General features: G+C 42.7%; 3 protein-coding genes across 23 annotated transcripts; 2 read left to right on the plus strand and 1 right to left on the minus strand.

Annotated features, from left to right (window-relative positions):
• The first annotated feature begins 11,274 nt into the window (after positions 1-11,274).
• Positions 11,275-30,610, plus strand: MNS1 (meiosis specific nuclear structural 1). 2 transcript variants are annotated; one of them, XM_048866867.2, is made up of 10 exons: positions 11,275-11,437; positions 12,006-12,230; positions 13,420-13,547; positions 16,758-16,860; positions 19,174-19,403; positions 20,278-20,494; positions 20,581-20,688; positions 23,537-23,794; positions 26,298-26,423; positions 28,997-30,610. In XM_048866867.2, the coding sequence occupies exons 1-10, from the start codon at positions 11,435-11,437 to the stop codon at positions 29,093-29,095; spliced, it is 1,497 nt and encodes a 498-aa protein (XP_048722824.1). In that variant the 5' UTR covers positions 11,275-11,434; the 3' UTR covers positions 29,096-30,610. The 2 variants fall into 2 exon arrangements, with proteins under 2 accessions (XP_048722824.1, XP_048722823.1); XM_048866866.2 differs by lacking the exon at positions 11,275-11,437 and adding an exon at positions 11,588-11,614.
• Positions 30,611-31,032: 422 nt separating this feature from the next.
• Positions 31,033-72,582, minus strand: TEX9 (testis expressed 9). 20 transcript variants are annotated; one of them, XM_075133061.1, is made up of 12 exons: positions 72,469-72,582; positions 71,607-71,712; positions 69,970-70,068; positions 65,474-65,550; positions 56,277-56,325; positions 54,811-54,893; positions 50,923-51,101; positions 47,460-47,542; positions 42,942-43,115; positions 36,330-36,464; positions 34,348-34,482; positions 31,033-32,169 (listed from the first exon to the last, which is right to left on the minus strand). In XM_075133061.1, exons 2-12 carry the CDS (start codon positions 71,652-71,654, stop codon positions 32,092-32,094), a joined length of 1,140 nt encoding a protein of 379 aa, XP_074989162.1. In that variant the 5' UTR covers positions 71,655-71,712; positions 72,469-72,582; the 3' UTR covers positions 31,033-32,091. The 20 variants fall into 20 exon arrangements, with proteins under 20 accessions (XP_074989162.1, XP_074989165.1, XP_048722843.2 ...); XM_075133064.1 differs by having other exon boundaries at positions 69,970-70,033; positions 71,621-71,712; positions 72,469-72,576; XM_048866886.2 differs by lacking the exon at positions 72,469-72,582 and adding an exon at positions 72,343-72,455 and having other exon boundaries at positions 69,970-70,033; positions 71,621-71,712.
• Positions 72,583-123,316: 50,734 nt separating this feature from the next.
• On the plus strand, positions 123,317-241,442 carry RFX7 (regulatory factor X7). Its single transcript, XM_075133065.1, has 9 exons — positions 123,317-123,823; positions 176,200-176,233; positions 187,159-187,241; positions 188,781-188,903; positions 213,336-213,452; positions 216,057-216,141; positions 216,894-217,101; positions 232,563-232,858; positions 234,244-241,442. Exons 1-9 carry the CDS (start codon positions 123,660-123,662, stop codon positions 237,553-237,555), a joined length of 4,422 nt encoding a protein of 1,473 aa, XP_074989166.1. The 5' UTR covers positions 123,317-123,659; the 3' UTR covers positions 237,556-241,442.
• Positions 241,443-252,743: the final 11,301 nt, after the last annotated feature.

Genomic DNA, 252,743 nt, shown 5'->3' on the forward strand with positions numbered 1-252,743 from the left:
GGTGGGGCTGGGCGGGGAGCTGCCGGTGGGTGCTCTGCACCCATCAAATTTTCCCCATGGGTGCTCCAGCCCCAGAGCACCCACAAGTCGGTGCCTAAGGCACCACTTTTGACCAGTTGTTAAATTTAGAAGCCCTTTTAGAAACTAGTTCTAAAAGGGCTTCTAAATTTAACAACCGGTTCTCACGAGCCGGTGTGAACCAGCTCCAGCTCACCACTGCCTGCCACCACTCTCTGAAGACAGAGTATCTGTGGGGAGAGGATTTTGGCTGCCCTCCATTCTCTTGGCCATTGCAGGAGAAATGCTGGAACTCAAAAACAAGAGGCCATCCTGGTACTACTGCAGAAGTAACATACTCAAACCCAGGAGAGAAGGATGAGGAAGAGAGAGTGCTCTCTACTGCTCTGCAGTAATCCTTCTTGCTAATTAAAGAGCATCTTATCTCTTTGCACCTACATCATTACAGTCAGAGATATGCTCTCTGCCAGTCCCCAGTTCTTCCAATCATTTTGCAGGAACAGGTCTTTCTCATTGATTTGCAGGAACAAGGGAAAACTGTAGAAAAAAAAAACAGCAAAAATTCCACTGATCTTTGGCTGTTTTGGGAATGTACCTCAAATAATGAGTAATTCATTTTGTATTATGGCATTATATAATGTTTAACTTTTAATACACTGTTATAAAATGAACAGAATTTTTCTGGCAAAAATGGTTTTTTCCCTAAACTTCTGCAAGTATTAGCTTTCCATAATGTGTTTTATAAAATAGGCAACTTCTCAATGAGTTTTGTAAGTGCATTTTTAAATGAGATCCTGAGTCTGTGTAGCTTCAGATTGGTTGGTACCCTAAATTTTTAATGTATTTGCTTTTTAGGTTTTGTATTCGATATAGAGCAAACTTTACTGACATAATGAGAAATGAATTATAAGTTCTGATGGATTTCAAGGGTAATGTGTGCATTGTGAATATTCCTCAACTCTTTCACCTACCTCACCTGAGCATATCCCTTTCACTTGTGTGGAGTTGAGCTCCAGCAAAATTCATCATGAAGGGGGAGAGAAATTCGCAATTAAATGCCCTCAGCTAGACTTTTAAGTTACAATTAAGTGAGGTAAATAGGAACAGTGACCTTGGTGCAACTGAAAACAGCAATAACTTAGGAAATAATCTAAAATCTTTTTTGGTAACTACAGTTTTCCCAAACTCTGTTCAAGGTTTTGCTTATCAGGAAAGGGGTGCTTTCTCTATCCAAGAGAATCTGTGTGAGAGCAGAGCAGGATGGATTTAAGAACATCTGGTGTAGGAAAAATAGTTCTCTCAACTCCACTGTCTCTTACCTTCAAGACAAATTTAATCAGAAGTGTCACTTTCTGCTCCCCCATATCTGTTTTGTTTCAGCCATTTATGGCACAACTACTATCTGTGTGCCTATCTGCCATTCAGCTGTTATATTAGCCCTGGTCTACACTAGGACTTTAGGTCGAATTTAGCAGTGTTAAATCGATGTAAACCTGCACCCGTCCACACGATGAAGCCCTTTATTTCGACTTAAAGGGCTCTTAAAATCGATTTCCTTACTCCTCCCCTGATAAGTGGATTAGCGCTTAAATCGGCCTTGCCGGGTCGAATTTGGGGTACTGTGGACACAATTCGATGGTATTGGCCTCCGGGAGCTATCTGCTCTGGATAGCACTCTCAACTCAGATGCACTGACCAGGTAGACAGGAAAAGAACTGCGAACTTTTGAATCTCATTTCCTGTTTGGCCAGCGTGGCAAGCTGCAGGTGACCATGCAGAGCTCATCAGCAGAGGTGACCATGATGGAGTCCCAGAATCACAAAAGAGCTCCAGCATGGACTGAACGGGAGGTACAGAATCTGATCGCTTTATGGGGAGAGGAATCCGTGCTATCAGAACTCCGTTCCAGTTTTCGAAATGCCAAAACCTTCGTCAAAATCTCCCAGGGCATGAAGGACAGAGGCTATAAAGGGACCCGAAGCAGTACCGAGTGAAACTTAAGGAGCTGAGGCAAGCCTACCAGAAAACCAGAGAGGCGAATGGCCGCTCCGGGTCAGAGCCCCAAACATGCTGCTTCTATGATGAGCTGCATGCCATTTTAGGGGGTTCAGCCACCACTACCCCAGCCGTGTTGTTTGACTCCTTCAACGGAGATGGAGGCAACACGGAAGCAGGTTCTGGGGATGAAGAAGATGATGATGATGATGATGATGAGGTTGTAGATAGCTCACAGCAAGCAAGTGGAGAAACCGCTTTTCCCGACAGCCAGGAACTGTTTCTCACCCTGGACGTGGAGCCAGTACCCCCCGAACCCACCCAAGGCTGCCTCCTGGACCCGGCAGGTGGAGAAGGGATCTCCGGTGAGTGTACCTTTTAAAATACTATACATGGTTTAAAAGCAAACATGTGAAAGGATTACTTTGCCCTGGCATTCGCGGCTCTCCTGGATGTACTCCCAAAGCCTTTGCAAAAGGTTTCTGGGGAGGGCAGCCTTATTGCGTCCTCCATGGTAGGACACTTTACCACTCCAGGCCAGTAACACGTACTCGGGAATCATTGTACAACAAAGCATTGCAGTGTATGTTTGCAGGCGTTCAAAAAACATCCGTTCTTTATCTCTCTGTGTTATCCTCAGGAGAGTGAGATGATATTCATGCTCACCTGGTTGAAATAGGGTGCTTTTTTTCAGGGGACACTCAGAGGAGCCCGTTCCTGCTGGGCTGTTTGCCTGTGGCTGAACAGAAATGTTCACCGCTGTTAGCCACGGGAAGGGGGGAGGGTTGAGGGGGTAACCACGCGGTGGGGGGAGGCAAAATGCGACCTTGTAACAAAAGCACATGTGCTATGTATGTAATGTTAACAGCAAGGTTTACCCTGAAAGAGTGTAGCCACTGTTTTATAAAATGTGTCTTTTTAAATACCGCTGTTCCTTTTTTTTTCTCCACCAGCTGCATGTGTTTCAATGATCACAGGATCTTCTCCTTCCCAGAGGCTAGTGAAGATTAGAAAGAAAAAAAAAACGCACTCGTGATGAAATGTTCTCTGAGCTCATGCTGTCCTCCCACACTGACAGAGCACAGACGAATGCGTGGAGGTAAATAATGTCAGAGTGCAGGAAAGCACAAAATGACCGGGAGGAGAGGTGGTGGGCTGAAGAGAGTAAGTGGCAGGCTGAAGACAGGGCTGAAGCTCAAATGTGGCGGCAGCGTGATGAGAGGAGGCAGGATTCAATGCTGAGGCTGCTGGAGGACCAAACCAGTATGCTCCAGTGTATGGTTGAGCTGCAGCAAAGGCAGCTGGAGCACAGACTGCCACTACAGCCCCTGTGTAACCAACCGCCCTCCTCCCCAAGTTCCATAGCCTCCACACCCAGACACCCAAGAACACGGTGGGGGGGACCACCGGCCAACCAGCCACTCCGCCACAGAGGATTGCCCCAAAAAAAGAAGGCTGGCATTCAATAAATTTTAAAGTTGTAAACTTTTAAAGTGCTGTGTGGCATTTTCCTTCCCTCCTCCACCACCCCTCCTGGGCTATCTTGGTAGTCATCCCCCTATTTGTGTGATGAATGAATAAAGAATGCATGAATGTGAAGCAACAATGACTTTATTGCCTCTGCAAGCAATGATCGAAGGGAGGAGGGGAGGGTGGTTAGTTTACAGGGAAGTAGAGTGAACCAAGGGGCGGGGGGTTTCATCAAGGAGAAACAAACAGAACTTTCACACCGAAGCCTGGCCAGTCATGAAACTGGTTTTCAAAGCTTCTCTGATGCGTGCCGCGCCCTCCTGTGCTCTTCTAACCACCTTGGTGTCTGGCTGCGCGTAACCAGCAGCCAGGCGATTTGTGTCAACCTCCCACCCCGCCATAAATGTCTCCCCCTTACTCTCACAGATATTGTGGAGCACACAGCAAGCAGTAATAACAGTGGGAATATTGGTTTTGCTGAGGTCTAAGCGAGTCAGTAAACTGCGCCAGCGCGCCTTTAAACGTCCAAATGCACATTCTACCATTCTGCACTTGCTCAGCCTGTAGTTGAACAGCTCCTGACTACTGTCCAGGCTGCCTGTGTACAGCTTCATGAGCCATGGCATTAAGGGGTAGGCTGGGTCCCCAAGGATACATATAGGCATTTCAACGTCCCCAACAGTTATTTTCTGGTCTGGGAATAAAGTCCCTTCCTGCAGCTTTTGAAACAGACCAGAGTTCCAAAGATGCGAGCGTCATGTACCTTTCCCGGCCATCCCACATTGATGTTGGTGAAACGTCCCTTGTGATCCACCAGAGCTTGCAGCACTATTGAAAAGTACCCCTTGCGGTTTATGTACTTGCCGGCTTGGTGCTCCGGTGCCAAGATAGGGATATGGGTTCCGTCTATGGCCCCACCACAGTTAGGGAATCCCATTGCAGCAGAGCCATCCACTATGACCTGCACATTTCCCAGGGTCACTACCCTTGATATCAGCAGATCTTTGATTGCATGGGCTACTTGCATCACAGCAGCTCCAACCGTAGATTTGCCCACTCCAAATTGATTCCCAACTGACCGGTAGCTGTCTGGCGTTGCAAGCTTCCACAGGGCTATCGCCACTCGCTTCTCAACTGTGAGGGCTGCTCTCATCTTGGTATTCATGTGCTTCAGGGCAGGGGAAAGCAAGTCACAAAGTTCCATGAAAGTGCCCTTACGCATGCGAAAGTTTCGCAGCCACTAGGAATCATCCCAGACCCGCAACACTATGCGGTCCCACCAGTCTGTGCTTGTTTCCCAAGCCCAGAATCGGCGTTCCACAGCATGAACCTGCCCCATTAGCACCATGATGCATGCATTGGCAGGGCCCATGCTTTCAGAGAAATCTGTGTCCATGTCCTGATCACTCACATGACCGCGCTGACGTCGCCTCCTTGCCCGGTATCGCTCTGCCAGGTTCTGGTGCTGCATATACAGCTGGATAATGCGTGTGGTGTTTAATGTGCTCCTAATTGCCAAAGTGAGCTGAGTGGCCTCCATGCTTGCCTTCGTATGGCGTCCGCACAGAAAAAAGGCGCGGAACGATTGTCTGCTGTTGCTCTGATGGAGGGAGGGGCGACTGACGACATGGCTTACAGGGTTGGCTTCAGGGAGCTAAAATCAACAAAGGGGGTGGCTTTACATCAAGGAGTATTTCAGGCATGACTTCATGGAGGGGTCCAATAAGAAATGGTGCACCTAAGTTATTGTTCTTATTGGAACAAGGAGGTTAGTCTGGCCTCTGATTGATACATGGCTAGATTTACCTCGCTGCACCTTCTCTGTGAGTGACTGCAGTGTGACCTAGAGGAAAGAGTCTCCTAGACGGGGGTGGGGGGGAGCAAATGAGTACAAAACAAATCTGGTCTATTTCTTGTTTTGATCCACTCCATCTATCTTTTACATCTTTGGCTGGCAGCAGACGGTGCAGAAGGACTGCATGCCATCCACATCTCATGGCTGCCCGGCAGAAGATGATGCAAAAGGACTGCTAGCAATCCATATCGCCTGCCTGCTCACCATAAGATGGTTCAATAGGACTGACTGCAGGACTAAAGAGAATGACCTGGTCAAGTCACTCCAAATTTAGTCCCTGCGCCCATGTCTGTCCAGGCGCTCCCAGCCAACGTGGCCAGGAGCACCTCGGACATGACGATGACGCCTACTAGTTGTATTGCACAATCTGCTGCCACAAGGCAATGGGTTGCTGCTACTGTGTAGCAATGCCATACCGCCTCTGCCAGCACCCAGGAGACATACGGTGACGGTTACCTGAGCGGGCTCCATGCTTCCCGTGGTATGGCGTCTGCACAGGTAACTCAGGAAAAAAGGCGCAAAACGATTGTCTGCCCTTGCTTTCACGGAGGGAGGGAGGGAACGGGGGCCTGATGATATGCACCCAGAACCACCCGCAACAATGTTTTAGCCCCATCAGGCATTGGGATCTCAACCCAGAATTCCAATGGGCAGCGGAGACTGAGGGAACTGCGGGATAGCCACCCATAGGCAACGCTCCGGAAGTCCACTCTAGCCTCGGTACTGTGGAAGCACTCCGCCCAGTTAATGCACTTAATGCACTTAGAGCATTTTCTGTGGGGACACACACTCGAATATATAAAACCGATTTCTAAAAAAACGACTTCTATAAATTCGACCTAATTCTGTAGTGTAGACATACCCCTAGTGGTCCAAAATAGGTTGAAAGAAATGATCTACCTGTTTGTTCTAGTTCTTCTTTGAATGTTTGGTTACATCTTGAGTATAAATGGGAATATATTGAAGTTCTCTGCCCTTGGGTTGGGTTATTGTGGAAATGTATTAATAGGAATGACCTCTTCTGGTTTTCATTTGCAAATTATTCTGAATATCATTCTCTTTTATAAAATACTGTAGAGAATCTCAAGTTTGTGAACCTACTAAACATTATTATTTAATTAAACTGTTCTATAGCTTAATGTTGAATATCGGATGGGGATATGGAGAAAGTGAGGGTCTAGATAGAGTTGGATGGAGTTTTGTTTTGTTAATTAATTGATTTAAGGCTGGATTTGTCAAGGGATGAAACTGAAGTTTGTGTGATCTGTATCTGATGAAGTGAGCTGTGGCTCACGAAAGCTCATGCTCAAATAAATTGGTTAGTCTCTAAGGTGCCACAAGTACTCCTTTTCTTTTTGCGAATACAGACTAACACGGCTGTTCCTCTGAAACCTGTATATCTAAGTAATTGTTTTTCATTTTGAAAGTCAAGCCCCATTTCAGGAAAATGAAACACATTGCCCCTCCATAGGCCTGTACATCTTCCATGCTCATCCACGCCAACCAGTCCTTTCTATCCCTCAGGGGGGACACCCCATACACTTTTAGAAACGTTGTATTAAGTAGTGACAGGCTACACAGAGCTATTGGATGAGCAGGGCCATTGTTAGGCATAGACAGAGCTGCGTAGGGAACCAGAAAATTGGGGGCACCCTTGGGTCTTAGTGTCCACCTACCCGCCTCTTCCTATCCCTGTTCTGACCCTTTCTGCAGGCTCCCACAGCTGGCTGCTGCAGCCTGGTGACTCTTACTCCCGAGGGGATCTAGTACCTTAAAAGTGAAAAAGCCTGCCTGCCAGACTTATTAGCCCAACACTGAAACTGTGAAAGAGCCATTCAAGTGGTAATGAAGCCATTTAACAGGTATTTGCCAATCCCCAGGTATATACTGTCAGCTTTTGAATTTACTGACAAAAACAGCTGTACATTACTGTAATATTTACTCGGAACATATTAGTCTACAGGACCTTAGTTTAAAATTTGCTTTTAAAATATTTAATTCGTGTGTTGCTGAAGATGATAAAATCATATCTCTGAAAAAATCCTTGCATAGATTTTTAGATGCACAATCTGAGTATTCATCTTTAGCCTTAAATGCTTGGATCTTCAGACTTATAGTTTTTTAAATAAATCCTTCAAAGGACCACCCTTATCTAAAATACACGTTTTAATTGTAATTACTATAGTACAAAAAACTTGCTTCCAAAGTCTTCCTTGTCCTTCCTCCCTTCTTCCCCTGTTGAAGAGAACCCTTAAAGGGACAATACCCCTTTCCTGCCAGATAGCTGGACAAATGAGTTTCCCTTTCTTTACTTCTGACTATTTGATGATCTAGTTTTAAGAGAACCCTCTCGCAAAATCAGTACCTTAGTAAGATATAAAATCCTTTGTTATGCCTAAAATCTTTGGAAACATATTTTTTAGAGTTGGTGACATTTCATAAACATGTCTACTGTTATGGAGATCACACAAAGTAAATTAGTGTTCCCTTTTTTCAGAGTAACAGCCATGTTAGTCTGTATTCGCAAAAAGAAAAGGAGTACTTGTGGCACCTTAGAGACTAACCAATTTATTTGAGCATAAGCTTTCGTGAGCTACAGCTCACTTTGAGCTGTAGCTCACGAAAGCTTATGCTCAAATAAATTGGTTAGTCTCTAAGGTGCCACAAGTACTCCTTTTCTTTTTGTTCCCTTTTTCTAAAAGCAATGAACATTGTTATGAACACACTAAACCTCTGTGACTGATTAATTTAAAATGGCTTTGTTTCAATGAGTTAATTATGTCGTAATCTGGAATGATTACTTTATGAAGGCCTAAGAGTACATTTAAAATATAAAATCAGCTTTGAAATACTGATTTAAGAAAATGTAAAACAGAGAAGAACTGCATCCTGAATTCCATAATATTTAATGTTGTATTCAGCAGAACAGCTGACTTGCCCTTACTACAAAGTTTTTGCAAATAAATCTCTGACAAACTTCAGGGTACATCAAAAAACCCGTGACTGACATTTTTTATTCCCAAGTTTAGTGCTTTTAATTAGGTACCTTCTGCATGTCCCGTCTTCACTTTCTGGCATGCAGTGGAAAACATGCTCCATTTTCTTTGGAAAGAAATTGCAGAAGTGTTTTTTTCAAATGTCATTTGCTTCATTTGGGTTCAGGGATTTGGCTGGAAAGGAGTGATCAGGGGGGAAGAGAGGAGGGAGAGGGCGGGTCCTGGGCACAGTGTGGGCGGGGCCTGGGGCAGAGCAGAGGTGGAGTATGGGCAGAGCCACAAGTGGGCTGGGGAGCTAGCCTCCACAAGCATCTGCTTCACCCACCACCCATGACAGCAGATAAGAGCAGGTTGGTTCCCGCACACCCAGTGCACACTGCAGTCTCCTTAGGCAGGGGTCGTATTCACAGAGCCTAATGTGTCAGCAGCGCGAATTCTGCATGAGGTAGAGGGTACGGAGGTCTCTTTGGGGAATTATGATTATCCGCTGCCGTGAGGCTCAGTATCCTTTGCTGCGTCATCCCTCATCGTCCCTCCCCCAGTCTGTGAGCCTGGGCTGCCATCGGGCATAGGGGCACCAGTTTAATAATACTGCGTAGGGCCCCATAAATCCTAGGACAGTCCTGTGGATGAGTGCTCTTTTTTAAAGCATTTCTATAAATCTAAATATACTAATAAGACTGAAAAGACAGGAAACTGGGATGAAATATTTTCGTAAATGAGCCTTCAACTTCCTTTTTTTCACCAGAGCTCATTAAAGATAAAGAGGTACAATCCACTTTTGCTCTCCTCCTTGTCCAAACCACTGTCACATGAGCAGCAGGATATTCTGGGAGTATTGTTTCTATGGAAACCATTTCCTTACTATCATGTACTGTATTTAGCCTACATGTTTCTGCTTTGTTGTTGTTTTGGTTCTCAGACACACTGCACGATAGCAATGGAGTGTAAAAATGCTTAAAATACAAATAATAATTTTCCTTAATACAATATGATTTTCGAAGTCCTTTTGAGTTGGTACTGTTGTGTCCTAACTCTGACATCTATTTTCCATCTTACAAACTGTCTTCTTTCTGTACTACTTCTATTCCTTCAACTACGCTTCAGCAGATGTAACTAAACTGGATCTGGGTTAAAAATGGGTATGTTCATTTTTGTTTACACTACTGCTTCTATCAGTTTATTTGAATTTTGGAAGACATTTCCTCAGTGTAGTAAAGCCTATGAGCTAAATATCTATAATCTGGAAAAAATTGCAGGAAGGAAATGTCCTCATGATGTATCTAAAACCTACTCCTATCTGTATCATGAGTCCTGAATGTGATTTTGGGGACTACATGAGAGTTGCATAAATATAGGTTCCATAGATGCTAAATTCTAAAAATGCTAGAAGATAGATATTTGTAGAAAACCGCCCTATGTCCTCACTGAAAATTACTGGGGCAGCTACTTTTGTGAGGACAGAGCTAAAACATTTTTCGTTGAAGTTAGGGCCATGCCTTTACTAGACAGAAAGAGCTGACCTCAGTGGGGATCACTCTGGTAATTGTTGAATAGGAGGCAACTGGATATTCATTGTTACACAAATGTTTGTAAAAATGAAGAGGTCCTTTGTAAATCTGATGGTTATTATGAATGCTTATGGCTGCAGTTAGCCACTTTCATGCGCATTAACAGAGCAATGTTCCCTCGCTGTCTAAGACAGTGGTGTGCAAACTTTTCCAGTTGTGCCACTCCCCCCTGTTTACCATTCACATAATTTGCTGTTGTCCCCCTCACTTCCATTATTTGTAATCTGAAACTGTTTTGGGTTTTTTTGCATTGCCTGTAATCTGAAACTGGAAGGTGGAGTGGAAACACAGAGATAAGATTTCAGAGTAGCAGCGGTGTTAGTCTGTATTCGCAAAAAGGAGTACTTGTGGCACCTTAGAGACTAACACATTTATTTGAGCATAAGCATCCGATGAAGTGAGTTGTAGCTCAGGAAAGCTTATGCTCAAATAAATTTGTTACTCTAAGGTGCCATAAGTACTCATTAGTCTTGTACTCATTTTCTTTTTGCAGAGATAAGACTAATGAGTACTTGTGGCACCTTAGAGACTAACAAATTTATTTGAGCATAAGCTTTCGTGAGCTACAGCTCACTTCATCGGATGCTTATGCTCAAATAAATTTGTTAGTCTCTAAGGTGCCACAAGTACTCATTTTCTTTTTGCAGAGATAAGACTAATCATTCGGAGCATCTGACTCATTCAAGAGGTCTTGGGCTCTCGGTTGTTATTATTGTATGTTGCCAATTTGTTTTTTAATATCAATTGTTAATCATTAAATGAGTTTTTAAATTAGTGAGTTTCCAAATTAATTTTAAAGGCATAATAGGCCTACTGTACTTATGAAAATTGTTTAAAATAAGCCAGCCTGTTCTTTTATTTGTACGTTTGTTTTTTAAAAGGTTGACAGTCTAAAGTTTCTTCACACCCCCCTAGTCTGCGCCTCACTGGCCGAGGACCCAGAATGGCATCTCCTTTCCCACAGCAACACTCTGCCCCACCTGTCTGCAGGAGGACCTGCGAGAGGGCCCCGCTCCTTCGGCCGCCCTGGCGGGGCCAGCCCCCGTTTTCTATTCGGTATTTGTAGTGCGGCCAGGGCTCGAGGCCTCATCAAGGCCCTACTCTGCTAGGCCCTGTGGTCAGCCCTTCCCGCATTTTCTATAGAGGCCGGTGCAGCGGGGATCAGGCTCCGGCCCGTTGCTGTAGAGATCTGTGGCGCTGGCCCCTCGCTGCGAGGTCCCTTGCACTGAACGATCCTATTGCCTGATTGCCAACGCCGGAAAGGGCGGTTGCTTAGCGATGGCGCATTCTGTCTCTAGAAGGCTGAGCGGCGTTGGGCTGCCCGCTTATCCAATCGGAGCGCGGATTTCGAGTAGGTGGTGCTGGAGCCGCCGCTTGTTACCAGGGCAACGGGTTCGGTTCCCAAACGGCGCGCGGGCGCTACAGGTTTGGGGCGGGGAGGGGAGAGGCCGACCAGGGCTCCAGGCCGTAGGGCGCTAAAGTCCGTTAGCGGTTGCTCCTCGCCGGGCGGTCCCTTTGCCTGTGAGAGGATGGTGAGTTAGCAGTGACCCGTGTGGAGGAGCGGCGAGGCTCTGGGCCGAGCGGGATGGGAGGGTAGGGGAGAGCGGCGAGGCCCTGGGCCGAGCGGGATGGGGTGGAAGGCTGCCGCTTCATGCCTGCTGCATTGTGTGCATTGCCTATCTCATTCACTCCTGGCGATGGCATTTGAGGTAATTATGTGTCGTTATAAATATTGCGATAAATCGGATTGTGCGGTAAGTGAAGGAGAATTTGAACCTAGATTATTCTCAAAAAGAAAAGGAGGACTTGTGGCACCTTAGAGACTAACCAATTTATTTGAGCATAAGCTTTCGTGAGCTACAGCTCACTTCATCGGATGCATGTCTTCTGCAGTTTCCACAGTATGCATCCGATGAAGTGAGCTGTGGCTCACGAAAGCTTATGCTCAAATAAATTGGTGAGTCTCTAAGGTGCCACAAGTACTCCTTTTCTTTTTGCGAATACAGACTAACACGGCTGCTACTCTGAAACCTAGATTATTCTGTCATGAGTCTCCAGAGGGCGCTCCGTTACAAAACTCTTCCTTTTTTCCCCACGCAGGAGTCGATGAGGCCTCCCCAGCTGAATGCTGCCCAGCTGAATCAGAAAAAGATGAGGGAGTTGTATTACAAAGATCTCCTCCAATTGGCACATGAAAAAAAGGTGGAGAGAATCAGGCAATTGGAGGTGATGTTGGAAGCTGAGGAACGGGTTGATCAGAAGCGACTCTCAAGATTGCTGAAAGATGAAGAGTATGAAAGGCAGATGGAGGAAGCTATTCAAAAAGTGAGTACTTATTTGTGTTCCTGTGGTGTCTATCACATATGCTAGTTGCTGTTCACACATACGCACATGAAGATACTGTTCTGGCTTGGGAAAATTCACAACCTAAGATGACATGCAACATATAAAGGGTTGGAGTGAAGGATAAAAAATATGCGTAAAATAATCAATGTCTAAAAGTTCCCAAACCTACTATTATTTAGCTAGTGTTACAGGCAACATAGCAGAGTGAGTAATTTGCAGGGCTTCTTATAGTTTTCATTGCGTTTATATGTAAGAGTTTCAAAATGGTAACATGGACAGAATAACAGGCTATATGAATATCATAGTGTAATTTTGTTCACTGAAGACAAAAGATATATATGAACATAGCATTTAGTCTAGAGAAAGGTATTCTTTAAAGCTGTACATTATAAATACATATTGTACACTAGAGCCATCCAAAGCGTGTGTATGTATATATTTACAGTTGTATATTAACACAATATATCATGTTTAACTGTAATATATGTGATCAGAAGCATTATTTAACCTGTTCCAGAGTAATTGCAGTGATAGATCCCCAAAGAAAGTAAACTCTTCCATTTTCAAATGGTTCTTTCTTTTCCAAATGTCCAGATTAATTTGCTTTATTCCTTACCTGTCCTATATTTATAAGAAATTTCTATTATGATTGCATTGTCTACCTTCAAACAGTAATCTACTGAATGTTACTATAGGTTTTATGGCATGTCCCTCATCCTCAATATATATTAATGCACCCATGCCATGCTTTATAACATGCATTATATTTAAATTTGTATGGATCACATTCTAGCACTGTAACAGCACACAAGGAAAGAACATGGCTTGTTAATTGAAAAACAAGTACAGCTCGATGCAAATTGCTGTGGTGGATCAAACCATGATCCATCATCCTGTCCCAGACATTTTCCAGCCCTAATTATTTCAGAGGAAGAAACCCTGCAAGGAGGCAGTTATGGTGTAACTTGTCCCAAGGGAAAGTTTTCTCCCAGTCTCAACACTTAGAGGTTGGTTTATGCTCCAAAGTGTGAGCATTTATGTCCTTTCCAAATCTTGTTTTTTAATTGACTTTTATAATTGAATATTCTTATTATCAATCTGTTTAAGAGAATGAGTGTATGAAATGTCTGCGGGGGAAACTGTTACAGAAATTATTTGCTCTGGTCAGGCAGAAGAAAACAAAAAACTGAAAGAGCTGCAGCTGGAGCAGGAAGAAAGACTGGCAACTGAGTTGGCAAGATTAAACTATGAAAAACTTAAAGATGAAAAAATGAGGCAGCAAATAAGAGAGAACAGGTATTTTAAAACATAGAATAAATACAGTAATCTCATTTTTAATTCATAAATAAAATTCCAGTACTGTAAAACTGATTCATGCTGAATTTTGAAAATTGTATTTCAAAACCTATTTATTTATATTGAAGTAATGGAATAATTCCCATTTATTATTTTGTTTTACAACTGGGGTTGAGCCCTAATTCAGATGCCACAGGATAGGATGCAGTGAAAGGTGCCCTCAGGCAAGGGAGGGAAGTTTAAATAAACTAAGGGCTTGTCTACACTGGCACCTTACAGCGCTGCAACTTTCTAACTCAGGGGTGTGAAAAAACATTCCCCCTCTCTCCCCCGCCCCCGAGCGCTGCAAGTTTCAGTGATGTAATTTGCCAGTGTAAACAGTGCATCTTTGTGGAGGTGGGCTTTTTAGAGCGCTTGGGAGAGCTCTCTCCGAGTGCTGTGCCATGACTACACAAGCCATGTTAAAGCACTGCCCCGGCAGCACTTTAACGTTGCCAGTGAAGACATGCCCTAAGATTATGAGCCTGTTAGTTTTTGAAAGGGACATCATGCCTGGTTTCTTTTTTTTAAGACTAATGTATGTATGTTAGATTGGTAAGGGAAGGTGGTTCATTTTTGGAGAAACTGTGGAGAGGAGGTGGGTTTTGAGGAGGGATTAAAAGAATAGGAAGATTGCAAAGCATACAAAATTGGGGAGGACATTTCAGACACAGGTGGAAGGGAGAGAAAACAGTTGTGTGTGGGGAGGATACAAAGAGGACAAAGAAGGAAGCAGAATCAGAGAATCAGAGACCCCAAGCAACACAGTGGCAAGAGACGAGATGGAGGCAAGATAGAATTTGGTGGATTCTAGCAGGCAAGGAGTTTAAATCTAATCTGGAATGAGAAGTCAGTCGGGATAGCAGAGTGACAGACTTTCATTATTTACAATTCTGGTCAATTTCAATGAAGTTTCTATTTCTTTCCCTCTCACTCTCTCTTGTCTCTTTTTTCTGACTCTTTCATGGCTGCTACTCTTTGGCCCATTTTAAAAATCTTTTTAAAGTTAATTGCTCCCCCCGCTCAAAGAAAAAGAGGCAAGTGGAGTGCGGGAAGACAAGTGCGGGAAGACGTTTGACAACTGACAGTTTTCATGATCAGTCCTGAAATCTGTCATGCTCTGGCACAGCTATGGAATCATGGAAAATTACAAGCCCTGACTGTAACATTAACTCCTTATTAACATACTATTGGTGTTAACAGACTAGACAAAATTCTGTGTGTGGTTTCAGCAGTGCCGATTTTTCATAAATTTAAAGCATTTAAAGCACAGATTTTAAGTCATTCACGTCAATTTTTAAAAAGTTAGTAAGAAAGATATTTTTTAAATATTCTGATTTGTTAGAAACTGAAGATTTTTAGGGCCAAATTTTGCTTTCAAACATGAGTATACAAATAAGCATTGACATCAATAAGAGTTGCACTAGGGGAAGAATTTGTCCCTTAAAATTAGTTTAGTTTTTCTACTCCTTTAACAGAGGGATAAGTTTCCTTTTAAAATGGAATAGCCACATCAGTTTTAGAAACACTATATTTAAATGATTTTTTAATTACTCATGTGCTTAAGAATGTTAATATGGTTAAAATAAGAACCAGTTCAAACCTTACTGAACGAATACTTTTCCTCTCATTCAATGATACCTTTCACAAAACCTTGTCCAAGAAAAGTGGTTTTTCTTTTTTGGGGGGGTATGCTTGATAAAATTAAAGACAGAATGACATGGAATACCAGAGCTTGTTGGGTTTTTTTAAGCATTAGTACAGTTTCCCATATAACTTCAAAAGTGGCAGCTGGTCATGTAGTGCAATGCTTGAATTACATATCTCCAATAATAGTCCAAGCATGCACCATCTTCTGTGTTCACCAGCTCATTTCTAGCCTACATCAAAATTATGATGAGGAACAATGGCTAGCTATTTCAATGAGGAGGACAGAGCATTAATGATTTTTACAGCTGCTAGTTACAAAATACAATGTAGCAAGTGGATATCATGTCAGTAGATTATTAAATGACATTGACATTGAGGAGATTAGATAGAATTAAAAAGATACTACCAGTTTATGCAGCAATTTAAAGTCAAGATAAGTAGGAATCCAGGTTAATCCTTGAATACTGTATATTAGTTAGGGAAAGAAGCTTAGTGATTGTTCTGTCAGTGATCACTCTAGCTTCAAGTTGGCCTCTATGAAAAAGGTTTTAGAATAACCTTTTATAACTTTGCGGTAAACAAAAGACCATTGATACCAGCTCCTCATTATGCTTTCCATTTGTCTTGTTTGACTGTGGTATCGCTTATCTCTATGGCTCTTCAAATCCTACCTCTCCAAACTCCAGTATGTACAAAAAATCATAACTCCATCCTCAAATAATTTGTCTTCATTTCAAGCTTCACTTTAAATTTGCATTCCATGAGTGAAATCCTGGTCCATCTGAAGTCAGTGGAAATTTTGCCATTGACTTAGATAGGGCCAGGATTTCCCCCATTTTTAAAAATCCTCCACACAGATCTTTTGTCTCTCTTCTTTCCACCATCTAGCATAGACTTCTTCCCTCTTTCCTGGAAAAGTCTTAAAGTATTTCTCATCAACTCTCCATCTTCTTTTCTATCTTGCCTATGTTTCTTAGACATTCTCTTTCTGAACTGTTCTTTTTACATGTGAAACATACCTATTTTAATTATTTTTTCTAATTTTAACTAAATATCTGTAAACTATCATGCACATCTAAACAGGTGCCCAACTGCATGATTTCTTTTTACATTTCTTAGTTGGTTCTTAATTAATGCTGATGTCCTTTAATACTTGACACTTAGTACAGTTAAATAATGTGGAAACAGCAATAATAAAGTGAAGCAGCAGTTGCTTTAGTAGCTCACCATCTGCAAACTGTTGTAGGTTGTCATAAATATTGGAAAAAAATGTACAGTTCTCAATATAGTTTTATTTTAAAACCATTCTATCCCCTTATTTCAGTTTTAATTTGAGTTCAGCTGCTGGTCCATTTCTGACTTCATGTCCAGTGCTATGTCATCTCAGCTCTCCAACACTTGATCTGGCCTCTGATTTACGTATTATGTAATGGGCCAAATTTTTCGCGCAGTTTACATTCCTGCAACTCAATTAACTTCAATTTTTTTCATTCTCATTGACAAAAAAAATTGTTTTTGCAGTCTTGAACTTCGAGAATTAGAGAAGAAACTGAAATCTGCTTATATGAATAAGGAAAGGGCTGCCCAGATTGCTGAAAAAGAAGCTATAAGATATGAGAAAATGGTAATTTGTTTTTCTGACTTTCACTAAACAAAGGTCCATTTATTGTGTTAAATAACCTCATCCTAGAAGAAAAATATAATAGTATTAAAGACTTTTGGTCTATTATAATAAAAATGTGAAATGATTTCCTGAAGAAAACTAATTGAATTCCAGTAAAGAGGAATTGTATGTTCAAATGTCTTAGAAAACTCATAGGTCCCAATTCAGGAAAGTCACTTTTTAAAGCACGTGCGTAAGTTCCCCTAAAGTCAATGGGACATAAGTATGTGTTTAAATGCACTTGTGAATAGGGACACTTTTCTGAATTCAAGTCTTACAAAACTGTTTTGCCTCTTTGCAGCCTGAGCAGTCTGCTGTTTGCTTGTGGATGTATTCAGGAGACACAGTGCTCTGCATCAGGACAACCTCCAAATTCTTATATTCTCCTGGGGGTTGTAGAGCAGCTCTGGGTTGGCAGTAGTGTATTGGGATTTAACTCAGTTCCACATTGCCTGCACACTCCTACTCCATGTCTTCAATCAAATTTTCTATTTCTTTCCACCCTGCTGGAGTTATTCCAGTCAGTAACTTAATTGGTAGCCTTGTTGGGTGAGGAGATATTGTGACATTGTGGGGAAGAGGAGGAATTACCTGCCAGGATTGAGCACTACCTCCCCCATCCTAGTTGCTAGAAATGAGGGGGGGGGGGCACTTCTGCCATCTGTTACAGATAGCATTCTGACACAAATGCAGGAAATTCCCTCATTCTGTCTTCTCCATTAAAATTGTCAGTTAAAATAGCCTGGCTGATTCACCCACCCCATGCTAGAACATAAGGGAACACACTTAGCTTGTTAAGTATATTTCCTTATGTTATTCCCAAGAGCCTGATTCCCATATGAAAGTATGTCTCTGTGTGAAGAAGAGCAGCCCGGATGTAATGCCAACTTTGACATTATGTGGCATTTTCTGATGGTTTGGTATGATGATTCTATGCCTTAAAAAGAGTACTGCTTCCATGAGTGTGCAGCCCAGGAGGCTTACAGAGACTCCCTGGGTCAGAAGCCATGATGAATTAGAGATGACTGGAAGAGAGCCCTTTGGTAGGAACTATGCTGTTGACTTTTGATAGCGTAAACACCAATGACTAAAATATTTATTTTTACATAATGACAGGAATTATTTTGATTTCTAGACTAGGTACTGTAACAACTAGAATTTAAACCTTTTTGTATATGATAAAGTCTTCATTCCTATTTTTCATTGCTGCTAATTAGCCAGCAAGTCAAATATGCAGGCTTGTATTTACCACTGTGTACAAATTCAAAATTGAGTTAAGAGGCTGAATAATCATTGTGGTGCATGGAAAGTAAGAGACTGATCCGGCTGTCATTGAAATCAGCCTGTTTTGTCTTTCACTTAAGTTGGAGCAGGTTCATCCTCCTCATTCTCAGCAACAGCTGAAAATAAGCAACTATGCTGAAAGTGTCTCCCTTAAAGTTAGCCTAATTGTGAAGCTGATTTATCTCAAATGTCATTAGAGTTAAGGGTCTAATAATTTGTTGTATATCTTATTTTGTTATGAAAGGCTAATTAGTTGATAGTATTTGACCATAGCAAAGAAGCTTAGTTTATAGCAACAATCAGAGCAATAGTTAATTAAATTGAATGGTGAAATATAATATCAAATTATTTTAAATGTTTAACACAGTCTCTTCTTTTGCAATATGATCCCTTCCCAGAATTAAGCTATAGCAAACAGCAACAGTGCATTTTTACAGTGGGTGGTTAGTGTGGTGATTTTAGAAATACACTGGTATTTTATTGCTATTTAAAGTATTGGTATTTTATTGCTATTAAATGTATATTTAAAGAATTTCAGAAAACAATTGTGGATGCTGTTAATGTGTGTGATAATGCTGACAAACAGGCAGGTAACTTTGATTATGTCATCATTCTAAATTAGTACCTTTTTCTTTTGATGTATTTTGCTAGAAAGAAAACATTTTTATTAAAGATGGTCTGCAGAGCTAAGCCACCATATTCCAGTGACCTTTCAGAATTCATCAATAGCTAGGCTGTGAGAGGCATTCTGCATAGTGTTACATACATATCTTCTTTTAGGTGCTGGGGTAATATGTGCTCATCCCTTACCTGATAATTCAACACACGTTGGTAATTATATTTTTAGGTCATCTTTCAGGATAAAAACATTCACTTCATTTTTGTGGTACAATAAGATGCTATAAGATTGCTTGTATATACTTTATAGTTTTTCATTCCAGATTATACTCGTAAGAGGAGGGAAAAATCTTACAATGTTTTTAACAACAGAAACGTGATGCCGAAATATCACAAAAGATGAAGGAAGAGCAGGAAAGGGTGATAATGGAAGAGAGTTCTGCAGAATTGAGGCGAAATAAGGAGAAAATACTTTATCAGCAAGAACTGGAGAAACAGCTTGAGGAACAAGAAAAAAAGAAGCAGGATGCTTATGAGGAGTTTCTAAAAGAAAAACTCATGATTGATGAAATCGTAAGGAAGATCTATGAGGAAGACCAAATGTTAGTTGTTTTTGGTTTTGTATTTTTTAGCAAAAATGTTCATGTGATCACATATAAGATGAGCTAATTTGTGTATGTTTATTTCACAAAATGTGGCCCCAATTCAGGAAAGCATCTCTATTCAGGAAAGGTGCTTAAGCACATGCTTTAAGTTAAGCACATCCTTAAGTATTTTCCTGAATAGGAATGGACTGAAGCATGTGTTTTTCCTGATTTGGGCATAAGTACTTTTGTCGTCCAGGTCAGGTTTTGCTGTTGCTGACCAGTTGTGAAGTTTGCAGCTTATTTCAAGGAGTACTTCCTTGATTTTCTTTACCCCAGAAATGGCTACATAACACAGATTTCAACCTTTCATGGTTGCACATGCCTACCTGACACAGACTCACCTATCCAGCCAGACTGTTGTATGTAGCAGCTTGGCTCTTGGGAATGGCTAGGGGAAGGAGGTTTTATTCTGGGTGGCTGATTTAAGTTAATCAGGAAGACAATTGAGTTTCTGCTTTCTGAAACATTTCTGCTCTTAAAGTATGTTTCCTGGAGCTTACAACTCCAAAATAGAGCTCAGCCAGTGATATTAAACTGTGCCACATGAACTGTGCTCTCTGTAGGCGTATGCCTGGGCACAGTGCCAAGTTCTGTAGAGTAGCTATTTATAGCCTTAAACCACCCGAAGAAAGGTATTTATGGCATAAGAACTTCTTTTAGATGGAGTACAATAATAGGCAATTGGGAGGGTCTTTGGGACACTAGGCACCTATTTTTTTTTCCCTAAGGGGATATGTTATTTACAAGGAGTGAGAGTATATTAATAAAAATCAAGGTATAATTTTTAGAAGAATTATTTAGGTATTTACATTTTTGTACCTTCATATAGGGAAAGACAACTCAAGTTAGAGAAAATGAGAGCAACTCAGAAATACATAGAAGAATTTAAAAAAGAACAGGCTATTTGGAGGAGAAAGAAGCGTGAAGAAATGGAAGCAGAAAATTGGAAAATAATGGAGTTTGCCAACATGCAGCAGCAAAGAGAAGAAGATCGGATGGCTAAAGCTCAAGCGAGTGAGGAAAGAAAACAAAAGCTCCAGAACATGGTATTAGAATAGCTACTAAAAACTTTGAAATCTTACAAAATGTCTGATATGTCATTTAAAAACGTTTCTTACTCGTGTTTTAATAGATTGCGCAGAATCTGGAAAGAGAGCAACAGGAGCGTGAAGACCTGGAACAAGTGCGACAAGAGCTATATCTTGAGGAACAAGCTGAGGCAGATAGAAAAAGGGAGATGGTAGGTGTTTGCAAGTGGTTAAAACAATAAGTATAAAGTATAATATTTTTCCCAGGACCAAATTTTCCTGTTAGATATGCACATGGGTCTTCCACTGAAGAGTTCCAGTGGGAGCTGGCACAAGGATCTAATGTGAGAATTTGGCCCTTCATGCAGTGGGCTCCTTTAAGTGGTGTTTTGTGTTACCTTAATAGTTCAGGCACAGATAAACCAGTGTGGATAGGAGGCAAAAGATAATGATGTTGCCATACTTCTTGCAGAAGATTCAGAGACATAATGGGGCATAGTCCCAAAGAAGTACAGAAAAGAATATTTAGTCGTGTATATACAATAATGAAGTATCTTGCCAAGTATTTACAGCACTAGCTAAACTCAGTTAGCCAACTCTGTAATTTAGGTTGTTTTACTCCTTTTGATGACTGGTGCAGGATCAGTGCTTAGAAAAGTTTGATCCTGAAAGAATTTGAACAGCATCCATCAAAGTGGAAGCTCTAGTATTTGTAAAATATCAAACTATAAAATGATGTTATGATTACCATCTTGCATTTTTCTACACCATCAATTCTGACATGACTTTGGCAGCTGCTATCTCGCAAACAAGACTTATATATAGGTTTATGCTTATTGCATTTGAAAGTTGGGTTCCAAGTTTAAGATGGTAACAAGTACTTAAAGCAGTTTGGCTACTTTTAATATGAATTTCCATACTTTCAAGGGTTTTAAGTTTCTTTCGTGTTTAATTATAATGTTGAATATCTTGACTTTTTAATGGTTTATTTGTTCAGTGTTCTTGTAAGGATTTTATCCTTAAGCTATTGATACATACTGCCAGTCTTAACATCAACTTAAAGGTTATTTGTATGAACATGTATTAATATTTGATATAGTCCTAATGTGACACTGGGGAGAGCAGAAAGGTGACAGGCAAGCTGACTTTGAAGTCTGCAGAAATGGAGACTCACTCTTGCTCCCCTCTTGATATGCACAGGAAGAGAATTCCACTGTTGTGGAAATTGAGGTGTAGGAGATAATGGAGAGAGTAAGATGGGTATGGAAGGCAGTACATCTCAGGGCATTCCTTTTTTCCTTTCCTTCAATGCTTCTGCAGGATCACTGCTTGTAGACCTTGGGAAATGCCTGGAGTAATGCTCCATCTGGGTGATGGCACAAGAGCTCTCCAGAGGCATGTAGGCACTCAGCTGGGAGTGAGCCTCCCAGCCTGGGTAGAGACTCATGCTGCTTGGGCTGGAAGGCTTGCTCCCAGCTACAGTGTAGACATACCCTAGGAAACTTGTGAGCAGGTCTGTTAACCTCTCCCTGAGAGTCTTAGAATGCTCTTCTGGGGCCAAGTACCACCTCCCACCATCCACCTAGTATAATTCTCCCTCAACAATCCCCCTTTAGAATTGTTCATGGGCTGACATCCCTATTTAAGCTTCAGAGTGGTAGCCGTGTTAGTCTGTATCAGCAAAAAGCAAGTACTCCTCTTTCTATTTAAGCTTGTTTGGATCTGCTAACTCTAATGAGGCTGTTGGTAGTTTGGGGGTGGTTGTGAGGGAATTCAGTGAGTCTGTTGTGATTTCTGAGGTGCCCCAACAAGCATCCTGTATCTTGAAGAATTGGGGAATTAGGGTGAGATGCACTGGATAAACTTAATTTAAATTGTATCCCCTTCCATTATCAAACTAGGATCTGGCAAAAAAAAAAAAAAAAAGTTAGTTAGTTTCTAACTGTGGTGGCCATTGCCTTTTTTAAAAATGTGTTCTTAACTTACGAACAGCTCGTTCAACTGACTTCAGTTCGGGGGGTGGGAGAGAGAGAATCTTTTTGCCACTGACAAGCCTCTTTGGCAATTGGTTTACATTTTGAGGTTTACTTTTTCATGGAAGAGAGCTGGAGACTATTTTTAAAAAGTTTAGGTCTCAGATATTCTTATGACAGTTTGTTGGAGCTAATGATCCATTCTCTTTGAAAATGTCAATAACTTGAAAATTCAGGTTTAATCAACTAGACTTCGCACTTGTGCCCTAGATCACAAATAGATGAGTCTGGTGCATGCTACTAGCTTGGTTATTTTTCACTACATGGTGGTGCCAAAAAAAAAAAAAAATCAGACTTTGAGTTCTTAACATAAATTTTTTTAGGATGCCATTCAGGAGTAGCTTGTTCAATTCACTTTGTAGAAAAATTTTACATTTGCCCCAGACCTAACCTACCAGTTTTAGATTCTTTTGTGGATTTAGAGAGGGCATATGACAATACTGGAATTATCATAGAAATACCATTGTAGTCTTGACTATGGAATGTCTACCACTTCTACATAATTCTGAAGTGCACTTATTTATTCTGGAAGACCACAGTTACAATAAATAATCCAAAAGATTGTTCCAGAGAAGATTATCCCAGATATTGTTTTTCAAATGTCACATGACAAAATAGCAAAATATATCAACTTCTTTGCTTGATCCTCCATTAAGTCATGTTTACTGTGGCTAAATGAGAAGGCATTAGAAGGGTCAGCATTTTATGGCACTTATCCTGCACTGTATAGTTACGGTATACACTTTTTCCCTAATACCATCCTTGCTGGTTTTAGGAATGACAGCCCCAATAAACAAATGCAAATCCTAATGTAAAAATCTTTTTGAAGAATGGGAGAATCTTGTAGGTCCCCAGGAATATACTATTTATTTCAATTCAGATACTTACCTGAGCCCCTCCTTATGGGTTTAAACATAGACTGGTTGACAGTATTTAACTGGATGCAAGGATACAAAGATGTAAGTATGGGTAGATATGGTGCACAGTGTTTGCAGTGTATTAGCATTTTGTTGGCTTTTCTCTATAGGCAGAAATGGAGAAGAGAATTAGGCAGCGTCTAGAGTTAAGGCAAACATATGAAGCACAATTAGCCTTCAAGAAGATAGTACTACAAGCTTTGCAAGAAGAAGAAGAGACCTTCAGACAGAAGATGTTAGCGAAGTTTGCAGAGGATGATCGCATTGAACAGATGAATGCTCAGAAACGAAGAATGAAACAACTTGAGCACAGAAAGGCAGTGGAAAAACTTATTGAAGAGCGTCACAAACAGTTCCTTGCAGACAAAGTAAGGAGATTCTCTTTTTTTTTCTCCTCTAGATTTCGATATGATCTAAAGCTTACTAAAATTATGAGACAATATTTGCAGCAGTTTGTTAGGATTGCTGCTTTCCTTTCCATATCCTTAATCAAGGAATGGGGAATTCTTTTTGCTTTTTATTTTGCAGGGAGAAAAGTCACCTAATTTTGGCTAAACTTTCAATGAATGTATTAATTTAGGCCCTGATCCAGCAAGTAGATCCACTATCCTGGATCTCTATGTACACAGGGAACTCTGTTGAAGTCAACAGACTCTGCAGGGGTCAATGATAGCATACATACTTGCCACAATAGGGGTTTAGTGTGGTGTTTTAGGTTACTTATTCAGAATTTAATTTAATTTAATTACTTTAAATTAATTATTTAATTACTTATTCAGCATTAATTTAAAAATCGAACATGCTGTTGTCTTTAAATGATGGTTTAGTCCATCTCTGTGTACACAGGGAACTCTGTTGAAGTCAACAGACTCTGCAGGGGTCAATGCTAGCATGCATACTTGCCACAACAAGGGTTTAGTGTGGTGTTTTAGGTTACTTATTCAGTTTTAATTTAATTACTTTAAATTAATTAATTAATTACTTATTCAGCATTAATTTAAAAATCGAACATGCTGTTGTCTTAAAATGATGGTTTAGTCCAAAGAATTTATTTTAAAAATTTAAATTACAAAATTCTCTTTTGAGATTTAAGCATCTCTTTCCAAAGGAATCATAGCACAGGAAAGGAAGCAGATTCATGTTAATGTTCACTTACTTGGCTCACACTCAAAGAAGGGGAATGTAATCAGTCTACATGTTTTACATACAAAATTAGGAGTAAAAGTATGTGAACTGATTCACTGAATCTTATTTCTATAGTAGAGTAAAATATAAGGGGGAAAGTTATTACTCTAATTTATACTCACATACACAGTATGAAAATTTTCCATATCTGTTTAAAGTAGATGACATATCACATGTTAATCCAACTAAATAGCAGTATATTAGCTTTGGAGTCAAAAAGCACCTTTCTTATCTTGGATATTTTAACATTCTCCTTCGACTTAAAACACATATTCAAATACTTGTAGGTAGGTAGAGATACAAAATCATTACTAAATGTAAAACATTTGTTTCATATTTAAACTCTCATTACTATAGGAATTAAAACACTCAGTACCAGATTTAATGGCTCTTATCGCAAAAAGTGACAAACACAAAATCAATCTATTGAAAATGACATTTAAATATGTTCGCTCCAGAATCTTAGCACTTCATCATAGTTTTGATTTATCAAAGGCCATTACACTATTTTAAATACTGACGGGTACATGGCTGTGTAGCATACTACAATTTAGACTTTAAACCAATACTGAATGTACATTTCCTTAAAGGAAATTATTAGGAATTAAAGGATTTAATTGACAGATAAATTGCTCTAACATTGTATATATGAAACAAATCCAATTACTTATCACCTGCAGTAGCTATCTGAGATTCCCTTATCTGAATTTTTTTTAAAATGATAGTCAAAGGTGCTAAGCAATGTCTAACAAGTTCAATTTTACTTTGAAAGTGATTATGTATAAATGACTTTCTTATGCAGTGGATCTGCTTCTTGTGTGTATTCAGTATCATTTGCTCACTGTATTAACAAAGATGAGTTTCTTGCTTTTTGCACATTAGTACTGTTCTGTTCCTTTTTATACATCAGTAGAATTGTTTACTAAATTTCAAATCAGCTATACCTGTGCAAGCCTGTTAAAGATAATCAGGGTTGTATGGATGTTACTGAGGATTCAGTTTGGCCTGTGGAACCTTTATTACTGATATACTGGAAGGAAAGAACCCTGCCTGACTGCTAGGTTTCAGGTTGAGTCCAGGGTTGGCATTTGGGGAGGAAAAAGCTTACCTGTAAACTAAGAAGAATTGACCTTTAAATCATTGAGAATTATGAGCGTTGGTTTCAATGTATAAACTGTACTTTGTGGTAGATTAATGTGTGTAATTTCCTGTCTATCAGTGTGAGAACGTATATTTTCTTTTCCGGTTTCTTTTGCTGGACACACTTTATCTTGTTTGAAAACACTTTTAGATCACAGGGAATTGTATCTTCATGTATTAGTCTTTAAAGAGGGACTTTTGTAAACATGTAAGCAGCAAAGTAACTTAAACTCTTATCTTTCAGAGGCTTATAATTTCTCATCTCAGGTTTTCTAATGATTAAAATTATGCATTTAAACAATAATTTGCTCCTTCACAGCCGCCTCCTCCTCCTGTTTAAATGTTGAATTTGTGTTGTTTCAGCAACAATCATAACAAAAAACTTGTTACTTTCTTGCAAGATGATGCAAAAGCTGAACAATTAAAATGGAAGCCCTTGGTTTGCTCTATTGACAAAGACTTTCTTTACTAGTTTATATATGTGGTTGAAATTAATTTTCATAAAACAGAAATAGAAGGGTAATGAAGACATGATGTTTTCTGTAGGAGCGTGAACTTGAAGAAAGGCAATTGGAAGAGAGAAGACAAGGAAATATTCATGCAATTGTTGAAGAAGAGAGACAGAAACTTCTTAAAGAACATGCAACTAAATTATTGGGGTATCTTCCTAGAGTAAGTGAATTATATTTTCTCCTAATACTTGAAATGTTCATCCCATAAATTTGTTTTCTCTTAACTATTTTATTTCAAGGATAATTTCTGTAACTAATGTAATTTTTAAAAAATATATTGCGGCTACATTCCTGCACTCAGTGCAGGCCTGTGTGAGGGGTACACAAGCAAAAACTCATTTTGGCTTTCTGTAGTTGTGTGGAGGTTGGAGGGGCTGCCCAGCTCTTAGCATAAGCAAAGGCAGCCTGCAGGCTGTGCTGAGTCTGCTTCTCATGATCTCGCTGAGTCCTGGGAAGCAGAGAATTGCTGAAGTGCAGAACATTCAGCCATGTTTCTCCCTCCTCCAACATATCCCCTATGGCAGGAGAAGCAGGGCTGGAGTTGGAGGCTTATACATCAGCTCTAAATCAGCCAGAAAGTCCCCCTTAACTTAAGGTATTTCCCAGTCACAATTTCCAATAGCTTTCTGCTGCTGGAAGGTATACAGGGAATGGATCCTAACAGTGAATCTGGCCTTGTCTCCGTGATAACTAGCCCTTTACCTGTGGCAGTGAAATAAATTACTCAGGTATTTAGAGGAACCTCAAACCTCATTCTAGCAGTTTGAAAGTTCAAAAGGTAAGGAGGGACTGCTTCACATTAATGAACTGTGAAATGTAGTTGAAGTATAATTATAATGAGTGTCTTAGACTACACAGGTTTCAGAGTAGCAGCCGTGTTAATCTGTATCTGCAAAAAGAACAGGAGTATGCCTGTTCTTTTAGACTACACAGATGATCAGAGAGCTTGCATTCAGAATGAACACAAGACATTTGTAACTACAACAGTGAAGGGGTTAATCAGATACTTGAAGAAATAGGATTTACAGTAATATTTCTAAATATGCAGATACCCTGTTAAATGTGACGCCTAACACATTCATTAATTGTATTTTAATTCAGAGCACGCAGGTGTGAATTTGTAAACCTTAGAAGGTTGAATTTCCGAATTCTACCTAACCCTTTGCTAATGTGGTGGTTCTTACAGAGAGGGAATAATTACATCAAGATATGCCAGATAGGCCTTTTTTTTCATTTGGTTTTTTAATTAACTGATGGGAATTTGTGTGTTTCTCATGGTGTTGAAGGCACATCTCCTGTGTGCATTCATTCCTTTCCTTCATTCTTTGGGTTTGTTGGTTTAGCTTTACCTATTGCATTGTTTACACATGCTGTATACTCCTGAAGTGACAGGTTTCAGAGTAGCAGCTATGTTAGTCTGTATCCTCAAAAAGAGTACTTGTGGCACCTTAGAGACTAACCAGTTTATTAGAGCATAAGCTTTCGTGGGCTACAGCATCCGAAGAAATGGGCTATAGCCCACAAAAGCTTATGCTCTAAATTTGTTAATCTCTAAGGTGCCACAAGTACTCCTGTTCTTTTTACTCCTGAAGTGAGTTATTATGAAGGGAAGATGTCTTAAAGTTTAACTTTCAGACATTAAGATAAGTGGAATTTCCCCCGCCCAAATTCCAGAAATAATTGCAGCAGGGATTGACTTTTACTTGCCAGTTGTGCACCTTAGGAGAACACATAAGGAAATAAAAAAAAAAATTTGAACTGCATTAAACTGATAAAATGCAGGTGTAGGTTATAAGTACTAGAATATAACACATAATTCTTTCAGCATGGGACATTAAAAGTTGTTTGTTTGTTTTATTTTCAGATCGTCTTGCACTAGCATAATGGTTCGCCATTTGGGATTGCAAATCGTTAAAGTGAATTTGTTTTTTCAAATTCTAATTATGGCTTTTGTTTTGTGTAATAACTGACTTTAACAGAACGTAAGTTTGTGGTCAGATGTGACCTGACCAATGTCTCTTTAATGCAGTTCCTGGATTTTTATAAATCCGGCAGGTTGGTTCTGTGCTGTGGCCCTTACAAGAGATACCCAGTATGTTTACACAGGAAAAGCTGTGTATAGGCTAGCCTAAAGCTAAATTGAATCCAGCGCTAGCACAGGTAATCATAATAAAGACAGCACCGTGTGGCCTTCAGTTCTGATAGTACAAGCCTCGCATGGACCCTGGACATCTCGTTTCACTAGCCCATGCTGTGATGTCTTCACAGCTATTATTACCTCTGTTAGCTGGATTCAAAGTAGGCTAGTGCATGCATAACTTCTGCTATGTACATATCCTCACTTGCATTGGTAATAAGCTCTATCACAAACAAATAATACTTGTCCTATTATGTGATGGCAGAAGCCATTATCCTCACTGACTTCACATCCCCACTGAGAACTAAAACGATCAGGCAAGATTTTTATAACTTTTAGCCTCCTTATTAAAGACTCATCTTAACAGCAGTTTAAAATAAAATTCAACCTCTAAATTGTGCTTCTTTACAAAAGGAACAGCCTACTCACTCATTTTTTATTTTCAAATTTCATAATAGTACCACAGGCACTCTACTACAGTGCCTTGCATATACATTCCTAAGATACAGTCAAGAATAATGTATGTATTCTTGGGCCAAATATACAGGAGCTAAATAACATGCACAATGTTTAATCCCCTTTCTCTTTAATTGCAGGGAATACTCAAAGATGAAGAGGATGTTAATATGCTTGGTGAAGAGTTTAGGAAGGCTTATCAGAAGAGAAAAGAGGACGTGTATTCAGAAGATAACTGAAATTCCCCATAATTTGTTTTGTTGCATACCACTAGATGTCATCTTATTTCTACATGCTGTTAATAGTGAGAAATTCCTGTTTAATGTTATGAGAAAGGGTCTCGCTTTAGTACTAAGCTTTTTCTAAATGGTTACAAGATCTACAGTTTTTAAGTCAATGTTGTAGTCAGTTTGGATCAATAAATTTTGCTATTACAGTATTTCTCAAACAATGCATGCATAATAAAATGGACTTGCTAAGGGAATTCACTTTAGAAACTGATTCATGGACAGATTATAGGAATTCAGTTACATTAGGAAATGTCTTAGCTTATGAAGGAGTATTGTCACAACCACAGGACAAGTAAAACTTTTATTTCCTCGAGTGCACCAGGGGACAGGTTCACTACTTTCACTCCTCTGTGTGGTACTATGCAGTTTTATCCACAGTTGGGCTTTGTCCATACAGGGACACTCAGGAAAAATAATCTGAATTAACTAAAGGTGTGAATTTGAAGTGATTAGTTAAACTACACTAAATCCCTTTGTTGACACTCATTCAGAATAAAAATAGCCTTAATTTGATTTAGCTTAATTCACTTTAGAACCTGTAAAACCCTTCTCTTACAGCAGCTGATTAAAGTGAATCAAAAACAGCTTCTTCAAAATAAAGCATTGTTTAGACACCCAAAGGTAAACAAGACACCGAACAAAGGGTTAAAATAAAAGCATATATGGATGGGTCTTAACAAAACCATATCTTTCCTTAGAAACTTCAGAACAGTTCTCTCTATTGCTGGGTTGGGAGAGAGAGGCTGCTTGCTCCAGTCTGTCTTCTCAGGGAGTCCCCATCGGCAGCTGCTGAGTACCCCCAACCCCTTCTTCCTTAGGCCAGCATTTTAGGTTTTAATATCGTCTTCGATATCTTAGGTGTTGGTTTGGGAAGAGTAAACCATGGCAGCCTTGCTGGAGTCAGGTAGGGGTATTCCCCAATTAATACTTTCCCATTGTTTCCTCAAGAACCTGTAGTCTCTCAGACAGTAACTGATCTTTGCCATTGTTTCAGTTCCTGTTTTCCCCTGACAGCTTCCTCTGATTTAACTCCTTATGGGCAGGCAGGTTATTATTAACCAGGCTACTGAATACACATTTATTTTTTTAAAAAAACACACCAGTTCCCTTGTTCTGCACAAGCATACTTCCAGCATAACACTAATTGGTAAAAATTTACTTTCATGTTTTTTGTTAATGAGATTGAGGCTTATTACTAGATTTAAAGATAGATAGTCCCTTGACAGGACACTGTGGCAGATGTATGTTAATGTAAAGTTATATTAAGCAAATGTTTAAAAGTTGTTAAACAAAAATGTCACATTACTGACTTTGCTGATCTATGGAAATTTACAGATATCAGTGTAGACACAGAGCCATACTTCAGCATGGATTGTATGATTATCTTAAAAATGGCACACAAGTCATTTAAAGATGACTGTCCTGCATTTACATTAGATTAAAAAATGCCAGTCTAAATTTTGATTTTGCTGTTTCTCTTCTATATAGTTTGACTCACTTGGAATAAGAAAACAGTACTGTTGAGTTACACTTTCTAGTTCATATTACCAGAAAATGTTTAAAATGAAAAGCAGTCTATATTTTGGGTCACAGAGGTTTGAGGCTGTGCAAAATCTCTTCTAGGCATTTTTTTAAATCGGAAAAATTAAATGCATGAAAACTTGTAGAACACTTTCAAATGTACATTACAGAACAATTAGATGAAATCTATATCCTCACTTCCATTCCCTAAGTAATAAAGTTCTAAGTGTTTGTTTTTCAAGTTTATTGCTACAGTGTCAGAAGGAGAAACCACTTAGATTTAATAATGGTTGATGGAAACAGCACTAACTTGCTGCGTATCTGTCATTACTCTGAACATACATAGAACAGCTGATTCACCTATAGTCAGTCCGGTCCATTTATTCTTGATTATTGTAACAGGATTATAAAATCATCATGTAGTATCTGTACACCACCTAGCACTATGGGGCCTGCATTCCTGATTGTGCCCTTTAGGTTTGACTGTAATATATACAACACTAAATGAATGATGCTAAGAATGATCGTTATTTTCATCCAACATATTCACCTTCAAATATTTCAGTACACACATTTGAACTTATTAAATATTGCTGAAAATTGAGAAATTTTCATTTTACATTGACACTTTATGCCAATATTTATCACTTTGAAAAATAAAGCTATGGCATCAGATCTCTTGCCTCTAGTCATCAGAGGCAATTTTAAACAATATTTCCATGTTAGTGAACTAATTTTTGTATGCTTTATCAGACATCAAGATTTAATTGCTAAGGCAAGTTATCAACTCTTCTGTAAATCAAGACAACCACCATCCACTAACGTATTTAATGTTCCAACCCAGCTAAGATTGTGAAGATCTACTAAGGAGGGATGGACAACAAACATTGTCCCTACATATTTCCCAAACTTTTATTTTTACAATAAAATTTATGTTTTTATGTCCAAGTTGTAAAATGACCAGAAGCATTTTCCTCCCCATTAATGAGGTTTTTGAACTATCACTTTAGTTTTCTGAGATATATAAACATTACCTTTTATTTGGACAGCAGTATTTTTCATCTTATCTCAACTACAGTTTCAAACAATCAGTATGAAAACAGAAAATTGGTAACCAAAACAGATGTTTATACAATGTGTTCTTCTCTCCCTACTGCTTGCCTAACCCATTACAGTCAGTGAGAATATAGAGCATTTAGTCACTTTGCTACATTGTTCGGTGAATAACATTTCAAAGTATATTGCAACACAAAACTATTTACAATCAAACATTAAAATGTTTATCCTATTATAACTTTTAAACTAAAATTAATCCTGGTAAAATTGATTAAAATTATCTATTTGGACATATGTGGTAAGTATTAATACTTTTAAAACAGCATACAATCAGAACTGATTTTCAAACAGAGGCATTGAACACGGCATCAGGAATTTCCCCACTCAAGAGCTTTCATAAACTCTTCTTCAGTGAAAGAGAGCATTTTAGCAGCTTCAATATGCATCTATAAAAGATTAACGTAATTTAGTTAACCAATAAGGGGTATAAGAGAAGATGATTTCACATTTCCTATATCATGTTATTTGTAGCCTAGACAGTTTAATGCAAATAGAAGTGGAATATGAAATAGGTTTTGTTTTATTTTAAGAAAAATTGTGATTTCTCTTTTTGTGTGTGTTGCACTACTGAAGGAAGCTTTGGCTTTTTCTGTCTTTCATTACAAATTAAGCACTGGTCCTTTCCTTATATGTACTTCTCTACACCTGACATGCTTTTACAAGAGAATCATTGTCTTTCCAAAAACATAACATTCAACTCTGCTCTATACTTCTAGGAACCTTTTAAATTCATGGTTAAGATGACAATGTTTCTTCTGAGCAGTCTAAAAATACTTACCAGTTAAGACTGCTACAGGAACTATTCAGAACAGAAGAATCTGCTGCTATTCTATCTGCATATCAGTTTTCTTTTTAAAAAAAGCAAGTTACTAAAGCAGACTGCCTTAGAGACAGTTGGAGCCCAATACTGGTTACTAAACAACGCCTTCATGACTTTTCAAACTATTGAAGAGGTTCTGTCTGTCTCTGCAGTTTCACTACTACAATTAACTTAAGATACTGTACTAGACCCTAAGTATGGTATAATAAAGTACATTACATAAACTACCAAAATCTCAATAGTTTACAGAAATGCTGTCTTCTCATGACCAATAAGTATAGTGACTTAAACTCCTAGCAGTGTGGTTGAAAGGGGAAAATGGTGGTAAAAACATAAAAATAAGGACCTTGCTTTTTCACACTCCATATTAACACAACCTACCACTCAAAAGGGCAGCAGATTTTGAAGCCTGTAAAAGCCCCTTAAATGCGTATGATGAGAGCAAGTTTTAGATCATATTATAGAGGTTAATATTTTTATCATCCCCACATTTTAGACTTTTTTTAAAAAGGAGAAAATTACAATCTTAGAAAAAAAAATCTTTAATTTTTTAAAGTTGCAAAATCAATGTCCCATTGAAATCTTTTTTTCCTGCTGGCAGAAAAATTTTCTTCAGTATAACTGTGTTCTTAGGGAACTAGTCTGATGTGGTAAACATTAAGCACAAGAAGCAGCTGATGTCCAAAAGGGATCTGAATTTTTAATATATAAACATATCCATTCAAAACAAAAAAACAGTTATAACTCCTGTAATACACCAGACTCCAGCTCTGGAAAGCTGAAGAGATCGTCCACCCGTATCCCTTTTTATAAATAAGGCCTTTTCCAAAATGTTCTCCTCTGGGAGCTTGTCCTCTAAATCTAGCGAGATAACCAGATGTGGCCCTAAGGCAACCATTTTGAACACCAAGCAATCTGACTGCTGCAGATTGCAACTCCCTTCTTTCCAGATAGTATTTAGCTTCATTTATGTCTTCTCTCTCACTCCTAAGGTGGTCACACCTCCTGACCTGCACACTACTTCCTCCTATTGTACCCATCCAAATTTGGCATACAAATATTGTATGGATGACCCAAACTATCTTTCCCTGTGAGTGCAATACATCAAGTTTATTTTGCATAAACTTTTTGAAGTTCTTGTCATAGATTAGGAGGCTAAACATAACCAAAGTTATCTGCAGAAGACCACACAATTTCTGAAATAGCTCATGTAGGACAGAACATTGTTGCATTAAGGTAACATGTTATTACTGAAAGGCCATGGTGCTGACATGTCGAAGCTCTATTTTACATAATTCCCAATTTAAGAGGAATTCCCTGCATTGTCAGGACAGCATGAGGAAGCTGCTCCTATTTAAGCTGTATTCGCTCAGTGAATGAAGAGGCCATTGATCTCAGAACTGCCCAATACAGCTTTTAGCAGCACTAAACACATTCCAATTCAGGGACAAAAAGCCAAGACATTCAATTCAAGAAATGACCTGTCCAGTTTTCAGGATTTTTTGTTAAAGGAGAAAGCCAGCAGTGCTACTTGTACCCCCATGACAGCGGCAAGCTTAACCACCCAAATTGCCTAAACATACCACTTTTTGGAGACTGTGGGGATGCAGATCTGTTAGTTCATATGTTACTGCAGGAAAAATACTGATGGTAATCTTCACAATTAGCATTTGCAACCTGTAGTGTGCAACTCTATCAATATATAAAAGTGAATGTTGTTAAGCTTTTAGGTTAACAGACTCACCTTTTGTCTCTTCAGAATGTCAATTAACTTTAACTGTTTCTTGAAACCTGTCATTAGCTCTCCTTTTTGCTTCTCCAGTCTCTTGTTTGCTATTTTTAGTTCTTCCAGTTTTTTGTGCTCTTGGTTGGCTATGTCCTAGAGGAGGACAAAAACAACCTGTTATCTGTAGAATAGGCACAAAAGAAAACATACCAGCAATCTGCGATATTTCAGAAGGAGAAAAAGAGAGACATCAAAACTATTCTTTTACTAAAGCTTTTGACTTATACCCTTAAAAAAACAAAACCCCACACCTAGCTGATAACTGTCTTCTGTGCTACGAAGGCAGCAGAATTTATACTGGTACCACAATGTGCATTGCTTCTGTGTGTTTTAGGCATGCATGATCAGTTGTAATCCATACCTATGTCCACATATTTATCTCTTCTTTCAAGCTGTCAGAGATCTGTTTGGGTGCCCCCTTTCAGCCACCCAACAAACTACTGTGAGGGGAATTCAAGCCTCTGGGTCCCTGGATCTTTGATTTAAGCCTCCAATGCCTGAATGGAGTCTGGCCACTGCCCCAATCTTGGGATCTGTAGGCACACTTGGGGAGCAGAGTAGCTGGCACCCCCTTTTGAGAGAAGGAACCCACTGTACAGCTGCCAAGCGCATGGGTTCTCGGGTGACTCTTGACACTTGCTCATACCTAACAACACACCCTCTCCCAAAAATTCCACCTCCAAGGTGTGAAGCTTCTGGTTTATAATTCAACTCTTTCTCAAGGCTCATCATAATTGTGAAGCATATAAACACACACGATGCTTTGCACAAATCCAATGTATTATTGCTTTTTTACTTTATAAAGCACATAAATACAGTTCCTACAGAAAATAAACCCTACATGCATTTTTCTTCACTAAGTTACTCCTCCCTTAGGAGTTGGAGGTGGGGGGCACTTCTGTGTCCAGGAAGGCATGGTTTCCCCTGCCTCACGCTGGGTGACTTCTCACTCGTCATGGAATCTCACCTTCCCCAGCTTGAGTGACCTTTCTCTCACCTTCCCAGCACTTCCTCTTCCTGGTGTGACTCCCTATTTTATATGCCTCCTTCCAATACCGGCCTTCCTTTATTTTGTTTCTTGTAACCTTCCACTGCTCCAAAATAACCCTCCCTCAAGGATGCAGTTACTCTCTCATAATTTTTGTGTGGTCAAAGTACTGTCATTATCCTTAAGTACCTTTCCTCACTCTGGAGTGTGCCTGTCCTATCTGTAATGCTGGACAGACACAGAGGCATTCATGATACAGTTGTTTTTCATAGTAACATTTCATAATTCCATAAGATCAACCAGAATATGTGTTGTAGAGATGTTTCAGAGTAGCAGCCGTGTTAGTCTGTATTCACAAAAAGAAAAGGAGTACTTGTGGCACCTTAGAGACTAACCATAGTTAAACATGTCTTCCTACCACATGCCAATGTCTGGCAGTCCAGTGCAGTAGAGAGAGAGAGACACTCCCTAGCTTTGTTTTTTCTTGATATAAGACAACATAGCTATTCAAGAGAAATAAACTGCTTTGCAGTTACAGGGTCAAATTTTGTCAACATGAATTATTTAACCTATAAGTGAAATATAGTATTTATCCCCTTCCATCTCTAATCATGTACTGGACTCAAGCAGATGTTGTGGGGGAGAGGACAACACAAACTCCAGCACTACACTTTATATAACCAATATGACATTTTTCAACAAGGGTTGCAATATTCTCTATACAGCTAAAACGCTTGTCCAGATACTCAACTGATTTGTTACAGTATTCTAATTGCCTTTTTCCAGCTTTGGAATTGTCTATGAAAGACAAAACGCCCACAAAATTCTTATTGCCATCCATGATTTGAGGGTGCTCACTTATGACATGCTCAAGCCCTTTGGTGATTTTTAAAGCATTTTTCAACAGGGGGTTATACTTAAATCAGTTTATTTTTTTAAACCACTACTGTACCTTATTGCTTTGCTTCAATTTATTCAGCTCCATTTTATACCTTTCTGCTTCCTCAAGAGCCCTATTTAAGCGAACTTCTGTGGCACTCTGACTGGTAGAAGCCTGCTTTTGTATGCGCTTTAGATTCTCTAGTTCCTAAATAAATTAAAAAAAGTGTGTTGAATAATGGCAAATCAATTAATCCCCCTATAAGCAACACATTTAGAGCAAGGGACATGGCAGAAAGCCTGATCTTGTTTGGCCCTGCAGTAGAATCAGACTTCACATCTCCTACTTTTATAGTTCTAGAATAGTTCTGCCTCCTCCCTCGCTGTCTTCCCCCCGCCCCCGAAATTCTTCTATCTGAATACTAAGACAGGGATCAATGAGACCAGAGGATTGCACCATGGGCTAGTGACACTGAATCAATGTTGCAAAACTTAAATCCCCTTGAGACAACTTGGTGTGCTGTCTAGTCTGGAAGACAGATCTAGAAGTCTCTCCCTTCTGATGCTACTATTTGATAGTGCTGTGAGTGGGGAGAAGGTGAGGGGATGAGGAAAAGGTGGTGATATGTAGAGCAGAGTAAAAGATAGAGATCAAAGGATGAAACTAACAGACTAAGGTCTGGTCTACACCAGAGGGGCGGATCAATCTAAGTTACGCAACTTCAGCTACGTGAATAATGTAGCTGAAGTTGACGTACTTAGACCTACTCAAGCGGTGTCTTCACTGCGGTGAGTCGACTGCTGCCACTGCCCCGTCGACTCTGCCTGCACCTCTCACAGCAGTGGAGCACAGGAGTCGACGGGAGAGTGCTTGGGAGTCAATTTATCGCTTCTATACTAGGTGCGATAAATCAACCCCAGCCGGTCGATCGCTGCCCGCTGATCCAGCAGGTAGTATAGACAAACCCTAAAACAAAGCAGAAGGAGACAAGAACATATGGTATCTTAGCAGAAATGGCAATCTTGTTATTCACATGAAAGATGAGATGTCTCTACAAAAGAGGAGTCAGGTTTTGTAAAGTAATGAGTAGAGAAAGGCTAAATGATTTAGCCTAAAGATAACATTTAAGACATTACTCTCTTTTAAGTCTTCTCCCTGAATTTTTGTCTCCTTTTGGGACATTGCCCCACTTTTTCATACTTCTGATATCAATCCTGCTGAGGCCAAGAGATTGTGTTGTTTTTTTTAAAATATGTGCCATTTGTGTTAGAAAGCTATCCTTAATGAATCTCTACAGGATGAATGACTTGATTATGTAAATGTCTGAATGACGAATCTGTATAGAAAAGCATTGTGGCAAACTAACACTGGATCATATGGATAGTGGAAGGATCCTGGACTTCTCCAAGCTGGACCCAGAGAACAGGAAGATGTGAAATCTAGAAAAAAAATGTGTGTCTGACTAAACCACCTAGATTCTATTGCTGAATTTCCTTCCCCCAAGATTTTGGACAAATGGAGTGGCTCTGCTACGCTACATTGTGTCAGTGACCAGGTCATATACAAGACTGAGGTAGGATTCACTCTTTTTTATCTCTGGAACGTACACACATTTTCAGGTAAGATAGCTTGGAAACATATATTCAGGCAGTAAACAAACAATACAGTATGTTCCTCTTCATAGCATCACCATCTCTTCTCTTGTGTTAAGATGGCAGAGCTCTGAATAAGGTCAATTGCTTGTCTCAGTCTTCAGTGCCATATACTCCACATTACATTAAAGAGAAATTCTAACTTTTGGAATAGAGCATTTCAGAACCTGGCAGCATAAAAGGATACAGGCAGTCCTTGACTTTACGACGTTAGACTTATGACGAACGGCACTTATGATGTTTCTGAACTGACACCCTGATTCAACTTACGATGTTGGTTTCGACTTTATGACGCTCAGTCCTGCAATGGCGTGGATTACAGTTCCAAGTTACGACGTTTCAACTTCTTATGCAATTTTCAGAAACCAGTTCTGTCATAAGTCCGAGGACTGCCTGCATATCGCTTGCACAGCATGTAAGCTATCAGCTAACCTAATCATATAATAAAAGGATGGTTAAATGCTCTTTTAATGCTCTGTTTGACGTTGGCTCCAGAGAGTAATAGGATGCAGTGGGATTTTTGCAGATCTTTCAGTGGGGTTGTATTGTATTTTCATATCTTGTCAACTAATGCTACAAAAATAAATAGAACTTTATTTTCTAAGTAACCAGGATTTCTGCAAATCCTCCACAAACAATTTTTACTGAATTATGTTTCCCAATTAAGTATCTGGAGAAGGGGTGGAAATTACTGCATCAGGTCTTTTCAGATTTTTTTCTTAAATATTTTTGTTTAGAATAGCCTAATTTAGTTTAATTTCCAAAAATCATTGCTCTCCACTGCCCCTCTACAGTTACTTTAACAAAAGAGTTCAATTTCTCCATTTGCTCTTACAACTAAGGGTGGCCAAAAATAATGTTGAAAGACAATCAGCTAAGCATGCTCAAAAACCACTAAGGTAAAAAGCATAGGGGATACTTGCCAGATAATGGTTTTAAAACTACTCAGCAGCAGAGCAGTCTCAAAAGGGACAACGCAAAGGCCTTAGGTATCAATATTCAAAACAGCCAGAACAGAATTTTTTTGGGGGGGGAAACCACAAAAACTTAGATCCAGGAATTTGTCTTATGAGGAGATAATAAAGTTATATTCTCTTCCTACATAACATACATCCCAGAGGTGTTTCTGGCGGAATAAACCTAATTTCTGTATGGCTTAAATGACATTACCAACCATTCAAAGGTTACCTGGATTTTAAAGTAGCTTTTAAAATTAATCTGGACAATCAATGTCAAGTGTCAGCCACTGTACACACATATGAATATGATAAGTTTGGGACACTGAAACAGAGACAAAAACAATAATATATACTTTTTTAGAAGTTAAGCTCTTCCCTTGCTAAGGGTGCAGAGAAGATTACAAATTAAAAGAAAAGTTTTACTTTAGAGAAATGAAGCCAAAAGCACAAAAATAAAACAGAGGTTAAAACTTATGCTATCCCAACCCACATATACAGACTCTCTAGACTCCAAAGATGTCAGTCTTCAATATCTGTGATCAACATATAGTGCAGACTCAGCTTATGATATTCAGCCAAATTTTCTGAAACATATCTACCGTTCATCTCTCTTTAATTAAATATTAATTAGTCTTGAATAATGTACTACAAACTTTGCCAAAGAACAAATAGCTTTCAAAACCAAAAGATCAAGTCAGTAAGAGATTTAACCATTTAAAAACAAGAATGATTTTTTAAATCATGTTTACTGGTAGTTAAAACTAAGTTTATGATTAAAAATATAAATGCTAATTGCCTAGGACAATCATACTTGTAAATTTAAGAGAACTATACTACTAACTAGATAGCTAGTTATACAGTACACACATTTTAGATATCTAAAATGTTCAGGCTTTTTTCTTCTCTGCCTCCTCAATCCTGTAGACAACTATTGCTATTACACATTACTATTTTCCTCCAAAAATGGAATATTCTCATTCGTGACAAAACCAATAGTCAGGATGACTGCACCCTTATTCAATTTACCTGCAAAGCCCATAACTGGTTTTGGTTTGGTTTGGTTTGAAGTACTTACACAAAACAGGTTTTTTTCAAATTCTTCACTTAGTAGTTTAAAAATGCCAATGCGACATCATTTTATTAAACATATAAAATAGAATGAAAGCATGTTTAATCATTGCTACAGTGTAGTTTGATATCAAGGACATGTGGTTTAGGCTCCAAGTTATGTGTTCAGTTTTCATTTAATCATTTTTAGATAATATTCTCTAGGTTGTTCAGATATGTTTGATTTTAATATCGACCTCTCCAGCTCTGAATAATTAAAGAAAAAAACACATGCTGCTCTTAGCTTAAGTTCCAAACAAACAAAGCTGTGTATGTGGGCCATCTGGTATAACCAGGCACTTCACAACTTTGCATATGTGGCTTGTACTTGGAGCCAGGTTGGTTTGGTTTTGATTCCTTAAAATCAGAGTGTGATTATTTTAAAGGGGCACAGTCAACTTACCAAAAAATAAAAACAAAGCAAACGCACACATACACACCCTCCACCCACCCACCAATAAAAAAACACCCCTATGTTGAATGGTGTTTTATTTTAAATCTACTATTGTTACAACAAGGTTGCTACAACTAAAATAATTAGAGAAATTAAATATTTCCCCTACTTTTCGTTTCCTCCTTTGTGAACTTGACTGCACTTTGTGTATGTATAGTCAGCGTCACCTGCCTCTAGTGATGTTCTACACAAGAATGAGGGGGGAAATTAAATATAGGAAAATGTGATTGCAAAACCTTAAAACTGTTGGGGGACCCTGGGACAAAATCTAAAACTATTCAATCTTTTTTAAAAAATGGGTTGACTGGACACTATCTTTAAATCAAAATGTACAGCATCAGTATAAGCAGAAGTCAGTATGTTAACTGCAGATTTGACTGTAAAGCAGGGCCGGCCTTACATAGGGGTGAACTGGGTGAAAGCCCAGAGTGCTGTTATAAATGGGGTGCCTCTGGAGCAGGGGTGCCTGTCCCCCTGCTGCTCTGCAGCCCTACCACTCAGCCCCCTGCCTTGGAGCTGCCCCTGGCCAACTGCTCCTGGGAGCTTCCCGTTTGCTGTACGGGAGGGAGGGAGGAAGCTGCTGATGTCAGAGTGTCCCCTGCCTCCCCCTGCCTATGTACTCCATCTCCACAGAGTGGGTGGGGTGTGTGTGTGTGAGAGAGGACAGGGCTCACCAAGAGAGGGAGGGAGCTGCTGGCAGCGGCTGCAGCTGTGTCTGAAAGAGCTTTCCTTCAGGCTGGTGAGTGCAGCTCTCTTAAAGGGGCAGCGCGCGGTCTCTCACACAGTCCCCCAGCTCACACACGCTGTCTCTTTCACACTCACCCCTCTCAACACATACTTATATTGTTGTTACTTGTTGGTAGTTCCTGCAATGCATGTATGTTCTCTGTAATTTTGTTCTTTCAAAGTGCTGTTATTTTAGTTTTTTGACTGGTCTGTGCATTTCATAATTTTATTTCTCTCTCATGCTTACATTTAATTCTTTGACTAATGAGTTCTAAAATGCCTAACCTATCCTGGCTGGAGTAATTATCATTACTACTTTTATCATCATATTGTGCTTGGTCATTCATTATTTAAAGTGGTACAATCAAATAATAGTATCCTTCTAGAATGTAACTTTAGTTTGTACTAGCCTTAGCGGTGCCAGTTCAAAAAACATTAGCTAAACACATAACTTTAGATACTGGGCAGATGAAGGTTGCTTATTTTCAAATTGTATTTTTAGTTATATCTGTAAAATAACTTAAAATTTGCATGAAAATAAAAGCAGTTCCAGTTATGATACCAATAGCAATGATGGAGTCAAATGTTAGTGAGTCATAGAATATCAGAGTTGGAAGGGACCTCAGGAGGTAACCTAGTCCAAACCCCTGCTCAAAGAAGAACCAATCCCCCATTTTTTGCCCCAGATCCCTAAATGGCCCCCTCAAGGACTGAACTCACAACCCTGGGTTTAGCAAGCCAATGCTCAAACCACAGAGCTATCCCTCCCCATCACATACATGATCGGTAAACATAAATGCCAAAATAATTAGAAAAATAAATTCCCTTTCTTAATAAAAGAGGAAAAAAACATAACATTTGTTAAAATTATGTTTTTAGTGAAAAACAATTGACTAAAATAGAGTAGATAATGGCAGTAACACAGATTTTAAGCAGATTTTATTTATTTTTATGTATCTCTAATAAAGATAGTGTACAAAGTATCAAATGTGTGTTTCTGATATCTGTGTTAAAGCTCTAGAACTGATACCTCAAGGCATGGGTTGGGAATATCTTGCTGTATTATCTCCTGATTGTTCTAAATTTACATATACGCTTTAAACGTGGCTTTAACTGGAGTTTGTATACATATATTTTTTCTTTATATAACAATTAGATACAATGCTCCTGTCAGCTAATTCCTAAGGTATCAGCTGCAAAAACCTTTTTTTTTAGTTTTTAGTTTTAGAGTTTTTAGGTGCCTAAGCAGTCCCTGGAATTATGGTTAAAGTTTCCTCCCTGCCAAATCTGAAATGGAGCCCTGGGTGAGCCAGGAGCGCCATGGGCTTTGGCAAGATGTAGTCCCCCATGTAGCGCGTAGCCTTGAGCCACATGTCAAGCATCAGGCACCACAAGCCACAGCAGCAGCACAGAAAGCAATACACCATATACCATGCCACCCTTACTTCTGCACTGCTGCTGTTGCCTTACCTGCCAGTATTAGGCTGCCCTGCCAGTGGTTAATTTGTGCCAGGGCTGAGCTCTAGCCTCTGGCATCTCTTTCAATACAAATTAAACACTGGGGAAGGGAGTGGGGCCCAGAGGTGATGGGGGTTGGGAAGCCCAGAGAGTCCGTGGGGGCCAGGAGTGATGGGGTGGGGGTGCCAAAATACAAGTTCGCCCAGGATGCCATTTTCCCAAAGGCTGGCCTTACTGTAAAGCAATCCAGGTAAAGGATGTACTTGTGGCAATTATATATTTTTTCCTTCAAGTAAGGCTAAGGAAATTAAATGAATGGCTGCATTACCTTTTCTACTGCAGTGAGCTGTTGATGTAATCCTTCATTTTTCCTGTTAGCTTCCTCTGACAGCATTTTGTACTTTTCAATTTGAAACTGTTGAGTACTGATTGTTCGCTGGAGTCTAGCACTTTCTTCCTCAGTTTCTTTAACACGAGAGTTTAAATTCCGATTCTCATCATCCTGTCAGTCAATAATTCGTAAATTTAGAAATCAATGAATGTTTTAAGAACGTGTTAGGATGAGAAAGCGTTTTTCTACAATTAATATGGAGTCATTAGTTCATGGTTTTTGCAGATATTGTTGTGATCACTGGTGTCTCTTAATTTTTAAAAAGTTTTTAAAACAACATTTCTCATAAGCAATACCTGATAACTCACAGTGCAGTTCACAATCCAGTTTGGTTACCAAAAAATAAAAATCTTAAATTTTGCTCTTAGTCAACACTTCAGTAAATGTTAATTTTCTACCAAATTTTTTCTAGTCTTATTTGAACAATATGCCAAATTAGATATATGCTTTAAATAAAACTTCAGTAATTTAAGGTTCAAGGCACGGAAGATCACAGCACATACTGTGATAGCCATCATTAGTTATAGAACAGAGGTGGGCAAACTACAGCCTGCCTGGCCCCTGAGCTCCTGGCTGGGGAGGCTAGCCCCCGGCCCCTCCCCTGCTGTCCCCCCTCCCCCACAGCCACACCACCACACGGCCAGCGCTCTGGGCAGCAGGGCTGTGCACTACTGCAGCACAGAGTGGCAGTGTGTCTAGCTCTGGCCAGGCAGCGCGGCTGCCAGACATGCTGCTCTGAGGAGCATGGTAAGGGGTTGGGGGGGTTGGGTAAGGGCCAGGGGGTCCCGGGGGGCAGTCAGGCTGTAGTTTGGTTGGATGTAGTTTGGTTGGGAGCAGGGGGTGGTAGGATGGGGCAGAGGTTCTGGGGGGGGCAGGGGATGGGGAACGGGGGGAGGTTAGACTGGGGGGATCCTGGGGGGCAGTTATGGTGGGCGTCTCGGGAGGGGGCTGTCAGAGGACAAGGAGTGGGGGGGGGGTTGGATGGGTGGGTAGTTCTGAGGGGGGCAGTCATGGGGTGGGAAGTGGGAGGAGGCGGGGGCCAGGCTGTTTGGGGAGGCACAGCCTTCCCTACCCGGCCCTCCATACACTTTTGCACCCCTATGTGGCCCTTGGGCCAAAAAGTTTGCCCACCCTGTTATAGAATAATGTATATAGTAAAGTCATGCAGATGTTCTACAATGTAAATTCAGAACAGTAACATACTTGTGAGAATGTATATAAATAAATGTTTAAAAAAATCTCACTAAGGAGAAAGGGTGGATACTCTGAATTTTCATCACAATTACAATATTGTAATTACAGTAATTACAATACAATAAAGAATAATCAGTACCCAACTTTTAGTGAGATCACTGATTTTTGAGTTACATTCACAGCTCATATTCTTGGATACCTCAAGTACCCAAATTCATGTTTATTTTAAAATCAAGTGGTATACAGCAACAGCTGAATTTTCATGTCCTATTTACCAAATTACATCCCTATTTTAAAATAATTTTATGATTTAGAAATCATTTTTCCTTTTAGAGCATGAAATATCTTGAATATTGTCTTATAAATCAGTGTTAAGACAAGTCAAAAGACTTGGGGAAAAAAATCAAGCCACATCCAAAAGTTTTTGAGGAGAAAGTTTCTTCAACTTTTAAGACAATAAAACTGCCCCACACCCCGAAAACAAAACAAAAACAAAAAAAACCCAGTAACATGAACCTCTTTGGGAGGAAATCGGCCTTTTGCTATATCCCAAAATTCAACAAACAGTAAAAATGATACATGTTAATGATATCCAGTATGCTACTTATACATAGGGTTGCCAGGCATCCAGTTTTCGAACAGAACGCCCGGTTGAAAAGGGACCCTGGCGGCTCCGGTCAGCACTGCTGACTGGGCCATTAAAAGTCTGGTTGGCAGCGCAGTGGCACTAAGGCAGGCTTCCTGCCTGCCTTAGCTCCGCGCAGCTCATGGAAGTGGCCAGCATGTCCCTGCGGACCCTAGGCACAGGGGTGGCCAGGGAAGCTCTTCATGCTGCCCCCACCTGAAGCGCCAGATCCGCAGCTCCCATTGGCTGGGAACGATGGCCAGTGGAAGCTGCAGGGATGGCGCCTGTGGGCACGGGCAGCATGCACCATTCAGAACTGCCTGGCCACACCTCCACATAGGGGCTGGACATGCCAGCTACTTCCGGGAGCAGCGCAGAGCCAGGGCAGGCAGGGAGTCTGCCTTAACCCTGCTGCACTGCCTACCAGGACCCGCCTGAGGTAAATGCCGCCTGGCCAGAGTCCACACCCTGAACTCTCTGCCCCAGATTGGAACCTTCTCCTGCACGCTAACTCTCTCCCAGACCCTGCACCCCCACCCACATCTTGAAGAACAGTAACAGTATTTTTTTCTTTTCGTGGTTGCAGACATGTATTTCACTTGTCTAGTAGGAAGTGGGGCTCTGAGTCTACTGAAATAGTGACTGCAGAACTGCCTTCCCAAAGTTTGTATCTGACTTGATGCCATAGTAATCGCATAATGTTTCTCAAAAGTATGTACAGAAGACCATGTTGCAGCCCTACAAATATCCAATATTGAAACATTGCTGACAAATGCAATCGATGTAGCCTGAGGCCTTGTCGAATGACCTGATAACATCTGTGGGGGCATGGTCTGAGCTACTTCATAAGCTGTAGTAATGCAGGAAGTTATCCACCTGGCAACTGTCTGCACAGAGACCACCTGTCCTTCCATCCCATCCACATAAGAGACAAAAAGCCAATTCGATGAATAAATGATTTGGTCTTTTCCTGAAAGAACACCAGGCACCACCTCAGATCTAACATATGAAGCCGCTGTTCATCTGCATTTGAGTGCGGCTTAGGAAAATACAGGTAAATAAATAACCTGGTTAAGGTGAAACTACTCTGGACAAAAACTTTGGATGTAGCTCAAGAAAACTTTGTCTTAGAAGAACTGTCTATGGGAGGCTTTGCCATAAGGGCCTGCATTTCACTGACTCTTCTTTTCGAAGTTATAGCAACAAGAACGACTGTCTTTTAGGAAAGGAGAGACAATGGATCATGTTGCTAATGGCTCAAACAGAGGACCAATGAGCATGGCCAGAATAGCACTCCTCCAAGAAGAGGAGAAAGAATCTCTCTGAGCATTGGAATGACTCTGATTAGTTTTAATGGAGTTCTTCTCCTCAGGGCACCAGGGGAAAGGGACCGGAGTCGTCTTCTCCAAGGAGAAGAATCTGGATCTGGCAGCCTATCAAGGGTCCACACCAGCTCAGAAGACTGACAGGCCTGGTGATCTGCAAAGGGCCCCAGGGCCAAAACTAGCTTCATGGCATGTTCCATGTGGTGCTATTTTAAACATAAGTTCTGAGCAACCTGAAACCTTTCCTTAAAGAAGCGACAAATGGAGAACTTTTCCTTTACATGCCCCTCTCCTAGACACAGCAAACATTACATGTGGAGGATCACTTTGGGGGATAGCCACCACAAACAAAGGACAGTCCTTAAATCCTGGTGAGGGCACAGTATCGTGTAACATTATAAATGGAAGTAACTCCTACACTAACTACAAGGATACTACTAATTAACTATTCACAGATAATCTCACTGTTGTCATGTAAAATCTGCATGGGAAGCTCCAACACAAGCTGTGGGCAGTGAGAAGGAACCGAGGGGGGTCCAAGTGCCACCGACCTTATATAGACATAGGAGGGGCTGCTACAAGAGCCAAATAATGTAACCACCACCCTGACAGGTACTGCTAAGCAAAGTTATCCAGCTTCAGTACACTGGGCATGCATGCATCTGAGTGGAATATTTGTCTACAACCAGTTGAAGAAGAACCTCAGTTATCACAGCTATCACAGAATTGCACTGGAAGAGAGGAGGTCTCTAAGGTAAACTAGCCCCAAAACCATTTAGGGTTTTGCAACTGCCAACACCTTAAATAGCACCAGAAATAGGCAGTCAGTCAGTATATATCACGCAGTACAAGTGTAATATATTCTCTGTGTTAAAACATTTTATAAGTGGGAAGCTGGACCAGCTCAAAGTACAAAGTAGTGCAGTAAGTCTAATCTTGAAAGGAAGACAGGACAGTGTTCAGGTTCAGATTTTTGTTTTGTTTTCAGAACAGCCACATTCTGTTTTGAAAACTGCTCCTCGCCTATAAATTGGATCACACAGAATATGATGGTTTAAAACATCATATGCATTTTTTTAAATTATACTTTTAAATCTTTAGACTAAAGATTAAATATGTATAAAACACAGAAAAAAATATTGTAAGCTCTGGGTTCATAAAGAGAAAAAAATAGTTGTGTAGAACCCTCACCCTCTAATAACTGAAGCTATAGCATCCCACTAAGTATCCTAATATAGCCTAATTAAGGACAGGGTTAAATGGAAGGGGAACATACTCAGTCTTTACTGAATAAGAACACTCATTTCTTACCTTTTTACTACATTCACGTACTATAGTATCCAGCTCCTCCTGCATAACACGCAGCTTTGCCTTAAGAAATCTGATCTGGGCTTCTGTGAATTTAAATAGTCACATTTAATACCCTTAACTTATAAATACTTCTATGAAATATGACTGATTTTTATTTGCTTTGATTCAAACTGGATCACGTTAGGAACAAATTGTTGTTAACTGTAGACTTGTTTACAAAATACACCATACATACTGTTTAACACAATTATGCAAAAAACTAATTTCCAAATAAAATTTTCATGTAAGTTGCTTGTTCTTAGACCAAGTTGTGGATAGCTCTTTTTTTTTTTAAAAGACTTACTAAATTCTGCACTCTTAAAACGTAAAAAACCGATAACTGTGGAAATGGCATCTCTATGCTGATCCACAGCACAGGTAGAGAGATTGGATAGGAAGTGCAAGCTTCCCCAAAACTGTCGTGACAATGTGCCTTAAGGAACCACAACTGAAAGTGAAAAGGTAGTGCGGTCTTCATGCAGATTCAGCCCAAAGCCCCTCTACTGTAACTGACTGCCATTAAGGATGTCTACTCTGAGGATGGTATCTGTGATAGGGAACTGAACTGGGATCCCAAATCATTTCACATAGGCCAGTGCAATGGTTGTTGGATAGTTACTACTATCAATTTTGGCTGGATTTTAAATAGGCAAATGGCTCTATGTTCCATTACTCTTGAGCCATCTAGCTTTCAAGCAGTAAGTGCTGAGGGTTTTTTGTTCAGTTACAGTGAAATTCACCCATCCCTGCTTAAAGCTTGAGTAACTGGCTTTTGTGGAGGTAATTTTGTGGGGGCTGGGTGGATAAAACCACCTCAAACCACAGACAAGCCACTATTCTAGCAGAATGGAACAGACCACTACCTCACTATGTTATTTACATGAGATTTTTGGGCCATTGATAATCCATTTATTGTGAACCCAGTAACCTCTCTCTTGTCTGTCACCAATGATTCCATCTGTACTGGCCTATTTAGAACATTAACTGCTAAATTCTGGTGTCTAGGAGACATTCAGGCATGTATTCCAACTGTATGTGGATGATCTTAGAAGCAGAAATCAGTCCAAGGTCTTTTTCAGCCTCCAGATCTGGTTATAGGAAACAGTCTCCAATGCTCAAACACAGAGTTCAATCAATAACTCTCTCAGGCTATATAACCATGTGGTGTTAGTTCAAGATGTCTTGTTTCCATTGCCAGACACTAAATTAATCCCTTTCTCCATCCTGAATTTATCTAGCAGATGGTTCTAATATTCTCCACAGCGCACTTGTACTTTAGCTGAGAACTCAGAGTCACAAAACAAATAATCTGAGAGTTTCACATAGATTCTCCTTGATAGGTATTCCCAAAATGTCTCATACAAATCACAGAAGGCTGAAGATCAAGCAACTCCTACCTTCAATCCTGTGTCAAGTACTGATTGTTATCACCATGCAGTTAGACTCCAACACCATAGCATTTTGACAATGTAATAAGCCTCTAACTTCACGCTTCCTTTCACACTATGGGACTATGTGACGGGGTGCATCAGGCCCTTTGAGGCCCCCTGTTGGAGGCCTCGTGATTCTACCACACCCCACCCCAGGAAAGGAGCAGCAAAGATGGAGCCTTTAGGCCTGCCCAGAAAAACTGCAGAGAAGTAGCCAATCAGAGCGCAGCAGGCTCAGTTAAAAGTAGCTGTAGGACCTAAGCACGTCAGTGCCTGGCTGGGACCAGAGGAGCAAGGAAGGGGGCTCTTTTCTGGAGCTCAAGGGAGAACCAGAAAATGGGTTCTGGTGGCACTGGTATTTAATGAGAAAGAAGAGGAGTTGAGAACTTCAGCCCCAAGGTAAGGGTGAAGAGAAAGGGGCTATGTGGGAAGAGGCTCAGAGAATAGCAGCAGTGAAGAAGAGGTAGTGGTATGTGGCTACTGTTTATAGGCCCCTGGATTGGGACCCAGAGTAGTAAACAAGCCCGGGTTCCCCCACCGGCCACTAGTGAAGTGGCCAAATCCTCAAGAAGGGCACAAATTTCATTTACAGGCCCAAGCAAAGGGCTGGAATTTAAAGGGCTCAGGGACAGGGCTGAAGACCTTGATAAGGCCAGACAGACTGTCTGGTAAACTCTTGGTTACCACCCACCCCCAAAAGGGGACTGAAATTAAGGAGTGACCTGGCTGGAGAGCTGGAACACCAGACAACTGTTGAGGACACAGAGTCTCCAGGGAGAAAGAACTGGGGGTAGTGCTCCATAACAGGGCAGGGATAGGCTTCAAGCAACCCCAGAAGGGGCTTAGAACTGCTCAGAGACAGGAGTTCAGACACCAAAAAGGGCACAGTGATAGTCCTTGTTGGACTTTTGTCACCCCGGAAGGGATTAGTCCATTTCAGACTGTGTGTGACTTAGCTAGTGGGTCAGCCCTCCAAAGACATGCCTGCAAAGGTCAACAACTTGCAGGCAGCACCAGGAAAAAGTGCAGGATCACACACAGCTGACAGGAGGTGCCCATGAGAGGTGAGTGCACCCTGTCACAGACTCCACATAAACCATTTCATAACTCTACCAGCTTGTCATACCACAGCCAAAAAGGCAGGTGTGCATCATGCCTTTAGCTTCACTGACAAAATCCCTTCTCATATTCTTGTTATTTCTAGTCTAGTGTAAAAACACCATTTGGAGTGAGAAAGGATCCAAAGGTTCCTCATTTAAGCATTGTAGCTAAAACATTACTTCATAAGCTACTTACCCAAGATCCACAGCATGGATCTGATGAAAGGATTTAGCCCTAAAGACAAAGGCTGTGAAAGGATTATTATCTTATGGAAATACAGCCTTAAAACCAAATCCTGCCCTTGGGTACATATTTGCAACTCCGAATAAAGTTAAAAAAAGTTATGCACTGATCTAAAGTCACAATGTTGTCCCAAATAACTCGTATGACCTCCTTCCAGAAGGGGCTGATGCACTGCTAAAGAACAAAGGTAAGCTAGGTTTCCAGTGGAGTGGGGACACCAACCCATTCTATCCATGTTTATTTGTATGTGACCTAGGAATACACAAAGAAAAAAGTTCCATCTTGTTCCCCTCACCCACTCTCCAGAGCAGAAATTTGAACATAATTTAAGAGTTATAAAACTTTCTCCGGTTTCAAAGTAACAGCCGTGTTAGTCTGTATTCGCAAAAAGAAAAGGAGTACTTGTGGCACCTTAGAGACTAACCAATTTATTTGAGCATAAGCTTTCGTGAGCTACAGCAAGTGAGCTGTAGCTCACGAAAGCTTATGCTCAAATAAATTGATTAGTCTCTAAGGTGCCACAAGTACTCCTTTTCTTTTTGTGAAAACTTTCTCCTATAATCTATACAGAAATGATAAAATATAGTTTTTCAGAAGATCCTAACAGTAAGGAACCAAGGATAAGAAAATGCATAGCTACAGGAACCTACCTGTTCCAATTTCATTTCCTACACTTGGAATAATATCATCATTTAGACTTTCAAGCAAGTCTCCTTCCTCCAGTTTTCCTTCAATTTTGGTAATTGCCTTTGCAAAAGAAAAATCTGTGAAGTCCTCCAGGACGGCAACATCATCAGCAGCTTGTATATCAATGCTTCTTAGTTTTGCACTAAAATTACAAAATAAGAGATTTCTAGACTGAAGTTATGATATTCCAAATAAGCTACAAAAACAGTTAAATGGCAGTCATTTATAATTGTACAAAACCATTTAGCTATCTGCAGTCTGCTATTACCTTCATCTTTTACATTAGTAAAAAAGATACAAATGCCAAATTTGTTCTGTTTACCAAAATATATTTCCTACATTCATATTAGGTTCAAACTGGTAGCAACAAGTATCACCTATTGGCCTTCACGTCCAAGTCCCCGTAGAACAGGGATGGGCAAACCTTTTGACCCGAGGGCCACATCTGGGTAGAAATTGTATGTCGGACCAAGAATGCTCACAAAATTGGTGTTGAGGTGAGGGCTCCAGCTGGGAGTGCAGGCTCTGGGGTGGGGCCAGATATGAGGAGTTCAGGGTGCGGGAGGGTGCTCCTGGTTGGGGCAGGGTGTTGGGGTGCAGGGGTGGGGGTCAGGGCTCCGGCTGGAGGTGCAGGCTCTGGGGTGGGGCTGGGGATGAGGGGTTGGGAGCGCAGGAGGGTGCTCCTGGCTGGGAGCGAGGGGGATAAGGGCTGGGGCAAGGGTGCAGGCTCTGGGCGGCACTTAACTCAAGCAGCTCCCAGAAGCAGCGGCATGACCCCCCTCTGGCTCTTACGTGAAGGCGCGGCCAAACAGCTCTGTGCACTGCCTTGTCTGCAGGCACCACCCCTGCAGCTCTCATTGGCCATGGATCCCTGCCAATGGGAGCTGCGGGGGCGGGTGCAGCATGCAGAATCCCTTGGCTGCTCCTATGTGTAGGAGCCGGAGGTGGGGACATGCCACTGCTTCTGGGAGCCATGAAGAGCGGGGCAAGCCCCTGACCCTGATCCCTGGCTGGAGTGCCGGAGTGGGGCAAGCCCCAGACCCTGCTCTCCAATGAGATCTCAAGGGTCAGATTAAAACATCTGGAGGGCCAGATGCAGCCCCTGGGCCATAGTTTGCACCCCCTGCTGTAGAAGAAGTAAAACCCTTTGATTCAAATTCTCTTTGACAGCCATATTGTGTGCAGAGAAACTCTCATCTTCTTAGTGACAGGAGGCTGCAATAGCGGCGATTATTTAGCCTGGAAAGGGAAGGCTTTATTAAGATATTTAAAATTACAACATAAGTGTTCCTTTTGATAAGGATAATTATCTACATTGGTCTTCTGCCTTAGAGACTGTTGATCATGCTCCCCTCTCTTGGCTTCTGTAACTCTGTCCTCTCCTGCTTCCCCTCCGACCTCTTCTCTGGTATCTCCTATGGCCACTGCATGTACTCCCCTCTCACAATCAGTTGGCAATGGCATCCTTCAGAATTCTGTCATACTTATTCACTATTTCTTCTTTGGTGACCTTCATCTGTTCTAAATTCAGATTTCCAAATCCATTTTGCTTGTCCTGATTGCAGCTTCCTGTCCTATTTCACATCTACTATATCAAATTCACTCACCCCCAAGATTGAGCTGCTAATCTTTTTATTAATCCCTCTCCGCTCTCCTATTCCTGACAACTCTGCTATCCTCCATCTCAAGTGCACAACCTTGGTGTCATCTTTGACTTCTCACTCTTTCCCCCTCACAGCCAGTGACTCTTGCTGTTTCATCTAATTCCACTGAAGTCCATCCCTCCCTCTGTTATACATATGCTAAAATTTACCATCTCATCCCTTGATTACTGAGATATCCTTCTTACTCTGCTCCTACCTGCATTGTATCAAAAAAGCTATTTGGCCCTCTCCTTCAACTTGAAATGTCACCTGTCTCCCTCTGATGGGGTTTACAGAGCCTTCACTAAGACTAAAGGAGCAGTACTGGGGTAAGAAGGCCCCGCCCTTCAGCAGCTGCAGAGCATGCTCCAAATGGATGGCCTGCTTAAAAGGAAACTGATAGGCAAGAAGGGGAAAAGTGAAGGAGAGACTGGCTGCAGGCAAGTAGCCAGGCTGTAGCTTCTGGGACGGAGAGATCTATTTACTCTGGGTAAGACACAACTGGGCAGCGAAGGGCCTGACCCCCTTTTTCTTGCCCCTTCTCCCTGACAAGGAGGAGCAAGTGGACATTAGAACAGGGGTGGGCAAACTTTTTGGCCCAAGGGCCACACTGGTGTTGTGAAACTCTATGGAGGGCCGGGTAGGGAAGGCTGAGCCCCCCCGAAATGGCCTGGCCCCAGCCCCTGCCCCCTATCTGCACTTCCTGCCCCCTCAGAACTCCTGACCCTTCCAACCCCCTCACCCTAACTGCCCCTCCTGGGACCCCACCCCCTATCGCCTGTCCCTTGACTGCCCTGACCCCATCCACACCCCTGACCGGCACCCTGGGCTCCCACGTCTATCTAACCGGCCCTGTTCCCTGACCACCCCCTGGAACCACCTGCCCCCTATCCAACCCCCCTCCCTACTCCCTTACCATGCCACTCAGAGCGGCAGGAGCTCGCAGCCCCACCGCCTGGCCGGAGCCAGTCACGCCGCCTGTGCTGTCTGGCAGGAGCAACGGGCCAGAGCACTGGCAGCGCGCTGAGGCTGTGGGGGAGATGGAACAGTAGGGGAGGGGCCGGGGCTAGCCTCCCCAGCCGAGAACTCAGGGGCCAGGCAGGACGGGCCAGATGTGGCCCGCAGGCTGTAGTTTGCCCACCTCTGCACTAGAAAATGAGCTGGGAACACCCAACAGACAATTTGAACTATTGAGACTGTGAGAGCAATCCGCTGCTGAGAGGGAAGCAAAGCGCCATGACCATTCTACAAACTGAAGCAAGAACAGGAGGAAAAAGGAGGTGGCCCAGAGGTGATTAGTTTTTTGTACCAGCCAGAGGGAACTGAGACTCTCCTCACTCCTTTGGGCTGGAATCTGGTGGAGAGGCAGGGCCTGGTGTCCCCAACCCTTCCCCCTCCACCTGATCAGGGCAATCCAGGGAGCACCAGGGGATGGGAGAACTGTAACTTTACCACTAGGTCTTCGTATTTCTTGGCAAGACCATCCCAAGACTCAGACTGTTGAGCCATGGGCCTGCCCCCTAGGCCTGCTAGCCCCTAGTGAACCCTACCACACTCCCTTTCTAAGTTTTATACCATATCATCAGCACTTTATAAAGAGATTAGGGCTAGTAGATTAATTTTCTCCCTACCTCCATCAATCAAAACTTCTCACAGTATTAAAGTACCCTACAAATTTTGCCCCTCCCTTTGCCTCTTGTCTGTCATCTTGGTGAATCTTGAGCTCAGATACCACTGTAATGAGCACACTAAAATATGTGGATAGATGCCTTCGGGACCTATGGGCCTTACTCTTCCCCTTTTTCAGCTTCAGTGACTCTGAACTGCAGTGCTCCAGCGCATTCATTCCAGGTGCCTCTAGTAGAATGCTTTCCAAACCACAACCAATAGGTAGAGATCTGCTTATTCCTCATTCATTGAGGCAAAGTTTAAATCACAGCCTTGACAAGTTCTTTGTTTTAAATTTTTGATAAGCCACAGTTTCATTGCTGTGGTGTTAACCAAGGCTGCTCATTAAAGATTTCCAGCTGCTTTATGTAGGCGAGCATAGAGCAGATATAGAAATAAGTAAACTGTAAGACATTTCCAACACAAAGTATATTTGTATAGATGTGTATCAAGATAAAAACGATCAACTAAAACTATTCTCATTTCATTACCAGAGTACAGATTTTAAATAAATACAAATACAGTGTACAATTAATGTACCTTGAAGTTGTTCTCTTTCCCTTACTGCCAGAGTGTGGTCTGTTCTGAGCTGTAGACATGGAACCAGATTTCTTATTTGGTTGCTAGGAAAAAAGTTTCAGTAGTCAGGATCATATTTATGATAATAGCCTATGACACTTTTTCTAGCACAACTATTTTTCCATTTTCCTGAGGTCAAACTATGACAGTCAAAAGGAATATTTTAAACAGTCTGATTTTCAGAGCCTGAGATATCCAAGAAACTAATACTTTTTTTGTCTAATTTGCAAATGTTTTTACTGCTACTGCATGTGCAGACTTGTATTTGCATGTACAAGTGACTAGACACCTATTTATTTGCACACTCAAAACTGACTTGCATGTGCAGTCATGAGTATGTACAAATAATGTACACAACTGTTACTGAGCCATTAATATCCAAACACTTCTAATGTACTACAACTAAATAAGCAAGACTGTTCAACCTAGAAACCAAGTTGAATCCATCATATGCTTGGATCATGAGTACAATCTCAAGTTAACACATTGCTGTTGAAAGCGTTTATCACCCCTTCTAAGTCACCAATGGAATTAGCATATTTTTAGTCTTGCTATTATCTTCCTTCTGCAGTGAAGTTATTAAGTAACTTTCAGAGCTTACTCCCAAATTAAGATTATCCAAGAATCAGCTTTCTTGGCTACAGTCTTTCTCAAAGGAAACACTCTGGAAACTTTAGCTGAATCCCTAAAGAATGCAATGTAGCTGAAGTTTAAGAGGCTAGTGAGTCTTTGCATTTGTTCCTGGCCTCATTTATCCATTATTTTCTTCTCATAATATAAAGTTATTTTGCATGTTAACTTCTTTAAGAGGACTTTAACATTACACAGACAAGAGAAGAAATACACAGAAATTTTGTCTAAGAAAAAAAAGCAGCATTATAAAATTTTACGTCACCTTTAATCTAAAGATTTCAAAATGCTATACATACCGAAATAGCAACTCCATTTTACATAGGTGTAAAATATGGCCCAGAAACTAAGCTTGTCTACACATGAAATGCTACAGCAGCACAGTTGCATCGCTACAGCACTTCAGTGTAGACACTAACTATGCTGACAGGAGGGGTTCTCCTGTCAACATAGGTAATCCCCTGCCCCGAGAGGCAGTAACTATGTTGAGCGAGCACTGTTTGCACTGGAGGTTAGGTCAGTTGAACTATGCTGCTCTGGGGCTGTGGATTTTTCACATCCGAATGGCATAGGTAAGCTGACAATGTTCTAGTGCAGACCAGGCCTAAGTGACTAGTGTAAGGTCACCTAGCAAGTCAGTAGCACAGCAATTTACAAAAATAGAACCCAGGAGTCTTATCTCCCAGATTTCTGCTTTAAACACCGCATAGATTTTCGCCACTCAGTACAGTTTCTAGAATGGTAGACATATCTATCTGGTAATTCCATTAACGAGCAAAATTTGCAGATTTCAGTACCTTAATATGCGAAAGTGTAAGGATTGGCAGTTCAGGAGAAAGCCCATCTCTGAAAAAAATAAAACTGAAGTAAATTGTCTTGTAAACTCACAATAAAACAAATACTTAAAGAAAATACATTCTGAAATTAATTGTGCTTTTTATTCTGCTGGTTCTGACATTTTACATACCTCAGACCAAAACAGTAAAAGTGAAGGTAAGATTGGAGAATGTACCAATCACTTTTTTTTACTAAAATTATTTTTCTTTTAATCCAATAAGTACACTTGGTTTGGGAAGTCAGTGTCTTCAATGATAAAGAATAAAAGAAGTTCAAGACTAAGGGCTGATCCATGAAAGAAAGTTTAAATCCTTTACCATGTGGTAGGTTGAGATGAGTTAAGTTCCCAATGCATCTCTGTGGAAGCAAATAAAAAAAAACCCTGCAAATAACTTATTTATGTGATTTCTTACCCATTTCTTAAGCCTCCTTCACTGCTGATCATAAAGGGATAGAATTGTAGTTCTGACTGAGCCCACACACAGGGACATATATGGGGAAATAAAACCTATCTCACATACACAGGATGCTCCTGATATGGTACATCTATTTAATGGTAATTGTTTGCACAAACAACAAAAAAATATGGTTTCAGAGTAGCAGCCGTATTAGTCTGTATCTGCAAAAAGAAAAGGAGGACTTGTGGCACCTTAGAGACTAACCAATTTATGTGAGCATGAGCTACAGCTCACTTATGCTATTCTCAGCCCCTACTCAAGTGGTCTGTTAGTAAACAACACTACTAACTAAACAGGGCAGGAGGGTGTGCCATGTGGGGATTGGTGATGGTCATGTGACTTTCCAAGACCATATTTTAAAAGTCTGTGACTCAGTGGGCCAGGTAGGGAGTAGAGGTATCACCTACAGTTGGCCTTTCTATGGTAATAAGCTTGATAAGACAATCCAGGAAAGCTGGTTGAACAGAACTGTGAAAAAGCCTAGGAGGCGCCTAGGGCCAGGACAGCAAAAGACCCTGAGGATGGTACACTCAGAAGAAAATAACCTGGACAAAACAGCATGGAGGGAAGTTGACCCTTTCACTTGGCAAACTGGGATTTCGGCAAAGATGGGTAAACGTCCCCATCTCCTTCTACAACCCTTTACCAACAGGGCAAAAGGACTGCTGATCGTAGTAGGGGTGTAGAAAAGGAAGTGCAATCCAGCTTGAGTGAAGACATTGTGTGGCCCTGTGAAGGTGGACCCTGAGCAACCATGGGAAGAACTATCTGTTCTGAGGAACGCCAGAAGATGGTTTTATGTCCGTTAGACTTGTTTTGGCCCCTCCAGAAGTGGTGGAGGACTTGCATGACTTAGCCAAAGGGCTAAATCATATCAGGGATCCAACACTGCTGAGAATCAGAGGACCACCAAAGGAAGAAAGTGGATGAACCAGAGTAGGGACACTGACGCAGATATCCCCCTTTGCTTCCAACTGGGTAAAATGATCAGATATGAATGGCCATCCACACTGTTTTGCCCTTGCTTCTTCCTTCTGATAATACCCCTTCCTGGACTCCTCCTCTATTCCACCAGCCTTTGACTGTTTTCCCAGCTCTCTTGCCTTCTGCTGTGAGAAGTCCAACCCTACGCCATTCTTCCATTCCCCATCCTTCCACCGAACCACAGGCTTTTTGTTGTATAGTCTTGGCTGGTTGCCTGACTCCCTCAGTCAGACAGCTCCAAACAATCCCTCCTGCAGACATTTCCAGTGTTCCTGGTCTTAAATGGACGAACCCTAAATTATGCTTGGAGACATAGCACCTGCTCTTAAAGATGCTCCGTGACTGTTACAGGCAGAAACAGAGAACCCTGAACTATTTGACCAGATATTGAGAGCTGAAAATTAGGTTACAAATTAAATAGGTTAAAAAGAAGGAGAGTGTGCTGGCCGTAAAATACTTCTTTAAAAATTATTTTCAGACACAACATCTGCCACCTGTTACTTGGTGTTAAAAACTAGATAAATGTTCTTCCCTCTGCATCTTTTTGCTCCTTTCATTCCACTCTAAACCAGCTGTAACACCTGTACCTGTTAGGGCTGTCAGAGGTGTGCTACCAAACACCACTTTAGACTTAAGCATGTACCAGATTTCTCTCCTGTGACTGACTAAGGTTGCTTGCCTTTTATACTCTCTCCTGAAATTTCTACATAAATGTGCCACTGACTCCAGATGGCTTCTCCTAAACCAAACTTTCCTAACAGTACATACTCTGTTTAAGAGCACCAAGCTGTGGCTGATCAAGGACACTTGTCATGCTCAAAGACCACCCATAGATGTTCAAGAAAAAGGCAATATCCTGTAGGTTACTGCTGAGAATAACAAAAAAAACCCTTGTAAGTTTGGGGCTGCGGGTTGTTTGGTGTGTTGTTTTTTGCTTTAAATAGATGACTGTTGTGGCAGATAAATGGTCCATGTTGAGATGCATCTATTCTCTTCACAAAAACCATTTATCTTCTACCTGAAGCAATATCAAAACAGAGGAGGGTCATGTCTCATGCTGTACTACTTATCAGTAAAAACATAGTGCAATTGAACACATAGTAATCAGAGCTGTAGGAACACAGCAGGATTCTGTAAGCAAAAAATTGGTGTCTAATTTACACATTTTAGAAGGAAATAAGAACTTTATTCCCCCCAAGAAAAGAGAACTTTTCTTATATACAATCTGTTTGCTGTTTAGGAAACCCTCTGTTATACTCAGTTTACTTGACATGATTTGGTATGCCAGCAAGATCAATGTCAACTACAGTAAACCACAATTTTTAGCGGGATCCTAAACTTTGAGCGCTCTCTCAGAGTCCAGTACTTTTATTCTTGTGGCACAGGAATATGTCTGAGAGGAAAGTGTATGAGAGGAAAGTGATCAGGAACAGCCAGCATGGATTCACCAAGGGAAAGTCATGCCTGACTAATCTAATCGCCTTTTATGATGAGATTACTGGTTCTGTGGATGAAGGGAAAGCAGTGGATGTATTGTTTCTTGACTTTAGCAAAGCTTTTGACACGGTCTCCCACAGTATTCTTGTCAGCAAGTTAAGGAAGTATGGGCTGGAAGAATGCACTATAAGGTGGGTAGAAAGCTGGCTAGATTGTCGGGCTCAACGGGTAGTTATCAATGGCTCCATGTCTAGTTGGCAGCTGGTATCAAGTGGAGTGCCCCAAGGGTCGGTCCTGGGGCCGGTTTTGTTCAATATCTTCATAAATGATCTGGAGGATGGCGTGGATTGCACTCTCAGCAAATTTGCGGATGATACTAAACTGGGAGGAGTGGTAGATACGCTGGAGGGGAGGGATAGGATACAGAAGGACCGAGACAAATTGGAGGATTGGGCCAAAAGAAATCTGATGAGGTTCAATAAGGATAAGTGCAGGGTCCTGCACTTAGGACGGAAGAACCCAACGCACAGCTACAGACTAGGGACCGAATGGCTAGGCAGCAGTTCTGCGGAAAAGGACCTAGGGGTGACAGTGGACGAGAAGCTGGATATGAGTCAGCAGTGTGCCCTTGTTGCCAAGAAGGCCAATGGCATTTTGGGATGTATAAGTAGGGGCATAGCGAGCAGATCGAGGGACGTGATCGTTCCCCTCTATTCGACATTGGTGAGGCCTCATCTGGAGTACTGTGTCCAGTTTTGGGCCCCACACTTCAAGAAGAATGTGGATAAATTGGAGAGAGTCCAGCGAAGGGCAACAAAAATGATTAGGGGTCTGGAACACATGACTTATGAGGAGAGGCTGAGGGAGCTGGGATTGTTTAGCCTGCAGAAGAGAAGAATGAGGGGGGATTTGATAGCTGCTTTCAACTACCTGAAAGGGGGTTCCAAAGAGGATGGCTCTAGACTGTTCTCAATGGTAGCAGATGACAGAACGAGGAGTAATGGTCTCAAGCTGCAGTGGGGGAGGTTTAGATTAGATATTAGGAAAAACTTTTTCACTAAGAGGGTGGTGAAACACTGGAATGCGTTACCTAGGGAGGTGGTAGAATCTCCTTCCTTAGAGGTTTTTAAGGTCAGGCTTGACAAAGCCCTGGCTGGGATGATTTAACTGGGAATTGGTCCTGCTTCGAGCAGGGGGTTGGACTAGATGACCTTCTGGGGTCCCTTCCAACCCTTATATTCTATGATTCTATGTCATGACATAACAACCCTTTTTATAGTGTCTTTCATCAGTAGAGCTGAAAATAAGTCAGATTAATTAAAACCTATACAGTTGGTATACCCATTGAAACAGACTCAGAAAGGTTAAAGTGTGGCTAGAAAAGGACTATAAAAAGACTTTTTTTCTACAACATATCTGAATTATATCTGCTATCTTACTGACAAATCAAAAATTTTACTATTCTTCTTAAATACAGGAGAAATGCAGCTTTGGAAAAGGAAAATGGATTCTTTTCTGGGTCAGGAGTCATCTGGTATAGTGTAGAGACACAGTAAATGCAAACTTTGAAGAAAGTAAACATAAGCTTAATATGTAGTATATTTGTTGCTAATTATATCTTAAAGCAAAAAAAAAATCCACTTTACTTTTCACTACTTACACGTCTTATTTTTTCCATTTATCTCCACATGGCCACTGAAAATCCACTAAATCAGTTTTACTTCCACGTTCTTAGTGCTGCAATATCTGCATTTCACCCACTGGAGTGGATGGTTTAAAAATGACTTTATCAATGTTTTAAACAAGTGAATAGTTTAACTGCAGCCTTATAAAAATTTGTTTTCATAATACTTCAATTTTAGGACACAGTTAACTGCACTCCCTTAACTTTTATTTTGAGGTTTAGAAAATACTTTGGTTTGTATAAAGGTTCAGTTCTGTTCTTACCACCTGTGTCTTCATTTGGATACCTCAAATCCAGACAGAAACAGGTCTCCATGCTCGCCCTACTTTAACAATGGGAACTTCACTCACATTCAAACCTCCCTATTCACAAACACAAAAGTGTTACTCTTACTCCAAGAAACTGGAGAGTCCTTCCAAACATGTTTTGTGACTAAGGTTTTTTTTTTTGTTTTTACAGTTGTGATCTAGCTATCTCAGTGGGCTATTAGTGCTGCTAGTATCAAAATGACTGCAGACTGTGGAGCCTTTTTTGCGTGGCAACAGACATCCAGAACAGGGTCTTCCTACCCAGTTTTCCTCCTATTCCCATCCTATTGGCTAGCTACAATCACTGAGGGAAGGGTAGGATTCATGCCCTCCTCCACGGCTGCTGACAAAATACTCCATTACATATTGCTTACAGAAATCTTAAAATGCAACAATTCTATTCTTAGGAAAACAAGAACATCCCTTTCTTCAGCATATGAATTTGTTCCTAACATCTCTAACTCCGTCTGACCTAAAACTCAATTTGTTTGCTAAAGTGTTCAAATCTATTTAATTTTAAAGGCACTGTTCACAATCCCATATTTGCCTACCACCCTGGGTGGGTGTTGTGTTGTGTGTGTTTGTTTGTTTTAAATCCTTAAGAAATGAAGATTGTGCAAAGTCATTTGAGATGTGAAATTAAAGCCTGAAAAGGTTCACAAGTAAGTATCTAGGCTGGTGGTCACATCAAAATAGCAGCTAATGTTTACAATCGCTTTCCGGCACATAAACATGAGGTGCGCGTGCATGAGTGAATCCTTTGTGTTTGCTAATCCTATTCAAAGCCTATAGTATGCCTAGCCATGCGCGCACACCCAGTCCCCACCCCTGTGCGCCTGGCCATGCCCCGAAGAGGAAAAGCATAAACAAAAGCTGGTCCTTTAGAGTAAACACCATAGTTGCTTTGTTTCTCAATGTAAAATATTAATAACTTGGAGGAAGAGAGACTATGCAATAAAATACTTCAGAATGGTCTTAAGGTATATTTAAAGAAATGCACCTAGCCTTACTTTAGTGTCCCTTTAACTTAATAAAACATTTTGCTTTAAAAAAGCAAGGATTTTTTGCTTCGGTATCTTTTTCATTAAACTACTCTGCCCATTATTTAACTGCTTTCCATCCTCAACCTGTTTTTTTTTTTTTTTCCCTCCTGGATTCTGTATCTGTCAAAAGACTAAGAATGGCCACCATCGGGGGGGACGGACAATACAGAAAACAACACAGCCTCTCTTAAATGCCTAACTGGTGCTGTCTGCCTCCTTTTGCCAAAAAAAAAAAAAAGCCATACACGCTGAAATAATTTGGTACATACAAACACACTATGAGTTAAAGACAACCCCTTTTGAAAGGCAATGGATGCTCATCCTAGGATAATCAGTGTGTCCAACTACTTAATTTTCATAACTTTCATCTTCTAATGGCTATCAATGGCTTATAATTTTTTCACTGCAGTCTGGAGTTTTCTCCTTTTCAGCTAAAAGTTCACTGGACATACAAACAGTGGTTCCCTTAAAAGCTTTTCAATTACTTACGTAATTGACAGGTCAACTGTATCTTACAGATTCCTGGCCAGAGTTCCACCTCTTTTCCCCAACCCCTTTTAGGCTATGTCTAGACTACATACCACTGGCAGCAGCATGTAGACTACATGTGGCTATGAAAAGCAAGCTGCATCCATGCTGCATTGTGTAGCTAAATGTCAGTGAAACACTCTGGCAGAGGGGAGGCAGTGAGCAAAGCCTTCAGCAGATCTCCACTGCCAGAGTCTTTCAATGAAGCGGGCAAATGGCTCCAGCAACAGGGAGCTAATGGAGCCTTTTCTCAATGCCCCCCCGTGCCAGAACCTTTCCTTGCTGGGGAAATCTTTTCCTGTAGCCAGGAAAAGCTACAGGAGCAGAGAGGCAATGGGACATTACACTGCTAAAAACAGCAGTGCATGGCTTAGGCAAGTAGAGAACACAGAGGTACGTACTCACACACATACCCACGAACTTCAGGTGTAGCTTTAGTCTACTTACCTAAGCCGTACCCCACATACCCAAGCAACATAGCCATGTCAACACAACTCTTAGCATAGACCCAGTTATGCTGGCAAAAAAGAACTTTTACCAGTATAAGTTGCATCTCCACTATGGGGGGTGGGGGGATTGCCACTATATCTCTACCAGTACCTCTATTCCAGCAAACCCCTTAGGTTATAAACAAGGCCTAAGTGCTTCTCTTATTCACTCTCTGATTTAGAGCTATGTGGTCATCCCTAGCAATCAAATCAAAAACTCTGGCAAACTAATTTCCCAATCAGAGCTCAACACTTGAAGCAGTTTGTAGTTTGACATTGCATTTTCACTATCATTTCAAGATCAGCAGCAACATAAACTTTAAATCTTATCAGTTTGGGGGAGTGGGTTGACAGACCATCTCCAATACCTCTTCTATCCTGCCACTATTTCCAGTGACACTCCTATGTAACATACAGGTTCACATCTGACTAAATAAACAGCATAGTTAATTGTAAACTCTGGAGTTAGCTGGTGTACGTATATAGAGCTCAAACATATACTGTAGTCAGGGACGTCCCTAGCTACTCTGGGCCCCTATGCAGCCCCCCCCACGGGGGGCGGCTGGCCCAGACCTCTGTGGGAGGATAGGGCTGTCTTAGGGCGTAGGGGGGAACTGCCCCCCAGCACTCACCGGCAGTGCAGCTGGGGCCGGGTTGCTGCACTTTCTGCCACCAGTAAGTGCAGGCCCGGCCCTGCTGCAGTCCTGAGGGACAGGAAGGGGCAGAGCAGGGGCAGGGGCTTTGGGGAAGGGGTGGAATGGGGACAGGGCTGGGGCAGAGCAGGGGCGGGAAGAGGCGGTACAGGGGCTGGAGCAGCACGCAGCTGCGCAGGGCACCAGGAAATCTGGTGCCCCAAATTTCCTGGTGTCCTACACAGCTGTGTACTTTGCACATGGGTAAGGACAGCCCTGACTGTAGTAGTATATAATGCCTGCAGTTATAATGTAATGACACACATTCCATGGGATGCCAGCTGGATCTCTCTCTGTTTAGGTCTCTGGGGTAAGCATTTCCAGTCCTACAGGCTTCTAGACTATGCCTTTGTGGAAGTAATTGGCTGAGTTTACAGTTATGAGTTTCTTTGGAATGTGTTAACTTGAGTTATGTTCTAATACACATCAATCACCATGGTGCCCTGCAGTTTAGCTGTAACACTTTCAGTGGCACTATGTTGTTTCTTTAGCACCCAAAGAAGAGCATTATATTGCTCAATTATCAGCGTGCTGTCTCTCACTGAAAGTAGCTCCCCTACCCCCATACTTCTAAACTCCAGAGAGTCAGTGGGGGAGTGTGTGAAAGAGCAAAGGAGTGAGAGGGAGCTGCCCTGCAGGAGACTTGAAGACTAGAGCAGGCTTGCTATATAAGCCAACCAGAGAGACCTGGTGCGGGGAAGGAAACAGGAGATGAAGCAGTTCCAAGGAGAGGGAATGGGACTGACTCTGAGAAGCCACAATGGGGTCAACTTGGGCACATCAACTGTAAACTGACGAGAGACTGAAGAAACACTTTTCCATCGCCCAGGCTCTGACAAAAGAGCCATGCCCGGGACCGATTTTTGGGACTGAGAATTTCCTTTTTTAAGTTTAAGGACCCCTCTCCCCCAAAGTGAGCCTGAAGAGGCTGTGTGTTAGTGAGACAAGCTTTCATAAAGCTTCTTGGACTCTTCCTTTTAAAAAAAACAAACAAACAAACAAAACCGCCTCCCCAGATCTTTCTGGAAGGGTAAGTGATGAGGTCAGGTCACTCCTCTCTCACCCTCCTACAGAGGGTATCCTAAAATTCTTTCTAAATCTGGCATCCTGCATAATGAAACAGCTATTGCTTTTTCACCTTATCAGGCATGGCTTATGTTTGGTCCCTCTTCATCCTCATGGTGATGAAGCACTGCATCCCTATTTTGCTCTAGATTGAGCCATCTTTTTGTTCAAATAAAGAACAAAGCAGAAGTCCTTTAGAGGTCACCAGTACTGCTACTTAATGAGCCAGAGGAATAGCTGCTGAGAAACCGGACAGAATTACTCTCTGAAACTTAGTGTTCAAAGACTATGGGCAATATAGGAACCTGACTCTGCAAACTCTGATTTACATCAGTGCTCCTTATTTCTACAAGCAGGCCCATGGAAGTCAAGTGAATTACTTGTGCAAGTCAGGGTTTGCAGAATCAGATCCAAAGACTCCATACCCATTACAGACAGCCAATAATATTTTGGAATTTCAAAGCATTTACCTCAGTTGCTTGTCATCATCTTCACACAATTTAACCTGTGTTGAAACTGGTATTGATAGTATCTCTTGTTGATCTCTCTTTAATAAGGAAAGAAAGTTTTTTTCCATTACAGGAAAATACTGTTGGTACCATATAACCAATAATTAGCAAGCATCACAAAAATCAAAAGTACTGTAGCTTACCACGCTTGAGAGACAAACTGAGAGGGTAGTAGGTAGGATAACTTATCTCTCTCAAATCCAGGGAGCAAAGGTTAAGCCTAAAATATCACTGACAGCCTCAAGTGTTCTTCCACTCTAAAGCAGGTATTTTGTTTTTGCTCACGTGAAGTCTTTCTACCTATGTTAAAATAACCTGGAAAAACTGTAGGTGTACCCCTGCATCCTATGGACATGTTGTAGAACATACAACAATCCATAGGAGATAAACAAACTTCCTATTTTCCAGATTATGCAAAAGAAATAACCAGTCTTTCTAATTTAAAATATTTACATTCTCTCAATTCTATCCAAATAAATAAAACACTGACACATTTTTTTAAGACATCAGTTTAGCCACAGACATTCAGAACATGTAAATCATTTTTCTTTGAAGTTTCTAGAGTGTTAGCTGGAATACTGAGAGCCTGAAAAACATCCAAAATCTGCTTCTTTCAAACAAACATTGGGTTCTTCCACACCCACACATGCCAATACTGTCACGTGGTATTTTCATCCCTTATTTATTTTTATTCTTGCTTTAAGTGTCCTAACTACTGGGGGAAATGTTATTGGGTTTTTTTAAGCAATATGCATAAGTATGAACTAAACACAGAAAAGTTACTAGTCAAAAGTAGGTTTCAGAGTAGCAGCCATGTTAGTCTGTATTCGCAAAAAGAAAAGGAGTACTTGTGGCACCTTAGAGACGAACAAATTTATCTAAGCATAAGCTTTCGTGAGCTACAGCTCACTTCATCCGATCCAGTGAAGTGAGCTGTAGCTCACGAAAGCTTATGCTCAAATAAATTTGTTAGTCTCTAAGGTGCCACAAGTACTCCTTTTTCTTTTAGTCAAAAGTAGTGTTAGATTACTGAGCCGACACAGCTTCCTTCCACCAAGGAGGTTTCTGTGGACCCTTGCACATCTGATGTTTAGCGCTTGGAAAACGTATGTATCGAAGAGCATGTGGCTAATTTTACAGATTTCTTTGTAGGACATGAGATTTCTGGGACCATGATGCTACTTTGATCTCAGTGGGTGGGCTTCCATTTTTGAAGGGGAAAAGGAATGGACTTGAAAGCTTTGTTGAAGGTGATGGATTGGAAGGTTTTCTTGCCCCCAAACTACTTGATGATACAGGGACTAAATTTTCATTAACTTTTTGGTTCTTCAGAGCCCTCCTGACAGGCAGCTTTTGTAACAACTTCTCCTTTGGGTGAGATGGCTTCACACAAAAAGGAGGCAAGCTGTCACTTGAGCCCTGCAGAACTGTTTGCCTTTGGACCAAAGGCTACATATGTTCTTAGGATCATTTTGTCTTAAAACATGGAAAACCGATCAATTTATAGCACTCCTAACTCTGATTCTTCTGCCGGATGTGATGGCCTCTAAATGCCACCTTTATAAATATGGAAAACTATGTAATGGTTTAAAAGGATGCTTAGTCACACTTCCAGGATTGGTCCCAAGGGGGATCCTGAGCACCAGAGGAGACCTTCTAATTTCTGATGCTCTGACAAGTCTTCTGATATCCAGATTCTTGTTGCTAGGAGCATCTTCCAGATAGCTAAATTTAAGACCCAGGAAAAGACTATCTTGGAGAAATTCTACAACACAAGCTATTGTAGTCTGCTTTGGTCTGGTTGAGCTTTACCCACACAGTATTTGATCTTTTGCCACAGAAGGAAATGCATCCAGTTGGCAGATTTGTTTTTCGAAGGAAAAAAACAGATAGCACTCTGAATGCCTCTTTCAGCTGCTTCTTTTCAGAAACCAGATAGCTATGCTCAGTTTGCCAGTGTCCTGGTGAGCTACTGGAATAGGTGATACCTAGTGGGTATGAAGACTGGTGATTGCAATAATTGCTGCAGTGGCTTCAAGAACTATGGACTTCTGCATATGACTTTAGCTTTTTCTCTTTTTGATATGGTTTGCAATACTGTAAGTAATTGAGGGAATATGCCTACTTGCTGTGTAAGTTACTGCTTGAACAAGCCTGATTTGTTTCTTAAGGTTGAGATTTTATGATTCTCTTTTGATGCAAACAAGAATATTGTCTGTTGCCAGTCTTCAGTCTGCCTGGTCCAGATCCTGGTGGCTGCCTTATTAAAGGAATACTTTTTGCTTTAAACAAGTTTTTGTTATTAACAACACTATTGATAATTATGCTGTTTACTTTTTGTATTTCTCTCAACTTGGACAATGCAAATCAATCAACTCAGTTTCACTTATTTATAATTAATTTCACTGCTGCAATGGCTACGTTTCAAACATTGAAACGTAATGTTTATTTAAGATGTGGATTTCCCCCTCCCGAAGAATGGCGTGGATATGCTTCTGTTGGTTTGGGGTAAGGCTGTCAAGCGATTAATCACGTGATTAATCGCACTGTTAAATAATAATAGAATACCATTTATTTAAATATTTTTGGATGTTTTCTACATTTTCAAATATATTGATTTCAGTTGCAACACAAATACAAAGCACACAGTACTAACTTTATATTTATTTTTGATTACAAGTATTTGCACTGTAAAAAAATAGTATTTTTCAATTCACCTAATACAAGTAGTGTAATGTAATCTCTTTATCATAAAAGTTGAAGTTACAAATGTAGAATTATGTACAAAAATAACTGCATTCAAAAATAAAACAATGTAAAATTTTAGGGACTACAAGTCTACTCGGTCATACTTCTTATTCAGCCAATCGCTCAGACAAACAAGCTTGTTTACATTTGCAGGAAATAATGCTGCCTGTTGCTTGTTTACAATGTCACCTGAAAGTGAGAACAGGTGTTCTTATGGCACAGTTGTAGCCAGCGTCACAAGATATTTGTGGCAGATGCACTAAAGATTCATATGTCCCTTCATGATTCAACCACCATTCCAAAGGACATGCGTCCATGCTGATGATGGGTTCTGCTCGATAACAATCCAAAGCAGTGTGGAGAGATGCATGTTCCTTTTCATTATCTGAGTCGATTTTCTTTTTTGATGGTTTGGGTTCTGTAGTTTCCACATCAGAGTGTTGCTCTTTTAAGACTTCTGAAAGCATGCTCCACACCTCATCCCTCTCAGACTTTGGAAGGCACTTCAGATTTTTAAACCTTGGGTCAAGTGCTATAGCTATCTTTAGAAATCTCACATTGGTACCTTCTTTGTGTTGTCAAATCTGCAGTGAAAGTGTTCTTAAAATGATCAACATGTGCTAGGTCATCATCGGAGACTGCTCTATCATGAAATATATGGCAGAATGCAGGTAAAATAAAGCCGGGGACATACAATTCTCCCCCAAGGAGTTCAGTCACAAATTTAATTAATGCTGCTTTTTTTTTTTTTTTTTTTTTTTAAATGAGCATCGTCAGCATGGAAGAACGTCCTCTGGAATGGTGGCCAAAGCACGAAGGGCCATACAAATGTTTAGCTTATCTGGCATGTAAATAGCTTGCAATGCGGTCTACAAAAGTTCCATGCAAATGCCTGCTCTCACTTTCTGGTGATATTGTAAATAAGAAGAGGGCAGCATTAACAGCTGTAGTAAATGTAAACAAACTTGTTTGTCTTAGCAATTGGCTGAACAAGAAGTAGGACTGAGTGGACTTTGTTTTGTTTTTGAGTGCAGTTATGTAACAAAAAAAATCTACATTGGTAAGTTGCACTTTCGGGACAAAGATTGCACTACAGTACTTGTATGAGGTGAATTGAAAAATACCATTTCTTTTGTTTACAAATATTTGCACTGTAAAAATGATAAAAAATATACATTTTGATTTCAATTACAACACAGATAAAATATATGAAAATGTAGAAAAACATCCAAAATATTTAATAAATTTCAATTGGTATTCTATTATTTAAGTGTGATTAAGACTGCAATCAATAGGAATTAATTTTTTTAATCGCAATTAATTTTTTTGAGTTAATCACATGAGTTAACTGCGATTAATCGACAACCCTAGTTTGGGGTTGTTTTTGTTTTTAAAAAAGTGAATTTGGCCCAAATTCAAGTATCCCTTCAATTTTGCTTTGCTGTAGCTTGGAAACATTTTAAGCAACCACAAAAGCACTCCAGCTCCTGCAGACTCAGAAGCTAGCACTGCAACAGTTCATATTCAACTTGTATTCAAAAGGATTTTTTTTAAATAAAAAAGCTTAAGTTCTACAGAAGTAGATGACTTTTGTCCAACTTGCCCATGAAAGCTTCCTACCTCCCACAACCAGATAATTTTTTCAAGAATTGACACTTTATGCATGTGAACTACGTTTGCATTATGTAGCATAGCCTAAATTTACTCACTATTACTTCTTCAGCCTGACGCACCAACTCTGCTGTTTTTGCCTCTAATTCTGCATTCAGTCGCCTGAGACAATAAGATAGCTTTGTCATTAAGTTTACCTGAAGAGTTTAAACATTTTAAATGGAATTTCTGCAGTCTGGCAGTACACAAGCCTTGAATAATCATTCATGTCTACAAAGCAGAATGAAATACTTTTATAAGTTTCTTTATAGTGGGAAGTGGTAACACCTTACCTATTTCTGTGTTAACAGACTGATGTCTTATATGCAGTCTGCCTTTTAGATATATATGTATTTTAATTCCCTAAACCCCACCCAGGGTAATACTTTCCTACAATAAAAGTAGGATAGCTGATTATTTTTTAAGTTAAATTTATTTTTCTTTTACACATCTGAAAGAAAAAAGCTTTTGCAGTGCTTTTATTCCAGTCAGTTGTCCTCCCCCCCTTAAAAAACCAAACACAAAATGCAAAATTTCTATTCCATTGTGCTACTAGATTTTCCTTTTAGAATAAGACTAATAATTACATTAATTGTTGCAGCAGAGTGAAAAAGCTATTCAAGTTGCAACCCAAGGCCAGAAGATACAACACAAGCATGTATTAGAACAAGTTTGTACAACCAAAATGTGTGGAGAAGACATCTCTGCTTTTTCAGACACCACTTTTTATTATACCTCATGTTACTCAACACTTATAAACATTTTTAATTAAAATCTACATAGGTAGAACTGATAGCAAGCATGGGAAATGACGCTGGCATTCTGTGGAAATAGTATTATGTGATTATATAATTGAAGACTGTATCATTATGCATATGCACAAGGGGGAGAAAGGGTGAATTAAGGTTTCATGGGCTTAGTTCTAACATTTCCTAACTTTTAAGTGCTTCACTTTTGCAACCTTAACATTATTTTAATGTAGAGAGGGTTTTTGTTTATGTAATATAAAGTTGTCTTATCAGATGTATCATCACATATCCCTAACAGATAATAGGGAGAGACAGCAGACACATAGGAGGGAAGTTTATTGAAAGAGGGTGGTTTCTACCCTTCAGCTAGAAACCTCTTGGATTAAAAAAATTAACAACAATTTTTAGCTTTTTTAAACAAAGTTTTGGCCACTTTAGAGGAACTTTCATATTCTAAAGTCATCTCATCTTTTTACTGAAGGTGAGTTCAAGATGCAGCTTTAAAAAAGGGGGGGAGGAATTAAAACTCCTAAACTAACCTACCTACACTGAGGCCTAGTACAGTGAAAATGTTTAACCTGTAGCCTTTTGTGTAAGGTGCCAATAGGAAGGGGGGGGGGGGTGTCAGAGCACTAGTTAGAACTGTCATTTCTGCCATGACCAGATATCCTGATGAAAAGGGTACTCTTAATACTTCTGGCCATAACTGTTTGGTAAAGACGGTTTGGCCTGTGGTTTTAGGTAGCTCCGAACTGAACATGGATCTGTTAAGAGCCAGAGAGGCCATCAACAAATAAAAACTGTGCTGGGGTCCCTCTAAAAACCCAGCAACCATCCTGAAAGTGCTGGAGCATTTGCCTTGTCCAATTTGATCAATCCCATTCTGAACATAGTATTTTACGGATATCAAAATAGGGTCAAGGGAGCATCTCTCCTCCTTGCCTTACAGTTCTGTCCTTACTTGTACTCCTCCTCCTTAGCCAGGAAGTCTCCATGCATCAAAGTCTTCTTTGGCATTGCAGAATGGGGCAGGATCCTGTGGGATTTCCGCACCTGTGGAGAGCAGGACAGGAGGGTGAGGCACCCCTCCTTAGCACACTGGATCACACCTCACCCCCTGCTTAGAGGGGGCATTCAGCTCAGGGCACTGTGCTAGGTAACAACCCCCCCATACCCTCCCCACCCCTGTCTGACCCCTAATCTGCCCAGACCCACCCCCCAAAACCCCAGTCGACTCACCAGACATCTGAACCCCTAAGCACCCAGACACAACCCTGATCGACCTCCCCTCCCCCAGGTCTGGTCCCCAATTACCCCAGGCACTCTGATCGCCTCCCCCGGCTCTGATCCCCCTAGGCCACCCAGACACCCCCGCAACGCGGGTCTGAACGCTTAATCCGATCAACTCCCCGCGCCTCCTCTTCATCTGGGCACGGCCGGTTAGACCCCCGCCCAATAACCGCATTCACCCAGCCCCTCCGGGATGGCTCCCCCACAGCCTCCCCGCCCCCGGGATCGGGACTAGCCTGAGGGGCCTCCCATAGCAGCCAGCAGCCCAGATTTCCCTCACGCCTCACCCCAGCTGAACCGCACCCCACGCCTCGCCTGACTCCGCTCCCGCCTCCCGCCGCCATTTTGTCCCTGCTGAGGGGCAGCTGAGTAGCGTCGCTCTCACTAGGCAACCGGACCCAGCCCCGCGCAGGAAAGGGCGTTAAATCGTCGCTTGCCGGGGCCTGGCCGGTCCACATCGCAGGAGGGCGAGTCTGTGGAGCCCATCCCCAGTCCGTGGGGCTGGTTCCTGGCGCCTACCGGGGGAGGAGAAGTTAATTGTCGGGTGCCCCACGTCCCCCGTGGAGGGGATTGGTTCCTGGCGCTGCTCCTTAGGGGGGCAGTGGGGTGCCCTTGTGACCCCACCCGTGAACCCAACTGCCGACATGGGCAGCCTGGGTGGTGTTGTGTTTTCCCTTTCCCAGCTGCTTGGCGTGGAGGCCAGAATACAGTCTGGTGGCAGCTCTCACTGCCCCTCCTAGCAACCCCTCCTCCAGAGCACAGCCCCCTGGGCTAGCTGCTGTGTGGACACAAATAGCCCCTGAGGCAATTCCTGCCCAGAATGCTTCCAGTCGGGTTGTCAGGATGTGACCAGCATCCAAATGCAATGGCGGGGGGGGGGGGGGGGGGCGTCAGGTGATAAAATGAACAGAATTTAGGGGGGAAAGTGATGGCTTGTCACTTGCCTCACTGCTGCCAACTGGTAGTGATTTGTAGGCATCATGGCAAGGACAGGTGTTTAGGAGGCTAGGATGAATTTAGAAATGTTGACATGGAGTTTTTCCCATGTGTGGGGCAATTAAGCTTGCCATGAGTGGCAGAGCAAGGGCGCAGGGGTCAATGGTTTGAAAAGTTAAGAATTGATGCGGCCAGGCTAAATGGCGAAGAACCTTAAAGACAAAGCTAAGGGGCTTGTGTTTGGTGCTATGAAGGAGAGAGAACTAGCAGAGAGACTCAAAGAGGATGAGAATGAAGTAAAGGCTCCTGGACAAAGCCATGAAGAGGTCACTCAAGACCTTAGTGCAGTTTTGGTGCTGGATATGTGATTAGAATGAACAACATTTTTGATGAAAATCAGGCACATCTGACTTGGGTAGTGCATGGTTTCAGTGGGAGTCATGGAACTGCACGTAGGCCTACACTACAGACTTCTGCCACCATAGCTTCATCAGTCTGGTGTGAAGAAGTGTGATCCATGACTGACATAGCTGTGCCATCAAAAGATGCTAGTATAGATGCAGTTATAATGTCTGTTGTACACATGGGGGTTGGTTTTTCTAAACCAAGGTGCACTTTGCCAGCATAACTGTGTCCAGACTAGGAGCTCTTCGCCAAAAAAGTATACTGTATTCCTATACCTGTAATTGGTTCCTAGTATAGACATAGCCATATACTTTTTTAAAAAACTGGAGGCAAGATAGGAGTGTGGGGTAATGTCTATTGTGTCCCTTCCCCCTTCCTGACATTTGAAGGATGTGAACTACAGTAAATGGTGAAATGGACAAAAACTTTTTGTGTCCTCTGCCCTTTCTACTGTTTTCTCCTATTTCTAGTCCCTCTACTCTATTTTGTACTAGTTTCTGAAAGTTCTGCTCAGTTATTTATCACAGCTTTTCCAGTCCTACCTTGTTTTCTGCTTTACTCCTCTGTCATCTTCCTCTACCTGGGGTTTCTGTTCTCAGTTCTATTCTATACTTTTCTCTTTTTTCCTACATTGTCCTCTGATTTGTTTTTGAATTTCCCCATTTTTTCTACCTCTTTCTCTGTCTTTCTCATCCATGCACTGATTGTGAAGGAGCTGCACAATGAAAAATCATTCACTCACTTGTTCATTCATTCTTCCTTTTACATATCATTCATTCTCCCACTCACGTTCATTCATTGATTCTTTGCCACGTCCTTACATTCACTCATTCCTCTTTTCACATATCATTCATTCTCCCACTCACACACTCATTCATTGAATCTCTTCCTTATAGTCACTCAATTTTTCACTTGCACACACACTTCCATTGAGCTGTGAGGAGGAGCCAAAAAAGCAAGAGATTGGGGAACACCCAACCTGAGGGTGGGGGTCAGATAGAGGAGAAGCTGCAAGGGATGCAGATTTTGGTGGAAGAGTAGCTTCCAACACAATGAAGAGCTGAGGACTAAGTAGATCAAGAGCTGCCAGTGGGTAGTTTGGAGAGGGGCATGTGGAGAGGAATAGGGTAGAGGTTTGAGGGCCGTGGGGAAAATTAGCTGGTAGAGGGTGGTGCTGAGTGGATAAAGTTGTGGGGGAAAGTTTAGGAAGGAGCCTTTGGAGTGAAGGACTATTACTCTTTATGGAATTCTGCACCAAAAAATTAAAAATTCTGCACATAAAATTTTAAAGTTCTGCAAAATTCTGCTTACTTTATTTGTCTAAATAACACAATATAATCACCCCAGTTTCAATTATTTTGGTAATTTATTTCAAAATATCTGGCAGCAAGTATGTCTGGATATACAGACAAAAAAGATTCAGGATATGATTTTTGACAAATCGATTCCTTACGAGGCATATTAATCATTTAAACTACAATAAAGAATCATATTTCCCACACCCCTCAGAAGCAGTGCAAAGGTTTGGGGTAGTCAGGGATAATGGAGGAGCTGAGGGAGAAAGAAGTAATTGCTGGGAAGGATCCTGAGAGTGAAACTGGGGGGTTGTGGGGTGTCGGTGGGAGAAGTATGGAATAGGTTTTTTCTTGGGGGAAGGAATTATTATGGAGTTGGGGAGGCTCACTCATGCAGACCCTGGCTGACCACTAGACTCTCCTATTCAGTCAGGCACATCTGCCTCTGTCATAGAATCATAGAAGATTAGGTTTGGAAGAGACCTCAGAAGGTCATCTAGTCCAACCCCCTGCTCAAAGCAGGACCAACCCCAATTAAATCATCCCAGCCAAGGCTTTCTCAATCCTTAAAAACCTCTAATGATGGAGATTCCACCACTTCCCTAGGTAACCCATTCCAGTGCTTCACCACCCTCCTAGTGAAATAGTTTTTCCTAATATCCAACCTAGACCTCCCCCACTACAACTTGAGACCATTGTTCCTTGTTCTGTTACCTGCCACCACTAAGAACAGCCTAGCTCCATTCTCTTTGGAACCCCCCCTTCAGATAGCTGAAGGCTGCTATCAAATCCCCCCTCACTCTTCTCTTCTGCAGAATAAATAAGCCCAGTTCCCTCAGCCTCGCCTCATAAATCAGGTGCCCCAGCCCCCAGTAATTTTTGTTGCCCTCCACTGGACTCTCTCCAATTTGTCCACATCCTTTCAGTTGTGGGGGGCCCAAAACTGGATGCAATACTCCAGATGTGGCCTCACCAGTGCCGAATAGAGGGGAATAATCACTTCCCTCGATCTGCTGGCAATGCTCCTACTAATGCAGCCCAATATGCTGTTAGCCTGCTTGGCAACAAGGGCACACGGTTGACTCATAGCCAGCTTCTTGTCCACTGTAATCCCCAGGTCCTTTTCTGCAGAACTGCTGCTTAGCCAGTTGGTCCCCAGGCTATAGTTATGCTTGGGATTCTTCTGTCCTAAGTGCAGGACTCTGCACTTGTCCTTGTTGAACCTCATCAGATTTCTTTTAGCCCAATCCTCCAATTTGTCTAAGTCACTCTGGACCCTATCCCTATCCTCCAGTGTATCTACCTCTCCCCTCCGCCAGCTTAGTATCATCCGTGAACTTGCTAAGAGTGCAATCCATCCCATCATCCAGATCATTAATGAAGATGTTGAACAAAACCCAAGACAGACCCCTTAGGGCACTCGGCTTGATACTGGCTGCCAACGAGACATCAAGCCATTGATCACTACCTGTTGAGCCTGACAATCTAGCCAGGTTTCTATCCACCTTATAGTTCATTCATCCAATCCATTCTATTTTAACTTGATGGCAAGAATACTGTGAGAGACCATATCAGAAGCTTTTCTAAAGTCAAGCTATATCAAGTCCACCACTTTCCCCATATCCACAGAGCCAGTTATCTCATCATAGAAGGCAATCAGGTTGATCAGGCATGACTTGCCCTTGGTGAATCCATGTTGACTGTTCCTGATCACCTTCCTCTCCTCCAAGTGCTTCAAAATGGATTCCTTGAGCACTTGCTCCATGATTTTTCCAGAGACTAAGGTGAGGCTGACCAGTCTGTAGTTCCCCAGATTCTCCTCCTTCGCTTTTTTAAAGATGAGCACTATATTTTCTTTTTCCAGTCGTCCAGGACCTCCCCCAGTCACCATGAGTTTTCAAAGATGATGGCCAATGGCCTCCTTCAAAACGCTCAGATGCATTAGATCTGGCCTCATGGACTTGTGCATGTCCAGCTTTTCTAAATAGTCCTTAGCCTGTTTTTCCACCACTGAGGGCTGCTCACCTCCTCCCCATACTGTGCTGCCCAGTGCAGCAGTTTGGGAGCTGACCTTTTTTGTGAAGACCCAGGCAAAAAGAGCATTGAGTACTTCAGCTTTTTCCACATCATCTGTCACTAGGTTGCCTCCGCCATTCAGTAAGGGTCCCACACTTTCCCTGACCTTCTTGTTGCTAACATACCTGTAGAAACCCTTCTTGTTACCCTTCACATCCCTTGCTAGCTGCAACTCCAGTTGTGCTTTGGCCTTCCTGATTATACCCCTGCATGCTCAAGCAATATTTTTATGCTCCTCTGTAGTCATCTGTCCAAGTTTCCACTTCTTGCAAGTTTCCTTTTTGTGTTTAAGCTCACAAAAGATTTCTCTGTTAAGCCAAGCTGATTGCCTGCCATATTTGCTATTCTTTCTGCACATCGGGATGGTTTGTTCCTGCACCCTCAATAAGGCTTCTTTAAAATACAGCCGGCTCTCCTGGACTCCTTTCTTGCTCATGTTAGCCTCCGAGGGGATCCTGCCTATCAGTTCCCTGAGGGAGTCAAAGTCTGCTTTTCTGAAGTCCAGGGTCCATATTCTGCTGCTCTCCCTTCTTCCTTTTGTCAGGATCTGAACTCGACCATCTCATGGTCACTGCTGCCCAGGTTTCCACCCACTTCTACTTCCCCTACCAATTCTTCCTCGTTTGTGAGCAGCAGGTCAAGAAGAGCATGGCCCCTAATTGGTTCTTCCAGCACTTACACTAGAAAGTTGTCCCCAGCACTCTCCAAAAACTTCCTGGATTGTCTGTGCTCTGCTGTATTACTCTCTCAGCAGCTGTCAGGATGATTGAAGTCCCCCATGAGAACCATGACCTGTGATCTGGAAACTTCTGTTAGTTGACCAAAGAAAGCCTTGTCTACCTCATCCTCCTGGTCTGGTGGTCTATAGCAGATGTCCACCATGACATTACCCTTGTTGCTCTTGCCTCTAAACTTAACCCAAAGACTCTCAACAGGCTTTTCTCCCGTTTCATGTTGGAGCTCTGAACAGTCATACTGCTCTCTTACATACAGTGCAACTTCTCCACCTTTCTTCCCCTGCCTGTCCTTCCTGAACAGTTTATACCCATCCATGACAGTGCTCCAGTCATGTGAGTTACCCCACCAAGTCTCTGTTATTCCAATCACATCATAGTTCCTTGACTGTGCCAGGACTTCCAATTCTTCCTGCTTGTTTCCCAGGCTTCTTGTGTTCGTGTACAGGCACCTAAGATAACTAGCTGATTGCCCTACTTTCTTAATATGAATCAGGAGGCCTCCCCTGTTGCACCCTCCTCCTTGTGTTTCCTCCCAGTATCCCACTTCCCCACTTACCTCCAGGCTTAGGTCACCATGTGGACCTGCACCTCCACTCCCATTCAGCCCCTGGCTCAATGCTAACACCCCACTAGCTCCTGTGCCACGCTTCTAGCCCTTCTGAACCCCAATCTATGTGACCCCTCAGCAGCCCCGTGTGCCCCGCTCTGTCCTTCCGCCTCATATCCCTTGCCTCCTCACCTGGTGCTGCAGGCAGGGCGCTGTGAGGAACACAGTCTCTGACCCCTTCCGCTCCACAGCTGGCTGCTCTGGCTGTGAGCTGGCTCCCCCTTTCTGGTGCCACAGCAGCCCCTAGTGGGTGAAGGATGTAATTGCAGCACCTCTCCAGGCAGAACGTATTATTCTGTGGGGAACATGAATTCTACTACTTGCACAATGGTGCAGGAATAGACTATGAAGAAAGTAGAAGGAATGAACCACTAAGAGCAGGGGTTTGGAGGAGGCAGAGAGAGGGAGCCATTGAGAAGAAGAAGTTGGCCTTTATGATTCTCCACCTACAAACTACGCAAGAACAGTATTTTGTCCAAATGTAATATGGTTGTAGCCATCGGCCATGAACTTCTTAAAGAACTCCTAATAAAAAAGGAAGAGAAGTTGATGGTACTGCCATCTCTGTCCATACAATAACTTTTCAAGGTTTAAGATGTCCACAACTATAGGTTGCACACTTGTTTGAACCCTAAAGACAATAATTTTACAAAATAGGTACAAAGGAAAAAAGGGAGGCTGGTAGCAGTACACAAGTAGAATTAAGGATGTTTGGGTGGCCTTTTCATACTCTTGGATGCTTTTTGTTCATCCCTTTCATTCAACTCATTGTACTGTATATACGTATACTGGACCATGCAGGTTATATAAAGACTTTTATTGAAGGCTTTATACAATAGACATTGGAGCCATGACGACTTAATTGAGCCTAAGCACAAGGGCAATGTGGACTTCATAAAGTGCACACCTGGAGACTTTCTCCAAAGGTGCTCGGCTCCACTGGAGAAGAAGGGGGAAAATGTTTGGAGGAGAGGCAAGTTTGAAGATTAGACATGTGACATCATGGGGCAAAAGTGGAGGGGGAAAGGGTCAAATGAGGGTATAGCAGAAGGCACAGAAGTAGATGGATCATGGACATGGAAACTAAAGTTGCCTAGGATTAAAGCTGGGTATTGAGATGAAAGGAAGAAAAAGAACCAGTCATTTAGGTTGACAAAAGGTGCGGGGAGGAGTATGCTCTTCCCAAGTAGTTAGTAGATTGTAGCCATTTGTTGGCAGAGGAACAGAACAGAAGCATACAGTAGGCATCAAAAGAAGAGAAGGCGAACTTGACACGACCATTTAATTCAAGTTGGTGGAATGAGAGAGGGAGAGGGCGTTGATGGAACCTAAGTAAATGGACAGAGAGAAACAGATGATAAGAATGAAGAGATTAATTCAGTCATAAAAGATCATGGTCAAGGTCACCTTTTTAGAGCTGGAATAGAAATTCCTAGAGGAGTAGAAGGGAAGTGGGGGTGACGGGGTCCAAGGGATGGGGAGAAGGTTGGCAGGACTACAGCCTAAGGAAAGACCATGCTCAGATAAAAGAATACTTTTTTGTCTTTTTTACAAGAAAAACTATCATTTCTTTCTACAGTATTTAAATATTTCTTAGGAAATTATTATTTCAAAGGCGTATACAGGTTTAGATATATGGTGATGGGATGTTAGAAATTCCAAAGAAAGATGAAGTTAGCTAGGTCTGGTAACATCTCACTCAAGGTAGTTAGGTGCTGAGGCAACAGTGTCAGTGTGGGTTATGTATATGTACTGTATGAAGAGATTAGAGTCCTTGGTGCTTTATCTATCCTTTAGCTGACTGATAATGAGCAAAAATGGGTAATTACTCTATTCAATCATAAATGATTTTTAAGAAAATATTTTCTCGCGGTTCCTTTTGTTTAGAGCCCTTGGGACAGAATACCTTTCAATAAATGAAATATATATAGTGCTGTAGATTCTACATTCTTCTTATACTCTAAATAAATCATGCTGTGGACCTTATAAGGATTTGTTCAGTAATGTCTCGGGCTGGCTTAGGTTCAGCCACAAATGTTTTGAGATAATGTGATAGGATGAAAGTGTTTAAATAAATATTTATAAGTGAACTGTAATGGTATTTGTCTGAAGACATGTAGAAAACAGAAATAGAAGATTGTGTTAAATTCTTGATCCCTTATACCGTTAAGGCTTTATCACTTTTTGTATGACCTGAAATGACCTTAACAGTTGTGGTTGAGTGAGTCTATAATACATAGTTGGTAACTAGGTAGAAAACAGGCTTACATTAAAGCCAACCGCCAATAGCAAGATACACAGGATGTTAAGGCAATTCATCCCAATATTTATCTTCATGAAAGAAGCATTTAAAATAATAGACCTTGCCAGCTCAAGACTTACTTAACATTTGTTAGCAGACTCCCATTTTCCATTCAAGAATTAAAAAAACCCAACCAGCTCAAATATCAAACAGTCGAAATATTTGTGTATTTAAAAAGGAATTGTTACTTTAAATCAAAGTGCTATATATTCTAGAGCAGGGGTGGGCAAACTACAGCCCGCGGGCCGGATTCGGCCCCTCAGGGCTTTGGATCCAGCCTGCGGGATTGCCCCCCGTGGTGCCGCAGGCCCCATGCAGCTCTCAGAAGTGGCCGGCACCACATCCCTGGGGGACGGTGGGGGCAGAGGGCTCCGTGCGTTGCCCTGTGCCCCCCTTCCCCCAGGAGTCGCACAGGGATGTGGTGCTGGCCGTGTCCCGGAGTGGCGCCGCATGGGGCAAGGGCAGGCAGGCAGGGAGCCTGCTCTGGCCCCGGTGTGCACTGCTGCCACCCCGGAGCCACTTTAGGTAAGTGGCGCTGGGCCGGAGCCCGAACCCCTCCTGCACCCCACACCCCAACTCCCTGCCCTAAGCCCCCTGTCTGCATCTCCCACTCCTCCTGCACCCTAACTCCCTGTCCTGAGCCCCCTGCTGCACCCTGCACCCCAACCCCCTGCCCTGAGCCCCCTCCTGCACCCCGCACCCCAACCCCCTGCCCTGAGCCCTCTGTCGCATCCAAACCCCCTGCTCTGAGCTCCCTCCCGCAGTCCGCACCCCTCCTGCACCCCAACCCACTTCCTTGAGCACCCTCATGCACCCCACACCCCTCCCATGCCCTAGTCCCATGCCCTGAACCCGTTCCTGCACACCGCACCCCCTCCCACACCCCGCACTCCCTCCCGCACCCCAACCCCCTGCCCTGGCCCTGCATACAATTTCCCCACCCAGATGTGGCCCTTGGCCCAAAAAGTTTGCCCACCCCTGTTCTAGAGTTTGTTCTAAGCCATAAAAATAGATATGGATTTCAAATAGCTCCAAGTCTGTGAATGTTCTGATCCAGGGTTTTGGTTTGGGTCCATCTCTACAACCTTCCTTCCATTAGTTTATCCCATAGTCATTATCCCAGTTTCCGTATGTTATGATTATTGTTTTGTCTCTCTTGCAGGAGAGAAGAACCTCAAATTAAATGGCTCTGACAAAAAGGAATAAGTTCCAAATTGTATAGTTTCCATCATGTGTTCTGTTCTTGCAGAGAAGGAGAATGTAATTATATATGTAAAGGACAACAAAAATGACCACAACCAATATAGCCAACAGGGGATATTCTGGTCAGAAAAGTGTGCAAACAGGACATGGTATTATTATAGTTTCCTGTAGAAGACACCTGAGTGTAAGCATACATTTGTCTCTGATTAGTCTGAAAAACATACATTGGTGACATGTTATGATGCTTATTTTCCTGTTCCTTTTGCAAGCATGGTATTTGGATGATTTCTCCACAGAGATATGCAGAGCCCGAGATTCACATATTAAGTCAGTCTTCATACATTTTTAAAAACTAATTTGTTGTTTAATGTATTTTCTACTAGCAGAATGTCCATCAGATGTGAAAGCCATATGCAGTGGACAGGGTACACTGTACACCCTTGCCCCACCCCTTTTCCAAGGCCATGCCCCTGTTCAGTCCATCCCCCTCCCTCCATCACTCGCTCTCCCACATCCTCATTCACTCGCTCATTTTCACCAGGCTGGGTAAGGGGGTTGCGGTACGGGGGGAGTGGTGGTGAGGGCTCCAGCTGTGGGAGCCTGGGGTGGGGCTGGAGATGAGGGGTTTGGGGTTCAGGAGAGGGCTCCAGACTGGGGTTGCGGGCTCTAGGGTGGGGCCAGAAATGAGGGGTTCAGGGTGTGGGAGGGGGATCCAGGATGGGCAGAGGGTTGGGATGCGGAGGGGTGGGGTGAGGGCACCAGCTGCAGGTATGGGCTCTGGGGTGAGGGGTGCAGGCTCCGGGGTGGGGACAAAAATGAGGGGTTCAGGGTGCAGGAGGGGGATCCTGGCTGGGGCAGGGGGTTGAGGTGCAGAGGGGGTGAGGGCTCTGGCTGGGGGTGTGGGCTCTGGGGTGGGCCCAGGGTTTGGGGAGTAGGAGGGGGCTCTGGGCTGGGGCCAGGGTGCGGGAGGGGTTTCAGGGTGCAGGCGCTTACCTCAGGTGGCTCCTGGGAAGCAGCAACTTCTCCCTCCAGCTCCTAGGAAGCAGTGACATCTCACACAAGCTCCTAAGCAGAAGTGCGACCATGTGGCTCTCCACGCTGCCGGTGCCTGCAGGCACCACCCCCTCAGCTCCCATTGGCCATGGTTCCTGGTCAATAGGAGCAGCTCGGCTGACGCTGGGAGCGGGGGCAGCATGTTGAGCCCCTGTGGTCATCCCTCTGCCTAGGAGCCACAGGGAGATGCCGTCAGCTTCCAGGGAGTCACATGGAGCTGGTTAGGGAGCCTGCCCATGCCACCGATCGGACTTTTAATGGCCCGGTCAGCAGTGCTGATCAGAGCTGCCAGAGTCCCTTTTTGACCAGGTGTTCTGGTAAAAAAACGGGCACTTTGAAACCCTAGTACCTATCCACATGTTCTAGGTGCTGTTGGCATAACTTGAGGTATTTGTAAGAGCAGCAGTAGAATTTTAGGTAGACCATCAGTAAGCCAGCCCACCCCTGAATAATTTGCCCACCCTTCATATTCCCCTCTTTTTTCCATTTCCAGTTTTCTAGAGGATTAAAGATGAGCTTTGCATCATGCCCAAGACTGTGTAGTTATGTAAGTGAAACTTCATCTTTAACATCTTTCCCAAAAAGTCAAAATAAATATGTTAAAAAATATTTGGGAATAACTACCTCATTTTTATTTAGGAAAAAAAGTTGCTGCATCCAGTAGATTTCATGCTCCCACCATGTTGAGCTTTTAGTGAAAATTAACTTTCATGCTAAACAGCCCAAGACCATTAATGCTGAACTCATGTCTGAAGAATCAAACTAATTATGGTAAAATATTTGAGGTATATGTGCTATGATGGGGGAAAATACTCTAATAATACTAACTCATTGTACAGTATATTTAAACGTTTGTGAAATGATGGGATCTAGACAATGGGTAGTGTGACAGGGTCGGGCCAGATGGCTATAGGAGAGTAATAGAAGGCAGATATATTAGCCCCAGGTTAAGTAGGTCCCTTTTCCCTGGGTAAGGTAACAGGGAAGGTTCCAGAACAGTCAGGAACCTTCTGGAGACAATTAAGACAGGCTGATTAGAACACCTGCAGCCAATCAAGAAGCTGCTAGAATCAATTAAGGCAGGCTAATCAGGGCACCTGGGTTTTAAAAAGGAGCTCACTTCAGTTTGTGGTGTGCGTTGTGGAGCTGGGAGCAAGAAGCACTAGGATCTGAGAGTGAGAACGCGGACTGTTGGAGGACTGGGGTGTACAAGCATTATCAGACACCAGGAGGAAGGTCCTATGGTGAGGATAAAGAAGGTGTTGGGAGGAGGCCATGGGGAAGTAGCCCAGGGAGTTGTAGCTGTTGCACATCTGTTCCAGGAGGCACTCTAGACAGCTGCATTCCACACGGCCCTGGACTAGAACCCGGAGTAGAGGGCGGGCCCGGGTTCCCCCCAAATCCCCCCAACTCCTGGTCAGTCGCAGGAGGAGTCGACCTGGACTGTGGGTTCAGAAAAACGGCCAAGCTGAGGGCTGCTGTGAAGCTCCAAGGCGAGCAAATCCACCAATAAGCGCAAGACCCACCAAGGTAGAGGAGGAACTTTGTCACAGTATATATTAAATCAATAAACTAAACATTGAAGGAATTCTCCAGACAGCTGTTAGATTTTTTTCTCCTAATCAGTAATAATCATCTTGTGGTGTTTGAAAGCATGTAAACTGGTATCATTGAAGATGAATGTATCCTTTGGGTGGACTAGAGTTTACTTCACGGCCCTTCTCCTAGTGCCAAAAAGAACTCCCATAGAAAAGTACATGGAAACGCAAAATTCAGTCACTGAGGATTTTCAGCAAGGATTGCACAGGTCAGCCCCCACTTCCACCCCCACAATCCAATCCAAAAAGAACAAAAGGAATGAACCTAATTCTTAAGGCTAACTTTATAAAGATAACGAAAGTAATAATCACAATAATAACTACAACTTAATTTCTACAGCATACCATGGCTATTTTATAATCCACATAAATTATCTTCACAGTAATACATATACATAAAGAAAACAAATTAAATCTAAACAGGTCAATCTACACAGAAACATAATGAGAAGAAACTCAGAGTTCCCAAAAGCTTATGTTGAGTTCACCTGAGTCTCAGTTACAGTCTTTGACCACCCAATTCTATACAGTCTGCTGAGTCAAAAGCACTGCCACAACATCTTCCCTCCACTGACTTGTAGAAATCTACATCTCGAATCCATGCAGACTCTGCCTCCTTCTGTGCTGAAATCATTCAGTTTAAGTGTATGGGTAGATAAAAAAGCCCTGTTACAAGAAAAATACAAAACTAAGAATAGCAAAATATAACTCTTTCCCCATCATCCTATTCATATAAGATGAGAATTGGTAAATCATACTGGTTAAGACAATTTTACTAAAACAGTTTGTCTAAAATCAAGCAACATTCCAAGTATACAGTTAAAATGAAAGAAATTAGTTTTCCCTCACAATTTCCCATGTCTATAATAAACACTGTCAGGGCTCCCCTGTTGGAGGGTTAACAATATCACTACTCTGCTGCAAAATACTTCAGAGTTAAGGGAAACAGCCTATTTTCTGCTCCTGGGCGCAGCTTCTCCCAGTCCACACAGGGCACCAAGCCTTTTGCAAAACAGCTGCCCTGACTACGTGCCCTCATAAAGTCTGAATCCAGCAACAGGAAACCTGTTGAGCATACCCCAAACTATCGCACCCAATTCCAGAAACTTCTGAGTGTGGATAGTTAATTGTGCATCTGCCTAGCAACAATGAACCAGACCCAAGTCTTCCCCGCCCCCACCTCCAATAGATCTCATAAAGAGATATCTCCCTCTTATGCATATGGGTTACACAAGCATCTATTTTGTGCTGGTATTTTTCATATAACAATGTCTCCTAAAATATTAAGAAAATCAAACAATAATAGGCATTCATTTTTTTGTAAAACAGCTACCTGCTGTTTGCATAATACAATCTGCAAGATCTCTCTAGTCCTTTAGGTACAATGTACTAAAATGGTTCATCATCAGTATATCCCACTGTCTTATATTTGTTGTTGTGTAGAATATGTGATCGATGTTAACTGCTTTTGCGACAAGTTTTGTTTTTGTAAAAATACAATACATATATATGTGCAGTACAGCAGTGGTTCTCAAAGCTGGTCCGCTGCTTGTTCAGGGAAAGCCCCTGGAGGGCCGGACCGGTTTGTTTACCTGCCGGGTCTGCAGGTTCGGCCGATCGTGGCTCCCACTGGCTGCGGTTCACCACTCCAGGTCAATGGGGGCTGTGGAAAGCTGCGCGGGCCAAGGGCCAAACCTGCGGACGTGGCAGGTAAACAAACCGGTCCGGCCCACCGGGGGCTTTCCCCGAACAAGCGGCGGACCAGCTTTGAGAACCACTGCACAACAGTATATATGGGTAAAAGCGTGATTAAAACTAAACCGGCCAAAGCACTTATATTTTGGAGAACAACATTAGTGGGGGGAAGGGCAAGATCCCCTAATAAGTTTCTTCCATCTCTAATTTCTATAGTTCTGTTATTATATGGATTTTTTTAATTGTTTGAATGAAATATTTGTACAGTTTTACAATAACTATGTAGACATGCAGTATACCTAGTTTCCAGGTTTTCCTATTTTTCATAAATTGTCAGTATACATATATAACTGTAATATACTAAAAACCATAACATATTTTTCTCTGTTTTTGTTTCACTATCTGATCTTACTTATTTCAGTGTCATCCTTTCTAACCTAATCCAAACAATAACCTTGGCTCAACAATTTAAACATATTGAATCCCGGAACCAGAGTAGTTTTCCCTAGTAATACTCTGATTACAGCAGCTTTTATGTCTGCACAGAAAAGGACCTTAAACATTAAATCTCATCAGCACTAAAAAATAAGTGGTGAGCATCAGTCACATTTTCTTGAAATACCACAAGTCTTCCTTGAGGCATAATCCTTTAATCTCAGGATTTTGGGCACTTCTGTTCTGATTACTAAGGATCAGAAGGTTTGGAAAATACTCTTCAGATCACTTCTAAAAGTAGCCGTTGTAATATTATCAGGTTATTGTGAAAACTGCATGGTTATCAGCAGTGGTGAGCTGGAGCCGGTTCGCACCAGTTGGCGCAAACCGGTTGTTAAATTTTAAAGCCTGAACTCTCGGCTGGGGAGGTTCCCCTGAGAACCCCTTTTTAATTTTTACTCACCCAGCGGTTCTCCGGGTCTTCGGCGGCACTTTGGCAGTGGGTCCTTCACTCGCTCTCGGTCTTTGGCGGCATTTCGATGGTGGGTCCTTCAGTGCCGCCGAAGACCCAGAGCGACTGAAGGGCCTGCTGCCGAAGTGCCACCGAAGACCCGGAGTGACGGAAAGAACTGGTTCTTCAGCTTTTGGCAGCTCATCAGTGGTTATCAGTTGTTCTGATGTCTGGTAGTCTTAGAAAATTAGAAGAGGAAAGTAACATATCAGAACTACAACCCACTTCAGTGCAAATAAAAACATTGTCATGTATGTTCCTATAATACTGTGTGGTTAGGGATTTCAAAATAGGGCAATGTCAAAGTGAGGGGATCTCCTTCATAAAGATGAAAATCTCCTCCCAAATATATGAAGCGTGAAATGTTTTTATAGCTTAGATTACACTTGAGTTGCTGTTTTGATTTATGCCATTATATTTCCAGGCTATCACCAAAATTATAAAGTGATACTTAACTTTATTAAAAGTAGGAATCTCCCTATACCAACTTGTATACCAACTTGTGTGTATACCAACTGAATAATATTTCAGAAATGGACACTACAGGGGATATATCTTTTTAAAAGCAAAATTAAGCCTGTCATTTTGGTGCATAATCACTAATCAGACTGTTTGACAGCCAGTTTTCTCTTTTGGAATATGTAATCCCCTGTAGTTCCATTTGTTATAAAGTGGTTCAGGTATATGAGTAGATGGCTTCCCCATCCTGCTCCAAGCATAGTCCACACAAGTTGTAACAAGTCAAAACCGGTCCCCTTTCTGGGGTTCCATTTTGTTCATAACAGCACTCACAAATAAAACAATACAAAATCCAGGCCCAGCCTTTTCCCCTAGACTTGGCTATTAGAGTTCTCCTGAGAACTACTTAGCCCACACCCTAGATCTTTTTTATAGAGAGAGAGTCTCTCCCACATCCCTTAAATCAAGGTGGGTTAAAGATCCACCTACAACAGCAAGCCAGCAAAATCCACTTGACAGTATCCACAGGATCCTTTCCTAGTAATAGGATGGAATTGTCAAGCAAACTCTGTCAGCCTCTTACAAGGCTCTACCATTATAACATGAGCCCAGACATAAAAGTTGCAATGTTGATTTATCCACAATTTTCCTCCTCCTACCCCACATCCTTAGTTATTGGCTCATATTTATCTTCATAATCAATACAGATAGCAATTAGAAAACTGGTCATGTACTCAGTACCAAAAACACCCCTAAAGTCTAAAAGGAAAGAGCCAAAAAGCTTTCAGGTCCTATTCATCAATATTTTACTTGCACAGGTATATCATCATTTGTATGCAATTCTTCCTTGCTTCTAGAAGAGCGTGTTTTATACATGCTATTTATCAAACAGATTATCTGAAAAACACACTTTTATACTGTGTGGGATTTGCCGTAGTGTATATTTGAAGATATATTTCAAACATGAATGTATGTGACAAATAGGATCTTTAAAAATATTTAGCTGTTTATCGCCAACACCAGCATAGATCTGAACATTTACCATCTACTGAATCTACTGGCATATTTTGTTCATTTTTCCCTCATTACAAAGTAGGATATATATTGGTCCTAAATTATTACCCTACAGATGATATAGAATAGCAAAACTGAACAAACTAACATCACATAACAAACACAAACAGGTTCTTAACTTTTTTATTTTATTTGGAAAGATGCTGGTTTGATAGTGCTGGAGACTGAAGTCCTCAATATAGCCATAACACAGATACAACATTGGCTTTTTCACACATTACGCATCATGTGCTCCTCAATGAGAGATTCAGCCAATCTCTAGCCATGAGGGGACAATTCAGTCTGCGTCATTTAGTCTTTGGCCTTCTTGCTAAGGGCTGATCTATATTAGGAAACTTGTTTTTATGCTTTTGGCCATCCTAAAATTCCCAAGAAGTTTAAATTGAAAGTGGAGGTTGTACTTAATTTCCCACATCCTCTGCAAAAAAATATCTGATGATAATAAATGTATTCATGGAGAGAGTGAGAGAGAGAGAGAGGGAGGTATTCTGTTTATTTAGAGTTAAACAGTTCCGTATGGTGTCTTCAACCAAAATATTACAAGATCTTGTTACTGCATGAGAATCAGACAGTGAAATGCAGAGACAAAAGTGAACGTTCATTATCAAAGTGAAGTTCACTACTTGAGTAGTGTGAAAAGCACATTTGGTTCACTAAAATTTCTTCTCTGTTTAATAATTTAAAGAGTTTGCTAGTCACAACTAAGGAAATATACAAAAAAGTTTATGTGTCCCTTTAAATGTGAAAATAAGCATATTGAACAATTGCACTTTAGTTGCTCTGGTTTAAAAAAAATATTTTGCAATGTTTCACTTGATTCATATTGTATATTTAATTTACAATCTTGATTAATGAAAAATTGAGGTTCAGACTCACAGCAAAGAAGCTCTGGGCTGAGGCTGTCATAAAGCCCTTACTTCCTCCTCATGACAGCGAGAAAATGGAGCTCAGACCTTTATGGTGTGATATGTGTGATCACTCACTCACTATCTTCCCCAAAAGACCATAAGAACAGCTAAATCAAATGTGATATTTAGCAGTCTTAGTGCAGCCTTAAGTTACAAACATGCACTGAACAAAATAACTGAGAAATCAGAATTGGTACTGTGCAACCAGAAAAGATGCTACATTCACTGTAGAAATTGTTCTTGAATTTTATTTGCTCAGATCTGAGTGTTAGTTGTTTTATTGTATTTAACCACAATTAATGCACCTGAGACTTGCTGTTTAGTGTCCATCTTGCTGGAGAGTTACATAATATGTGTTACATTGACCATGAAGTGCCTCCTGAATTAACTGTAGTTTAATAATCAAAAGAGTAACTTATAGTTTGAAAATGTAATCATATTAAATCAATATTAAATACAGTAAAAGTACTTTAAACATCTCTGTCTTAAAACATAATCCTTGGTAGAGATCTGTAGAATATTCAGATAATATCAAATATAGGCATTTTGCTCACAAACATTTCTGTTTTCCTGTCCCCTGCTGCACTATGATTTTGCTTTACCATTATCAGATATCCAGCATGTGACAACATATTCAGTATAGGAAAGATTCTTGTAAAGTTATGCTTGTGGAGGATTAAAAAGTTAATTGCATTGGAAAACTCAGTGTTCTCTTTATCTTTGAAGTCAATATAGAATGGGCAATTGTAGTCTGGATGGGGGAAACTACCTCCATTCAGTATCAGGTTTACAATGGCTCCATGGCACCGAGCCCACACTCAAAAGGGCTCATACCGGTGCCTGGACGTGGCCCCACCCCTGCTCCGCTTCTTCCCCCGAGGCCCCACCCACCGCTCTCTTCTCTCTGTCTCCCCCACCCACTGCTCACTCCTCTCAACCCCCTCCAAACCCCATAGCTTGTCCTTAAAGCAGGAAAGAAATGATGGGACCATGGCCCCTCAGTCACCTCTGTTCCAGCTCCCCTGTTGCCAGGTATTCGGTTTTTGACCGGAAACCGTAAAAAAGAGGACCAGGTAGTGTCCAGTCAGCAGGCTGATCGGACACTAAGAGTCCAGTTATAGGAGTAACTGCAATCAGCCTCCCCACCAGGTGGGAAGAGCTGGAGGAGCTGCAGCTCAGCTGGCAAGAGAGATTGGCTCCCAAGGAGTCGGCTATGGCAGTGAGGTACCGGCTCCGCGCTGCCCCGGGAAGATCCTATCCGCACCCCCACAACTTGCTGTGCTTATTTCCAGTCCGTGCCTGGCTCCAGGGACTGGCGCATACAGCCCCCTGCTAGCCCAATCCTGGGCTCCCGCACAGCTCTGCCAGTGCCCCTCATTCCTGACTTGCAGCACCCTGCTAGTCCAGTCCTGTGCCTCCCCCAGCTCTGCTGGTGCCCCTCACTCCTGACCCACATCCCCCTGCCAGCCCAGTCCTGGGCTATCCCCCAGAAACTAAGGAATAGTGATAGATGAAGGCAAAACACCCCACAACACCCTCTTCAGCACAATGAGATGAGCATTAGACATTACTTTTTTATTGTTGTTACTGGAAGTTGTACATTTTATCTTGTGCAGATATTGAAATCTCAAGGATTTTAATTCTAATCCTGCTCTGGTATATTTGTTTTATAATTTTACTATTATGTAGAGTTCGTTACCATGTCCAGACATCTTTGAATTTTGGATGCCAAAGAAATTAAACACTACTCGTTTTTATCAGATTAAGACATTTAGTAATAAATGTAATTAAGGTCTGGCTTTAGAAAGTGCCATGCACTGAGCGGGCAATAATTATATGGGGTTATGAAGGACCAAACTAGGCTCATTTATGGGGAAAAGTTTCATGCATGTTTGTGCCTGCATTTCTTGGTAGTGGATAGTTGGTCCACGTGACCAACTTTGCTTGTTTGTCAGAAAGGAAGTATATAGACATATAAAGGCAAAGGATACAATTACTTCATTCACTTTGCTTAAACCCTGGGGGGAGGGGGAAGAGGAGGGAGAGCAGTGAGTGGCAGGGTTGTGGGGTCTCGGGGGAAAGAGGCAGGGTGGGGGAGATTCTGCAACTCCTGCTGTAGTGTCCCATGGGTAGGGCCCTACCAAATTCACAGCCCGTTTTGGTCAATTTCACGTCATAGGATTTTAAAAATAATAAATTTCATGATTTCAGCTATTTAAATCTGAAATTTTACGGTGCTGTAACTGTAGGGGTCCTGGCCCAAAAAGGAGGTGGGGGGGGGGTTGCAAGGTTATTGTAGGGAGGGTTGTGGTACTGCTACCCTTACTTCTGCGCTGTTGCTGGTGACAGCACTGTCTTCAGAACTGGGCAGCTGGACAGCAGTGGCTGCTGGCCGGGATCCCAGCTCTGAACGCAGAGCCGCCGCCAGCAGCAGCAAAGAAGTAAGGATGGCCTGGTATGGTATTGCCACCCTTACTTCAGCGCTGAGTCCTCAGTCAGCAGCTGCCACTCTCTGGCCGCCAAGCTCTGAAGGCAGAAGTAAGGGTGGCATAGTATGGTATTACCATCCTTACTTCTGCACTGCTGCTGGCGGGGTGCTGCCTTCAGAGCTGGGTGCCTGGATAACAACTGCTGCTCTCCGGCCACTCAGCTCTGAAGGCAGTGCAGAAGTAAGGGTGGCAATACCGTGACCACCCTGCAACTCCCTTTTGGGTCAGGACCCCAAATTTGAGAAACATGGGTCCGGGCCCATGAAATCTGTATAGTATAGGGTAAAAGCACACAAAAGACCAGATTTCACGGAGGGAGAGCAGATTTCACAGTCCGTGACGCATTTTTCATGGCCATGAATTTGATAGGGCCCAACCCTATCAAACAAATATGCAAATATGTTTGGTGCTGGGCCCACAAAAGGTTAATCCAGGCCTGCCTCTAATGAGGAGATGATAGTTCATTTTACATTCAGCCTTTACACCGTTTGACATTAACAAAGCTGCAAATTAATGTTAGTTAGTGCCATTTATGATTGTGTTTTTTGTTATGTGCTTGTCCAAGAGGAACTGAAATGAAATCACCATTTCAGACAACCATAATGAAGAGCCACCTAAGGATAACTACCCAGCTGGCTAGGGTTTGAGCTCTGAACTTTTTATGGAATATTTGAATTCATGCCAATAAAGATGTACAAATCTACCTCTATTACAACAACAACTGTGGATATTCCTGTAAAAATATCCCAGGCCTACACAAAAACAAATACCAGCTATGTATAAAATGTGAGCCCTTGCTACTCTCTCCACAAGATGCTTTCCATGTGAATTGCTTTATAAAGATTTGAGTAAGGAATCTGATTTTTGTTGAAAGATTCATAGTGCAACCAAGATCCTAATTCAGCAAGATACTTAAGCACATGCTTAACTTAAAGCACATGAGTAATTTAATTGGACTAATGATATGCTTAAAGTTAAGCTTGTGCTTAGGCGCTTTGCTGAATCTGATTTGATTTTATTTAATTTCCTTTTTGGCAAAGTACTACTCCAGCCTCTGAGATTTTGCTCATGCCAGCCATGACATACCTTTGTTTCTAAAAAGGAGTTGCTAGTTGGTTTTTCTTTTTTCCCTTAAGATTGTTTCTTTTGCAGAGGGAATAATTTAAATTATTTAAATTATCTACAGACAAGAGGGATGCAATGGAGTAGATTCCATAAGTAATAAATAGGGAGGGGAAACATTTTTGGCATTCCTATGAGTAATACGAAACATCACATTAGTTTAATCTGTATCTGTGCTGTACTGTTAGAGGTTGACAAGTTCTTCTTTCCTCATGCTAATTCCTTGGAGTTTTCATATGACATTTTTACTCCCCAAAGTATCCATCCTTTACACCAGTAATGAAGTATCAGGCCACACTGCCTCCCCCTGTGCTCTTTTGGATTGATTTACTTTTTGAAATGTTAGTTTTTATACTGCTGCCCTGATATTAAATGGAATAATTTATAAGAAATGCTGAGATTCTTCAGAGAATTCAACACCCCCCTTACTTCTAAAGTTATCCAGAAAAGAAGATGGAAATATCTGGGATGTGTTAGGAATGAAATCAGAGCACCTGTCATAGCAGGTGTGCCATTGGGCAGCTGGAGGGACACACAAAAGGGATACACTGAAAAAATCCCTGCATCAAAAGTACTAAGAGAGGGAAAACTTATGGGATTTAACACAAAAGACATGCAAAGAGGAGAGACAGGGATGAGTGTGCCTTGTTTTGCCCTATGCAATGTCTGACAGCACAGAAAGGACTTAGATTCAGAATTCTCCCCTATTTTGTAATTTCTCCCTTATCTCCCATAAGTGAGTTTGAGTCATGAAATTGGAAAGCATTGCAAAAATGTAATAAGGGACCCCAACACTCCACCCTATTTAGCTAGTGAACAAACACTCATTTATCTCCCTTATGTGATTTTCCAGCTTTTCCATTCTGCATATCATTTTGTCAGAGCCTTTCTTTAGGCCTGATCCTACAAGGTCGGGTTCTCTCAAAACCTTTTGCAGGAGGCATCAACATACAACATGACTGGTCTCATGAACCCACCTCTCCTCCCAAACCTTTACTACTTTTTTCTCTATAGCCTTGATTTCACTAGCTTTTAATCCCTAAAATTTCCTACCATCACTATCCCTGCTGGCAACTGTGTTGCTAGTGTACAAAAGGTTCAGGCAGCTACCAGCATTTTAAGGAGTGTGTCATCTAAGACCTACCATGAGAAGGGTAAGAAAATATGGTGATTAAAATGCCAATAACTGTCTAAGCTGTGTCCACACTAGCACTCCCATCTACTACAGTAGAGGTAAACTGGCAGTAGCAACGTGGAAAGGGAAAGGGAAAAAGTCAAAGTTTCTTTCTACAGAACAGCACAAAAGGCTTTCTCTGCAAACCACTAGTGGTCTGTAATCGTAGCTTGAGAACCACTTTTTTAGAAAAAATACAAGTAAAAATCTCCCATGACATCTGTTTATACATGGCTCAATTTTTTACATTAAAAAGCAGTGTTTCTGCATCCATTCACCACTTGTTTTCTGCTACAAACTTCTTATAAAGTCAGGCACATCTAAACACTTTGGCTGAGGCTGAGGTGCCCAAAGCTTGTGCACTGGCAATTTGCCAGTAGCCTGAAGGTCATCCTTAATTTGCATGTAGACTTACATATGCTATTTACATTAAAAAATAAGAGCTCATGATCCTGATATCAGCCTGATATCCTACACCTGTCTTCCTGATGAACACAAAGTGCTTTATAGCTGAATTCACCAACAATTTTTTTAAAAAGGGGAATAAATGTAGTGACCAAATAAATTGCCCAGTAATGGAAGTAATTCCTTTATCAACACCACTTACTCAATAATTTTAAAAGAAAAATAAACTAACAACAAATAAATGTATGCTAATAAGTAACAACAATGCACTGGCAGAGAAGGGACACATAAGCAATGACACACTTGCAAATATCACCTCTTTAAAATTCACTCAGTCAGTCTCTACTGTACCCTGCATTTTCTCTTTTTGCCTTTTTAGTCACAGCTCACACATCTGTGAATCATTCCAGGGGAAAGTTTGAAAGATGCTGTGTGTCAGGTTAGTCCAGGTTCATTCACTGTACATCCTTAGAAAGCCAGAAAAAATGGTGTGTAAATAAAGGGGGGAGGGGAAGAAGAACGTTTAATGGGACAGTCAGAGTTAATCTTTTATGGAAATATCACGTGTAATATGTTTTTCTGATTACAAACAAAACTACAGTGATTTTTCTTTAATTCAGTAACAGTAATAAAGCAGCCAATTAATGCTGTTGTCTGTGTGTATTGTAAACAATGACACACAAACAAAGCCCTTGTTGCTTTTCTGGTATGAACAGAGCTATTCAAGCCAAAACATATTCCTCAGCAGAGCAGCAACAAAATAAATGACAACATTAATTCAATCCAGAATGCTTGATAAATTGAGAAGAATTGTTTACCCAGTGTGTAAAGAAATCTGTTTGGGGTGGGTTTTTTTATGATCTGCATAGTAATCCATCTTCCTGTACTATCTTGTTTCATGTTTGTGAGTAAAACATATACAGTAATTTAGCATTCGGATAATCCCACAACTATAATCCAGACAGATTTAGCTCAAATTTCTCCAGGATTTCTATTATCTAGATTTAGCTGTGTGTTGTTGACTGGATATTTTAAACTGCTGCAAATGCTTTTTTCTGCAATAAACAACATATTTTGATGCTCTGATAATTGAAGCTGTGGATTCTTCTTGGCATTAACCACATGTAAAACTGTATTTTTGCGGGGGCAGTGATTGCACAGCTGGAGCATAGTTTTAATGGATTCCAGTTATTTGACTGTACAACACACAACAGTATAGTGTCTTTTGCTAAGTGAATGTAATATCTAGTTCTACAGTAACACCTGAGGAGAATTTGAAGACTGTTTACCTCCATTACATGTAACATATCTGAAAGAGAAGTTAAACTACTTAACTAGTTCATATTAATTAGAGCTTTTATTATTGTCAGCAAATACCCTTTGCTCCAACAAACCCCTTGAATGCAATTCCCAACCTCCCTCCCCGTGTAATTTCTAGAAGAATGGGAATTTTCTGTATGAAATGAAGTTGCAGCAAGTCCTAGGACACTGTGCACCAGGCATGTTGGGAGACCCTTGGTCATATGTTAAAATTAACTGAAAATGTATTTCTGGTGAGAAAGAGGGAGGCAGTGGGGAGCCCAGAAGTGGACCACTTTGCAGGGGAAGATGTGGCATGAAGAGTTCAGGATTACTCAACTGGCTGCTGGTTTTACTGCTTGTAGGTTCTTTCCAATAAAACAGGCCATGGATCTCCATAGTCTTGAATCCACAAGCATTTTCATAAAATCTCTCTTTAGAGTAGCGCCAATTGTCGTAGCTATGGTGTAACAGGGTCCAGATATTGTGGTAGAAACGTTGGTGACTGGTCCATACTAGCAATCCCACACTTGTTACCATTTGTGGAGCTGCAGCAGTGAGAGAAATTATGGGGAAAAGCGTGTTGGAGACCAGGCCAAAAAGCTGTTTCTGTGCTGGGGAATTTCATCATTGCAGCTTGCGCCAGAGTGACTGAGCCAATGCAAACTGTGACAGGGTTGACTCGAATAGTGGAGGGTCCAATGCTGGATAAGGTGAAACACTGCTACAGGCACCCACTGAAAATTAGGAAATTTTGCAAATTAGCAAGTGAATGAACGAACAGATTTTCAGGAATCCCCTCCTTTTTTGAACATTGTAGATTTTTATGATTTCACAAGTAAACATACTATAGAATATTCTGTAGGAATAATGAGTTCTACCAGTATGGGATCTCACTACAAGGATCTGCTATTCAGATCTTTGCTGAGAAGTGGGACAACATCACTATTTTTGTGTGAATTATAATATGTATAATTTCCCAAGATTCTGATATAAACACAAAGTATTAATTAATTGTTGTCCTTTTTAAAAGGCATCTGAATTTCTTGAAGCCAACAAGAAATACACTTAGAAATGAATAGTCTAAACAATGATCATGTCTGAGGTGTCTGCTACCTTATCACTCTAATGTCAGAAGTGGTTATTCACCTAGAAAACGTGGTTTTCACTACCTTTATAATACTGTCAAAATTCCTATTAGGTGTTTATCCACCTGTTTATCTCTTGTTCAGTCTCAGCCCAAAATTAATCTTTTTGGAGAATTTGAAAAAAGGCAGTTCAGCTGTGTCTGGGTTTGCAAGCATGGCGGAAAAAATCCCATGGTTTCTTTTTCAGTTTATCCTTTTAAAACTCAAAAATAGCTTGGGCTTATACCATTAAATTTGCCTTTTAGTCCTGAACTACAGAAAACCATGGGATTTTTGCCTTTGAACTCAAAGTGGGTATCAAGATTTACACTGGAGTAAATAAAAGCAGAATTTGGTCTGATGCCTTCAATTATTTCACCTGCTGACAAAGGGTTTAGTGACACTAGCTAAGCAGAGATGTGAAAATTAGGTGTTAATGTTTCAGGGCCTGCAACTGCTACAAATCTCTTCTTTAAGAGATTACTATTGTGTTATGTGTTGGGGTTTTTTTTAGATACTTTTCCATGGCTAGCAACTATGAGAATGTTTCTGCTCAGAAACATTCAAGCATGCAGTATGTGGCAGTCACTTTTGGTTTCATACTGTTCTGAACCATCCTGCATGATGGTTTGGTTTCAGATGCTGCAGCAGTTATGTGTTTGCCCTGAAGAAACTAGAACCTGACTTACCTCCTTGTTCTGTCACGCATATTAAAGCCACATGCCCACTTCCATTGCCCGCCCCTCCCCCAATAAGAAGGTAATATTTTAATGCTAATAGCATTAAGTTAGTAATAAGTGTTTGAAGTTTTGAAGCTGAGTTTGACCTTCAGTCATGTTGAGATCTGAAAAAGATTTGGGGGTTGTAGTGAATAATCTGCTAAATACTGGTTTCAGAGTAACAGCCGTGTTAGTCTGTATTCACAAAAAGAAAAGGAGTACTTGTGGCACCTTAGAGACTAACCAATTTATTTGAGCATGAGCTTTCATCCGATGAAGTGAGCTGTAGCTCACGAAAGCTTATGCTCAAATAAATTGGTTAGCTCTTAGGTGCCACAAGTACTCCTTTTCTTTCTGCTAAATACTAACTCCCCAAAGAGCTAATGCGATCCTGGAATGAAAAAACAGGGGAAAGTCGAATAGGAGAAAGATGATTTTACTGTTGTGTTTGGCACTGCTGTGACTGCTGCTGGAAACCTGCGCCCAGTTCTGGTGCTCACAATTCAGGAAGGATGTTAAAAAACCAGAGAGGATTCAGGGAAGATCCACAAGAATGACTGAAGGATCAGAAAACATGACTTGAGTCTTGAACTTGAGTCTATTTAGCTTGCCAAAGAGAAGGTTAAGAGGTGACTTGATTACCTTCTGTAAGTACCTTTATAGGGAACAAATATTTAATAATGGGCTCTTTAATCTAGCAGAGAAAGGTATAACATGATCCAATGGCTGGATGTTGAAGCTAGACAAATTTAAACTGGAAATAAGCCATACATTTTTAACACTGAGAGTAATTAACCATTGGAACAATTTACTACGGGTCATGGTGGATTCTCCATCACTGAAAATTTTTAAATCAAGATTGGATGTTTTTCTAAAAGATCTGCTCTAGGAATTATTTTGATGGCCTGTGCTATACAGAAGCTCAGGCTAGATGATCACAGTGGTCCCTTTGGGCCTTAGATGTTATGAAAATGGGTTTGCAGTGTAACTCAATATCACATGCTTGAAATATAACCCAATAGCCATCCTTATTTCACTCCTCTTCTTCCACCCACCCCTGTTTCTGTTGCAAGCTGTATGGAACACAACATAGTGCTATTGATCTAAATTGCTGTGATGGCTATTAAGATCGCACCGTTGCTCTGCTCCTTTCCAATGGGATTTTCTTAGAGTCTATTAAAAAGGGTGTTCTCAAAGGAACAAAGATTAGTTTATAATAAAAGAGATTAAAAACTGGATCTGATTTAATTGTGTCATAAACAGAGATGTACTATTTTTTGAAAATAAATGCATGAAGCAGTTTAAAAGTGTTTCTCTTTTATTTGTGGTTTACTTTTGTCTGCATAACAAAATGAACATAATAAACATCTGTTTCAGTCCATAAACCCTTTGCTTATGTCCACACATGCTTACTCAGTTGGCTCACTACTTGGTCTGCCTGCCATTCTGTTCTGATCTCCCATCCAACAACATCTATCAGAGGTTTCAGCATGATTCCTCTGCTTTTTCCCTGACCCCTGTTTTGACTTTCAAACAAGTAGTAATGTAATAACCTCTTTGACATATAGTATGTAAGATCACCTGCCTAAACACTGAGGGTAAAGTCCTGGCCCTATTGAAGTCAATGGCAAAACTTTCATTGACTTCAATGGGGCCATGATTTCACCCTCAGGGTTTTAGCTGCACTAGGAATGGGTTCATGTTAGCAAAGCAAAACCACCAGCTGAAACAGCATAATGCAAATATTGGAAGGACTGTTTTTCATGATGCTATTAGACTGGTAGGTCTTCATGAATTCACCTACACTTTCAGAAATTGAACTAAGTAAACTGGTCCACAATTTGTTTGGAGGTGGGGGATGGGCAGAGAAGCATTTGGCAATACTTCACACCAGTCACTAATGTTACAATACAAAAGTGTATAGCTGTAAGCATGGTCAGAGGATACTGACATAGCAATATTCTCCAGCAAGAGACAACTATGTATTATAAGTGTTGAGTGTACTTTTCGAGAAACATATATACATACAAAGAAAAAAATCCATCAGGAACAAAAAATTAGCAGAATACCATGAAGATCTGAAATAAATGCAGCAACTACAAGTCAGCAGAGCAGGCTCGCTCTGTAAAAAAAATTAATATCATGGAGTTCTCTGTTTGTGTCTATGTCTTAAGCTCACATATGCTCTGTATATATGTAAAAGAAATTTTTTTTCTAACTGCCTGCTCTGCAAATTCACCATGGCATCTGAGACTCAAGCTGTTTTTTTTCTGGCTTGTAGATCACGAGTTAAGATTCTGCAACCGTTCCACTCCAGAGTTTGTCCTCAGCTATCCTTGTACAACCATATCATCTGCCATTGGGTTGCACAGATACAAACGAGGCAGAATTTGGGCCTACAATTGCAATTTAGTGAACAATTCTGCCAGCACCAAGTGAGACCAAATAGGATCCAACTCCCTTTCCCACACCTGTGTTAGATCTATAGTGCTAATAGAAATCAAATTAGTAAGTTGTTCTAACTCTAGATACACACAAGAAGCAGATTTGTTGTATGAGAAGCTGCCATTTGCACAGTTATTTTTCAGAGTTGAACAAGTTGTTTGAATTCCCTCTCTTCTTTTCTTACACTACTGTTGCTTGCTGAACATGTATTCTTATACCTAAGTCTTGCTGCTCTGTCCTGCCCTTAGTTTGGCAAGGTATAATATTCTTGTTTTAACTCAAGGAATTTTCTCTGGATGTTCATATTTCTTTGTGCTTGACTTGTATTATGGGGCCTCTGAGGATAGGTATCAAGTTACTCGTATGGGAGTGACCGTTTCAGTAAGCCAATGAGCATGCCCAGTGTGAACTAAGCCCTGGTCTGCACTATGGAATTAGGTCAAATTTAGTCGCGTTAGGTTGATTTTAAAATGAATGCATCTACACAACCAACCCCGTTCCATCGACCTAAAGGGCTCTTAAAATTGACTTCTGTCCTCCTTCCCAGCGAGTGGAGTAGAGCTAAAATTGACCTTGCTGGGTTGAATTTGGGGTAGTGCAGATCCAATTTACGGTATTGTCCTCTGGGAGCTATCCCAGAATGCTTCAATGTGACCGCTCTGGACAGCACTTTGAACTCCGATGCACTAGCCAGGTACACAGGAAAAGCCCTGGAAAATTTTGAATTTCGTTTCCTGTTTGGTCAGCATGGCGAGCTCAGCAGCACAGGTGACCGTGCAGTCCCCCCAGAATCACAAACAAGCTCCAGCATGGACAGAAAGGGAGACACTGGATCTGATTACTGTATGGGGAGAAAATTCTGTGCAGACCGAATTCCGATCAAAGAGAAGAAATGCTAATATATATGCCAAAATCGCACAGGGCATGGTGGAGAGAGGCTACAACAGGGACACACAGCAGTGCCGTCTGAAAGTTAAGGAGCTCAGGCAAGCCTACGAAGAGACAAAGGAGGCAAACTGTTGCTCCAGGTCAGAGCCCCATACATGCCACTTCTCTGATCAGCTGCATGGCATTCTAGGGGAGGGACCCTACCACTACCCCACCACTGTCCGTGGACACCTGCAAGGGGGGAGTCTCAAGCAACAGGGAGGAGGATTTTGTGTATGAGGAAGAGGAGGAGGAGGAGGAGAAGGAGAATGCGCAGCAGGCAAGCGGTGAATCTGTTCTCCCCGGCAGCCAGGACCTTTTCATCATCCTGGAGCCAATACCCTCCTAAGGTGGGATCCCTGACCCTGAAGCCAGAGAAGGCAGCTCTGGTGAGTGCACATTTGTAACTACAGTACAGGGTTTAAAAGCAATAGTGTTTAATGTTTGATTTGCCCTGAAGAATTGGGATGCATTTGCAGCCAGTACAGCTACTGGAAAAGTCTGTTAACGTGTCTGGGGATGGAGCGGGAATCCTTCTGGGACATCTCCATGAAGCTCTCCTGGAGGAACTCTGAAAGTCTTTGCAGAAGGTTTCTGGGGAGGGCTGTCTTATTTCGTCCTCCACGGTAGGACACTTTACAACGCCAAGCTGGTAGCAAGTAATCTGGAATCACTGCAGCACAAAGCATGGCAACAAATGGTCCTGGGTTTTGGTCGCATTCAAGCAACATTCATCTTTATCTTTCTGTGTTAGCCTCAGGAGAGTGATATCATTCATAGTCACCTGGTTGAAATAGGGGAATTTTTGTAAGGGAACAGCAAAAGGACCACGTTCGTGCTGGGTTGTTCACGCTTGGCTAAAAGGGATCATCCCGGAGAATAGCCACGCGGCGGGGGGAGGGGTGAAGGGATCATCCCAGAGAATAGCCATGCGGTGAGATGGGGGGAGCTGTGTGCTGCACATCCACCCGAAAATCGCAGCACCTCCTTTTAAATGTGAAACCCAACCAGCATTGCTTGCGATGGGAAAGGATGACACTGCAGTTTGAAACCATTCCCACATGTTATGAAAGTGGAAGAAGCCAACCCTGTGTGCCAAAAGGCTTACCATAGCTGCCTGGAAACCAAATTCTGTTGCCCAGCCATGTGTGATGTGTCACCATACCGGCAGACGCTCAATATAAAAGGCAAAATGCGACCTTGTACCTAAAGCACATGTGCTATGTGCTGTGAATTGCTTGATTCACTGTGAAAGAGTCTCCCTTTTGTTCTCAGAAATGTATCATCTTAAATTTTACTCTCCCTTTTTATCTCCCCCCAGGTGCAAATGTTTCTATGCTCCCCCTATCATCTCCGTCCCTGAGGTTATCGCAGATTAAAAGGCAAAAAAAACGCACTCGCGATGATATGTTTTCTGAGCTCATGCAGTCCTCCCGCACTGATAGGGCACAGCTTAATGCATGGAGGCATTCAGTGGCAGAGGTCAGGAAAGCATTAAGTGAGCGCAAAGAGCAGAGGCAGGAGGTGATGCTGAGGCTAATGGGGCAGCAAACAGACATGATGAAGCATCTTTTGGAGCTGCAGGAAAGCCAACAAGAGCACAGACCCCCACTGCAACCAGTGTATAACCACCTGCCCTCCTCCCCAAGTTCCATATCCTCCTCAACCAAACGCCCAAGAATGCGGGGCAGTGAGGCTCCTGGCACCCAGCCACTCCACGCCACTCCAGAGGATGGCCCAAGCAACAGAAGGCTGTCATTCAAACAGTTTTGATCTGTAGTGTGGCTATAATAAGCAATGTGGCCTTGTCCTTCCCTCCTCCAGTACCCCACCCCACCCGGGCTACCTTGTCAGTTATCTCACTTTTTTTTAATTAATAAAGAAAGAATGCATGGTTTCAAAACAATAGTTACTTTATTTCCTTTGCCAGCTGTGATCGAAGGGGGGACAGTGGTTGGCTTACAGGGAATTAAAATCAACAAAGGGGGTGAGTTTGCAGCAAGGAGAAACACACACAGCCATCACACTGTAGCCTGGCCAGTCATGAAACTGGTTTTCAAAGCCTCTCTGATGTGCAGTGCTACCTAACTGTGCTATTCTAATTGCCCTGGTATCTGGCTGCTCAAAATTGGCTGCCAGACAATTTGCCTCAACCTCCCACCCCACCATAAACGTCTCCTCCTTACTCTCAAAAATATTATGGAGCACACAGCAAGAAATAATAACAATGGGAATGTTGGTTGCGCTGAGGTCTAACCTAATCAGCAAACAGCACCAGCGAGTTTTTAAACATCCAAAGGCACATTCTACCACCATTCTGCACTTGCTCAGCCTATAGTTGAACTGCTCCTTACTACTGTCCAGGCTGCCCGTGTACGGCTTCATGAGCCATGGGAGCAAGGGGTAGGCTGGGTCCCCAAGGATAACTATTGGCATTTCAACATCCCCAACGGTAATTTTCTGGTCTGGGAAGTAAGTCCCTTCTTGCAACTGCTCGAACAGCCCTGAGTTCCTAAAGATGCGAGCGTCATGCACCTTTCCCGGCCATCCCATGTTGATGTCAGTGAAACGTCCCTTGTGCTCCACCAATGCTTGCAGCACCATTGAGAAGTACCCCTTGCGGTTTATATACTGGTTGGCAAGGTGGTCCGGTGCCAAGATAGGGATATGTGTTCCGTCTATCACCCCACCGCAGTTAGGGAACCCCATTGCAGGAAAGCCATCCACTATGACCTACACATTTCCCAGAGTCACTACCCTTGATAACAGAACGTCAGTGATTGCATTTGCTACTTGGATCACAGCAGTCCCCACAGTCGACTTGCCCACTACAAATTGCTTCCTGACTGATCGGTAGCAGCCAGGCATTGCAAGCTTCCACAGGGCTATTGCCACTTGCTTCTTAACTGTCAGGGCAGCTCTCATCTTGGTATTCCTGCACTTCAGGATGGGGGAAAGCAACTCACAAAGTTCAAGGAAAGTGGCCTTACACATGTGAAAGTTTCGCAGCCACTTTGAATCATCCCATGCCTGCAACACTATGCAGTCCCACCAGTCTGTGCTTGTTTGCCGGACCCAGAATCGGTGTTCCACTGTATCAACCTGCCCCACTGCTGCCATGATGTCCCAATTGCCACATCCCGTGCTTTCAGGAACGTCTGTGTCCATGTCCTCCTCACAATCTTCCTCACGCTGGCAGCTTCTAGCTAGGCTCTGCACATACTGCAGGATAATGCGTGAGGTGGGCTGAATGGGCTCCATGCTTGCCGTGGTATGGCGTCTGCACAGGTAATCCAGGAAAAAAGGCACGAAATGATTGTCTGCTGTTGCTTTCACAGAGGGAGGGAGAGAGAGAGGAGTGACTGACGACATGTACCCAAAACCACCCTCGACAATGTTTTTGCCCCATCAGGCATTGGGAGCTTAACCCAGAATTCCAATAGGCAGTGGGAACTGTGGGATAGCTACCCACAGTGCACCGCGCCTTAGGTCGATGCTAGCCACGGTATTGAGGACACACTCCACTGACTTAATGCGCTTAGTGGGGACATACACAATCGATTGTATAAATCGATTTCTAAAAATCGACTTATATAAAATCGACCTAATTTCATAGTGTAGACATACCCTAAAAGTGTTTTTAGAAGACTGAATAGGCACAGCTTGGGTAGGGTGCTCATTATGTTACTAAAAGTGCTGTGCCTTATCTCCAGCCAAGCTGCCTCCTGAATGTATGCTGAATTTGGCTGACATTAGAGAAGGGGTAATGTATGCTGAATTTGGCTGACATTAGAGACTTCAAAGTAATGTCTCTCTTGGCAAATTGGCCTTAAAAACCTTGGGTTTTTAAATAGTCCAGGACAGCTATAATAAGATTCCTAAACTGTAGTTCAGTTAGGGTTTTGGATTTTGATCTTTTTTTATTAAAAAAAATATTTAAAAGAAAACAAACAATGTGAAATTTTTCATAGAAATATTTTCTGACCAGTTCTGTCCAGGGGTTAAAAGAAGAGCTAAGAGCAGAAGGAGAGCCCCCACTCCTCATTCTCTTCCTGACTTTGGAGGAAACATACTTTGGTTGTTAAAGTAAGAACCCACCAGGTAGAGGATTCTGAAGTGGGAGCAACTGGAAAAGCTGATGCCTGGCTGAGCTTTTTTTGAGGCTCCAGCATTTCCTGCCATTGAGTGAGCAGCATCAGCATTTGACAGGGTAAGAGGAGGTACCCCAGGAGGGAGTTTCCTGCCTTCTCTCTTCTCTGAAGAAAGATCTGTCCTTCCAGTTGGTTCTCTATCACTACCAGGGAGAGAGGGGAAGAAGGAGACCCTGAACGAGGTGCTCAGACACTATAGTGATGGGTGCTGTAAAAACCTGACTTGAATAGGATAGACACCATGAGATCCCTGTCCTGTGAGGAGAACAGTTGATAAATAATACAGAGATTTTTACACAATATATTTTTGGAAATGTCTTTAAATCTTGGAAATGTCATGTGCTTTTTCAGAACTTTCCGGGGAGACCCTCACACAGAACCACATTTTTATTAATATTCTCCCTCTTGTTAGAAGATGGAATGGGGAGAAGCAGGATCGTGCCTCTCTCCAGCTTTGTATTATGCACCCAAATCATGTTCTTTTGTTTCTTTGGCTGTGGGCTGGCCTGGGGACATGAACTCCTTTTGGATTTCTCTTTGTGTCCCCATTCTCTTCCTTTTGCTGCAGCACATCATCACAAGATTCAAAAATTCAAAATGATCTGGACAAACGGGAGAAATGGTCTGAAATAAATAGGATGAAATTCAATAAGGACAAATGCAAAGTACTCCACTGAGGAAGGAACAATCAGTTGCACACATACAAAATGGGAAATGACTGCCTAAGAAGGAGTACTGCAGAAAGGGATCTGGGGGTCATAGTGGACCACAAGCTAAATATGAGTCAACAGTGTAACACTTGCAAAAGAAGCGAACATCATTCTGGGATGTATTTAGCCGGAGTGTTGTAAGCAAGACACGAGAAGAATTCTTCTGCTCTACTCCGTGCTGATTAGGTCTCAGCTGGAGTATTGTGTCCAGTTCTAGGCACCACATTTCAGGAAGGATGTGGACAAAGGATCTGGAGAAAGTCCAGAGAAGAGCAACAAAAATTATTAAAGGTCTAGAAAACATGACCTATGAGGGAAGACTGAAAAAAGTGGATATGTTTAGTTTGGAAAAGAGAAGACTGAGAGGGGACAAGATAACAGTTTTCAAGTATGTAAAAGGTTGTTACAAGGAGGAGGGAGAAAAATTGTTCTTCTTAACCTCTGAGGATAGGACAAGAAGCAGTGGACTTAAATTGCAACAAGGGAGGTTTAGGTTGGATATTAGGAAAAACTTCCTAACTGTCAGGGTGGTAAAGCACTGGAATAAATTGCCTAGGGAGGCTGTGGAATCTCCATCATTGGAGATTTTTAAGAGCAGGTTAAACAAACACCTGTCAGGGATGATCTAGATAATACTTAGTCCTGCCATGAGTGCAGGGGTCTGGACTAGATGATCTCTTGAGGTCCCTTCCAGTCCTATGATGCTATGAAGATGATGCAATTCACATCAGGATATAACATTGACCCCGTGATGACAGTCACCAAAACTGGTGAGCTCCCCTCCTATCTTTATCTACTCTAATCACTGGCCCCACACAACTCTAATAATGCCAGGTGTAATCCTCATGTCTGTAGAATGGATTGGAATGATATTTCTCACTGTAATATATTAAAACCCCACAAAAATTGCCTTGAAATGTATAACTATTGAGAACAAACTTAGTATTATCGTTAACTCTTTTGAGATGGCATAATGCATCAAATTCTTCTACCATGTAATTGTTTTTATTATATGAACTGAGCTGCTATAGTAAAGCTCATTTCAAAACATATCTCACAGAGCAAAAGCCAGTATGCATTATACTCCAGCCTGTTCTTTCCTATATTCAGAACACATCTTCATCTTAAACTGGTATCTGTTATTCTCTTATCTGAATTTTATATGTAATATTTAATGAAAAAACAATTCAGTTGAAAATGCACTAGGCACAAAATGATGAAGAACATCAGGTGGTGACTGAGTGTAGAGTTTGATGTGGAGACCTAGAACCTTGCCAACCACCTGGAAGGATGGTATTGTGATCTCACTTTACAAGGGCAATGGACTGCGCAGTGAATATAAGAGCTACAGGCTGATCACCTTGTTGTTTTAAAGAACTTTAAAATCCTGAACAACAAAATGGACTACAGATGTACATTATTTTATTTTAAATTTTCATTCACCAGAATGGCTTCATGAAATACATACATTTTCATTGGAGACACTCTTTTTCAGTCAGGCTTTATATCAGTTCAATACAAACAAAATGTTGATAATGTTTCTCAGTATTAGCAAAATTATAACTAAGGTATCAGTTACTAATATCAATTAGGGCTCAGTCCTGCATTTCTTGCACACCCAAAATTCCCATTGAGTTTAATGGCAGTTTGGGGTCAACAAAATGCAGGACTTAATGACCTCTGATTTTAGGTGCCTCCACTTTTGGATGACCAACTTAAAACATCTTGGGCCTGCTTTTCAGAAGTGCTGAGCACCCACGGTTCCAGTTTAAGTCAGTGGGAGCTACAGATGCTCAGGACCTCGGCAAATTCGGCCAGTGTGTCTCAGGCTGAGCACCTCAGAGCAACAGTAGGAATCAAATCATAACAAGAAAAGGATTTTTAACACAACAGTCTACATCAGTGGTTCTCAACCTATTTACCATTGTAGGCCACATATGCAGCACTCTATGTGTTATGTGGGCCGCATCCACACAATATATATACTACTTGTATGGCCCTTAGGATATCACATGGGCCACAGCTGCGTGCTGATTGGGCAGCAAGTGGGCTGGAGGCTGAGACCCACTGGTCTACATGAACCTGTCCGGGGGTGAAAGTAACTTAAAGGATTTACCGGTACGCTGGAGTCCTGAGTGGGGGCGTGGCCTCAACCAGAAGAGGCGTGGCCTCAACAGGAAGAGGCGATTTAAAGGCCCTGGGGCTCTGGCTGGGAGCCCTGGGGCTTTTAAATCACCCCGCTGCAGAGGCGTCCGGGAGCCCTGGGACTCAGGGGTGAATTAAAGGACCCGGGGCTCCCGGCCACCACAGAGCTCCGGGCATTTTAAATCCCTGCTGGAGCCCGGCTACCAGAGCCCCTGGGCTCCGGCAGCCAGGCTCAGGTGGGGATTTAAAGGGCCTGGTGCTCCGGCCACTGCAGGGAGCCCCCGGCCGAGCCCCACTGCCGGAGCTCTGGCGGTGCTTTAAAGGGCCCGAGGCTCCCCGCAGTGGCCAGATCCCCAGGCCCTTTAAACCCCCGTTTGAGCCTGGCTCCAGCAGCCGGGCTCCAGCGGTGCTTTAAAGGGCCTGGGGGTCCTGCCACTGCAGGGAGCGCTGGTCCCTTTAAAGTGCTGCCCAAGCCGCGCTGCCAGAGCTCCAGAGGTGATTTAAAGGGCCCGGGGCTCCCCGCAGTGGCAGAAGCACTGGGCCCTTTAAATCACAGCCAGGGAAGCTGGTCCAGTCCGGTCCGGTCCGGCACGGCGTACTGGCTCTTGCCTATATGCCGAACCGGACCAGCTTACTTTCACCTCTGAACCTGTCTTGCCTAAAACCTAGTTTAACCAAACACCCCCACTCCTGTTTCTGGAGAACAATCTGAAGCAGGTCCATTGAGAGAAATGTGGGGCTCTGGCACATCAAATTTGTTGCAGCCCTCCCTCCCCCTGCCTTTTCACTTTATCTACACAGACGTTACAGACCTTGTCTGCAGCCTCTGCCCCCTCTCTTTTCTGTTAACTAAATGCCCCCACCCCTTGCACACAGGACACCTCCTACTTATAAACAATCTTGGTCATGAGCTTCCACTGTAAAAACCCATGCTCCAGTCAGGCTGGGTTCACATGCACAAGATACTTGTTTCGTAGGGGCATGATGAATATGTAGAAAGCCACAAGTCCATGGGAGCTGTCTGGAACACTCTTCCTATGTTAGCTGCTCAGAAGGTGATATACAACCACTCCTCCTATCCAGCCTTTTTATTAATAACAAACAGGATATGTGTATACCAAATCAAATGGCTCTCAACACAGGACACAAAGTATGATCAATACAAAATGGGGGTTCTGGTCAACAGTCCAGGTTACAATCATAAATGATACAGCACTAAATGAAATTCACAACTTGACACAGACATATTCCCAACACTATCACAGTCAGTCAAAGCCTGATACTCTAGCTGTTCTATGCATGGGGCCCAATCCAACTCTTACTGGAATCAAAGAGATAGTCTTTCCATTGACTTTAATGTGAATTTAAATGGGTCTGCACCATTGGGCCCACAGTCTGCAACTGGTGTGTAATCTAACTGTTGGAGCACTAGCATATGACCAGAAAACATGTAGCTAGTGATGGCAGGAAATACAAAGCTCTTCAGTATGTTAATATAAATACCACTTAAACTTAAAGATTGTGTTACTTATCAACAGCTCTGCTTTGGAGACTGTGGAGATCTGCCGTGTCCATGGGTAGATTTGGGAGGGGTTATGTCTCAAGAGGCACAATCCCTTTGGAACAGCCTGGCAGGGAAGAGAAACTTGCACCCTAGCCCATACCTTAGGAGTCTGCAGTGAGAAATGCTCCCCTATAAGCCCCAGGTAAGAGTGGAGGGGAGTGTCTTGCGTCCCTGAGGATGCTAGGAGGAAGCAGTCCTTGTACTTCTCCAGGCATAAGGCCTATGATTGTGCTTGCATTTTTCCAGGGGCTGCAATGTTGGGGACAGGCTCCTGGCCCTCCGCACCCCATTCTATACCTGCATTAAGGCCAGTCGCAATTGAGCCCTATATGTTGCTATTTTCTAAGATGAGCCTTATGTTATACTGTAAGTTACTCTTTCAGAGCTAGATTATATCCATACATTTATTATGTGCCAGACTGCTATCTACATGTACAAACAGATGGTATTTATTCTATATTAATACTGGATGCTGGGATCACCCCCTGCCCATTTATATATCCTGAACATCTATCCTTAGTATAATGAATGTAGACATAACGATTCAGTTTGCTTTGACAGCTGACAGCTGCATTTTAGCCTAATGCAGGATAGGTGGCATGGATTTGATCATAAAAGTACTGTATTGTTTATGCTGAATCTTATTTTCAGCATCATAGAAATGTAGGACAGGAAGGGACCTCGACAGGTCATCTAGTCCAGTCGCCTGTACTGAGGAAGAACTAAGTATTATCTAGACCATTCCTGACAGGTGTTTGTCTAACCTATTCTTAAAAACCTACAATCCCACAATCTTCCTAGGTAATATCTTCCAGTGCTTAACTACACTTCAGTTAGGAACTTTTTTTTTTTTTGTATAATTCTTTTTTTAAAACTATTTATGCGTATTTTTTTCATTAATGTAAATATTGAAAACACACAACCTTGGCCTCTTCTAGATCTTTACATATCTAAGTCTGATTTATAAATAAATAAGTCTGATTGACCCTCTTCATCAGCAAAGTTAACAGGTAAAGGTCCACAAAACTTAAGCCTCATTTGCAGAGTTAACTTTACTGACATAACAACTTATTTTTAAGATGGCAAAGATATAATTGAGAATCACATCTGTTTAAGAACTGGACTATAAGTAATGGGAAAGCTTGGATGTCTCCAGGATTTTATTGTTCATAGGAACTAGTTAAAATTTCCGAAGGGTATCCATGCTCTGTTCCATGTGGTTTTTACTTTCGAACATCTCTCCCTCACAACTAGAGCCATGTAGAGGTGGCTAAGGAAAAAAGCGAAGGCACCATCATGGACAGTCAAACCCCATAGATTAAAGGGATACTTCCAAGGAAACTAGGCCAAAAACTTGACCTATTTTAAAAGACAGAGCAATCTGTTCTTTATAAATATCATTCACACTTCACTGAATCTCTCTTTTATACAATTTAAAAATCATACAATAATAGTAACATTTACAATTGTCCCACCACCACATCAATTTTTCCCTGGATTTTGTAAGTTACAGGTATCCTAGAGTAAAGGCTATTTCATTTTTCTTCCTCATTGATATCAACAAAGAAAAATAATGTTTAAAATAATTAACTGGATGAAGGGGTCTAATTAGAACTAGGACACTGATATGCTATAGACTGGACTTTCTCCCACACTAGGAGAATAGTAAAGATTCTATACACCCAACTGGAAATCAAAATGAGCTCCACTGGCTTCAGACAAGTCTTGCTATTCCTTAAGGATTTCAGCCACAAGGAAGTCTAATTTCTTTAATGTAAAGACCAGAACTGGAAAGAATCATGTTGCTCAGTTATGTTGTTTGAAATCTGGCTGTGAAAATCTATTTACTTTGTGTTGGACTTTAGCCAAAGGAAGCCTGGTTTTAGCAGATGGTCATGGAGTAGAAGCCAGACATTGCCTGCTGTGGACTGACTAGGCATCTATAGAGCCATTCTTGCAAGCAGCCCGCAAACAGGGCTGTTGTAATCAACAAACCTGCATCTAAGGTGCAGTGGGCTTTTAGGAGGGCTGTTCTGAAGAGTCAGTCATGTGAAGCAGCAAGCAGGCTGTGTGGGCAAGGGGGTCCTCAGAAGCACACTGACCAGAGGAAGTACACTGTGAAGGACTGGTGTGTGTGTGAGAGAGAGAGAGAGAGGGTTATGTGTGTGTGTGTGTGTGTGTGTGTGTGTGTGTGTGTGTGTGTGTGTGTGAAAGAGAGAGAGAGAGAGGGTTATAAAGGAGAATAAGAGGAAGGGAGAGGAGCTGAAGAGCTGGCCAAGGAGGGCTAGACCTGTGAAAAGAGATGGTTACAGAATGGTAGTGGTGCTGAATGATTGGTTTGATCCGAGCTGTTCCTGACATGCCATTTCACTGGTGCCCTGGGGATAAAGGGCTTCCATATAGGGACAGTACAAACAATTCTGAGGCCTGGCAACGCACTGTTGTGTTACAAAAGTCATGCTTTTGAGACACAAAACAAGAAAAACACAAACATTCAGGTAGCGTTTTTCTTTCCATCCACTCTGGGGAACAACCTCTTTGAGAACAGGTATCTTGAAAAATGTATTCTACTGCCTGCTTGCAAGAGTAGACATCACGGGCCAAGTGCTGCCATTAATAGCCCATTTATGTATCAGAGGGAACACAAGGAAATTTCTCATGAGACTCCAGGAACTGGAAGGCCTCCAAGATGCCTTCAAGCAGTGTAAGATTAAGGACACATCCCATTCATTTGTGTATCCAACTCCTGGCTTTCAGAGGTCTGTGGGTCCAACAGAATTTAAATCCATAGGTCCAGTTTGGAGGTTCCTACCACTGGGGAATAGTAGGGCTGGGAGGCACAGAATTTGGAGATGCAAGTAAGAGTGGGAATGGCCCTAGCAGCCCTCTGCTGCTGCTTGTTTGATTTTAGTATGTTACCATGTTGTGTACTGAGGCCTGATTTGAGGTGTCTCATCATGCCATGCTAAATTGCAACACAGTTGGAAACAAAGGACACAGCATATTGAGCTCACCAGAAAATCACAATGTGAAGATGTCCACCCCTTTATTTGAAGAGATAAAAGATCATCTGCCTCCCTCTGGGCACTACTGACAATGTGTTAGAACCCCTTCTTCACACCTCTCCTTGCAGGCCCTTGCCAGTCCACTGCTTGGGCTTAGGAAGGGGGAGGGCGAAAGAAGGAAAAGACTGAGCTGCCATGAACAATACCTGTGTTTGTTTCTCCATCTCATGCTCTGATTCTACAAGGAGCTCTGAACAGGCAGGCCTCTGCACCAGCATGAAGCACCACTGAAGGAAACAAGGCTTTGTGCAGGGCTCTGATCACAGGGAGCTCATTGCCGGACTAGTGCTTCATCTTCCACCAACATGGGCATAAATAGGAAATATTAAACAATACTGAAAACAGAGAGACACCTCTCATGTTAAACCCTAATTCACGCCAATATCAGCATCAGCTTGTAGTATCTGCTCCATTTTTCCAGTGACTACCTATCCTAAGGCTTGTATAAGGACAGGTTTGGAATATGTCCTCATGATCCACTCTGCACTTTTGGGAAGTATTTTATTATAGTAGTTAATATCCTTTCCCTCTATTACCTTCTTTTGGCTGTGAAGACAGGTAAGTAGAGCTCTAAGAACACTACACCTAGAAGTTTCTCAGATGGAACAGTCAAGCCAAGTTCAAATTATACAGTGCAAGAGATTTATTGTGCAGTAGTGCTGAGAGACAGCCTACAGAATTAAAGGGTTTAAAGCTAATTGCAACACCCTAGAACCTAGTCAGGTCTGGTGAAGCTTATCTAATCTTATCTTCTTTACAGAAATTACATGATCTATGAGTTACTCTGAGAGGATTAAAGCTTCCTATCTACCTACCGCCTAGGTCCCATGGCAGGCTAACAGTAGGCTTGAATGAGCCTGGCTCTTCGCTGCCTTGCCTCTGGTAACAGTTATTTACACCTGTGCAAAGTGAGTGTAAAATTCTGATTTGGTAGCATCTTACACCCACTTCTCACAAGTTTAAATGACTATACAAGTTGGAAAAGACAGCAAACAATCAAGGCCAGAAAGTATGGTGTCTTGAGAACATTTTCCATAACTATATAGAGCAGGGGTGGCTAACCTGTGTCTCCGGAGCCATATGTGGCTCTTCAGAAGTTACTATGAGGCTCCTTGTATAGGCACCGACTCTGGGGCTGGAGCTACAGGCAACAATTTTCCAATGTGCCAGGGGGTGCTCACTGCTCAACCCCTGGCTCTGCCACAGGCCCTGCTCCCACTCCATCCCTTCCCGCCCCCTCCCCTGATGTGCCCTCGCTCCTTCCCCTCTCTCCCAGAGCCTCCTGCATGCCACAAAACAGCTGATCGGGAGGTGCAGCGAGGGAGGGGGAGGCGCTGATCGGCAGGGCTGCTGGTGGGTGGGAGGGGGGTGGGGGAGCTAATGGGGGGCTGCTTACATATTACTGTGGTGCTTTGGCAATGTACATTGGTAAATTCTGGCTCCTTCTCAGGCTCAGGTTGGCCACCCCTGACATAGAGTGATGGAAAACACTTCTCCTTTACTAGAGAGAAGAGATGGGACCGGATCCATCACTGGAAGGTCCACGTTAACCTCATTAGACCTTTTCAGTATGTTCAAGGTTGACTACCAACTGCGAGGTCAGGTAGCAATGCCACCCCCGGTTCTGGAGAATGGAACCAGAGAAGGGGAGTATTGGTCATACAGGAATGATATGAGCCATTAGAATTCAAGTAGTCCCATGACACAAATTGATCTGAGTGTCCCCTGGTTTTTTCCAATTCTTGTCATGTGAGCCTGAAAGTTTTCCAGGTGAGCCAAACCTTTTAATCATTCCAGGCCTTATTGAAAACATAAGTACTGATATATTAATTAAAATTGGTCAGGTTTAATTATCAACTATTGCATCCCATTTTTCTGAGTGCTTCATGTGAATGATAACAATTAAACAAAGAGATCTGGGTGGGAGATGCCCTGGGGATAGTGCTGGGATGCATGAAGAGAATCATCCCCAGATGGAAACACTAAAAGGGGACCAATACTGAGTTCACTGAAGCAGTATTTAAAGCTTTTTGAAGTGGCTTTTTCTCAACAGATTTGAAAGCCAAATTTCTAGACAGCCCTTGTCTTGTTCCTGGTTTGGGGATAAGAGAGCAAAATGTCTTTATTTGTAAGCCTTGTGTCCACACAAGTCCTTCTTTGGCCCTGCACAAGAGGAGAGACCACAGCTCTCTCTGTGGCCACAATGAATGCACAGATACTCTCACATCACTCTGTGTTATCTGTCTACTTGTAACAAGGACAGGGATAATTCTTTCCTCGAAAGCATCAGATGGTATATTCCCCAATTTAACTGTCAGAGGCCATTCAGATTAGAAGAAAAAAACAAGGAAATCACAAAATGGTGTTAAGGCACAGGGGAGAAAATCCTGGAAAATAGGTTAGTAGTCTTTAAATACCATAACGTTTGTGTGGTTTGTGTGGTATTTGAACTACAGAAAAGAGTGGGGGGAGAGAACATAATCTGAGGCTTTTGGAATCAACCAGGCAATGCTGCGGGGTAGCTCTTACCCACCATCTAGAGCGCTCAGTGGAGGCTGCCTTCTCACAGGCAGCTGGTCCTCTCTTCCCTCCAAAAGATTTCTGACTTTCTGCTCCCTCCTCACTACCTTTGAAGTTCACCCACTAGTGCGGACAGCTGTCCTGTCCTGCAGGGTTCCAGCAGATGACTAAAGACTATAAGGCTTTGTCTACAATGAGGTTTTAGCACCGGTCCAGCTACACTCAGGTGTATACTGGTACTGCACAGCTACATTAGGAAAGTGCATTGCTTTAGCTACACCAGTGCAGAGAACCCCAGTGTAGACAAGGCCTAAATCAAGCTGTTGCCTTCTTCAAAGCAGGCATTAGTTTTCATCTTAGAACACTTGGGAGAGTGGCTGAACTACAGTGAAAGAAATCAAGTTTGTCAGTTCTTTATTTCATTTGTAACTCATAATATTACAAAATGTAAGATTAAAATAATATGTACAGAGTGGAAAAGTTTAACACCCCACGCCTGCAAATATTCCTATGGGACTACTCACATGCTTAAAGTTAAGTGCATGCATCAGTGTTTGTAGGGCTGGGACCTAAAATTGGACAGTTTGGTTCCAACCAGTGAACCTCTCTGAGGTTACTTGGTTTGAAATATATTTCCACATTTTTTTATACAGTGCATATTAGAAGCCTTGGTATATGCATCAGACAAGGAAAGTAGATGCCTTTAAGTATAAAAACTGTGAAAGATAGTTATAGCCTTCCTCAAGTAGATGTTGCCAGGAGTCACTTACACCTGGGCAAAGTGCATATAAAAACTGTCATTCTGCTATGGTTAGTGTTTTACACTCATTTTGCACAAATGTAAATGGCTACACAAGATGAAAGGCAGTGGGAAATCAAGCCCAGTGTCTTTGTCATGTATTAGTCAGCATGACTGATCCTTATTTACAAGTTTCTACTTCTTCTTCCACATAAGTGGAATTATTCCTAATTTGCACAGGCATAACTGAGAGCAGAATTTGGCCCTTTGCTCTGTAATTTTGTACAGCATGGGTCCTCCTGAAACATATTTGCAATTTAAATATTCACCAGCAATTATATTTACCTGGACTAACATTTTCAGACCTGAACTTTATATTACTTTGGCACATAAATAAATATAGCCTCATTTTTCAAAGGTGTTGAGTATGTGCAGTTTCACTTATTACAAAGAAATTATGGGTGCTCACCACCTCTGAAAATCAGGCTACTAATTTAAGTGTCTCAATATGAATTTAGATGTCTGGCTCTAGGCAACCAAGTTCTAAAATAGTGGTCCTGCTGCACACCACTCTTGAACAGAAGAACACTCTTCAACCCTCTGAGCTAGCATGATGTATAAATTCGGTGTTTACTGCTTATCTTTTGATTTCTGCTTTCCTATGGTTTGAAGGGTTTACAGCAGGTAAATACTGTTACTTGCTGGTTTCCCATCCTGCAACAAACCTATCATCTTGTGTGGAGTGCATTTAAAGTACTATTCCAGAACCACAAGCTTCTTCAGTCTTTCAGATACTGTTTATTCATTCGTTTGAGCCATCAACATGTAGGCCTAAATTAGACTACTGTATTACTGAGTATCCAGTGATTTACTTCTAAGTTCTGCTGTGTGCTTATTGAATGTTTCCTGATGTCTCATAAAAATAGTTTGTTGAATCAGTTCACAACTGCTGCATCTTGGTGAGACAGTCTGGAATAGGCCTGTGGTACCGCACCCCATAGTAACATTGCCAATCCAATTCCCCACATGATTTCCTTTACAAATGGCCTGATCCTGCAAGGTGCTGGACATCCTCAACTACAAATGGCTTCAGTAAGAGTTGAGGATGCCCAGGACCTCTCAGGATTAGGTTGAAAAAGAACTTTATTTTCTCATTTTTGGAAAGACTGAACAGGGATTGTCTTTTCCTATGTTTATAGAATGCCCAGAACAACGGAACTGTGATAGGGTTTACTGTAATGGGTTGCTGGGAGCTCAGTCATCACTGGCACCTGAAGCTGGTGTGTCAGGCTTTGAGAAAGGAGCTAAAAAGGGAGAGCCCAGTTTAGTTGGTGCTTGGCTGTGTGGGAGAGCAGACCTTGAACTCTCATTGTGGGAGAGATGGTTGGTTGCGCCAAAAATCAGGGAAGATTGCTGTGCATCAAGGCCTCTTTGAGGTAAGGGAAGAGTTTGTTTCTTTTGGACTTTGGGTACCCCAGAAGGGATGGAATTGTTACATGACTTAGATGCAGGACCAAGTCACCTCAGCCTGGAAGGTGATAGAGAGTGGGGAGAGCAGGAGTGAAATAGAGGCAGAGCCGCTTTTGTACTATGCCATACTGTAAGGGGATGTGCAGAGAGGGCATGGGGCCACAGGGCCCTGCTCTCTGTTTGGGCCTCTAGGCATTAACACTGTACATTAACTATATATTAACACTATACATTAACACATAATCATTATAATCACTATACATTAACATGTTTCAGAGTAGCAGCCGTGTTAGTCTGTATTCACAAAAAGAAAAGGAGTACTTGTGGCACCTTAGAGACTTTATTTGAGCATAAGCTTTCGTGAGCTGCAGCTCACTTCATCGGCTGCATCATTACATTTGGATTACATTAACATATAATCATTAACACTAACAGTTGCTTTACAATATCAAGACTTTCTTCACAGTGAACAAGGCTAGAAATTTACTACAGAAAGACAAGAAAAGGTGAGTTTAATCCTGAGATGCAAGAGTGCAGCCATGGGCTTTTAGGCCACACACACCTGTTCTGTGAATTAAATATGGTCTGAGTGCCCAGCCCAATTCCAAGTCCTGTACTATCCACTCTGAAAATAAATAAAACTGTAATGCTGGGGAGGGGAGTGGTACATGGTTACAACACAGTGGTCCCCTAACACAATTTAAATATAGTTAGGTCTTGTGTTGTAAATGGGAGTAACACATGATATAATCATGTTCCTGGAGCATACTACAGCCTTGAACTTAACCAAAGCTTGGAAATATAGTTAGAAGAGGACCTGTTGCCACCTAACTTTATACTGAGTCATGTTTTAACTATATAGTGGAAACATAGTGTTATACCTGAGCCCCCCCAGCATGATAGCTTTTACAGAATAAATGGGACCGAGTTCCATTTTTGTTGCTGGATGTCTTCTTTTGGCCGAGTAATGCTAATATGTGCGCAGGCATATGAGGTTACAGGATAATCACTGGAGCAATACCAGAGGGAATTAAATTCACCAGGGATGAACATTGCCTATGTTTTCTACCCTCCAAAAATAACATTTACATTTTTCATAGTATTTGAGTTGTCAGAAACAGACTTGCTCTGTATGTTTTGGTTTAGACTGAAAGTAATATTACCATTTTTTAAAATAATGTTGAAATAGAGCTTGGATTTTTTCCAGTTTACTATGGCAGACCGTAATCCTGCAAATGCTTATGTGTGCGTGCTTACCTCTACCACTGTGAGTAGTCCCATCAGTTTCAGGGGGTTTAACTCAAGATGGTAAAGCTAAATGCATACATGAATGTTTTAAGGACTGAGACCCTAGTAAGGTAAGTTCTGACCATTCAGGTATTATATGCTCATTTGATCATACATGGGTCACATTCTGCTCTCAGATATGTGCAAGCACTCTCATTATCAAAATGAAAATAGCTACAAAGCTAGAAAATTTTGCTAGGTACAGGCACCTTGGTCTTACAAATACTGCAACATTTCAAGCATGTTAATATTGTCTTGCTGAAAAAAGGCTTGGCACTTAGGGACTTTCAATGTAGCACTTTTAGGATTAAGCAAATGACCTTTTTGTTTAACTGCTCCTGTTTGCAGGAGCTACTTACATTCTTCTTTCCCCTTCCTGAATTCCTTTTGGAGGCTGTCCCTTTAAAAATTTTCAATTCCAGACTAAAAAAAGAACAGTTTTGTTTTGTTTTTTAAATAAAAGGCAAGAGTGAGAGAACTTAAGCTTCTCTAATTTTGAACAGAGTATTTTATAAGGTAAACAAAACTGATGCATAGGAGCAGAGGAAATATGAAAGAGAGAGGGAGGAGCTATTTTTTTTAAAGTCTTCTTTGGTTGGTAATGCAGTAGTTTATAAATGTTCATCTCCAAAAGCTAGTGGACGGGGTGAGGGGGCAGGGAGAGGGAGAGAGAGAGAGAAAGAGACAGAGAGAGAGAGTGTCTGTGTGTGGTGTAATATAAAATTTTAGTCCCTCTTCTTTAGGCTCCCAATTTCCATAATGCTGCCACGAAATTAGCCAACTAAGTCACGTACTATTTATGTACAAAGGGGGGGGAAAAAAGAACCCCCTCAGCTGTGTATCTCCTATCTTCTTTTTCATAGAATTATAGGACTGGAAGGGACCTTGAGAGGTCATCAAGTCCAGTCCCCTGCACTCATGGCAGGACTAAGTACTATCTAGACCATCCCTGACAGGTGTTTGTCTGACCTGCTCCTAAAAATCTCCAATGATGGAGATTCCACAACATTCCTAGGCAATGTATTTCAGTGCTTAACCACCTTGACAGGAAGTTTCTCCTAATGCCCAACCTAAATTGCTTTGCTGCAATTTAAGTCCATTGCTTCTTGTCCTATCCTCAGAAGTTAAGAACAACAATTTTTCTCCCTCCTCCTTGTAACAACCTTTTATGTACTTGAAAACTGTTATCATGTCCCCTCTCAGTCTTCTCTTCTCCCGATTAACAAACCCCATTTTTTAAAATCTTCCCTCAAAGGTCATGTTAATAGACCTTTAATCATTTTTGTTGCTCTTTCTCAAATTTATCCACATCTTTCATAAAATGTGGCACCCAGAACTGGACACAGAACTCCGGTTGAGGCCTATTCCAGCACGGAGTAGAGTGGAAGAATTACTTCTTGTGTCTTGCATACAACACTCATGTTAATACATGCCAGAACGATGTTTGCTTTTTTTTTTTTAATTATTATTACTATTATTTTTTTGCAACAGTGTTACACTGTTGACTCATATTTAGCTTGTGGTCCACCATCACCCACAGATGCCTTTATGCAGTACTCCTTCCTAGGCAGTCATTTCCCATTTTGTATGTGTGCAGCTGATTGTTCCTTCCTAAGTGGAGTACTCTGAATTCATCCTATTTACTTCAGACCATTTCTCCAGTTTGTCCAAATCATTTAATCCTATCCTCCAAAGCACTTGCAACCCCTCCCAGATTGGTATAGACTGGAAACTTTATAAGTCTACTCTGTATGCCATTATCTAAATCATTGATGAAGATATTGAACAAAACCAGACCCAGTACTGATCCCTGTAGGACCCCACTTGATATGCCCTTCCAGCTTGACTGTGAACTGCTGATAGCTACTCTCTGGGAACAGTTTTTCAACCAGTTATGCCCCACCTTACAGTTGTTCCATCTAGGTTGTATTTCCCTAGTTTGTTTATGTTTATGGCTCTTCAAGTCCTTCTTCTCCATTCCAGGCTGTCTTGAAGCAGTTCCTTGGAAACTCCACAGCTAATCAAATCCTTTGGTATAACATCAATCCAGTTTTGAATCTTCCAACCTTTCTCTTACCCTCCACTTTTAAGTTTAACACTCTGTTTCCTATATATTCTTACAGACTTCTTTTCATGTGCCCATACCACATAAGCCTGGGTCCCTTCGTCTTTTCTATAATTGGTTCCACCTTCATACTTCCAAACATGGTCCATCTTTGTAACTCTCATAAATCCATCTTCACATTTTAATTTCCACTGGATTCAAGATCTGTGCCTGTCTCAGTGCCCAGCATTCAGAGCCATACGAAAGTGCAGGCCTGATAACCATCTTGTAGACCTTACTTTTCAGTTTGATCGGCATTCTTCTATTGCAGATCACTCTACTCACTTCTCGCCCTTTAGTCCATGCCTTTCCTGTTCTGCTTATAAGTTCATTGTTGAGTTCACCATTATTCTGTACTGTTGAACATAGTTTCTTGAACTTCTGTCCCTTTTGATAGTGACTGCTCCCTCCTGCCCAACTCACAGTTTCATTGTCTTCCTGCAAGGTATTCTCCAGTCTAAATGCTTATTACCGAGCATTGTGTTTACTAACATGAACAGCCCATTATCTTAAAAACTACTCACAGTAGTAGGCACAAAACTTATTAGTTAGAATATACACACACTGATAATATTTATGCATAAGTGAGGTTGTACTGATCTATCTAATGTACTTCTCTGGCACCTATCAGTGTAGTATCTTAGCACCTCACAATCTTTAATATATTTATCTCTGCAACTCCCCTATGAGATAGGGAGGCCTGTGCTGAATAACTACATCGTAGTGTTACTGTTATCCCCTTCCTTCCTTAACCTCCTTTGACAGTTTGTCTGCAGTCACTTTGTTGCATCCTGTCTGAAATTAGATTCTGACCCTGAATCAGATCTGTATGGCTGGACTCCATGTCTGCATAAAATCTCATGGAATCCAATGGCGCTGCATGCAGGTAGACTTGGGTGAACCCCACTGCTTTCAGAGGACTCTGCGTAGGTCTAAGACACTACATGTGTTGATCTAGTTGCAAAACTGGGCCCTTGGTTTGTAAGCTCTTTGGGCTGGGGATCATATGGCTTGATTCTCCACACCGTCTGAGAGGCAATAAATATAGGAATGCTGAGAGAGTGAAAGGTACATAAAAGCCACCTTGGTGCCTCCTGTATTTTCCATCCTGCCAGAAGCAAGTCCAGCTGCTGTTGTATGTTAGATCAGCCTCCAGGCTGCTCTAAGTTTGCACTGCTCACAGCTCCACAGAAGCCATCGGAGGCCAAGAGTAAGCAGAGTGCAGCACTGCTCTAGTTTTCATCCAGAATTCCCCTATACTGAGAGCTTTACGGTAGCCACCACAAAGCTATTTCATTGGCTCTAAGCCAGAATGGGAGGCCCCTACACTAGGGGTAAGACCCAAGCATGGAAAGAAGATCACTGCCTTCATGGTACCTTTATGCCACTGGAGTGCATAAATGGTTGTAGGGCAAGAGAGAATGAAGCCTATCATTCATTGTTTTATCTGTATTGTGGGGTTTCTAGGAAACACAGAGCACTGTAAAATAATAAACAACAGTATTTGTAAATGACAGGTTTCAGAGTAGCAGCCGTGTTAGTCTGTATTCGCAAAAAGAAAAGGAAGACTTGTGGCACCTTAGAGACTCACCAATTTATTTGAGCATAAGCTTTTGTGAGCTACCGCTCACTTCATCGGATGCATTCAGTAGAAAATACAGTGGGGATGTTGTTTCACAAACATTAACCCACATTGCCTGACTTTGGAGAATCTCTGTATATGCAGTAGAATGCTGATAACAGAATATCAGGGAAGACATGTTTAGATAATTGGTATGGCAGAGTGTAAATTTAAAGTACATATCTATGTATACAGGCACAATACAACCTCAGTTATTCTTAAATATTGGGTGTGTGAATTCTAACCAACAGGTGTTTTGCCTACTACAGTGAGTAGCTTTTCATGAAATGGGGCTGTTCATGTGAGTAAACAGAATGCTAGGTAATACTGTATGTAGTTACAAATTGGGCCCTGTGCCCTAACTCAGCAATCTGATCCATGTTTGCAGACCCCTGCACCTATGTGGCATTCCAAGGGACCCTTCTTGTGATGTGTTTATCTGTAAAATGCCATGCAGACCTATGGCCCTGTACGTATGACTAACAAAACCAACAGCCCAGTCTCAAAAAATGTCATCTATGCATTTGGCTAATCAAAGATGTGCAGTGTAGGGGCACATTTTACCAGTGCTATTCTGAGTGGGCTACCCCAGATCCCTTCCCCTGGTGTGATGCCTTGTGCGACTCCTGGGTAGCAGGTGAAGGGCTGCCCTGTATCTCGGGGGCCGCCTCCATACCACTGCATCTGGATCTGTTGCTGGGTGCCTAGTGCAGGGAGTGCCCTGCCCAGCCTTCTCCTTCGCATGGCCACCTGGCAACACTGCATAATCCTGCACAACCAGCCTGGACCCCCACTGACACAGCCAGCCGGAATCAAGGGCAGGGAGCTCCTTTCCCCCCTGAGTCCGCCGTGCTGCCTGGAGCCGGAGGCACGCTGCTGCGGGAGTCAACTTTGCCCCCCTCCCCGCCCGGCTACCGCCGGCTGGGTCCCTGCCCTGGTTATTCCTTCCCTCGCCCCCCCTGTGTCTGAGCCGTGTTGTTGCTGTCTGCACAGGGCGGCAGTGAGCCTGCGCGCACGGGCTGCCTTCGCCTGGCAGCGCAGCAGCAGGGCAAGCGGCAGGCAGCGCTGTGCGGGCTGCTTCGGGACCAGGTGCTGGCGGGGGGCGGCGGCGAGCCCGCAGCGACCCCAGAGCGCGGGGCAGCGCCGCGATGCGCCTTCCCTTTGGGAAGGCTCCCCACCCTCCGGCGTAGCAGCGGCTGGACCCGACGCGGCTTCTTCTCCGTGATGTCCCCCAGGCAGCCGGGAAAGGCGACTCACTCGAGTGCTGGGGTGAAGGCCTAGTGTCTCCAGCGCCGCTCGCGCCCGCTCCCTCTCCCGCACCCCTCCGCCGGCGATGATGGCAGAAGAACAGCAACCTGATCCCCAGCAGCCGCCGCCGCCGCCGCAGCAGCAGCTCCCCGGCACCCCCGCGCCAGGGGGGGCTCTGCCAGCCCTGGTGCCCGGGCTGCAAGGGACGGAAGCCAACGCGCTGCAACACAAAATCAAGAACTCCATCTGGTAAGAGCAGCCGCCGCCGCCGCCGCCTCCATGGCACGCTGGCTGAGCGCTGAGCCGCAGATTTGCTCCTGCAGGCTCCGCATGTGCATTGCCGGAGCCTGGCGCGCGCTGATAGGGCCCTTGACTTTGTTTGGGGGGTTTATTTGGGGGTAAATTGTTCCTTAGTGTGCACATCTGAAACCACCCTCCCCTCCCCCCGAAAATAAACGCTAAACGTGGTTGGGGTTTTTTTTTGTTTGTTTGTTTGTTTGTTTTTGAGCTGCAGAAAAACAAGTTGCTTAAAATCTATCGGGATCGAAACACTTGGTGCATTTAAAAGAAAGGAGGTTGGGAGATAACTTGCACTGCATGATGGTGGTGTGTATCTGAGGGGTGGGGGATGGGGAATGGAAAATGTGTTTACTTGGCTTTGCAGAGAGAGAGAGAGAGGACCCCCCCCCCCCCCCGCACACACACAGGAAGAAGCGTATTGTGAATTTCAGCCAGACGGACCATTGTCCATAAGAATATTAATAGGCAACGCAAAACCTGCTCAGCTGTAGGATTAGTTACCTTCCCTAAATGTTTTTCCATTGTTTATTCAAGATTAAAAACCATCCAGGAGAGGTGGTGGTTCTGCATTTCCTGGAAAGAACGCACCTTTTGGAAATATATATCATATACACACACCTGTGTGTATAATATATATTATATCATGCACATAAATGTGTATCTCTTTTATTTAGAGGATACCAGCATTTTCCCCCCAGGAATTATATACAGTCAAATGTGCTCAAGGGTTTGGTTGGCTATGTTTACATTCATTGTATCCAGAGATAATGGTAATTATAGTAGGTTTGTGTCAAGATAATGGATGTAGCCTCACCTATTTAAGGTATCTTACTAATTGAATATTGTTTCCTGCTTATTAATAGTCTTTTTGATATATGAATTCATCTCATCCCCCAATAATACAAAGTATTAATGCATCAAGGAGCGCAAATGTCATAATAAAGATTGTATCAGTGTTCCTATTATAAACCTCTATTTTCATGGATTTGCAATTAAAATGTGATTTGGGCTAAAACTTGGCATGGTGGCATTTCCAAGAATCCAATTTTTGGTACAAATTTTAAACAAAATCACCTCACAGTAAACCCATGTTCTGCTGAATTTAATATTAGTTTTTAAAAACTAGTTAAAAAAAGTTAATTGAGTTATGTTTGTCCTCCACTCTCAAAACAAAGCAATTTTTTTATTTGAAGTATTGCAGAGGCCTCGCACCTGCAATATGTTATGCAGGGATTGAGCCCTTTGGGTACATTTTGAAAATTGGGAATTCTATAAGTTACAAGAATTTTTGCCTTTTGCAGTATCCATATTATGGATGCCTAATAGCCAATGTACTGATCCAGTGTTTATAGTGCTTCATACTATAGTTAGCTTTATGGTATGTTGAATTAATATGTATTTAAAAAGGGAGTCCAAAAATGTTAAAAATATTATTAGGGAGGTTGTTATGTAGTTAAACTGATATTTAAAAAAACCTAGGAAATTAAAATTAAACAGTAAATCACGTTCTCTGTCCTTAATCCACACACAGCCTTTTGTTTAGTTTTTGTGTGCAATAAGGTGACTTCAGGAGACAGTATTAACTGATGAATTTCCTGGATCTTTCGATTGTGTTACCTTCAGATTATTCTGATTTATAATAGGTTTTTGTGGTACATATTTATGATTTATCCCTTCTCTTCCCATCAACATGGTACTTGGAAATCAGCTTCTCAGACAGCATGTTTACATTGCATTCAGATTAGGTATCATGTCCAAGTTGAAGACAAAATGGCTACTAAGTAAAACCTCTCCTTTAATAAGAACTTGCTTTTTAAAAAGAAGACTTGGGTCTTATAACATTACATTCAAAGATAGCTTGGTTCAAATATGTAAAGTGTTTGAGTAAATAACTTTTCTTCACTTTCAGTACAAAAGAACTTTATTAGCTTCACCAAATGTACTAGCATAGGCATCACCAAAGTATCTGAAACCATCAGAGGTTTTGCCAGTACATTGTGATTGTCTCCTCTCCCAATATGGTTTGTAGAATAAATAGATAGTTGATTAGCCATCCTTCACATACACATGACCTTTACTTCTTGACTGTCCTGACAGCTTTCTTGACAGGTCTAAAACTTCTGCAGCACTTCCAGATAGTATCAGTGCTTGCATATTGTACTGTAAACATATAATATGTGAAACAACTTATTTATAATAAAATTGCACTTCATTTTCAAACCTTACTTTACATTTTGTTTTTCTATCTGTGGAGAGCTAACATGAGAAATCCTGTGTATTCTCTTAGTACTGTACTGCTAGCAAGCAATCTTCACCTGAATGTCTGATTATTATTTTTTTTTGTTTTTACTATTTACTAGTGTCCTATATACTATATTAGTGCAGATTCAGTTATTCTTATTAACCAGAAATTAAGGTAGCTTTGCAAAAGAAAAGTAATATACATACAGTACTTATATCATGCACTGGAAACTCACTTCTTCCCTGCTCCCAACCCAAGAATTAGTATTGTTTACAGTAGATGGAGTGTACTGGTAGTTAATGTATTGTACAAGCTATTCTTGAGCATAATACTAAAATGACAAGATTCCATCTTTATGAGTAGCTTTAACTTATCACTTGTTGAGAAGAGTATTTTCTCCTCGGTTTTGTGGTTTAGGAGGTCAGTGTTTTTTAAATCCTGAAGGATTTAACACATTTAAATGAGTACCTTTTAGCGTTGTCTCTGCTGTTTTATTCGCGCCCCCCCCCCCCATTTGCGAGTATAGGGGATGGACATTTTTAGTTTAAAAGACGTGTTTTCTAGTATGCAAAACATATTTTCAATCAAAATAGTATAGCAGGATATAGCAACTACTGAAATACTGGATTTGCTGATCACAAACAAGTCTGTGCCTGTCCTTCCACTGTACAGACAAATATAAATATAGTATGTGATGTAGGCCTCTAGCAGGACAATGAGTTATTCATTATCTTTGCTTATAGTTAATTTATTCTGTTTATTAAATTAAAATGCAATTTGACAAAAGAAGTAACTCTTCTATAATTGCAAACATCTAGTATCTCTTTAAAATTAAACACTGGATTAAATTTGAGTGTTTAAGGTTGACGGCATGGTGCATATTGAAGACTTTCAAAAGTATTTAGCAGCATTTTAAGTTAATATTTTTATTCACACTTTAAGAGTCCACTGGAGGGGATAAATGGGAAATTTCTCAGATGTTTTTAAAATGACCAGGAAGCATTAGCATTACAATCATGTCTGTGTACAGGTATGTTTGATAGTTATGGCTTATTAACACTTGGTTGATTAAAAGATTAAGGATTCTGTATTGTCTGTCCACAGAATCATTTTTTTCAGCTGACCCGCTTGAATGGGCCCAAAGAAGTGTTGTCCATTTTTATTTTGTATCGCACATATAACTTGCTCTGACAGTTGGATATGTTCTTACAGTGCTGATGAAAAGGACAGAAATAATATTAGACTTCTTTTCCCAATGACGGATTAGAAGTCTAGACTAGAAAGGACCTGTCTTTACAGAGCCTAGACTCTCTGATTAATATCAGGGTTTGTAAATTGCCTTAGTCTTCCCTGGACATTGGGCCTCAATATGCTTATTTGCATATCATTGTAGATTCATTAAAGCTTTTATATTAATAGCTTTTTGTCCAGACACTAAAGCCTTAGGAGGGAAAACCTTACCCTGTTTAGCTGTCTGTGCATATAGACTAATGGAATTTCAATTAATTTTTTGGAGTGAGAATATAGTATTATCAAATAAGTGTTTAATTTATATATGGAGCCTGTATACACAAACATACTGCTATGAGTTTTGAGTCTACTCAGAATTCCATTAGGTTGCTAGAGAATATCCTGTTGGTGGAAAAAATCAGCCAGTACTGTACTTGCATAAAAATGATGTGGACAGAGATTAAGAAATTTGGATTGCAAACAAAGAAAAGTATTTGCTGACATTCTGCACTATGTGCAGTAAACAGTAGCCCCAATGGCTTTAGGCAATTTCAACCCTCTCTTACTACCCTATTCACAAGGTCCAGTTCACATCCTATAGCTAGTGGAAATTGTTTTGTTTTCTTTATCCTTATTTTGACTGCTTGGCGAAAATTATTAAATTTAAGACTTGTTTACTGTTGCTGTAAATTGTCTTCTGTTTACATCCACACATGTAGTCAGGCCCTGGGTTTGCTTACCTAGCCTAGATCCCAGCAGTTTATTTTTGTCCTTAAGGCATCTGCTATGATTTTAATTTATTAATTCTGCATGAGAGGTGAAGGCTTTTTTCCCCATATCAGACATAAAAATCGCACTGAGGACTAGGCAGTGTGGAGTTTAGAACACAAAGCATTCGCAGTCTGGCTAAGCAGCACTGGGCGTGGGCTTCTGATCATAATTTTGTCCTCAGATCTGTCTTTTAGCTAGTAGTATGGTGCGCTATGCCAAAACTGCATGAGCTGGGCTGCTCAGTGGCAAACTCCTATGTGTGGCAGGGTCCAGTTTAAGTCCCATTGAAGTCAGTGGGAGTTGAATTGGCCCTTGTTCATTTTAGGCTCTTGGTTTTGTGCTAAGAAACTAGGCTGGATTTTATATCAAGTTCCTAATCTCTTGAAAGCACAGCCCCTCTTCTGGAGAATGAAACAAGTCATGCATCCCCTGCAATCACACCTCTCTTAATTAATATGTCATCTGCTCATAAATTGCAGATAACTCTTCATGCCCTGTGCTTTGGAAAACACTGGTGTGGGCCTTCATAATTTGAATCTCTCCTTTTTGCATGCTTTGATGAGCAGTGAAATAGTTAAGTGTTGACATTTAAAGAATCACTATTGAAATGAAGGGGCAGTTCACACCTCAGAGTTATTATTTCAGACTCTCTGCAAACTCAGGCTCAAACATGTTTGACAGATTTATTCTGCAATCATGGAGGCTAAAAACTGTTGTGGGGGGAGGGGGAGAAATGCTGCAACTTTGGAGGACAGTTTTAGGAGTTTGTCTGCAGGCCCCTCCACACCCAGCAACTCTTTCATGCATCCACAAGGAGCATCTGCCATGATTTGGGAAACATTGTTTTTACTATATAAAAATCACAAAACTAAATTGTTGTAATCCAAAGGGGAAAAATGAGTATAGAAATAAACTTTATCAACAAGAGACTCTTAATTTCCCCCATCCACCAAACTTGGTATTTCAGTGCTGAGGGGTGTCGGTCGCTCACATTTATTGGAATTTTGTAGTCATGGAGTCTTTGTGTATATTTTATTGTTAAATCTACCACCAGGTTAAATCTACCAACACAGTAGGCCAAGTTTATCCCTGGCATAAGTCAGTGGAGTTATATCAGGGATGAATTTGGCTCAGTAGCTAGGTTGTATTAATCTTGCTGTTAAAATATTGACGTGCTGCTAATGACAGGGGTCGTCAACAGCATTGAAGCAGTACAGCTTCACAGATGCCCTGTAAATACAAGGGGTTACAGCATGTATACTTGGCTAATGAGTAAGAAGACTTATCTGTTTGAGTTTTGCTTCCTAACCAGACTATTGATAAAGGTGCAGACTGGGAATTTCAAAGGACTCTATGGAGTTAGGAGCAACACATTAAATTTCAATGATATTTGGATACCTAATTCCCTTATGGTCCTCCAACAATCCCAGCGAAAGTGCAGATCCTCTGCATCTGGAAGGGGACAGATGTAACAACCAGAATACTTTGAAATGGTGACAGTGTCTGTATAGACAGTATCTGAAATCTTCCATGACTTGTAATATTGTGTATATTTATGTATTGTTTCTGTCTGATTGAGCTGTGTGCAATGCAACATAGTCCAAGGCCCTTGTAATACCTAGGCACTATGGGACAAATAAAGAATTAAGTGAAAGGGATGGTCTAATGACTAGAGTAGGGGACTGGGAAGTAGGTTTCTTGGGCTGTGTCTACACAACAGAGGCTATGCCAGCATAACCCTGTAGAGTACATGCAGTCTATACCACTGGAATGGGTTTTTCCATTGGTGTAGGATCACCTTCCCATACAAAATCAGCTATGTCAATGGAAGCATTCTTCTGTCAGAGTAACTACATTTACACAGTGAGCTAGGTTGGCACCGCTGTTTGGTCAGGGGTGTGGGTTTTTTCAGACATTAGCAAATGTAGCTGCATCAACCTAATTTTTAAGTGTAGACCAAACTTAAACCTTTTGGTTATGCTCCTAACTCTATCACTGTTCCTGTAGTCTCTTGCTTATGTGACCTGAAACGTGTCACACCAATGTTTGTGCCTCAGTTTCCCTATATATAAAATGGAGATGTTTACCCACCTTTGTAAGTACTTTTGAGATCCTCAAATAAGAGGTACTGTAAAATTGCCAAGTGTTATTGTAGCTAACTCAGTTTTCCTTGGCTTTGTGGCTCTACTGTCATAGGCTGTGTAGGGAGACTTTCCAGTCCAGAACGTACTGCTGTTACTGTATACATAATGAATTGTAGACTGTGTACTTTTTAGGTCAGTGCGTGCTGGCTGCAATGTGGGTCAGCCTGATCAGTCCTCTCTGGCTGGAGTTATCTGGGTGTGACTGCTTGTTCTCTCCAGATTGGGTAGGCACCATCTGCCTGTTACCCTTTTACCTTAGTTGGGTGTGGAAATGTGTGTTCCATCCTTGATCAGTGAATGGGGGTAGCCTGCCCCTTGACCAGGAGAGCTGGCTAGCCCCATATCTGTCATGTGAAGGGGGAGGAGGCAATACCTTCTTCCTCAAGGAGACTTCCTCCTCTGGATACCTGCTCATCTAAAATGTCTTCCCTCATTTAGCTGGTTAAGAAAGCACTTGCTCTGCCCCTTACAATGGCAAGGAGCTGCTCTTGGCAAACTCTGCATCCTCAACATCCCTCCCATCAACAGGTGCAGCCTGCGACTCTGTCCTTGGGGAATGGACAAACTTAGCTGCATAGATGGTGGGGGCGGGGAGAGCCGAGTAGGGAGAAGCAACTTTTCAAAATGGGGAGCATCCACCAGGACAGGGGAGTCTCTCTAGCTCTGGGAGCATTTTTTTACGAGATTAGAAAATAATCTGAATAAAATGAACACTGACCTTTATGTAACTTTTGAGAGCGAGTTGAGGTTTTATAAAAGACTCTGACTTTCTGAACGTGGCAGAAATAACTTTGCAGAAGTGAACCATTGCAAAGCTGCTAGGAGCAAAATCAGACCCAGCCTTTTCCACATTTATTTGGAAACACTGGGAGCTAAGAAAATGTATTAAAAAACATTGTCAAATCTCTTATTATTTGAAAAAGAGCCACTACCGTTAACTTCATTTAAAATATATAGGAGAGCATTAGATTGTTGACCTCACAGCATAAACATATATGATTTATTTTTTTCATAAACATTCCACTTGCCATCACAGGTGTTTTCTTTTTCTCTTTGTTGCAGCAAGTCAGACGGTGCAACATTGTAATATAGAATACATTTCTAATTCATTTTTAATAAGCAAAGAATTGTCTGGACTGTCATCTCAGGCTGATAATCTAACCTCCCCTGAGCCCAAAAGGCCCAGTTCCCTGTAAATTGGTGCAATTCAATTGATTTCATTGGCATTGCACCTGTCTGTGTGCTAGTGGGAAGTTTGATTCCAAATCTTGATATATGTTTTTAAAAATACTCCCAGTTTTCTTTCCAGCTGCTATATAATTTAATAAAAAATATACTACTACTGGAGATCGTACTGTTTAATTTTAAATTGGTCTGACCAGATTTACATGGAAAGCACTGACATATTTTTGTAGTCTTGAGAGAGGGGATTGCAGCTTCCATGACTAATGTGTGTGCTTTCTCTTCTTACCCTAATTCTGCACATTTTGCCAAACAGAAGTATTTGGAATTGAGGTAGAGCTGCAAAATTCAGATCAGGATCCAAATCTGGGTTTTTTGTTCAGTCCATCTCTAGTGTTAATTAGTTTATTTAAAATAGTTCTAAAAAGCTGATACAGCTTCAAAATAGATAGATGGATACAAATACATACATTGACCTTACAAAAAGGCACCCATCAGAATATCTCAGGGTGCCTGGTGCAAAAAGTCTCACAACAGTAACAAATTTTAGTTGACCACATTCAGCATAAATCAAAGGAATAAATACAAATGCAGCAATCCTGCCATTCCTACCAATAAAATTCTACCCTGAAGGTCAGCAGAAAGGAGCTGTTCCAGACTTACAAGAGAAGTGAATTCTGGAGTTTCCAGAAATACCCTGCCACCAGCCTCCATACTTTTGAGTGTTGGAACTTCTTGCTATAGCCCCTCAATAGATCTTCTTTGTGGAAGAATGTAGGGACAGAAGCTGTTTTTCAGGTTCTAGGCTCCAACCCTTATAGACCTTTATTGGTTAATAGGAGAACTTTGAATTTACCAACAAGCAAATAGGAAGCTAGTTGCCAGCCATCATATTATCAGTGAGCTTTCATTGACTACCAACAAGAGCTCCACTTTCTACCTGCTAAATCATTAAGACAGCTAAAAGTTAATTCAAAGCTGTCAGATATTTTTCCATGTCATTATTTGCTGTAAGTGATGTTATACAAGTGAAACAGGATGGGGAGGTGGTCTGTGCAATTTCAGATGGGAGGGAGTGTGTCCATGAGTAGATCTAACATATGGCCCCTGCTTTGAGTAGGTTTCAGAACGCCTGGTAGAATTGATATTTGTGCCTATCTTTTACTATGAAGCACAAATTTCTTTGTCGACTTTCTGAAGCTGGAGCTATTTAATTAATTAAATTGGCTAATTCTTGAATTTAGTATTGCAAGAATAAACTCGATGTACACAAACAAAATTTTTGGCAGATTGTTAAAATTACACAAAGTTTTTACTATCCTGAATACTAAAATTTTGTTTAGTACATTCCTATCGACTGCAGAGACTTTTTCTGGATAAAAATTGTTTACATAGTGTAGGTATGAAATAGCTCAGTTGCGGGTTTTCCCCTTTGTGGTCAACAGTGACTGTTCATGCCAGACCACTGTAAGCTTGTTTCTAGTGGTAATGTGTGAAGTAAACTAGGGGAAAAAATTGGTTGACTAACTCCTTCTTTATGATGTGCATTGTCTTTAATGGTAATGATGATACCAGGAGGATAGTTATCTTTAAAATCATCTTCAGTTTTTCAGTATATGTACTGAATACTTTGCTTTCAGAGTTGTACAGAGACTATTTTCTTTCCTCAGGTAAGCACAGAAGTAAGTGCTTTGTTTCTCCTGTACTGGTTTGAGCCAAAATTCCTTGATTGAAAAAAAAATTCTGGGAAGAACCAGCAAGAACAAAGAACTGGGAACGAAAAGCACAGTCTAGGAAAGAGAATAAGATAATGGGGTCTGAAATTATAACTCAGAAATTAAATAAAAATAATTTTGAAAACATTTGTCTATAAAAATCCAATATACACCTGAACTAGTTCTATTGTACTTATTAAACTTATGCCATTTGTTACATACCATAGCTGTAGAAAATTAAAGCTTGATTTCCTCCACTCTGTTATTCTTTAAGCAAAAATGGGTTGTATTCCGTTTGATCACTGCTCTTTCAATTGGATATTACAGTACACGACTAGTGTGCAGTCTACATAGTTAAACTGTGGTTTTGTACAAACTTCTTACACCTGTATCACTCTGAGTATCTTGCTTATTTAGTTTAAAATGCTACTTTAATGCTTTTCAGGTTAATTTGCACTGTGATAGATGTCTCTCATCTGGGTTCGGGTATCTGTACAGAGTTAAAACTATGCTCATTGCAGTAAAATGATGTTTCACTGGCTTCAGAAAAGGGTTAGGTGGCCATTTTGGACTTACTGGACTTCCCCTCAAGGCTTCATGTAAGTGACTGGAGCTGTTGCATTAGGACCAGATTTTTAAAGCTACTTAAACGTTGCTGTGGTCAGCATTGCAATGGCTAACTGATTGAGGAGCCTAAATCTCAATTTCAGAAGGGGTTTATGCACTTTGGAATTTAGACTCCTATGTGCCTAGATCCCTTTTGAAAATGAGACTTAGGCTCCTAAATCAGGTAGGCATTGCAGCGCTGAGTGCAACAATGCCTAAATACCTTGAAAAATCTGGGCCTTATAACTAAGGGATGTTGTTGGTATGTTTGGAATGACCCTCTAGTTGTTTGGATTGTATCCGAAATAGGAATAAATTGGTGACACTGTGTGCCCTCTCTGAAGACTTGAAAGGTGGCATCCCTCCAGGTTTTAGCCTGTCTTCATGTACACATGATATGTTATCTTTTCTTACTCTGGAATAGAGTATCGGTGTGGTGTTTCACAATTATCTTGCCTGATAGACCCTTCAAGCCCAATTTTCCCCCTGGAGGTGTGTTTGGGTGATATTTCTGCTCATTGTCAAGATGCCTCATTTCCAAAAAGAGAGGTCTGGTTGCTGGCTAGGGTTCATATCTTCACTTAAGGGAAAGCTTGAAAGTAGTTATAAACTTCGTCATTATTTTTGGAACACATCTTTTTGATGGTCAGGTAGGTGGTTCAGACATGGAACAAAATGTTCATTTTCAGATGAGAAATATATATGGGCTGCATCCATACTCCAGTGACTTTGTACCAGCAACATGTGCAGTTGCCACTACGAGGTTCTTAAAACTTCTCTGCTAATGCAAAAAGTAGGAGCACTACTGCCTCCCAACCCAGTTACATTACACTGGTTGCTTATAACAGTGAATATGTATTTTTTTTAAATTTAAAGCCAGCAATTGCCTAAGTACATTTGAGAGCACCACCAAGTGCTACATCCTCAGGAAGCCTGTCCTCCAGCAGCACCTGCTTTGGGTTGGCAGGAGTTTGTGCTACTGATGCAGTGGTTCCTAGCATCTGTAACTTGTTCCTACTGAGCATCTTCCATGGCTGCTCCTTGCCCATGTTCAAAAACTCATCTGAAAACACTACTTCAGAATTTTTTTCTGTTGTAATTTGGCAACCCCTCAGCAGGCCTTCAGCCTTTCTTTTTAAAAAATTGGTACCATATTAAAATAGAGACCAAAAGCTGAATTACATTATGCAGCATTTTGGGGTGGAACACTATAGAAATAAGTAATAACTTAGTCAAGTTAAAGACACATGAGGCCCAGAATTTGAAGTCTCTAAACTTTATCTGGGGTAAAAAGTGTTCTGTGGATCGGACTGTAAGCACCCTTTTAAAAAAATCTGCTTTGGCTCTATTGTTAATGGTAATGTTGGAATGCTAACACCCTTTTCCCCAAAACAAGACAAAGTTTTAGAATTTAGTGGCTGGTTCTGTTTCTTTTGAATAAATATCCCAAGCTGACTCAAAGAGCCCTTTAATAACAAAGAAGTAAAAAGAAGTAAAAAATTTTAAACTCTCAGTACTGTGGATGACCCTATGTGTTGCAGTTGAACAGTGATATCTTTATTAAGGAAGGTGTGTGTAAATGGATTGCCAATACTTGCATTTTAAAAATGGGGATCCCTACTACCAAGGGATAAACTTCTGATGTAAAATCTGAAAATTGCCTCTTTTCTGTATGACAGCCTCAATGATGTTACCAGCTTTAGGATCAACCTTGAAGCATGCCACCACTGTAAGTGTTAAGCAGTTTTTTCCAGTCCCCGGAAGGGGTTACCTTACCATAGAATAGTTCTTGTTCTCCAGAGAATGATGCAACCACAGTCAGAGAAACGGATTGCCTCACCCTTGTTGCTGTTCAGAGCTCTGCTGTAACGTACTGCCAGTCCCAGAAGTTAAAAAAAATCATGAGCCAGACCCCCCCCCCCCAAAATGAGATTGGCTCTAGCATGATGAGCCTTTTTTCACTGAAATGGTTTGAGACACCAATACTTGTGCAACTTGGAATAATATGATTGTGGCAGGTGCTGCTGGAACTCTCACTGGAAGACTAGCCGATCAGGGTCCTATTGTGCTAGACATTGGATAAATACATAGTAAGAGAGAATCCCGGCCCCAAAGAGTTTACAAGCTAGTGTAGACCATGGTGGTAAGATTGTGATATCGGAGCTGGAACTGGGACTACCAAGCTCATATGGAAGCCAGACATGCATTAGATTTGAACAGGATTTTTGTGCCTGCTGAGCTGGGCAGGATTCACAATGGTGACTTTACAAGTGAAAGACTGTATCTCATTTGCAATGCCCGAAGGCATCTAGTCCCTTGATAATAAGGCTGACTTTCTGGAAACGTAACCTCACTATGGCCTTTTCCACACTACACAGTTTGTACGCACTGCAATGCTCCTTCTGCCGACAAAACTCCTGCTTTGCCGACAAAATAAAACCACCTCAGTGAGAGCCGTAGAGCTTTTTCCGGCAAAGTTATATCAACAAAATATCAATGTAGATACTGCGCTTGGTTATGCCGCTGTAAATGGCCTCCAGGAGGTGTCCCACAATGCCAATCCTGACCGCTCTGGTCAGCAGTTTGAACTCTGCTGCCCTTCACCCAGGTTCACAGGTATCTACCCCTCGCCCTCTGAAGGCCCAGGAATTTTTGAAATTTCTCTTCCTGTTTGCTTGGCGTGGAGTGGTCTCATCACATCTTCCCAGCTGACCATGGCTGCTCCACATGGCAAACGCTCTCCTGCTTGGAGCACACCTGAGTTGTTGGATGTGCTGGCACTGTGGGGATAGAAGGCTGTGCAGTCCCAGCTCCGCTCTAGCCATAGGAACTTCGATACCTATGGTCAGGTTTCTTGTGGCTTGTTGGATAAGGGCTATGAACAGGACATGCATCAGTGCCATGTGAAGATAAAGGAGCTGAGGCAGGCATACCAGAAGGCAAGGGAGGCCAACCGTTGCTTTGGTGCTATGCCAAAGACCTGCTGTTTCTATAAGGAGCTGGATGCTATCCTTGATGGTGACCCCACCTCCACCGCCAAGAGCCTAGTGGATATATCAGCAGGGCTGGAGGTGGCGGACAGTGGACTCAATCCCGAGGACAAAGTCATGGATGACGAGGTTGAGTTAGAGGACAATGTGGAGCCCATGGCAGGGTCGTCTGGTTGTGCAACAAGTTGGGACCTCTTTTCCACTCCGGAGGGGTCTAACCAGTCCCAGCAGTCTGTCTTTGGAGCGCATGATGCAGGAGAGGAGAGCCCTGGTAAGTGATCTTTTTGAGTTGCTGCTGCTCTGTTATATTCTAGAATAACAGGACTGGAAGGGACCTCGAGAGGTCATCTAGTCCAGGCCCCTGCACTCATGGCAGGACTAAATATTATCTAGACCATCCCTGACAGGTGTTTGCCTAACCTGCTCTTAAAAATGATGGAGATTCCACAACCTCCCTAGGCAATTTATTCCAGTGTTTAGCCACCCTGACAGGAATTTTTTCCTAGTGTCTAACCTAAACCTCCCTTGCTGCAATTTAAGCCCATTGCTTCTTGTCCTATCCTCAGGGGCTAAGAAGAACAATTTTTCTCACTCCTCCTTGTAACAACCTTTTATGTAGTTGAAAACTGTCATCATGTCCCCTCTCAGTCTTCTCTTTTCCAGACTAATCAAACCCACTTTTTTCAGTCTTCCCTCATAGGTCATGTGTTCTAGTCCTTTAATCATTTTTGTTGCTCTTCTCTGGACTTTCTCCTATTTGTCCTCATCTTGCCTGAAATGTGGCGCCCAGAACTGGACACAGTACTCCAACTGAGGCCTAATCAGCACGGAGTAGAGCAGAAGAATTCTTCTCGTGTCTTGCTTACACCACTCCTGCTAATACATCCCAGGATGATGATCACTTTTTTTGCAACAGTGTTACACTGTTGACTCATATTTAGCTTGTGTTCCACTATGACCCCCAGATCCCTTTTCCGCAGTACTCCTTCCTAGGTGGTCATTTCACATTTTGTATGTGAGCCACTGATTGTTCCTTCCTAAGTGGAGTACTTTGCATTTACTATTTACTTCAGACCATTTCTTCAGTAGCTGAAGGGATGGAAATGTACAAGACTAGTTGTGTTCGAGTGTGCTCCACATTCCCATTTGCAGCTAAGCAGTGCAGTGGAACAGTGTATTAATGCACACCAAGATTTCATGGGAATCCTCCAGAGAGATCTCTAGGAAACTTTCCTGGAGGTATTCGCTAGTCCTCTGCTGAAGGTTCTTTGGCAGAACTGCTTTGTTCCTTCCCCTGTTGTAGGAAACTTTCCTGCGTCAATTGGCAATCACTGGTGCAGGGACCAAAGTGGCACACAGGTGAGCAGCATGGAGACCGGGTCTGAATCTGCACATGTGCAGGAGATGCACCCTTGCTTACCCTCAAGAGTGAGATATCGGCTTCAGTGACCCCATCTGTGGAAAATGGTGGTGGAATTTACAATATTGTCCCTAGTTGCCTGCAGTGATCCCCTTAAAAAAAACACCTAGACCCTTTGCTCCATCTTGAGGCCCCCATCCCTACCGAACTCACCATGTTTAGGGTGTTTGCTGAGATGTGTGCTTGCCAAGGGACAGTGAGAAAGTAATTTGTATGTAAAAAGAGGTATATTTTAGTATCATGATTCAATGCTGTGTGTGAACTAACAGTCATGCTTCTGTGAATTGTTTCTTGTGCTTCTGCAGATGTGGCTTTCAGGGGAATGCCCTACACGCTGGCGGAGCACCTCCCTCAGATAAGGAAATGACCAAGGTGAAGCAAGGAGGACATGTTCTGAGAGGTGCTCCAATCCTCAGAGGCTGCAAAAAGCAAACACAGGGAATAGAGAGAGACCCTGAAGGAAAAATTTAAAATAGAAAGGCAGGACAGAAAGAAGAGCAAGGAGCACACTGTAAAGAGCCAGGAGCGGATGATAAAAGTGATGGAGGAGCAAACAGAGACGTTGAAGTCCCTAGTCACGCTCCAGGCAGAACACATGCATGCTTGCCCCAGCCCTGCAGCTGGTACAGAACTGCTTTCCAGGATCTCCCTAGGCTCCTCCCACACATTCCTTGCAACTTTCTGGAATGGTCTGGTACCCGTTTACTCTGTCCCTTTGGACAGTTTACAAAATGATAGCTGGACTTACAGCTATGACAGCCTGCACTGCCCTGCACTCTTATCTCCCTTCGCACCAAGTCTTTTGTGTGTGTTGTTAATTGGTATTTAATAAAAACAAACTCTGTTAAAGATAATTAATCTTTATTTGTATCCTATAAATGGTGGTTGCTGCTGGTAGTAATACATAGTGGCAATTTGATCATTTGCTGACTACAAATCCTGGTTAGGATTCATAACCATTTTCATCCAAGGCAGCAAATTAACAAAGCATGGCAAATTGCTGTATAGAAAGACATATTACTGGTGCTCATTGTCAAAATGTTGCCTGAAAGCCTCCCTGATTCGAATATCCCCCCATTGTGCTCCTCTAATAGCCCTGGTATCTGTCTGCTCAAATTCAGCCTCACAAATATTATGGAGCGCACAGCAGGCTGCTATGACCACTGGAATATTTTCCTCAACCTGCCACAAAGGTAGCGCCAGCGCACTTTTAATCTGCCAAAGACATATTCTATGGTCATTCTGCACCTGCTCAGCCTATTGGTTAAGTGCTCCTTGCTGCTGTTCAGGTTTCCTATGTAAGGCTTCATGAGCCATGGAAGTAAGGGGTATGCTGGGTCTCCCAGGACCACTTTGGGCATTTCAGTATCCCCCCACTGGGATCTTCTTGTCTGGAAAGATAGTCCTTGCTTGCAGCTTTCTGTACAGGCCAATGTTCCTGAAGATGCATGTGTCATCCACCTTCCTGGACCACTCTTCGTTGATGTCAGTGAAATGCCCACTGTAATCCAGAAGCGCCTGCAATACTATAGAGAAGTACCCCTTTCTATTGATTTACTCTGTCGCAAGATGGTCCAGGGCCAAAATTGGAGTACGGTGTCATCTATCAACCCACTGCAATTAGGGAATCCCATTGCCACAAAGCCATCCAATATTTCATGCACATTGCCAAGAGTCGCAATCCTTCGTAGGAGGATGCGATTAATGGCCTGGTACACTTGCATTACCGCAGCCCCAATGGTCAACTTCCTGATTCCAAACTGATTCGTAACTGACTGGTAGCAGTCTGGAGTCGCCAGCTTCCACACAGCGATTGACACGTGCTTCTCCACTGAGAGGGCAGCTCTCATTTTGGTGTCCTTGTACCGCGGTGCTGGGGTGTGCTTCGTACACAGTTCCAAGAAGGTGACTTTCTGCATCCGAAAGTTCTGTAGCCACTGCTCGTCATCCCACCACTCAGTCCTTGATTCCTGAGCCCAAAAGTAATGCTCCACCATATTCAACTGTTCCATGAATGCCAAAAGTAATGGGGCATTGTTTCTTTCAATGGCACAGAGCAGGTCAGGCAACTCTGATTTCTGTTCAGATTGGGAGTTCATGATATACTGTATGACCATCCACGATGTGTTCATAACAGTGACCACAGCAGTAGAGAGCAGTGTGGGATCCATCCTTTCAGACAGATGGCTGGTGCACAGTAAGCAGCGGCTTTTGAAAAATGCCACGAAATGCATTCGGAAGCCTATGGAATGCTGGGACGGAAAAAACTGCATCATGAGATGTTGAGCCCGCACCCACGATGCACTGTGATCCACTTTGTCTTCCCACAACTCCTAGCTGTAGAAGGTGGAGAGTAGCACAGTGGGACAGCTACCCACAGTGCACTGCTCTCACTGTTGATCCTAGAGCACCAACTGTGGATGCACTCCGCCAACAGAAGGAGCGTTGGGTGAATGTGCTCAAGCAATGTAATTATACCGGTTTCTGATTGTCGGCTTAACTTGCATCAACAAAACTGTGTAGTGTAGACAAGGCCTTAATCTAGCTCTGAACTTTTTGGCACTTTCACAGGCAGGGTCTTCCACTCCTTTTTCATGCAAGCAAAATCTCCCAGGCTTTGCTCAGCCTCAGACATTCTAAAGTGCCACATCCTTTCCTAAAGGACACTCCCATTAACACAGATCCTTACTTAATGACCTGTATACTAGTGTATGGATATTTTTCTTCATCCCCACAAGTCATCAGCGGTGTTTGATCCACAGCTCACATCGTTTCTTCTTCTGCTATCAGAATAATTGGAGCAGTGAAGGCATGCTGTTATCCTCTGTGGATGAATCCACAAAGGAAAAAAAAGAACACGTTCGAGCCATTGGTTAGAGCAGTTGAATCCTGAGTATCTGGATTCTTGGTTTCTCTTCCTCAGGGAGCAAATTGTCATCTAATTGCTAGAGATAGTATAGCCAAATGTAATGATGCCTCTGATTAGGTTGGCCCACCACAGTTAGGGAACCCCACTGCAGCAAAGCCATCCACTCTGACCTACACATTTCCCAGAGTCACTACCCTTGCTAGCAGAAGGTCACTGATTGCCTTGGCTACTTGGATCACAGCAGCCCCCACGGTAGTTTTGCCCACTCTGAATTGATTCCTGACTGACCGGTGGCAGTCATGTGTTTCAGGCTTCCACAGGGCTATCGCCACTCACTTCTCAACTGTCAGGGCAGGTCTCACCTTGGTATTCCTGCACTTCAGGGCGGGGGAAAACAACTCACAAAGTTCCATGAAAGTGGCTTTACACATGCGAAAGTTTTGCAGCCACTGTGAATCATCCCATACCCGCAACACTATGCGGTCCCACCGGTCTGTGCTTGTTTGCCGGGTCCAGAATCGGCGTTCCACTGTATCAACCTGCCCCACTGCCGCCATGATGTCCCAATTGCCACATCCCGTGCTTTCAGGAATGTCTATGTCCATGTCCTCCTCACAGTCGTCCTCGTGCTGGCATCTCCTAGCCAGGTTCTGCACATACTGCAGGATAATGCGCGAGGTGTTTACAGTGCTCACAACGGCAGCGCTGAGTGGGCTCCATGCTATGACATCTGCATGGCAAAAAAGCATGAAACGATTTTGTTTGCCGTTGCTTTCAAGGAGGGAGGGCAGACTGATAACATGTACCCAAAACCACCCTCAACAATGTTTTTGCCCCATCAGGCATTGGGAGCTTAACCCAGAATTCCAATGGGCAGTGGGGACCGTGGGATAGCTACCCACAGTGCACCACTCCGTGAATCGATGCTAGCCACGGTATTGAGGACACACTCCGCCAACCTACTGCGCTTGGTGGGCACAGTCGACTGTATAAAATCGCTTTCTAAAGATCAAGTTCTATAAAATCAACCTAATTTTGTAGTGTAGACATGCCCTGAGAGGACAGAACCAGATCTCCTGGCATGGAAGCAATGGCAGAGTCAAACAGCTATGTGGTCTAGCAGCTAGAGGGTAGCAGAGCCACGCTATTAGCATGGGTTACAGAAGCATTTGATTTATCATGTTCCTTCTGAAAAATGATAGGAAAGTGAAAAAGACTTGGCACTGGTGAACCGGACGGCTGTGTGCTGTTCCTAACTCGGCCACAAGTGATCGTATGCAAGTTCTTCTTTTATCTGTCAAATGGGTGAATGATAGTACATCACGATAGCAACATGAAGCCTTGAATCATAATAAGGGTTGTGAAGGGCAAAGGAATAGTAAGTCGGAGGAAGAGCTGTGGTTAGAACCTCATTGTTTCTATGCTTGCAATTCAGTTAATCTTTCCCTAGCCAAAAGGGCAGTGTGTTTGTGTCTGCTTTCCCAAATTCATACGAAAGCTCCAATTTTATATTCTGGTGAGACTGCTTGCAGAAAGGCCCAGAATCATGTTACAGTTTGGAAGTGTTAACATGGTGTAGACAGGATCCTCTCTTCTTAGGACTCTGGTAGAGTAGCGTGTTCCTTACATTGCAGGGGTCTTGCCTATGGGCCAACTGGTTTTTTGGAGGAAGACTATTTAACAAGGATTGACGGCATGGGGTATTCTTCACTTAATTGCAAGGTGTAGTTATTCAAATCCAGGAGAATTAACTCGATTTTAAAAGAAACACAAATTTTTGATTTGTCAGGTTGAAGCTTTGTACATATATCTAACTTGAAAATTTGCGTTATTAGTGTATAAATAAACTATTATTTTAATGTCACTAGTAGTAGGATATATCATCTGAGAATTTTAGAAAACTGCTATAGGAAAAAAACCCACTATTGTGCACAGGTGTATTTAAGCAGTATGTAACCGTACACACGACTAGTCCTCTTGAGTTCAGTGGGACTATTTATGTGCTTAAAGCATGTGTGTAAGTATTTGCAGCACAAGGGACTAAAATTATAGTTTAACAACTTTTTAGTAGCAAATCTTTGCCACTTCAAAACAAAATTGCTTCAGAGTTACACTTTCAACACATCATAGCTGTTGTGAAATTTATACACTGGCCAAAGTTTTCACAAATAGGACCCCGATAAGTTAGAATTCTAATGTGGAATTTTCGAAAGCACCTAAATGACTTACTGACTTCATACTGCAGACTCTGAGGAATGTGAGCTGTTTGGAGCACAATGGCTATGAAGTGTTGAAATTTAGTATATAAGAAGGTAGTGTTGTTTTTTAAGTATAGCACAAGCTATTTGCTTATCTGTCTTGTGTTTCAGGTTTTCTCACAAGTAAGGACATTAAGGTAGTCATGGATTTTTCTTTTAAAATAGTGATAAGCTGAAAATGTGAAACACACAAAAAAATCTATGTAAAATCTAAAATTCTAACTATTAAGAAACTAACAACTGTAAATGTCCATATTAACAATTTAAGACTAAAGGGGGAAATAAAGAACTAGCAATATGTAAATGAGTCTAAATCCTTTTTTAAAATGATTTTTTTAACTGCACTGCTTTCTGAGCCTGTGTATTAGCCCCTTTCACCTTTTTCTGAAGAGTAGGATACATACAGCCTATCACATTCCGTTCAAGAAAAGAGCTCTCTCTTCAACTCCCTGCCAATTTCAGAAAACATGCTGGAATATTAGTAGTTTGAATTCTCTTCTCTTTTTTTAATATAGAGAAACAGTTCCTTTAATATCCTGAATAGTTTACACTGAAAAATAGGCATACAGCTGTGAAATCAAAAACATATTTATACCTGCCAGTGAAAGACACTGTCGTGTTCACAAGAGAGAGTCAATCCCCTTGATGCCCAAGTCTGTTCTCCATTACATTTGTGAGAGGATTCATTGGTGTGAAAATCGAGTATAATCAATTACATAGCCCTCTTTTATGGAACCCCTCTTTTCAGAATTAATGGTCAAACAGAGATTATTGTCCACCTCAGTATAGTACTTATGCAAACAGTTCAGAAAAATTGTTAGTTGTTTGAAGATGAAGCGATAGCAAATCATGTACCAGATTGAGCAGGTGACTTTCTAAAGTTCATCTAGGTAAATATTGTCTTTTCCTTGATTGGTATTTTTGTGTCTGTAAGCCTGTCCTGAGTTGAACTCCTTGGTGCTGTGCAAACAAGTGGCACTTCGCATAAGAAATTTCAGCTTTTACTGTAAGTTTTTTAGGACACCTGTCTTGGGTCTTTGATAAAGAGCAGCCTTTTTGTTTTATGTTTCTCTTAATTTTTTTCATGTAAACGTAGTACAGGTCTATACTTAAAGTTAAGTCGACCCAGCTACATCACTCAGGAGTGTGAAAAATTCACACCCCTGAGCAATGTAGTTAAGCCAACCTAACCCCCCAGTATAGATGATTGACGGAAGAATTCTGCCATCAACCTAGCTACCACCTCTCGAGAAGGTGGATTAGCTACAGTGACAGGAGAACTCTCCCATCGCTGTGGTGAATCTCCGCACTGAAGTGCTACGGCAGTGCAACTGCAGTGCTGCAGATGTGCTGCTGTAGCATTTTAAGTATAGACGTAGCCTGAGAATAAATGATGTAGTTTAAAGGTTTTATTGGCATGAGTTTGGGAGAGGTATGTTACTCTTGAGCAGAAAAGTAAAGAGAGTTATGCAGGTCCTCCCATTTGGGTGCTGATAAATCAGGGGTGGGAAAACTACAGCCTGTGGGCCGCATCCGGCCCCTTAGACATTTTAATCTGGCCCCCCAGGAACGGGGTTGGGGGCTTGCCCTGCTCTGCCTGCCCGACACTCCCACGTTTTAGGTGGGACCTGCGTGAGGGCATGCATGTTACTGCAGCTGCACAACCCAAACGCGCCATCAGAACCTGGAACGTGTAAGCCCACGTGCCTGCTACTTGTTGGCTTAGGTGACTGCTGTTTTAGTAGTGTTAATTTTCCATTGTTGAGGATAAAACAAAGAGTAGTTGGCTAGGGAGTGCCAGCTGCATTGTTCACATTAATCAAAGAGGGCGTGGAAAGGAGGTAAGTTTGGTTTAATTACTGTAATACTTAATGATGGTATATTTATAATGGTAAGTAAGGTTTAATGTTTATTTCCACTAAAATGTGTCTTTATTAAATAAAATTTATTTGAATATCTCTGAATTGTTAATTTCATGAGCATTCATGGCCCACCATACAATTTCCATACCCAGATGTGGCCCTCAAGCCAAAAAGTTTGCCCACCCCTGTGATAAATACTTCATGTTATGCTAGCATGTATTCTGCTACATGTGTTGCAGAGAAAACGTGAAGTTAAGAGTTTTTAAAAAATGTATCAAGGTCCCTTTTGTAACTCTGTGCCTGCGAAGCCAAGTGCTTTAGTTACTATTAAGTTAGGGGGAGAGATTTGAAATGGAAAAAGTGATCTAAAATATCTCATGCACACTTAAAATGTCAGGGCCTTTTATGTGTTGTGTACCCCATGTAAAGCTGGGATTGACCCCATGCCTAGTTGTTTAAATGCCTGTTACAATAGTCCTGAAAAGATGAAACATTGAACCTTAACTTGACTAGAGGGCCTATGTGTAGCATGAAGTTTTCTGATGAGTTATATTTCAGGGGAGGGAAACATCTGGCGGACTTTAGTGTTAGCTGCTTGGCTGCTCCATGTTGGAATTAGTCTTTGCAAAGATAGATTAGTAGGCAGATGAAGTAGTCAACAGTGCATATTACATGGCTCTCATCTCCACATGTGTGGTGTGTGTATGTATAGGAAGTTATCTGGCATCATGTGTTCTTCCTGGCAAACCTAACATGAAGTTCTTGCTTGTTTGGGAATAAAGCAGCACAGGCGCTTGGAGTGTAGGCAAGACAAAGAAGGCCTCCAAATATAGTGTTTGGCATGCTCTACACAAAGTTGTACTGAATAGTGAAAGATGTGATTTTTGTACCAACTTAGTCAAACTGGTACAACTTTGAGTGGACACTCATAGCTGTTTAAGCCTGCTTTACAGGCAAAAACTACAACAGATGGAAGTGTGTCAGCACACTCAGTTACTCTGGTTTACTCTAATTGAGTTTTTACAGATTTAAATTGGTACGACTTATGATTGTAGACAAGCCCTAGAGTCCATTGGTAAGCTACAATTCAGCCAAGGAGACTCAAGCTTTATAAACAAAATCCCTAAAGACTGGAGCCTGGTCTACACTAGGGCGGGAGGGGGCGGGATCGATCTAAGTTAAGCAACTTGAGCTATGTGAATAATGTAGCTGAAGTCAACGTACTTAGATCTACTTACCGCGGTGTCTTCACTGCGGTAAGTTGACGGCTGATGCTCTCCCATCAATTCTGCCTGTGCCAGGACGTGACTCAGGGAAGGAGGGCACAAGGGATGGTGAGTTCAGGAGGCATGAGGGACCTTGGGGTGTTGGGGAGGGAAGGGGCCTGGTGTAGGTTGGGAGGTAGTGGGGCTGTTGAACTTGAGGCAGGAGTGCTTAGTGAGTCATTTGTATGTGCAACTTTGGCCTTATAAGAGTGAAGAACAGGCAGTGGGGACATCAGTTTTGGGAGTAGGGAGCAACGATTAGGGTGGGACAGGAAGTTCCTTCCTCATGCTCAGTTTCCCTGTGCTGGTGAATCCCTGCCTGTCTGATGTGGAGATGTCCAGCACAAAGAAACCTCAGCTCTCAATGGGCAAGATGTCCCTTTGCTTAGAGAAGACTGGTTCATATTTTGGGAATTACTCAGCACGGGGAAGCTCAACTAGTGGTGGGGGGAGAGGTGGGTTCCTTGTCTGAGTCTATGAGCCAGGGCTTAAGTCTAGACACTATGCTCAGCCTAAGTCCTACAGCTCCTTCCTTAGATGGGAAAGGGGACAGAAAGAGATAGTGTGAGGGAACACCATGAGAGGAGTGGGGTTTGGGAGGAGTCAGGCAATTTGTGGAAGCATGAAGAGAGATGGGGGGCCCGTGGTGCTGGAAGAGAAAGAACAGTTAGGTATTGCATGTGGGAAGTCAGGCTCTGAGGGGCCTGGAAGGAGGTGGATTGTTAGAGGGACCCAGTGTGGGTGGTAGTGTTAATATGAAGTACAGGAAAACAAATGAATGGGTATGGCATGGGGAAGATGATGCTTTGGGCAACCAAGCGTTTGATGTGAAGGGTCAGGGGAATGCAGTATCAGTGAAGGGAGGTGCTATGGATGTTAGGACTGACTAGTCTGTGTCTCCTTGGGCAGTAGCCGGTGGTCTTTTTAAGGGTGACGGAGGGGAGCCAGCCCCTAGCTTCAACGGATCTTGCAGTGATGCCTCCACCTCATTTGCTGCTATTGCATACAGAGACTGTACTTTAAAAAATGGTTAACAGGGCTTAATTTAAAAAAAAAAAAAAAAAAAAAAGAGGCAGGCTGGGAGTTTCCCTATAACTGGACTCCAGTTGGAAACCTAACTCTGAGAAGCTATTTGCATCAAAAAAAGCTAACAGAATGTTAGGAACCGTTAGGAAGGGGATAGATAATAAGACTGAAAATATCATAGTGCCACTATGGAAAGTCATTGTACACGCATACGCTGAATATCTCATGCAGTTCTGGTCGCCCCATCACAAAAAAAGAAATATTGGATTTGGAAAAGATACAGAGGAAGGCAACAAAAATGCTTACGGGTATGGAACCGCTTCCATCTGAGGAGAGATTAAAAGGATTTGGACTTTTCAGCTTGGAAAAGAGACGACTAAGGGGGGATATGATACAGGTCTATAAAATCACGAATGGTATAGAGAAAGTGAATAAGGAAGTGTTATTTACCCCTTTCCATAACACAAGAACCAGGGGTCATCCAACGTAATTAATAGGCAGCAGGTTTAAAACCAACAAAAGGAAATACTTCCTCACACAGTGCACGTCAACTTGTGGAACTCATTGCTGGAGGATATTGTGAAGGCCAAAAGTATAACTGGGTTCAAAAAGAATTACATAAGTTCATGGAGGATAGGTCCATCAATGGCTGTTAGCCAGGAAGTTATCAAGGATGCAACCCCATCCTCTGGGTGTCCCTCAGCCTATAACTGCCAGAACTCCCTATAACTGGGAGTGGACGACAGGGTGATTCACTCAATAATTGACCTGTTCTGTTCATTCCCTCTGAAGCATAAGGTGTAATTGCTGTAAAAGTGCAGTTATTAGACCCACTCTGGCTTCCTGTAAGAACACTCTTAAGTGAGGAGTAAAAATTCTCCCTCTCTCCCGCCTGTTTGACCCTGTTTCATCCAGCATTGCACAGAAGCACCTGGCTTGGAAATGGGAGGGCATTGTGGCATAGATACCAACTATTTGAGATCAGCATACAAACCATAATAACACGTAAGAACCAGTGATGAAGTACTTTCCCCACTAAATCAGTGTTGCCTCACTGCTTCTCAGTGTGGTTGCTGAGCAATTCCAGAAGTATCTGGACAGATGTTTTGCTACCTTCTAGGCTTTTTTCAGGCCCCAAACAGCACTAAGATGACATAGGTGTGTATGATGGATAATTTCCATCCAGTGATGGAATTGTGACTCCTCTCCAAATTGATAATAGCTATGAATTTTTACTCTTTCATTTGTGAGGAGGCCAGTTCCACAGACTAGCTGAAGACCACTAGTTAATTCCTTTTGAGGTTATCATTCATTGATGATGGGCAGTTACATCAGTGCCAAAGGCCCTGCCTTGTGGAGTACTGCAAGATTCTCTCAACTCTGTGAGCTAGTGCAGCTGAAGTGTAAAAGCACAAAAAGATCAATTTGGTGTGGTTGGCGATATCTTCTGTATAATAATTAGGGGCCTACCAAATTCACGGTCCATTTTGGTCAATTTCATGGTCATTAGGATTTTAAAAATAGTTTTCACGATTTCAGATATTTAAATCTGAAATTTCACAGTCTTGTAATAGTAGGGGTCCTGACCGAAAAAGGGAGGTGTGGGGGGAGCTCCTCAAGGATATTGTGGGGGGGTGTTGCGATACTGCTATCCTTATTTCTGCACTGTTGCAGGTGGGAGTGCTGCCTTCAGAGCTGGCCAAACCGAGAGGGGCAGCTGTTGGCCAGGAGTCCAGCTCTGAAGGCAGAGCCCCCGCCAGCAGCAGCGCAGAAGTAAGGATGCCATGGTATGGTATTGCCACCCTTACTTCTGCGCTGCTGCCTTCAGAGCTGGGAGTACTGTGTCCAGTTTTGGGCCCCACACTACAAGAAGGATGTGGATAAATTGGAGAGAGTCCAGCGAAGGGCAACAAAAATGATTAGGGGTCTGGAACACATGACTTATGAGGAGAGGCTGAGGGAGCTGGGATTGTTTAGCCTGCAGAAGAGAAGAATGGGGGGGGATTTGATAGCTGCTTTCAACTACCTGAAAGGGGGTTCCAAAGAGGATGGCTCTAGACTGTTCTCAATGGTAGCAGATGACAGAACGAGGAGTAATGGTCTCAAGTTGCAGTGGGGGAGGTTTAGTTTGCATATTAGGAAAAACTTTTTCACTAAGAGGGTGGTGAAACACTGGAATGCGTTACCTAGGGAGGTGGTAGAATCTCCTTCCTTAGAGGTTTTTAAGGTCAGGCTTGACAAAGCCCTGGCTGGGATGATTTAACTGGGAATTGGTCCTGCTTCGAGCAAGGGGTTGGACTAGATGACCTTCTGGGGTCCCTTCCAACCCTGATATTCTATGATTCTATGATTCTTAGTCAGCAGCCGCCACTCTCTGAGGATAATCAATGTACTACCAGAGTACTAAATATATCGGAAGGACAGAACAGGTCATGCTGGTGCAGGAGTGGCACTATATGTCAAAGAAAGCATAGAATCAAATGAAGCAAAAATCTTAAATGAACCAAACTGTACCATAGAATCTCTATGGATAGTAATTCCATGCTCTAATAATAAGAATATAGCAGTAGGGATATATTACCGATCACCTGACCAGGATGATGATAGTGACTGTGAAATGCTGAGGGAGATTAGAGAGGCTATAAAAAAAACAAACAAAAAACCCCCTCAACAATAATGGGGAATTTCAGCTATCCCCATATTGACTGGGTACATGTCACCTGAGGACAGGATGCAGAGAGAAAGTTTCTGGACACCTTAAATGACTGGTTCTTGGAGCAGCTCGTCCTGGAACCCACAAGAGGATAGGCAATTCTTGATTTAGTCCTAAATTGAACTCTGGATCTGATCCAAGAGGTGAATAAAGCTGGACCGCTTGGTAATAGTGACCATAATATAATTAAATTTAACATCCCTGTGGCGGGGAAAACACCATAGCAGCCCAACACTGTAGCATTTAATTTCAGAAAAGGGGACTACACAAAAATGAGGAAGTTAGTTAAACAGAATTAAAAGGTACAGTGCCAAAAGTGAAATCCCTGCGAGCTGCATGGAAACTTTTTAAAGACACCATAATAGAGGCTCAACTTAAATGTGTACCCAAAATTAAAAAAACATAGAGAACCAAAAGAGAGCCACCGTCGCTAAACAACAAAGGAAAAGAAGCAGTGAGAGACAAAAAGGCATTCTTTAAAAAGTGGAAGTTAAATCCTAGTGAAGAAAAATAAAAAGGAGTATAAACTCTCGCAAATGAAGTATAAAAATATAATTAGGAAGGCCAAAAAGAATTTGAAGAACAGCTATCCAAAGACTCAAAAAGTAATAGCAAAAAATTTTTTAAGTACATGAGAAGCAGGAAGCCTGGTAAACAACCAGTGAGGCCACTGGAGAATTGAGATGCTAAAGGAGCACTCAAGGACGATAAGGCCATTGCAGAGAAACTAAATGAATTCTTTGCATCAGTCTTCATGGCTGAGAATATGAGGGAGATTCACAAACCTGTTCCATTCTTTTTAGGTGACAAATCTGAAGAGACCTCAAATGTGAAATTGCAGAACTACTAACTATAGTTTGTAACCTATCGTTTAAATCAGCTGCTGTACCAAATGACTGGAGGATAGCTAATGTGGCATCAATTTTAAAAAGGGCTCCAGATGTGATCCCCGCAATTACAGGCCGAATTACAGACTTCAGTACTGGGCAAACTGGTTGAAACTATAGTAAAGAACAAAATTGTCAGACACCTAGATGAACATAATTTGTTGGGGAATAGTCAACATGGTTTTTGTAAAGGGAAATCTTTGTAAATCACCTATCTACTAGAATTCTTTGAGGGGGTCAACAAGCATGTGGACAGTGGGAATCCAGTGGATACAGTATACTTAGATTCTCAGAAAGCCTTTGACAAGGTCCCTCACCAAAGGCTCTTAAGCAAAGTAAGCTGTCATGGGATAAGAGGGAAGGTCCTCTCATGGATTGATAACTGGTTAAAAGATAGGAAACAAAGGGTAGGAATCAATGGTCAGTTTTCATAATGGAGAGAGGTAAATAGTGGTGTCCCCCTGGGGTCTGTACTGGGACCAGTACTGTTCAACATATTCAGAAATGATCTGGAAAAAGGGGTAAACAGTGAGGTGGCAAAATTTGCAGATGATACAAAACTACTCAAGATAGGTAAGTCCAAAGCAGACTGTGAAGAGCTTCAAAAGGATCTCTGAAAACTGGGTGACTGGGCAACAAAATGGCAGATGAAATTCAGTGTTGATAAATGTAAAGTAATGCACATTGGAAAACCTAATCCCAACTATACATATAAAATGATGGGGTCTATATTAGCTGTTATAACTCAAGAAAGAGATCTTGGAGTCATTGTGGATAGTTCTCTGAAAACATCTACTCAGTGTGCAGCGGCAGTCGAAAAAGCAAACAGAATGTTAGGAATCATTAAGAAAGGGATTGATAATAAGAGAAAATATCATATTGCCTCTATATAAATCCATGGTATGCCCACATCTTGAATACTGCATGCAGATGTGATCGCCCCATCTCAAAAAAGATATATTGGAATTGGAAAAGGTTCAGAAAAGGGCAACAAAAATGATTAGAGCTATGGAATGGCTTCCATATGTGGAGAGATTAATAAGACTGGGACTTTTCAGTTTGAAAAAGAGACGACTAAGGAGGGATATGATGGAGGGATATGATAAAGGTCTATAAAATTGTGACTGGTGTGCAGAAAGTGAATAAGGAAGTGTTATTTACCCCTTCTCATAACACAAGAACTAGGGTTCACTAATTGAAATTAATAGGCAGCAGGTTTAAAACAAACAAAAGGAAGTATTTTTTCACACAACGCACAGTCATCCTATGGAACTCCTTGCCAGAGGATGTTGTGAAGGCCAAGTCTATATCAGGGGTCAAAAAAGAACTAGATAAGTTCATGGAGAATAGGTCCATCAATGGCTATTAGCCACGATGGGCAGGGATGATATCTCTAGCCTTTGTTTGCCAGAAGTTGGGAATGGGTGACAGGGGATGGATCACTTGATGATTACGTGTTCTGTTCATTCCCTCTGAGACACCTGCCATTGGCCACTGTCAAAAGACAGAATACTGGGCTGGATGGACCTTTGGTCTGACCCAGTATGGCCGTTCTTATGATCTGGCTGCCCATCTCTGAAGGCAGCAACACAGAAATAAGGGTGGCATGGTATGGTATTGCCACCCTTACTTCTGCGCTGCTGCTGGTATGGCAGTGCCTTCAGACCTGGGTGCCTGGCCAACAGCCACCGTGCTCCAGCCACCCAGCTCTGAAGGTAGTGCCACTCTAGCAGCAGCACAGAAATAAGGGTGGCAATACCGTGACACACCCCTACCCCATAACCTTGCGACTCCCCTGCAAACTCCTTTGGGGTCAGGATCCCCAATTTGAGAAAGGCTGGTCTCCCCCATGAAATCTGTATAGTATAGGGTAAAAGCTCACAAAAGACCAGATTTCATGGTCTGTGACGTGTTTTTCATGGCCAGGAATTTGGTAGGGCCCTAATAATAATGCTGTCTGGACCCCAAAGGTCTCCAAAGTTACTGAACAGCTTATTCCTCAAAGGAGGATACTGAAGAGGCACAACTAATAATAACCTGTTCATTAACAGAAAATAAATGGGACATTCTTGATCATGCTCATGATCAAGGATCAGTTTTTGCTTTTACAGTGGTTTAACCCATGAGCTTTGTAGACCAGATTAAGTAAAAATGCTCCTTTTGTTTTTGACAAAGAATGAAAAGACCAGGATTGAAACTTGCCACTCATATCTCCCTCAGAGGCGCCTCTCGCTATATGTTAGCAAATCTGGGGATCCGTTTATTTTCTCAGTCAACATCATGTACTTAGTCACCCCTCTGTCACCCCAAAGAGACCATCAGCACTATACCTTAGTTAACTGGAGGAGTTGGTGCTATATGGAATGATTACTCCACCCTTCCCTTCTGCCCTACCCCACTGGTGTGGAGTACTCTGCTGGATTGGGGAGAGAGACCATCTGTTAGGCCCAGATCTCTGGTATTTGGTTTCTGGTAGGAGTGCTCTGTGCTTCCTTTGTCAAAGGTTTCAGTGTTCTTTCCATATGATCCTTAGGAGTGAACTCCAAAGGCAGTAAAGTTACTGGCTTATCTAAAACTTCTATCAGAATAAGCATCCAGGAAAAGGAAATAGGTGCTGAAAGAGGGGCAGGGGAGACAAATAATCCAGTTTTACTCAATTGAAGACAATTAGGTGTTTGAGGCTGGATGTCCTAGGCCTGGTTACACTAGAGTTAGGTCGACATAAGCTGCCTCACGTTGACCTAATTCTATAAGCGTCTACACTAAAATGTAGCTCCCACTTATGTAACTCGCCCACTACACTGACTTAATAACTCCACCTCCATGGTAGGCGTAGTGCTTAAGTTGACGTAGTTAGGTGAACGCAGTGTCAGTGTAGACACTGTGTTGCTTACATCGACTGTTGCTGCCTTTCAGAAACTGTTCCACAGTGCCCGCACAGTAGCAGTTAAATCTGTGCAAGCACTCCTGGTGAGGACGCGCTGACACAAGGAGCAGAGTATGGAATTGTAAAATGGATTCAATTATTGCAGTGACTGTACATCGATGTAAAGTAGGTTGACTAATTTTGTAGTGTAAACTTGCCCCAACTCAGTCTTTTAGCACAAGAGTTGTAGAGTTGTCAGGAACCAAAAAGGAATTAGAGTAATAGTGTGTTACACTGGGTAACATAAATACAAGTCCAAGTTATGAATGTACTACAAGCGAGATGTGGCTGTTATATATTCATGCCTTTTGGCTTTAAAACAGTTCAGAGCTATTGCAGTAACTATGAACACTATTGGGGAACATTACCTTCATTTTCACTGAGCTTGTTCTTTACAGAACTTTGGAGATTTAAAATTCTACAAGAAATCACATCAAGGATTACACTTTTTCTAGTTTAGGACAACACTGAGCACTATTGAAAATCCTACCTTTGGAGTTCTTAGCTGTTGACAACCTGGATTCAGATGCTTCTATAACTGTTCTTGCTTATGTCATTGGGATTCTTGGTACAAACGTTTATTGAACGGTATTCTGAAGCAGGTCAGCATCTTTCTAGCCACAAGAGTTCAGGTTTCTTTACAGATTGGAATCTTAAGCTCATAGTGCTTGCTATGATGGATGCTTTGACCTTTAAGTAAGATCCCACATATGGTGATCATGTCCATTCATTCTGCTGTTCTAGCTGAAAGTGTTTAGATATAACTGTCCTATACAAGCAGGTTCTTTTTCCTATAATACTAGCCAGATCACTCTGCACTTTCTGTATTTAATCTTTCTGATTTTAGAATACTCTGCAGTGCCTCATCTAAACTGTTAACAATAATATATACACGACATGGCTCCTCTGAAGCCATATTATCGTCCCATATGATGTACAGAAGGCATCACAGCCCATGATTAGCAATGAAACTGCTTGGATTTAACTCTGCATAGCCCAGTGATTTAAAAATCTAGGAATGCAAGTATCTAAGCAGCTTTCTTGCCACTTCCAGTTTATTAAAGTAACTTGTGGCAAAATATCAAAAAGTAGGAACGTAGGAGGGAAAAGATTACCCCATGAGAGTGTCTTGCTGCTGAAACAGAGCACCTAGAATCAGTGGGTAGGTATAATTTTCCTCAAGCCATTTTATAAGAGCTGCAAGACAAGGAGTTTTAAAAAATATAAAAGCCAGATTGACACCTGTCATGGTGACTGGATCTGAAGTTTGACCTATCTGGGAAAACATTCTGTTAGCCTCTCAGGAAGGATACAGTCGTGGTCAGTTGACCACATCTCAACTGCTCTAAGTCAGCTCTTCATTATTGTGGGCCAAGTTTGAGAACTGGGTTTTACATTAGAAGCCCCAACTTCCTTCTTTCGTCAGTTACTCATCTGGTTGTTCTTAAATCCTTATCAAACCTGTAACAGTTTTGGAAACAGAAAATGTAATGAAGGGGTTGAAATTATTTTTTAAAATCCTATATTGTAAGTAGTATGCTTAGTTGCAAGTGTTGTTTGCAATGTAGTTGTGGCAATGTTGGTCCTCTGATATTAGTGAGACAAGATGGGTGAGGTAATATCTTTTATTGGACCAACTTCTGTTGGTGAAAGAGACAAGCTTTTGAGATACACAGAGCTCTGTGACCTGAGGAAGGATCCGTGTAGCTTGAAAGCGTCTCTCTCATCAACAGAGGTGGGTCCAATAAAAGATATTACATGTTTGAACATCGGTATCTAGAGCAGGGATGGGCAAACTACGGCCCATGGGCCGGATCTGGCCCCTCAGGGCTTTGGATCTGGCCAGCAGGATTGCCCCCCGTGGTGCCACAGGCCGCATGCCACTCTCAGAAGCGGCTGGCACCACATCCCTGGGGCCCTGGGGGAGGGGCAAGAGGGCTCCATGTGTTGCCCTTGCCTCTAGGCACCACCGCCCCCCCCCTCGCAGCTCCCATTGGCCGGGAACGGGGAACTGCAGCCAATGGGAACTTCGGGGGAGGTACCTTGAGGCGTGGCAAGGGCAGTGCATGGAGCCCTGTGCCTCCCCTCCCCCAGAGGCTGCGCAGGGATATGGTGCCTGCCGCTTCCCGGAGCGGCGCAGCGTGGGGCTAGGGCAGGCAGGCAGGGAGCCTGCCCTGGCCCCGGTGCGTGCTGCTGCTGCTGCCCCGGAGCCACTTTAGGTAAGCGACACCGGGCCAGAGCCCAAACCCCTCCTGCACCCTACCCCCCAACTACCTGCCCTGAGCCCCTGCCTGCACCTCGCACCCCAACTCCCTGCCCTGAGCCCCCTGTCGCACCCTGCACCCCTCCTGCACCCCAACCTCCTGCCCGGCGCTCCCTCCCTCAGTCCACACCCCTCCTGCACCCCTGCCCTGAGCCCCCTCTGCAGTCCGCACCCCCTGCACCCCAACCCCCTTCCTTGAGCCCCCTCATACACCCTGCACCCCTCCTCTGTCCCAATCCCTTGCCCTGAGCCCGTTCCTGCACACCACACCCCGCACTCCCTCCCGCACCCCAACCCCCTGCCCCAGCCCTGCATACAATTTCCCCACCCAGATGTGGCCCTTGGCCCAAAAAGTTTGCCCACCCCTGATCTAGAGGACAATTCCAAAACTCCTTGCTCTTAAAAAAAACAAAAAACATTTCCTTGCTCTTAAAAAAAAAAAAAAAAAATCAAAATCAAAATCCCTCATGTGCTTCTAAAGCATATTTACACTGAGCTGTTTAGAGCTTATCTGTAGTAACCGTGTCTTTGCCCAGTTTAATACTAATGAGCTGGTATCATTAAATGGTTAGATCAGCTTCAATCTGTTAGCTGCAGGCAAGCCAACCATGATTTTTGCTGCTGTTAGCAGTTGCCGTATCTTTATTATTTTGGATCTACTTGGAGCCAGATTCTGCCCTCATTTATACCCTGCAGTTCCAGTCAACTTTACTGAGGTTTCACAGTTATAACCAGAGACAGACTGAGTTACGTGTGAGATAGCATACGTGTTACCATCTTTAAACATAAGCTTTGTGTCTTCTGACACTGCTCAGTCTTCAGTAGCTTAAAGTTGCAGCATGTACTAGGTATGACATTTTACTTATATTTGACAGAGCTAGTACAGCATATGAGAAGTCAGTCTGATTTTAAGGACCAGTTTAGTTGTTTGATGTAGTGTTTTGAAGAACTATGTGTATGAGTAATACCAGTTCTGGTGGAAGAATGTCTTTAGCTGTTAATGGCTTTGAATTTTTCAGCAAGGATGTTCGGCCACCTGACCAGCAAGATTTGTCTTCTATTTGGCAAAGATGGGTTTGTTTCCTGTTTTAAACAGAAGACAACATGGTTCACTTTTGTTTACTTCCTTATTTGTATATCATCAATGTCAGCAGGAGTGAGCCCAGCTCCCTAGTGTTCACTAGATACCTGCTGATGCATAGGGAACAACAGGCAAGCACAAAGCACTGCTTTAGTGTACATCTTAGGAAAGAAGGTTTGTTTAGAAAAATCTTTTCAGTGAAAGTGGTGAGTCTTAACACACTTGCAGTCCTTTGGACACTATTCCACTCCACATAACTGCTAGATTAAATGTCCAATATTGTCCAGCAGAATGTACAGCACCTGTGTTACTAAATATTACATTACATTAGCTTTGCGTTAATAGAATTCATCAGCATAGCTGGTACAGAGGGCCAGCAGTGTCTTGACTGAAGTAGTCAGACTTGGGATCTGCATTACCCAACTGTTGTTTTACGGGAACACTTCCAAGGTCGGCAAGTTAAGTTTTGGGTCTCGGTTGTTTTGGAGGTGCCATTTTAGCAGATAGCTAAAGTACACTCATTTTGTACTTGTGAAAAATGGGGACAACTGCAGATTTAAGCATGTATTGAATTGTGGTGCAAAATTTGTTTCTTCTGTAGATGCCATCCAGGATTTTTGAACTGGATAGACTAATCTAGGTTGTTAATGATTTCACTGCAGTGGTTTGAGGTGAAAGTTACTGACTTAGACTAAATGAGGTGTTAATTTGATGATAGACCACAGAGATCCTGCTCTTTCCACTCATCACTTAATGTAATTAATTCCTACAATAGACTGAGTGTGTTCACCCTGGATCACCTTGAAACAAACCTGCATGGATGATTTTTAAAATTGTGTCTCTGTGCACCTTGTCCTTTTAAAATCTCAGTCTGTATTTATATACTGGAATCTCCCTCCAACATCTCCTTTCTGTCTCTGATGCTGCACCTTTTGTATCCTACCAGAGCCTGTTTTAGGCCCTGATCCTGCAGTTGGACCAGTGTAGGCAAACCCATTTGCAGGGTTGGGGCGTTTACACTGAAAACTCCATTTATTTGGTACAAGTATAGTACAATTATTGTACTTTGAACTCTCCCTTCTTGACATTCTTTCTTGTACCTTTAGATTCAAGGCATAATTTGAGTATTAGATCCTTGTTGTTGTTTTAATTCTTAAACTGATTATACCTTAAGGGAGTGCCTTGTCCTGTGGTTAGAATACAGGACAGTGTTAGACCTGAACTCTGCTCCTGGCTCTGCCATTGATTACTACCCTGGGTCACACATAAAGATTCTCCCATTTTGATCAAGATTACCAGTTCTAATGGTAATACCACATTTTAAGCATAGGTTCTCTCTAGTATCTTTCAAAATGGAAGAAGTTATGTGTGATTACTGTGTATGGCCTTAGGTAACTCATGTAACCTTTCCATAACTTAGTTTCACCATCTTTAAAACTGGCATATGCCTTGAGGTGTAATAAAGATTAGTGTCTCTAGTGCACTTTGAGATCCTCCAGTGTAAGGCATAGGATCTTAAGGGCAGAGGCAATCAGTTTGTACAGTGTCTAGTGCCGTGGGGCTTTGGTCTGTGACTGGGGCTCCTAGACACTTCTGCAATAAATAACTATATACATACCAAACATTAATTCTTTGTAGCCACAGGCACTACTCTAAGGTCTGTCTTAATGCATGTGTCAGAACTAAATATGGATTTTGGTGGTAGTAACCTTAGTGTGTCTTATGAAATAAAACCTTCTTTCCTCTCAAACTCATGATTGCTTTTCATGGTAACTTTTAGTATGGTAGTTTTAGTATGGCAAAAACTTCCTTCTCTTAGTTTATCTGCTCAATTTATCTTCCCACTTTGATATCCTCTACTCCCCACTTCGATATCCTGCACTCCCCACTTCTTCAAACCTTGTCTTCCCTAGACTTTCATGGTTTGTTACTCTACCATCACCCCCCACTGCAAACCTTCCTAAACTCTGCCACTTATATTACTATAGAGCTTACAGTCTCCAGTTGAGGTCAGGGCCTCAATTGAGCTAAGTGCTGTCTGAAATACCTAGGAAAGTAGATTGTAAGCTCTTTGGGGGCAGAGGTTAAGGGCTCGTCTACATGGGGAAATGGACAGAACTATAGAACTATAGTTATGCCATGGTAGCTATGCCAGCATAACTCCCTGTGTGGACATGCTGTGCTGGAATAAGTGACCGCAGGGGGCAAAAATCTTTATTCTAGAATCGTGTGTCCACATAGGGGGTTGTACTGGATTGGTATAGCAGTATAACTATACCACTATAATTATATCAGTCTATTTCCCCACGTAAATAAGCCTTAAATAGACAAGATAAAGAGTGGAGAGGTAAACAGATGAACAGAGAGGCAAAGTGATTTTTTTGTTCAACATCACACAGCAGGAAGAGCCAGAGATAAAACCCAGGCCTCTGTAGTCCCAGTCTAATGGCGCATTGACTGAGCCACACTCACTTGGGCTAAGTCTTCCTACTGAGATGCGCTGCTGGCTTCCATTCATATACATAACATTTAAGCTCCCCTTACTCTGAAAGCTAGTATCAGTTTGTCAAGCAGTGGTGTAGATAAGCATGGGCGTTTTTACCACTTGTCATGAACATTTCTGCTTTTTGTGACTCGGTGGTAAAGACACCCACTTATGCTACTGTTTGCATCTCTCCTTGCACTGATGCAGCTGTGCTGTTGCTAAAAAGTGGATATACATTTTTAGCATAGCTGTACTGACAGAGGGAAATAGTGTCTTTATTCTCCCCCTCTGCTATGCCCTTCAATGACTTAGTTTTCTGAGCCATGAAGAGCAGAAAGTTCCTGCAATGTAGGATGCTTGTGACCACAGTCAGCAGGGCCATGAAGGCTCGCACTCCTCCCATTTAGTCACTTATGCACTTGTCTCTTTGCAGGGTTCTAGTTCTTTTGCAGTGCTGAACTAACATCTCCCCCTCCTACCCTCAGAGTTCATAGTGATGAAATAAAATTCCCCCCTTTTGTATCCTTTTATTCTCTTAGCTGCTGGTGTTAGCCAAAGTTTGATCAAGAGTCAGACCCCATTAGTTTCAAATTGGTGAATTCAGGATGCAAAGGTAGAAGTTTCACTGATTTAAGTTGATTTTTGCATCTCTGTGCACCAGCAGGGAATGAATCATTCGGGAATTGAATTAGCACCACATATTTTCAGCCACTGTACCTGAGATCTGCATAGATTCATTTCTTTCTTGACGTTCTTTGAATAGACTGACTTGTTGTAGTGTTGAGCACCCACCCACAAGCTGTACTTGAAATCAGTGGGGGTTGCAGATGCTCAACACTTCTGAAATTCGGGTGGTAAAGTTTCACATTAGTAAGGTTTGTAATATCCATTAGTACGTTAGGTTGTAGAAGTATCCACTGGGGAAAGAAAGCTGTAGCCAGGGAGAGAGCCTCTAGGTGGCACCAAAAGGCTTGGTTATTGGATCATTCATATTTTGCACAAGTACCAATTTGGGGCTGGAGACAAATTCATCTGTTCTGAATTGGCCGGAATGAAGAGTGGAATTCCATTCTCAGGTAGTTTCCGTGTGCAACAACTAATATCACCACAGGCTAATTTTTTAATTGTCTCAAAAATTGCTTGATCAATAAATTGCTTGATCAAAAAAAGCTGGGCAATACATAATATTTCAGATATATGTGGCAAAATTTTGGAACAATGACTGGCAAAAAGTGTGTTTTTTGGTTTTTTTTTTTACAGCTAGTTGAATACTACTACCACTAGTAGTGTGAGCTGTGCCAGAGAATGTAACATGCCCTGTGTGAATATCTGTTAGTTGGGTATCAACATATATAGGCAGTGGCTTCAGAATTTTTCCTCTGATTATCCCTGGTTGCATTTTAACATTTCATTACACTTCTAAAGAGAAGGTTATATGCAAGACAAGTAGACTGATTTGGTAAGGTTAAAAATTATGGGCCTAATCCTGCAACTGCTAGTGCGGGATAGTGCTTACCTAATGTGAGAAGTCCCATTGCCTTTAATAGGACAACTTACGGTATTAAGCATTACACCACTGTTACAGATGTTTGCAGAATTTGGCTCTTAAACAAAGCATGCAGGATGAGGATAAATAGGTATCTTTTTAATGGTTTAATTATTGCTGTTAAACCTGGTTAGAATTCTAGAGAAGACTGTTAGGCCTATCCCAAAGGGAGTTGTTTCAGTCTGTGCTCAGGTTAAAGATATAGCACATAAAAAGTTCCTTATTTCTCAGTATGGCTTTCCCCAACATGACATTCATTATAAACGATAAACATTGTTGATGTTTGCTTCTATCGATCTGGTAAATTTCCATGGGTATATCATTCTGTTTGAAAACACTAACAAGAGTTTGCAAGAGGTAAGGAGACAGGGAAGCGAAACAGAAAATAAAGCTCAAGATCAGAGGGGGAGGAAAGAGTGTGTTCACACTAAAATGGCCCCTGTGGCTACTGGACAACAAACCTCATTGGTTCAAAGACTATAGATGGGGTGCATTTAGCCTTTTAAGACTTCCCAGACACTACTGTTAAATAATTTGACAGTGGCTCTTGGGGATCATAGGAGGGGAACAAATGCCTGATGCAGTAGGAGGTGATGAGTTCTTTCATAGCTGAATGATTCTTAAAAGGCCATGTGACCAAAGTGTCTCTTTGGCAACAGCTACAACATTCAGTTTATACTTTGGTTTGCACTCAGTTCACATTTGAAAGGTTCTCTTTTCAGCCACCAGAGTAGAAATATTGGGGAAGATTCTAGCTACTATATAGCATATGAGTAGAATATAGGGGCCTTATATGAACTGCAAGGGGGGAAAGGATGAGAATTCTCCTGATGTGTGAGAAGCATGTGTGCCCAGCCAAGAACACCCTACACCAGTCCTTCCTTGCAAGCTCTGGCATAGGAGGCTGGGCATGTGTTGGAGGTAGAAGAAGGTGTAGCTGTACCTTTGCCTTGCTTTCCTCTGGGCTGCATCTCTCAGAAGAGCTCAAAATCTGGCCCTGAGGTTTTTTTCCCCCCAAAGGAAGTTAGATGAGGCTCAAATTCTTATCTGTTAGGTGGCTAGCCTACTTAACCTACGTATGTGCTAGAATTTTGCATATTTGATTTTGCAGAACCTTGCACACTGGCACTAAAGAAACACATGCCTGTAAAGTTTAGTGTCTAAGATGATGATAATAATAAGGCTCTGACTAGTTATTCATTCATGATATTTAGAACCTTGTTTTCCTATCCCATGTATGCCTGTGCTGTGTCTGACTCCCTAGACTAGGTATCCTTATACCTAACAGCAGGCTTCCTACCTCTTCAACTTTTTCTGTCCTTTTTTTGCAGTTAGATTTTTCCCTTAAAATTTTAGTAAATTAAAAGGGAGAAGTCCAAACCTCTGTATCCATCCCATAATTAGAAGCATGTAAACTTAGGACAGCCTAGATTGCTTTGTTCCTGTCCTTTAGCAATGTAAAAGATGGGTAAAGGCATTCAGGGAAAGCTGTCTTGTATATTTCTGTGAAGCGAATCCTTCAGGCACTGAATAATGGGTAGACAATATAGGGAATAGAAAGTGTGTGTGAGACCATCAGTCTGAGTTGTACTTACAAACTTTATTCATTAAGGTTGGCTGACTTGAACAAGGTAGGTTCTCTGATATATCCACCATACAATACTAGACACATAAGTTACTATTGCAAAAGGTATGTATTGTAGCTTGCATAATCTTTTCTTATTGCGTATTGGTATATGCAGTGTAATATAGCCGAATATAGGTACTTTGGAAAATCAGTGCTGCTTTGCAGACCTACAGTGATGACTCCATGCTATCTGATCAGGAACCGTGTCCTGTCTTCATGATAGAATGGAGCGTGGGACTAGCAGGTAGCAGGGATGAGATGTTTGTACTTTGGGGCCATATTAATCAGACACAGTGAGTGCGTGGGAGTTGTATGCATACAGAGTATGGCTATGCACACAACCTGGTTTCAGAAACATGCTCTGTGCTTATGCAAGCCGCTTGCAGAAGTGGACTAAATAACAGGATGTCTAGTTCCTTTAACAGACTATACTAACATTGCCCCTGCATGCAAGAGTCTAATGAAAAGTGACCCATTTGGCTTTCTAAGGCTTAATATAGGCAATCTGTTAAGATTTCTTGCACCACAACTGTAGGACCGTAAGTCACTTATGATTTAGTGCCCAGTCCTGAAAAACCCTATTCATGTCTTTACTTGTGAGCAAATACATTGAATTCAGTGGTGATTAGGCATGGGAGTAGACTTTGTGGGATCAAGCCCTTACTTTGTCAGCTTTTTTGTGCAGGAATCTTGTGTTAGGAGTTTTTTTAAAGTAGAGTTTATGAACAGGCTTAGTCTGTGGGAATCTTAACTGTTGGCTGACTTGGGTAAGATTTAGTTTTACAAAGAACTTGACAGTGAGAGAGGGAATTCGACCAGCACTGCAGGAAAGGATACCTGTGTCTTGCAAGGAAGACAGGCATCTCACTCAATATTGTTTAACTTCAGAGATCTGACAGGACCATAGGCTGCAAGTTAGTGGATTTCTGTTGTTCGTATCTATAAAGAGGCCTCAGGGAGTGAAACAACAGGATTAAGAGTCTAGTGCAGGTGTCCCATGCAACTTTATAGAGCATTTCTACTGGGCAAGAAAACAAATGCAACTCATTCATTAACACATGGCTATCACAGAACAGTACGTTGCTCTGGGAGGGGAGGTCTCCCTCTCACAAGAGGAAGTCATGGGGAGGGGTACCCATGGAGCATCCCCTTTGGGTTTGTGTGAGGAAGATATGAATCCCCTGGCCCTATCCCATGTACAGATGCTGTCTGGGGGAATGAATGAGTCCTCCCTCTCTGTGCTGCAGCGTCCAGTACCAACCTGGGACAGTCCAAGTCAGTGTGTAGGACTACAGAGTCAGTAAGTTTATGCAGTTGAAATTCTCTGTTGTAAAGACCAGTGTTTCGGAATTTATTGATCCCAGGGTGCTTGTGTATATCTGCAGTATGAATTTGTTACACCGTTAGCTATAACATTTTTATGAACTGCTTTGCCATTTGAGTTGATAGGGGTTAGTGTCAGTGATTGCACAAGTTTTGAGAGGGTTTATGAAGATACTAGGCAATAGCCAGTAAAGTTTGAGTGAGTAACATTTCCCAACCACTTCCCCTTCTGCTCTCCCTAAGTCTTGAAGTCCTCACAAATCCCTTGTGGCTAGGTGGGCTCAGCTATATGCAGCGTGCTCAGTGTATTATGTCCTAGATTCTGCTACCGCTGCTCAGTATTCCCACCTGACTCAGTGTAGTAACATCACTGTTACTACTCATTGACCAAGGTACTATTTTACCTGAGCCAGGGAGACAGAATCTGACCCTATAAAACTTTGTAAGAATATTTTAACTATTTACCTACACCCACCTCTGCAAACTTAGCGAAGATCACATTCTTCATTCTGCATTATGTTCATGCCAAATCCATTAAAATGAAGTCATATTTGAGTCAGAGCACAAACAGCTCACTGAAAGAACTATGCATTCACCTTTCATATAACTGATTTTCTTCATTAAAAACACTCTGGGTAGAGACAAGGGGCAAAGCTTTTTAGATATGCAGTCTCATTTTCAAGAATGAGTTAGGAGTTTGTCTAATTGAAGGTCAACATGATTTATATTCTTAAGTGTTTGTCATTTCTGAAAAATTGGGCTACTTAGTCTTTTCTGAAAACTTTACCTTAGTCCTGAGATATTTTAACTCCAAAGTTAAATAATTGAGACAGTTATGATTGACTGGAAGGGTTTACAATAAAATGGCACTCAACCTGAACTACATAGCCAATACAGTTAAAAATGATAAACAAACAAACAAACACAACAAAAACCCCACACATTTATCTCTGAATAAAACACAGAACTAGAAGCCTACTTCATTCTCAATGCAGTCATTCTAAAAAGCAGCTTCTGTCTTACACGGTGCTTCCTCAGCCTTTTTTAGCCTCACATTCTATTCTATTTGATCATAATTAAGTTTTTCTAAGCTTCATAGTATAGCAAGTGGACTCTTGTTTTTTTGACAAGCGTTTAAATTGATGGTTATTGACACTGCTTTAGGTTTCTAATACCTGACTTGGACCACACTATAGCCTTGAGTTTTTGTTTTTGCACAAAGTTCTAATTTAAATGGGATTTTCTTCATACAGAGGATAGTATACTGTCTTGTTGAATATCTGTTTGTGAACATAATTTCTGTATCTTTGATTTCATGTAAGCAATCTACATAACAGTATCTACTATGGGAAGTTGTACTATTGATTATGGTGGTGTCCCTATTGGCATTTTTGTATATTTTGATTTTCATAGTTTTATAACTGCGAGTTTTATACCAAACTGAAAGTTTTTAAAGCTGTCAACCCAATGCAGTTGTTAGAATAATCAGTTTGTCAATCACAAAACAGACTGAAGCTTTCAGATATGAGGGTAGTTAACTTTTAATTAATTTTAAGACAGTTTAGTTCAAGCAGTCATCTAAAGATGACTTCCCCTATTAAGTAGATTAGTTCATTTTAACTTCACTAAGATTTTTTTGGACCTCCAGATACTGCTTCTAGAAGCAGCTGTCCAGGAGAAGCAATGCTAGTTGTGGTTGATAATTTTAGTTCTGTATTTAGTTTTCAGATGGGCTTAGGTCATTAATAGATTCAAATGGTTATTTTCATTAGTGAGAGCATCCATCACCTCTCTACTCTCCTGCACCTGTTGTGAGACATGTAGCAAAGCGCCTGGATCACAGACTCCAAATGTTAGTGTAACCCTTCTGCCAGGCCGAGTTGATAGCAGCAAGGGCTGGGTTCAGTACACAGCACACATCAAAGCAAATGCAAAACTGGTTCGAACCCCCACCCAGTGACCTGGGAAAATCTTACACTCACACCTGGGCGCCTCAAAGAGGCAATACTTCCCCTCTCGCAAGCACAGAGTCTCGGTGTAGCAGAGAATCTTTAATAACACGAGGTAAACGACATCAGCATTAAATTGGGAAAACACCACAACTAGGGTTCATCAACCAAACCATGAGCAAGGACCCACCCCAGCAAATTGGGCCATGTCCTTTCCCTTGGGTTCTTGAGTCCAACAACCCAAAAGTCCAGCCCCAGAGTTCAAAAGTTCATCTGCAGAGTGTTACTCCCTAGTCTGGGTGAAAATGTGTGTGGTGGGGAGGTGAGGGGGGGGGGGAAGAGGTAAAGGGCACCTTACATAATCTGAAGCTGACTGCCCTGCAGCTCCATAGGGCTTCACTCCAATCCGCCCCATGAGCCGTCCCACAAACCACTCTGCTCCACAAGCAGCTCCAGTGTCCCGCAAACTGCTCCGCTCCACAATGGATCTTCAGGCTCCCCACTACTGAACACAGTGCTCAGTGATTTCAGCTTGTAGTAGTAGGAGCTTTAGTGCTGGTGCACCATAAGGCCAAAGTGAATTCAGCTCAGCACCTGTAGCTAGACTCCTAATAAACCCAAACTTAGCTCTGATGTTCTACAGTGGAGAGAAACAGAGATGTAGTTGATGTTTCAGGCTCTCACAAAGGAGCGCAAACCACCAGGTACTAATAGCTGTCTCCAACCTCTCTCAATTCACAGAGTTTTGGAACCCATGTCCCTTGCCTAGCGAGTGCTACTTAGTTGATGGCGAGTCCCTCCATCATAACAAAAGGCCAAGTACAGTTCCACTGTCCTTGATTCCCATAATCAGGATAATAACAATTTATTATTCCTGCCCCAATAACGGAGACAGTGGGGATCCTACAGCAGCCAAAGTGACCACTTGGGCAGCTATGGGCTCATTCTAGGCGGGGTGGGTGTGCCTATGCAAATGAGTTCAGCCTTTGAAGTTCTTTTCCACAACTTGCCACACCTCACCACCAGATGTCAGAGTGGAGCTCATCCTGACTCTGCTTACATTAGCAATTATCGCATATAGGGCCCAATCCAGCTGACAATAACCATGTTTTTTGGGGGCTGCCAGCAGTCTCACAGTCTCGGGAGGTCTGCTGAGGTAACAGCTGCCAGCAGTCTCACAGGAAAGTAGACTGGATGAAGCCCTCGGTTATTATAAAATTCAGTACAAACATTGCAGTTATTTAGCAGTAATATTTAGCTCAGGGGTCGGCAACCTTTCAGAAGTGGTGTGCTGAGTCTTCATTTATTCACTTTAATTTAAGGTTTCGTGTACCAGTAATACATTTTAACGTTTTTTAGAAGGTCTCTCTCTATAAGTCTGTATATTATATAACTAAACTATTGTCATATGTAAAGTAAACAAGGTTTTAAAAATGTTTAAGACGCTTCATTTAAAATTAAATTAAAATGCTGATCTTATGCCGCCGGCCCGCTCAGCCCACTGCCAGCCTGGGGTTCCGTTCACCTAGTCCGGCAGCAGGCTGAGCGGGGCCTGCGGCCAGGACCCCGACTGGCAAGGGGCCGGCAGCCAGAACCCCAGACCGGCAGTGGGCCGAGCGGCTCAGCCCACTGCCAGTCTGGGATTCCGTCCGCCAGCTCCTGCCAGCCAGGGTCCCAGCTGCCGGCCCCGCTCAGTCCGGTGCTGGTCTGGGATCCCAGCCCTGCCCATATAGAGTGGGTACCTACCTTCTCCCTGGTTCTAGCCCATTCTCTTCCTCTCTCTCTGCACTGAGCTGAGGGTGGGAGTGCACTGAGCACAGGGCTGGGGGTGAAGGAGCAGGCTGGGGGTTGGGGTGTAGGGTCTGGCCAGGAGCTAGAATGAGGGAGGGGGCTCAGGGTTGGGGCAGGAGGTTTGGGGGTGGAGCGCTTACCTGGACAGCTCCCATTTGTTGTGAGGGGTGCAGGTGGGAATGTGAGGGGGTGAGGGTGCAGGAGCTCCCATTTGGTGCTCAGGGTGGGGGTGGGAATGTGGGGGGTGCAAGAGTCAGGACATGGGGTGGGGGGGGCTGGGGGCATGTGAGGGCGTGCAGGAGTCAGGGCAGGGAGCTGGGAGTGTGTGAGGAGGGTGCAGGAGTCAGGGCAGAGGGTTGGAGGCATGTGAGGGGGTGCAGGAGTCAGGGCAGAGGGTTGGAGGCATGTGAGGGGGTGCAGGAGTCAGGGCAGAGGGTTGTAGGCATGTGAGGGGGGTGCAAGAGTCAGGGCAGTGGGCTGGGGGCGTGTGAGTGGGGTGCAGGGGTCAGGGCAGAGGGCTGGGGGCGTGTGAGCGGGGTGCAGGGGTCAGGGCAGAGGGCTGGGTGTGTGTGAGCGGGGTGCAGGGGTCAGAGCAGAGGGCTGGGTGTGTGTGAGGGGGTGCAGGGGTCAGGGCAGAGGGCTGGGTGTGTGTGTGAGGGGGGTGTAGGGGTCAGGGCAGAGAGCTGAGGTTGTGGGGGTACTCCCAGCCCCTCGCCCTGAGTGGCTCATGGCAGGGGGCTGGAGGGGATATGCCCTGATTCCACCCCCCCTTTCCCACCGCCTCCTCCCCACCTCTTCTCTGCCTCCTCCCAGGAGCAGCAAACACCCTGCAGGGCTCCGCTTCTCCCCCATTCCCGCAAGGGCCATCAGCTGAGCGGCAGCAGGGTGGGAGAGGAGGAGGGGCAGGAACCCAGCATGGCGGGGGAGGAGGGAACTTGCCTGCTCTGCAGCAGCAGCCGACAGGACCAAGCTTCTTCACCCTGCCGCTGCGGGGGGGCAGAGAAGAGCGGGTCGGGGCAGGCAGGATTTTTAAGGGCATGCTGCTGCCTGCCGGGGTCTCGGCCTGGGTTCGGCAGCGGGCTGACCGGGGCAGGTGGCTGGGACCCGGCAGGCAGAAGTGTGCCATTAAAAATGGGCTCACATGCCGTCTTTGGCATGCGTGCCATAGGTTGCCAACCCCTGATTTAGCTAATACATGCACTGTACAGATCATACATGCACAATCTAAGTAGCCACAGACTAATAGTTATTTGTAGAATAATTTCGAGGTAAGTTTTCAAGAAATAGCTGTTTTCCCTTTGCTGGTTTATTTGAAAGGTAAGTAGTAGACAAAGGTAGTAAGTCTGTTCTAACTAGGTCGACTGTTTCACCATCATCCCTGTTGCTAGGCTTGTTGCTTTTTATTCCCTGACCTAATGGAGATACTGTACGTTTTATAGTTTCTTAAGTGTACATGGCACTTGAGACACAAGGCTAACGTCCTTGTTCCAACAACTTTACAATCAAAGGGCCCCGGGGTGGCAGGTTTGTATAATTTTTTGGTGTTGCCCAGAACAGGTCCAAGTCTTTTCCTGGCTCTTCCCCCTCCCCCCCAATATATATATTTTTAAATAATATAAAAATGGACTGGAAACAGTAAGCATTTAACAGTTTCCCTATATTGCACAATGGAGGTGGGGGTGGGCGGCTCTGGGGTGTGGCTGGGGATGAGGGTTTTGGGGTGTGGGAGGGGGCTCAGGGTCAGGGCAGAGGGTTGAGGTGTGGGGGTGAGGGCTGCAGGGTGGGGCCAGGGATGAGGGGTTCACGGTGCAGGAGGGGGTTGAGGGCTCTGGCTGGGGGTGCGGGCTTTGGGGTGGGGCTGAGGATGAGGAGTTTGGGGTGCAGGCAGGCTGCCCCGGGGCTGGGGCCAGAGAGGAGGACTCCACAGTATCCCTAGCCCTCTCCCCGCCAGCAGCAGTGAGCTCCAGGAGGGGGGCCCCCTTCTCCCTCCTTCGGCGGCACACTCACCTGGCATTGTCACTACACATGTTCCTAGGAGCTGGGCCCTCTCAGGTCCAGGAAGCCCCCGCGCCTCCCCTGTGGTGGGGGGAGGGCTGCCATCACGTGTGCGCCTCCTCCCCTTCTCCCTCTGCAGGTGGTGACTGTCTCAGCCTGCCGCTGGTACCACTCCCTTTTGTAGCTGGCAGCGGCCAGTGAGGGAGCACAGCATGGAGTGTCATGGCAGCTACCTGCTGCCCAGGGTGCAGGTAGGGATGCTCCAGGGGAGGCACATGGGGCAGCAGGTGGGGCCAGGGCAGAGACCTGATCCCGAACATTGGTGGAGCCGGACCCCCAGGCCCTGAATTTGCTGGAGCACGGGCACCACAGGCCCATATAACTCGCCACCACTGAAGGGCCCTGGTTCCAAAAAGTTGCTTATGCTTAATGCTCACATGAATGGTCCCACTGTATGGCAGTAGAGCCACTCATGCAAGTAAACAAAGATTTTGCAGGATTAGTCTATAACTCTGAGATATCAGCTAGGATGGAAGTTTTAGATTGTCTATATTAAGCTGTAGCATACGGTGTCTCTTTGTGAGGCTAAGGAATGCAGAACTGGACATTCATATAACTAACTGCTCACTGCTGTTAATAGATACCCTAACAGACAGGATTTTTTTTTTTTTTGGCCAGTGTTTTACTTGCCTCTCAGGGCATGTGCTTGCAGACCAGGTTACGTATGCATAACCATGCTTTGTTTCAGAGTAGCAGCCGTGTTAGTCTGTATTCGCAAAAAGTAAAGGAGTACTTGTGGCACCTTAGAGACTAACAAATTTATTTGAGCATAAGCTTTCGTGAGCTACGAAAGCTTATGCTCAAATAAATTTGTTAGTCTCTAGCTCACGAAAGCTTGTGCTCAAATAAATTTGTTAGTCTCTAAGGTGCCACAAGTACTCCTTTTCTTTTACCATGCTTTGTGTGCCACCAATCAGCTATATGTAGCTTATGGGAACTTTGCCCTATCAGCTGACAATACCCACATGACGTGTTAAGTTAACCGGCTGATATTACCTGTGCCCGTTATTCTTGTGTTGCAGAACTTTTCAGAGGCAGGTCAGGAGAATTTTGATGAGCTCTTATGGAAGTAGAGGTCAGCGCTAGAAGAGTGCAAAACCGTTTGAGTTTTTTTGTACGTGAGGTAAAGGACTTCAGTAGAGCCAAGTGCTCCCCTCTTTGCACTCTGCTGTTCTGTGCTTTCCAGACAGCAAATTGAGTCCTGACATTTTCAAACTTTTCTCTTGGAGGAGATGGTGGCTTGGTAATATGCCTTTTAACAGCCTTAGATTGGTGTAATGGGGTCTGGGGGTCCACTTCCACTTCCCTTCCTGCTCCCACACAAGAAACAAATGTTATTGCAAACCTCCCCCGAGAAAGGAGAGCTTGACAGAATTCAGCAGTGCTGCACTGTGCATCAGCCCAGAGATTTTTTTAGAGAGTTGCCTAATGATAGTGAGGTGCTCTCTGCCTTTTTCCTGAAAGAGCACACTGCTTAGTCAGTCAGTCTGGAGAGAGAGTCATATGCAGGCTCAAGTCTGATTTTTCCCCACATGGCAGTGCATTGGGCTCCCATTAGATCAGCAACCTCTCCTGGCCAGATTGGTCCCTTAAGGTGAGGTCTGTAATCATCTGAAGGAATAATTTCTCTCCAGGTATTACCACATTTAGTGTCTCTTTGTCATTAGACCTCCTAATAAGACAACCAAGGTTATAGGCAGTACAGTAGTCAGATTGCCCCTCTCCCTCTTCCCCAACTTAGTATATAGACTAAGTGGCATGGTAAGTGTTGATGTAGCCTGAGAAGTTTCAGGTAGATCTGCTTCACCCCCTTCCTTGGAAGTTTCTCATCAGTGTGTCTACCCATTTGACAGCCACCAGCAGATATAATAAGAGGTCACTGCTAAGCCCTTTGGAACACAGCTGGCTCTTTCCATGCCTTGATCCCATTGACAGCAGTTCCTTAAGTGGCCTCTGGAACAAAAGTAGGCAGCGAACAGATGTGTGGACAGCATCAGTGGCATTACTAGCTACCTTTACCCATGGGAGCTTCTATTGCCCCTTTCTAGTTATTTCTCTTGGCCCTCCAGCCAAATACCAATCTTGCATGAGGAGGGGCAGTCCTCAGTAGCAACAGTGACCCCTGCAGCATAAATATTAGGCCTTTTTTGAGCACCAAAATGAGAAAACTAAGCTACCTGGCAAGATGACAACACTGGTTCTTGCTTCTTTGGTTTGATGTCTCAGAACGTCCGTTGTAGCAATGGTGGTTGTGCCAGTAAGATCCAGCTCCCAATACAAAAGTCAGATAGTGGAGCCTGTGATCTTGCACTCCATGTACTTTATGAAAATATGCTTATAAATGTGAATATGAGGTAACTGGAATATGCTTTATGCAAAAGGTCTCTTGTAAGGTATCATTACAAAGTTTATAATCTACTGAGCTTATAATATATTTGTTTGCATGTATTATTTCTATGGAGTTAGGAGAATAAGATAGAAACTTGTAAAAAGAAAAGGAGTACTTGTGGTACCTTAGAGACTAACAAATTTATTTGAGCATAAGCTTTCGTGAGCTACAGCTCACTTCATTGGATTGGATGAAGTGAGCTGTAGCTCACGAAAGCATATGCTCAAATAAATTTTAGTCTCTAAGGTGCCACAAGTACTCCTTTTCTTTTTGCGGATACAGACTAACACAGCTGCTACTCTGAAACCTGTCATATAAACTTGTATTACTAATGTAAACATATTAAGTGAAAGCCATTAAGGGTGCTTCAGAATCAATGAACTGTAAATGGCTCTGTTTACTTGTAAACCTTCCTGTGTAGTGTGGGCCAGCCCAGAAAGAATGGAGGCTGGAGTCTCACAGAACATGTGACCATGTCACATGAAGTTGGAATCCATCTTAAATCTGGTACTTTTCCATTTAGAAGGAGGGGTGGGGACCCAGAGAGACAAAAGATTCTCACCTTGTGCCAAAGCTATAAAAGGGGTGGAGCAGGACAAAGAGGCTGCCAGTCATGAGAACACCCCTGCTTTCCACCTAAGATGTCTGCTGGAACTAACAAGGACTATACCAGGGGAAAGGAGTGGGCCCAGACTAGGAAGGAGTCTAGTCTGTGAAATAAGTTCATTGGAATAACTCTGAGGGTGAGATTTTTACCTCTAATCAGTTTCTGAATGTATTAGGCTTAGACTTGCGTGTTTTTGCTTTATTTTCCTTGGTGACTTACTTTGTTCTGTCTTTTATTACTTGAAACCACTTAAATCCTACTTTTTATACTTAATAAAATCTCTTTTGTTTATTAATGAACCCAGAGTAAGTGATTGATACCTGGGGGAGCAAACAGCTGTGCATCTCTCTCTATCAGTGATATAGAGGGCAGACAATTTATGAATTTACCCTGTATAAGCTTTATACAGAGTAAAATGGATTTATTTGGGGTTTGGATCCCATTGGGAGCTGGGGATAGGTAACCTGCTGAGCAGTTTTTAGTTAAAGTCTACAGCTTTGGGGGCATGGACTAGACCTGGGTCTGTTTTGCAGCAGGCTAGCATGACTGGCTCAACAAGGCAGTGTTCTGGAAGTCCCAGGCTGGCAGGGAAAATGGGCTCAGAGGTAATTCCAGCACGTCAGGTGATAGTCCCAAGGGGGTCTCTGTGACCAAACTTGTAACCGAGCCATTTTCTATTTTTGGTTTACTTATTTCTTACTGTTGACTTAAATTATCTCTAGTGATTGCTTTCTCTAGCCATTCTTTTCTGCCCTGGCACTTGCATGTGAGGAAAATAAGTCTGATCACAGTAGGTCTTGTTCCTGCCATGCTGAGCTAACGAGCTTTGGAGTTAGGATCTAATTCATGCCACCATTGACTTCAGTGGGAGCAAAGTTGTTCACTGAATTTTGAAACTTTTAGTTTAATACTTGTTTATTAGTTATCCAGAAATTAAGTATCTAGTGTTATATCTTAGAGGCGTGTGCCTGCTTTCATTGATGCCAATGGTAAATATCCAACTGGCTTCCATAGGCTGTAGAGTCAGCATGAAGTACATGACTGTATTTGGAAGTGTTAGAGTCACTTATGGGATAAAGTAGACTAGATTCCCCAGAGTGCATTTTTTTGGGCATGTTTACTTAGGGTTGGTCATTTGATCGTTCTAGAAATAACTAGTCAATTGACAGGTCAAATATTCGTCAGATATTGTCAAAAATGGTCAAATATCTTAAAGGACTAATTCAGTAGAACAGTAACGAAGTGTAAGGCTTGGTCTACGCTACATACATACTTTGGTATCACGACATTGGTCAGTGGTGTGAAAAATCCACCAAAATTTAATCCCGTGTAGACAGCGCTGTGTTGATGGGACAGCTTCTCCTGCCAACATAGCTACTGCCCTCACAGAGGTGGAGTTATTAAGCCAATGGGAGAGAGATTTCCCATCGATTAGTGTCTTCACCAGATGTGCTACAGCAGTGCAGCTGTGCCGATGTAAATTTGTAGACTTCATGTTCTACAGTAGGCTTAGGCTTAGATTCTTATGCCTAAGGCTGCGTGTCTGTCACGGAGGTCACTGAAGTCACAGATTCCGTGATTTTCTGTGACCACCGTGACTTCTTCAGTGGCCAGTGCTGGCTTGGGCAGCCCCTGGACCAGCAGCACTTTGGGTATGTTGGAGGGGGCCCAGGGCTCGGGCAAAGGGTTGGGGTGCGGGGTGGCACTTGGCGGGGGAGCCTCCTGGGTTCTGACCAGCATGTCTCTGCAGCTCCTAGGCGGAGGGGCCAGGGATCTCTGCGTGGTGCCTATGCCTGCAGGTGCTGCCCCCGCAGCTCGCATTGGCTGCGGTTCCCAGCCAATGGGAGCTGCGGAGCTGGCGTTTGTGGCGGGAGTAGCCCCCCGGCCGCCCCTCACCATAGAAGCTGCAGGAACATGCAGGTCGGAGCCAGGTAAGGAGTCTTCTAGCCCTGCAAACCCTCTCCCTCCCAGCACCAGCAGGGGTCCCGGGCCATGTGCCGCCACCCACCCCTCCTCCCCCAGCACCAGTGGGGGTCCCGGGCTGTGCACTGCTGCCCCCGCCAGCACCAGCCGGGGTCCCAGGCCACCCCCTCCAGCACCCGCGGTGCCCCCGCGCCATCCCCCTCTCCTCCCAGAGCACCTGCAGCCCCCTGGCCCAATTTTTAGTTAGGGGTGTATATAGTAAAAGTCATGGACAGGTCACGGGCCGTGAATTTTTGTTTACTGCCCATGACCCTGTCTATGACGTTTACTAAAAATACCTGTGACTAAAATGTAGCCTTACTTATGCCTAATTATTAAAAAAAATTAAAAATTACTTAAGTTATTTTAATTCAAAAAAATGTGAAGCAGTGTTCTAAAAAAATGAAAGAATGGCACCGTGATGCAATCACACCATCACCGCCGCCTACCCTAGGGCACTCTTGCTGGAATATCTGACAGTATTTGGCCCTGGTCAAACAATAGACAGTCAATTGACTGGTTTGCCCAGCTGGTGTTAAGTGAAATTACTTGTGATGTGACTCTCATTACTTTTTCCCTCACTCATCCTCCTGTAACCAGCTGAAAGGTAGTAAGATTAAATTGACTCAGTTATTTATTGTACACACTAAGTTGTCAGTAAAAAAAAAAAAGGTGTAGTTGACTGTAGAAGCTGTCCAAGACAACCAGAAATTCATATTTCAAATAAGATTTAATTAAATTGTTTTTATAGGTGGACAAATCAAATGAATCTGAAGCAGTTACCAGTTGCAAAAACACTTAATACCATCCCAAAGCCCAATCCCAAGAAATAATGAACATCTGTCAGTGCCACTTTGTGGAAGTGGTAGCCACTCAGTAACTCAGAATAAAGTTTCCCAGTTGCAGCATCAGATTGCATTAAATTTATATCCCTTGTCAGAAAAAACCTGTGTTTTAAGTAACAACTATTTCCGGAAAACATTTCTTCTAGAAAGTTACAGGATGAGTATTCTTGTATAAATAACCAGGAATTAAGCTTGTAGCTTCTCAGCATAACAGCAGTTGGAAATTCTACTATGTAACATTTTATTTCATTGCTGTATAGGTTAACCTGAGACTTCTCTCTTCTTTTCCCCCCTAGCAAAACTGTACAATCTAAGGTGGACTGCATTTTGGTAAGTAGAACTTTAAGTTTTTCCAAATATTAAAAAGCATTCTAAGACCACTATGGATGGCTGATGGGAATTGGCAGTGATTATGGAGCCCTTTATCACTATACACCATTGGAAAAATTAACCTGGTGTAGTGACGTAAGGTAGTTACCATCTGTCAGAAGTTCAGTGACCTATGAGAAGTAAATTTAGTGATCTCAGTTCAGTTCTCAGTGGACATGTGCCCACATCACACAAGCCAGCTTCAAGATTGGTACAGATTGATGATGCCCTTGCTAGTAATACCACTGGATGATGCCCAGAGTGTCCAATTATTTCATCTGTAGGGCTGGTCAGTCATGCTAGTTCAGTGGTTTTCCACGTTTTTACATTTGCAGACCCCTAAAAAATTTCAAATGGAGGTGTGGACCTCTTTGGAAATCTTAGCCATAGTATGTGGACCGCCAGGAGTCTGCAGACCTCAGGTTGAAAACTACTGCATATTGCCATGGCAGTAAGGGATATTTTTCAATGTTGCTTTCACAGGAGCTATTGATTTTTTTCCCCCAGTCATTCAGTGTTTTGCAGGGACATTTACTATCTTTAGGCCTGATCCTGCTAGGAGCCTCCGATTAGCCTCATACGGTGCTCTGTACTTCACAGGATCAGGCCCTTTTACCAGCAGGGATTGTACAGTTACATTTGATTTATTACAATGGCTTGATTAATTTCAGTATGTCATCCTTTGCAAGGTCTTTGGGGCAGATATCATATTTTGGTTGTGCGTTTGTACAGTGCTTAGCACAATAGGGACTGGGACTCCTAAGTGCTATCACATTATAATATACATTATAATTTTATAAGATTCTTCTACGTGTTTAAGCTTCAGGATAGACAAAGAATGCCTGTTCCAAGCTTTTTGAGCCCTAAAAGATAAGAGTCAAACTAATCCAAAACTTGCCAAAGCAAGAAGGGTGGATTGATTTAAATCAAAGCAATCTAAATCACTGATTTTACTAATTATTTAAATCAGCACACTGGAAACATTGTTTTAAATCATCACTTTTAATTGCGTATTGCCATTATACCGTTTAGTTATTTTCCTAAAAAAGGGTTGATGCTCATTGGTTAGTAACGATGAAAACATGTTGCTTGCCAACTAAATATAGTCTTTGCGTTAAATTGGTGTTTCTTTTTGGTAATTAGCTGTATACACTAATTTACATTTATTCAGATTCTTAATGTTAACATTTTTTATTATGTTAGAAAATGGTGAATGGTGCATTTCTTATTTTCTAGATGATACATTTTTTACTTGTGATTTGTGTAAAGTTCTATTTGGATGGAAATTGAAATGCAATTAAAAATGTACAAAAATAGCATTTAAAACTTTTATTATATAAACCTACCTTCAATGTGCTGGAAACATAAGAAAAATGTACCAAAACAAATTTTGCATTTAAAACTAACAGTAGTTTAATAATTTAGTGAATTGTAGTTAGTGAATTGACTCAAATATTTCTGTGTGCTACTGTGTCCTTCGGGATTTTAGAATTAGAAATTCTCACACTCTCTCACACTTAGGGCTAGTCTACACTGGCAGCACTACCGTGCTTTAACGTGCCTTGTGTGGTCGCGGCGCAGTGCTGGGAGAGAGCTCTCCAAGCGCTCTAAAAAAACCACCTCCACAGGGGGCGTAGCTACCAGTGCTGGGAGCATGGCTCTCTGCGCTGGTGCCCTGCCTCCACTGGCACGTCACAGCGCTGAAACTTGCTGCACTCGGGGGTGTTTTTTCACACCCCTGAGTGAGAAAGTTGTGGCGCTGTAAATTGCTAGTGTAGACAAGCCCTTAGTTTTGGAAGAGGAAAACAAGCTTTCCTGCTTTTTCAGCTTCCAAATAGTTTTTAACTTTGAGCTAGCTGAATAAACTGAAATGAAGAAAATAATCTCTGCACCTGCAGAAGGAGACTAGTGCTATCAAAAGCAGGTTTAGCACTTCAACAAACTCTGATTCCAGGTGCTTAGTCATTGACATCCACCAGTTCAGGGTTTAACTTTCTTTAAAACTTGGCAGCAAATATGTACGACTTAATATTTTGTGTATTTACTTTAAATTATTCTGATAACCTATGTTAAGGCATAAAATTATTGTATCAGTTTCAAATGTATTTTAAATAGGTTTAGTTTTAATAAACAAACCTGTATTTAATTTAAATGAAAAAATTTAATTTAAATACATTGACTTTTATCCATTCTGATAGCAAGCTAGTGGCTTCTCTGCTCAGATATAGCCCATCCATAAATACAACCTTCTTCATCCTGTGTCACTCCTGAAAACGCGAATCCATACCCCTCTGTAAAGAATTCCACACCATTGTCAAGATCCTAAACATTCGCCCAGAGACCAGCTTTGCCTTATAGGTCTTGACTGCTTTGTGCAGAAGGGTGTATTTCTGAAGTTAAGAGTCCTCAAAGTATGTCCTCTGATCAGCTCCCTCCGTTACATACACAAGGAGCTCTGCCTAGAATGCCTGTGCTGACTGCAATTGCAGTAGTATTTCACAGGGAGAGCCATCTCAGGAAGACAGATGCCAAGCCATTTAGGGCTCTAAGGGTATGTATACACAGCAGTAAAAAACCCATGGCACCAAGTCTCAGAGCCTGGGTCAGTTGACTCGGGCTGGCGGGGCTGGGGGTGGTAAAATCAGCAGTGTAGATGCTCGGGTTGGAGCCAGGGTTCCACCCAAGCCTGAATGTCTACTCTGCAATTTTTAGCCCCCCACCCCCAGTACAAGCCTGAGTTACCAGGCTTGCCATGGCTGTGCCTTGGGTCTTTTATTGCTGTATAGACATACCCTAAGTCGAAACAGTTTATGCTCTAAATCAGCATAAGTCCCACTCCCTTAATACTGTGATCTTGCACCTATGTTTAAGCCAGGAAGCATCCATTTTTATAGATTTTAGGGCTAAAAAGGAGCATTATGATCACTTGGTCTGACTTCCTGCATAAGAGGTCATTGAATTTCACCCAGAAATGAGTATTTAATAAAGTTGTGACTCAAGCTGCCCTCTAGCTACCTTCATATGATATCTGTGTAGCCATATGGCTGAGCACGCTAGGAACATTTTAAAGGTGAGTTGTCAAAGGATAACTTGGATTTCCAAAGTGTTTTTTCTGAGAATAAAGTTACCCTAATTTATGGTAGATAAATGATATTTCTTTAAACTAAGCTGTATTTTTGTATCCATGTCCTTTCAAGGACCAGCTCCTGATCCAGTCTTGCCTACACTTAAAAGGATTCTTGGGTGTGTTCGATATTCAGCCTGAGGATGAAAGTGGCCTCCTGCCTCCTTCTTCCATAATGCTGCCAATGGCAATTGCTCCCCGTATTGCCTCTAATGTAGGTTGAAGTTCATCCTTGAGCAGAAGACCCTGACAGGGGAGGTCAGTGGCACAAAAGCAAGTTGCAGCAGGTAGAAGCTTATATAATTAATTCTTTCTACAGTGCAATATGGGGCAGAACTGCTTAAGCAGCACCAGAAGAAGAATATAGCAGTTGAGCAAATCATTTGCATTCTGTGCATTTACAAGAAAATGGTGTTCGAGTTGGAAGCAGGTTTCATACTAAGAGTCTTGGATTTAGGATTTTTAAGTGCAGATCATTGGCTTGTCTAGCAGCCACCATGGGTAGTCAACATTTGGTGGGTGGGGGAATAAAAATCCTCGGCAGCAAGTCTCAGGGCCCAAGTCTGTAGACTCGGACTCTGAAATTTGCTGTTGCGGGTTTTTTTGTTTTGTTTTGTTCGCAGTGTGGACATACACTAAATGTTTCCCTTCACTTGTTGGATGGGCTTTTGGATTATTCTGGTCAGCTGGACAATTTGGCCATTTTTCTAGATAGTGCCTTAGCCTGTAATGCTAAAGAACAATCTCCACAACTTGATTTAGAATATCACAAGGGTTTCCTTATGCTCTGACCTTGTGTTTCAAATGCTTCCCCGTCTGTCCTGCTAATGGGATCAGATCTCCATTCATAATGGAATGGTTCTCTCTTGGATAATGTACCTTTGAGACAGGATACATATTTAATGTAGTGCAGTCAGTTATAAATACAGCATAGCATTGTTTAGAAGACTGGAATCAAAATAGGTTACAGGAAATAGAAGTGGTGAATACACCAACCACAACACGGAAACTCAGCTAGGAGATCTGATCTTGCTATTGTAAAGCTGTGAGCTGTTGTGTGAGAGTCTGAGAATTCCCAAGCCCAATGAAATTACAACATCGCTGATTTTTAAAAATCCTTATGGGAGAGCTTGTGTTAGGAGCTTCTCTCTGCAAGCCCATTCTCTCCTCTACCCTCTAGGGGACAAAGGCTGTCTACCGTATTTACTGATCTCACACTTCAGCTATGTCTGCAGTAAGGAGCCTGTGTCACCATAGCTATGTTTTTTCCACACCCTTCACTGGCGTAGCTATGCCAATATCAGTTTAAAGTGTAGGTCAAGCCTTAGTATGAACAGGTTTATATGATTATCAGCAACTGATTCCATGTGATCTGGACATTTAGACACTGTGAGATCTCTTCTCCCCTACACCCCTTCTGCTTCCAAAGAGCCTAAAACCAAGCTTGGGGGAAGGTCCGTTCAGTCCGCTTAAGTGTTCAGCCTTACGTGTAGTTTTCATGGTCTGTGCTTCCTCAAGAGACTTGCAGACTTCTTGGCACCATTTGAGTGCATAGTCCCATGAGGCATGCAGGTACAACAGATCCATATCCTTTATCTGTTCAGGTTTCAGAGTAACAGCCGTGTTAGTCTGTATTCACAAAAAGAAAAGGAGTACTTGTGGCACCTTAGAGACTAACCAATTTATTTGAGCATCCGATGAAGTGACCTGTAGCTCACGAAAGCTTATGCTCAAATAAATTGGTTAGTCTCTAAGGTGCCACAAGTACTCCTTTTCTTTTTATCTGTTCAGTTTCTTTAATAATAACACCAAGGAATGTTCCAGGGCAGTGCCGTTTTGTCATAGCACTTTAATTGCTGACTGCAGTAGAGAACATAAGAACAAGTCATTTCGAGGAAAAGCCACCTTTTAGCAGTTTACCTTGATTCAGGTAGCTGAATTTATAAGAAGTCTTTCTTCCTTAGTCATGTATGCTGTGAGAAGATGCTACTGCCACCTTCGTATCTATTTAATCTTGTCCAGTTAGGTTTTGCCTTAAGGTTTTTAGCAAACACATTTTCACTGTAAGTAGAGACTCACATTATTTACTATTCTTCAGCATCTGCATGATGGTAGCACCTAATCCTAGCCAGACACACAGCCCCAGTGTGCTGGGCACTTTACAAACATGCAGGAAGACTAAGCTGCGTGGGACAGGGGCCACCTAATTTAAGTTTAGGAGGAGAGAGGATAACAGTAATAAGTTCATATAGTTATTTAGCCTTTTGTGTGTCTGTGTGTGTCTTGCTGTACTGTTTGCATCCTGACAGATTAAATCAATTTTTGGAAGATCATAAGAAAATCATTCCGTGCTGTGCAAACCAGAAGGGATAATTAGAAAGAAATGTGGGGTAAACATCCATTAAAGATTTATTGCAACATCTTTTAAACTGTAGTAAACATGTCTAGAAGTAGGTGCTCACTTAGTGTGACATTGATTGTTGTATTTATGTTGCCACATACTAAGTGAACTCCTGAACCTGATTATGTGGCTCACAGTTTCATCATTTAGCAAGAAGGTTAAGGTTCTTGGCCCTGCCCCTTGTCTTTTAAAAGGAATTCAGTGCTGGAGAGAGGTGCTGGGTTGATGGAAATGATCACTGAAGTCCCTGATCTACAGAGGAGTTTGAGAATGGGCAGCAGCAGTACAAACCTTCTTCTACCACTGAAGTGCTTCAGTCCTGTTCTGCATAGCTATTATCCTGTAGGGGAGAAAGGGACTTTCAGCTCTCCAGTGTTGTACTGTATTATGATAGTGACTGTCCCCTCCTCCAAATACTGGCATCTGCAGTTGAACTGAGACTACCAATAAATTGACCAGGGGCCACCAGACAGCTTCAGATGGTAACACTTTTGGTCAGTACTTATGTGGATTCAAATTTGGTTCTGGGCTGGGGGAGGAGGGAGAGTTGTTTTTAAAATAGAAATCTTGTGCAGCCGAAGGCTTTCTCTTCAGCAGGAAAAAGGGTATGGTAAGTCCTAGTGAAGAAGGGTCAGTTGATAGTTTTTACACAAATTAGCAGATCAAGGTGAGGTACGGCTCCCCCCTAGTCTTTAACTCTACTTCGCTATAGGGGAGCCTAGGTTTTACCTTGGACTGCTAACTTGTGTTAATTCACTAGAATTAACACCTTTTTTCTCAGTGAAGACACAACTTTAGTAAAAACCACTTCATTGTGGTGTTTTGAGTAGGTTCAGAGCAAATTCGTCTGTGCTGTAATTTCACTGACCTCAAGGTGTTCTAATAATGGTCGTGAAATCTTGTCTCTGAATGTACACCGGAAGCCTGCTAAAATGCTGATCTGATTGGTAATATAAATGTGATGAAATCTGAACCTGCTTCTGGATGATCTCCATGGAGTGGAGAAGCCGGTAAAGCTCAAGAAATTCTAGAACTGTTTGTTTGCAGAATTTACTGTATGAAGAGCTAAATTAAAAACCTCTCTTTAGCCATTCAGCTATATTCTAAGAGTTTGAAGGGGTCAGACATGCTGTTTCTGTATTATACTTCACAATTGTGAGTCTTTTCTGGTCAGATAATTTTACAAAAGGCGTTAAAGGACACTTAAAAAATAGATAGGGGGGAAAATCCGTAGGCATAGAATTACCTTGCAGTTTACAGATATAATTTGCTGTTGATATTTAGTATCCTTGATGTTTTCTGCAAGAGTTATCTATCTGTGTGTTAGTGTTTGTTCAGAGCTTTGATGGAATACTTCTGAGTAAAAATGAATAATTATACCATGTTGAAAGGTTGTATGATCTTTCACTGCTCCAGAAAGACAAGGGAAGCTAGACTGGTAATGTCAGGTGTGTTTCAAGCTTTGCTGCAGAGACATTTTAGAAACCTCACACTTTTTTGTTGAAGCATATAAGGTGTGAAAACTGGTAGGAAGAGTCAAAAATGGCAATGTTTCAATGCGAGCACAAAGCTCTTCTTATAAGTCATAGTAAGTTCTGTGTTTTACCAACTTAATACAAGGCAAGTTCATTCCTGCATGAATTTTGCATGCTCATGTTAGTATGCATAGCATCAGAAATGTAGTTTATACAAGTGACTTTTCCATCCTGAGACACAGCATGTCAGTTTTATTTACTTGCAGTTAGTTATTTTTAAAAACATCCATTTTTAAAATAGTAACTGCTGTTTGGATGAACTCTTCATTATTAGTAATCCTTCCTTCCCTCCCACCCCCACCGACATGGCTGTGTTACTAAGGAGCAGAGTTATAAATCAGATGAATCTACTCTGCCACAGACTGAACTTGGCCAAGATTGAATGACGAGAGTAGAAGATCAAATTATAGAATCAATCAATCATGAATGAATATGTATTCTAATGAAGTCTGACAAGTTTTAAAGCAAATCTGCCATTATATTGAAAGTTTCATTACTGTTTCTACCAGCTGTAGTTTGGGAACTACATTCTTTTAATTTAAAAAAACTACAGCCCTGCATGCATCAGCAGTTCTCATCTTTTGGCTCCTTACAACTCACAATTGACTTTTGCTCAAACCTGCAGTGGCTGTTGGAACAAAAAAGAGAACATTATCCTAGGCAAGTGCAGTTCTGGATCTGTCTGAAATTGAAGGAGCAAGACACAGCTCAACCCTGGAACAGATCAGGGTGGATGACTCTCTATGCAAATGCATACTGGAGCCTCCTATTGAATTTACTTGCAGACATATTTTGCTTGCTTCTATAGAGTGCGGGAGTCACTTGTACGAAAGAGGGGGGGAAATTCTAGACCCTAACACAGAAGCCATCTTCTGTCTCTTTACCAGAGTCCTTTTCTTTGTCTCTTCCTGGACTTTCTTAGTTCTTACCACTGCATGGTCTTACCACTGCCCTATTATAGGAGCTATTTTCCCAGCATGCCCTTTCTGGATACTGACCTGTGGCCTCTTAAATTACAAGCAGCTGTAACCCCAAAGTGGCCATTTCACCATAGGCGGTTGCTTCTTGTATCTCCCTTTCTTCCAGCTGAAGATTTTGGCTTTTTTCAACTCCTGTTACATTTTCTATTTATGTTTCAAGATGGCAAGTTCGTCATGAGCAGAAACGGGGGCCTTTGCTGCTCAAATTACCATATTTGCATTTGTTTTTCTTTCTAAAATCCTATTCTAAAAATATAGTGAAGCAATATGCAGTGGGCAATGTTTAAAGAAGACAGAGCTCTACTCTGGGTTGATGGTGGGAGAGTCTCTTTTCCTTTTCTTCTCGTGGGGATGGGGTTTTCCCTGTGGCTCCTTCTAGGAGCAGCTGCCTTTTACACTTCGCAGTGCCTTTTCAGTTTGCTCCCTGCTCTAAGAGAAAAAGACCCTGCTGTTGTTGAAGCATCACCTGCTTAGCCTAAGCCCAGGTAAAGCAGATGTAGTGGTAATCAGTTCTCTTTCCTCACACTTCCACAGTGGTGGGAGACCATGGGACAGAGAGAATTCGGTGACCCCACAGTATGTATTGAAAAATACATGAGACCTGTCCATAGAGAAGGCGATTTAAGTACCACAACCTTAATAGGAACTGCAGTAAAAGTCACACAGAAATCATTAAGTCAGCAAGTTTCAGGGGTTAGTGTCAGTAAAAATACCAGCTTTCAGAGTAGCAGCTGTGTTAGTCTGTATCCACAAAAAGAAAAGGAGGACTTGTGGCACCTTGGAGAGGAACAAATTTTTTTGAGCATAAGCTTTCGTGAGCTACAGCTCACTTCATCGGATGCATTCAGTGGAAAATACAGTAGGGCGATTTTATATACACAGAGAACATGAAACAATGGGTGTTCCCATACACACTGTCATGAGAGTGATCAGGTAAGGTGAGCTACTGCCGCAGCTTATAAAAGTGGTGAATCTGGATGGATTGTGCCCAACATGTTGTGTCTGTTGGCTCTTACAAGTTCTCTTTTCTTTTTTTTCTTTTTTTCCCCAGTCTGGTCTTAGCCAGCTGTAGCCATTTAGGATTAGAAAGCTCTTTGGTTCTCTGGTCTAACCTCCCCCAGACAAATTTTTGTCTAGTTCTTTCTTTCCTCAGAATATATTTTCTCATTACTTAATGGCTCAGTCCTCTCAAGAGACTTTACATGTGTTGTTCGTTGTATCATTCTCAGGATTGTTTGTTTTGTTTTACACTGTGATGCTGCTAGTTATACACTAATTACAAAGCAAAATAGATATTAACATATTACTTCACTTTACAGTACATCCCCTTTGTAGTTTTTCAGAGGTGTTGACCTCTTGGCCACCTGACAAGACTCCTCTCAGCCTTGATTGACTTAGGGGACACCCTGCTTTGAAATTAAAGTTCTGATTAACTGCTTTCTTCCTTGGTTTCATTCACTCTTGGACTCAATAAGCAGATGCCTTGGTTTTCTCTTTTAGTTGAACAATTTTAAAAGTGACATAACGGTCAAGGAGAGATGAATTAATCACATTCCAGATAGCATTGTTCTATGTTTAAAAAAAAAAAAATGCTCATATTTACTCAATGTTGCTTATGCATGAACTAGTTTTACTTTAGCAATAGTCTTCTCAAGTTAGTGTTAATACAAATGAAGTGTGAATTTTTATATAAATATTATAATTTAAATAACATACGTTCACCTTAACTCTGGTACTTCCCTGAAGGAAACTATTTGCTCCTTGCTCTGGGAAGTCTGGTTTATTTGTCTGTGCCCTACACTTGGATATGTTACCCAGGTTACCAAAATTGACTTTGCTAATATTTCAGAGTCCAATTTACTGCACTGGGATCACCCAAAGCCTAGCGCTTTCCTGATAACGCTGTGTCGTGCACCTGCTGCTTGGCTGTGCATGTGCCTGCTGTGTTTGCCACCTTCCTTGATTTAAAGCAGTGGTTCTCAACCTGCAACCCAACCAGCACGTAGCTGTGGCCCATGTGACATCCTCAGGGCCATACAGATAGTACATATAGATTGTGTGCATGCGACCCACATAACACATAGAGAGAGAGCTGCATATGCGGCCCACACTGGTAAATTCGTTGAGAACCACTGATTTCAAGGCTTTGAGCCAGATCCTCAGGTGATAGGAACGGGCATAGCTCTGCTGAAGTCAGTGGAGGTACAGTGATGTACAGCAGGTGAGGATCTGGCCATCAATATCGATTGTAATCAATCTGTGACAGCCACTTACGAGGAATACCGAAACTTGACTTTCAAAAAAGTCTTCTTTAGGGCTTGCTCTGTTTGATCATTGAGGCAGTTGTATGAATCAGTCCAACAATCGTGCTTTATTACAGAAGAGCCATTATCTGATGCTTTGGTCTTAGGGTGTTGAATGTGACCCTCCAAGAATGGCAAATCGTAATGAAAGGTTTCAATTTAAACGTTTTTTCATTACAGTTTTTTGGCTGGGAAATCTGTTTCTGGTTATCAAGATTAACTTTTTCTTTTACAGTTAAAAACAGGCAAATATTCCAGTGTTCACTTTTGTTTTAAGTGGTGATCATAATTAATATTTATTATTATTATTTACCGTACTGTAATGTCTCTAGACGTCCCGGTCATGGACCAGGATTCTGTTGTACAAACACAGAACAAAAGGGTGGTCCCTGCCCCAAAGAGCTTGCCGTCTAATGCTTTCACATTGCAAAATGTTGTGTGTTGTTTTATTTGGGATCATTTGAAAATGTGTGTTTGGTTTTTTTTACAACCCGTCATGCTGTTCATTTACCATTTGCTTTTTTAAAAAACCTTGTTTTCTAGCAAGAAGTTGAGAAGTTTACAGACCTAGAGAAACTCTACCTCTACCTTCAACTGCCTTCGGGTCCCAGCAATGGAGAGAAAAGGTGTGTGGGTGTTTAATATTAATATTGGTATAATTCCCATGAGATTTTTTTCCCCCATCAAACACACATTTATCTACTGTTTCTGGAAACAGTAACGTTTCTTTATTTTTTATTTTTTAGGAAAAGTGTCTAATATTTTCAGAGAACTAGTTCTTCAGTAAATCTGAACTTTGGGAACCCTTGATGCATAATAATCTGACAATATAAGCTTTGCATGGTAGGATGTTTATGAGGAAGTGCTTTTGGTTGGGAGTCTGATTACGGACCAGGTCCGACTTTAGCCTCAATTTTTATATAATGGAGGAATAATGTAGCACTTAAAATATTACTATTGGAAAGAATGATTATTACTTCATGGTGGGTCTGCCAGTATTTGTTCATTAGGTCCTTGCCATGTCTGAAATCACTCCACATCTCATACTTGTAATAATTAATCATTTCTCCCTCATACCGATACCCAGAAAAATGTTCTTTATTTGAGCTGATTGAAATTTCCCATATTTTGAGTACTCATGATTTTTTTAATTATGAAGAGACTCCATTGTCTCCACAATTTAAGGAAGAATCTTGCCTTCCATTATAGGCCTTACTGTGACCCACTCTTAACTTCACCAAAACATAACCAATGCACATGAAAGTGTATAGGCAGGAACTTACGCCAAGACAGACATTTCTGGAAACTTTGAAGTAAATTGTAAAAGGCATTTGGGAGATATGAGGGATGACCATAACCTTTTAAATATGATGGGCTACATGAAGTTCTTCATTCTGTATGTCCTCAGTGCAGACCATACAAAGTCTAAAGCATCAGTTAGGGGAACCACATGAGAGATCCAGATGGTGCTACCGTTCTTTATACTCAGTGGTTCCATTGTGCTTGACTGATGGGTTACCTTGCATACAGCTTTCCCATCAGTTTGCCCATTGCTTCACTGGACTCACAGAAACCTATTTCAGGAATGCAGTAAATTGTCCTTTCTTTAATGTTGTTTTCATTATGTGTCATATCCTGACCCTGATTTATACAATAATAAGGGACATGAAAGCTCCTTGTGCTCATATAAAATGGGGGTGCATTGGGAAGACAAGCCCAACAAGAAGCCCTGCATGTCCTGTTAGGATCTCAGGGAGCCATTGTACATGTAGTGGAGGAGAAGTGCAGTGGCTAGGACAGCATAGGAGGCATGGTACTTGAACCTGTCTGAAGTGGCCCTTTCTCCCTCCCACCTCCAGGGTTCTAGAACTCAGTGAAGCTGGGGTTGTATGGATGCATACATAAATAGATGTTTGATCATTCCTTACAAAGCCATTCATGCAAGTTCAGGGTTTTTTTTATGCCTACTGTTATTCGGCAAAAACAGCTCATAGATGAGACATTGTGGAGTAAATTTTAAGAATGGCGCTTATGGGATGCCTGCACAGGAACATGATTTCTTTCCATGTGAATCTTTTCAGCCCATTTGAACACTTAGCTCTACTAATTGAAGAGGAGCTAGAGAGTACATTCTCTTCATCAGAACTATTTCTGTTTTCACTTAGCGATCAGATCTCGATGTCATCAAGCCGTGCGCAGCAAATGCATGCATTTTCTTGGATTCGGAATACCTTGGAGGAGCACCCAGAGACGTCCCTTCCCAAACAGGAAGTTTATGATGAGTACAAGTGAGTACTGCTAAATTGAATCCATACATCTAGTTGTAGCAATGCATAAAGAGTAGTGTACACAGTACAGATATGTAACCAGATGCTACAATTGCTGCTTTTATAAGCAGAGGCTTGAACTGCCTTGACTATAGTATAGTTAAGTATGGTGCGGGTTAGAACTTAAAATCTGACATTACTTGACCATGAGGTTTAAATGAGAGGAACTGTGGATGAAGTCCTGGGCCTACTGAAGTCTGTGGGAGTTTTGCCATTGACTTTTATAGGGCCAGGATTTCACCACCTGTGCAGAACAATAAAGAAGTGAAAAATCTTTTTTTCTGCAGTTTCAGACTTTGAGGAAGGAAGTTATTAATGTTTTTATTATTTATGTTTCATTTTATAATCTGTATTTTAAACTTGCTCAAATTAGAGTGAAGTATACACAGAAAGGCCCTGCTTCCTGAGACTCTACCCCTGTGTTCAGGTGGAGCCAGTTACAGAGTTGAAACCTAAAAATGCATTTAATTAACACGTCATAATTAGTGACCAGAGTTTACTTAATTCAGAGAATGGGCAAGACATACATTATTCCATTGACACATACATGTCTGTCTTACATGTCTCAGTGCCTTAGTACTTATTCCTGGTAATAAGTGCATATAAGACCAGCTCCTATGCATTAACATAATGACTGAGGATGCACTAACTACAGTGATGCAACTGCTACTGTATTCAGTATTTTCACTATTAAAAGTAAGATCATAGTTTTAAACTTCAGATTAAATATATCTAAAGTTAAGAAACTTTTTCAAAAATAAGGATTTAAATGAATATTATTTATATTATGATAGAAAAAGAGGATTTGTATACAGAACACTAATAATTTCTTGCAGTACATTTATATTGTCCCTTTCATGCAAAAAGGGTCCAAATGACTTTTTGCAAACTGTGTACATACATCACCACTGAAATGCAGTGATTTCTTACATTCAAGATTGTGGCAACTAACCAGTGCCCAACACATTGCACAGCAGGGCAAATGGGGGAGTTTTGGTCAAGCAGATGGGAGTAAACCATAACTTCAAAGTGCCAAGAGATCTTAAAGCCCAGACAATACATTGGGTAAGACTGGTCACCCAAAAGACCACATCACACAAAGTCAACGGCATGAAAGTCACTCTATCTGCATCAGGAGGATGAAGGACTGAATCGACCTTGCTGGGGTTTGAACAAGTAGTTCAAGGAATTGTAGATATATTTCAAAACTAAGATTTAGTCCACTAAATGATTCTCTCTGGAATAATACACGAAGTACTGTGGCTGTCATAGAGAATGAGCCCTTGTGCGGGAAACCTGTTTCCGACGGGTTGCAGTACATCATAATGGTCATAGAATTGGTAACCAAGCCAACACACGTTTGTGTTCAGTTAGATCTCAAAGCTACCATACAGCTAGAAAGAGATTAGGACTGGAGGAAGGGAGCAGTCAGACAAGAGTTGGCTCTGATTGTATTTAAAACCAAAATCCAAAAATTAATCAAAGCAAAAAACCATGGCCCAATTCCCAGAAGATGAATTTGAATAAAGTATTATGATCTGGTATTAGCAGTTTCACATTCCAAATGATTACAGTAAACTGCAAGGTGTTTAGTATTCAGCTCACAGAAGGTGCGCAGTGCTATGACCAGATTTCCTCTGCAGTGTGTATATACATCACCTTAATTAACGCTGTCTGGCAGAGTCACTTACTCCGACTGAGTTGAAATGTGGTGGTATTAGCTTGCCTGGAGTTGCTGAACATACGCACACCTAGTTCTGAAATCTCACCATCAACTCAATTTGTGACGTAGGCTAGAAACATAACCAGTAGTGCAAGTATGTTGAACTAACCAATCACGGAGCAGTCAGTTACCCATACACACAGCAACAAAAGCAACAGCAGCTGTTGCACAAGAGAAAAATGTAAGCGTTATGCTTCAGTATATTTCTTATTAAATAGTTTATAGCCTGGTTCAGCAACAAATCTGCTTGGCTTCCATGCTGTGCCAAGCTGCAGATGCCCAGAAATATAATCATCTACAGATTGTGTAGTGTGAAACTTGGACAGATTTTCTGTGTAGCTACATCAAGCCTTTGTGTATGTTTTTTTTTCCTTCACAAAATAAGGATGGTGAGGAAATATCTGGGAAAATATCATATATCTGTAATCTGTCCTCCTTTTAAAGCATCTGTTCTTCTTCGAGTGCTTGTTCACATCCATTCCACATTAGCTGTGTGCGCGCCACGTGCACGAGCGTTGGAAACTTTTTCCCTTAGCGGCTCGCGGTGCGGGGCCCCCTGAGTTGCGCCACTGCGCTGTGCATATATACCCCTGCCGGCCCGACCCCCTCCTCCATGGTGGCTTTGGAACAACCTCCCTCTCTCTCTCTCATGAGAGCAGTCCCTTAGCCTTTCTCAGAGTTAGATAGCTGTTATCAGTTAGTTAACATACCTTTGTTGTGGACACTTAAGTGATTAGGTGCTTGGAGGCTTCCAGCACCCGCCCCAGGCCCACGGGTTTAAGGATTGTACCACGTGCCGCAAACCTATGCCAGTTAGTGACCCCCATGACTTGTGTCTACATTCCCTGAGGAAAGAGCATCAAACTGAGCGGTGTAAGATTTGCAAGGTGTTCAAGCCAAAAACAAAGAAAGAAAGAGACTTTCTTTTGAAGCAGTTGTTGATGGAGGCTGCATTGCAGCCACCGGACCCGGAGCACCCACCGTCAGCTCTGGCTTCCTCGGTGCGTAGTGCCCTGGAGTTGTCGAGAGACCCGGCACTGGCTAAACACCAAAAACTGTCGGCCCCAGAGCACCAGACTTGGCCCCGGCACTGCTCGTCCTCCCCGGTGCGGCCCACGGCGCAGCCGGAAGGAAGGCGCGGATGTTCCCTGCATAGGAGGCAGGCGTCTTCCAAGGCCCTGAGCACCGATAAGAGCAGGAAGGCCACTATACCGGCGCCGGTGGCTCCGGCACCACAAGTCCCACCGAGCCCAGGCCTAAGTGAGTTCAGTGCGGACGATGGGCTCGAGGACATAATGGATCAGCCCTCCACGCCTGGCACCTTTGAGGCGGCAAAGGACCTCATTGAGCTGTCGGCGGCAAGCCCCGTCCCATACAGAGAGACTCCTCCGGCACCCATGCCACCAGTACCGGTGAGGGGTAAGCCGGCAATGGTGTGCCGTTCGAGGACACCATCTCAGAGTTGCTCCCAGAGTTGGTCCCGGTCGAGCTCTGCATCCGCAGACTCGCAGTTACCTGTGGCTCAGAAGGAAGTTGCGGTACCGGGAGTGGGTCAGCACGAGGAAGTAATGGAAGGGGCACAACGCTCTCCAGCACCACTCAGAGACCGGCACCGGGAGGAGTCCAGACGGCCCTCGCCGGAGGACTCCTGCAGATGCCGGCCCTGGTCCCGGGAACGCCGGCCCCAGTCCTGGTGCAGATCCCGGTACTGGTCCCAGGGATATCTGTACCGGTCCTGCTCCCGTTCGGTTAGGAGCCACTTGTTGCTCTACACCGGCACAGATCGTTGGCACTGCCGTGGCCTTCGCGGTCAGCATCGCCGCAGTCCGGCACCGACTCCAGCCATTACAGTTTCTCGTACCGTGCTCCGGACAGCAGGGACCCTCAGACGGGTAGGCACCCCCAATGGGAGCCGCCAGGTCATTGGCTCTTCTGGACTCCTTGGGCCTATCAACAGCACCAAGGTGCCCCGTCCAGGGCGAGCTACTCGGTGCAGCGGTCCTGGTCCCCGCACCGATGCCCGACAGCGCCGGAAGCTACAATATCCAGGCCTCCAGCATCCCCCCAGGATAAACCAGAAAGACCAGCACCATGTCCGGTGCCGCCCCAAGGTCTCCCACCCCGGCCTGAGCCGGAGGCCCCTCTCATGGGAGAGGGAGAGCAGGAGGAGCAGCCAGAGGGGGATGAGCAGCTGCTAATCTCCTCATCATCCCCGGATGAGGCGGTGGCGGGTACAGCGGTGTCCAGCCGTCCACCAATAGACCACAGAGCCCACCAGGAGCTACTGCGTAGGGTCACCCAGAACTTGGGGTTGCAGGCCGAGGAGACGGTTGAGCAGGAGGATCCCATGGTGGACATTTTGAGCCCCGAAGGTCCATCTAGAATACCGCTCCCCTCATTAAGATCATCCAATCGAATTATAAGACTATATGGCAGACCCCAGCCTCCAGCGCATCAACGGCCAGAGGTGTGGAGCGCAAATACTTTGCCCCGTCAAAGGGCTACGAATTCTTGTTCTGCCACCCAAGTCCATGCTCCCTGGTGGTCTCGGCAGTGAACGAAAGGGAGCGCCATGGACAACAGGCCCCAGCCCCTAAGGCCAAGGAGGCAAAACACCTGGACCTTTTTGGCAGAAAGGTGTACTCGTTAGGGGGCCTTCAGTTGAGGATTGCTAAGCAGCAGGCCATCCTCAATAGGCATAATTTTAACTCCTGGGCGGCGGTGGGGAAGTTTAAGGATAACCTCCCACAAGGTTTCCAACAGGAGTTTACAGCCCTAGTGGACAAGGGCAAGGCAGTAGCGAAGACCTCTCTCCAGGCCTCCCTGGATTCAGCAGATGCAGTGACCAGAACAATCGCATCGGGGGTGGTCATGAGGAGCTCGGCGTGGCTTCAGGAGTCAGGCCTGCCGCCTGAGGTCCAGAATATGCTTCAGGACCTCCCATTTGAAGGGTCCGGGCTTTTTTGGACCGGACAAGACGCAAGGCTGCATAGCCTCAAGGATTCGAGGGCTACACTTAAGTCGCTGGATATGCACACCCTGGCGACCCAGAGGAAGCCCTTTAAGCCGCAGCCTCCCCCTCACGCCAGTACCAGCCTCGCCATAGGCACGAGCCTTACCGTAGGCGAGGCAGGGATAACAGGCCATGGTGCAATAATAACAATAATGCGCCGGGTCAGAATCAAAATCAGCACAAATCCTAGCCGGGCACTAGTCCAGGCTTTTGAAGGTGCACTCGGAGACAGCGTACCAGACCAGTCACTGGATCTGTGCCTTTGTTTCCTGAACCGCCTGTCCCATTTCTCCCGTGCGAGGTCCAGCATTACGTCAGACCTTTGGGCTTTGGGTCTTTCTTACGCACGGTACAGAACGGGTACTCGCTGCCATTCTCTTCCTTCCCTCCCTCCCGCCCCCCTCCCTTCCCCGTCCCTCTTCAGGGACCCCTCTCACGAGCATCTCCTAGAGAAGGAGGTTCGCTCACTGCTAGAAGCGGGGGTGGTAGAGGCGGTGCCACGTGGCCTAAAGGGGAAAGGTTTCTACTCCCGGTACTTCCTCATCCCCAAGGCCAAAGGGGGCCTTCATCCCATTTTAGACCTGTGCGGGCTCAACAAGTTCCTGGTCAAGGCCCGGTTCCGCATGGTCTCTCTGGGCACCATCATCCCTTCCCTGGATCTGGGGGGCTGGTACGCTGCCCTCAACATGAAGGATGTGTACTTTCATATCGCCATCCACCCAGCACGTTGGCAGTTCCTGCACTTCACTGTGGGCCAAGAACATTACCAGTTTGCGGTTCTCCCGTTCGGTCTAGCTGCATCCCCACGGGTGTTCACAAAATGCATGGCGGTAGTGACGGCCTTCTTACGGAGGCAGAGGATCCGGGGTTACCCGTACCTCGACGACTGGCTTCTGACGGATCGATCCGAAGCAGAAGTGCGGGCTCATGTGGAGGTGGCCCTGAGATTGTTCCGCAAGCTGGGGCTCCTGGTCAACATCCCCAAGCCCACTTTCGTGCCCATGCAGAGAGTGGAATTCATAGGGGCAGTCCTGGACGTGGTGCAGGCCAGGGCAAGCCTTCCAGCATCCTGATTCCAGGCTATCCAGCAAGCGGTGACCTCCCTGTGCCAGTTTCCAATGACAACAGCCAGGTGCTGCCTGCGGCTGCTGGGCCACATGGCAGCATGCACGCACGTGGTCAGGCATGCCAGACTGAGACTCAGGACTCTGCAGGCGTGGCTCGCTCGGGTGTACCACCCAGGCAGGGATCCCCTGGACTTGGTAGTGACAGCCCCAAGAGATGTGCTGGACTCCCTGCTGTGGTGGCAGTCCCAGCCTGTGGTTTGCGAAGGCATCCCCTTTGCCACCCCAGAACTGGACCTCACGCTGGTGACGGACGCATCAGACTGCAGATGCGGGGCTCACCTGGGAGACCTCAGGATTCAGGGCTTGTGGTCCGGAGCAGAGCGGTTGCTCCATATCAATGTGAAGGAGCTCAGGGAAGTTCGTCTCACCTGCCAGACCTTTCACACCACTCTGAGTGGTCACAGCGTGACAGTTCTGACAGATAACACTACTGCCATGTTTTATATAAACAAGCAGGATGGGGCCTGTTCCTCGCTGCTCTGTCGCAAGGCTCTCCTCCTCTGGGACTTTTGTATAGCCCACGCCATTCACCTCGAGGCGTCGTATCTCCCGGGGGTGCGAAACGAGCTGGCGGACTACCTCAGCAGGTCGTATTGCATGCCCGAGTGGACGCTCAGAGGGGACGTCGTGCTTTCGTTCTTCCGCAGGTGGGGGTTTCCCCAGGTAGACCTGTTTGCCCCCAGGGTCAACGCCTAGTGCCTGCGGTTCTGCTCATTCCAGGGCCACAGCCTGGGCTCAGGCGCAGACGCATTTGCGATTCTGTTGGAAGGGGGCTTGATGTATGCCTTTCCCCCGTACACAAGGTCCTGCTCAAGGTAAGCAGGAACAGGGCAGCGGTAGTCCTCATTGCCCCGGCTTGGCCCCGCCAGCACTGGTACACAATGCTCCTAGAGCTGTCGGTGGAGGCCCCAGTAGTCCTGACTCTACGCTGGGACCTTATCACGCAGAACAGCGGGCGGCTTCTCCGCCCTGACCTGCAATCACTGCACCTGACGGCATGGAAGCTCTGTGGCTAAATGCCTTGGAGAGCCAGTGCTCCCTTCCTGTGCAGCAGATTCTGCTTGGCAGTAGGAAGCCCTCTACCAGGGCTACCTATATGGCCAAGTGGAAAAGGTTCTCGTGTTGGTGTGAGCCCCGACAGGTGCAGCCGTGCCAGGCCCCGGTGCAAGCCATCCTAGAGTACCTCCTGCACCTCAAGCAACAGGGGCTGGCCCCGTCCTCACTCAGAGTGCACCTGGCTGCCATCTCGGCCTTCCATCCGGGGTTTTCGAGGGGCTCGGTGTTTTCCCACCCAGTGGTGGGACGGTTCCTTAAAGGATTGGAGAGGATGTTTCCGTACTCATGCCCCCCAGTCCCTCCATGGAACTTTAACTTGGTCCTCTCTAAGCTCATGGGACCCCCTTTCGAGCCCCTCGCTACCTGCTCCCTCCTCCACCTCTCCTGGAAGGTGGCATTTCTGGTGGTCATTACCTCGGCCAGAAGGGTGTCTGAGCTGAGGGCTCTCACCTCTGAGCCACCATATACAGTGTTTCACAAGGATAAGGTGCAGCTGCGACCGCACCCCAAGTTCCTCCCTAAGGTGGTCTCACAATTCCATTTGGGCCAGGACATTTGTCTGCCAGTGTTTTTTCCAAAACCCCATACGGACCCGAGTCACCGCAGCCTACGCACCCTGGATGTCCATCGAGCGCTGACGTTCTATTTGGAGCGCACCAAGCCCTTTCGAAAATCCACGCAGCTGTTTGTGGCTGTAGCCGAGAGGATGAAAGGCCTCCCGGTGTCGGCGCAGCGGATCTCATCTTGGATTGCAAGCTGCATCTGGGCATACTATGAGCTCGCAGGTGTTCCGGCCCCGGTGGTCACGGCCCACTCGACCAGGGCACAAGCGACTTCCATGGCTTTCCTGGCGCAGGTCTCGATCCAGGAGATCTACAGAGCAGCCACCTGGTCCTCGGTGCACACCTTCACGACCCATTACAAGGTCAACCAGCAGGCCAGAGAGGACGTGGCAGTTGGCAGAGCGGTCCTCGGATCAATTATTCCATGACTCCTACCCTCCTCCAGAGGTAAGCTTGTGATCCACCTAATGTGGAATGGACGTGAACAAGCACTCGAAGAAGAAAAGATGGTTACTTACCTTCTCGTAACTGTTCTTTGAGATGTGTTGTTCATGTCCATTCCACCACCCACCGTCCTACCCCTCTGTTGGAGTCGCCAGCAAGAAGGAACCGGAGGAGGTCGGGCCGGCAGGGGTATATATGCACGGTGCAATGGTGCCACTCAGGGGGTCCCCCGCCGGCCCGACAGGAGCTGCTGAGGGAAAAAGTTTCCGATGCTTGTGCACGCGGTGCGTGCACCTAATGTGGAATGGACGTGAACACACATCTCGAAGAACAACCGTTACGAGAAGGTAAGTAGCTGTCTTTTCTCTTTTAAAAACATTTAGCTTCCATTAATATTTTTATGAGTTACCCTCATGCATCAAAAGGAGAATAGAAACAGGGTAGGAGGTGGTGGGAAATGGCATATAAATAGTAGCATTAGTTCTGATAAGGCATTTCTCCCTTCTTAGGGGGATTAAGACATCTCAAAACCTACTTTTGTCTGTGTCACTCATGAGCTCATGAGCTGTTATTTCCATCCTCCACCTGTAAAGACAGATGTTGTTTGGAGTTCACAATGAGCACTTTATACACACAGATATGAAAATGCATTAATATTATAAAATATGAAGGGATCATATGTCCATCAAAAGCTAACAAGACTTTTGAGGAGTTGCATAAAGCTAACACTTAAATTCCTGCTGTAAATATCAGTCAGAGATTCTTCTTTGTAGTTTTACAGAAATACTGAATTTCTGCTTCAACTATGATGTGGTGGTTTTAACCTGTTTTATTACAATATTGTTTGAATTCCAAGTGTTTGAAATGTTAAAGGCAGAAGCACAGAATCTACCCAAATCCAGCATAGACAAATTTTACTTGTATTACCTCCTTCTTCAAGTTTCAATGCACTTTTATCTGTACACTAATTCTTCCTTTCTGTACATATTGTGACAAAGTTCCTGCGCTACCTTGGTGGGTCTTGTGCTTATTGGCAGATTTGCTCACCTTGGAGCTTCACGGCAGCTCTCAGCTTGGCCGTTTTTCTGAACCCACAGTCCAGGTTGACTCCTCCTGTGTCTGACCAGGAATTAGAAGGATTTGGGGGGAACCCGGGCCCGCCCTCTACTCTGGGTTCCAGCCCAGGGCCCTGTGGAATGCAGCTGTCTAGAGTGCCTCCTCGAACAGCTGTGTGACAGCTACAACTCACTGGGCTACTTCCCCATGGCCTCCTCCCAACACCTTCTTTATCCTCACCATAGGACCTTCCTCCTGGTGTCTGATAATGCTTGTACACCCCAGTCCTCCAACAGTCCGCATTGTCACTCTCAGCTCCTAGTGCCTTTTGCTCCCAGCTCCTGACACGCACACCACAAACTGACGTGAGCTCCTTTTTAAAACCCAGGTGCCCTGATTAGCCTGCCTTAATTGATTCTAGCAGCTTCTTGATTGGCTGCAGGTGTTCTAATCAGCCTGTCTTAATTGTCTCCAGAAGGTTCCTGACTGTTCTGGAACCTTCCCTGTTACCTTACCCAGGGAAAAGGGACCTACTTAGCCTGGGGCTAATCTATCTGCCTTCTATTACTCTCCTGTAGCCATCTGGCCCGACCCTGTCACGTATTTACTTCTCTTTATGGTTTTATAAGTTGGGTGTCTAGGAAGAGATTTAAATTTTGTTATTAGATAGAAGTGACTACACTCATCTTGCCTTTAAAGTGGTAAAATAAATGAAAATTAAATTACAAAATAAAATAGTAGCAGCCCAGGAAGATTAAGAACTTGCAGTTTAATTCCTGATATGAGTTGGTTCACAGGGACAGATCCACTCTCACTGGCATTAGGAGGTGCAGTTTGCACCAACCATCATGAGCAAGGCCCCCTGTGCCCTAGAAGGTTTTAACGCCAGAGAGGAAGGGCAGGTGATGTTTTCTCTGTGAGCTGCCCTTCAGGTTTACACCAGGGAGATGCAGCTTTAAAAAGTGCTGGGGACTGCATGGTATGTATTGGGGATGCACAGAATAAATGCATCCCCTTATCAAGTCCCCTCACCATTCTGTTTGACACACCCATCCAGCAAAGAGGAGTTTTGTTGATGCAACTTCTCCCCAGCAGTAAGGATTTTCTACTTGGGCCTATGCCATCAGAAACCAGTATAGACCATAGATGAATTTAATGCATAAAGTGCAATCCTGCAGCCGTTGCTCAGGCAAGACTGATCTGTCTGAGCAGGGCTTAATGGGCGAAGTCACAGCTACACAGAAGATTGTCTTCAACTGATGAGAAAATCTTTCAAGAAGAAAATGAAAGATGGCACATGTTGCTGCACTGGTTTCTAGCTCTGTTTGGGCTCTGCTATAAGGACTTCTGTTGCTGAAGTCTTGCTGCCACTGTGATGATCTGAGACAAGTGTATCATCAGATCATTCAAATATTTGAGGTAATGGAGCTAATTGTTCATTTAAGTTTCTGATAGAGTTGGTAAATTTTGATCAGAAGTTCTTTAGTCCCCATCTTCCTCCTGTAAATTATTAATCACTGCTTCACTGTCTGTAGAGGGCAACCACTTGATTTGTAGATGGTGTGTTGTAAATGTTAAAGATCTCAAGCAATGAGTTAGAAAAGGAAGACTCGGGAACTAGAATAGAATAGATTGTGGGCATGGCTACACTTGCAGTGCCAGGAGTTAAACCAGCCCTCGGAGACCGGAGCAGGGAAAGCACTGCGGTGTGTCTACACTGTCAGCTGCAAGCGCAGTGGCGTGGCCACATTAGCAGCTCTTGCACACTGGGATAGCTACCACAATGCACTGCTCTCTGTGGCGTTGCAAGTGGCTGCAGCATGCTTTTCAAATGGGTGGGGGTGGAGTGTGACAGGGAATGTGTTGTGTGTATGTGGGGGGAGAGACAGTGTGTTTTGGGGGGCAGAGTGTGTGTCAGCATGTTGTCTTATAAGTTCAGACAGCAGCAGGAGGAAACCCCAACATCAGCCCACCCCCTACACACATGCACACACGCCTGCCTTGGTAGCAGCAGCATTCCACAGTAATGGTTGTTTTGTCCCAGAGCAGGTAATCATGCTGGCTGTCAGATACGGAGCTTTGAAAGGGGATATCCGCATGCCTGCAGCCGATTTCAAAACAATGACAAGAGTGGCCACTTCACTTCAAGGGATTATGGGACGTTTCCAGAGGCCAGTCATAGTGCAGTAATGCAACACGTTGTCCACACTGACACTCGTTTCAGCCGGGGCGCAGCAAGCTCTATGCTTCTTGTGGAGGTGGATTACCAGGAGCGCTCCAGCTGCAGAGTCCAGGTGCTCTAAGTGCCTTGCCAGTGTGGACGCCTCAGGAGTTAGGGCGCCCGGGTCTGGTTTAATGCGCTCTAACTTGGAAGTGCAGCCAAGGCCTGAGTGCTGAAAACTCAGCTAGATGGATGTGATTGGCAAATATGTTAAGCGTTACACATTTTCTTTGTTTCTTACACACTACAGTATTGGCTGATAACACTTTCGGCAGTGCTTTCTGTGATGGGTGTACAAACCGTAGGGTTGATGGGCTGCTTGGGGCCCAGTCAACCCCGCCCCATGACACTTAAGCAGGTGTCAGGCTGGGAGAGGAACTAAAAAGAGAGAGGTGCCCAGCTGGGAAGGAGAGCAGCTCTTGAGCTCTCACTACGAAAGAGAAGACTGGCTGGGCCAGGAACTGGGGTGGATTGTTGTGTATTTGGTCGTCCCCGAGGGAAGGGAAGGTTTTACATTTCTCACTGTTTATTTGGGACTTTGGGTACCTCGAAAGGGGTGGAACTGTTACATGACCTAGCTGGAGGGCTAAATCACCTCCACCCAGAAGGTGTTGGAGGTTGGGTGGAGCAGTGGAAGAGCGGAAGGGAAACAGAGGCAGAGCCATTGCCACATTGTGCCATGCTGCAAGGAGGCATGCACTTTTCTTTCAAGGAAATAAAAAAAGAGTTCAAAAGAATATATAATGCAGTCCCCTAAGACTGAAGCCAATTGGACCTACCTTTACAGGCAATCTTTCTATAAAGTCTTGTGTCTTTATTGGCCTTTATTTCATTAATTTATTTTATGTTCCAAGTAATTTAAATTTTATGTCTCAAGCATATTTAGATTGTAGGTCTCACAGAAAAAGTGCTTTATTCTGAGGGCTTGTCAACATGGTGCCTTAGTCCATACCAGATGGGGTATAAGTTCTAATGGGTTCTAATATGTCCCATGCTAACTGGCCTATATGGACTCTGTTGGCGTGCACTAAAAGTTCTCTAGTGTGTATTCTTGTAGTCCCGTTTCAAACAGTACTGCATTAATGCACACTAGGGAACTTTTAGTGTGTTCCAGCATGGTCCAGATGGAGCAGTTAGTGTACAATTGCTGGTGCGTGTTAGAATTTACACCCCCACTAGTGTGGATTAAGGCAATGTGTAGCTAAACCCTGAGTCAACCTTACTATGGGTAGTTTAGGGAGGAGAGGAGGCCCTTTACAAAGGAAAGTATGGAAGATTCCAGTATCTTTACCATCTCTGATTTGAACACCCTCCACCCCCATCTGCTTTCACTCAATCTGTCCTCCATTCAAGCACGAAAGCTTCTGGGCATATCAAAGCCGGGCAACAAGCAGAGAGGGGAGCCATTAAGAAAAGGCATTTGGTGCGTGGTGCTGAGTCAGTGTGAGACCACGTGAGGCTCTTCCAGGCTGAGCTTGGAGGAGGGGTCGCAAATGTCATGGAATGGTCTGTCTGTAAATTTAAATTACATTATAAAATAGTAGTAGCTCAAAAAGGTCACAAGCTTGCAGGAGCTTCCAGCCTGGACCCAGGGAACCCCAGGCAACTGTGTAGATCTGTGACTGCTGCTAAGTCCTTTATAGAAACAGACCTACTGTTCTTGGTGGTTGCATATTTTTCTTTTCTTTTTCCCCTTAGAGTGAAAATTTTCATTTGAAAAGAAGTGAGCGATAAGGTCCCAAGCCCAGTGTTTGCTAGTTTAAGTGGGTTTTACTTGTACTGTTCAACTTCAAAGAAGGATTTTCAGTATTCACACTCTGTTTTCACTGACTACATCAAAGAAACTGTAGAGTACACCCAGATGTATGCTACGAAGGTGATGCTTTGTACAGCAGCTGAAAGCCAGAATACAACTGGCATCAGCTAGCTGTATTATCCCACCTTTGAGAGCCCCTAGAGTAAAGTCACAGTCCAGCGGAGGCTGGTGACATCTGAAAATGGATAGGTGAAACTGGCAAAGGTCTGTTCAGAGCCAATTTACGGCAGAAAGTAAAGCTGCTCCTGAAGCCATGTCTACGCTACAAACTTTGGTCAACGCAAGTTACGGCAATTAGAATATTGCCGCAATTAGAATATTGCTCATGCGCTTGCATGCTTGGCTTGTGTTGATGCACAAGGAGAGCTTGGCTCGTGTTGATGCACAAGGAGAGCTTGTGTTGATGCACAGTGTGGTGCACCATGGGTAGGTATCCCACTGTGCCATGTTCCACCCTCTGGTGCAATGCCTTTTGTGGAATTTTTGAATACATCATGGGGCACATGTGAGTCGTACAAGTGGGTGCTGGGAGCAAAAGGTCAAGTTTCCATCATGCAACTTTCTCCATCCCATAATTCCATACCAATCCAATAATTGTTGTCTGTCTGTCTTTTTTTTTTTTTTTTCAATCCTACTTTTTGCTGTAGCATCTGTGTCAGAGTGTCAAGACCTACAGGTCATGAACCTGGGTCTTGGCAGTCACCACGTTCCAATCTTCCATCCAGCAGCTCAAAAGCAGCAGCTGGGACTGCGGACCATGAAGCCTAACTGGGGCACAAGCCCTATCCCTATGCTCTTGATTGGGCAAGCTCCAAGACTCCTGATTGGGCCTCAGTTCCTGTGTAATCCAGGGGAGGAAACAGGAAGTTATCTGTACAACTGGGCTTCACTTGACATGGACCACAGGTCTGGTGTTTTCCTGTTTCTGCCTTCTGATCCTCACATCCTGGTGTCCTGACTCAGCCAGACTCTTGGTAACTGCCTCCTGGTTCCTGCCCTACGGTTCCATCACCTGAACCTGACCACCTCGTATCCTGACTCAGCCAGACTCTTGATCCCTGCCCTTTGGTTTGTCTCTTGATTCTGATCTCCTGGTGTTGCAGTCCAGGCTGATTCCTAGTAATTGGCTCCTGGACTCTGTTTACATCTAACTCCTAGGCCAGGCCACACACTCCTGGCCCTGACACAGAAGCATGGAGCCCACACAGCTAGGCAGTATGGTCATCAACGTTGCAAACACAAGACAATAATCCTCTGGTATTTGCAGATCAGCAGGAGGTACCTCAACAACACTGGACATGACGATTTTTTTGAAGGACATAGCAAAAAACAATTCAGATTTGTTGATGGCGTTCATGGAGCAACTGCAGATGATGGCATGCCTCTTGGGCCCAAGAAACAAGCACTGACTGGTGGGATCACATCGTAATGCAGGTTTGGGAGGATGAGAAGTACCTGCAGAACTTTCAGAAGAGAGAGATGCCACATTCCAGGATTTTTGTGCCAAACTCGCGCCAGCCCTCCCATGCAGGGACACCAGAGTGAGAGCTGTACTGACTGTTGACAAATGAGTGGTGATTGCACTGTGGAAGCTTGTAACCACAGATTGCTACCAGTCAGTGGGAAATCCATTTTGGAGTTGGAAAATCCACAGCAGAGATCGTTGTCATGCAAGTGTGTAGGGCAATTAATTGTAGTCTGCTATGTAGGACTGTAACTCTGGGCAATGTGCAGTACATTGTGGATGGCTTTGTAGCTGTTGGGTTCCTGAACTGCAGTGGGGCGATATATGTCGTGCATATCCCTTTTTGGCCCGAGTCCACCTTGCCACAGAGCACATCAACAGAAAGGGTTACCTTTCCATTGTTATGCAAGTGTTGGTGGATCACCAGAGATGCTTCACTGACATCAATGTGGGCTGGTCAGTGAAGGTGTTTGACACTTGCATCCTCAATCAGGAAGCCGCAAGCAAGGAATTTTTTTCCCAATCAGTGGATTACCGTTGCCAATGTTGAAATGCCAGTAGTGGTCTTGGGGGACCCAGCCCTACCCTTTCCTCCCCTGGCTCATGAAGCTGTATGCTGGCAGCTCCAAGGAAAGATTCAGCTACTGGCTCAGCAGGTGCACAATGAAGCTGAATGTGCTTTTGACAGATTGAAGGGATGTTGGGGGTGTTTACTCACTAAATCAGATCTCGGTGAGAAAAATATCCCAATAGTTATAGCTGCCTGTTGTGTCCTGCATTATATCTGCGAGGCAAAGGTGGGGACAAGTTGCTGCCAGGGTGGAAGACGGAGGTGGAGCAGCTATCTGCTGACTGTTAACAGGCAGACACAAGGGTCAGGAGAGGAGCTCAACATGGCGCTATGAGGCCTTGAAGGAGCACTTTAACAGTCAGACACAGCAGTGTGCTCTGCTGGACAGTGCTCTATCTTGGCTTGAAGTTTGGGGGTGGTTAGGAATTGTGTAGTGCTTAGTGTCATATTCATACATGTACACCATCTTGTAATGAACCTATGAATGATGCGGTGTTTACTGTACATTTGTAATGATCACATTGTGTTTTTAACTCAACATATGAGTTCTGTGGTCTCGTTCTATTACAAGGAATATGTACTTTGAGTAGCACTAGGCATTGTATGTTATCAAGTATTAAAGATGAATTTATTTCCAAAAAACAAAAAATGATTGTATACCAAAAACAATGCCAAACATTACTGTACTATTAAAAAACAATACATTTTATTTATAAAAATAAATTAACAGAATAGAACTTTGAAATTAGAATGGTAGATAACATGTGTGTCCATTTCTGCCAAATATACACTGACCGTGCTTCTCACAGGTCAGCATGTGTGAAGCTGTACTTTTCCTTACGGTTGCTGAGCGTGCCGTGGTAAGGGTAGGGATGCAGCCCATGGTGCCCTGTAGAATGTTGTGGAGTGTAGGGAGCTGCTGAAATGGAGTTCTCTGTTGACCTCAAAGGGAGGCAAGCCTGTGACTGTTGGACCTGTCAGTCAGCAAGAGTTGCAGCATTTGTGTTTGTTGTCTGAGAAGCCCCATTCTGTCCTGGTGCACCTCCCTCTCCTTTTCCTTCTGGGACTCCTGGGCCTTTCTTCTGTTCACTCTTTCATTTTCCAGGCCTTCTGCTCATAGTCTGATGCAACACTAGCTTGCAGGATCTCAGTGAACATGTACTCCCTTGTCCTCTACTTTCTCCTCCTCATCAGGGTCAGCTGTTCCATGGGTGTGGAGGGGGCCCCCCTCAAGGCCTCAACGGAGCAGCTACAGATAAAACAGACATAACATTGTGTTTACAGTCACAATGGAAGGCAAAAGATAAGTTTCAGCACTCCCTTCTCTTATTCCCATAAGAGATTTAAATAAGACATTATTGATGCTTCAGTTTTGGCATGCCTCTGCACAGCACTGCTCTCTAGCTGCAACCATGGTGAGTATGGCTCACATTGGGTAAGAGCGGGCAGAAATGAGGAAGGAATTGTTTGGCTGCAAACAACAATAAAAGGCCAGCCCTTGTTTCCATGGTATGAATACAGGACAATGTCACTGAATACTGGTATTATTTTTCACAGGCAGTGGTGGTTTTAGCTGACATCTGTCAAAGACTGAGGGTCACAAAGGCCCAGAGAACACAGATGCTGCTGCTGCTGCTGCTCACATCCCAAAGCTGCCCGGACCCCTATGCTGCTAGCCTGTTTGTTGCAATGCTGCCTGCTGAAGTCTTTGTTATACCAATAAAATAAAAACCAGCAGGATCTTATTAAAGGGAATAAGGCAAAATGCCACATTTATTGTGAATCCAGAAAGAATCACAGTAAGCAGTTAGTTATAGCTATAACATTCCATTCAATTTCATATTTATTCACACATTCATTCACACGCACACACACAGGTTCTGCAAGGTTGTTATCATGGTTACCAGCCTTAGAGTTGCTCATGCCAAGCCACTGGCCAGGTGGCCTGGACACGAGGAGGGAGCAGGGCCTTGTCAGATGCTCATCTGATGCTCCTGGAAGTTGGTTTGCAGAATCAGACCCCAAAGTTCTCACTTTGTAGAGTCCATTTTTATAGGAATTTATTTCTATGTCAGTCTATGGGAATTGCTTCATCATGCTGTTGCTGAATCAATCAGCAGATGGCACATTCCTGATGGTTCGGTGCTGCCTGATGTTATCTTGTTCTTTGGTTCTCAGGCTGTTGGGTGGATTCCAGTCTGCCCTCCGGGGGGTCCTCTGGTTGTTTCCACTAGATGCCTTCTTCGGCCGATCGACACTGGATTCTTAGACTGGCACCTCCCTGATCATTCATTTATTATCCACACCAAGCATCCATCCACATACATCCTCTATCTCTATTTTAATCACAATGGTTAACAAAGCAAGATAAATACAACAAAAGGGCGGGGAGTCTCTGTGTGGTGTTTCTGTTGTTACAGAGTATCACTTTGAGTCTCTCTCGCGCGCTCTCTCTCTCTCTGTGAGTAGTTGTTGTTACAAAGTATTGCTTTGAGAACAGATTCCCTCTTAGGATGTACTAACACAATTAGCAGCTTGCGAGTTTCACACAGAGAGGGAAAGAAACAGTAAAAACAAGAGACCAAAAACCAAGAGACCTCTTAATTAGTAATACCCTGGAATTTAAACTAGGGGGAGTCAAACTCCTTTGTGATTTTAATACAGAACTTCTTTAATATGATCCAACATCTTCATGGAGTCATAGCCAGCCTTAGGAGTTGGCGACATGCATGACCGCCCAGGGTGCCGTGGTCAGAGGGATGTCATGGTCAACCTTCCCCTCCCCCCCCCAAACACACACACAAACAGCCTAAGGCCCCCTTAATTCCTGAGCACAGGGCCCAGAGCCAGGGAGGGCTAGGGGTGGGGGCACCTACCATGCAACGGGCTCCAGCTCTTAATCCTGGCCCGGCTGGGGAGGGATGGGGCTTCCTCTTCCCCTGCATGGGCTGCTTCCGGGGCCAGGTCAGACCTATCTCCGGTAACCTCCTCTGGCTGCAGGAAGCTCTGCACCTTCCCTTCCCTGCCCCCAGTGTTCTGCCCCCATTGCTCCCTAGCCACGCGGGAGGGGTCACTGTAAGGGGAGCTATCCCCCCATTTGCCCAACCCCAGTGCATCTAGGCTCAGAGTGCCATTTTCCCTAAGGCTGGCTCCGCATGGAGTGGTGTGGGAAAGTGTCCTACTGTGAAGGAAGAAATAAGGAAGCCACCCCTGAAAACCTTCAGGAGAGGATTTCAGATATCTCCATGGAAATTACATCCAGGTCTCTCAGGAGGATACAAGGACATCCCTGTATACATAAACAAACATCTCTGCATGCCCCCACCTTCCTACTGCCTAACATTACAGGGGAATGAAGAGCAGATAATAACTCTGCGTCTTTTCGTACAAGTAAAACAGGAACTGACTGAGGAGATATCTGAGCCATTAGCGATTATCTTTGAGAAATCATGGAAGATGGGAGAGATTCCAAAAGACTGGAAAAGGGCAAATCTAGTGCCAATCTACAAAAAGGGAAATAAGGACAACCTGGGGAATTACAGACCAGTCACCTTATCTTCTGAACCTGGGAAGATAATGGAGCAAATAATTAAGAAATCAATTTGCAAACACCTAGAAGATAATGAGGTGATAAGTAACAGTCAGCATGTATTTGTCAAGAACAAATCGTGTCAAATCAACCTGATAGCTTTTTTTGACAGGGTAACAAGCCTTGTAGATGGGGGGAAGCAGTAGGTATGGTATATCTTGACTTTAGTAAGGCTTTTGATACTGTCCCGCATGACCTTCTCATAAACAAAGTAGGGAAATACAACCTAGATGGAGTTACTATAAGGTGGGTGCATAACTGGTTGGAAAATTGTTCCCAGAGAGTAATCATCAGTGGTTCACAGTCATGCTGGAAGGGCATAGCAAGTGGGGTCCCGCAGGGATCGGTTCTGGGTCTGGTTCTGTTCATTATCTTCATCAATGATTTAGATAATCGCATGGAGAGTACACCTATAAAGTTTGCAGATGATACCAAGCTGGGAGGGGTTGCAAGTGCTTTGGAAGACAGGATTAAAAATTCAAAATGAACTGGACAAACTGGAGAAATGGTCTGAAGTAAATAGGATGAAATTCAATAAGGACAAATGCAAAGTACTCCACTTAGGAAGGAACAATCAGTTGCACACATACAAAATGGGAAATGACTGCCTAGGAAGGAGTACTTTGGAAAGGGATCTGGGGGGCATGGTGGATCACAAGCTAAATATGAGTCAACAGTGTAACACTTTGCAAAAAAAGCAAACATCATTCTGGGATGTATTAGCAGGAGTGTTATAGGCAAGACATGAGAAGTAATTCTTCCTCTGTACTCGGGGCTGATTAGGCCTCAACTGGAGTATTGTGTCCAGTTCTGGGCGCCACATTTCAGGCAAGATGTGAAGAAAGTCCAGAGAAGAGCAACAAAAATGATTAAAGGTCTAGAAAACATGACCTATGAGGGAAGATTGAAAAAAATGGGTTTGTTTAGTCTGGAGAAGAGAAGACTCAGAGGGGACATACTAACAGGTTTCAAGTACATAAAAGGTTGTTACAAGGAGGAGGGAGAAAAATTGTTGTTCTTAACCTCTGAGGATAGGACAAGAAGCAATGGGCTTAAATTGCAGCAAGGGAGATTTAGGTTGGACATTAGGAAAAACTTCCTAACTGTTAGGGTGGTTAAACACTGGAATAAATTGCCTAGGGATGTGGAATCTCCATCATTGGAGATTTTTAAGAGCAGGTTAGACAAACACCTGTCAGGGATGATCTAGATAATACTTAGTCCTGCCTTGAATGCAGGGGACTGGAATAGATGACCTCTTGAGGTCCCTTCCAGTTCTACGAGGGTGAGCCAGGCACTATCTTCACATTTAAACATTCTAAGGGAGAACGCATGCACACGCTGTCGTGAGGGTCCTTCCCCCTGGATTGGGCTCTTCCGTGCTCAGGCTGAGGCGACTTGTGGGAGAGTCAAGAAGGGTCATGTGCCCCCCTTTCCCCTCCCCAGCAGCCAGTCTGAGCGGGGAGAGGAAGGGACAGGGCCAGAGCCTCTTCCAGCTCCACTGCCTGGGAGGCTGTCCGGTGCAGCGCAGGGTCCCGGCTGACTGGGAGAGCACTTGGCTGCGGCAGCAGCAGCAGGCTGCCCCCCACCCAGTCTTGGCTTCCGGGGACAGCGGCTGAGCTAGCCTGAGCCCCCATCCCCAGCCAGGCTCTCGCAGCCAGCCGCTGCTGCGCACCCAGCGTAATGGCTGCGAGAGAGCCAGCAGCCTGGCTGGGGAGGGGAGCAGTGCCAGCCTGCCCCCTGCCCAGGCACACCTTCTGGGGACAGGAGCTGACTCCTGAGCATGCTGCGGGAGGGGCCCCCAACTTGCTCAGATGCTATCCCGGACGGCAAGCCTGGGCAGGAGGCAGCCCACTGCTGCCACAGCCAGGCACTCTCCCGGGCCGTTGCTGCCCTGCACCAGGTAGCATCTGGGAGTGGCTCTGTCGCCCGGCTCTGGGTGCCAGGAGGAGCTGGCACAGTGGGAGGACAGAACCGCCCTCCCCGGTAACATAGGATGAGGAGAGCACGGGGCCCAAGGAGGAGATACGTAGTGAGGTCACATGTCCTCCCCATCAGTTGTCTTGCAGCATAGTTGGACCCCCTGATGCATATCCCTCCTCCTCTTCAGCCCCTCCAAGGTATCCACAGTGGTCTGCGGGTTTCTGATAGGGTCTCTGCCAGGGCATGCAGCTCATTGTAAAAGCAGCAGGTCTACAACCCAGAACCAGATCAGTTATTAGCCTCCCTGCCCTTGCGATATGCCTAATGCGGTTCGTTCGCTTTCATGTGACACTGCTGCTAATCCCAGTCATATCCTTTTGTCTGCATCCGCAGCGCAATCGTTTCATAGATGTCCATGTTTCTATGGCTTGTCCATAGCTGTGTCTGCCCAGTCTCTTTTCCTCAGAGGCCCAGGAGAGCCAGTGTCCCTTGTCTGCTTGTAAAGAATCAGGGCCTGCAGCAGAGCTAGTCTCCGGGCAGCCTCATTAGTACAGATGATCTGTAGCAGGCTGCCTACTTAGCCACATCATCTGTTTGGCTACAGCGGCCAGCGGGCTGGTTCTAGCCAGCACTAGAAGCAGCTCGCTGGCTTGTCCACGCTCCTGCTGACCACTCTCTCTGCTCCTTCGTTACATGGTTCCTGCAGCTCCTGCCTTCTACCCAGCCTTGCCTCTGTCCTGCCCCAGCCTTGAACCCTCCCCCCTTTGTCTGCTGCCCTGCTTGCTCCAGTTCCTCCTTCCAGTTTGACCTTTGGCTCTGGCTCCAGACTCTGGCTTGACCCTTGGTTCTGGTATCCATTTCCTGCCTTCTCATTTGACCTTGGACTTTGGCTCCAAACTACAGATGTCTGCTCCAACCGCTAGGCCTGATGCCCACTCTGACCACTATGCTAGACTGCCTTTGTCCCAGTTTGTTGACATTACTCCAGGCAGGACCACATCTAGAGTGCATAGCCAGCATGATTGATTGAGCTTTTGACCACAACACAGAAGAGCTGCTAGGTGTGCTCACCAAGCTGGGCAATCAGGAAAAGCCATTTCAAAAATATGCAGGTGTATACAAGGGGGAGGGTGGCTTCCAGTCTTTATGACCCTGGACAGTGGAAGTCACAATTGTGACCAGAGCAGTCAGCGTCAGGCATTGTGGGACAGCTGCTGGATGACTGTTAGGATCAACATAGGTCAGGCAGCATCTACATTCGCCCTACATTGACTAGAGTATGTTGAGCATGGTTCAATGCTATTTGGGACGGTAGTGTTACTGTGTCACCACTTACGCTGGCAGGAGACAAATTTCATGCACAAATAAGTTGTCAGAAGGCAACGTATGTCAGCCTAAGTTTGTAGCGTAGACCAGGCTTTTGAGTAGTCCAAGAATTTTCTTGGACTCCCAGCACCCTGGACTTTTATGTTTCCACCATTCTCTTTCACCTAAATAAAGCAAAAAGCATGAGATGATCTTGTCCCAAGAGAAACCTACTAGAGGGGCCAGCAAATCGTGCAAGGCTGAGCTCTCTGAATTTTACTGCAATCATCCCATCGCTTTGGGGGAGTGTAGAAGGGGAAATGGAGATCCTCTGGTGAGAGACGCCTCAGTTGTGTGGCAGCAGAGGCTTCCAGATGGATGACTGAATCCTCCCAGCTTCTCTGTTGGCTGCCTCCCCATGTCGGTATGGCTTGGGTTAAGTCATGCTGACTGACAGCAGCTACAGAGGAGCTCACTGAGGGTTAATGCTTTTTGTACTCCTTTCTTCCTTTGTATCTCCCAGGGCAGATTACTGGATCTGGGTACCCTCCACTCATGGAAATGGAGGTCATTATCTACCAATCCTGTATACTCTCTGATCTCATAATGATAATGATGCAAAACATGAATAGCAGATATTTGTTCAGTAATACGTGGGACCTTGACTGTCGTAGGGCTGCTTTACATGTTTCCTCTCAGTTCTATGGACTGATCACCTGCCTGCATTCTCCCCCATGTGTAAGGTGCTGGCCCTCCCCCCTAGATCAGAAAGAAGTTTTTACAGGCACCATTTTGTTCTCCATACTTCTAACTTACACAAAATAACAAACACAAAAACAGTTCCTCAACCCACTCTGTGCTGCAGCTCCCAGAGGCCTGTCTCCTCTCATATCTCCTGTTACTCCCTCTCTACTGAGCTCTTTCAGCCCTTTACAGGGCTCACTTGATCCCTTCCCATTTGGGTCTCATAAATTCAACAGATCTGAGTGGCCCAGGTCTCCTGGTCCTTAAAGGAGCAGGCCACCCTGTTATATTGACAGTGAAAATATGGTTTGCTTGTATCCCAGCATCTCTTCAATCATCCACATTTGTCATGATTTCAGAAGGGAGCCTTTGGTTGACATATTGATATACAGAAAATCACTGCTATTTAGTGCCATTGTTATTCTTGCTGAAGCAGGTGGTACTGGGAATGAAACTCCAGTTTCTGGAGTGCTGTAGCATCTGTAAGTTAGTTTCTCTAATCTATAGAATCATTGTGCTTTCTCTGTTTATTTTCAGCTAGAAAGCTTTTTGTTACATGCATAAAAGCTGAATTTTGCTGGCCTAGATGTGCTTTGTGCTGTTTAGTTAGAATACCAGGCACTGTGGTTTGTGAAAAGGTTCTGTATAAGTACATACAGATTTCGACATAATGATTTAAGAACTTACTATGTGGGTATGGTTCCAAAACAGCTTCCATTATTTCCTGCTTTAACATGCTTCTTATTTTCCAGAACATTCACATTTTAGATTGAAATGATCCATTCTTGTTCTCTTGTTTTTGTTCAAGGTCACATTTTTGCGGGGAGAGGAATGGATGTTAGAGCAAAATTCCTTCTGCTGTTTTCTGAGTATTGGAGGAATGTGGAAAAGATACAACCATGCTTCGATCAGTATAGCTTATTTCCCTAAATGTACAGGAATATTCTATACAGATATAAGCATTGTTGAACCAATATCACTAGGTCACATTATGGGATTGCACTGCTATCTTTTTCTAAACCAATAATTGTTACAGTACAAAAACTCTATGTAGACCAGCCCTGGATTAACAGGGGCCTGCCAAACCCATACAACCAGTTTTAAACTTATAGAAGTGTGTCCACACAGGGGTTTGCACCAGTTTAACTAAACTGGCTTAATTAAACCAGGGCAAGTTTGTGTGAAGACAAACTCCTACAGGGCTCTGTGGCTAATTAGCTATTCCCCATTAGTACTAATATCCCAGATGAGTTTATTAAATTAAGTTCTAACCTTTTTGGAGTTTTCATATGCAGGGTCTTCCACTCTGTTGACATATAAGCAAAATCTCTCACCCTCTGTTTTTCGACTATTCATACATGGCCTCACACCTTGTGACACCCAAGCAATTTTAACCCATGTTATTGACCAGTCAGATTTCTTCTTTTATCCAAGCCATGTCTTAAATATATGTAATGAAACATGTTGAAATAATAACCAAATTGTACAGCAAATCCTAACCATTCTCCAGATAATGTCACTGTGTATTAAATCTCCACATGACTTGCCTTTGAACCTGAAAGAGTACAAGGCAGAAACGACAGTATTAACAGCTCTGTTTATGCATTTTTAATGTATTCAGTTCATTGTGGATAGATTCATTAATGTTAAATGTGGTTCTAAATATGGATGGGTCTGAGGGTTTTTTGTTTTGAAGCCTTTGATGGAAGTCTAATGTGTAGGATGGCCTTTTGCATTAATACCAGTTTCATTCACATTTTCTTTCCCTGTCTTTCAGGAGCTATTGTGACAATCTTGGCTACCATCCTTTAAGTGCTGCTGACTTTGGAAAGATCATGAAAAATGTCTTTCCAAATATGAAGGCCCGCCGTCTGGGCACAAGAGGCAAATCAAAATATCCTTTGCTAGAATGCTTTTCAGTAATCTCTTCTGCGCTTGCTTGAAGAACATCTGTTGTTGTAGCTCAACTACCAGCTAAATTTAGAAGTAAAATTAAATCAAGAAATGAAAACAATTTCCCCAAAGTGCTTTGTAGAATACTTGGAAATTTGTTAATCTTCTGTTGTTAAGATGTAAGACGAGTCTTCAGAAATTTTGTGTCTGTTTGAGTTCATCTGATTCTAAATGTTTAGTTGTTCCTGTAGTTATTTACCTTGAAAAATAAAAAGAAGGGTCTTAGATAAAACAACTTGCATTAGATGCATGCAATACCTTTTATGCTGTAATAACACAAGTAAGGAGAATTATGATCTTAACTTCCTTGTCCTGTACCAGATCAGTAATCTGAGAAATTAATATGAAGCCATTGATGCCTCTTAAGCCATATTAAATTGTTGTTTAAAATTGCCACCTCTCACTCCAAAGAAGTGCTCAGGCTACAGAGCACTGTTTTTTGGTAGGGGGAAAGAAAGGTTAATTGTTGCTTAAAAGAGGAGAGGAATGAACTGGATGTCAGTGAGGAAGGCGTTCCGCATGCAAGAATCCACGAAAGCAATAACACAATTAACTGGTGACCTAAGATGTAACTTGGGATACCTGAAAGGATGATGTCAGAGCACAAATAGGTATCTCTACTATAGACAGGGCTATGCACAGGTAAAGGCATTAAAAAAGCCATCAGGCCCAACCTTATGTCATCCCATCACTTAACAGGCAGCCAATGTGAAGAACTCAGGTCAAGCATAATATGAAAAAGTTTGCTCTAGCCAGTGTGGAAACGTGCTGCATTATCATCATGAGCAAGCAGTGAAAAAGCCCTGCCAGGAAGGAATTGCAGTTGAAGAAAATTGTTGATGCCTGTCACCCAACGCAGCTGGGGATGAGGGGTTTGGGATGTGGGAGGGTCTCAGGGCTGGGGCAGAGGGTTGGGCTGCGGGGGTGAGGACTGAGGGGTGGGGCCAGGAATGAGGGGTTCTGGGTATGGGAGGGTGCTCTGGGCTGGGGCAAGGGGTTGGGGTGTAGGAGGGAGTCAGGGCTATGGGGTGGGGCCTGGGATGAGGGGTTTGGGGTGCAGGAAGGGATTCTGGGTGGGGGCGGTCAGGGCTGGGGCAGGGGATTGGGGTGCAGGAGGAGGTCAGGGCTCTGGGCTGGGGGTGCAGGCTCTGCGGTGGGGGCAGGGATGAGGGGCTTGAGGTGCAGGAAGGGGTCCAGGTGTGGGGGGGCTAAGGGCTGGGGCAGGAGGTTGGGGTGCGGACTTCCCTCCGGCAGCCGTGGTGCAGAGCAGGCTTCCCGCCAGTCCTGGGACCGTGGACCACACTGCTCCCCGGAAGCGGTCAGCAGCAGGTCTGGCTCCTAGGCGGTGGTGTGCAAGCAGCTCCACACGGCTCTCACCCGCAGGCACCGCCCCCATCCCCCAGGCTCCCATTGGCCTGGAACCGGCCAATGGGATTGTGGAGCTGGTGCTCGGGGCGGGAGCAGCGTGCTGAGCCCTGTGGCCCACCTGCCTAGACGCCAACCCACTGCTGGCTGCTTCCGGGGCACACGCGGTGTTGGGACAGGTAGGTACTAGCCTGCCTTAGCTGGGCAGCACCACTGATGGGACTTTTAACGTCCCAGTTGGCGGTGCTGACCAGAGCCGCTAGGATCCCTGGGTGCTGAGCAAGGCGACCCAGTGCCTTACATGCTGCAACCCAGTACTGGGACGTGACCCAAACTTTGAAAAACACTGGACTAGATTATCACACTGGACCCTTCTGGCCTTGGAATCTGTTTAAGGAGAGACTTCAGTGCTTAGTTGGTAGCAGTTAACTATATATGCCCTCTAGTTTAAAGAGTCAGTGCTTCATGTAATAGGAAATCGGAAAATTACGAATAAAAAAATCATTCTCTTATCAAGTCAGGATGATTAAAATATGGTCTTATCTTGTAAAGGGGTGTTAATCTACCAGAGAGAGGCATAAAAAGAACCAATGGCTGGAAGTTAAAACTAGGCAAATTCAAATTAGAAATAAGACACACATTTTTAACAAGGAGGGTGATGATTAACCATTGGGACCACCTATCCAGGGAAGTGGTGAATTCTGCATCTCTTGAGGTCTTGAAATTCAGATTGGATACCTTACTGGGTACCCAAACACCAGTACTTGGGCTCAATACAGGAGTAACTGGTTGAAATTGTTTGGCCTGTGTGATGCAGGAGGTCAAACTACATGATCTAATGATCCCCTTTGGCCTTTAAATCCATGAAACGTACCAAGGGCCTGCAAATGACACCATTTAGGCAGACTGCTGTGCTCACATGGAACCCCACTGACTTCATTTGGACTCCAGGGGGGTACAAGACTCTACCCATGCGGATGACAGTGCAGGACTGGGGTCCATCATTTACGCTGTTTTGATTACTGGCTTAATGTAAAGGATTTTTTAATGTAATGCCAACAAGTGTGGGGCCTTTTGCTTATAAAGTCCATATTTGGAAAGCAGAAGAGTGTTTGAAAACATTTGTCATTTTGTTACAAATCAAGGAGCAGAGAATATTTAAACCTTAATTTGTGATCACATATTGCTACAGTGGACTGAGGAAGAAAGCTTTTGTGCATATGCCAACACTGCCCAACCTTGGCTTCCATAAAACTGGAGATGGGGTACAGTATCTACATATGTATTTGTACAAACTAACTTTTACCATAGTTTCTTGTAATATTTAACATTATTGAAACAAAAAACATTTCATAAGAAGTATACAGCTAAAGAGCTGTGCAGTTTAAATATATATATATATATATATAAGATTTTCTTTTTACAAAACTCTCATATCCCAAAACAAGCCTAGTTGGATTTGCTTTAAACTTAAGTAACAATTGGAATGCTATTAATAAAAATGATGATCTGATTTAGCAGCTCTTCACAGTGTCACCGCCTACAAATTATTATTTGTTAAATTCATAATTCTCTGTGTATTTTTGCCTTCACTATAAAAAACCCAAAAGATCAGTGTTAGAAAGGGAGCAGGAGTCACAATGACGTAAACATCTTCCAGATAACAGGTGGCATGCTAAATTGGTAGGCTCAGAAGAAAAGTAGCAAAACATTAAAAATGCTTTGCTAATTTTAGTTTGGCTTTTCATGCCAGGGGCATTGGATTGTGGGTAGTGAAAGCACTGGAATTACTCATGCAGTATTCTTCCAGAATGGCAATAGTAACGTAACATCATGTCTCTGCTTGTGCACAAGTGGTAGGAAAATATTGATGTGTTTCATCTTGGATAATACTGATCTAGATGTAGAATGTATAGATTTTTTTTAATTAAGTAAATGTGTACATTGCTGTATCATCATTTGCTCTAGGGTTCTCATTGCTTTTTAATAACTGAGCTTTGCTTTTTCTTTGCATTAGTTGGAAGGGTCAGATCCGTCAGGGCAACTACAAAGTGCTGATGAGGAAGTTGTGTCAGCTGCCTGTCGACTTGTGTGCGAATGGGCCCAGAAAGTCCTAAGCCAGCCATTTGATTCAGTCTTGGATTTAGCTCGTTTCCTTGTCAAAAGTCACTACATCGGCACCAAATCAATGGCAGCTTTAACTGTAATGGCAGGGGCGCCAGCAGGTAATGGGTTAACTCTTATTTCTGAACCTCTGGGATGGGTAATCTCTTATTTTAGAAGAAAATTTATGCATTTTGTGTAATGATGACTTTTTAAATTTAAATAGGGAGAATTTAAATAGGGAGAACTGGGGAGACTGGGTGATCCAGGACTAGCAGTTGGATACAGAATTTGCCATCTCTGTCACACGTTGGAATGTGGCCCAGTTGAGGAGTGACTGAAAGATACGTTAGTCTGATGATCATTAGGTGAAATGAGTTAGTAGTGTGAGTCCAGTCCGTAATGAGTAAGCATCCACTTCACTAACACCCTGGTTCCAGAAAGCCCCCATACCTTATGCATGTCCTGAATAGCGATGGATTTAAACAAATATTAAAGTGCTTTGACTGAAGCAGAGTCTAAATTGCTGACTTGGTTGGGTCCCTTGTTGGCTGGCTGAGCGTGGAGGCCTAGGGATTGAAGTTGCAAAGCCCTGCAGTGGACTTGGAGGGCTGGAAAGGGGAAGCATGAATTGCTATTGCCTGTGTTGTGCCTCTTCTGTGACTTTAGTTTCCGAGGCTCTTACAATGGCTCCTTTCACCAGTGCTATAAGAGGAGAAAGTTACTATGACTATTTTTGCTGCAGTTGAGATTTTTATGTTTGTTAGTTGTAAGGAAAGGGAGTGGAGATGTTGAGTAAAATATTGTCACATCTGGTTGGACCAGTTTTCTACCTGGGAAGAGAGAGAAGCCTTTACATAAACTATGGTTTACAGTCACTGGGATTATTTCATGGGGACTGTGGAACCCCGATTGCTGCCAAAAGGACTACTACTCTGAAATCCAGTGAGCATCTAAACAGTAGAGAAAGGAGGTGACAGGAGGAATATTTGGCTACATTAATGTTAATTGTGACAGTACACATGGTACAATCTGGAGTGATGGACAGTTTTCCCCCTCAATTCTTCGACCTGGGGTGCCTTTTAGACTGGTTCACTGTGAGAGCAACCACTCCTTGTTTGCCCGCACACAGCCTCCAGCATGTAAATTGCTCATATACTGTATGAGTGTTCTAGCCAGCCACTCCTGAATTATGTTACAGAGCAACACCAGCAGATTCCCAGTCCCAGACTTGTCCCCAAAAATTTGCATCTTGTATTGCCCAGTACCCTCCTAAACAATGCAAGCTCATAGAAAGTCCATCATTTTATTAATAGAAAATGATAGGCACAAATCTTCTCATCTCAAAGAGAGTTCCCCAATAGGGTTGCCAACTTTCTAATTGCTGACAACCGGACCCCCCCACCCCCCAGCCCTGCCACCTGCTTCACCTCTTCCCCCAAGGTCCCACCCTTGCTCTGCCTCTTCCCTTGAGGCCCCGCCCCCCATTGCTTGCTGCTCTTCACCCTCCCCCTTCTTTGTAGCTGGATCATCTTCACCTCCCTCCCTGCCCCCCCCCCCCCCTCCCAGCTGGGCTCCTTCTGCTCTGGAGCTGCAGCCTGATGCGGGGCCGCCTGCCCACAAGATGCAGGTAGGAGGTGGCCCCAGCTGAGCAGCGGCTAGCATGTGTTGATGACCCGCGCATCCTTCCTTCTCCACCCACAATAACTGGACTTTTAGTGTCCAGTCAGTACATCTGACCAGACACTGCCAGGTCCCCTTTTCAATCAACTGGACACCTGGCAACCTTATTCCCCAAACACTTCAATCCAAACACACTGGCTTAGATAAAACAATAAAACAAATTTATTAACTACAGAAAAACAGATTTTAAGTGTTTACAAGTAATGAGGCATAAAAATCAGAATTTGGTTACAAGAAAATAAGAGGTAAAACGCAACTAATATCTAACTTAACAAGCTAAAGTTAATTCCAAGTAAAATGTCTCTCTCACCACATGATTTTGCACTTTTACTGGCTGGATGCCTTTCAGCCAGAAACTCTCCCCCAATCCAATGCTCCTTTCCTTCTCTTTCAGGCATTGTAGATGTTGTGGGCAGCAAGAAAGGGAGGAGAGATAATCTGAGGAATTTGGTCCCCTTTTTTTATAACAATTCTCTTCATTGAGAATTATCTTCTGCTGGGGTTCAGGTGACAGAGAGTCTGTGGGACGGGAACTTCCAGCTGTTTCTTTGCCAACATGTAAATTTCTCTCACAGCCTTCTTGCCAAAGAATGGCTGCTTAACCAGGTGATAGTCCATTTGATTATGCTGATGCCTGGCTAGCCTTTTATCTCTGGAGAACTAGTTTGAAGCGGTTTCCCTAGACTTGGAACATGTATTATACAGTAGAATTTTTTAACTTTACATGCAACGTAGTAAAATATTTTACCAGGACAACGTTCAGCAGATTATGTTTTCAAATGATACCTCACATAGCATACTTTGTACAAAATTCATCATAGTCTTGTAAAAAGGGTGAACATAAGGATACAGATGTCACAAGCATCTGAACAGTAAAGGAGATGAAGTGAGGAATATTTGGCTACATTGTTACTAAAAGAATTCAGGGTGGCCTCTCTCAAATACATTTCCCCAGTCTCCAGAAACTGGTTATGAATTCACAATCTCATGGAGAGTGGGGGTAAATCCCCTGATTGAGGCATTTTACAGTCAGGATATAGCACTCTAGTTCAGCATGGACATTCAAGTTGGCATCCATTTCACAGGTGTTTCCAGAGTTTGTATGTAGAATTAAAGAACGTCTGTTCCCTTTCTGTACAGGAGAATTTCCTGAATACTGGTGGCTCTTTGAAAGCAACATATAGGGAGAATGCATATCAAATCGATTATGGATTTTTTAAAAGGATTTTTCAATTTAAACTAAATACATTTTTCCTTTAAAATGTAAAATGTTAAAAGTTGCATATGAAATCATGATAATCTGTGTTAAGCCTACATTTACTATTATGTATTAAAATAATTTAAAAAAATAAAAAGTTGCATCAGTGAACCTTCCTCAAATGAATTAAAGAGTGCTGCTTTTTTAATTTTATACAGAATCGGGGGGAAAACATGTTTATTGAGGTCAACGCAAGCTTTATAAATAGGTTACAATGTCATGCATTGCATTAAGTATCTGTTATTTTCAGTCTTACAGTGGAGCAAATGTTACTTACATTTTTCCAAATGTAAGTATTTTCAGTTTCTGTTGTATAAAAAAGCTTTTGACTTAATTACTTTTGATTTCATTTAAGTAGTAGGTGCACAGAGAATATTTTCTTCATTTGGTCTAGTTCATTCAAATTTGAGAAACCAATTGGGAGTTGAAAAAGTTGTGTTCCTCTTTCAGATTATGACTAAAAACCAGAATGAGATCTACTAATTCTAAAAACTTGAAGGAAATGGGGCTAAATTTTCAAAGTTAGTTAGGCCATAGACACACATCTGTATCTTTAGGCACCTAAATACTTTTGAAAATCTGACCCATGGTGACCAGAAACAATTCATTAACTCCACAGTTAATATTTCCTTTGTTTAATAAATCAGTTAGTTTTAAATGCAAAACATGTTTTGATGAACTTAACTTTTTTTCTTATGTATCCAGCACTTAAGGTAATATAATTTTACTAATAAATACCATTTAAAAATTCTGGTTTTGTACATTTTTAATTGAATTCCAGCTTCCATCCAAATGCAGTTTAAAACCAATTCTGAGTATAAAGTTATTATCTAGTAAATAAGAAATGCTTAATTAGAATCATAGAATATCAGAGTTGGAAGGGACCTCTGGAGGTCATCTAGTCCAACCCCCTGCCCAGAGCATGACCAATCCCAACTAAATCATCCCAGCCAGGGCTATGTCAAGCCTGGCCTTAAAAACTTCTAAGGAAGGGGATTCCACCACCTCCCTAGGTAACGCATTCCAGTGTTTCACCACCCTCCTAGTGAAAAAGTTTTTCCTAATATCCAACCTAAACCTCCCCCACTGCAACTTGAGACCATTACTCCTTGTCCTGTCATCTGCTATCACTGAGAACAGTCTAGATCCATCCTCTTTGGATCCACCTTTCAGGTAGTTAAAAGCAGCTATCAAATCCCCCCTCATTCTTCTCTTCCATAGACTAAACAATCCTAGTTCCCTCAGCCTCTCCTCATAAGTCATGTGTTCCAGACCCCTAATCATTTTTGTTGCACTTCCAATTTCTCCACATCCTTCTTGTAGTGTGGGGCCCAAAACTGGACACAGTACTCCAGATGAGGCCTCACCAATGTTGAATAGAGGGGAACGATCACGTCCCTCGATCTGCTGGCAATGCCCCTACTTATACACCCCAAAATGCCATTGGCCTTCTTGGCAACAAGGGCACACTGTTGACTCATATCCAGCTTCTCGTCCACTGTCACCCCTAGGTCCTTCTCTGCAGAACTGCTGCCTAGCCATTCGGTCCCTAGTCTGTAGCGGTGCATTGGATTCTTCCGTCCTAAGTGCAGGACTCTGCACTTGTCCTTGTTGAACCTCATCAGATTTCTTTTGGCCCAGTCCTCCAATTTGTCTAGGTCCCTCTGTATCCTATCCCTACCCTCCAGCGTATCTACCACTCCTCCCAGTTTAGACTCATCTGCAAACTTGCTGAGGGTGCAATCCAGACCATCCTCCAGATCATTTATGAAGATATTGAACAAAACCGGCTCCAGGACCGACCCTTGGGGCACTCCGCTAGATACCAGCTGCCAACTAGACATGGAGCCATTGATCACTACCCGTTGAGCCCGACAATCTAGCCAACTTTCTACCCACCTTGTAGTGCATCCATCCAGCCCATACTTCTTTAACTTGCTGACAAGAATACTGTGGGAGACCGTGTCAAAAGCTTTGCTAAAGTCGAGGAATAACACGTCCACTGCTTTCCCTTCATCCACAGATCCAGTTATCTCATCATAGAAGGCAATTAGATTAGTCAGGCATGACTTTCCCTTGGTGAATCCATGCTGACTGTTCCTGATCACTTTCCTCTCCTCTAAGTGCTTCAGAATTGATTCCTTGAGGACCTGCTCCATGATTTTTCTAGGGACTGAGGTGAGGCTGACCGGCCTGTAGTTCCCAGGATCCTCCTTCTTCCCTTTTTTAAAGATTGGCACTACATTAGCCTTTTTCCAGTCTTCCGGGACTTCCCCCGATCGCCATGAGTTTTCAAAGATAATGGCCAATGCCTCTGCAATTACATCCGCCAATTCCTTTAGCACTCTCGGATGCAACGTATTTGGCCCCATGGACTTGTGCACGTCCAGTTTTTCTAAATAGTCCCGAACCACTTCTTCCTTCACAGAGGGCTGGCCACCTCCTCCCCATTCTGTGCTGCCCAGTGCAGCAGTCTGGGAGCTGACCTTGTTCGTGAAGACAGAGGCAAAAAAAGCATTGAGTACATTAGCTTTTTCCACATCCTCTGTCACTAGGTTGCCTCCCTCATTCAGTAAGGGGCCCACACTTTCCTTGGCTTTCTTCTTGTTGCCAACATACCTGAAGAAACCCTTCTTGTTACTCTGAACATCCCTCGTTAGCTGCAACTCCAGGTGTGATTTAGCCTTCCTGATTTCATTCCTACATGCCCGAGCAATATTTATATACTCATCCCTGGTCATTTGTCCAATCTTCTACTTCTTGTAAGCCTCTTTGTGTTTAAGATCAGCAAGGATTTCACTGTTAAGCCAAGCTGGTCGCCTGCCATATTTACTGTTCTTTCTACACATCGGGATGGTTTGTCCCTGTAACCACAATAAGGATTGTTTAAAATACAGCCAGCTCTCCTTTCCCCCTCATGTTATTCCTTTCCCCCTCATGTTATTCTCCCAGGGGATCCTGCCCATCAGTTCCCGAAGGAAGTCAAAGTCTGCTTTTCTGAAGTCCACGGTCCGTATTCTGCTGCTTTCCTTTCTTCCTTGTGTCAGGATCCTGAACTCGACCATCTCATGGTCACTGCCTCCCAGGTTCCCATCCACTTTTGCTTCCCCTACTAATTCTTCCCGGTTTGTGAGCAGCAGGTCAAGAGCTCCGCCCCTAGTTGGTTGCTCCAGCACTTGCACCAGGAAATTGTCCCCTACAGTTTCCAAAAACTTCCTGGATTGTCTGTGCACCACTGTATTGCTCTCCCAGCAGATATCAGGATGATTGAAGTCACCCATGAGAACCAGGGCATGCGATCTAGTAGCTTCTGCGAGTTGCTGGAAGAAAGCCTCGTCCACCTCATCCCCCTGGTCCGGTGGTCTATAGCAGACTCCCACCATGACATCACCCTTGTTGCTCACGCTTCTAAACTTAATCCAGAGACTCTCAGGTTTTTCTGCAGTTTCATACTTGAGCTCTGAGCAGTCATACTGCTCCCTTACATACAGTGCAACTCCCCCACCTTTTCTGGCCTCCCTGTCCTTCCTGAACAGTTTATACCCATCCATGACAGTACTCCAGTCATGCGAGTTATCCCACCAAGTCTCTGTTATTCCAATCACATCATAATTCCCTGACTTTGCCAGGACCTCCAGTTCTCCCTGCTTGTTTCCCAGGCTTTGTGCATTTGTATATAGGCACTTGAGATAACCCGCTGATCGCCCCTCATTCTCAATATGAGGCAGGAGCCCTCCCCTCTCGCACGCTCCTGCTCATGCTTCCTCCCGGTATCCCGCTTCCCCACCTACCTCAGGGCTTTGGTCTCCTTCCCCTGGTGAACCTAGTTTAAAGCCCTCCTCACTAGGTTAGCCAGCCTGCTCGCGAAGATGCTCTTCCCTCTCTTCGTTAGGTGGAGCCTGTCTCTGCCTAGCACTCCTCCTTCTTGGAACACCATCCCATGGTCGAAGAATCCAAAGCCTTCTCTCTGACACCACCTGCGTAGCCATTCATTGACTTCCACGATTCGACGATCCCTACCCCGGCCTTTTCCTTCCACGGGGAGGATGGACGAGAACACCACTTGCGCCTCAAACTCCTTTATCCTCCTTCCCAGAGCCACGTAGTCTGCAGTGATCCACTCAGGGTCATTCTTGGCAGTATCATTGGTGCCCACGTGGAGAAGCAGGAAGGGGTAGCGATCTGAGGGCTTGATGAGTCTCGGCAGACTCTCCGTCACATCACGAATCTTAGCCCTTGCAAGCAGCAGCTGTCTTCTCTGTTTTCCCGGTCAGGGCGGCAGATAGATGACTCAGTCCCCCTGAGGAGAGAGTCCCCGACCACCACCACCCGCCTCCTTCTCTTGGGAGTGGTGGTCGTGGAACCCCCAACATTAGGACAGTGCATCTCATGCCTTTCAACTGGTGGAGTCTCCTTCTGCTCCCTTGCCCCAGACGTATCATCTGGGTCACTCCCCGCAATGGTACCTGTGGAGAGAACATGAAAACGGTTACTTACCTGTATCTGCGTTGCTGGTACATGGACGTTCCCCCTTCTTCTGGAGGTCACGTTGCCAAATTTCATCACCGTCCTCCTGTCCCCGCTGCGCAGCCTGCTCTGAATCTTCAGAACCTTGTGCTCGTAGAAGCATATCCTGACGTCTGTCCAGGAAATCTTCAGTTTCTCTTATGCAACGCAGGGTCGATACCTGTTGCTCCAGACCTTGAACCTTCTCTTCCAATATGGAGACCAGCTTGCACTTTGTACACACAAAGTCGCTTCTGTCCTGTGGAAGAAAGACAAACATGGTACATCCAGTGCAGGTCAAACAGCTGAACACTCCCCATCCATATTACCTTCCTACTACGAGCTTCCTCAGGAGATGCAGTAATTACTCAGAGAAGTAGTTAAGATGTAAGCCTCAGTCGGCTCACCCCAGGCGAACTCCCAGGCAAACTCCTGCTGTTTGCTGCTCTGCTGTCCCCCGCTGCTCAGCTGGTTTGCGGAGCCGCCAGCTTTTTTAAACAGCCAGGCTCACCTGAAACAAAACACTCCCAACTCCCGCCCTTTTCAGCCAACTAATCAAGCACTCGCTCAAACTTTTAAGCTGCCCTCACTACAAACACTCCAATCCTCTCACCAAACACACACTCAGATACCCAGATACTCACCAACACAGATCCCAGGCAAACTCCTGCTGTTTGCTGCTCTGCTGTCCCCTGCTGCTCAACTGGTTCTCTGCCGCTCAGCTGGTTTGCAGAGCGCCGGCTTTTTTAAACAGCCAGGCTCACCTGAAACAAAACACTCCCAACTCCCGCCCTTTTCAGCCAACCAATCAAGCACTCGCTCCAACTTGCAAGCTGCCCTCATTACAAACACTCCGATCCTCTCACCAAACACACACTCACCAACACAGATCCCAGGCAAACTCCTGCTATTTGCTGCTCTGCTGTCCCCCGCTGCTCAGCTGCTCTAACAAAAAAAAGTAAAAAGAATCTGAATAAATGTATGTTGAGGCATATGATTGCTTAAATAAATGTGTATGTGCAAATTTAGTGTAAAGGCTATATTTGGTTTCACATCAATGTTAATGGTTATACAAACCAAGGGGAATCAACCTTTTTTGTAGAAAAATAACTAAAAAGTACAAATGCAAAACAAGATTACAACCAATAAAGGTTTCCTGGTTGCTGATTTAAATTAAGATTAAATTAAATCAGTTTGATTGACATCAGTGCACCCTGCTGCATATCAGCACTTGGATGGTGAATTGACTATCCCTTCCAGACTAGTCCCAGATGGGTTCTCAAAACACTTGAGATGGTGGATAAAAATCAATGATTTTTTAAAAAAAAAAAAATTTTAACGGATTTTTGTATTTAAATCGGATTTTGAGGAAAAAACTTATCTAAAGATAGTTTTAATTAAGATACATTGTAGCTCAAAGATATCTCATCATGGAATAGGGATTATAAATTTTAATTCTATAGTATGAGACAATATATTCATGTGATGTTTAAGAAAAGTTTTGTCAATGAGTTCCAATAGTTCATGGATTAGGGACCCAATCTTATGAGGTTCCAGGGGCTTCTATATAGATTATTTAGGTTAATCTTTCTATCTACCCAATGGGACTCAGTGCTCAGTCTAGAAGATACCATCAGAGATGCTTAGTTTTGCAGTTCTCAGACTGTGGATTTGTGTCTCCAGAGATAACATGCTTGTTAAGAGCAAAAATATTTTTAAGTAAATAATATATAGAGGTGAGAAATAACAGACCTCAACCCTGTTGTCCCTCTGCAAATTTGTGTACACAGAGTCAATCCCTTACCTCTGTCTAAAAGTGCAAAGTTTCAAAAAGTTCAATGACTAGAAGATTTTTGGGGGCGGAATAGATTTGGACAAGAAGAAGAAGTCTGGAGATAAATGTGAGAAGGGAGGGACAGGCAGTAGAAACAAAAGTGAAACTGTTTGAGCAGCATATTCCAGAAGTCTTGAGGTCTTTCTGAGTGTAGCCTTCATTGATTTGAGATTTACCATACCATTCTCTCACTAGAAGGGAAAACCTATAATGGCAGCAAGCCATAAAAGAGATCGAGTTTGGGAATATTTTAATGAAGTTCCTCTACCTGTGGGTAAGACAGGCAAGCGGGCAAAATGCAAACAGTGCAACAAAGAAATGCAAGGCCTGGTTGCCCGAATGAAACAACGTCATGAGAAGTGTTACTTCTCAGGAGGAAGCTGCATTGAAGATGATGAAAGGAACATGTCTGAACATGCAGGATAGTCAGGTTGGTAAACTTTTATTTCATACTTTTTCTTAAGGACTGCCTGTTTTCCTTCTGGACTATTCTTGAATTCTCATGTTTGAGCAAAAAATATAGGTGTTACTCTCTGGTACTATCATTTTAGATACAATTGTGATAAAAAATAAATAGCTGGAATAGGCAGATCTTCCTCCTTTTACAATTTCACCTTTAAAGTAGTACTGAGTGTCAGTGAATTCAGTGAGTAATACTAAATGAGCAGTGTGGTGGTAATAATTAAATAACTGCATTGACTTATTTTGTTTAGGAGAATCCATCCTCAACATACAGGATTCTGAAGACTATCCACCTTCAAGATCACCATCATTTTCTATAGTTTCAGAGTTATCTGCCAATGATAGTGTTTCAGTCTCATCATGTATGTCACATAGCCACAGTATATCACCTGTAGCAAAAAGAAAAAAAATCTCCATCATCCAGAAACAACCATAGATAAGTTTGTGATAAGAACCAGCAGATTACAAAAAGAGGTAATTGATGAAAAAATTGCCCCGTTTGTTTATGCAACAAACTCTCCTTTCCGTATGATTGAGAACTCACACTTCATTAATATGGTTCAGTCATTAAGACCAGGATACAGTCCACCGAACAGAGTATATGTCACAGGCAAATTGCTGGATAAAGTGTTTGAAAGAGAAATTGAGCAGTGTGCAAAAGGTCTAGAGCAGTGGTTCTTAACCTTTACTGCAGCCTGCACCCCTTTGGTTCTCAAAATATGTTCTCGCACCCCTTATCAAAAATCATTGAAGTAGGTCAGTTCTTTAAACCTAAATATATTTTTTTGTATATTACAGTAATTGTTAAAAAATGTAAATGTTAATGTTAATAAATACATAGGTTTGATGAAACAAAGTAGTTGTACTTATGTGCCTGTGCTTAATTTGTGTTTTTGATCATAGATCATAGAATATCAGGGTTGGAAGGGACCTCAGGAGGTCATCTAGTCCAACCCCCTGCTCAAAGCAGGACCAATCCCCAATTTTTGCCCCAGATCCCAAATGGCCCTCTCAAGGATTGAACTCAAAACCCTGGGTTTAGCAGGCTAATGCTCAAACCACTGAGCTATCCCTTCCCCCCATGATTTACCTTCTAAAAAATCTGACATGTCTCGCACCCCCAGAAAGGGCATCTTGCACCCCAGGTAAAGAACCACTGGTCTAGAGGGTGAAATTGTTAACCTGAGTCTTGATAGGTGGAGCAATGTCTGCAATGATCCTGTTGTATGTGCTTGTGTGACAACAAAAGAAGGGAATGTCTTCCTTACAGAAACAATTGATACATCAGGAAATGCACACACAGCAGAATCCTTACAAGAAGTAGCAGTAAAAGCTACAACAAACTGTGAAAAAAAATTCAAATGTCTAGTACACAGCTTGGTCACAGACAATGCTGCAAATGTATCCAAGATGAGAAGAAATTATTTAGAAGAGAGTGAAGAGAGTTCCCAAGCTACATATGGTTGCAGTGCTCATTTGATTTACCTCCTAGCCAAAGACTTCAGTGTTCCAGAATAAAGGCTAATGTTGTTGAAATTGCAAAATACTTCTGTAACAACCACTTTGCAGCAGCTGCTCTGAAAAAAGTGGGAGGAACCAAGCTAACTCTCCCACAAGACGTGCGATGGAACTCAGTAGCAGACTGTTTTGAGCACTGTATCAAGAACTGGCCTAATCTGATGACTGTTTGTGAACAAAATCGTGAAAAAATAGACGGCACTGTCACAGCCAAAGTTCTCAACACTGGGCTTAAGAGAAATGTTGAACACATGCTGAGTACCCTGACACCTATTTCTGTAGCCTTGAACAAAATGCACGGAAACAGCTGTTTTATTGCTGATGCTGTTGAAATTTGGAAGGAACTGAATGAGATCTTAAAAAGAGAAATGTGCAATGACAGAGTTAAATTACAAGCATTAAAAAAACGAATGGGGCAAGCACTATCTCCAGCTCATTTTCTTGCAAATATTCTCAATACTCGGCACCAGAGTCAAACCTTAACTGCTGAAGAAGAGGAGTTGGCTATGACATGGACAACCAGCAATCATCCCTCCATAATGCCAACTATAATAAAGTTCAGAGCTAAGGGCGAACCATTCAAGAAATGTATGTTTGCTGATGATGTTTTAAAGAAAGTCACACTAGTGAATTGGTGGAAGTCACTTAAGCACTTGGATTCAGAGACTGTTGAAGTGATAATCTCACTTTTAACAGCAGTAGCTTCTTCTGCTGGTGTAGAAAGAATATTTTTTTCCTTTGGACTAATTCATTCCAAATTGAGAAATCGTTTGGGACCTGAAAAAGCAGGAAAGCTTGTTTTTCTTTTCCAGATTACGAACAAACAGGAAAATGAAAGTGAAGACGACTGAGTTAGCTGCAGAAGCCAGTATTCTAAGTTTCTCATGTTGACTTGGCTGACATAGTCAATTTAATTTTTGTTGTTTTTTTTTTAAATATTTCATTTAACTATTTTAGTTTAAAACAATTTTAACAAAAACAAACCTGATTTTAAAAAACTTGAATGTTTAATTAAATTCAAAAATTCATATGCTTGTTTTGTTAAAATGTTATATGTTTGCTGTTGAACAAAAAAATCCAGAATACATAATGTTGTTTTAGTTAAATAAAACCATTTAAATGTCTGTCTGGTGATGTCCTCCTCCTAATACAGCATGGCAAGAAAATCCTCCAAATATTAATGATTAACCTGTTGAACTGGAGATAGTTCACTTCCCAGTGACTTCATAAATATCTGCTTCAGTTACCTTTGGTAAATGAAATAACCAGACAATCATTCGTTTTCTGATATAGCTGTAAAACTATCTGAAAAGTTTTCAAAATAAATCACTTTAAAAATGCACAGCGTGTACCTTCTAAAAATGAAACCTACATCTATCTCTGAGTTGTGAAGAATATGTGTATTAAGGTTATAACAACCAACAAGAATGCACTTTTATGTAGAAATCCATGATTAAATCGAGTCTTCCTGACTCGTGATTTAAATCATGATTTAAATCAATTTGATTTAAATCAAATCCAGCCTGACTTGAGAGCATGCATAACTTGAAGCGTATGATCAATGACATTAAAATCACGGGGACTATTCATATGCTTAAATTTAGGCATGTGCTTACATACTTCGTTGGAGCAGGGCTGTAGTAGCACAGTGACAGCACTTCGGAAATACATATAGATAGATTTGGTGTGAATTTTCTGTTAGGTGAATTTATCTCAGCTCTTATTTAATTTTCTTTCAACAACTGATGTTCTCAGGGGCAATCTTGATGCATGTCAGGTGCAAACTGTCCTGAAATGTTTGCTCTGGTTCAGGTAACACAAGTAGGTCAGCAGGTGTCAGCATCAACCATACTAAAAATAGAGCTTGTGGAGGCGGGGTGGATGGGCTTCTGCTGGTGCAAGTTTGTGAGGTTGTGCAGCTCTCCCAAATATTTTATCTTAGTTAGCGTTTCATTTATGATTAAGGAGCTGCAGTAAATACTCCATTGTTAAAGTTAAAAGACAATTTACACATAGGAACATAGGAATTGCCATACTGAAACAGTCCCTTGATACATCTAGTCCGGTATCCTATCTCCAAGAATGGCCAAAACCCAGTGGTTTTGACAAAGGTGCAAGAAACTTCCTAATCCTTAATAGATTGAGACTGGCTTAAGACCTGAAGCATGAGGTTTACTATCTCTTCCAAAATTTATAGTAGCAGTAACTATTATAGCTCTGGATATTCTTGTTATCCATATAAATGTCCAGTCCCTTTATGAATCTTACTGATTTTTTTGTCTCAAACATATCCTGTAGCCGTGAGTTCCAGTGCTTAATAACTTGTGATTATTTGTGTAAAAAAAATTTTCCTCATGTTCCCTCATCATTTTCAGAGACTCCCTTTAGTCTTAAATGTCCCGTGATTATTAAGAGGAAATCAGAGAATACTTGTTTGGTGTGGAAGGTTTGAAGTAAATTGCTGAAGTACAAAAGGCTGTTCTTGAGTTATAAGGGGGAAGCTATGATTTCTTGTGCATCAAAACTTGTTCTCACTTTGTGTTTTGTGTCTCAAAAAGCATCTGGCCTGAGAAGTTCTCAATAGTTCTATTAAGGATCAGTGTAAACTTGTGCATCCTACCCAGGTAGCTCTCTTGGCTACAAAGAGAGCCTTTGGAATGTAAAAAGGGTGGTTGACCACGATGATCATTTGTTTAAATAAATAAATAAAATGGGAAAAATCACAGATTAATCTCCCCTCCCCTGCTATACTCTGGCTCATCCCCCTTTTCAGCCACTGGCATCTGTGGCTCATAATTTAGAGTTCCTAGCTCATAACTAGAGTTCCTACTCCGGATGGCCCTTATCTTTTCCTTGCCCATATCCAGGGCTGATACATGGCAGTGCAAATCTCCATCTCCTTCATACTGCCCCTCAGATATATGCTCCTAGCTTCAGCAGCGCTGCCAGCAGTGCCACCACAAGAAAACCATAAATGACCCTTCACTCAGTACTTCAGCCAAGGAAACTTCTTTCCATCCCTTCTAGATGAGATGGTAGTCCGAGGGAGTGAGTGGATCATTCTTGCAAGCACTCGTGAGGGCTCATGAGGACACTGCAGAAGTTCTCTCCTTCTGTGCTGTCCATAGAAGCTGATAGCTCTCGCACACCTCTCTGTCCTTGGTCTGGGCACCAGACCTCTTCTTCTTTCCTCTTTGGAACCAAACTACCTTTGCTTTTTTTGCAGAGAACAGTTTGTCCATAGTGCAGATTCAAAAGAGAGCATGATTGCATGCATTCCCATAGTTGTTCTTCCCCTTCAACATTCAGCCCAGGTCACTCAAGATGTGGACAATTCAGTTCTTAAGTGAAAAAGGAATTGAGAGGTGAAGGCTGTAACATGCTGCAGCATTCCTCATGTACAGCTTTTAAACACCTGTGATGTGGAAAGGAAACCGTGTTAGAACCCATTTACACAGGCATCATTTTAAGAACATGCTAGTCCTGGAACTGTTACTAAACTTTCTGAAGATCAAGGTTGTAACATGATTTGGTTACAGGTTAAAATGTGGATTAGTCCTGACTACACAGGTAAAAACAGTTGCCTGGAGGCTTTGCTGTTTGTCTCTGACTTTCAGGGACATTGTTTCCAGAGAGTATTTTTCTCAGTCTTCTGTATCTCCATCTCCCCTTCTGCATTCAATTGTCTTTTCCATTTTTCACCTTCTCCATGTTGTGTCTCCCACCCTTCCGTGCACTAGTAGCACTATTAAGCACTTCTAGCATTACCTATTACAAGCTAATATCCCTGCCACACTTGTACTGCAACTGGTGTTCGACACTGTATACTGCTGGACTCTCCCCAGACTGTTCAAGGGGATTTAAATGCTGTATAATCTGTTCAGCACGTCTTGTCCATGGCACAACCTTGTGTTTTGGAATGTGTAATTTTTAAAAGTGATATAAACATTAACAACAAAAAACAGATTGAAGATGCTTTAAAAGTATATTCACTGCCATCTACTGACAGTTATGCAAAGGACACGCTGTCAGTATTGTGTTAACTTGGATACTGCAAATTGGGATTTCTAGAATCAAAATGCCGATGCAAAATATTTGAGCAACAACATAAGCGTATCCAGCTTGCCCAGCACCGAGGGGGTTTATCATCAGTATTAGAAATAAATTTAATCAGTAAATAACTATTCCAAGTACAAAACCCGTCATGAATGTTTTCATTGTGTCTGTGTGCGTGCGCACACATGTTGCCATGTATTTATTTAGATCTAGAAATATCACACGACATACATGGCATAAATCACTTTTGTTCTTTTCACTTTCAGGAATAAAAGGGATCCCTCAACCCTCTGCTTTTATACCCACGGCTGAAAGTAATTCTTTTCAGCCTCAAGTGACAACTCTCCCATCACCAGTTGATGCCAAGCAGCAGCTACAGCGTAAGATCCAGAAGAAGCAACAGGAACAGAAACTGCAGTCTCCTTTGCCAGGAGAGTCTCCAGCAAAGAAAACAGAAGGAGCTACAGCCAATGGAGTAACAAGTATTTCTAATGGAAGTCCTGCAATCTTGTCTCCTCAGCCTATTGGTATCGTAGTGGCAGCTGTACCCAGCCCCATACCGGTAATGTGCTCCAACAGTTTTCAACCCAGACAACCTTATAAAACTGTTTTTCTCTATTTTATATTTATTCTGGAAATATTTAAGCAAATAGAAAGTTATCACAGACTAATGGCTTCCTGTTGCTATATGAATGTTGAGAGATAGATTCGGTGACCCTTCTTTTCTTGTTCCAGGGACTTTTTCTGTTGTTCCAAATAAGTGACAAAGCCAGAAATGTAAAAATTTTGTCTGATGGATGTGGATGTGTTAGAATGATACTTACACAGCACGGGCCACATTCATCCTTGGTGTAAATCAGTGACAGTGGCACTTAAACCAGGAATAATTTGGATTTTAAATGGGAATCATTATACCTTTAGGGCAAAATTTACATGAGTTCTGAAGCTTGCACAAGACCCAATGCATTGCTTAAGCCCTTCATATGGTATGTAAATGTGGCTTCATTAGTCCAGAGGGCTTTGTACTGGCATCTGTTTAACCTTTATTTGAATATCTATACTGTAGTACAGACTTGTTTGTTTTGGCTGAACAAAACCTGATTTTTGGCTTTATTGTATATTTTGATAGCTAAGCCAGTTTCTGCCTGAATAATGTTTGGTTTGTGTTTTACTCACTGGTGGAAGTTTAAAAATTAATGTTTGAAGATCTCCTCCCCTCTCTATCTATCTTCAATCAACACTCCAAGGTCCTGCATCTGAATCATAGAAATGTCGGGCTGGAAGGGACCTGGACATGTCAATGAATGCCCCTTTTTTTCCTGCAAAAATGCACTTAAAATAGGGCCTCAATTTTACAAGAATCAAGCCCCAAGTATCTAGTGCAGATTTTAGTTATCTGGATTATTATTATTTGTATTACCTTAGTGCCTAGGAGCCTAGTCATGGACCAGGGTCCCTTTGGGTTAGGCAACAAGGATTATTTGTTCTGTTCTGATTTTTTGCTGGCCTTAGTACTCAACTCTATTGTCTTTCATCCTTTCCCCAGGAGCTTGGGGAAGAGGTGAGCCTAGGGATAGTGAGGCCTTGTTGCTTTGTCATTATACCTGTTCTTGTGATCTGATGTGTAAGTTGTGGGGCAGTTGACCATTGAGGTGGAAGAGCAGCTTTACTATATGTTTTGAGTATTTACTGTGACGGTCTGCAAGGAGGCTATATCTCTTTGGGATTGTCCATGATGGTGGTGATGTGAGTGTTCGTATTCTGGAAGAGCAACTAGAGTGTAGGATGGGTGCCTGTTTGCAGTTTTATATATAAAAAACAGTGCAGCATCCTTTTAATCCTTAGGATGTGGCACTCTTACTCCCCATTAATCTAACTCTATCCATTAGATTATGTAGGGCATGCATACTTTTGTTTAAATTGACTGTCCTTTTTCTCCACATACAGGTACCGAGGACCAGACAGCTGGTGACATCTCCAAGTCCCATGGGCTCCTCTGATGGCAAGGTTCTTCCGCTCAATGTTCAGGTGGTCACCCAGCACATGCAGTCAGTCAAGCAGTCACCAAAGACTCCTCAGAATGTTCCAGCCAGTCCAGTTGGTGACCGTTCCGCCCGGCATCGTTACCCACAGATCTTACCTAAGCCAGCAAACACCAGTGCTCTCACCATCCGCTCGCCTACTACGGTGCTTTTCACCAGTAGCCCAATCAAGACAGTTGTGCCAGCTCCCCATGTAAATTCCTTAAACGTGGTAAAAATGACAGCAATATCTCTTGCCCCGAGCAGCAGTAGTGTACCCGTCAAACACACTACTTCATTGAACAGCAGTACAGGAGCAATGGAAGAATCGAGGACTGTTCCGCAGATTAAAAATGGGTCTGTTGTTTCACTTCAGTCTCCAGGATCCAAGACAAGCAGTGTTGTAGCTACACCTGCAGTTGAGATCAAAATGGAACCAGAAGCATTGCTGGATGAGAACCCAATTCAGTGCCAAGAGAATTCCGATGTGTCTAAAGCTATCAAAGGAGCACCAGGCCTGCCTACTGCTCAAAGTAATCATTTTGAGGGAACAACCTTGAAAGGTTCCACTGAGAGCATCAGTGAAGTGAAAACAGTTAAGGGCTGTGATCAGAGACCTGAAGGAGCAAGGACCAAATATAAAGCTCGACCTAAAGAAATCATACCAGTTTCTTCAGCAGGCAATAATCAAAGCACTCTTACTCTCTCAGTTGCCACTCAAAACTTCTCCAACACCAGCATCAGTTCACCTCCTAGTGGTGATTCTACTATTAAAGATAAAACATGCACTAAAAGTCCAAGGAAGCGACTACCTTCTACGCTTCAGGAGTCCCAGGTACCACCTGTAAAGAAACCACTAGTGGGGCAGCTTTCAGCAGGTAGCATGGAAGGTCAAAAAGGAAGCAGTGTTAAGAAGGTTCAGAAGGTTGTATCATTAGCTAGAAATGACAGTGCTAGAGCACTTGCTCAGGTTCCTAGCAAGGTCACTATAAAAGTAAATTCTACAGCTTCAACACACTTAGTGACAAACTGTCCATTGAATTCCAACGTTATAAATACCAGTGATTCCACTTTGGGACAGCAGCTCACAGCCTCATCTCCAGATATAAAAGTAAAATTGGAAGGAAATTTGTTTATCTTAGAAAATGATTCAAAATCTGATGGCAGCTTTAATCCAAATGCATGGCAGCATATCACTAAAACCTCTGACTTTACATCTGTGAACGCTGAACAGCAGCAAGATATCAGTGTTATGACTATTGCAGGACAGTCTGGCTCTAATGATTTACAGGAATCTGTATGGGAGCCAGTGCACTGTGAAGGAATACAACAGGATACATACAGCCAGCAGTTACAGAGCCAGATCCAAGAATCAGCTTTGGGTCAAATACAAGCACAGTCCTCAAATCAGTTACCGTTACCTCTGCAGTCTGAGTTAAAAGAATTCGAACATACAGTCCCTCAATCAAACGAAAACTTCTTTTCATTTGATGATGACCTTACACAGGACAGCATTGTGGAGGAACTGGTGCTCATGGAGGAGCAAATGTCAATGAACAGTTCTCATCCTTATGGTAGTTGTCTGGGAATGGCACTGCAGAATCAGACAGCAGCTCAAGGAGCTCCAATGTCATCTCATCCAAGCAATACGCACTTCTACCATTCAATCCACAACAATAGCACTCCAATTCACACTCCCACACCTACCCCAACTCCCACACCTACCCCGACTCCGACCCCAACACCCACGTCAGAAATGATTGCTGGATCTCAGAGTGTGTCACGAGAGAGCCCATGCTCACGACTGGCTCAGACTACTCCTGTAGACAGTGCTCTGGGAAGTAGCCGGCATACACCCATTGGCACACCACATTCAAACTGCAGCAGCAGTGTCCCTCCTAGTCCCGTGGAATGCAGAAATCCTTTTGCATTTACTCCAATAAGCTCCAGTATGGCATACCATGATGCCAGCATTGTCTCAAGTAGCCCTGTGAAACCAATGCAGCGACCTATGGCTACTCACCCTGATAAAACCAAACTTGAGTGGATGAATAACGGGTACAGTGGAGTCACTAATTCATCAGTTTCAAATCATGGCATTCTTCCAAGCTATCAGGAGCTAGTGGAAGACCGTTTCAGGAAACCTCATGCTTTTGCAGTTCCTGGCCAGTCATATCAGTCTCAGTCCCGGCACCATGATACTCACTTTGGTCGTGTGACTCCTGTGTCACCTGTATCACATCAGGGAGCCTCTGTAAATAGCACCAACAAGCAGGAAGGCTTTGCTGTTCCGGCCCCTCTTGACAACAAAGGAACAAGTTCCTCTCTCAATAACAGTTTCAGATGCCGGAGCGTAAGCCCTGCTGTCCATCGCCAGCGTAATCTTAGTGGAAGCACTGTCTATCCAGTTTCTAATATACCACGCTCTAACTTGACCCCTTTCGGAAGTCCAGTGACACCTGAAGTTCACAATGTGTTCACAAATATTCATGCAGACACTAGTGCCAATAATATAGCTCAAAGGAGTCAGTCAGTCCCTTTGACTGTCATGATGCAGACAGCCTTCCCGTCTCTTCAGAAACAAACAAACACTAAAAAAATAACAAATGTGTTGTTAAGCAAACTTGATTCTGATAGCGATGATGCAGTAAGAGGTTTGGGAATGAACAACATGCCTTCAAATTACACAGCGAGGATGAATCTCACTCAGATTTTAGAAACATCCACCACTTTTCCTAGTGCCAACCCACAAAATATGATCAATTCCAGCACTTCAGTTTATGAATTCCAAACACCAAGTTACCTCACAAAAAACAGCAGCACCGATCAGATCAGTTTTTCTTCTGGAGATAACCAAGCACAATCAGAAATTGGAGAACAGCAATTAGATTTCAGCAGCACTGTAAAAGACTTTTTAGGGGAGGACAATCTGCAAACCAACCAGCAGCTGGTGAATCAGGTGGTGTCAGATCTCAATAACGGTGCATCTGTCTTTTCCAGCGACATCAGGTTGTCTTCCGACCTCTCAGGCAGCATTAATGATCTGAATACTTTAGATACAAATCTACTGTTTGATCCAGGTCGTCAGCAGGGACAAGACGACGATGCTACACTGGAGGAGTTAAAGAACGACCCCTTGTTTCAACAAATCTGCAGTGAATCCATAAACTCAATGACTACATCAGGTTTTGAGTGGATGGAGAGTAAGGACCATCCTGCTGTTGAAATGTTGGGTTAAATTTGTTTAATAATATGTATGTAGCACACTGTATCTGAAAGACAGACGTATTGTATTTGTCTTAATGGAAGTGCCTCCTGCAGCAGAAACACTTGCTAAGAATTGTGGCATTTTTAAAAAAGAGTTTGCTGTACAAGTCGCTTATTCTTTAGCTGGGAATAGGCAGTCTTTTCAATTTTAAATAAATTTCTGAAGGCTATTGAAGAGCCAGTATTAGAATTTAAATTTTATAGGGTTCCCACTTAATAGCATTTCTTATTGTAGCAAAAATATATATACATAGTGATTGAAAACCAGCATTCACAACTTCAGGAGAGGTGTTGGGAGGGTTTTAAATCCAACTTACTTGTTACTAGAGATTCAGTACTTAGTACTGCCTGCTACTTCTGAGGAGATGTTTGATATTGGCCTGTGTTATTCAAGTCAGAAATGTGTGGGACCTGTAGACAAGTAGGTGGTTGATGAGAGAGAGGGGTTACAGCTTGATGTAGGGCATACAAGTGGTGTTGTCTCATTGAGCATTACCCAGAGCTGCAGTACTATGGTGAATCGTGAGGAATATGTGTGACACCATTTACATCTATGATGAAGGGCTAAGATAGGAGAAAATAATGGGAACGATCAAGGAAAGAGAAAAATGCACTAAAATTTTATTTTAAATATATATATTTAGTGTTTTTATCCATAGATATCCAGGACCTCACCTTAATGTTATTTTAGTTTTCACTTTAAATGTTGGATTTTAATATGAGTTTAAAATGCATGATAAAAGATTCTGAGCACTGAGGCTTAATAAAAGTAGACATATGTATATTAGAAAATGATAGTTACTGTTTTATTATTTATCAGAATTAGCAAAGGTGACATGACATTTGTTTTCTTTTTTCAGTAGAATGGCTGCATGAGCTTATTAAAATATTACTATGTTTAAGATTTGTTATTAAACCCATCTGTTCTAACCCAATGGGGAGTAGAGGAAGGTGTTTTTCCTCTGTATTTTTCAGTAGGCTGCCCCTTTCTGTGCCTCCTGAAAATAAAGAAGATGATAAAAATGTTCTGATATTGGCTGACAACTATTAAAAATAACTTCTATAGAGCCATAATGTTACCAGGCACTTTACAAACATGCAGCAAGACACATGAAGTCCTTGGGTAAAATTTTCAAAAGTGCTTATGTCCCATTGTCAAAACTGTCTTAGGTACTAAGGATCCTAAATCTCATTGACAGTCAATGAGATTTAGGCTCCTAAGTCATTTAGGTGCTTTAGAAAACTTTAACCCTTGTCATTAAAAGTAAAAGAAGAATTTGAGTGTTGTAAAAATCTCTAATGATGAATAGAGAAAAGGAACCTAACCATCCGAGGCCCTAATGCTACAAAGGGGATCTGCACAGGCAAACTCTGACTCCCATGTGGAGTGTCACAGATGCCAGGCAGGCAAATCACTTTGTAGTATTGTTCCTGGAGCTCTGTAAGGGGTTTGTTGTTTCTCCTATGGACTGATGACATCAGTAGAACTTAAAGCAGGGTGTCACATTAGAGGGTTGTTAGGTCATCAGCTCATGTAGGAGAGAGGCAGAATGCCGCCATCTAGATTGGGCAAATGAGGAAGAGAGGACCAGATTTTCAGCTCTTGAAATGTATTTTTTTCAATTTCGTGGTTCTTGAAATGTATTTTGGTAATTTCTTGCATTTCTGCTAATGATCTGAAATCTTCAGTATTTGGTTTTGACAGCATTCGTTGCCATGGTGCTGCTCACTAGCACTCCAGCTGCTAGCACATCATTGCTTCTCCTGGTCCCTGGGATCAAAGCCCTGAAGTAAGGCAGCCCCCAGCCCGTGAGCTCGTCTGATGAAGGACAAACAGTTGTGCCATACTGCAGCACCTGATCCCACGGGCAGCAGACCACAGAGAGAGTTCATGCCCCTCCTCTGGCAGACTCCTTTTGTTTTCTTAAGAGAGGCTTGCAAATTTTTTCAAGTTTGTGGGGGAGGTATTATTATAGGGTAAGCTTTGGGTTGATTATTTCCATGTTCTGTTGATTTCTACCAAGAAGTACACATTAGAGCCATTTCCCTTTTTGAAAGAAGTTGCCCAAGGCGGATCTTGAACTGATGTCTTTTGAGATGCTCAGTGCATCGCAAATCTGATCCTGTATCAAGTGCCAGCACCACTGTGCATATGGCAACCCTGCACTTCCAGCAGGCCTGACATGGGGGGATGACAAGGGAAGGCACATACAGGAGGGAACATCTGCACTGGTATTATGGTGTTCTATGTACGTGCATGGCGTTCTTCCCTTGCCTTGGTGCTGCTGGCACTGCACAGTAGCTCAGTCGAACTAGTCCCCTCCAAATTCTTGTGTTCTAAGAACATTTCTCAGCAAAGTTAAAGTAAATTTAAAAACTGGCTTTTTCTAAATTATGCAGCCATCACTGAAGGTTTTTAAATGCAAACGCCACATGGGGGCCTGGCAGAAAATTTTCCTTTAACTTAATTAGCAGGCAAATAGGAGTACTATTTAATCAGTGGATTTAAGGCAAATGTGTGTTTAATTCAATAAGGATTCATTAAATTACCACACATAGGGGTAAAACATTTTCACTTCAATAAATGGTGCTCGGCTAGCTCACAGCTTTGTATATTGGTATGTATTCGTTTATTGGAGTTCATGTGTTTGCTGTTATAATTAATAATCTGTTAGATCCCTGTTCTTAGTGCTAGTTACTTCTTTACTGTACATTGAGACAGAGCACTACTGCACACCAAAGTATGCAATACCCAAAGGAAAACTCTGTGATTCTAACTAATGGAAGCCTGTCTGTGTCAGATACTCCAAAAATAATAATTTGAGACAGTTCTGACCCCTTGTTTACATTACTGGCTTCCTACTATGAGAAAATAATGAAATTATTTTGATAGCATATTTTGCTAAAGTATAAAGACTAGTGAATTTGTACCCCATGTACAGTATTGCAGCAAACACTTTAAATTTGGTTGGTTAGTCCAGCAAACTTTCTGGGGTTCATATATTGCACTAAATTTCTGTTGAACCTGTGGCAGGCACGTTCCTTAGGATAAATGCAACCAATACGGCCCACAGATAAAAACTTTTTAATGTGTTTCATTATTAAAAGGCAAAATGTCATAAAAATGACAGATGAAGTTGTCTTATGTAGCAATGTGCATTGATCTCAATGAGATATTTCTATTTCTTATTCTCTTACGTGAGAATATTACAGCAGGAAGAAATTAAGTTTAGTTTGCTTCACCATGTTAATACATGATCACAAGACGTGCATGAGTGTTATTGACTTATCTTGTACAGTACTAGGTATATTCCTGTAACCACTTTATTTTTTTTATTCTTTTGCTGTATTGAAACTGGTTCCATGTTAACCAGGCAAGCATAGTTATTCACAAGTAATTTACTTTTTTATGTTTACTAAATTAGCTTAGTTATTGTTGAATATGTTCCTTTCTTGGATTATTTTTTATTGTTCTGGTGTTGAAAAACATTTTTGTACCATTTTATCATGATAAGAATTCATGAAGTAAAGAATTTGCAAATAATTGCGATAAGCACTGACTTCTGAACTGAAAAGAAGGAAAGCATTTCTTGTGCAGTGCATCTGAGGTTCATATAATAGTCTTGTACTATACTGTGCTTTCTTTGCTGCACCATAAGGAAAGAAATATCCCTGTTCTACATTTTCATTTAGTGCAGGAAATCCGATTCCCCGCCCCCAGTGTTTTGTTGTCTGTTGTACTGCTGAAACTACAGTAGTTGAATATTGCAGTAGCATTTCAGTTATTTTTTTTATTGAAAGTGCTCAAAAATTGTTTTTTAAATGTTTTCAAAAACAATAAAAACATTTTATATTAAACTGTCTTGTTGAGTGTTTTCTTAGCAATCATATGGGAAGGTACATTGATGTTGACAAAATAAGGACCTTTCTGATTTGTATAAAGCAGGTCACTAAACTATCCAGTCACATCTTAAAGCCCTGATCCTGCAAAGATTTATAGTTTACAGTCTTACCTTTTAACACATGGATTGTCCCAATGAGATCAATGAGACTAGCTCATGTGCTTAAAATTAAGTATGTGCCTAAATCTTTGCAGGATCGGGACCTTAATTTGCACTCTGAGTTCTCTTGAATGCAACAGAACAATAAATACCATAGAGCTTTTTTGTAAGCATTTTGCTCCATGTTACATGTCCAATACAGATGTTAAACCAGAGGAATGGAAGGCAGTAAATGTTGCTGTATTTTTAAAAGACACTGAGGAGATCCAGGGAATTAAAAGACCAGGTAAACCTTAATCTGAACCTGGTGAACGGGTAGAAGTTGAAATGTTCAAATAAATCTAACTACTGTAGCTCCTGCAAGGGAAGAACATGTCAGTAAAATAGTGAATAAAGAACAGGAATTCAGTTAGACTTTTAAAAGGCAGTTGACAAAGTTCCGAAGAGGTTACTAAAGAAATCTAAGTAGTCAAGGTGTGAGAGAGAAAGTACTGTCATGGATTAGAAACTTGCTAAACCAGAAAACAAAGAGCAGGAATATATGATCAGTTTTCATCATGTCAGAAAGTTAACGGTGGAGTGCAACTAGGTTATATACTGGGTCCAATGTAGTTCAGTGTATTAATGCTCTGAAAAAGGAGGCAAGCAGTGAGATGGCAAAATCTGATGAGGACAAATCTAGATCATTTTGCATTAAGATTTGAGAAGATTATGAGAAATGTCAGGGACTTGAGTAAAATGGGTGAATGGGCAGCACAAAGAAAGATGAAATTCAATGTCAACAAATGCAAAGTGACTTGCCTATGGAAAAAGACCTGGGCATCGTTGTGAACAGCTCACTGAAGATCTCTTCTCGATGTACCGCAACAATAAAAAATGCAAATAAAATATTAGGATGTACAAGGAATGGGATAGAGAATAATACTGGGAATTATAGTGCCATTCTAGAAATCAGTGGTGTGCACTCATCTGGAACAATGTTCAGGTCTGGTCACCCCATGTAAGAAAAGATAAAACAGAAGTGATATTAAAAACGTGGAGAGACTGAAAAAGGCTGGGACCTTTGGAGATGCATAAGAAGAGACATAACAGTAATCAAAAGAAGGAATGGCGTAGAGAAGGTAGAGGGGAATCTCCTGTTTACCCCTTCTCATAGTGCAAGAACAAGGGGACTTTCAATAAAATTGAAGGGGGGGATTCAAAATTAATAAAAGGGAAATATTATTTCACAGACTCTGTAACTCATTGCCACATAGTACTGAAGCCAAGAGCTTAGCAGGCTTCAAAAAGGAGTTTCACATGTATATGAATAATAAGAATATTCAGCATAAACATTAAGCAATAGCTTTGGAAAGGATATAAACCTATAACCTTTGGGCCATAAGCTAACCTTTAACTTGGTTTAATAGGAAGTTTTGCTGGGGGCAGGTTATCTGTCTCACACCTACCTACAACAGGGTTTCTTTCACCAAAGAAGCTGAAGCTGGCCACTTTCAGACAGAATACTGGACTAGCTGGGCCCCTGTTCTGATCCAGCATGGTAATTCCTGTGTTCCTAAATGAGAAACATGGCTTGACAGGATACTAGATGTATTAAGGGGATTGGTTTTCAAGGTGGGCCCTCCCCCCAATTTTATATTTTTGCAGGTATGTATATATTTCAAAGTACCTCTCAAATTGCTAACTACCAGCTTTCATTAGATATCCTACAAGGTAGAGTTTGCATCATTCACCCAAGACTTGGCTACCATAAATTCCCACCCTAGGACCCTTTCGTCCCCGACTTTAGCTTCTATATTCTAGAGACATTCCCACCTACTTTATATTGAGGGTAGCATTTGGGGGCTTGTCTTCACTGTGGAGTTAACTTGGTCTCTTGCTTGGGTGTTGTCCCTGACTGGCTCCCATCCACACACACAAACCTCTGACCCAAGTGTGTTCATTCTTTACACCTATGGGAGCTGTCTTGTCCTGGAGTACTGTTTACATTTGGGCTGGTAACTGATCCACTTTGCACTGTGGATGCAGGCTAAACTACTCCAGTGGCTTCCCATAATTCTCCCTATGTGCCCAAAAGGACAAACAAATTCTCCCACAATTCACTGGGAAAAAATCATAGCCCAGCATAGCTTACTGCAGCACAAAGAACCATGGGTATGTCCCAAACAATTCCCAACATCTCACATGAGTGAGCATAGTACCAAGGTGGATGCAGTTGAGTGGGATGCACTCAAGTATGACATTGCAGTATGTCCACTCTCACCTGGGCAAGGCCAACCTCGGTGTTCCCACCTGAATGCTGACTACTCCTGCTCTGATGAGTTAAGAGGAATTCATCTACAGCTTCCTGCAGGGGCCCCAATACGCTGACATGGGTAACAGTAGAATCTTGCCACTCTGTCACACATGGTCTAGAGTTCAATTTGGATAAATAAAATGACATTGAACAAAGGAAAATCTGGGATGAATGTTTCTAACAGTAAAGTGTAGTAAGTGATGAAATATCTGAAATCTTCAAGGGACTAAAAAAAACAGCACTAATCTGAACTGTACTCTTCAAAAAATATAACCATTGTTTTTGAGTAGTGGTTAGAGAGGCAAGATGAAACTTGTGAACACTTAAAGATACATATAACTTGTTATCTCTGCAAGGTTACTTATGGTTTTATTATGTCTTTTGAGTTTGTTAGGGCTCAGTTCTTCCCTGCATTTCCTGTTCAGCTTGTCAGAGATCCAGTTTTACTAACTGTACCTGTTTTCTGAACTCATGCATGGCATAGGTGAAATCAGCACAGACTGAGGATTGATTTAAAATGTAAGGTGCTAAAGATACTGCATTCTCATTCCTGGAGTTTCCAGCATTTCAACAACCGCAGTGAACAGTTGGTTTGAAATGTAACACACTGTTACTTGCTGGCATTTTGTAATTATGGTATAGCTATCGCATTTTGTTTCCGTTATTAGAATGCATGTGAAGTATAGAGGTTGTTACGGCAGCTTGTTGAATTATATTAGAGGAGGGATGTCTTGTTCTACTCTGACAAATGTATTTTATATCTTTTGAAATACAAGAGATGAAAAAACACAAAGTCAAAACTGACCTCTGTCCAGATAGCTTAATAACTTTCAAATTTACCGTTATAAACTCCTTAATGCTTCTATCTATAAAATTATATTTTAAATACAAGTAACTCTTTTCTGCTATTAATGTCTTCTCTCTCCTCATTCCCCTTCATCTCAGTGCAGTTTCTGACACTGCAGACTACTCCATCCTCATGGAACATTTGTATATCTAAGCAAGCACCTTCAGTTTCTCTGCAGTCATGGGTCCACTCATAACTATCCCATTTCTCTTTTCCATCCCTGTGCAATAGCTTTTTCGCTGTCTTGTCTGTGGAGTCATCATTCTTGGCCCTCTGAACTATTTCTCTTTCCGCTACCTTATTTCTAATAAACTACCACTTTTATACTCAACTGCATGTAACTTTTGACCTCCGACCAGACTTTTTGTGACCAAATAAACTAGTGACTTCATCACAGTTTATTTCAGTTAATTGTCTCCCAGTTAGAAGAGCAGCATCCTGAAACACAACTCCATCTCTCCTATCTCCCTCCTTCACTCCTTGTATGCAGAGTTGCTGTAGCCTTGTCGGTCCCAGGATATTAGACAGACAAGTGGGTGAGGTAATATCTTTTATTGGACCAACGTCTGTTGGTGAAAGAGACAAACTTTTGAGCTACATGGAGCTCTTCTTCAAGTCTGTGGAGCTCAAAAGTTTGTCTCTCTCACCAACAGACATTGGTTCAATAAAAATATTACCTCACCCACCTTGTCTCTGTGACGTTCATAACCTTGGTAATTCTGGGCAACTCCCTACACCCTACCTCTGCTGAAAACGTCATCAATTTCTTCATCCCTCTTCAGCTGGAGTCGCTCAGTTCCCTTCTATGATGTCGCAATGTCTCAGCTATCAGAGTCCAGCGTCTGCCAAATGCCACTGCCCAATGTCTCACCCATGCAAAAAAGTGTGACCACATTACTCCCATCATCTAACAACTCCACTGATTTCCCACTCCTCTTGGAATCTAGTCCACAACCGTTGTGTTGTTTTAGAAATATTTTCAAATTAATACAAAAATTAACATCCCTCCCAAAGCAGAGATTTTCACCCTGGGGTCCGCAGATTCCTGGGGGTCCACAGACTGTCTAAGATTTTCAAAGAGGTCCACACTTCCATTCAAAATTGTTTAGGGGTCCACAAATGAAAAAAAGGTGAAAACCACTGCCCTAAACTAATTTGAAAAGTCCCTCTGACATTTTTTATTTGAAAAAGAGGAGACCCATTGGGCCTCCAAACATGCAGCTTTGTAATAGGTGCCCTATTTGCACATGCAGAAAGCCATCTTTGCATGCACCAAGCAGGCAGGCAGGCAAATATGTGCCCTCTGTATACAATTATGTGGTGTTTTTGTGCTTGCCATTGGCTGCAGCAGCAAATATTCTGGATGCTAGTGTAGAGACCTTGAGTAATAAGACAGTTGATACACAGGCCCTTTAAAAATTGTGCGTGGTGCAGTAGGTCTATAGATACCTTGTTACTAGGGAGGTGAATATAATGCAAAGTAAATATGAAAATAACATACCCCTGGTTATATGAGGAGTTTCTTCGAAAAGAGCATTATGGACTAATAATCAGATAGGGCTTTAGGATTCCCTGAGGGGAATCTGAACTCGAAGACAATGCCAAAGAAAACAAAAGTGGAGTCTGATAACTAATTACACCTTCCTTGTTTCGTTCTTCTATTTTTTTCCTGACTGGGACCTATAGGGTAATTTCCAAAACATGCTTGTTTTCCACAGAGTAAAACTGGAGAGTAAGGTGTTCCCATGAGTCAGGAGTGTAACAAAACAAAAACTCTTTGTAAAAGTTGATTTAATATTTTGATTAATATGATTGATAGCAAAATCCAATGTTTTATAAACTTTAAATTTTCAAAGATAATTATCCACAACTTGTTGCTAACCTACATTAAAAGGAACTTTTTTGATTATACAAAGTGGCCAAAATGTAGGAATAAATGCATGTTAATCACAATCCTGCAATCAGAGCTGGGCAGGTGGACCCTCAAGCCTACCTGGATCCAGCTGCAAAATTGAGGCCTAAATATGTTTGATCCTGAAGCACTAAAGCTTGGTAAAATTAGTTCTGACAATAGTATTTTCACGTAAGGCATTAAAAATCCCTTTCACAAATGACTCTGCTGTATTTTTAAGAAGTATATTCTGGTTGTCTTCTATTGGAGGGACTAAACATAGGCGGTTCTGAGCACCCCCTGCAATGTCTCTCAGCTTCAACTGACTTTATCAGGAGTTGAGGTGGCTTAACACCTGTAATTTGTAAAGGTTCTTCAGTATAATCAGTTTGATGGCGAACACACAACAAACTTTTCACCATTTGAGAGAGTGTTTTGGTTTTTTGAATACTCTAGCCTATTCTAAAAAAGAAAGAAAGAGAAAAGAAGAAACAAAGTAAGCTTTTGATCCAGGCATCTTTTAGCTGCAGTGGATTGAACGTTAGGGTTCATTTTTCAAAAGGGCACTTCACAAACAACAAAAGAAAAAGTTAGACAATAAGCCCCAATCCTGCAGAACCTTAAGCATATATGTAACTTCATTCTTGTTATTCCTACTGAAGTGCTTAAATGTTTGCAGAATTACAACGAGAGTTTACAGTGTTACATTTTCATAGCAAAAGTCCTTCTTTCTGGTATAAGCAATCAGGAATGAATGACTCTGTTCTAAAGTTTAAAAGTAGGCCTCAGGTACTGTAGCTTAGCCAAATAGCATAGCATAGCCAAGTCATTATAGGCATAGTAGTATTACCTATACTTATGCCTTCAGTTGCTGCTGCCAACTGAGTACTAGGGTCTATTCTATTCAAGTTCATACCACCTTCATCCTTGTAGCATCTGAGCGCCTTCTAATAGTGCATTAGGTACGGTGACCACCAGTCCCTTATTTGATTTGTCTCATAGGGTGACTACCTGTCCCTTAACAATTTTGAACATTAAGTTGAAGCTTATGATAATTGCATTGTATACTTGAGGACAATAGAAATGTACACTGGAGAGAAAAATATATGATATACTAAGAGAAATGGTGCTTCCCTAAAATGTCCCTTAAAATAAAGAATTGCCATGGGATAAGAGCAGTCATGGGATAAGAGGGAAGGTTCTCTCATGGATTGGTAACTGGTTAAAAGATAAAAGAAAAGGAGGACTTGTGGCACCTTAGAGACTAACACATTTATTTGAGCATAAGCTTTCGTGAGCTACAACTCACTTCATCCGATCCAATGAAGTGAGCTGTAGCTCACGAAAGCTTATGCTCAAATAAATGTGTTAGTCTCTAAGGTGCCACAAGTCCTCCTTTTCTTTTGCGAATACAGACTAACACGGCTGCTACTCTGAAATCTGGTTAAAAGATAGGAAACAAAGGGTAGGAATAAATGGTCGGTTTTCAGAATGGAGAGAGGTAAATAGTGGTGTCCCCCAAGGATCTGTACTGGGCCCAGTCCTATTTAACATATTCATAAATGATCTGGAAAAAGGGGTAAACAAGGAGGTGGCAAAATTTGCAGATGATACAAAACTACACAAGATAGTTAAGTCCCTGGCAGATTGCGAAGAGCTACAAAAGAATCTCACAAAACTGTGTGAGTGGGCAACAAAATGGCAGATGAAATTTAATGTTGATAAATGCAAAGTAATGCACATTGGAAAACATAATCCTAACTATACATATACAATGATGGGGTCTAAATTATCTGTTACCACTCAAGAAAGAGATCTTGGAGTCATTGTAGATAGTTCTCTGAAATCATCCACTCAATGTGCAGTGGCAGTCAAATAAGTGAACAGAATGTTGGGAATCATGAAAGGGAAGGATAATAAGACATAAAATATCATATTGCCTCTATGTAAATCCATGGTACGCCCATACCTTGAATACCGCGTGCAGATGTGGTCGCCCCATCTCAAAAAAGATATATTGGAATTGGAAAAGGTTTGGAAAAGGGCAACAAAAATGATTAGAGGTATAGAACGGCTTCCTTATGAGGCGAGATTAATAAGACTGGGACTTTTCAATTTGGAAAAGAGGCGACTAAGTGGGGATATGACAGAGGTCTATAAAATCATGAGTGGTATGGAAAAAGTAAATAAGGAAGTGTTATTTACTCCTCATAATACAAGAACAAGGGGCCACCAAATGAAATTAATAGGTAGCAGGTTTAAAACACAAGAAAGTATTTTTTTCACGCAACACACTGTCAACCTCTGGAACTCCTTGCCAGAGTGTGTTGTGAAGGCCAATACTATAACAGGGTTCAAAAGGGAGCTAGATAGATTCATGAAAGATAGGTCCATCAATGGCTGTTAGCCAGGATGGGCAGGAATGGTGTCCCTAGCCTCTGTTTGCCAGAAGCTGGGATTGGGTGACAGGGCATGGATTACTTTATGATAACCTGTCTGTTCATTCCCTTTGGGGCACCTGCCATTGGCCACTGTCAGAGGACAGGATACTGGGCTTGATGGACCTTTGGTCTGACCCAGTATGGCCATTCTTATGTCCCATATTGATCATGTAGTTTCCCCTTCTTTCCACCAACAAAGGTGGCCACCCAAGTGTTAGGTGATGTAGCTAGTCATGGTTACAGGGCTAGCTGCGCCTCTGTCCCCTTTGTGGTCTCTCTGAGTGTACCCCTCAGATGTCAGGCCTGATGCCTTTACCACTTCTGGGGTGGAATTCCACAATTTTCTCACTTCTAGATCATGTCCAAATTGTCCCATAGTTCAGACTGTGGGGGTGTGAATAGTTGTGTACACCAAAGTGCTGGGCTGTAACTCCCCTATGTGGACAATGCAGGTGTGAACTAAAGGTACCTATTTTGCTTTAATGTGGTCCTAGTTGAAGAGGACTAGGTTAATGAGAAGTAGGCCGCTGCAACATCCATATCCATTAGGGGGAAATACAGCACAGCATTTTGGGGCACACAGCTATTCCTACTGCCCTAGTCTACACTGTTCAGCAGTGTAGACAAGCCCCTAGACTGGGCCCTGGACTGCAGTACCCAGTGTATCAACCCTGTTTACCCAACAGGTCTGACCTGGTTTGGCAACTGCAGTTCTTCCCTTTGGGAGTTTGTGACCACTGGTGTATGTATCATGACTGGACAGGTGTTATAAAACCAGAATATTGTTTTTTCTCACAGTAGAGACAAAGCATAAGTGAGAGATAAGTATTTTACAACAACAAATAGACCACACACATTGCTAATTTACCTAAGACTTACCATCTCCTGATAATAACTTAGGCAGGCCTTATTTCTTCTAGCCCCAATGAGTTACTGTGAGTCTATTTTCTCTATACAGTTCCCGAACAAGTTCCTCCTCCTAGGGGAGAGAGAGAGAGAGAGAGAGTCCCTTATACTCCAACCAGAGTTCCTTTGTTCTTGTCAGTTCCCAGGCTTTTAGCCTGTTTGTCAAAATCAGTTAGGTAGGCTTGATTGAGGGTCAAGCCAGTCTCCTCAGAGCCTCTGGCTCTGCCATTGTCCTGTAACAACCCTCAAGGGCTTGTTGAGGGGTGGTGTATCTTGAGCTGTTCTTCCATTCTTGCTTGCCTTTCCTTATAGCCTACTATTAAACCAAAGCAATATAGTCATACAATAAATACCTCAATAACCAGGGTAAACATACAGAATTCATAAATCATTTCAGAGCAGCTCCACTTCTTCACAAGTAACATGTCACATGGTTCTTTTTTCCTCCCTGCCCAGGGAGAAATTGTGTGAGGATTTTTTTTTAAATGTAATATATGTACAGTATTCCATGTATTTTTATTAATGAAGGTAAGTCGAAGGAGTTCACCTTTGCACTTGGAGCTGAGGTTGAGGTGGTTCATAGTTCGTACAGATATCTTGGAGCAGCCCTCAAGAAAGCTTTGTCTCCTATACAGATGAGCATTACCCTTTCGGTAGAGAGCTGCACTGTGCCTGAGGAATTGAACTGTCGACTACAGTTCTCACCCTAGAACTTTACATGATCCTTTAGATCAGTGTTTCTCAATGACCAGTCCATGGACTGGCACCAGTCCTGGAGATCTCCCTGGCACAGTTTAGGAAGGCAGCAAGCCAGTCCCTGTTATAAAATAGGTTGAGAAACACTGCTTTAGATTTCCTGGGATCAGGCCATTGAGCATCTTGAAGATAAGGGCTGAGACCCTGAACTTGACTCACTATTTTATGGGAAATCAACAAGAAGAGTGGAGGACAGGTTTGGTATGCATTTCGTAGCCAGTGCAGATGCACTGCAGCATCCTTTACTAGCTGTAGTTTTCTAAGAATTGATAATCAAGTAGGTAGCATTGCTATAATTGAGTTGGGAGACAAAGGTGTGTATTACTGAGCCCAGGTCCTCATTCTCAAAGATGGGATGTAACCACCTAGGTAGCTGTTGTAGATGATGGAATGCCTTACTGCAGATACTACTATGTAAGAGCTTTGTGTCAGTGAGAAATCCAGGAGTACTCCTAAAATGTGGACTGAATTGGCCAGTTGTGGTTGTTTATCTTCAACCAAAAGAGACTGCACTGTAGCTTAAAAATCCTCAAAGGATTTTCCTGTGCCAACTGACCTCTGACTTTCTTGCCCAGGCTCAGCTTCAACCCACTATTCTTCTTCATCTGTGCTCTGATCTTGACCAAATACTGGACTAGCTTGTTGACAGTAGAGTTGTCATATGTTGTAAAGGACAGATAGAACTGTGTCCTCTCTGGTATTTGCGGCACTTGAGTCCATTATTTCTCGCCAGTTTTCCTAATAGCTGCATGTAGATGGTTAATAAGAATGGAGAGAGAATAGATTCTTGTGCGACTCTACAGGTCAGGGGTCCGGTGGCCACACCATTACAACTCGAATGATGTCAGACACAGTTAGTGGGATCCATCTTCTCATATCCTTTTTTTGTTGTTGTTTGTAGTGTGGATGGGAAAACATACATCTATATCTGTATTGTAGCCTAAACTACCATGTTATAAACTAGGCTCCTAGGACCCTTACACCTTCCCCTTGGCTACAAACTTCTTCTGCTTAGTTTTCAGATTAGCCGCCATGTTAGTCTGTATTCACAAAAAGAAAAGGAGTACTTGTGGCACCTTAGAGACTAACAAATTTATTTGAGCATAAGCTTTCGTGAGCTACAGCTCACTTCATCGGATGCATTCAGTGGAAAATACAGTGGGGAGATTTATATACATAGAGAACATGAAACAATGGGTGTTACCATACACACTGTAACGAGAGTGATCAATTAAGGTGAGCTATTACCAACAGGAGAGCGGGGGTGGGGAGGACCTTTTGTAGTGATAATCAAGGTGGGCCATTTCCAGCAGTTGACAAGAACGTCTGAGGAACAGTGGGGGGGGGAAATAGCTCATTCTTAATCTTTCCCTGTTTGCTATAGAGGATGTTGATCAGGTGGTTCCGCAGTTTCTCCAACCCCTCAGACAGAGACAAACACCTACAAGATCTCTATCAAGCATTCTTACAACTACAATAGCCACCTGCTGAAGTGAAGAAACAGACTGACAGAGCCAGAAGAGTACCCAGAAGTCACCTACTACAGGACAGGCCCAACAAAGAAAATAACAGAACGCCACTAGCCATCACCTTCAGCCCCCAACTAAAACCTCTCCAACGCATCATCACGGATCTACAACCTATCCTGAAGGACGACCCATCACTCTCACAGATTTGGGAGACAGGCCAGTCCTTGCTTACAGACAGCCCCCCAGCCCCACAGAGCTGTGATAATCAATTCCTGACATAACCAAGCTCAACTCTCTCCAGACCCTGGGGAAATAAGATACATTTTGAAACACTTTGTTTGAAAAGCTGTGTGCATGCAGTTGAATTATGTATAACTGTGTTTATGAACAAAAAGTTGACAGGACTTGTTTAGATTTCTACAGCATGGGGAATGCAAATTAGGAACAGGTGCTTGAAAGAGCAGAACATTCTTTACTGCTGGATACAAAGACCCTTGATTTACAAAAGTATTGGAGATGAGCTGGCAAAGAGAGACTCAGAAGGGGCTCAGT

Source organism: Caretta caretta, chromosome 10 (genome assembly GCF_965140235.1).
Source record: "Caretta caretta isolate rCarCar2 chromosome 10, rCarCar1.hap1, whole genome shotgun sequence".
In the NCBI taxonomy this organism is placed as follows: Eukaryota; Metazoa; Chordata; order Testudines; family Cheloniidae; genus Caretta; species Caretta caretta.

What these genes read in the sequence shown, in the direction of transcription:
- MNS1 (XM_048866866.2), top strand. An exon ending in AACAAAAGCTCCAGAACATG is followed by an intron (nt 20,495 to 20,580) that starts GTATTAGAATAG and finishes GTGTTTTAATAG; the next exon opens with ATTGCGCAGAATCTGGAAAG. An exon ending in CAGATAGAAAAAGGGAGATG is followed by an intron (nt 20,689 to 23,536) that starts GTAGGTGTTTGC and finishes TTTTCTCTATAG; the next exon opens with GCAGAAATGGAGAAGAGAAT.
- TEX9 (XM_048866868.2), bottom strand. Translation starts at nt 72,407, where the DNA reads ATGTGGACCGGCCAGGCCCCGGCAAGCGACGATTTAACGCCCTTTCCT. An exon ending in GGAAAGAGAACAACTTCAAG is followed by an intron (nt 51,102 to 54,810) that starts GTACATTAATTG and finishes TTGTAATTTTAG; the next exon opens with TGCAAAACTAAGAAGCATTG. An exon ending in AGGAAATGAAATTGGAACAG is followed by an intron (nt 47,543 to 50,922) that starts GTAGGTTCCTGT and finishes TTAAATTCACAG; the next exon opens with AAGCCCAGATCAGATTTCTT.
- RFX7 (XM_075133065.1), top strand. Translation starts at nt 123,660, where the DNA reads ATGATGGCAGAAGAACAGCAACCTGATCCCCAGCAGCCGCCGCCGCCG. An exon ending in AAAATCAAGAACTCCATCTG is followed by an intron (nt 123,824 to 176,199) that starts GTAAGAGCAGCC and finishes TTTCCCCCCTAG; the next exon opens with CAAAACTGTACAATCTAAGG. An exon ending in TCCATAAAACTGGAGATGGG is followed by an intron (nt 216,142 to 216,893) that starts GTACAGTATCTA and finishes TCTTTGCATTAG; the next exon opens with TTGGAAGGGTCAGATCCGTC.